This window comes from Bubalus bubalis, chromosome 17, assembly GCF_019923935.1.
Source record: "Bubalus bubalis isolate 160015118507 breed Murrah chromosome 17, NDDB_SH_1, whole genome shotgun sequence".
Lineage (NCBI taxonomy): Eukaryota > Metazoa > Chordata > Mammalia > Artiodactyla > Bovidae > Bubalus > Bubalus bubalis.
This window is the reverse complement of record NC_059173.1, coordinates 55982978-56210679: the sequence shown is the minus strand read 5'-3', so window position 1 is coordinate 56210679 and position 227702 is coordinate 55982978. Positions and strand designations below refer to the sequence as shown.

The 227702-nt window shown below is 39.7% G+C and overlaps 1 long non-coding RNA gene across 1 annotated transcript; it reads right to left on the bottom strand.

The window, feature by feature from the left end:
- Positions 1-24877: 24877 nt before the first annotated feature.
- Positions 24878-166630, bottom strand: LOC123329991. The gene is made up of 3 exons (XR_006545661.2): positions 166380-166630; positions 126024-126154; positions 24878-26144 (listed from the first exon to the last, which is right to left on the bottom strand). It is a non-coding gene; the product is annotated as an uncharacterized LOC123329991 (long non-coding RNA).
- Positions 166631-227702: the final 61072 nt, after the last annotated feature.

The following is a 227702-nucleotide window of genomic DNA, read 5'->3' as shown; positions in this document are numbered from 1 at the left end:
GCAGACAAAAAGTACTATGAATGAAACGAAGTGAAATAATTGGATGTCATCAAATTATAAACTGTTTTTCTCCTTTTAAGGTCCACAATGACTACCAGTGTACTAAAGCTTCTAGGGACTCTTGCAATAGTCTGAAATAGCTTATTTCTCAAATTTATTGGTTAAAAACCATTTTGCAGTAGAACCCCAGTTAATGAGCAGAACTTGTTTTCCAGAAAACGCACTTGAAAAGTGCTATTGAGAGACATCACTTTCTCCTATAATAAACTCCATTATCAATGCTAATTGAGGGACAGGAGCCATAACAGCCAAATAACTATTTTCACCACCAGATATGCTCTGCATTTGACTCACTTACACTTTAGTGTGATGCTCTAAATGTTTAGGAGTTATATACATGCCTCTATGGCAATAAACATCTAGTATTTGTAATAATTGTACAACTTAATTGACTATTCACCTACTAATAGCCATTTACAACTTGATTTATTTTTGTTAAAATTTAAAAGTCCTCATATACAATTTGACTGGAGAATCTAAAATTTAAACTGAAGTCTAACTCACTCTGGTTAAAGGAGTCTAAGAAACATTATTGCCAGGAATGGCTTTAGTTGTACAAAATCTTAAAAAGGGAATTCCCTGGAAGTCCAGTGGTTAGGACTCAGCACTTTAGCTAAGGGGGCCTGGGTTTGACCTCCAAACCAGGAACTAAGATCCCAGATGCTGCCACTGCCCCCCAAAAGAAAAAAGCAGAAAGAAACCAGAAAGATGATTCACACTTTGTGAAATATGCAAGTAATGGCAGAGCTCAGAACAGATCCCTGAAGGTCATGAGACTTTGTCACCCCCAAATATGCTTCAGGCATAGGGATTATCTTGAGCTGGTTATTTATAAGAAACAGCATACATAGGGAAAGCTCTGAAAACCAAGTAGTTATCCTTTTCTAAGAGAACTCTATACATTTATAAGAGAAAGCTTGATTTTTAAGGGTGTCTTCATCTCTGTACCAAGAAGCGGATGAGAAAGAATTCTCTGGAAACACTTATGACTGGAGAAGGCAGGGACTTAAATCTGTATAAGCATCATACCCTTGTTTATTGTGCTTTTCCTGGTAACCTCCCATAACTGCACACCCCCATACCACACCACAACATCATTCTTTTGTCTTTAACTGGAGATGATATTTAAGGTGGTGGCTGGGCAATTTCAGAGAGTTACCTGGTTTTCTTGGGTATCTCCCATGTATATAGGAGGTGTACATTTTTTTTTAATTTTATTTTTTAAACTTTACATAATTCTATTAGTTTTGCCAAATATCAAAATGAATCCGCCACAGGTATACATGTGTTCCCCATCCTGAACCCTCCCCCCTCCTCCCTCCCCATTCCATTCCTCTGGGTCGTCCCAGTGCACCAGCCCCAAGCATCCAGTATCATGCATCGAACCTGGACTGGCAACTCGTTTCATACATGATATTTTCAATGCCATTCTCCCAAATCTTCCCACCCTCTCCCTCTCTCTCAGAGTCCATAAGACTGTTCTATACATCAGTGTCTCTTTTGCTGTCTCGTACACAGGGTTATTGTTACCATCTTTCTAAATTCCATATATGCGTTAGTATACTGTACTGGTGTTTTTCTTTCTGGCTTACTTCACTCTGTATAATAGGCTCCAGTTTCATCCACCTCATTAGAACTGATTCAAATGTATTCTTTTTAATGGCTGAGTAATACTCCATTGTGTATATGTACCACAGCTTTCTTATCCATTCATCTGCTGATGGACATCTAGGTTGCTTCCATGTCCTGGCTATTATAAACAGTGCTGCGATGAACATTGGGGTACACGTGTCTCTTTCCCTTCTGGTTTCCTCAGTGTGTATGCCCAGCAGTGGGATTGCTGGATCATAAGGCAGTTCTATTTCCAGTTTTTTAAGGAGTCTCCACACTGTTCTCCATAGTGGCTGTACTAGTTTGCATTCCCACCAACAGTGGAAGAGGGTTCCCTTTTCTCCACACCCTCTCCAGCATTTATTGCTTGTAGACTTTTGGATCACAGCCATTCTGACTGGTGTGAAATGGTACCTCATAGTGGTTTTGATTTGCATTTCTCTGATAATGAGTGATGTTGAGCATCTTTTCATGTGTCTGTTAGCCATCTGTATGTCTTCTTTGGAGAAATGTCTATTTAGTTCTTTGGCCCATTTTTTGATTGGGTCATTTATTTTTCTGGAGTTGAGCTGTAGGAGTTGCTACATTTTATTAAACTGCTGCTTATGGGTCTCAGCCAAGAACCTGGAGGGTTGAGGGAAAATTATCTTTCCTCCCCTACATGCCTTAAGAAGCAACAAGGCTATCACTAAAATTCCTCACCTATAGATCTTCAATTAAAGAGACAATCATGATGATTATATTACGTAATGTCCCTAAGAAGAACTCATCAAAAACCTGCACTGGTTCAGTGTAAGAAAGTGTTGTCGATAAACACTGTGTTAATTAAATCATGGAAGTAACCCCTCTTATGCAGTTGAAACAGCAAAGTAAAATTTAGGTAGGTGTTATATAATACCTGGGCTTCCCAGGTGTCTCAGTGGTAAAGAATCTGCCTACCAATGCAGGAGACGCAAAGAGACGCAGGTTTGATCACCGGGTCTGGAAGATCCTCTGGAGAATGAAATGGAAACCCACTCCAGTATCCTTACCTGGAAAATCCCATGGACAGAGGAGCCTGGAGCGTTACTGTCCACAGGATCGCAAAGAGTCAGACATGACTTAGCATCTAAGCAGCAGCAGCAATATAATACCTATTTGAATTCTTGTCTGATACAGCACACAGAAAATAAGATGTATTCCAAGAAACCATGTCATAGCTTACTATTTGATTGCAGAAACTCAAAAAAACATTGAATGAGCATTTCTTTGAAAAATGGCTTTCAAAAAGGAAGGTTTGGTATTTTTTGTTCTTTTTGAAACATGAATAAGAAATGAGGTTCTAGTGCAGGCAAAGTAAAATCTTATGTTTGTAAAATCAACTTTTATGCTCAAACATAGTGAACACAGAAGTGTTGGGAATAATTATGCATAGTATTTAAAGGTACTTTCATCTCTACATGAATAAATAATGATGGTATGTAAATTGTGTTAGAAGTCTTGCTGCTACATTTGCTGGTCTTACCCCTCAGATACAAATCTTCCCTTTAAAATCCACATTGGTTTGCATTTATACCTAAGTGCTTCCCTGGTGGCTCAGTGGTCAAGAATCTGCCTACAATGTAGGAAACCTGGGTTCTATCCCTAGGTGGGGAAGATCCTCTGGAGAAAGAAATGGGAACCCACTCCAGTATTCTTGCCTGGAGAATCCCATAGACAAAAGAGCCTAGCGGGCTACAGTCCATGGGGTCGCAGAAAGTCGGACATAGCTGAGAGACTAACATACCTAAGTTTACTGTGCTAAATCTAAATCTGAATATTCAAAATCAGCTTTGATAGACCTAACACTAATGTTATCAAACCAGTCTTTCATGAGCATTTATTTATTGCTAACTCTGCGCTCAGAATCTACTACATGCCACAGATTATACAGAAGTTATGTAAGGTATAGTTCTTCCTTTCCAAAAGGAAAATACATGACCTAATTGCTACCATTGAGAATTTTACAATATGTTGTGGTTGATTTTTGTATGTTGGCATAACCACAATTGAAGTAATATCACAATGTCATTTCAATTGACTAGCTTTTATCCCCCCTGTGATAGTTTACTGAGAATTTTGATGTCAGGTGTATGCTAATTCTTATGCACTCAAAAGAGGAGAGAAAAGCAAACCTGTAATTGAAGGCTTAAAGTCTGATCTATTTAAGCAACTATCATTAGTCATACAAATTTATCTCCCAGATGTCCATTCACTGAGATTAGATGTTGTGATGTCAGCATGGTATCATATAGAGAATATTGAATTGTTAAGCTCTATAATGTGAGTTTTAAATCTGTTTAATCTAGTTTTAAATCCGTCTGGCCAAAGTAGACACTATTCATTTAGAAACTGAAAATCTAAGATAAAGTTGTCTAGGATCTCACAGAAATTAAGTGGTAACTCCAATATTTGAACCAATCTCTATTAGCAAAGCTTCACTTCTCTGATAGAAGAAGCACCTTCTGGAGCTTCCCTGACAGCTTAGTTGGTAAAGAATCCACCTGCAATGCAGGAGACCTGAGTTTGATTCCTGAGTCAGGAAGATTTTCTGGAGAAGAGATAGGCTACCCACTCCAGTATTCGTGGGCTTCCTTTGTGGCTTAGGTGGTAAAGAATCTGCCTGCAATGTGGGAGACCTGGGTTTGATCCCTGGGTTGGGAAGATCCCCTGGAGAAGGGAAAGGCTACCCACACCAGTATTCTGGCCTGGAGAAGTCCAGCGACTGCATGGTCCGTGGGGTCTCAAAGAGTTGGAAATGACTGAGCAACTTCCACTTTCACCTCTAACATACTGCAAGCTAGTTGAGTATTGGCCCAAGAATGATTAACAATTGCTATGTTACTCACTACCTACCCTATGTTAGCTATACCCTTGCAGCTTAATATGCATGATTAAAAAAAAAATATTTGTTTATGTATTTGGCTATGCTACATCTTAGCTGAAGCACTTGGAATCTTTAGTTGTGGCATGTAGGCTCTAGTTCTCTGACCAGGGGTTGAATCCCAGCCTCCTGCCATGGGAGCTCAGGGTCTTAGGTACTTTAATCCTAAAACTAAAGTCAACAAGATAGAGATTATTAGCTCCAGTTTACATATGGTAAAACTGGGTTTCAAAGAGATTAATGTGCCAAAGGTCATATAGCTGGAGAAATATATAAAGTTCCATTTCCTTAATTCCAACTATGTTTCAATAAAACACACACAGATTTACATACACTTGGCGATTGAATCCAAAACCACCATAGGCAAAAGAAAACTAGCCAATTAAAAATAAATAAATAAAATGATCTTGTGATATTACTTCAAATTAATTGTGAAAACAGCATTATTTTCCGGGAACCTATGGAGCTTCCAGCTTTGTCACAGAGCCATCTGATCTTGTTGTATAGTCTGAATTCAATAGTCTTCTATATGTGGAGGAAAAAAAATCACATCTACAACAGAGTTGCAACAAAATGTCTCAAAATAAGCAATAAAATATTCATTTTTATTGGGTATCTTTTTGAGTTAACAGAGAGAGAAGTAGATGATAAAGTGTTATTTTGATGTGCAAAGTTAAAAAAAAAAGGTCAAACACCATTTTTATAATACAGGACAGCGATCAGGTTCCTTAAGGTAATTGCCTGTAAAAAGCAGATACTAACTTCTCAGGCCAGTATTTTTAAAAGTCTCCCATTAACTGATCTACTGAGTTCCATCTCTCTTTATAGTTTTGTACAATTACAAAACTAAAGAACACACCAGTTTTGTTGCCTCCTACTCCTATCCCTTCAAGTGTGTGCTTCTATAGCTCTTTTTCTGGTTAATACTTGACACAGTAAGCCAAACCTTTTCTCACAGGCTGCCTCAAGAGCGCTCCCTGTCAAGGAGCTTTCCATATTAACTTCAATTCACATTAAATATTCCTTTGCACTTGAGCAAACTTGTGTGTGGATTTCACGTTTGCTCCCATAATGGCTGGTGGTCAGCTTCATAATGATTATTAGCCTCTCAAAAATCAGATAAATAAATGTCTTAGAGTTGGGACAGATTGAAGAGCACACAGGTGTTGTTTGTTTAATAATCCCTGCCTTGTGCTGCTAGTTTGGGGATTAGAGATGCATGTCTTCCACATGCCAGAGTGTAACTTTACACTAGGGAGCATGGGCAGAGGGAGGGAGAGAGAGACCTACCTGGGCTCAAATACCAGATTCACCATGTCATTTCTGTATGATCCTGGACAAGTCCATTTTTATCTACAGTTTCACTTACAAAACAAGCATATCATATATATGATATGACAAGCATATCATACTTTCCAAGCTGTATGAAAATTAACTCCAGATAATTTACATGATAAAGTTTTCATTTGCATCAACAAGTTGAGGTCAGGCTGTCCCAAGGAGAGGCCCGCTGTTGGGTTGTCAGGAGCCCCATCATAATAAATTCAGCAAACTTAATATGGTCCAGACTTTTGTTGTGGCTTAGTCGGTAAGAATTCGCCTGCAATGAGGGAGACCTGGGTTCAATCCTTGGGTTGGGAAGATCCTCAGGAGGAGGGCATAGCAACTCACTCCAGTGTTCTTGCCTGGAGAATCCCCATGGGCAGAGGAGCCTGCTGGGCTATAGTCAGTCCATGGGGTCACAAAGAGTCAGACACGACCAAGTGACTAGGCACAGACTTCCGTTACATAATTTGATGCTTAATAGCCTTCAGATCTTAGGATTTTATAATATCACGCACCCCGATTCTCAATAGCCCAATGAAATAACCATGCTATCTTATCAAGACACTTTTCCCTAGAGAGGGCCTGAACCGACAGCAGCAACAGGTCCTCCCTTTACTCTGCTTCTACCACCCAGAGACCTTCCCTCATTAACACTTTATTCCTTTCTGATGGTATGATGGAATCAAATATAGCCAGGTCTGGAAGTGATTCATTTTTCTCTCCTCTTCTTCCTTCTCCTCCCATCCCCACTCTCTCCTCCCTTCTCCTCTCTCCACCCACATCCTACCTCCTATTTGACTTGAATATAGAAATACATAATATATACATAATACCTGAAGAAGGACATAAAATCACCTGTAATCTTACCATTAAAAGCTAAGAAATGTTAAGCAAAGCACCAGTCTTTTCCTTTAACGTGATCATACTGTATATAGAGGATCTTTTAAAATTTTATTTTCGAATTATATTCTTCAGAGTATAAAAATAATGCATACCTTTTGCACCTAACATGTTTACATTCCATGTCATTTGACATCTTTCAAAACCCAAGTTTAATGAAGTAGTACAATGCTTTAATCATTCTTTAGTTGGACATAGAAACATCGCAATTTTGCAATGTTAATAATTAACATTATAGTGCACTTGTGCGTGCTACATCGCTTCAGTCGTGTCCGACTCTTTGGAACCCTAGAGACTGTAGCCTGTCAGGCTCCTCTGTCCTAGGGATTCTCCAGGTAAGAACACTGGAATGGGTTGTCATGCAGTCCTCCAGGGGATCTTCCCAACCCAGGGACTGAACCTACATATCTTATGTCTCCTGCATGGGCAGGCAGGTTCTTTACCACTAGTGCCCCCTGGGAAGCCCTAACATTTTAGTAATCAGCTTTAAACACACATATTTTGCATGCTTCTGGTTATGTTTAGCACAGAATCCTAGCTCTAACTCTAAAGTTAAAGCCTTTAACTTTAAAACACTGATTTTTTTTTCAGATATTTATCTGTCATGAGCACAGAGGCACCCATTTCTCTGCACAGATATTCAGATATACAAAAATACAAAATATTTTTGTTTGTTCAGACATACAAAACATTATAATTAGTTGAATCAGAAAGTTTTTTTACAGTTAATAATCTTCATATAATCATAAATCTGTACTCTTTCCAAAACTATATTTCTTAACACTTATATCACTACTTATTGAATTGGTGACAATTCCAGAATCATTTTAAATAAATACAGGTGACTTGCTTCATTATTTTATTGGAATAATTTTAGTATCTTAACGTTAAGTATAATTTGCCTGATATTTTTAAAAAGTCTTTGTTATACAAATGAAGTAAGTATATTCTTATTTAATAAGTAATTTTATTATAGATGAAAGTGAAGTGAAAGTCGCTGTTGTGTCTAACTCTTTGTGACCCAATGGACTTTACAGTCTATGGAATTCTCCAGGACAGAATCATGGAGTGGGTTGCCATGCCCTCCTCCATAGGATCTTCACAACCCAGGGTTCAAACCCAGGTCTCCCACATTGCTGGTGGATTCTTTATCATCTGAGCCACCAGGGAAAACTTTTACTATAGATAGAGGCATTTTAAAGTTATTAAATGTTTTTAGGGTACAACTGATATTATCTTGTGGTGGAGAAGGCAATGGCACCCTACTCCAGAACTCTTGCCTGGAAAATCCCATGGATGGAGGAGCCTGGAAGGCTGCAGTCCATGGGGTTGCTGAGGGTTGGACACGACTGAGCGACTTCACTTTGCCTTTTCACTTTCATGCATTGGAGAAGGAAATGGCAACCCACTCCAGTGTTCTTGCCTGGAGAATCCCAGGGACGGGGAACCCTGGTGGGCTGCCGTCTATGGGGTTGCACGGAGTCAGACACGACTGAAGTGACTTAGCAGCAGCAGCAGATATTACCTTGTAATTGAACTTTGGTTTATGTGAATGATAAGTTACATTTTCTCCTTTGACATATTTAAATGATATGTAAAATGTATCTTAAGATTAAACTATACTTGCAACTTTTATTTCTTTGCAATTCTGCTGAGTTCAATAGTTATTCAATTGATTTTAGAGATATGCATTCACACTCATAGATTATACTGGTGTTCTTACTCATTTTCTCTTTTAATCTATAGGATATATTTATGTACATGTATATTTAATTTTTCTGTACTATATTATTTGGAATATTAATTTTTAATATTGTTTTAGCCTCATTGATTTTTAAAAATTTTTCATTGAAGTATATTAATTTTTGCTGTATAGCAAAGTGATTCACTTATACATATATATATTCATTTTTATATGCTTTTCCATTAGAGGTTATTAGAAGATATTTAGTATAGCTCCCTGTGCTATACAGTAGGACTTTGTTGTTTATCCATTCTATTTTAAATAGTTTGTATCTACTAATCCCAAACTGCTGCTCCATCCCACCCACATCCCCTCTCTCCCTTGGCAACCACAAGTCTGTTTTCTGTGTCTTAGCCTCACTGATGTTTTATCTGTCATGAGTAAAAAAATAACTCTTCTCAAAGCAAGTTAACTTGAATTTTCAGTGTTTTGATAATATTGAAAAAAAAATTAAGGTTCAAACATGTGAATGAGAAAAACCCAGGTTCAAATTCCAAGTCTGTGATTTTTAGCACAGAGCTTCTTTGAAGCCCAATCTCCTCTTGTGTGGGGCTTCTCTGGTGGCTCAGATAGTCAAGAATCCGCCTGCATTGTGAGAGATCTGGGTCGGGAAGATTCCCCTGGAGGAGGGCATGGCAACCCACTCCAGTATTCTTGCCTAGAGAATCCCCATGGTCAGAGGAACCTGGAGGGCTAGTCCATTGGGTTGCAAAAAGTCAGACACGACTGAGCAACTAAGCACACACTCCTCTTTTGTGAAGAGGGAGATCACGCTAAGCTCAGATGTTAGCATTCAGGAAAGGTTCTGACATGCCTGTGATCCCACAGCCTAGTAGAGGAGGTGCCCAGCAAGCCTGGTGTCAATGTTCCTACCATCTGCTTTCCTCCTCATCACCACTATATTTTCTTTAGTTGTCTACTTCTATTCTTCATCATCTCCTTCACCTTTTTTATTCTTTATTTTAAGACAACTTTGAAATTTGCCTTCAGTGCACTGATGAAAATTTTCTGCATCAGTGTTTTAACAGGGCCATTCTGCTATTGCCTTTGTATTATCTTTCCATCCACCTCCCTTTTATTCCCAGCTTATTTTTGCACAGCATCCACTTGTCTCCTCAGCGTGTTCTTTATATATGGCAGATATTCATATTTCTTAGGAATGACAACTTCTTGAATCCTGTTTAGACAAGCTAAACAGTTGTGTAAAAGTTTCTTTTGCTTCCTCTCATAAATCACTTTTCCCAGAAATTTAATTTTCCTGAATTTTCAGGATAATATATTCCTCTTCTTTTATGCTACTGTTTTTTTTTTTCCACTAGAGGGACCATATGATGCTTTTCATCAATTTTTAACACTATTGAACACTTGGTACATAAAAGAACATGTGCAGCATAATAATAGAGTTAGCAACATAACACAATAATAAAGTAACAATATAACAAAACAGTAATATTGCCAGGACTTGTGAAGTGTCCTGGAAACCCTCTCCAGTTACCTCCCTTTGGGCCCCAGTTTTTAATACATCTCAGACCTTTTACCTAGCATCTTTTTCCTTCTTGAAGTATATCCTTCAGATGTTCTTTCAGTGAGAATTTGTTGTGGTTGAGTGCTTAGTACATTAAAATGTCTAATTTGGCTTTCTTTGAAAGGTGTCTTTTGTTGTATATGATCCCAGGTTGAAAGAAACTTCCAGCATCTTGAAAATTTTATTCCAATGCCTTCTGGCTCCTGTTGAGAAGTCAAATGTTAATCTAGTCGCCATTCCTTTGTTCATAATCCATCTCTTCTCTCTGTTTTTCTAAAAAATTGCTATATTACTTGTTGCTCTGCAGTTTTTCTGCTTTTGTACCTACAAGTGAGAATATATTCTATTTGGGATTTGTTGGTATTCCTCAAATGAATTCATTAGGACTCATGAAATTCTTATTATTCATTACCTATTTAAATATCCCTTCTGTTTAATGTAGTATTTTTTCAAAGCTTTGATTAGATACATTGTTCAACTCATTCATTCTCTCTTCCATGTCTCTTAATCTCTCTTTTGTACTTTTCCATCATTTTGTGGGTACCAATTATATGATTTCTTAATTAATATCTTCTGGCTTCATTAATTCTCTCTTAAGGTATTATTCTGTAAACTTAGCTTTCATTTCAAAGACTGTATTTTTTCATTTCTAAAAGTTCAATTTTGCTTTTTCTCAGCTATGCTTGCTGGTTTTGATAGATGCAGAGTTGTACTGTTATTTTTGCTTCTGTGTTGTCCCATGGTAGATGTGGGGAGAGAGGGAGGGAAAAATCTCCCTTTAGAAGACCAATGAGAAAGCAGAGGTAGAGGAAAATGCACAAAAAAATACACAGATAAATTCTTTAAGATTTTAGAGTGTCTTAGATTTCTCTCAGGATACTGTTGTTTTTCCTTTGGGTGCCTAGTTGCTCTCTTTTTCCGGGCTCTCATGCCAGTGACTTCACGCCAAGAACACGTGTTTATCCTGGTCCATTACTATTGTTTTCCAGGTTTCTGTGCTTATGTGCTTTCACACGGGCCTACAAGTGTCTCCTGTCTTCTCTGTTTGGGGTGATCCCTTCACTATAAATTCACAGTTCCTGCCCTCCAGGATCAACAGAAGCTGCTACTGAGCTGCTGACCGGCTCTGGGCCAGCACTTTGTGGTCACCGTTTAGAGTCTATGAAGTCAGAGTTTATAGGAACAGTTCTTTTGGTAAATGTATGTCTCACAGCTGCAAAGACTGTCAAACATGATTAATAACCTTCTCTTGCAGTCAGATCTGAAACTTACCTAGTAATTATGATTTGACTGAAACTCTTAAACTCTCAACTGTTCAGCCAGAGCACAACTATCACAAATGATTTGCAAACTGATAAAAATGCAAAAAGCCAGTATAACCAGTTTTCTCTCTGACTCCTGAATGTGTATCTGTAATATTGGTGTAGGTTGACTCTCTCTGTCTCTCATGCCCTCCCTCTCCACATTCTGCTCTGCTTTTCTGAAAGCAGAAAATTTTGTTATAAAATGCCTTCATTTTCAAGACTTTTTCAGAATTTCCTTGATCTTGTAGGGTTGCTGGAAACCACTGACCTCATAAGAAGATCTTAACATGGTCAGTGTGTTCTGCATTGCTCAGGCTGAAAGAGAAATGCCAGGATGGTTCTGCTCAGTTAGTTCCACCTCAGTCAGGAGGAGAGATTTCTTTTCATACCTTCATCACCACATAAGACATTTCTACACCTAGGGGGGTATACAAGAGCCTAGGATTGCTGCAAAGCAAGTGGGACACAGTCAGTTTTTCTAATGATTTTTATTTTTTTTAAATGGATATTAAGTTGTGAGATTATAACTATTTATTCATTTTTTTGGACCTAGTGACTTACAAAAGGATCTGTAAGTTACTTCTTTCGGTCCAGGGGTGACACAGAAAAATTACTGAAACACTAAGACCACCATGACTGAAAAAAATTGGGGAACCTCTGATCTAGCCCAATATTCTATCTAATACATGAGGCAGATTCTGCACATATTCACAGACTTACAGATGAGATATACCTATAGCAAAGACAGAAATAAACAGACTTACAGATGAGATATACCTATAACAAAGACAGAAATAAACAGACTTACAGATAAGATATATCTATAACAAAGACAGAAATAAACCATAACATATAAAAAAGAAAATGATGTAGTGACTAAACTACTCCCAAATCATGCTTTAGTTTAAAAACTACCAAGCACAGCATGTATCAAAGACTTCATGGCTTCTTAAATTTACCCTGCCGATATCTGCTCAATTCAGGACTAGGCCATTTTACTTTTCTGCTCACATCAAGAAAAATCTCCCATTTGTTTTGATCTCCTATTTTGTTCCAAAGTCCGTAACAAACAAGTTTTGGGAAGTCCACGGAGATGAGAAACACATATAAAAACTATTGTAGATTTCCTTTTATGTGCAAGTTAATAACAGCATACATTATTGTCATTCTTGTTGTGCATGCAGTCTCTAAGGGCTTATTCATTCATTCAACAAATTTTTCTTGAGTGCACACCAGATAATCATTATATTAAGCTATTGTCAAGTGTTCCATAATGACAGACATTTTATTTAGCATAGATGTTAATCATACTGAATCTTGTTCTTTAAAAAAAGCATATTTTAAGTGAATTAAAAAATAAAATTTTATTTTTCTTCATTTAACTCATGGGTCAAGCTGTCTTTAAAAATCAAATGACTGGTAGTTTACAGATCAAATTAGAATTATATTTTGTTGAATATTTAATAAATGAATATTTGGCTGTAGAAATACTCAAAATGAAAGTGAAGTTGCTCAGTCGTGTTCAACTCTTTGTGACCCCATGGACTATAGCCTACCAGGTTCTTCTGTCCAAGGGATTTTCCAGGCAAGAATACTGGAGTGGGTTGCAATTTCCTTCTCCAGGAGATCTTCCCAACCCAGGGATTGAACCCGGGTCTGCCTCATTGTAGGCAGAGGCTTTACCATCTGAGCCACCAGATCAGATCAGATCAGATCAGTCACTCAGTCGTGTCCGACTCTTTGCCACCCCATGAATCGCAGCACGCCAGGCCTCCCTGTCCATCACCAACTCCCGGAGTTCACTCAGACTCATGTCCATCGAGTCAGTGATGCCATCCAGCCATCTCATCCTCTGTCGTCCCCTTCTCCTCCTGCCCCCAATCCCTCCCAGCATCAGAGTCTTTTCCAATGAGTCAACTCTTCGCATGAGGTGGCCAAAGTACTGGAGTTTCAGCTTTAGCATCATTCCCTCCAAAGAAATCCCAGGGCTGATCTCCTTCAGAATGGACTGGTTGGATCTCCTTGCAGTCCAAGGGACTCTCAAGAGTCTTCTCCAACACCACAGTTCAAAAGCATCAATTCTTCAGTGCTCATCCTTCTTCACAGTCCAACTCTCACATCCATACATGACCACCGGAAAAACCATAGCCTTGACTAGACGAACCGTATAGAAGAAAATGTGTAAGTCCAATTTAGTAAACTTCCTCACCTTTTAACATCCAAATCCCATTTTCTGCCTCAGAAGTCACCCTTGCCTACACTGTGGGGTGTATCTTTCCATTATTCTAGGCATTTTAAGACACACAGCATGGGATCATATTATAATACATACATACATATATATATATATAGCTTCTCTGGTGGCTCAGCAGTAAAGAATCTGCCTGCAATGTAGGAGATGAGGGTTTGCTCCCTAGGTTGGGAAGATCCTCTCCAGGAGGGCATGGCAACCCACTCCAGTATTCTTGCCTGGAAAATTCCATAGACAGAGGAGCCTGGCAGCGTACTGTCCCTAAGTTCGCAAAGAGTCAGACACGAGAAGCGACTGAACACACACATGCACATATATACATATATATAATTCTACTCTCTATGGTCATTTGCTTATTTTTGCTCATTTATAACTTCTGAATGTATACATACATATATATAACTTATTTATTTTCCCAAGTTTTATTGAGTTATATTGACATAAACATGGTAGTAATTGAAGATACACAATATAATTATTTGATATATTATGACATGTATTGTTAAATGATCACTGTAATAAATTAACATTCATCACCTCACAGTTATAAATACATACATATATATATATATGTATGTATGTATGTATATACACACACACACATCTTTTTAATGAATTCAGTTTTCCATGGTTGGATTTACCATAATTTAGCCAATTTCCTAACTGTGATTTTTATTGATATTACAATGATGTATTATATAGTATCTTCATTTATATATCTTTGTGCACATATGTGAGTGATTTTGCTGAATATATTCCTAAAAGCAAAGTTCTTTGAGACAAAATATATGCATATTTGAAATCTTGATCAATACAACCAAATCACCTTACAAAGTGGCTATAACCACTTGTATTAATATTATCAATGGTACAGCAGAATGCTACTTTCCCTGTAAAGATTTATGGAGAAACGTTTACAATTTTATTTGTGGTCCAAACATTGTGACTGTTCAATCAATAATAGAAAACTATTTTTTAGATTTAATGTCCAATATTATTAACAGAATTACCCGATTACACATATTTATACATTTTTTTCTCAGTCAACAGCCAATTTTTCAGAGTGCTGTGTTAAAGGATCCAACTAGGATTATGCCTTTGTCAGGTACTTAAATTTCTAATAGTTTTTTCTTTATTTTAAAGTTATGATGTTAGATGCATAAAAGATTCATGAGATGTACTCGTAGGTTGTACCTTTATAACAATATATAAGGCTGTCACGTTAAATTTCTTTTGTCTGACTGGGAATATTTGCTCCCTGATAGTATCATAAAAAATTTATTTCAGTTAGTTGTGTGTATCCATTCTTTAGCCTTGAGACTATTGGTTTCATATTATTTTATGGGTGCCTTTTTGCAAAGCCCTAACAACTAGAATTTGAATTCTTGTTTTTAAAATTTATTTTATGTGACTTAATCTGGAAACTTCTATCTTTTGAAAGGAATTAGATGCAATTATTGATATATTTTGATTTATCTATTTTATGCTTTCTACTTTTATTTGCTCCTTTTTGTTATATTGTTGACTTGATAAATTAGTTTTCTTTGGTTTTGGAATTCCATATCACATTTTTATTCATCGAGTGTCTATATTTTTGTTATATATTAAAGTATAATTTACATATAAATGAGGTACAAAGACCTTGCATGTACAGTTTGACCAGTTTTGAAAATGCACTTTTTTGCAAATGACAATTTGTCCCTTTTAAAATATTACATTAGAAAAGGCAAATTCAGGACAAGGAAATGTATGAATGACATAAACCTTGACTGTTGAAGATACATTCCTGTCAAGATGGCCATCCCCTAAGAAATCTCCCTCTTGTATTATCCCAATCAATCTCAGTCTTTCAGAAACAGGCATGGTTCTCATTTCTTTAACCATTAGTTAGTTATGCTAATCCAGAATGTCATGTAAATGGAAGCATACAGACTGTGCTGTTTCATGTCTGCCTTATTTTCGTCAGCATATGCCAAAAATTTTTGTCCATGTTATTGTGAGCATCAGCAATTCATTTCTTTATTTTGCTAAGTAGTATTCCATTGTATGGGGCTCCCCTGATAGCTCAGTTGGTAAAGAATCTGCCTGCAATGCAGGCGATCTCGGTTCAATACCTGGGTCAGGAAGAACTGCTGGAGAAGGGATAGGCTACCCACTCCGGTATGGAATACCAGGAATTGTTTATTCATTGATTTATTGTTGGATGTTTTGTTCATTTCCAAATGTCTGTTATTATGAATTAAACTACAATAAACATTCGTGTATAAATTTTTCTTTATGGATGTAACAAAAGAACTATAAAGAGTCTGGGATTTTGCCCTTTTGAAACCTAAAAATTTTGCTTGGCATGAACTCTGGCATACATCAAAAGACTACTGAGTCAAAGATAAATGACCCTGTATCTTGGGACACAAGAAGCAGCTTGAGTATCTGTATATTTGCATCAGTTCCCCTTGCCTCCAAGTCTTATGAGAAGATATGGTGGGACTGAAGTGGGTATTATGCATGCAGTAGGTTTGTGACAGGACCAAATGCTGACAACACCAAATGCTGGTAAAGACATGGAGTAACAGGAGCTCTGACTCATTACTGGTGGGGCTGCTGAATGGTCCAACCACTTTGCAAGACAACTTGACTATTTCTTACAAAACTAAACATATGATCCAGAAACTGCACTCCTAGGTATTTATCCAAATGAACTGAAAATTTGTTGTTTTTATTTTTCAGTAGCTAAGTCATGTTCTACTCTACAACCCCATGGACTGCATCACAAGTCTTCTTTGTCCTTCCCTATGTCCCAGAGTTTGCTTAAACTCATGTCCATTGAGTCAGCGATACTCTCTAACCATCCCACCCTCTGTCGCCCTCTTCTCCTTTTGCCTTCAGTTTTTCCCAGCATCAGAGTCTTTTCCAATGAGTTGGCTCTTCGCATCAGGTGGCCAAAGCTTTATGTCCACACAAAAACCAACACATGAACCTTTATATCAGTTGTATTCAAAATTGCCAACATTTGGAAGCAACCAAGTGAAGAGGAATTAAAAAGCCTCCTGATGAAAGTGAAAGTGGAGAGTGAAAAAGTTGGCTTAAAGCTCAACATTCAGAAAACGAAGATCATGACATCCGGTCCCATCACTTCATGGAAAATAGATGGGGAAACAGTGGAAACAGTGTCAGACTTTATTTTTGGGGGCTCCAAAATCACTGCAGATGGTGACTGCAGCCATGAAATTAAAAGATGCTTACTCCTTGGAAGGAAAGTTATGACCAACCTAGATAGCATATTCAAAAGCAGAGACATTACTTTGCCAACAAAGGTCTGTCTAGTCAAGGCTATGGTTTTTCCTGTGGTCATGTATGGATGTGCGAATTGGACTGTGAAGAAGGCTGAGCACCGAAGAATTGATGCTTTTGAACTGTGGTGTTGGAGAAAACTCTTGAGAGTCCCTTGGACTGCAAGGAGATCCAACCAGTCCATTCTGAAGGAGATCAGCCCTGGGATTTCTTTGGAAGGAATGATGCTGAAGCTGAAACTCCAGTAATTTGGCCACTTCATGCGAAGGGTTGACTCTTTGGAAAAGACTCTGATGCTGGGAGGATTTGGGGGCAGGAGGAGAAGGGGACAACAGAGGATGAGATGGCTGGATGGCATCACTGACTCGATGGACGTGAGTCTGAGTGAACTCTGGGAGTTGGTGATGGACAGGGAGGCCTGGAATGCTGCGATTCATGGGGTCTCGAAGAGTCAGACACGACTGAGCAACTGAACTGAACTGAACTGAAGATGTCCTGCAATAGGTGAATGATTAAATAAGTCACAGGACATTCATACAATGGAATATTATTCAATGATGAAAAGAAATGTGCTACTGAGATTTGTAAGACATAGTGGAACATCAAATGTGTACTGCTAAAGAAATCACTCTGAAAAGGTTATATGCTGCATGAATCCAGATATATAACCTTTTGGAAAAGGCAAAAGGACACAGAAAACAAAAGGAAGAGAGGTTGCCAGAGGTTTAGTGGACAGGGGAGAGGAACGAACAAGTGGAGCACAGGACATTTTTAAGGCAGTGAAGTCATTCTCTATGATACTGGAATGATGGATATGTGACGTTAGACATTGGTCTAAACCCACAGAATTGTATAATATAGCAAACTCAGGGACTTCCCTGGCGGTCCAGTGGTTAAGACTTTGCTTTACAATGCTGAGTGTGCAGGTTCAGTCCCTGGTCAGCGAGCTAAGATCCCACATGCTCCAGGGCCAAAAAAAAAAAAAAAAAAAAAAACCACAATAAAACATAAGCAATACCGTAACAAATTCAATGAACACTTAAAAAACAAAGTCCCCATAAAAGAATCTTTTTTTTAAAAAAAGTGAACTCTAATGTAGACTAAGGGCTTTAATTAGTTAATAGTAACTCATCAATATTGGTTCATCAATTGTAACAAGTGTAACCACACTAATGTAAAGTGTCAGTAAAGGGGAAGCTATGTATGGTCGGCTAGTAATGGGAAATGGTAGGCAATATATGGAACTTTCTGTACTTGCTGTGTAATTCTTCTATACCCCTAAATCTCTTCAAAATATAAAGTGTACTTAAAATACACACACCTACTATGCCAAAGGAGGCAAGAATATAAAATGGAGAAGAGACAATCTCTTCAGCAAGTGTGCTAGGAAGGCTGGGTAGCCACATGTAAATCAATGATGTTGGAACACACCCTCAAAGCATACGCAAAATTAAACTCAAAATGGCTTAAAGACCTAAGTATAAGACATGACCCCATAAAACTCCTAGAAGAGAACATAGACAAAACATTTCTCTGGCGCAAATTGTACCAATATTTTCCTAGATCGGTCTCCCCAGACGAGGGAAATAAAAGCAAAAATAAACAAGTGGGACCTAATCAAGCTTAGAAGCTTTTGCAAAGCAAAGGAAACCATAAACAAAACAAAAAGACAGCCTATGAACTGGGAGAAAATATTTGTGCATGATGTGACTGACAAGAGCTTAATTTCCAAAATATATCAAGAGCTCAAATAACTCAATAACAAAAACCCAAACAACCCAAACAAAAAATGGGCACAAGACCCTAATAGACATTTCTCCAAGAAGACATACAGATAGCCAACAGGCATATGAAAAAGATACTCATCATCACTAGTTATGAGAGAAATGCAAATTAAAGCTACAATGAGGTACCAATTGATAGCCATCAGGATGGCCGGCATTAAAATGTCTATAAGTAACAGATGCTGAAGAGGATGTGGAGAAAAGGGAACCTGCCTACACCGTTGGTGGGAATGGAAATTGGTGCAGCCACTATGGAGAAGCCACAGCATGGAGGTTCTGCAAAAAATTAAAATTAAATGGAAAAGAATATGAAAAAGAATGTCTGTGTATATATATATATACACACACACATATATATGCATATGTGTGTGTGCATGTGTGTGTGTGTGTGTGTGAGAATCACTTTGCTGTATAGTAGAAACAAGCAACACTGTAAATCAATTATTCTTCAATAAAATATATTTTAAAAAAATAGAAGAGAACAAATAAACACATCCCTTGAAAAGATGATTTGGAACTAAGATTGTTAGTGTCTCTGGTCACACAGAACACAAGAACACCCAACCTATAGGGAATTATCCACAACCATATGACCCCCTGATTTTTATGCCATATTGATTTCTGGTCAATTTTCCTATGAGCATGACACCCTGTTTGTTACTCTGATTAATCTGACTAGAAGAAGGTTAGAACAAAATATATTTATTTGTCTTGTACAACATTTAATAAGGTTACTGTCAATAGAACTCCAAACCCCAGGATAAGGTCAGCCTGCGGTACTGACCTCCACCATGCTCTCCCTCCCATGGTTTGAGCCAACTGAACAAATGCCATAAACCATCAGAGCATACCTTGAAAATCCAGTGTTTTTTTACATTTCCATATTGATATTTCTACTTGGCACATATATGGCTTGATGTATTAGCAACCATATAGCTTCTGTCTTAGCCTGCAAGGAAGAGGTGTAAAGTAATTCTACCCATCCATCATAACCCTGGCCAGTGAGTTGAGGCAAACTTGAATCCCTTCCAGGTCCAAAGTGGTGCCATTGATTACTTCAGTTAAAATCAAGGACAAATATCACATAAGTTGGAATTGAATGACTCTCAGCATAGGGATAAATAACTAGACAGCTTTCCCTTGGAGAAACTCTCCCAAATAACCAAAGATAGGCTCATTTTGGAGAGGTCTCTACAGCCATCTGAGACATACGTGATCTACTTGTAATGTTTCCTTAATTACATGCATCCTGAGGTACAAATTTTCAAGTTTTTAAGAGGGAGGCAAGTTAATGTCTGGCTTCCACACACAAAATATCATCTCAGGGGCACATATATTACCTAGAAAGACAAGGTTGTTTTCAAGTTTGAGGGCCGTCCAAATGGGACCCATACAAGTCAAGAAGGTTGACAGTGCCACCAACGTGGTCTTCTGGTTGACTGGTGGGTCCTAGGGTTCCCACTTCAGCTTAAATAGTTGACTCACTTCCTAATTTTTTTTTTTTTTTTGAAAGGACTCAAGACAGACAGCTCAATCTGTGCCGTTTGTCCACACCACCTTCTGGGAAACATCTGTCCGCTCCACAGAAGTGACTAAGAAAGTTAGTGGGAAGAGATCTAGATGTGATGACAAGTGTTTTTCTTGGAAAGTAGAGGGCTTGGGATCATTCCCTGCTATTTCTAATATACTTTATAATACAGTTAAGGGAAATAGCAATCAAATTATGGCCAGAACTATCTGGTAACGGTTGGCAGACTCTGCAAGTAGTTTGGTAGAGCTGGAGCTGGGCATTTTCCTTCATAAAGAAAGTTCCAAGAGTAGTTCTAAAACAGAAGCATTATTAATATCCTGCCTTCCTCCATACCACGCTGCATCTATCTAATATTCCTTCTCCAGGTGCTGAGACTGTTACTCTCCCCCAGTCATTACAAAATTGGTATGTCCCATTCTGGTAGCTATAATTTCACTTTTTTTTCCCTCCCCAATCATCTCTTACTCTCACCCGTATTTTCCATAGAGAAGGTTGGGTGCTAGAAGAACAAGGGTATTTTAATAAACCTTATAGAAACCCATTATGTGCCCCATGTGGTCTGCATGGGCCACGGTAGGGGGCTCAGTGAGCAGTACTCTCAACCAAGTGGTCATTATCTTTAGGATCGAAAACACTGTCAGTTCAATAAGTGAATCCAGGTGTCTAAAGCAGAATCAAGTTGAATCTCTTAGATTCCCTTTTCATTGGTTTAACACCACAATGATATACTGTGTGTTTGTGTGTGTGTGTGTGTGTGTGTGTGTGTGTATGTCAAGTATATATATATGTGTGTGTGTGTGTGTGTGTGTGTGTATCACTTGATTTACTATAAGGAAGAAAAAGAAGTATCATATTTGGGGATGTTCAGAACAGAATCCCAAATATTCAAAATCAGTTTCCATGAACTCCCACCTCTTTTGTGGGACCTATACAATTTAAGAAGGTTGACAGTGCCTCCTGTGTGGTCTTCTAGTTGGCTGGGTAGGTCTTAGGGTTCCCACTTCATCTCAAAAGGTGACTGAGAGAGAACTACCTCTTTCTGGGGACCAACTACTGACACTAAGGTTTGTGAATAAGGAAGAGATGATAAAGGTAGAGTTAGAAATATGTTGGAGGCTATTTTTGAGGTGCCATTCCAATACTCGAATGTACTAGATGTCTCTGGATGGTGGGAAGTATGGAAAGTCCATTGACTATCTTGATCATTACCCTTATTGAGTGGTCCTTGTGATAAAAGATATGTTATCTCCCAACTGCAAATGATCCAGAAATAAAAAAACATGACATAGATTAGATTGAAAGGACAAAATAATGTGGCTAGAATTGACTGATCCAACTGGAAGAACAACACTAGCATCTGAAAAGTGTCAAGAGCAGTGAGGCACTACCAATAGCCCTAAAAGGGTTCAAAGATTTCATGTAATCAGCTGTGTGATGTAGTCTTCTCCACTACAAGACAAACAGATCAACTTATGGTAGGAGATACAGGTCTGGTAGTGGTGCCCTCTGAATCAAAACCCAAGAGTCCTTTGCTTTGTGCCAAGTCTCTGATGGCACACACGTTGTTCTGTCTGGTACAATGGTGAATTCAGCAGCAATGGTGGCATCTAAGTAGAGAAGTCCCAACTAGTACCCTAATTTCATGTAGTCTCATCAGGAAACAGGCCCTTACTATGGGCATCTACATGTGTGACTCCGTATCATCATTAACCATGATTTTATTCCTATAGTTTATGGCTCTGAAGAGATCTGTCTTTAATCGGCTGCCTGTGGTTTTCTAAATGGCAGATCAAACAGCTAACCACTAACAAAAGTCAAAGAGTCAATAAAATACAATAAGGTTTATTGAGCGGCATATTGGACAAAGATATGTGAAATGCCTTGAGTCCTCAGCTGAGCAAACTGTCTATTTTTGTCATGTATAGCTGGGATGAGGCTGGACTGTGGCTGTAATCCAGTAGACCATCATATTTCAGCTTGGGCAAGTCATAAGTGAACAAGGCCCAGGCATTTAAGTGAATCTCCTTGAATCAAGAAAATTCAGTGGCTTTGCTTCAGACAATATAGTAGGGGTAGGTAGACTGTTTCTCCCAATGAGATAGCTGCCACTTTTTCTTGTAGAAATGTTATTGCTTTTAATTCCTAATTTAATATTATATCAGTGAACATATTGTGTATCATTTTAATACTTTTAAATTTATTGATATATGCTTTATGATTCAGCATATAATCTGTTGTTTGTCTGCCAATAAGCTCATCCAAAGATACCTTCATCTTTTTATTATAGCTTTTCAGCATTTCCACTTGACTTTTGTAATCTATCTCTCTGATAAAATTCTCTATCTATAGTGGGGAGAATAATGGCTCCCCAAAGATGTCTGTGTCCTAATTCCTAATACCTGTGAATGGTATGTGATATGACAAAGGGGAATTAACATTTCATTTAGGATTAAGACTGCCAAACATCTGACTTTGAGATGATGAGATTATCCTGGTTTATCCAGGTAGTCTCACTGTAATCACAAAGTTCTAAGAAGTGAAAGAGGAAGGCAGGGGAATTAGTGTTGGAATTAAAGAGAGCCTTTGAAAATGCTGTCATGCTGGTTTGGATGATGTGGGAAGGGGCCATAAGCCAAGGGATGCAGGCAGCCTTTAGCAACTGGAAAAAGCAAGGAAACCTATTCTCCCCTAGATCAAAGGCAGCCCTGCTGATATCCAATTTTAACCTATAAACCCCATTTCAATGTTCCGACCTTCAGAACTTGAAGATAATGAATTTCTATTTTTTAAGCCATTAAATTTGTGGTAATTAGTTACAGCAAAAATAGGAAATAAACACACCATCAGTCCACCACAGGTTAGCCATCTCTCTCTACTACTATTTTTCATTTACATTTTAACATCCCTATCTGATAACTTCAATATTTGGGTCATCTCTGGTCCTGGTTCCAGTGACTATTCACTTCAGTTCAGTTCACTTTAGTCGCTCAGTCATGTCTGACTCTTTGCGACCCCATGAATTGCAGCACTCCAGGCCTCCCTGTCCATCACCAACTCCCAGAGTTCACTCAGACTCACGTTCATCGAGTCAGTGATGCCATCCAGCCATCTCATCCTCTGTCGTCCCCTTCTCCTCCTGCCCCCAAGCCCTCCCAGCATCAGAGTCTTTTCCAATGAGTCAACTCTTCACATGAGGTGGCCAAAGTACTGGAGTTTCAGCTTTAGCATCATTCCTTCCAAAGAAATCGCAGGGCTGATCTCTTTCAGAATGGACTGGTTGGATCTCCTTGCAGTCCAAGGGACTCTCAAGAGTCTTCTCCAACACCACAGTTCAAAAGCATCAATTCTTTGGCGCTCAGCTTTCTTCACAGTCCAACTCTCACATCCATACATGACCACAGGAAAAACCACAGCCTTGACTAGACGGACCTTTGTTGGCCAAGTAATGTCTCTGCTTTTGAATATGCTATCTAGGTTGGTCATAACTTTCCTTCCAAGGAGTAAGCATCTTTTAATTTCATGGCTGCAGTCACCATCTGCAGTGATTTTGGAGCCCAAAAAAATACTTTTTGATAATTGGTCATTAATTCTTGCTTTTTTGCATGTCTAAATTCTTTTTCTTCAGTAGAACACTGGACATCGTGAGTAAATAAACAGTAGAGACTGAGTAAACAATATTTATTCCTAGAAAAGGGGACCTCATCTCTTTCAGGCTGCTAAGGTGGGTTTGGGCTGATCCTAAGCTTTGTTGTTGTTTTCATTAGACTCTATTTGCAACAGGCTTCAAATTATTTGTGCTGTATCAGAGCCCTCTTTTTAGCAGAGATGGGGAAGGTTTATCTCAGTTCTCTCGTGCCCATTCTCTACCTTTGAAACCACATAAAACTACATCCCACTCTTTACCTTTGAAACTACATAAAACTACATAAGACAACCCATGTCTCTATCCAGCTGATAGAGACATGGGTCTCCATCAGCTTTCCAGAGCTCCTTAGACTCATAGAAGCCACTACCTTGAATTTAACATGGGACTTCCCTGGTGTCTTAGACAGTAAAGGATCTGCATGCAGTGCAAGAGACCTGGGTTTGAACCCTGGGATGGGAAGATCCCCTGGAGAAGGGAATGGCAACCCACTTCAGTATTCTTGCCTGGAAAATTCCATGGACAGAGGAGCCTGGAAGGCTATTATCCATGGGGTTGCAGAGTCAGACAAGATTGAGCAATTAACGCTAGAGTGACGATAGGGTTTCTTTCTGTGCCCATGTCTTGCATCTGACTTCAGCAGGCTCCACATATTTGGTCCTCAAGAAGAGGTAAGGGATGTCCCTTTGTTTTGCTGTAAGTTTATTTTTGTTTTAGGTTTAAATGATTCAACAACAAAAGAAATCACTAGTTATACACACTTAAACAATTTCAACTTTTATAGAGTATTATTTGAAAGTTTCAGTATACAGTCATTAAAGAAAAGGAATAGAAACAATGGAGTACAGTAACAGCACATACATCACCAAATTGGGCTGATCAACATCCAGACTTAAACTGCACGAGGAAGTCCCTCATTAATAGCAATCTGGAATCCCAACTGGGATAGGGTCACTGATGGTGAGTCTACCCAACAGGTGCGACTTCAAATTGTGGTTTGGGGGCTCCTGTTTATCATCCCAGGCCACAAACTGAAATCATCATCAATAGTTCGTATGCAAAAATGCAGCTCTGGTTTTCCTTTTAACCTTTCTACAATGCTGTTTGCTTCAATGAGTCATAGGATTTTGTTAGACCTGGGAGCAGGCGGGAGGGGGGGGGGGGTGGGGGGAGGGGGGGTGGCGGGTGGAGGGTTGGCCAGATCTCCAGGGGCTCAAAAATTCCAAGACTCACTCCCTTTCTTATCTAAAGTGCCTCCTGACTTGCTGTGCTTGCCGGCAAGCATGGAATTCAGGCAGTATCCAGGCAGGTCAGAGGCCTGCTCTCCTGTTTCTGAAGTCTGAACAAGACTTCCTCTATTTTAAGTTCCCTAACACCCTCCCAGCTCTCTGAGAAGACAAATCCTGTCTCCTACTATGTTTGATGACCAGGATACCTGTAAAGGACCTACCTCAGCCCTCTTGCTGTCTTTAATCCAGTGGTCCCCTTCTTTTTAGCACCAGGGACTGATCTTGTGGAAGACAATTTTTCCACAGACTGGTGCAGCTGGAGGGTGGTTTCAGGATGATTCAAGCATATTATATTTATCGTACACTTTATTTCTATTATTATTACATTGTGATATATAATGAAATAATTATACAACTCACCATAATGCAGAATCAGTGAGCTCCCTGAGCTTGTTTTCCTGCAACTAGATGATTACATCTGGGGGTGATGGGAAAGCAATGGAGAACAGCTGTAAATATAGAGGAAGCTTTGCTCATTAGCTCACCACTCACCTCTTCCTATGTGACCTGGTTGTTAACAGGCCAGGAACCTGTACTGGCTCATGGCCTGGATGTTGGGGACGCTTGCTTTAATCTTTTCACAAACATTGAGCGAAGGCCCATGGAAAAGAGCTGGCACAGACTCCCTTTGTGACTGGGTTCCAGTCATTGAGATTGCCACACAGCCCACATTGAGACTTTTAAATATTCAGTAAAAGTTTCTTTTCTTCTTACCTATGTTTATGGGAGCTCCTTCCTCCTCTCTCTCCCCTGCAAAAGATGGAGTTAATCATTGTTGTTGCTGTTGTTCAGTCACCAAGTTGTGAGTTAACCATATACCTCTTCTTTCCTAGGAGGAAGGTGGGTTTCTTTCACATCATTAGATTGCCTTGTGATCTTAGCTCTCAGATGGGGTCAAACAGCAAAGCTACGACTTTTGTTGGTTATCCAGCTTCTTCTCATCTTCGTGGTGGGAATGATGGTCCCATATAGCTTTCTACATCCTATATAAAAGCAGAAAAATTACACTTAAAATTTAACTCATGCATTTTAATCATCACATTTTCTATCAGTCACTATCAATGGTCCACCATAATACACACAAGATTTTGAGAATATTTAACTTCTTCCCTCCCTCTTCATCATTGCCAAGTCCCAAGGTTTGCTGAAAACTGGAAAACTCTGCATCTCTCCTTTGTTCTTCTGGGCATCACTACTTAACAATTTCCTGAAACTTTGTAACTATGCTGTCAGCTATTATTTAGGTTTAACTATAAATTTCACTGACTTCTTTATTCTGTTTTCTTATATACTTTACTGCCCTTTGGCCTAGATCCAACTTTACTTAAGCCCTACTTTCAAAACTATTTTTTTAAGATAGTAAAATTTCTTTACATAGTCCCCCTTTTTCAATATCATTTTGACTATGTAATTTAAGATTTATAATTATTTTCCCTAGAAGATCATAAATAGAATTAAAGACAAAAAAAGCATAAAATGTTAAATTATATCCAAAGAATGTGTTTATGCTAGAGTATGTTTCTAAGAAAGTACAAATAAATATTGAATTCTCATGCCATTTCTGACATCTCTACACCACTTAACAAAACATTTTGTCAATAAAGATCTATTGAAATCTTTCTGTATGCCAGAGATATTGCATGGTACTAGAGAGCCCAAGATGAACAAACAATTCCTGCCCTCAAATTGTTTGAAAGTAAATGAATGATTACAATATAAAGTGTTTTTGTTAGAGATAAATTCAGGATGCAGAACTTACAAGTAGAAGCTATGACAAAACCAAACTGGTTGAACTTTCTAGGTGGGTGGTTCCTTAGCTAAATCTTGGTATAAATAATACTTGGTTTAGAAAAAGAAAAGATGGCAATGTTTGTCCCAAGAAATGGGAGCTGTAAGTTCAAAGACCCAGGAGCTAAACAGAACTTAATGGGATCTAGAAACTTCAAGTACTGCATTTCATGTAGTATACGGTGCATATACAATGTGTGTTTTATATATATATATATAAATAAATATTATATAATACATATCCATATATGTTTAAAGAAGGCATGCCCTTGCCAAAAGTAATTCCAAGAAATTATTTTGAAATACTGATATTGCTAAAAATAATAACATGAAGACATACTGTGAGCCAAATTTAGCAACAGGCTGTGGATTTGCAGTCCCTGGTTTTGAGGTTTAGCAGTAAACATTATGAAACATTGTGTCAGAATCTTGTGGCTGAACCATGTGACCAGAGACAAAGAATTAGACTTTGAGAGAGTTACTTCCAGCTGTAAAACCCTAACAGTGAAGTTACAACAGTACTAAACACCTCAACCTGATTTGGAGGTTAAAGGCACACCCAAAACCAGTCAACAGGAAGATCAAGACTCAAGGCACACTCCCCTCATTTTCCATAACATTTTGGTGGCATTTATTGTACCAGGTATTGTATTATTTTTGTACCATAGTCTCTTCTACCAGAATATAAGCCCCAAGAGACCAGAAATGAATTTTTCCATCTTAATAGATCCCATAGCATTTTATCAATGTCTCACAACAAGTAGGTAATCACAAATAAAAGGTCGAAGAAAACTTTAAAATTTAAAAGGAGAAGCATTTAACTTTTGAAGACAAAATTGCATGCATTTTTAATCTTGAAAAGATGGAAAAGAGAGCTTTATGAAGCAATCTTTCATTATCAAAACCAAAACATAACCAAGAAAAGGAACAAACAAACAAGCAAACAAGAAACAAGAAAGGCCAAAAATGGTTTGGTTTTCCTCCCATGGCCCTAAGTCAAATGTCTTGAATCGGCAAGAAATGATTTTCCTTTTTTGTAAAGAATGTTGACAGTTTCTGTCCCTGGGTTACAATATACATGAATCACAGTACTTTCTCTCAATTACATTATCTTTCACCAATGAAACAGCTCTATTTTAGCAGGAGTACAAACATGTTGCCTAAGATATAACTATTCTTGAGTACTTACAGTTGAGCTTTCTTCATAATGCCATAATGCTTGCTCATACCATTATTATAGAACTAATTATGTAAAATCCTGGTTAGGTCTTTATACAGCTCTCTCTGCCTTGAGGCTAGGAACTCCTCTAGGGCAGAAATATTATCTCATTAATCTTCATAGCTAAGATTGTAACAAGTGCATGGCATATATTTCATGTAATGGTAGTAATAAAAAGTAGATGTGAAATTTTAATATCAGGTTAAATTATAGATTGCAATGCTCTGTGGATTCCAACCTACTGAAACAACAGTTGGCATTTTTTCCAAGGGAGAGGCAGTAGAAACCAGAACAATAAAGTCATTTCTCAACTTTGACATCAAATAGGATTTCTGACCAGCCTTTAAAGACTGGTCAGATTTAAAAAAAAATTAAATTCTTTTAATTCCTCATGACAAAGTTAAAGTTCACCCCCTTGAACTATTAGGCAAAGGAAAAGACTGCAGTCTTAGCCAACATCAAATTGCAATCAAAGGAAGCCAAGGGCATGAGTTGCTTTACTCAGTCCTCCCCAAATTTCTTATCCTCAAAGTCCAGAGAGAAATATGAGGTGTTTTTTTTTTAACTAGTTATTTTGGAGGTGATTTATTATGCCTTAAAAAATAACTGTAGTTGATCATGACTTGAAAAAATATATATACAGGCAAGATGAACCAGCTATGTATTTTATTTAAGAGCTTTTTAACTATGTTTGTTAGTGAAATAAAACTATACTTTAATGTTTTAATTTGTCCTAATCTTGAAGTATTTCCTGGATTTTTCTTATTTGAAAACTCTAGTTGTTTTCAATCTAGTAATTATATGGCATGACTCCCTTGTTAGTTTTTTTGTTTTTGTTTTTCGGCCACACCTCAGGGCATGTAGGACCAAGGATTGAACTTGTGCCCCCTGTAATGGAAGCATGAAGTCTTAACCACTGGACCACCAGGCAAGTCCCCTGAATTAGTTTTTATTGCTGTATAACAAGGTACTATAAAGTTAGAAGCTAAAAACAACCCCAATTTGTTATCTCATCTTTTCAATGGGTTAGATATTTGCAACAGCATCTGGGTCCATCTGGCTGAAAGCAAGATGTTGGCAGGGTTGAGTTCTTGTCTGGAGTTCTCTGGGGAAAATCCACTTCAAGTTCATTCAGTTTGTTGGCTAGTTCTAGAATCTAGAATCAAGAATCTAGTTCTTGCTGATGTTGACCAAAGGGCCATTCTCAGCTCCTAGAGGCAGCCTACCAATTCCTGCCATGTCATTCTCTCCCAAACTTGGCAGTTACTTCTTCAAGAGCAGTGGGAGAATACCTCTGCTATTTCAAATCTCTGACTCTCCTGGTCTCTGGCTGCTAGATCTAGACTTAAAGTGCTCCTGTGCTTAGAAAAGGCCCACAAAGACAAGTTCTTTCTCCACATCAACTCTGTCATCTAATGTAGCTTCATCACAGGAGTAAAATTCATCATATTTATAGTCCAGGGGATTATGTGGGTGTGTATACACAGGGCAGGGATCCTAGGGGGGGCATATAGAATTTTGCTTACCACAACTGTTAAGGCTAATTCATCTTTACATTTATTTGGATCACTTCCTTTCTGTTTGTATAATCTCAAAGGAAGTTAGGAAAGCAATTATCTAGAATATTCACTGTTATATTCCAGGCTCTTCTAGCCAAGCAATTGAGGGCAGGGGATCTGAGTGGTCTAATAGTGTTTGCTAAGCAAACTACTAGCAAGATGATACAGGCATTGAGGAATTATTATCTTCATTTTAGAAGTGGGAAATTTAGAGTTACTATGTGTTATACTGAATAGTATAACCATTAAAAAACGAAATTTCATGCAGCTTCTAAGCAAGAAATCAATCTGGAAAGATCTCAAAAGACCCACTGGGCTTTGGTGAAACTATGTAGAGATTTAGAGCTCTCTCTCTCTCAGTGTCAGGCTCCTATGAATGAACACTCAAGACAGACATAGCAACAGGAGAGCTACTTATTCAATTATTAAGTGAAATTTAATTTTCACATGCACTGAAACAGTTGTACTTATAGAACCAGTGTATTCTTTTTCTAGAGGTAGTTCTAAAGTGGAAAAACAAATCTGAATCAGAAGGTGGCTTTTGGAGTACAGAATCGAGAAAGAGGATCAAATCTACAAATCAGATGAATGGGGCTGACTTAACACTGGGGCCAAGGAACTTACAGGCTGCTAAGGGTTTTGTTGTTTTTTTTTTTTTTTTTGTGGATAGTGCTTCAGCAGGCACTAACAATGTTCTTCTAGCCCCCAGTCCCAGGCTTTCAGGTCTCCAGACACCATTTGGAGGCATCTCATCAGGAAACACTAAAGTCCTCCCATCTGGAAAGTTCTGTGATTTTAGGTAATGTCCAGACCTTTGAGTTTATCCTACAGTCGAATCACCAGGAGAAGATCATGTTTTTCTATCATTTCCATGTTCTTGGTGGTGAGTTGGCTGCTCAGTGTTCTCCAAGTTCTGAAAACTGATATAGATATTTTTTAATCACTTGTTTTTCTTCTACTGAAATTCCTGTAAGTAGTGCATTTTAAAATTGTGCCTTTCCTCTCTAATTTTTGTTGCTCACTTCATTATGAGCACACAGTAAGCTTAGCAAAATTAAAATAACTATTAAACTGCAATCATTTTTTTCTAGTAAAAAGAGTAAAATTAAAACTTTACAACAATACTTAATCTTTTCTAGAAGCTCCCCCCACCCCCAAAAAAGCCCTCTTTATTTCAAATACATTGTCTCACTTTAGAAAAAGATTATTAGATAAGAAAAGCTTATAGTATTGTATTTATGGTTGCATTCAACCAGATGGTCTCAGGTGTTTCTTCAGGAAGATGAAAAAAGACTATTGTTTGTAACATACTTTACTACTTCAATACTACTTTAGACTTGTAACTATAATTCTTCAAAAAGATAAGGTGTCATGGCAAACACACTCTCAAAGTCTTTATTTAAAGAAATTGACATTTGTATGAAACATAAACATATTCATTTTAAAAAAGAACAGTTTTGCATTTTTCCCCTTAGGAAACGTTTAAGTGATAGTTTTACATAAAAAGCAAAGATAATCTGGAGAAAATATGCTTAGTTGGTATGATTCGTAGAAATGAACACTTTACTGGAATTATCAAAAATTGTTTCAATGCACCATTCAACTTCACATGTGGGGCACCGTCTTGTTGTTCCAAAATTTTATCAATTAATATCATGACAGTTTAATGAGAAAATGCTATACCAGCATACACTAGCAACAGAGATGCAGTGATGTGTCTCCTACCTGTAGACCTACAGTTCCTTCATTCATCAGTTTTGAAGAATACATCCTATGACTTAATGGGGGGAAAAAGACTTAATGACATTTACAACATTGTTATATTAACAATTTCTGACATTTGTATATAAAATGATCTTAAGAATTCTTTTACTTGTCAATGAGCCTATGTAACAATGAAAAAAAATCACAGTGACTTTTATGGTAAGATTGGGAATTCCTTCACACTTGTATGTGAAGAGGAATTGGGATTTATTTTTCTTTCAACTAATCTGTTGTTTTTCACTAGGCTCCATGAAAATGGGTGGAAAGTTGCTGTGTGGGTACAGATACAAAATTCAGTGCCACCTCATAGATTTTATCCAGTGGCAACATATAAATAGTCAAGTTGAGTTATGGCTCACTTGTTATGCCACCCCCAGGCCTTTGACTGGGCTTCCCTTGTGGCTCAGCTGGTAAACAATCCGCCTGCAACGTGGGAGACCTGGGTTGGATCCCTGGGTTGGGAAGATCCCCTGGAGAAGGGAAAGGCTACCCACTCCAGTATGCTAGTCTGGAGAATTCCATGAACTGTATAGTTCCTGGGGTCACAAAGAGTCGGACATGACTGAGTGACTTTTTCACTTTCAGTCCTATGAGTGCATGTGGGAGTTGGCCATGCCTGCAAGAGATTATCCCCTAGATTGGATGGGGGAAATGAGAACGTTTTCCTCCTTTACTCCTATCTCTTATCTTCCCATTTTCTTTGAGTACAGAGAGATTACTTTCTCTTTTGTTACCTCTCTATCTGCATTTTTCAAATTGCTGATCATTACCCCATACTCACCAGGACAAGACATTAATTTGATAGGTAGTTGTTATTTCTTTTAATGAAAAGTATCAAAATATATTGGGAGAAGGCAATGGCACCCCACTCCAGTACTCTTGCCTGGAAAATCCCATGGACAGAGGAGCCTGGTAGGCTGAAGTCCATGGGGTCGCTAGAGTCAGACCCGACTGAGCAACTTCACTTTCACTTTTCACTTTCCTGCATTGGAGAAGGAAATGGCAACCCACTCCAGTGTTCTTGCCTGGAGAGTCCCAGGAATGGGGGAGCCTGGTGGGCTGCCGTCTATGGGGTCGCGCAGAGTCGGACACGACTGAAGTGATTTAGCAGCAGCAGCAGCATCAAAATATATTGCAAAGTAGAAAGGTGCACGTGTATTGTTTGGGCTACTTCGTGTGTGTGTGTGTGTGTGTGTGTTAGTCACTCAGTCTTTTTCCAACTTTTTCACACACTGTAACTGACACCTTTTTAAGGGCAGAATCTAGGGCGCACCCAGATAGTACTAGTGCTCTCAGACGTGTGGCCAAAATCGCTAACTCTTTCTCAACATGCCTAGCAATGTGAGAGGTTGGGGAAAGAGTGCTGCATACCACGTTGCTGCCCCACACAGCCACTTGGTGCCCCACCTAGCTGTGTTGGCTATGTATAGAAGCCTGCAGGATTCATAAAACCTTCAGCTACCATGCCCCCAGTACATGTGTGCTCTTGGATAGATGCTTGTCATAGTTTTGGAAGCTGGGATAATTATCTTGCAGAGTATTTGTGAAGATGCATAGAGAAATGAAGCTACAGTACTAAACCACTGAAGTATTGGGTTGGCCTAAACACTCATTTGGGTTTTTCCAGAAGATGGTACGGAAAATCCATAATGAACTTTTTGGTCAACCCAATAGAATAAATGACAGCAATTCTTGATAACTAAATTTTGTATTTGCTGCTTTCATTGCTATTTTATATGCTCTCAGTTGACCTTCTCCTCTACCTAAAGGGACCCTCAGTTTTCTTTTAATCACTTAGTGCATTAGGTGCAAATAGCTTAGGTATCCTTAACTTGCTTCCTCAGAAAGTCAGTATTCTTCCAGTATCTTTCCTTTTATACAGGCAATACTCCAGCCTCCAGCAGAGCTGACCTTAGAAGTTGTATTACAGTCCCACTGTCTGATTTGAACTGAACTAGAGTTCTTTGTCTCCAAATAGCTCTCTCCCCATTTGTATAATATTAAAACTATTCCACTGTTACAATTGGAATCTTGAATTTAGGTCTTAAGCGTATTTAGAATATTAACAATAATATTGAGTTGTGTAGGCTTTCCAACAGACTATTAAACAGATGAGGAAACAAAAACCCAAAAAAGTTAGGTAACTTTCCCAAGCTTGTACATATCAATTCCTATACCATTACTTTTATAGATCAGGAAATGGAAACGAGGAGAGGTGAAATTGCTCAGGTCTTGTATCAAAATGTAAATATACTCAGAACAAACTATGAATCAAGCAATAAAATCCACAGCCTGAAGTAAAATCTGTACCTGAAGTTGGAAGTAAAACCTAATGGTAGTGTATTTTGTAAATATTAAACTGATGCATTTTTATTTCTCCATTAAATCATGTTTACTGGCAACCTTAAATTTCCAAAGTGAGGCTCAAAGCTTATTTCTCAAGGGAAGAAAAGCAAGGATACGGGCCAAAGCAAAGAGTCCAGTAGTCGCCTTTGAGATTCAAACCTGAACTTCTCAGTCTCTCCAGCAATACCTTAGTCATGCAAGCCAGATGTCAGAAAAGAAAAGAATTTTCTAAGTTATTTTATTTCACTCTTTCATAACTAAAGAGGCTTGTTTGATGGACTTGATTATACACTACTGTAAGGGAGAACATATCCAGATCAAAAGAGAAAGTGGAGGAAGCTGGATCCTTAGGGTCCTGGTGAAAAGTGTAAAACTGAGGAATTGGAAGCAAAGCAGGAAAGTCAAGCACCAAGGCCCTGGTTTGCCCTCACTTAACTCCAAATATGTCTGGTACCAAGAAGGGGGAAATTGCATCATTTGACTCATCTCTTCCTGAATCTGTACCTTTTGCTGTGTAACACTGCAGTGCCTGCCCCTGCGGACAGTATGCTTCTTTTTTAAGAAATTAATTTTTATTGGAGTATAGTTGCTTTATAATGTTATGTTAGTTTCTACTGTATAACAAAATGAATCATACATATAAACATAACCGCCCCTACCTTTTTGGATTTCCTTCCCATTCAGGTCAGTACAGTGCACTAAGCAGAGTTCCTTGTTATACAATATGTTCTCATCAGTAATCTATTTTATATATTGTATAAATAGTGTATATGTGTCAATCCCAATCCGAACTCAACCACTGACTTGCTTTGGCCAGTAGACTGAGGCAAACACAGCAGCAAGCCAGTTCAGAGCCTAAACTTTTAGGAGACTTCCTGCCCCGGCTTGTTCTCTTGTGCCTCTCTGATTGCCATGAGCACATGCTCAGGCCAGGCTACTGAGGATGAGAAACACGTGGAACAAAGCTGAGTTGCCTTGCACCAGTCAAAACAGCTTAGAGCGGTGACCACCAGGTATCCGCCACCCAGGCAGTGAGGTCAGCCAAGATCAGTCGAGCTGCCTCACAGATCTCCCCCTGACTCTAGACACGTAAACAGTACATATCTAACTCATGTGCCTGTAAAAGTGAAAGTGTTAGTCTCTCAGTCATATCCATGGACTGTAGCCCACCAGGTTTCTCTGCCCATAGCATTTCCAGGCAAGAATACTGGAATGAGTTGCCATTCTCTTCTCCAGGGCATCTTCTTGATCCAGGGATCCAACCTGGGTCTCCTGCATCTCAGGCAGATTCTTTACTGTCTGAGGCACCAGGGGAGCCCATGTGCCTCTAAGCCTCTTTGATTATTTGTTACAGAGATTTATTTTAGTAAAAGATAACTGGTACATGGTTTTAAAACATGAAAATAGGTACAATAGAAGTGGTATGCTTTCTCAGGAGTGATAGGGAGAGGTCATTAACCTAGAGAAGTTATCCAATATGGTTTGAGGCAATGGGAGCAGCTGGACAAGTGATGTAGACAAGTCTGATTCAGATCTCGTGTTTCCTTATTGCTTGCATGTGACATGCAAAGGCTGGAGTGTGCCCAAATGACATGGTGAGGGGAAGCAGAAGTGACGAGAGGGCCAATGGACAAGAGGAATCTTCAGAGGCAACACAGGGAAATCAACATATTGTTTAGCAAGTCAGATTCATCCAGGTGCATCATGGCACCAGTCTAGGGAGGACTTCAGAGATCCATGGGGAGTTTTTCAAACTAGTTTGAACTTTCCAGGATCTTTACCTCAAAGCAGAATAAAGTGATTATCAGATTGTTAATGAAAAGAGCTGTTTACTATCTCATCTAAAATTTCAGTTGGCAAAAGCAGTCTTAACCCAATATGCTGTCTGAACTCTTTCCAGGTCCCCCCATGGGATAATGATGGTACTGCTGAGGGCATCTCTACACTCCCCATTTCAATTGTCCCTTCCTTTAAGATCCATCGGGACTTCCCTTGTGGCTCAGACAGTAAAGCATCTCCCTACAATGCCGGAGACCAGGGTTCAATCCCTGCATCAGGAAGATCTCCTGGAGAAGGAAATGGCAACCCACTCCAGTATTCTTGCCTGGAAAATCCCGACAAAGGAGCCTGGTAGGCTGCAGTCTATGGGGTCGCTAAGAGTCGGACATGACTGACCGACTTCACTTTCACTTTAAGATTCATCACTAAAGAAAGACTTGCATTCTATAATTTGAAATAAGAAGACAAAAAAACTTCTGAAACTGGGGTTACACAAAGGTATGATATAACATAGCCAGAAAAAGGAAATGGAGGTACAGCAAACAAACTTTTAACTTATTCAAAAATTTGGCTCTTACCCTTAGATTGTGTGTATGCTAAGATAGCTCAGTCACGTCCAGCTCTTCGCGACCCTATAGACTATAGCTCCTCTGTCCATGGGATTTTTCAGACAAGAATACTGGAGTGAGCTGCTATTTCCTTCTTCAGGCGATCTTCCTGAGCCCTGGGGAAGGGATCAAACTCATGTCTCTTGGGTCTCCTGCATTGGCAAGTAGGTTCTTTACCTGCACCACCTGGGAAGCCCACCCTAAGATGATCTTTTCTAAATTATGTTCTAGAAGGAGACTGCATCATGAATATAAAACAAGTAAAACAGTAAACCAAACTCCTTACAGCCAAACAATATGGAACTCCACCATGATAAGATAAGGTGTGCACTGTGTCTCTTGAAATTTACATCTTAAAGACTATCAGATGCTTTGCTATTTTTTTAAATTTATTTAATTTTAAACGGCTTATTTCAACATAGAATTGTCTTTTCATAAAATAAAAACACTCATTAAAAGTCCATATAGCCTGTCTTAGGAATTTTGCCTTGATGGATCTACACTGTCTTAAGAGTCTGGCCTATTTGCTATATACTTTACTAATAAATGTATACTATGTCCATCTCTATGGAAGAAGCAGAGTTGTTTGAAATAATGGATTCTCTTTCACTCAAGATAAGAAGGTCAGAGAATTAACTATAATTCTCTTTTGGTCCATGATTAATGAAAACAGGATTATAAAAGGTGCTAAAATTTCAGTTTAGTTCAGTCCAGTCTCTCAGCTGTGTCAGACTCTTGGCGACCCCACAGACTGCAGCTTGCCAGGCCTCCCTGTCCATCGCCAACTCCCAGAGTTTACTCAAACTCATGTCCACTGAGTCAGTGATGCCATTCAACCATCTCGTCCTCTGTCATCCCCTTCTCCTCCTGCTTTCAATCTTTCCCAGCATTAGGGTCTTTTCCAGTGAGTCAGTTCTTCGCATCAAGTGGCTGAAGTATTAGAGTTTCAGCTTCAGCATCAGTCCTTCCAGTGAATATCCAGGACTTATTTCCTTTAGGATGGACTTGCAGTCCAAGGAACTCTCAAGAATCTTCTTCAACACCACAGATCAAAAGCATCAATTGTTCGGTGCTCAGCTTTCTATATAGTCCAACTCTCACATCCATACATGACTACTGGAAAAACCAAAGCTTTGACTAGACAGAGCTTTGTTGGGAAAGTAATGTCTCTGCTTTTTAATATGCTGTCTAGGTTGGTCATAAGTTTCCTTCCAAAGAGCAACTGTCTTTTAATGTCATGGCTGCAGACACCGTCTGCAGTGATTCTGGAGCCCAAGTAAAGAAAGTCTATTACTGTTTCCACTGTTTCCCCATCTATTTCCCATGAAGTGATGGGACCAGATGCCATGCTCTTAGTTTTATGAATGTTGTGTTTTAAGTGATTTCTCAAGAGGCAGGTCAGGTGGTCTGGTATTCCCATCTCTTTCAGAGTTTTCCAGAGTTTGTTGTGATCCAAACATATTGGCATAGTCAATAAAGCAGAAGTAGATATTTTCCTGAAACTCTTTTGCTTTTTCCATGATCCAACAGATGTTGGCAATTTGATCTAAATGCTAAAGTTTAAATAATTGTTTAGAATTGTTTTAATGACACTTTTTTTTTATTCTTTAAGCCTTCTTAGCATTATTTCCACCTTTTAAATTTCTTCTGACTTTTAAAGGAGAAATCAAGCTAACAAGCAAAATAATTAAATTGATACTTTAGAATTCTGATACCAGAATGGTCCTTTCTTGTACTTAAACAATGAAATCTGCAAGCTCTGCTATCTGGAGTTGCCATATGCAAAGTTGGATGAGAAAACATTTCATGAGTGCTGTAAATCTTTTATAGTAAGGAAATGATTTTTGTGGGGGAAAAGTAGAAGGAAGAGAAGGAAGAGAAGACCCTGTATTTTTCTGGCCTGTAGTAGTATTAGTCCTCTGTTGTATCCCAACTGTAGAGACCTCATGGACTGCAACCCGCCAGGTTGTTCCATCCATTGGATTTTCCAGGCAAGAATACTAGAGTGAGTTCCCATGCCCTCCTCCAGGACACCTTCCTGATTCAGGGACCGAACTCCTGCATTGCAGGCAGGTTCTTTACCATCTTGAGCCACTAGGGAAGCGAAAATGTTGATTTATTCTGGATGGAGCTCCTACAGCAAATGTGTCTAACTCCCTTCCTTAATAATGGCCCTTTCTATGAAGGAGAGATGAGGAATAGATAGCTGTGGGAAGATTTGATAGTAGAAGAGCTTCCCTGAGAGCTCAGCTGGTAAAGAATCCGCCTGCAATGCAGGAGACCTGGGTTCAATTCCTGGTCGGGAAGATCCACTGGAGAAGGGATAGGCTACCCACTCCAGTGTTCATGGGTTTCCCTGGTGGCTTAGCTGGTAAAGAATCTGTCTGCAATGCGAGAGATCTGGATTTGATCCCTGGGTTGGGAAGATCCCCTGCGGAAGGGAAAGGCTACCCACTCCAGTATTCTGGCCTGGAGAATTCCATGGACTGTATAATTCACGGGGTTGCAAAGAGTCGGACACGACTGAGCAACTTTCATTTCACTCCACTTGATAGTAGAGGGTAACTACACCTTTGGGGAAAATTCTTTTCTTGGCTTTATTATGCAAACAAATCATTTACTATGATAAAGTTTACATTACTTTTTAATATTTTGAAATAGCCACAGCTCTGACCAATAATCATCTTAAGATGCAATCATAGTTTTATTTTTGGAATCACTTTTCTTTTTTAAAGTTTGGCTTCTGTGTTCTGGTTTTTAAAATAATGTTTTTTTAAAAGTGTCCTAGAGAATTTGCCTTCCTTAATGAAGTGAACAAAACTATTTGTTTTAATTAAAAACTTTTGCTGCTGCTAAGTCACTTCAGTCGTGTTTGACTCTGTGCGACCCCATAAATGGCAGCCCACCAGGCTCCACTGCCCCTGGGATTCTCCAGGCAAGAACACTGGAGTGGGGTGCCATTTCCCAAAAGCTTTTAGTAACGATCAAATGACTAAAGGCGATTACTCAAGGGAAAAAAAAATGGTTCTGCACGGAGTAAGGAAATACTGTTTAGCCACAAATCACTGCAACCTCCCAAAAAAAACTAGATCACTGAGTCAAGAAACTTTCTGAATATCTTCAGTGAGACCTTTCACATTTTGAGAACAGCAACTGAGGAGAATCCTGGTCTTTCTATTCTACTGGTAAAAAGTTGACTAAATGGCTCGCTGAGGAGGATTAATTTAAACATGTGGGTGAGTCTGCACTTAATAGGGCTGCAGAGCCCCTTTCTGAAGTGGGAAAAAAATTCACAGCATGTGGATTATCCCTATGAGAACAGAAATCACTCCATATACCATCCTCAAGCATATGGCCTAAATCTGGGCACAGGAAATTTGAAAAATCTCAGGCGAGCAGAGCTAGGGTGTCAGGGTATGACATGTCCATTATCCTTTGAGCTGAGCTTTTTTCACCCTTATTCTCTCAAGCTTTAGGAAAGTAGCTAGAAGATGAAATAAGTAGATTTTAAACAACAATTTGGAAGGGCCCCCAAAAGCCTGGTCTCAGTTACGGAGGGAAGAGAATCTAGGCAGGACCAGTCTAAGGCATACTTAACACCAATTAGGTAACAGAGCTCCCATGAAGAGATGCAGCACCATCAATTGTGGTGATCATCCAATCATAAACCTGATCCCAACCAATCATGAACACATAATATTATTAATAATAATAATGAAAATCAACATCAGTTGCCTCTTGGACCAGATGCCCTGTGCAATAACCAAGCTGTACAAAGATATCTGGTAACTCTGGAGTCAAAAGGGAAGTTACATTATATTGGCATTAATATGATGACTTAGTGCAGAAAAGCCACCTAACTATGAGCTGGATAAATAGAAAATTTTTGACACCAATGTATGCATAATGTGACAAAGATGAAAGACGAGAACAGTTTGTAAGATTCAGACTGATAATTCAACCTAGAAGAAAACCACAGGTAGAAAAACATTACACAAAATTGCTTTACATTATGGGGCTTCCCTGGTGGCTTAGATGGTAAAGAACTGCCTGCGATGCAGAAGACCCAGGTTCAATCCCTGGGCTGAGAAGAAAACCAAAAATAGAAGAAAATTTCACAAAGTTGCTTTATGCTATAGAAATATGTAACAAAACCATGAATTCAATAAAATAAGAATTCAAACACAAAATTATAATACAACAGAATAAAATGATAAGAGAAATTGCATACTGAAGGAAACGAAGACAAAAAGACATCATTATGGAACTAATATATAAATTAGAATCAGAAAGGGAATGGAGCAGATTGACAAAAATCATAGGGATGGCCTATAAAACCTGGAGAATCACTGACAGAGGAGAGAACAGGACCAAGGACTGCTTACCTGTAGCCCTCCAAACATAGAGGTGAGAAAGAGACAAAACTAAGAAAAGAGGCTGAGAAGAAGGGATGTGTGATTTAGCAAAAAATCTAAAGGTGTGTTGAGCTACTGAGGAGCAGGGAGGGATCAATTGTGTTAGTTCCTACCGAAAGGCCCCAAAAGAAGAAACCTGAGAATTGATCATTCAGTTCAGTGATGTGGAGGTCACCGGTGGTGGCGTTGGTTTTGGTTTCCTCAGCAGCAGATTTTAAACAAAAACTGGAGAGGACAGAGTTCATTTGAGAGGTGCAGGAATGCCAACAGTGGAGCAGGGACATGGCGTGAAGAAGAGAAGAGAAAGCAGCCGATCAGTGTGCGTTATGGAGCAATATGTGACAACCGGAGCTCCATTCCACAGGAAAACTCAGGGGAGGAGTATACAACACAGCTCAGAATTATTCCATCCAAGAGGCAGGAGGTTATGGTATTTTACATCCACCATGGGCTACCCTGGTGGCTCAGTGGTGAAGAACTTGCCTGCAGTGCTGGAGATGTGGGTTCGATCCCTGGGTTGGGAAGATTCCCTGGAGGAGGAAATGGCAATCCACTCCCGCACTCTTGCCTGGGAAATCCCACGGACAAATGAGCCTGGTGGGCTACAGTCCATGGTGTTCCATAGAGTCTGACTGAATTTGGTGTCTAAATGACCAAAACATCACCAAGAATTAGTTAATACTGTGGGGGACGAGGAGGGGGAGTATGGAGGATGTTAATTTCTTGATGTTTCTTACGTCCTTCTCACATACATGTGACTTTCTGAGTATCTGGAAAGACTCTCAAGCAGGGACGCTGATCCTGGGAGTTCTGGGGCTGACCTTCAGCACAGAGAAATGATAAAGATCTGAAGGGTGTAAGTGGGGCACTGCAGTGGCTGTGATAAGAGCACTCTTGGTAGCGTGGTGATGATCGTAAAAGCCTGACAGGAGTGGTTTGAGAGCCAGCGGCAAGAGGAGAAACTGATGACATGAGTATAGGCAACTCTTTCAAGAGTAATTCTGCTGAAAAGGGAGCAAAAAAAATGGTGGGGCTGAGAGAAGCTTTAACAAAATAATACCAATTTTAACACTTCAACAGATAGTATTGATATAGTAGAAAGCAAGAAACTGATGCTGTAGAAGAGAGTGGGGAGATTTACAGGAGTGATGACGAGTAAAACAGAGGATGGACTCTGGCCCACAAAGGCAGGCATTGGTTTTAGACAGGAGCAGACAGGAAGGTGGAGGAAGAGAATTCAGATGCTTGGAGGTGGGTCTCGGGATGGAGGAAGTCTGTAGCGCTTCTCATCTGATTGCTTTACTTTTCATTTTTTAATGAACAGAGGAAGGCCATCAGCTGAGAGTGAAAATGAGAAACGTATAGTTTGGGGTTTGGGAGAAAGGAAAAGGTACAGAATAGTTATTGAGAGCAATGGGAGTGTGAACTGAGTAGGAATGTATAGTATGTCTTCAGCCTGGCAAATAAGGGACCCATTTGTGATTCATGGTCATGAAATAACATGAATTAAAAACTATATATATATATATATATATATATATATATATATATATATATACACACACATTTTCCAGCATGATCAGTTATCAGAATGAAAAAGCAGGAATAGAAGAGCTAAAGGTACGAATGTGCTGGAATTGACTTATGCTTGAGCTAATGTTGAAAGCTTGAAATTGACCATGGTGAGATTATTTACAACAGAGACATTGGCAAATGTTCCATATCAGTGTTTTTTGTTTTATTTTCCTTTGCTTTTGTTTTTCCTTGGATACCTGGCTATTAAATATTTATCAGCACACTTTTCTTAGAGGTCATATATAAGACCCATTCTGTGCTTTCTTTTTGTTTACCCTTAAGATAACTTATCTTAAGAATTAATACCCAGAGGTAGAGACAGTTTGTACTTAGTAAACTCCTATTTAGTGATACACAACCAGAATCAAGAAAAATTTGTTAAAAATGTCAATGCCCTAAAATTCCAGATATTAGGTCTTACTCTTTCAATACTTTGTGGCAGAGACAGAACCACAGGGATATTCCTGCAAGTGTGTCTAGCAAGAAATGGTGTTCTATACTAGAAATCAAAAAGAAGGGGACATTCTAAGGAACCCTTTGTCTTAATTGTTGTTGCTGTTTAGTTGCTAAGTCGTGTCCAACTCTCTTGTAACCCCCTGGACTGTAGCCTGCCAGGCACCTCTGTCTATGGGATTTCCCAAGGCAAGAATACTGGAGTGGGTTGCATTTCCTTCTCCAGGAGATCTTCCCAAACCAGGGATCGAACCCACATCTCTTATGTCTCCTGCATTGGCAGACAGATTCTTTGCCACTGAGCCATTGTCTTATGTTACTTTTTCTTAATCTTCTCAGTCTCCTAGCCATTCTACAGTCCTTGGGGTGGCAGGGAATCTTTGTTGATGATAGTTAGATACCCCAGTTCAGTTCAGTTCAGCCGCTCAGTCATGTCCCACACTTTGCGACCCAATGGACTGCAGCACCCCAGGCCTCACTGTCCATCACCAACCCAGACTTTACCCAAACTCATGTCCATTGCATCAGTAATGCTTTCCAACCATCTCATCCTCTGTCATCCCCTTCTCCTGTCCTCAATCTGTCCCAGAATCAGGGTCTTTTCAAATGAGTCAGTTCTTCAGATCAGGTGATCAAAGTATTAGAGTTTCAGCTTCAGCATTAGTCCATCCAATGAATACTCAGGACTGATTTCCTTTAGGATGGACTGGTTGGATCTTCTTGCAGTTTAAGGGACTCTCAAGAGTCTTCACCAACACCACAGTTCAAAAGCATTGACTCTTCGGTGCTCAGCTTTCTTTATAGTCCATGTCTAACATCCATACATGACCAATGGAAAAACCATAGCCTAGACTAGACGGACCTTTGTTGGCAAAGTAATGTCTCTGCTTTTTAATATGCTGTCTAGGTTGGTCATAACTTTCCTTCCAAGGAGCAACTGTCTTTTAATTTCATGGCTGCAATCACCATCTGCTGTGATTTTGGACCCCCAAAAAATAAAGTCTGACACTATTTCCACTGTTTTCCCATCTATTTGCCATGAAGGGATAGGACCAGATGCCATGATCTTCGTTTTCTGAATGTTGAGTTTTAAGCCAACTTTTTCACTCTCCTCTTTCACTTTCATCAAGAGGCTTTTTACTTCCTCTTCACTTTCTGCCATAAGAGTGGTGTCATCTGCTTATCTGAGGTTATTGATATTACTCCGGCAATCTTGATTCCAGCTTGTGCTTCATCCAGCCCAGAGTTTCTCATGATGTACTCTATATATAAGTTAAATAAGTAGGGTGACAATATACAGCCTTGACGTACTGCTTTTCCTATTTGGAACCAGTCTGATGTTCCATGTCCTGTTCTAACTGTTGCTTCCTGACCTGCATACAGATTTCTCAAGAGGCAGGTCAGGTGGTCTGGTATTCCCATCTCTTTCAGAATTTTCCAGAGTTTATTGTGGTCCACAGTCAAAGGATTTGGCATGGTCAATAAAGCAGAAATAGTTGTTTTTCTGGACCTCTCTTGCTTTTTCAATGATCCAGCGGATGTTGGCAATTTGATCTCTGATTCCTCTGCCTTTTCTAAAACCAGCTTGAACATCTGGAAGTTCATGGTTCACGTATTGCTGAAGCCTGGCTTGGAGAATTTTGAGCATTACTTTGTTAGCATGTGAGATGAGTGCAATTGTGCGGTAGTTTGAGCATTCTTTGGCATTGCCTTTCTTTGGGATTGGAATGAAAACTGACCTTTTCCCATCCTGTGGCCACTGCTGAGTTTTCCAAATTTGCTGACGTATTGAGTGCAGCACTTTCACAGCATCATCTTTCAGGATTTGAAATAGCTCAACTGGCATTCCATCACCTCCACTAGCTTTGTTCATAGTGATGCATCCTAAGGCCCACTTGACTTCACATTCCAGGATGTGAAGTCCTGGCTCACCAGGCTCTAGGTGAGTGATCACACGATCATGAATATCTGGGTCATGAAGATCTTTTTTGTACAGTTCTTCTGTGTATTCTTGCCACCTCTTCTTAATATCTTCTGCTTCTCTCTGGTCCATACCATTTCTGTCCTTTATCAAGCCCATCTTTGCATGAAATGTTCCCTTGGTATCTCTAATTTTCTTGAAGAGATCTCTAGTCTTTCCCATTCTATTGTTTTCCTCTATTTCTTTGCACTGATCACTGAGGAAGGCTTTCTTATCTCTCCTTGCTATTCTTTGGCACTCTGCATTCAAATGGGTATATCTTTCCTTTTCTCCTTTGCTTTTCACTTCTCTTCTTTTCATAGCTATTTGTAAGGCCTCCTCAGACAGTTATTTTGCTTTTTTGTTTTTGCATTTTCCATTTCTTTTTCTTGGGGATGGTCTTGATCGCTGCCTTCAGTACAATGTCTCGAACCTCTGTCCATAGTTCATCAGGCACTCTGTTAATCAGATCTAGTCCCTGAATCTATTTGTCACTTCCACTGTATGATCGTAAGGGATTTGATTTAGGTCATACTGAATGGTCTAGTGGTTTTCCCTACTTTCTTCAATTTAAGTCTGAATTTGGCAATAAGGAGTTCATGATCTGAGCCACAGTCAGCTCCCAGTCTTGTTTTTGCTGACTGAATAGAACATCTCCATCTTTGGCTGTAAAGAATATAATCAATCCGATTTCGGAGTTGGCCATCTGGTGATGTCTTTGTCCAAGACAAAGAGTCTTCTCCTGTGTTGTTGGAAAGAGGGTGTTTGCTATGACCAGTATGTTCTCTTGGCAAAACTCTGTTAGCCTTTGCCCTGATTCATTCTGTACTCCAAGACCAAATTTCCCTTTTACTCCAGGTGTTTCTTGACATCCTACTTTTGTATTCCAGTCCCCTATAATGAAAAGGACATCTTTTTTGGATGTTAGTTCTAAAAGATCTTGGAGGTCTTCATAGTACCATTCAACTTCAGCTTCTTCAGCATTACTGGTCAGGGCATAGACTTGGATTACCATGATATTGAATGGTTTGCTTTGGAAACGAACAGAGATTATTCTGTCATTTTTGAGATTGCATCCAAGTACTGCATTTCGGACTCTTTTGTTGACTATGATGGCTACCTCATTTCTTCTAAGGGATTCCTGCCCACAATAGTAGATATAATGGTCATCTGAGTTAAATCCACCCATTCCAGTCCATTTTAGTTTGCTGATTCCTAGAATGTCGACGTTCACTCTTGCCATCTCCTGTTTGACCACTTCCAATTTGCTTGATTCATGGACCTAATATTCCAGGTTCCTATGAAATATTGCTCTTTACAGCATCAGACTTTACTTCCATCACCAGTCACATCCACAACTGGGTGTTGTTTTTGCTTAGACTCTGCCCCTTCATTCTTTCTGGAGTTATTTTTCCACTGAGCTCCAGTAGCATATTGGGCACCTACCGACCTGGGGAGTTCATCTTTCAGTCTCCTATCTTTTTCCTTTTCATACTGTTCATGGGGTTCTCAAGGCAAGAATACTGAAGTGGTTTGCATTCCCTTCTCCATTGGACCACATTTTGTCAGAACTCTACCCCATGACCCTCCCATCTTGGGTGGCCCTACACAGCACGGCTTAGTTTCATTGAGTTAGACAAGGCTGTGGCCCGTGTGATTAGATTGACTAGTTTTCTGTGATTGTGGTTTCAGTCTGTCTGCCCTCTGATGCCCTCTCTTAGCGCCTACCATCTTAGTGGGTTTGCTCTTGCTTTGGAGGTGGGGTATCTCTTCACAGCTGAGTCAGCAAAGCGCAATGCACTGTAATTCACAAATATTCCCACTGAAGAGAGTATGCAGTAAAATAAGGAAGCAGGTAGGTGTTATTACAGGGATAACCAATAATCCACTCTCCTCTGTAATGCAAGTGATTTGTGTAACTTTGTTATTGACAATTTAGTTGACCCCAAACCAAAAATGTATCCACTGGAGCTGAGACTCATTGCTTTAGTATCATTTTCATGTCAAGATCATCAGTGTGAATTCATTTTTTGTAAATTTATTTTAGTGAAGTATAGTTGATTTACTGGTCTGAGTTTTTAAATGTCTTGAAGGGGCGTTTGTGCATAGTGAAAACTATGTTCAATTACTTAGCTTTCTAATTAATTGAACTTTTATTAAAATTGTAATTAAAGAAGAAACTAGCTTCTTTTAGGCTTTTAATTTAACTACCAAATCTTATTCTACTAGTTATAAAACTAATAAGTAAAGAGCAATTATTTTCTTTTTCTTTGATGAATGTTCAATTAAATCAGATTGAATAGACTAAATTACTTTAAATAATTAATTCCATTGAAAATTTAATAAATTAGATTTTCTAGAATATTTTAGACTGTGTTTAGAAATTTAATATATTTATTTTTAAGTATTTTATATTCTTCCTAATAGCTCAATATCAAAACTGTCACAAAAAAATTTTCCTATACATTTAAGACAGTCTTGTGAATATAATAAGATAGGATTGAAAATAAGGTGCATCTCCAGTTTTGAATTTTTTACAAAATTAGTCAACTTATCAGATACAGTTTTAGCTTAAAAGCACAATTTCAAAATTGTACATTTTAATTTCTACTCAAATCCTTTCACTAACCAGATTCAGTTAAACATTATAAGTCATTTAGACATCAAATCTGAGCTTTAAAGCTAACACCATAACAAAAAAAATTATTCCAGACCTTGAACTCAAGATATGGATGATGTTGGGTTAATATATTTCCTTATCTCTTTATTTAATGTAAAACTTCCTGTGGTTGATAAACTTCATTATTATCAAATGAAGCATATTTACCATTTCAGAGGAGTGAGGGTGACAAATGATGATAATAATATGATTAGTCAAGGGTTAGAAAGTGGGAATAAAAGGCAAGGACATCACACAGGCTGACCATATGAACCTCAAATCAACATGTTTAGTTCCTTTTCAGAGTCACTACATAATCAGGGGCTTTAAATCCACACTCCCATCTAATTCTTTCACCAGATTTGCATGGTCTAAAATCTCTATACATAACCTCCATCTCATTACTGCTAGATAAAATTTCATTTTCAAATTTGGGGGATGCATGAGGCTTGAGATATGAAGTTGTATTGCTGTGTTTATCTCATCTTTCTCTGTCCAGACAGTTTCTTCTTGTTCCACAGAGCTCTCAGAATTTCCCATAACATAATCTAACATTTTGAATATGTTATTTTGATGAGCTCAATATCCACCAGAGAGATGGCTTCATAAACCCTAATTTGCAAAATTTTTAACAATTATGTTTTAATTGTGGTAAAATATATAATATTTTGGATGTGAGAGCTGGACTATAAAGAAAGCTGAGCACCGAAGAATTGATGCTTTTGAACTATGGTGTTGGAGAAGACTTTTGAGAATCCCTTGGACTGCAAGGAGATCTAACCAGTCCATCCTAAAGGAAATCAGTCCTGGGTGTTCTTTGGAAGGACTGATGTCGAAGCTGAAACTCCAATATTTTGGCCACTTGACACGAAGAGCTGATTCATTTGAAAAGACCCTGATGCTGGGAAAGATTGAAGGCGAGAGGAGAAAGGGATGACAGAGGATGAGATGGTTGGATGGCATCACCGACTCAATGGACATGAGTTTGAGTAAACTCCGGGAGTTAGTGATAATGAGGCCTGGCGTGCTGCAGTCCATGGGGTCGCAAAGAGTTGGACACGTCTGAGCAACTGAACTGAACTGATATAATATTTTAACCATTTTAAAATATACAGTTCTGTTGCATTGACTATGTTCACAATACTGTGCAACCAGTCACCACTATTTATTTCCAGAATATTTTCATTTTCCCAAAGAGAAACTCTCTACTCCTTAAACAAGTAATCATTGTTTTCTTCACCACCATCCCCAGCATACAGTAACTCTATTCTACTGTCTATTCCTATTCTAAGTATTTGTTTATGTGGAATCATATGATATTTATAATTTTCTGTCTGCTTTATTTCACTTAGTTTAATGTCTCCAATATTCACCCATATTGTAGCAGGTATCATAACTTCTATAATTTTTAAGGTTGAATAATTTTCCATTGTATGCATATAGCACATTTTGTTTAAGCTTTTATCTATTGATGGATGTGGGATTGTTTTTACCTTTGCCTATAGTGCTTCTATGAACATTAGTATAAAGTCCCTGCTTTCAACTGAGTCCTTGCTTTCAGCTCTTCATAGGGTATATCCAGAAGTGGAATTATTGGATCTTACAATAATTCTGGGATTTGACTTTTTGAGTAACTGCTATTCTGTTTTTCCACAATGGCTGTATCATTTTACATTTCCACCAGCAATGCATAACTTTTCACATTTTTGTCAACACTTGTTATTTTCTGTTTTGTGTTTGTTTGTTTTTATAATAGCCATTCTAATGCGTGTGAAGTGGTGTATCACTGTGGTTTTAATTTGCATTCCCATAATGACTAGTGATGAACATATTTTCATGTGCTTCAACAATTATATTTGACATAAAAGTGAGTATGATGACAGGGAAAGATAATAATGTATGGAATTCATATGTCGAAAGATTCAGGTTAGAATTTGAAGTCAAATAATTACCACTATAGGGCTTTCCTGGGGTGGCTCAGTGGTAGAGAATTCTGCCAATGCAGGAGATGCAGGAGACATAGGTTGGATCCCTGGGTTGGGAAGATCCCCTGCAAAAGGAAATGGCAACCCACTCCAGTATTTTTGCCTGGAAAATCCCATGGACAGAGTAGCTTGGTGGGCTACAGTCCATAGAGTCATAAAGAGTCAGACACAACTTAGTGACTGAACACAAGCACAGAGCAATTACCAGTATACAACTTGGAATAATGTATTTAAACTCTTTGAGCCCGAGTGTCTTCACTTAGAACATGAGGGAAATCATACTTATTTTTCAGATCTTAAGGCATGCACTCAAATAATGTCATTATGGTTAGGATTATATAAGAAAATAAATTTAATGTTTCACATCAGGATGCTAGATAGACTGAAAAATTCCATATGAAATTTTGATTTTTCTGATAGTGAAGAAAATCTGTTTCCCAAGTCATTTACCATCACATTAAGGTAGAAATAAAAAGAAGATAGTACTTAAAATAATAAGACTAATGATTATAAAGTTGAATTTTAATGTATAAAAGCTAAAGTGAAATAAAATATTTAATGTCATTTTTCTTAAATAAAACACATCCTACATTTTTTTCTCCCCTTCACTACTCCCAAGAACTTTTGCTTCGTTAAAGTTCTGAGTTAAACAACAAAAGAAATTCTAGGCTTCCTGCAATGGAGGCTTGAACAAACTCATAAATCTCTAGTTACTGGCATTTTTTAGTAGCAGACACAAGGGAGAGGTTTATTTGTTTAATAGAGGGGGAGATTAGGTCTGGTTGTGCTGTCTGGACATAGTGATAGATCTAACTCCCAGAATTATCTAAATGAGGACCATTATTTTGAATAAATTCTTCTCCCATGTCAGAGAAAATGGAGCCCAATCCCCTGTAATATAGACAAAGGAGAGGAAGGACATGGGACTGTCCACTCCTTTTTGGACAGAGATCTGTCACAGGTGAATGGAAGATTGATTAAAACATCCATTTTCTGACTTTCTGCCAAGTTATATCACTTATAGATAAAGAGAACTGGCCAGAAAAGTAATCCAGCTGCAGCCATTAACCACGCATTGCTGCCTCCCCTTTGGTGTTTAAGAACTCCCCTTTAGTGGAAGAGATTGATGGCTATGTAGATTCATGGTACAGCTCTTAAAGCAATCAAGTATCAGAAACATAAAAATTCTGTATTCATAACACACTGAGCATATAAGACAGTCACTGAACTAGTCCTTGAAGGAATTAAAAAATACTCTGCAGCCCTTCTGGTTGAGGACAGTCCCTAGGTCTCTCAAGAGAAAAATGAGTGAGCATTCATGGATTCCACTGAAATGCGGAGGTTAATGATAATGGTCATCTGTTCTTGTGTCTTCCTAATGCAAGAGCACACAAGGTAGAAACGATCTATTTTTGCAAAAATGACTCAAGCCTGGAGTTGAATCTTCGAACTACCACTTCATATCTGTGGGTGACCTGGGAAAATATACTAAATTTCAGTGACTTTCAATCCCCTCTTGGCTAAAATGGAGATAACACTACCAGCCTCACAGGACTGTTGGTACTCAGAAATGTGATAAAGTTAGGGAATGCACGCAGCACAGGGCCAGACTAGCAGGTATTCAAAATGAGTTTGTTTCCCATTTTTTCTAATCTTTGTATTCATTATTATTGTTTATAAACTTCCCATATGCATGCGTGCTCAGTCGCTCAGTAGTACTCCGCAACCTGTGGACTAGAGCCCACCTCTCTCCATGGGATTTCCCAGGCCAGAATACAGGAGTGGGTTACCATTTTCTCCTCCAGGGGATCTTCCTAACCCAGAGATCCAACCCACTTCTTCTGCAATGGCAGGTGGATTAGTTACCACTGAGCCACCTGGGAAGCCCAACTACCTATAAATGTAACTTATTTCTCTAACTTAAGCTCATTTCTCTAACTTAAGCTATTCAAGGATAGAAAAATCATGTCTCCTTTTGTTCTATACTAATATAGGACATTGCATGTAGTAAATCAATATAGCATGTCTTTTTTTCTAATTATAAAAATAATACATGTTCATTTTAAATAACTTAGACAGAGTGAAGTAAGCCAGAAAGAAAAACACCAATACAGTATACTAACGCTTATATATGGAATTTAGAAAGATGGTAAGGATAACCCTGTATGCAAGACAGCAAAAGAGACACATGTATAGAACAGTCTTTTGGACTCTGTGGGAGAGGGAGAGGGTGGGATGATTTGGGAGAATGGCATTGAAACATGTATAATATCATATAAGAAACAAATCACCAGTCCAGGTTCGATGCAGGATAAAAGATGCTTGGGGTTGGTGCACTGGGATGACCCAGAGGGATGGTATGGGGAGGGAGGTGGGAGGGGGGTTCAGGATGGGGAGCACGTGTACACCCATGGTGGATTCATGTTAATGTATGGCAAAACCAATAAAATATTGTACAGTAAAATAAATAACTTAGAAAGTACTGAGACTGTAAAGAAAAAAAATTAAATGTCTCATAATACAACAGCACAGAGAGAGCCATTCATAGCTAATTTTGGCATATTTCCTGCTTATCTTTTCCCTTATGTATGTTTTAAAAATTTAGGATCATTTCCTACAGGTCTGTCATCTGTTTTTCATTTAACTTTATACAATGAACATTTTTCATATCAGTATTTTTCAAAAATGTGAATTCTTAGAACTTCATAGTTGTCCACCAACTGAATGGTCACACTTTATTTTACTTTCCTTTTGCACATTTGTTTCCAAATTTCCACTATTATAAATAACAATTCATTAAAACATGTATGCAAATCCTTGTGTGAATTTTTTATTATTCCCTTAAAAAATTTTAGGAGTGGAATTAAAAGATCAAAAATAAAGCATATTTTTAAGACTCATCTTTCTCCTCTCCGGGCTTGCCTGATAGTTCAGTTGGTAAAGAATCCGCCTGCAATGCAGGGGACTCCAGTTTGAATCCTGGTTCAGGAAGATTCACTGGAGAAGGGATAGGCTACCCACTCCAGTATTCTGGCCTGGAGAATTCCATGGAATGTATAGTCGATGGTGTCACAAAGAGTCGGATACAACTGAGCGACTTTCACTCTTCTTTCTTTAATTAATAGTACTAAATGATTTTTCTAATTTATAAAGGACTCATTATATAAGATTCAGGTATTACAAATATTATTTCTTTCCCTAGGTTAGTGAAGCTTTCCAGCTATTATGTTTTCAAACAAGATTTCTGCCCCTTTCTCTCTCTCTTCTCTAGGACCTCTATAATGGAGATGTTAGTCTACTTGATGTTGTCCCATACGCTGGCGTGCTGTGATTCATGGGCGCTCAACTGAGCGACTGAACTGACTGACTGACTGACATAAGCTCCTTTATACTCTCTTCATTTTTTTCATTCTTTTTTCCTCTTGCTACTCTTATTGCATTCAGGGCAAAACACTGATTATAACAGTCCCAGGGGACCCAGAAGGCAGTCACCCCTAACCTCTGGAGTCAGGCTGTCAATAAGTCTCCCTAGGCTGCAACCACAAAGATGCCTGGAGAGGACAGAATTCATCTGCCTTCTGGGAGATACTGGTGCCGTGGTGCAGGGGAAAGGGAAAGGCCCGATGGTGGTTCCCACCAGTCTCCATTCTGACAGAGTGTTCCAGCAGGTTCCTAGATGTGTGTGTTAAATTAAATTGACTGCCCATCAGAAAGTGAAAGTGAAAGTCGCTCAGTCGTGCACAACTCTTTGAGACCCCATGGACTGTAGTCCATGGAATTCTCCAGGCCAGAATACTGGAGTGAGTAGCCTTTCCCTTCTCCAGGGGATCTTCCCAACCCAGGGATTGAACCCACGTCTCCCATATGGCAGGTGGATTCTTTACCAGCTGAGCCACAAGGGAAGACCAAGTATACTGGAGTGGGTAGCCTATCCCTTCTGCCAGGGATCTTCCTGACCCAGGAATCGAACTGGAGTCTTCTGCATTGCAGGCAGATTCTTTACCAACTGAGCTGATACGGGAAGCCCTATCAGGCCAATATCTTAATATAAGCAAGTAAGCCTTCTTCACTTTAAGACTGGGCAAAAAATTTCCTTATAGGTCTCAATGACCCATTCAGTCAGCAAACTGTATGCTGACTCCATTTTATGCCCTGAACTAAGGGATGGAATGCCAAGATGAACTGGACATGAATACATTTTCTCAAGGAATTCATGCTTTAACAGACCTAGAAAAATTACAATTATAGTATGGTATCAATAATAATAATGCTGACAAAAGCCTGAGAGGAACTCTAATGTCGAAAATAGTGAAAGAAGTGAAGTATGTTTTCCAAATGTAAAGAGAAATTTTTTTAATTATTGTTTAAAAAATATTTATTTACCTTTTACATTGTGGCTGAACAGGTGATACAGTGGGGAAAAAAATTCCCTACATGAGTCTTATCATACATATTAATACATGATTACAAGTAGTACTAAGGAGGATACCATGGAGACTGGAGAACCAGGAGAAAAACAGTTAAGCCAAGATATTAAGGATAAGTAGAGTAGGCAGGAAAAGAGTACAGCTGGGGCATTCCCAGCAGAAAGAACAGTTTAAATAAAAACACAATGTGGAAAAGACGTTGACATATTTATGTGGCTACCAAGGAGATGTCCAATGAGATAATATACACTAAAGCACTTTGGAAGCTATAAATCCCTAAATTATTCAAAATGTTAATCACAGTTGGCAAAACAATTCACATGGATAGTTATATATTTATATGGTGCTCTGCAACTTATATATTGATCTCATAAATAACATGTTACTTGATCCCCAGCATGACTGAAGAAGCCCTAAGATATGAATATGGTGTCCAGTTATTTTTTCCTCTGAAATTTCTACAAGAGAAAATTTTAGCTTCTCTTTCATGTATCATTTCTTGTTCATCCCAGAAAAGTGGAAGCAATAGTGACTTCTCTTTCTCATTAAACATGCACCATCACTCACCAAGTTCTACTGATTATAGCACAAAACCAATATTCGAATCTGTTCACGCTTCTCTATTTTCACCTATATTAATACAAATTTTGAGCTGATAATCTCATACCTGGGCTTCAGGAGCCCCTTCTCATACCCTTTCAATCCCCGCCAACATCCTTAGTCTATGTGGTCATGTAAGTTATAGTTGTGAAACAAATTATAGTACTTTCTCATTTAAAAATCTACAGATTAAGGAGCACAACTGAATTTGTAAATGCTCTTTATCCATAGGACATCAGAGAAGCAAGTAAGATGAGGGGAAAGGAGCTGAGGCTCTAGATTAGAGATGGATGAAGACCCATATATATATTGAATTAGCCAGAGCCTAAGTTATTTAGCAGGTTTGCCTTTGGATGTTCAAATCTGATCTATTTTCAAAAAAATCAAACTGAATATTTATTTTTCACATTTTCTCTCTTTAAACGACGAAACAACATCTTCTGTAAAATATCTGTGTAATGATAATCAAGAGATATTTTCCTCATAGTATCATCAAATTTGTACATGTAACCTTTGTTTATAAAACACGTTTTCTTTCCCTGTGCTCATCTCAGGAACACAGAAGATAATTTTCCAAACACTTTCCTAGGCTTTTTTAAACACCTCAATCCCATTCAGGGTCCATGTGACTAAATGTAACATCCATTAGCTTTTACAAAGATCTTCCAAGCATTTTAAACCAAACTTTATACCAATAGCTATCTGCCTTCATGTTGAAATTGTTTCCAGAATATGACATGGATTTGGCTATGGTTGGGGACAGACACCTGTCTACTCCATGTCGGTACATTTATTTGACTTCCTAGAAAGAAGCACAGGGACAAAAGGACCTAATTCCATATATTTTATTCTTCATTGTTCATGGAAACATGGGCCAATAGTCATTGATGCCAAAGAGATATCGAACACCATCACCGATTTTCTTTTGAAAAGGTTTAGTAAGGAGGGAAGAAAGACTGAAATAGAAAGAGTAGAACTTCTCACCAGGACTAGAGATTTTTTTTTTCTATCTTTACCAATTAGCATTAGGAAATGCTGCTCCTAGCATGAGATGAAGCAGAGATCTAAGTTTTCAAAGTCATTGTCACTGCTGAAATCCAAGAAACAGATGATGATAGTAGAAGCTTTCCTAACTTAAAGCTCTTTTGAAATCCTCATTTAATTTGCACACAGACCAGATAAACTTCTTCCATATTTGGGGCATGCAAAGTAAGACTCCTGCCAATAATGGAAATAGTCATGCCATAAAATCCACATTATCTAACAGCTTGGCCTTTAGGTAGTTATATTTCTTGTCAATGGACTGAAAGAAAGACTGTTATTCTTTGCTTTTAAAGCTTTGTCAAGTAATAATGGATCCAGCAACGTCTTTTGAAACTCTTGATAGCCCAAGATGGACTGTTAAAATAGTGTCTTACTGTCATATATTCCCTATCAATATCTTTCATATCATTGTACCTCTCCTTACAAATCTAACTATGATTTGCCATAAACTGAACTGTAACCTGGGAATCTAGCTGTGTTCTGTAGACTCATAAATCATCAACTATCTCAAATAACAGCATGTCTGAATTCAGGGGGCAGTTTTGTAGATATATGAGACAGAATGGAACATAGCTTATTCTTTTGCTGTTATATTGAGTTTGCTGTATGACAGTAGCAAGAACACAATTTTTTTTTCTTAAACAGCCAGGTCTTGGAAAGTACAAAGAGAGGGAAAATGTAATTTTCATGACTATACTGACACCTTAATATGCCACGAGGAAGAGAGTATAATTATGGAAATAGTTCTATTATTGGACTTGTAAAGATTATATTTTAAATAATCATTCATTTACTGCACTGTTACAAAATTTTTAAGTTGAGAGTGATGATTATAAGAAAGCAGCCACTAGAGATTTAAGAAAATTAGTATAATGTAGCAATCTTACTAATTTTTTGATTACTGAATTATGACTCCAAAAATGATTCTAGGACAATCCATTACTCAAGAAAGATCAGAACAGCCATGCACCTGCTGGAGATTTACCCACAGTTAGGGGAAGTTTGCTGCTACTTAATAAAGTTCGAATGGTGAAAGATAAAGATAACGTCTTGATTATAAAAAAAAAAAAAGAATGATGAACATTGGGGTACACATGTCTCTTTCAATTCTGGTTTCCTCAGTGTGTATGCCCAACAGTGGGATTGCTGGGTCATAAGGCAGTTCTATTTCCAGTTTTTTAAGGAATCTCCACACTGTTCTCCATAGTGGCTGTACTAGTTTGCATTCCCACCAACAGTGTAAAAGGGTTCCCTTTTCTCCACACCCTCTCCAGCATTTATTGCTTGTAGACTTTTGGATCGCAGCCATTCTGACTGGTGTGAAATAGTACCTCATAGTGGTTTTGATTTGCATTTCTCTGATAATGAGTGATGTTGAGCATCTTTTCATGTGTTTGTTAGCCATCTGTATGTCTTCTTTGGAGATAGCCAGGACATGGAAGCAACCTAGATGTCCATCAGCAGATGAATGGATAAGAAAGCTGTGGTACACATACACAATGGAGTATTACTCAGCCATTAAAAAGAATACATTTGAATCAGTTCTAATGAGGTGGATGAAACTGGAGCCTATTATACAGACTGAAGTAAGCCAGAAAGAAAAACACCAATACAGTTTACTAATGCATATATATGGAATTTAGAAAGATGGTAACAATAACCCTGTATAGAAGACAGCAAAAGAGACACTGATGTATAGAACAGTCTTATGGACTCGGTGGGAGAGGGAGAGGGTGGGATGATTTGGGAGAATGGCATTGAAACATGTATAATATCATGTATGAAACGAGTCGCCAGTCCAGGTTTGATGCACGATACTGGATGCTTGGGGCTGGTGCGCATGGGACGACCCAGAGGGATGGTATGGGAAGGGAGGTGGGAGGAAGGTTCAAGATGGGGAGCACATGTATACCTGTGGCGGATTCATTTTGATATATGCAAAACCAATACAATATTGTAAAGTTAAAAAATAAAATTAAATAATAAAATTTAAAAAAAAGAATGAGTATGTAAAGCTTCATAAGCAGTCTGAGGTTGAGGGACAGACACACTGAACATGGAGTATATTGTAAATGTTTGATATGAGTCATTTCATTCAATTTTACCAGTAACCCTATGAAATAAGGTCTGTTGCTGTCCCTCTCATATTCCCTTCTACTTACTGCTTCAGTGCACACTGCCCAGCTTCCGATCTCCAGCAACTGTATTTCTTCAACCAGTACCCAAGGGCTTTCTCTGACTTGGGAAACGCACAGTGCTAGCTTGAGAGACAGGCTAGTAGGCTGGCAGGGAATTAACTCCCACTGGAGCAGCCTTCTTCCAAACTGGCAAGAGTTGGTATCTTGCCTCTCACAACCACAACCCCCAACTTTGTAGGGTAAGTGCACTGATTCCCAAAATTTCCCCTTGTGAGCTTCAGCTCCAAGTCCCACAAGTTAACTGCCCCCAAACACACATTTTGTTGGCTACCTTCTCCTCCCTGTCTCACTTTTACTTATTCCTCCCTCTACATTTTTTTTTCCTTTCTCTACGTTTCAAATAAGTTTCAAAGTCAGCTCCTAGGAAAACTCAAGGTAAGACATTTCTATCTTACAGAAGGGGAAACCGAGGTTTATAAGAGTTACTTCTATACATTCACACAGTTACTCCCAGGATGTGGGCCCAGGAGATTGTCTTCAAGTTCCAGCACTTACTCATTAGATATAGAGCATGCATTTGGTAAAGTAAAAAGTTTTCAACTTCACCTTCAACAATGCACTCCTAAGCACTCACATTTTAATTATTAGAGTTTTATTAAACTCGGTCCACTCAAGCATCTCAGTTTTGAGTAAAGCTGAGAAACATCTTTAGGAAAACAAAATATAGTCAAAATAATCCAAGATCCAAATTTATTTCAAAAAAAAAGATCCAATTTTTATTTCAAGCGTGTTGGGGTGGGGGTAGGGCTAATTGGGTGAAGGCAGTCAGAAGGACAGACTTACAGCTATAAGAAATATCAGTACTAGGGATGCAATGTACAACATGATAAATATAATTAACACTGTTGCATGGTCAGAAAGATCCTCTGGAGAAGGAAATGGCAGCCTGGGAAATATCATGGACAGAGGAGCCTGGCAGGGGTCCATGGGGGTCACAAAAGAGTTCAACACCACTTGACTAAATAACAATAACAAAAGCCATAGTTCCCATATAGAAAGTTGTTTAGAAAGTAAATCTTAAGAGTGCTTATCACAAGAAAAATTTTCTTTTCTTTTTCTTTTCTTATGTACCTATGAGATAATTAAGGTTCACAAAATTTATTGTGATAATCATTTTTTGATGTAAGTCAATCATTATGCTGTATACTTTAAACTTACACAGTGATGTGTATCAACTAAATATCAATAAAACTCCCTCAAAACTAAAAGACCTTAAATTCTTACTGTTCAAACATAAAAAGACTGGACAAAACAAGCTACTTGAAATGTAGGTGATTTATTTTAAGAATTAAAACAGAAGTCTTAATGTCTATTCTATCATAGCCAACTTCTATTTTAGAAATAGAAATGCCCAGTATAGTTAAGTACCCAGCTCATAGCAAGCTGTCAACAAATTTGCTTAGGATTCTTGGTGCCTCCATTGTAAAGGGAGTGGTTCTCTCCTATGCATCAAAATCACCAGGAGCTTTTGAATTCTCTGTGAAATCTGAACTCCTCTCCATGAAATCTGAACTCTTCTCCATGAAATCTGGACTCAATATATTTAGAAAGGTGTATTTTTAAAAGCTCCAGATGAGTTTCTGGAATAAAGATACAGGGTTATCACCAGTACATGTGTCATAGCCAGGGTTGAAAGAAACTTTGTGCTCCAACCTGCCTGATTAGTTCTGGTTTCAAGGAGTAAAAGAGTTAAAGAAAACAGACACTGTTGAAAGCCAACCTGCTCATCTCAGGCTTTTCTTAAGAAATCAGCCCTTGAAAATACTCAGACATTTTAATATGCTTGTCAGGAATCTCTGGGCATTCTTGAATTTTCCCATAAAATTTAAATATCCCAGCTATAATTTTGAGATGTCATCTTTTCTCTGTATGTAAGCAAATTTTAAGTGTGACTTTATTAGTAGGATTTTATTCAACATTATGGATTTGGGTTAATAGATTTTATGCTGAGAATGGTTTATTTCCCAAAAGCTGCTCTATCATCAAAACAATTGTGTTTCTTAAATTCCAGACTAACTTGTAGTATGATTAAATTATGTGACATTTAAAGAAAAGCAAAAATATTGCAGAATTAAATAAAATTCAAGAATTTTTAAGCTATGATTTATAAAGCAAAAGAGCAAATTTGAGTACGGTATCATGACTAACTCAAGAATGATTTATTAAACGCTCATGTTTAGCTATAGCTCAGCTAGAGATATATGATCTGGTCTTTGAAATATGTGTTTTTCCTGGTCAGGAGGTAGCCTGAAGAGATGACCCTGTACTGGTTCAGCTTTAGAATTCAGAAACACTTAAAATCTAGGAACCTGATTGCTTCTGATTTCCATCTATTATTCTATTTCTACTGTCTCAAGTTGACTATTTATGAAACCAGTTCATAATACCAGGGATATAGCATGCTAAAAAAATCATAGTGATTCTGCTGCTGCTAAGTCACTTCAGTTGTGTCCGACTCTGTGCGACCCCATGGACTACAGCCCACCAGGCTCCCCCGTCCACGGGAGCCTCCAGGCAAGAGTACTGGAGTGGGGTGCCATTGCCTTCTCTGATAGTGATTCTAGGCTATCAAAATTTCAGTGTAGAGCCTCCGTGGTGGCTCAGTGGTAAAGAATCCACCTACCAATGCAGGAGACACAGGTCTGATCCCTGGACTGGGAAGATCCCACATGCCTCAGAGCAACTAAGCTCATAGGCGGCAGCTATTAAGCCTGTGCTCTAGAGGCCCCCTGCTGCAACTGCTGAAGCCCAAGCACCTAGGGTCCAGGCTCTTTAACAAGAGAAGCCACCACAGTGAAGCCCATACACCACAACTAGAGAGTAGCTCTGCTCACCTCAACTAAGAAAAGCCTGTGTAGCAACAAAGACCCAGCACAGCAAAAAATAAATAAATGGATTATTTTTTAAAATTTCAGTGTAGATTTAGATAGAGGCAAATTAAATTCATTTTTAAAGGGAAAATCCTGCTGTAATATTAATGAAAGAGTGCTAAGGTTCCAAGTTTAGAGATGCCAATCTGACAAAGTTTCTGTTACGAGCTTTGAGGAAGCTTACAGTCAGTGAGAAAGGCTTTAGTTGGATTCCCTAACCTTTGAAAAGGGCTACCCCAGGAATTCACACTGCACACCTGAATGGCTATAAAAACAAGAATTGACTAGACTGCTTAGATGCTCAGTGTGTCTGTCTCTTTGTGACCCTATGGATGGTAGCCTGCCAGGTTCCACTGTCCATGAGATTTCTCAGGCAAGAACACTAGAGTGGATTGCCATGTCCTTCTCTAAAGAATATTCTAAGTTAAATTCTATAGCAGAAAAAAAGGTAGGTTGTTATGGTTTATGTTGCTGCTGCTGCTGCTAAGTTGCTTCAGTCATGTCCGACTCTGTGTGACCCCATAGATGGCAGCCCACCAGGCTCCCCTGTCCCTGGGATTCTCCAGGCAAGAACACCGGAGTGGGTTGCCATTTCCTTCTCCAATGCATGAAAGTGAAACTGAAGTCACTCAGTTGTGTCCTACTCTTTGGGACCCCATGGACTGCAGCCTACCAGGCTCCTCTGTCCATGGGATTTTCCAGGCAAGAGTACTATCAGATCAGATCAGTCGCTCAGTCATGTCCGACTCTTTGCGACCCCATGAATCGCAGCACGCCAGGCCTCCCTGTCCATCACCAACTCCCGGGGTTCACTCAGACTCACGTCCATAGCATATTGGCACCTACTGACCTGGGGAGTTTCTCTTTCAGTATCCTATCATTTGCCTCTTCATACTGTTCATGGGGTTCTCAAGGCAAGAATACTGAAGTGGTTTGCCATTTCCTTCTCCAGTGGACCACATTCTGTCAGATGTCTCCACCATGACCCACCCATCTTGGGTTGCCCCATGGGCATGGCTTAGTTTCATTGAGTTAGACAAGGCTGTGGTCCTAGTGTGATTAGATTGACTAGTTTTCTGTGAGTATGGTTTCAGTGTGTTTGCCCTCTGATGCCCTCTTGCAACACCTGGTATAGCCAGGTATAATAATGAAAATAGAAACCACTCTAGCACAAAAACCAATTCGAACTGAAACCAGAAGTTAGACTGTACTGGTACACAGGAGGTAAAACTTATAATTTCATATTAACTGGCTAAAAAATCAAAATGATAGAAAAGATAGTCTGAAAGGCATTGCAAGGCAAAGAAGATTTTAGAGTATAGTTAACAAATTTCAGCATGTGAAATATAAAGGGAGATATTTGTGATTAAACATGGAAGGCTAAATGCAATACCTTCCTAAACCTACAGTAATGATAATATTAGGTAGTTAGAATAGGAAAAGCAGTCCAAAATGGTGGCTAAAAGACAAAGAAAGGGAAAAGCCTGCAAAAATGGAACAAAAGAAAATCCATGGACTGGAGTGAGAACTTCAGGTGAAACAAACATGCCCCCTTCTTTGCTAGCCCAGTTTGCACAGGGCAGGCTCAGTGGGGAGCGGACAAAAACGTATAAAAAGAGGAAGCCAAGATGGATTGAGGCCTCTCCTTTTTGGATCAGCCCGCCATCATGCCTCAGGGGTGTGTTATCCTTTGCTTGCCAAAATAAAACTGAGTTGTAACTAATCTGTAACACTGGTCCACCATTTCAGATCTTTGCTGCAGCGAGACAGAACTGAGGGAATTATACACTCCCATGACAATAATGCATTAGTTTCCATTGCTGTTGGAATAAATGACCATAAATTTAGCAGCTTAAGAAGCACAAATTTCTTCCTTTCTGAAGGCTTTAGGGGATAATCTATTTCCTTATCTTTTTCAGCTTCTAGAGGATCTAGACCAGGGGTCCCCAACTCCCAGGGCTACAGACCAGTACCAGTCCATGGCCTGTGAGGAACTGGGCCGCACAGCAGGAGGTGAGTGGCAAGTGGGCAAGCAGAGCTTCCCCTGTATTTACAGGCTCTCCCATCTCCCTCATTAGCATCTGAGTTCCACCTCCTGTCAGACCAGTGGCAGCAGTATATTCTTATAGGAGTAGGAACTCTACTGAGAACTGTGCATGGGAAGGATCTATGTTGCAGGCTCCTCATGAGAATTATCTCAAAACCATCCCTCCACTCACCTTGGTCCATGGAAAATTTGTCTTTCACAAAACCGGTACCTGGTGCCAAAAAGGATGGAGGTTGCTGATCTAGAGGTCACTCACCTTCCTTGACTCATGGCCCCCTCCTTGTACCTTGCAAGCCAGCATCATTGCATCTCTCTGATCATTCTTGCATAGTTGCCTCTGACTCTTTTCTGCTGCTTCCCTCTTCCACTTTAAGGGTCCTTTGATAACATTTGTCCCATCACATAATCCAGAATACCTCTCTACCTTAAATTCAGCTGGTTTGCAACCTTGATTCCTTTTGCTGTATAATATAGCACATTCACATACTCCAAGGATTAGATTATAGAATTCTTAATGGTAGACCATTATTCTATCTGCCCCAGACAATCAAAGGATGAAAGAAGGGAGAGGGTGTGAATCAATTAACAAATCCAAAGTGAAAGAGGACTTCCCTGTAGTCAAGTGGTAAAGAATCTGCCTGCAATGCAGGAGACCAGGGTTCAATCCCTGGGTTGGGAAGATCCTCTGGAGAAGGGAATGCAATCCACTCCAGTATTCTTGCCTGGAGAATTCCATGGACAGAGAAGCCTGGCAGGCTACAGTTCATGGTGTCGCAAAGAGTCAGCCACTACTGAGTAACTAACACACCAAGTGAAAGGGTGGAGAGATGAGAGTAGCACAAAGAAGTAACCTGAGAATTGTGGTTAGTGACTCAGCAGACCAGAGAATGTTACCATCTTCATCAACAAGTGGGAAAGTACAGAAGCAGGCTAATTCCCATCCTGTAACCATAACATGTAGGAGAGTAAGTGGGGGGTGGGGGGAATGTATATATGACATAAGACTTGCTAAAGCTCCAGCTCCTCTCCTCAACTTTTAGCTTCCTTGAAACTGTCTCTTCAGAATGCCTGCAGAAACTAAATTCATCTCTTGAGAGGATGAATCAGAAAGACTTAACAACTCAGGGACTCTGAGCACAACTGGACAATGAAACATCACACTGAGGCTCATGGATGAAATACAAGTCTAAGTGTTGAATACTGAAAACCCCAGACTCCTTTCCTTTCCCTACTAGTCCTGAGAATGAATACTGGTAGATTATAAATCCATTTCTGGGGAAATAAACTAATCCCCAAATAAAGAACCACAGCAATTGTTGGAAGCCAAACTATTAATAAAATTGACTGTTTTCTTCATTTCATCATCCTACAGTGAAGCCCAATAGTTACCACTAGTCAGAGTTTAGCACATACTCAGAGAACTTCCAATTAACTGTTTTTACTGCAATATGATTCATCCTTTACAATGTACAGTTCAGTAGTTTTTTGTATAGTCACAGCACTGTGCAACCATCATTATCTAATTTCAAGTATTTCCATCACCCCTAAAAGAAGCCCCTCACTCAGCAGTTATTCCCCATTCTTCCCTAATCCCAACCCCTGGCAAATGTGAGTCTATTTTCTGTCTCTATGCATTTGACTATTCTGATCATTTCATGTACAAGGCTCTGTGTCTGGCTTCTTTCATCTATCATAATGTTTTCTAAGTTTATTCCTTATGTAGTGTGTATCAGTACTTCATTCCTTTTTGGGGTTGGCCAATTTACTACTTTTATGGATACACCACATTTTGTTTATCTGTTTATCATTTGATGGACATTTGGGTTGTTTCCATTTTTTGGTTGAATAATACCACTATTCACAGTCATATACAGGTTTTTATGTAAAATAGTACAAATGGTTCACCATTTTTACATTCCCACCAGCCATAAATGAAAATTTCATTTCTCCGCAACCTGACATTTTTTATTCGGACTCCTAATACATAAGTGGTTTCTCACTGTACTTTTTTCCTTGTCATTTTTGTAATAGCTAAGGATGTAGAGCATTTTTTCAGGTGCTTACCTCCAAATCTTCATTCATTCCTTTCTTCATTTAAAAATATTTATTAAGAACTTACAGAATTATTTATTTTATTTTATTTTATTTTTAAACTTTACAAAATTGTATTAGTTTTGCCAAATATCAAAATGAATCCGCCACAGGTATACATGTGTTCCCCATCCCAAACCCTCCTCCCTCCTCCCTCCCCATTCCATCCCTCTGGGTCATCCCAGTGCACCAGCCCCAAGCATCCAGCATCGTGCATCGAACCTGGACTGGCAACTCGTTTCATACATGATATTTTACATGTTTCAATGCCATTCTCCCAAATCTTCCCACCCTCTCCCTCTCCCTCTCCCACCGAGTCCATAAGACTGTTCTATACATCAGTGTCTCTTTTGCTGTCTCGTACACAGGGTTATTGTTACCATCTTTCTGAATTCCACATATATGCGTTAGTATACTGTATTGGTGTTTTTCTTTCTGGCTTACTTCACTCTGTATAATAGGCTCCAGTTTCATCCACCTCATTAGAACTGATTCAAATGTATTCTTTTTAATGGCTGAGTAATACTCCATTGTGTATATGTACCACAGCTTTCTTATCCATTCATCTGCTGATGGGCATCTAGGTCGCTTCCATGTCCTGGCTATTATAAACAGTGCTGCGATGAACACTGGGGTACACGTGTCTCTTTCCCTTCTGGTTTCCTCAGTGTGTATGCCCAGCAGTGGGATTGCTGGATCATAAGGCAGTTCTATTTCCAGTTTTTTAAGGAATCGCCACACTGTTCTCCATAGTGGCCAGGAGGGAATGGCAAGACATACTTAAAATGATGAAAGAAAATAACCTACAGCCCAGATTATTGTACCCATCAAGGATCTCATTCAAGTATGAAGGATAAATCAAAAGCTTTTCAGACAAGCAAAAGCTGAGAGAATTCTGCACCACCAAACCAGCTCTCCAACAAATACTAAAGGATATTCTCTAGACAGGAAACACAAAAATGGTGTATAAATTCGAACCCAAAACAATAAAGTAAATGGCAATGGGATCATACTTATCAGTAATTACCTTAAATGTAAATGGGTTGAATGCCCCAACCAAAAGACAAAGACTGGCTGAATGGATACAAAAACAAGACCCATACATGTGTTGTCTACAAGAGACCCACCTCAAAACAGGGGACACATACAGACTGAAAGTGAAGGGCTGGAAAACGATCTTCCATGTAAATAGGGACCAAAAGAAAGCAGGAGTAGCAATACTCATATCAGATAAAATAGACTTTAAAACAAAGGCTGTGAAAAGAGACAAAGAAGGTCACTACATAATGATCAAAGGATCAATCCAAGAAGAAGATATAACAATTATAAATATATATGCACCCAACATGGGAGCACTGCAGTATGTAAGACAAATGCTAACAAGTATGAAAGGAGAAATTAACAATAACACAATAATAGTGGGAGACTTTAATACCCCACTCACACCTATGGATAGATCAACTAAACAGAAAATTAACAAGGAAACACAAACTTTAAACGATACAATAGACCAGTTAGACCTAATTGATATCTATAGGACATTTCATCCCAAAACAAGGAATTTCACCTTTTTCTCAAGCGCATATGGAACCTTCTCCAGGATAGATCACATCCTGGGCCATAAAGCTAGCCTTGATAAATTCAAAAAAATAGAAATCATTCCAAGCATCTTTTCTGACCACAATGCAGTAAGATTAGATCTCAATTACAGGAGAAAAACTATTAAAAATTCCAACATATGGAGGCTGAACAACACACTGCTGAATAACCAACAAATCACAGAAGAAATCAAAAAAGAAATAAAAATTTGCATAGAAACAAATGAAAATGAAAACACAACAATCCAAAACCTGTAGGACACTGTAAAAGCAGTCCTAAGAACTTACAGAATTATTATTTAGTCTGGCTGTTCTATTCTTAGAGGGTACAGTCTATGCCTAACTCATTTTTTAGTCGCATAATTCCGTAGCACCATGTAAACTATAAAAGAATTAGTGCATCTAAATCTGGAAGAGTTGACTCATTGGAAAAGACTCTGATGCTGGGAGGGATTAGGGGCAGGATGAGAAGGGGACAACAGAGGATGGGATGGTTGGATGGCATCACCGACTCGATGGACATGAGTTTGAGTGAACTCCGGGAGTTGGTGATGGACAGGGAGGCCTGGCGTGCTGCAATTCATGGGGTCGCAAAGAGTTGGACACGACTGAGCAACTGAACTGAACTGAACTGAAGTCTATTGAATTTTTGTAACTAAGTAAAGTGGATAGAACTATAATCATCCCAACGATTCACTCACCGATCAAATATTTGTCCATTTCTCAAACAATCACTGCTAAGTGTTAAGTGATATGGAAATGGTCCTTGGTGGAGGTCTCAATTTACTGGAATATGGAAACTGTAGATAATTTTTTAAAAAAGAATTTATGGAATGCCAGGAACTCTTTCTATGCAGAAGGTAAGAGCATGTGCTAAGTATCTGAGATGGGAATAAGCCTGGCATGCTTGAGAAATGATGGCTAATGTAGTTTGAATGCAGAAGGTAGGGGAGAGGGCCATATAGGGAGGTGGTTTGTAAACAGATCAGTTCTAATGTTTTAAGTCATTGTTAAGAGATTGGATTTTATGCTAAGTAGCAAAATGAGTCATACAAAGCTTTCACAGAAGGGAATAACTAAAATAAAGTTTGTTTTTTTTTTTTAAAAAAAAAGTCAAAAAGTTTGATTGTGAGGGAGAAAATAGAAATAGAATGGAACCTGAAGGGAAATGAAGGATTAAGTAAGGTATTTTTATGATGATGTTAAAAATGCAATAGTGAGGAATACATTGAAGGTCCAGAAGATACAGGTGGTGACTAATGGGACAAAGTCCTTGAGTTGGTGACACAGAAGGTTACCAAGATCTTGAGCATCTATGGAGGACTGAGTCTTCAAAAGGAGGCAAAACAAGTTCTCAGATGTATCAGAAGCAGGAAAGAAGATGGACAAGGTATTGTATTGAATATCTACCTGGTTGGTTCAGTTACCAGTAGTGATGGCAGGAATTGGGCTAAAGGAAAGACTGGGAGTTAGAAAATACTAATTTCAGCAAGTAGAGTTCCAGGAATGACAGAAATTAAAAGAATAGGGAGACACATCTGGAAGTGTGCTCGTTAAGAGAAAAGGCGTTTGGTAAGGGTGAAGAGAGTAAAGCTCTAGAAGTAGAAATAGAGCATAATATCTTGCCTCCAAACCCATGTTCACAAGGCATGGGAAAAACCATGCTTCCTTCTGAAAGGCCATCAAGGTAAACCTTCAGAGTATAGTCAGGTTATAGGTAAATACAGGATAACAGATGAAGATAGGTAAAAGTTGTATCCAAGAGCTTTTTTGGTTTAAAAAAATTTTTTTTAATAAACTTCATTTTCCCAGAGCTTTGGGTTCACAGCAAAACTGAGTGGAAAGTGTAGAGAGTTCAAAAACACTTCCAGTCCCTACAAGTGCACACTCTTGCTCACTATCAACAGCTCCCACCAGAGGTACATTCATTGCCATCTGTAAACCACCTTGACAGATCATGATTACCCAAAGTTCCCAGTGTATATTAGGGTTCACTCTCAGTGTCATGCATTCTATGAGTTTTGGATAAATGTATAATGATATATCCACCATTATAGTAGCTTATAGAATAATACCACTATCCCCAAAATCCTCTGTGCTCTACCTATTCATCCATAGTAAACCCTAACCCCCAACAACTACTGATCTTTTAATTATCTCCATAATTTGGGGGCTGACTTCAATGCTGTGGGGGAACTACAATAGTCCCCTAGGAGGAGAAGTGACTATTTTTGAGCAATCTAATACAGATGTTAGCCTAAAAATACATGGATACATGCATTTCCAAAATTATTTCAGCTTCTATGAGAGCAAAATATTTGAAGACTGTTCACCAAATAACACTGTCCCATCAGGACATACACTTAATAAATGCAAGTTCCCTCTGCCTTGGTGGCTGGTACATGTTTGACAAAGAGATCTTAAAAAATATCCCTGATCTGCAGCATTTGCTGATTTTATGATTGTCACTGCCATCATGGATGATGTATATCAGGAGAGTCACTGAATTTCAAGTTGGGAAGCAACATACACCATTGGTTCTTGGGACCAGCTGGCAGGTGGCTCCAGCTCACCACTGGCCTTGTGTCTATTTCCCAGTTCTACTTTACAGACTGAGGAGATGATCAAAGAACTTATAGAAGGAATAATTATGATTAACCATATATTTTGCCACATTGATTTACTTTCTTTTTTAAAAATAATTTTTTAATTGGCAGATAATTGCTTTACAATGTTCTGGGTTCTAACATACAACACTATGAATGAGTCATAATTATATATATAAACCATGTATTTTTGAACAAGGATTTTGGCAACAGTTTAAAAGATGGAATGTAGAGGATTTGTATGCGGGGAAATATGACAGTAATTTGGGTACTAGATAAAAGATGACAATCTGATCCAGGACTGGAAGAGTGGAAGCACCATAGATGTAAATATCTAAAGAATATTGTAAAGATAAATCCTTGAGACAGATTAGACTGGCTGGGCAGGGTAAGACAGAGAGAGTAGGGGTAAAACTCAACCTGAGGGAGGTCTTTCAGTTGAAGAGTAGATGGAGGCTCTTATTGGTCATATCATTTGCAAATATTTTCTGTCAATCCACAGGTTGTCTTTTTGTTTTGTCAGTAGTTTACTTTGTTGTGCAAAAGTTTTTAAGTTTAATTAGGTCCCATCTGTTTATTTTTGCTTTTATTTTCTTTGCTTTAGGAGACAGGTCCAAAGTAATATTGCTATGATGTATGTCAAAGACTGTTCTGCCTATCTTTTCTCTAGGAATTGTATGGTTTCTGGTCCTATATTTAGGTCTTAAATCCAATTTTAGCTTATTTTTGTCTATGGTATTAGAGAAAGTTGTCATTTCATTCTTTTACATGTAGCTGTAGTTTCCTGGCACAGCTTGTTGAAGATACTGTGTTTTCTCCATTCTATATTCTTATCTCTTTTGTCATAGACTAGTTAACCATTAATGTGTGGGTTTATTTCTGGATTCTATTCTGCTCCATTAAACTATGTGTCTGTATTTGTGCTAGTACCATACTGTTTTGATGACTGTAACTTTGCACTACAGTCTGAAGTTAGTAGGTATGATTTCTCCAGCTATGTTCTTCCTCATGATTGCTTTGATTATTCAGAGTCTTTTGTGTTTCCATACAAATTTTAAAATTCTCTGTTCTAGTTAAGTGAAAAAAGTCCATTGCTATTTTGATAGAGATTGCATTGAACCTACAGATTGTCTTGGAAAGTATGGTCATTTTAACAATATCCAACATATATAAACATATCATACAACTCAATATCCAAAAAAACCAACCTGATTAAAAAATGGACAGAAGAACTGCATAGACTTTTTTCTGAAAGGGAAATGCAGATGTGCTGAGGGGCACAGGAAAATTAGGGAAATACAAATGAAAATAACAATGAGATATCACCTCACACTTGTTATAATAACTATCATCAAAAGGAACACAAATAACAAATGTTGACAAGAATGTGAAGAAAAGGGAACCCTCACACACTGTTGGTGGGAATGTAAATTGGTGCAGCCACTGGGGAAAACAGAATGGAGGTTCCTCAAAAACTAAAAAGAGAAATACCATATGACTCAGCAATTTCACTCCTGGGTATATATTCAATAAAAACAAAAAACTGAAAAGATAACTAAACTGAAAAGATACATTCACCCCAATGTTCATAGCAGCATTATTTACAATTGCCAAGATATGGAAACAACCTCAGTGTCCATCAACAGATGAATGGATAGGGAATATGTGGTATATATGTCCAATGGAATACTACTCAGGAATGATATTTCACCATTTGCTGCAACAAGGATGGATTTGGAGGGCAGCATGCTAAATGAAATAAGTCAGGCAGAGAAAGACAAATACTGTATGATAACACGCTTTTGTGGAATTGATAAATACAAAAAAACTAATGAAAATAACAAAAGAGAGGCAGGCTCACAGATACAGAAAACAAATTAGTGGTTACCAGTGGAGAAAAAAAGGGGAAGGACAATATAGGGGTAAGGGATTAAGTAGTACCAACTATTACATGTAAAACAAGCTACATGTACAACATGGAAAATATAGCCAATATTTTATAATAACTATAATTGGAGTATAACCTTTAAAAATTGTGAATCACTATATTGTACAACTTATAATATTGTTCAACAACTGTACTTTGATTTTTAAAATGTGTAAAAATAATTGGTGGAGGCCATGAATACAACTGGTAATATCTAATGAGGAAAAACAAGATTGTAAGAGAAGAGGCTATACTTTGGAGCATGTTAATCTTGAGAGATCTACAGAACATTTAAGTGGACACTTTCAGGATTCTTTAGAAACAGGAATCTGTATTTTGGTACAACCCTGAGATATTGCCTTCATCTCTGAGGGCTATCACTGATAAAGATGATCCTTTTGCAGGTGAAGATGGAGAAGCTCTAAACAGTCAGCAAAAACAAGAGCTGGAGCTGACTGTGGCTCAGATCATGAGTTTCTTATTGCAAAATTCAGACTTAAATTGAAGAAAGTAGGGAAAACCAGTAAATCATTCAGGTATGACCTAAATCAAATTCCTTATGATTATATCACTGAGGTGATGAATAGATTCAAGAGATTAGATCTGGTAGACAGAGTGCCTGAAGAACTATGGACAGAGGTTCATAACATTGTACAGGAGGCAGTAACCAAAAACACCCCAAACAAAAGAAATGCAAGAAGGCAAAGTGGTTGTCTGAGGAGGCTTTACAAATAGCTGAGGAAAGAAGAGAAGCAAAAAGCAAGGTAAAGGGAAATATATAACCAACTGAATGTAGAGCTCCAGAGAACAGCAAACAGAGATAACAAAACATTTTTCAATGAACAATGCAAAGAAATAGAGGGAAATCAACAGAGTGGGAAAGACTAGACACTTCTTCAAGAAAACTGGAGATATCAGGGGAACATTTCATGCAAGGATGGGCACGATAAAGAATAGAAATGGTAAGGACTTAACAGAAGCAACAGAGATTAAGAAGAGGTGGCAAGAATATACAGAAGAACTGTACAAAAAAGTCTTAATGACCCAGAAAACCACAATAGTGTGGTCACTCACCTAGAGCCAGAAATGCTAGAATGTGAAGTCAAGTGGGCCTTAGGAAGCATTACTAAGAACAAAAGCTAGTGGAGGTAATATAATTCTAGCTGAGCTATTTAAAATCCTAAAAGATGATTCTACTTAAGTGTTGCACTCAACATGTCAGCAAATTTGGAAAACTCAGCAGTGTTCACAGGACTGGAAAAGGTCAGTTTTCATACCAATCCCAAAGAAAGGCAATGCCAAAGAATGTTCAAACTACCATACAATCATGCTTATTTCATGTGCTAGCATGGTAATGCTCAAAATCCTTCAAGCTAGGCTTCAGCAGTACATGAACCAAGAATTTCCAAATGTACAAGCTGGGTTTAGAAAAGGCAGAGGAGCCAGAGATCAAATTGCCAAAATTTATTGGATCATAGAAAAAGTAAGGGAATTCCAGAAAAACATCTACTTCTGCTTCGTTGACTACACTAAATCCTTTGACTGTGTTGTTCACAACAAACTGTGGACAATTCTTAAAGAGATGGGAATACCAGACTACCTTACCTGTCTTCTGAGAAACCTGTATGCAGGTCAAGAAGCAATAGTTAGATTGGATGTGAAACAACAGACTGGTTCAAATTTGGGAAAGGGGTATGACAAGTATATTATCACCCTGCTTATTTAACTTATATGCAGCAAACATCATGAGAAATGCCTAGCTGGATGAATCACAGGCTGGAATCAAGATTGCTGGGAGAAATATCAACAACCTCAGATATGCAGATGATACCACTCTAATGGCAGAAAGTTAAGAGGAACTAAAGAGCCTCTTGATGAGGGTGAAAGAGGAGAATGAAAATGCTGGCTTAAAACTCAGCATTCAAAAAGCTAAGATGACAGCATCTGATCCCTTCACTTCATAGCAAACAGAGGTAGAAAAAGTGGAAACAATTACAGATTTTATTTTCTTGGGCTCAAAAATCACTGAGGACAGTGACTGCATCCATGAAATTAAAAGACACTTGCTCCTTGGAAGGTAAGCTATGACAAATCTAGACAGCATATTAAAAAGCAGAGATGTCACTTAGCTGACAAAGGTCCAGATATTCAAAGCTATGGTTTTTCCAGTAGTCATATATTGATGTGAGAGTTAGACCATAAAGAAAGCTGAGCGCTGAATAATTGATGCTTTCAAACTGGTGCTGGAGAAGAATCTTCAAAGTCACTTGGACTGCAAGGAGATCAAACCAGTCAATCCTAAAGGAAATCAACCCTGAATATTCATTAGAAGTACTGACGCTGAACCTGAAACTCCAATACTTTGGCCACCTGATGCTAAGAGCTGACTCAATGGAAAAGACCCTGATGCTGGGAAAGGTTGAAGGCAGAAGGATAGGGGGCAACAGAGGATGAGAGGGTTGGATACCAACTCAATGGACATGAATTTGAGCAACTCTGAAAGATACTGAAAAACAGGGAGGCCTGGAACGCTGCAGTCCATGGGGTCGCAAGGAGTCAGATACTACTTGGTGACTGAACAATAACAATAGCTGGTTCATTTTACTGTATAGCTGAAACCAACACAAAGTTCTAAAGGAATTATATTTATGCTGCTGCTGCTGCTGCTAAGTCGCTTCAGTTGTGTCCGACTCTGTGCGACCCCATAGACGGCAGCCCACCAGGCTCCCCCGTCCCTGGGATTCTCCAGGCAAGAACACTGGAGTGGGATGCCATTTCCTTCTCCAATGCATGCAAGTGAAAAGTGAAAGTGAAGTCGCTCGGTCGTGTCTGACGCTTCGCGATCCCATGGAATGCAGCCCACCAGGCTCCTCCATCCATGGGACTTTCCAGGCAAGAGTACTGGAGTGGGTTGCCCAATTAAAAAGAAAAGGGCTTCCCTAAAGAAAAGGGCTTTCCTGGTGGCTCAGAGGGTAAAGCGTTTGCCTGCAACACAGGAGACCCGAGTTCAATCCCTGGGTTGGGAAGATCCCCTGGAGAAGGAATGCAACCCACTCCAGTATTCTTGCCTGGAAAATCCCATGGACAGAGAAGCCTGGTAGGCTACAGCCCATGGGGTCGCAAAGAGTCGGACACGACTGAGCGACTTCACTCCTTCCCTTAAAAAGGAAAAAAAAAATTTAAAGATTGAAAATTGTAGTAAAGTGAAATTATAAAGAATGATCAGATATAGGAGGAGAACCATGGAAGAAACATAGGAGTAATCAGTTTCATAGAAGAAGAGAGAGTTTCAAGAACTAGAAAGTGGCTAACAGTTCCAGGTGATGCAGAAAGGTCAAGGAGAATGGCTAAGAAGAGTGTTTGGGACTTAGGACCTCATCTGTGACCCTTGAGGGAAGAATTTTGTTTGAACCAAGTTAAAGTGGGATCAGAGGCAGAGATTACGTAGAAAATGGATAGATAAATGGAAATATTATTAACAGAAGAACACAAGCTATGTGTGGTAAGACGGCAACACATAGTCAAAGGTGACATTTGGTTGAATTGATACTAATCATGTCCTGCAACCTTAAGCATAAAACAAAGAAAAAATATGAATACCCCAAATTTAGAACATACACTATTACCAATTTCATGAATGTAATTTACTAGGAAGTCCTCCCCAAGATATTGTATATTATACAGGGCATGGGTTTAGGAGTTTAGGTCAAGTGAGAGTTACTATTAAAATGAGAATCAGACAGATATACTTGGGCATTTAATGTGCCAGAGAGGATCCAAATTTCATAGTCATTCAATTCTAAGACAGATGCCTTAAATTTTCTAGGCTTTCACACATTAATTTAATAGTACTCTGGGGAGAGGTGGATAGTAAAACTTTGGGGATTTTATTATTCTGCTGGTTTAAAAAAATTGAAAATGTTCTCATAAAAGATTGAAAGGGAAGGAAAACTCACTAGAACAAATTCTGCTTTTATCAATGTCAAGGTTCTTAAAGCCTCCCCCCCGCCACCCCCAATATCTGCTGCTGGAGAGGTGAGTACTTGAAAACAAGATAGGGTCTATCTGGTTACTTTCACTTTGCTTTCAATTGAAATGGAATTTTTCTGTTGTAATTCATTGAAGCTGCTGTATGAAGCAGGTTGACAAATGGTTTTGGAAGTTAGAAAAAGAATGTCTACTTAGGGAGGCTGGGATTTTCTTTTATTCTGAACTCTAAAATGTGACCTCCCTTCAAAATGTGAAGCTATAGAATTACTGTTGCCAGTTTTATTTTGGCATGAATTTTTACTAACTGTCTGATCTAAATATCAGGTCCTCTTTAATTTTATACATTTGTAATACAAATGTGTCTGTATTTTTTCACCATTGAGGGAGAAAAGGTTTTTTAATGGGAACTGTGAGAATTTGTTCAACTTTGCAGGCTTTATGTTTTAACTATATGTTCACATATTGGGAATATAAATGAATATGCTTCATTTCCATTTTATATTTCCCTTTCACTTAAAGGAATATTTTTCTATTGTTTCTGAGAATCGTTTGACATATTGCTTTGCTTTGACTCATTTGTTTCTGGGGTTTAAGTGACTAACACAAAATTTGAAATGCGGGTAAGTAATCAACTAGTCAGATACTTGTTAGGTCAAAGGCAGAAAGCTGGGCCATTATTTTTTTCTAAAAACGAAACCAGAGGGAACTGACTGCTTTTGAGAATTTCTTGCTTTGTCCCTCACTTATCTCTTAAGAGCCTCAGATGCAATTAAGCATAAGAGGAAAGAATCTCATAAATGAGAATCAACTTCGTTTAATCCCAAAGATACATAGCATAATATCAATCAGCAGCTACTCCATCAAATACATTCTAAGGCATTTTAAAATTAATGTCTTCTGGATCCTGCTGTCATGGAGCTTCTGATTTTGTAAAGAAGTGAAGGCAGATATGAATATAATTATAATTTAGGATAGAAAGTATTTACATGGGCAGAGGTTTGGAAGAAGCATTTTGTATGGAAAGAAGATTCATAACAAACTTAGCATTTGATTGAGCCCTAAAATTTATCTAGGGTTTTAACATGCAAAAGACTTAGTGGGAAAAAGTTATCTAGAATGTGAACATGTAAAGAGGGGAAAGAAATTGTTAGCAGAGAGAACATTGTAGACAAAGGCACAGAAGGGGATGTTAAAGGAATAATGAAGTCAGTTTGGAGCATAAGGTGACAGAACAACTATACATCAAAACTTCTTTAGGCAAATGGAAAATCATTAAGATTTCTTAGCAAAGGAATGGTGTGATCCAAGCCAGCTTTTGGAGAAAGGATAATTTTGCAGCGCTGTGTAGGACTGCCTGGCATGCATTTATATCACATTATCTTCCTTCAACCATCCTCACTCTAGAATCAAGGCAGAATATTTCTGCAGAACTGAAATGTATCATCATCAATTAATGCTGCAAATCTTTAAAGGGGAATAAAAATAACATTGATGGGCTCTATTTCACATGAAGCACTTAGCGTTAATTAAAGTCTTTAATGACATTTTACATTTTATCCACAAATTGTGGTTTCTTTTTTGTATTCTTTTCTATGAGTATTTATGTTTACTTTCAAGGCAAAATAGAAGACAATGTGATTTATGTTTCCACCTCTTTGGTTTATGGGGCCCTGTCAGTAGAATGATCTATGACATTATATCTTGATGGCATATGTTACAGTATGTTGATGAAATGATTTATTGTGCTTGATTAAAGATTTGAAGGAACACATCTTTCACATAAAGAATAAAATATTTAAAAAATTCTTCTCATGGAGAATTTGTGATTAGATGAATTAACTCAGTAAACATGCTTCTTATTCAGTTTAACTCAATATCAAAGGATGACATTATTCCACCCACACACTATTTTTTCCCACTGTGAAAAAAAAAAAAGTATCACTTTTAGTGGATTGTTTGAGATTCTATGTGTTTACTCGTCCCTGAATACCTTAACTTTGTATGACTTTCTATGACCTCATTTTTGTCTGTGGGAATAATTTTACTTATTCTTGATTGTCCTCTGATGTGTTCTTCATGCTTGTTGATAAAAATAGTGACAATCTCAGCATGTTATGGAATCATTCAGAATTTTAAAATTTATGATAGGTTATAAACTAAATTTCGATTTCCCCAAAGGGAGAAAAGCTCAAAACTTTAAGAATACAGGGCATCCTTTGATATCTCTCTTTGGGGAAGGAGATGCTCCTCCTGCAAATGGCAAGTTAACTCTGGAGAAGCACACTGTTAGTGACCATAAAATAGTGAAACACTTAATACTCTGAGTGTTGCAGGCTGGAGCATGTGTATAATATAGTCACATTAAGTGCATCTTGGCACCCACACTTCTATCCACACAGGGCCTGCAGTTTGCTTCAGCTTAACTCTCAGTTGGGAAGCCCCTTCCCAGCAAAGGGCTGGGCCATTGTCTTCCTGATCAGCCCAGCATACATCAAGCCCACTGCCTTCAGGTTGGTGAGAAGCGCCCTAGCCTGGAGCAGCCCTGGGAACTCAATTTATTACACAAACTACATCCAGATGCTTAGTTGACAATAACTTCATACATAAAGAGCTTTTTGGACAAATATACACAAATAACCTAAGAATTTTCCACAACTGGAAATAAGAACCTTGATATGAGGAATTAGTGTTTCAGACACATGCCACTACAGGACACGGCAGATGGAGGACCAACATAAGAAAAGTAGAAAGCTTGTCACCATGTATTCCATAATGAGGGCCCTGTCAGTGGCAATCAGTGTTTCCTGTTTGAGTAAAGATCCTCTCCTAGGGTTCTTTGGAGAGATATATGGGTCGAGTCATCTCTCCCTAACAATTGTAGTCCTTGTATAACATACATGCACAGTCTGTAGGAATTAAGAAACTTCATCTCCTTTTTCAGAATATTGCTTTACCGCTACTTACTTTGGCTTGATCAATTAAACATTACAATAGATTATGAGAATTTAACTATAAACTTCTACTATTTTTTTTGATAGAGGCAAGAAGAAAGCAATTCTAAAAAGTACAGGTAATCATCAAGTAATCTCATTAAAGTTCTTTATACTGATAAACTTCAAATACATACCTTTGTATAAATGTATACATTGTATCTACGAACCCACTTAATCTTTACATGTAATTTCAATTAAACTGCGGTCTTGACATCCATAGTCATGACCCTAGGTGTCATGTTATAATAACTGCGAATACATACAGTGCTTTATAAGTGCTAGCCACTTAAATAAGCACCTATAAGCACTCTTCACAATGATATAACACTATGATGCAGACATTGATATTAAGATCATTTTATAGACTCATAGGAAAATAAGTAACTTGCCAAAGGGAACTTGTATAAGTGTCAGGCCTGGACTTTCAAACGAGATAACCCAGCTTCAGGGTCCATGCTCTGAACAGCGATCTACACTGCATCTACTTAGAAGGTGGATTTGCCAGAGAGAGCTTATGAAAGTCAAAGCAGGCTAGCAGGCTCTTTTATCTGCCAGGCACTTTTTAGGCACAAAGGATAACAAGAAAAATCAACCCTGGCTTTTGACCACAAAGAATACTCACTCAGTTCTCCAAAATGCAAATTGCTTTTAGCATTCTGAAACTAAAGTTCAATGTGTATTTCAGTTACTTCTATAAGAGTGAATCATCAAGTCTGTGTCTCAGAATGAAGCTGCATGGGGTTTGTATTTCAACTCCCCTGCACTTTTATAGATAATTCAAGAGCTCAAGGGGCAAAATTTCTAATAGTTGGAAAGCCCCAAGGAAACTCTTAATCCTGAGGTGATTTCCATTCTTCAGTCTCAAATTTCACGTTTAGTGAAATCTATGTGAAGTGACAGAGAGTAAGGCATTTTAGTCTGGAAGCATCTTGCTGAGGGTGGAAGGGCCCAGGGCTTGACATCTGAAAGATGGTCCTTCGCCTCACTAACTTCTAGACCTTGGTTAACTCCTCTTGATAAGCCACAGTTTCCTCTTCTGTAAGATGAACACATAGGGGCAAAAAGTATCTTAAAAGACTGTATCACTAAGTAGGGTGTATAGATGTATGCTTGTGGCAATTTTGATTACATGATGGAATTCTTATTTTAAAAAAAAAGTGTTTCTGGAGGAAACTCCTGTAGTTGTATCTTTCCATAGGGAACATCTGAAGGTTTTTCAGGGACAGTTAAACTCAGTAAACAGGGATATTCAGTCTTGGTTTCATCAGTCCTGGTTGAATGACATTCTGGCTGCTACCACCAAGCCTTCAGAGAATCTCTTGCTGTAGCTATCAATCACAGATGTCCAGAGGGAAAAAAAGTGATGTATTTCTTTGGGAGGGTGTTGTGGTGGGTGGAATATGGATGGGAAGGTGATATATAGATATAATATTGCAAAAGTCCTTTTCAAAGTTAGCCAGAAGGCATCTCTAAGCCTTATAAGCACTTCCACATTCAGAGAAGCGAATTGCTTTAAGAAAGTACTACATCTTAAAAAAAAAAAAAAAGATTATTGGCAGCCAGTGGAAACTTTTTCTTTATATAGCAACAGATTCAGCTGTAAACCATGTAGATATTTCTAAGTGAAAGTGAAGTCGCTCGACCGTGTCCGACTCCTAGCGACCCCGTGGACTGCAGCCCACCAGGCTCCTCCATCCATGGGATTTGCCAGGCAAGAGTACTGGAGTGGGTTGCCACTGCCTTCTCCGAAATGAATACAAGGTGTATTAAATCAGTACTTATTAGACTACCATTTTGTCAGGCACTGGAGAGACAGCTGTTATTAATATATGTCAATTTTCTGGTATCAGAGCTTACAGTGTGCTGGGTATATAAACAAGAAAGGGAATAATGGATCAGGATGAGTGATAAGAAAGGCGAGAAAGAGAATTATAAGGGAAATAGGAAGGACAACTAAACCAGGGAAGGCTTCCCAGCGGAAGTAATATCTAAACTGCAAAGGGGAAGATGAATATAAAATTCTCTAAGTATAAATATTAGTGTCCTCTTTTGAGAGGTAGAGTAGTAAAGGCACCAAAAGGTTAAATGGTTAGGTTGTACTAAGAGTGATACCTTGGAATCAGAGCAGCTGTTTGTATGTGTGTGTCTGTCTGTGCGTGTGTGTGTGTATGTGTACATGTAGCAGAGAGAGGTAATGATTGGGGTCAGGATTATTTTTTATTTTAAAGAAAGTGTTAGTTGCTCAGTCATGTTTGTTTATGGACTGTAGCCGGCCAGTCTCCTCTGTCTATGGAATTATCCAGGCAAGAATACTGAAGTGGGTTTCTATTCTCTTCTCCAGGAGATCTTCCCAACCCAGGGATTGAACCCAGGTCTCCTGCATTGCAGGCAGATTCTTTACCATCTAAGCCACCGGGGAAGCTCTATTTTAAAGAAGGGATAGATTTAAATATATGGAAAGCTAATGGGAGAGAATCAACTCCTGTTTGGCTGGAAGGGAAGGGTACCATTTCTCCTGGGAGGGACTGGCCTGGGTGTTACCCTGTCAGAACGATGTGTTGAATGCATGTGTATACAAGTGAATTTTAACCTATACTATTGGGCTGGTATATTGGGCTAGTAAAGTAATGCTCAAAATTCTCCAAGCCAGGCTTCAGCAATATGTGAACCGTGAACTTCCTGATGTTCAAGCTGGTTTTAGAAAAGGCAGAGGAACCAAAGATCAAATTGCCAACATCCGCTGGATCATAGAAAAAGCAAGAGAGTTCCAGGAAAACATCTATTTCTGCTTTATTGACTATGCCAAAGCCTTTGACTGTGTGGATCACAATAAACTGTGGGAAATTCTTCAAGAGATGGGAATACCAGACCACCTGATCTGCCTCTTGAGAAATTTGTATGCAGGTCAGGAAGCAACAGTTAGAACTGGACATGGAACAACAGACTGGTTCCAAATAGGAAAAGGAGTTCGTCAAGGCTGTATACTGTCACCCTGCTTATTTATCTTATATGCAGAGTACATCATGAGAAACGCTGGACTGGAAGAAACACAAGCTGGAATCAAGATTGCCGGGAGAAATATCAATCACCTCAGATATGCAGATGACACCACCCTTATGGCAGAAAGTGAAGAGGAACTCAAAAGCCTCTTGATGAAAGTGAAAGTGGAGAGTGAAAAAGTTGGCTTAAAGCTCAACATTCAGAAAACAAAGATCATGGCATCCGGTCCCACCACTTCATGGGAAATAGATGGGGAAACAGTGGAAACAGTGTCAGACTTTATTTTTTTGGGCTCCAAAATCACTGCAGATGGTGACTGCAGCCATGAAATTAAAAGATGCTTACTCCTTGGAAGGAAAGTTATGACCAACCTAAATAGCATATTCAAAAGCAGAAACATTACTTTGCCAACAAAGGTTCGTCTAGTCAAGGCTATGGATTTTCCTGTGGTCATGTATGGATGTGAGAGTTGGACTGTGAAGAAGGCTGAGCGCCGAAGAATTGATGCTTTTGAACTGTAGTGTTGGAGAAGACTCTAGAGAGTCCCTTGGACTGCAAGGAGGTCCAACCAGTCCATTCTGAAGGAGATCAGCCCTGGGATTTCTTTGGAAGGAATGATGCTAAAGCTGAAACTCCAGTACTTTGGCCACCTGATGCGAAGAATTGACTCATTGGAAAAGACTCTGATGCTGGGAGGGATTGGGGGCAAGAGGAGAAGGGGACGACAGAGGATGAGATGGCTGGATGGCATCACTGACTCGATGGACATGAGTCTGAGTGAACTCTGGGAGTTGGTGATGGACAGGGAGGGCTAGCGTGCTGCGATTCATGGGGTCGCTAAGAGTCGGACACGACTGAGGGACTGATCTGATCTGATCTGATCTGATCTGATTGGGCTGGTTGAGTAGCTTTCAAAGTGTCTTAATCATAAATCCACAGTCCAGATGTTGTTGCTTTCAATATATTGTTCTCAAACTCTATAGCAGAGGGTTTTAAAATTAGCCTAAAATATGTGATGTCATTTAACCTAAAATAATTTTCATCCGCGTAATGAGTGGTGTTTAAGACATGTAAGTGGCTGGAGAGCCTGTTCAGGCGCCACCATACACGTCTGATTTCATTGTAAGATTTTAGCAAGCCCAATGACATTGTATCTTTGTAACACTGCTTCTGTTTTCTTGCACTTTTTGAAGGATTCTGTCACCTAATTTGACCTATCTTTTAGTTGATCCAGTCATACGATATTTTTTAATGCTTAACTAAAACTTTCATTGCAGAACTGCTTAACATAATATGCAAAATCCAATATAAAATTAAAATGCTGGGCTACCTGATAAAAAGTTGAAATAAAATGCCATTGTAGATACTAAAAATAGAAAGGTTCTTTTTTTTCTTTTCTTCTGAGGTCTTACTCTTGACTTGTTATAACTGGGTTTTTGGCCAATTTTTTAAATTGTGGTTCAGTTCAGTCGCTCAGTCATGTCCGATTCTTTGTGACCCCATGGACTACAGCACACCAGGCTTCCCTGTCCATCACCAACTCCCAGAGCTTGCTCGAATTCATGTCCATTGAGTCAGTGATGCCATGCAACCATCTCATCTTCTGTCAATGCCTTATCCTCCTGCCTTCAATCTTTCCCAGCATCAGGGTATTCTCCAACGAGTTAGTTCTTTGCATCAGGTGGCTAGAGTATTGGAGTTTCAGCTTCAGCATTAGTCCTTCCAATGAATATTCAGGGTTGATTTCCTGTAGGACTGACTGGTTGGATCTCCTTGCATTCCAAGGGACTCTCAAGAGTCTTCTTGGTTGGAGAAGATCTAAAGCTTCCCCACAGATCTAAAGCATCAGTGCTCAGCTTTCTTTATGGTCCACCTCTCACATCCATACATGACTACTGAAAAAAGCACAGCTTTGACTAGATGAACCTTTGTCGGCAAAGTGATGCCTTTGCTTTTTAATATGCTGTCTATGTTGGTCAAGAATTGGACATGACTGAGTGACTGATAATGGCATACAGTCCCATCACTTCATGGTAAATAGGTGGGGAAACAATGGAAATAGTGAGAGACTTTCTTTTCTTGGGCTCCAAAATCACTATAGATGGTGACTGCAGCTGACTCGATGGACATGAGTTTGAGTGAACTCCGGGAATTGGTGATGGACAGGGAGGCCTGGGCGTGCTGTGATTCATGGGGTCACAAAGAGTCAGACACAACTGAGCGACTGAACTGAACTGAACTGATGTTGGTCATAGCTTTTCTTCTAAGGAGCAACCATCTTAATTTCATGGCTGCAGTCACCATCTACAGTGATTTTGGAGCCCAAGAAAAGAAAGTCTCTCACTGTTTCCATTGTTTCCCCACCTATTTGCCATGAAGTGATGGGACCGGATGCCACTATCTTCGTTTTTTGAATGTTGAGTTTTAAGCCAGCTTTTTCACTCTCCTCTTTCACTTTCATCAAGAGGCTCTTTAGTTCCTCTTTGCTTTCTGCCACAAGGGTGGTGTCATCTGCATATCTGAAGCTACTGATATTTCTCCCTACAATCTTGATTCCAGCTTGTGCTTCATCCAGCCTGGCATTTTGCAAGATGTACTCTGCATAAAAGTTAAAGAAGCAGGATGGCACTATACAGCCTTGACATACTTCTTTCCCAATTTAGAACCAGTCTGTTGCTCCATGTCCAGTTCTAACTGTTGCTTCCTGACCTGCATACCAGTTTCTCAGGAGGAAGGTCAGGTGGTCTGGTATTCCCATCTCTTTCAGAATTTTCCACAGTTTGCTGTGATCCACACAAAGGCTTTAGCATAGTCAATGAAGCAGAAGTAGATGTTTTTCTGGAATTCTCATGCTTTTTCTATGATCCAACAGATGTTGGCAATTTGATCTCTGGATCCTTTACCTTTTCTAAATCCAGCTTGGTCATCTCGAAGTTCTTGGTTCACATACTGTTGAAGCCTAGTTTCAAGAATATTGAGCATTACTTTGCTAGCGTGTGAGATGAGTGCAATTGTGAGGTAGTTTGGACATTCTTTGCATTGCCTTTCTTTGGGATTGGAATGAAAACTGACCTTTTCCAGTCCTGCAGCCACTGCTGAGTTTTCCAAATTTGCTGACATATTGAGTGCAGCACTTGAGCAGAATCATCTTTTAGGATTGAAAATAGCTCAGCTGGAATTCTATCACCTTCACTAGCTTTGTTCGTAGTGATGCTTCCTAAGGCCCACTTGACTTCATATTCCAGGATGTCTGGTTCTAGGTGAGTTATTATAGCATTGTGGTTATTTGGGTCATTAAGATCTTTTTTGTATAGTTCTTCTGTGTATTCTTGCCACCTCTTCTAATATTGATATTAAGAATCAATATTCTTTTAGGTCCATACCATTTGTGTCCTTTAATGTGCCCATTTGTGCATGAAATGTTCCCTTGGTATCTCTAATTTTCTTGAGAACTCTAGTCTTTCCCATTCTATTGTTTTCCTCTATTTCTTTGCATTGATCACATAGGAAGTCTTTCTTATCTCTCTTTGCTATTCTTTGGAACTCTGTATTCAGATGGATATATCTTTCCTTTTCTCCTTTGCCTTTCTCTTTTCTTCTTTTCTCAGCTATTTGTAAGGCCTCCTCAGACAACTATTTTGCATTTATTTTTCTTGGGGATGGTTTTGATCACCACCTTCTGTACAATGTTACAAACCTCTGTTCATAGTTCTTCAGGCACTCTATCTGATCTAACCCCTAGAATCTATGTTTCACTTCCACTGTATAATTGTAAGAGATTTGATTTAGGTCATGCCTGAATGGTCTAGTGGTTTCCCCAACTTTCTTCAATATAAGTCTGAATTTTGCAATAAGGAGTTCATGATATGAGCTACAGTCAGCTCCTGGTCTTGTGGTAAAATATACAAAACCTGCATCTGCCATTAGGTTTGGTGTCATGCAGAAAATGAAGAGGAACTAAAGAGCTTCTTGATGAAAGTGAAAGAGGAGAGTGAAAAAGCTGGCCTAAAACTCAACATTCAAAACATGAACATCATGGCATCCAATACCATCACTTCGTGGCAAATATATGGGGATACAATGGAAACAGTGAGAGACTTTCTTTTCTTGGGCTCCAAAATCACTGTAGATGGTGACTGCAGCCATGAAATTAAAAGACACTTGCTCCTTGGAAGAAAAACTATGAGAAACCTAGGCAGCATATTAACAAGCAGAGATATCACTTTAGTGGCAAAGGTCCATATCGTCAAAGCTATGTTTTTTCTAGTAGTCATGTATGGATGTGAGAATTGGACCCTCAAGAAGGCTGAGGGCGAAGAATTGATGCTTTCAAACTGTAGTGCTGGAGAAGACTCTTGAGAGTCCCTTGGACTGCAAGGAGATCAAACCAGTCTGTTCTAGAAGAAATCAACCATGAATATCCATTGGAAGGGCTGAGCCTGAATTTGAAGCTTCAATACTTTGGCCACCTGACACTAAGAACCGACTTATTGGAAAAGACCCGGATGCTGGGAAAGATTGAAGGTAGGAGGATAAGGGGACAACGGAGGATGAGATGGTTGGATGGCATCACTGACTCAATAGACATGAGTTTGAGCAAGCTCTGGGAGAAAGCCTGGCATGCCACACTCCATGGGGGCACAAAGAGTCGGACATGAATGAGCAACTGAACAACAGTACCTCATATTAATAGGGTCATGTAGTATTTGTCTTTTTTAACTTGTTGATTTCACTTGGAATAATATCCTCAAGGTCCACCCATTTTATAGTATCTGTCAGAATCTCCTTCCTCTTTAAGGCTGAATAATATTTTACTGTATGTATATACCACATTCTGCTTATCCATTCATCTGTTGATGGACACTTGGGTTAATTCCAGGTTTTAGTCATTGTGACTAATTCTTTCATGAATGTGGGTGTACATAGTCACATTTCTTCAAAACCCTGCTTTCAATTATTTGGGGTATATACCCAGAAGTGGAATTGCTAGATTGTATGGCAATGCTCTATTTTTCATTTTTTGAGGAACTGCTGTAGCGTTTTCCATTGTGGTTATACCACTTAACATTCTCACTAACAGTACACAAGGCTTCCAATTTCTTCACATCTTTGCCAACACCTATTATTTTCTGTTTTGTTTTGGTTTTTCTTTTGAGTAGCTATCCCAACAGGGATGTGAAGTGGTATCTCATTTTGGTTTTGACTTGCATTTCTTTAGTGATTAGTGATACTGAGCATTTTATCATGTGCTTACTGGCCATTTAAATACCTTCTTTGAAGAAATATCTACTCAAGACCTTTGTTCATTTTTGAATCAGGTTGTTTCTTTCTGTTGTTGCTGAGTTTTAAGAGTTCTCTATACATTCTGGATATTAATCTATCAGATACATGACTTGCATATTTTTTCCCATTCTGTGGTTTTCCTTTTATTCTATTTATATTTTTTATAAACAATCTTTAAAATAGTTTCAGGAGCCCAATTGATCTATTTTTTCTTTTCTTGCCTGAGTCAAATCCAAGAAATTATTGCCAAATCCGATGTCATGATATTTTCTTCTAAGAGTCTTATATTTTATATTTAGAGCTTTGACCCATTTAGAATTAACTTTTTGATGTATATGATGTTCAGTAAGGGTCCAACTTCATTCTTGTACATGAGGATATTCAATTTTCCTAGCATCATTTGTTGAAAAGACTGTCCTCTCTCCATTGAATTGTCTTGGCATCCTTGTCAAAACTCATTTTCTAATAAATGTGAGTGTTTATTTCTGGAATTTCTATTCTATCACATTGGTCTATATGTCTATTTTTATGCCAGTACTACACTGTTCTGATTACTGTAGCTTCATATTAAGCTTTGAAATCAGGTAGCATGAGTGTTTCAGCTTTGTTGTCCCTTTTCAAATCTATTTGGTTATTTAGGGTCCCTTGAAAGTCCATGTGAATTTAAGGTTTTTCTGTTGCTCTCTCTCTTCTTCTGGGACTCTCATGATCCATATGTTGGTTGTCTTGATGGTGTCCCACAGGTCTGTGTTACCTACTTCAATCTTTTTTCTTTCTCTTCATCAGATTCAATAATCTCTATTTTCCTGTCTTCAAGTCCACTGATTCCTTCTTTTTGCCTGCTCAAACCTGCCTTTGTATCCTTCTAATAATTTTTTCATTTCAGTTATTGTATTTTTCAGATCCAGAAATTCTTTTCAACTTCTTTTAAATGTTGTATCCCTTTGTTGATATATCTATTTTGTTCATCCATCAATTTCTTGACATCTTTCTTAACATGTTCTCTGAGCATCTTTAAGACATTTGTTTTAAAGTCTTTGTCTAGTAGGTTTGCCATTAAGTCTTTTTCAAAGACAGTTTCTGTTAATGCAGTTCTCCCTTTGAATCATAATTTATTGTTCTTTGTATGCTTTGTGGTTTTATTTTCTTGAAAGCAAGACATTTAAATATAATAATGTGATGACTTCAGAAGTCAAATTCTCCCCCTTCCCCAGTGTTTGTTATACTTTATTATTTTTGTTTATTTATTTTTTTGCTGTTACAGGCTGCACCCATGTAGAGGACAAGCCTGAGGTATAAACTTAAGCCTTCTTAGGTATTTTCTCAGCCTTTCTCTATGCATACCCAGTCACTTACTAATTTTCCCCATTCATCCGGTTTTTTTGAATGTTCTAGTCTTTAACATATGGCTCTCAAAAAAGGGGAAAAAAAATAGGAAAATGGAAAACAGGAAAAAGGCACTGACCCTTTAAATCTCCTGGAATTGATTTCAACCAGAGGGGGAAGACTTGCAACAATGCGAGGAGGTGTAACCAACAATGACCCCCAGCTTCTTTGTACCTCTGGAGTCAGAAGCAGAAGTCAGTGATCAGATCCTCAGTATTTGGAGAACAAGGTCCTTTTTGCCCACCCTGGCACTGGCAGGCTCTATGGAACATGTACACAGATGCTCCAGGAACATGTACACAGATGCTCACCATGTGGCTGAGGGGTGAGGGATGGGTAGCTAAGAGTTGAAATTGTTGGAAGAGTTGAAATTGACTGAAATTAATCACAATTCACTGTCCATGGTTCCCCTGAAATTTACAAACGTTCAATGGACTCCAGAGATCCAAAATATTTAAATCAGACAGATAATGGTGGTGCAATTGTTATCTAGATAGGAAAACAGATTTCTGGTGGTTTCCACTCTGCCATCTTCCCAGAATCCTCCATAAAGAATTTTTAATTTGTTTTTAACTGCCTTTTTAGGAATATAAAAATCATTTAAATAACTAGCCTATATATGGTACAATGCTAGTTTTAAATAAAAATATAAAAGTATATAACTTATATGCAGAATCATTAAAATTGCCCAATTTGTATTTTGTAGCAAATTATTGTATATGTATTTCATTATTAACAGAGCAATGGAAATACTGCACAAAAGTAACACATAAGTTTTTATTTTACTTCTTGACATATACCCACTCTATTAGTACTATCTTCAACTTACTGATGAGTAAGACAGAACTAAAGAGCAAAGAAATATGAATTGCTCTATCTTGCCTTTCCTTTCTATGTCATCCTTTTCAGCATAAGAGGTTGGCTAATACAGTGGAGTAACATTAAGAGAGGAAATGACAGGGTTCCTTTGCTGTTTATGTTTCTTAGAATGCTACTTCTGTCTTTCAAGCAAGTTTTGGCTCTAAGAGAAAGTGTGGTTTCTTAGGGCTGTCAGAGTACTGCTTACCCAGCCATAGATAGAATATGCTTGCCTTGTACTCACTAAATCTCACTGAACTCCAAAGCATAGTGGTTCCACGAGAATTCTGTGCTCACTGGGCATCACAAACACTATTTGTGAATAGGGGCACAAGGCACAATGGTAGACACACACACACTGTGTCTCTTCTACTCAACATGGGCTTCATTATCCAATTAGCTTTTATTTTCTTTCCAACACCTTGTACCTTAGCCAGCCTCTCTCTTCTCTCCTTATTATAGGCTGGTTTATATAAGAAATCCCAGGAATCTCATAAGGAGAAGTCCTAGATCTAAATCTTCTCCTCAAATTTATGGTGGATTAGTATGGATTGAGTGACACTGATTGAGTTTGCCTCCAAATTTCTTGAACCATTCACCAGGTCAGAGATGGAAATACTGGTAAGGAAGATCTCAAAAGAGAGACTGTATATTTATTGCTAATAAAGTTTGGTGGATATTAAAGCAATTAATTGGAAAAATTGAAAGAGTTCAGTTATACTGTTGGCCTCAAATAATACCAGTTTTATAATTCAAAACCCACTCTGTTCAACCACCAGCAGGTGTCTCAGGTTTGAATAATAAATATCATGAAAAACAATAGATTTTCCATAGTACCAAGTACACTTAACCAGAAGAAAGGATATGGGATAGAAAAACTAGAGTCTGATTGGCCACAGCAAGCGGCGGCGGGGGCGGGCGGGGGGTGGGGGGTGGTCTCACTGTTCCAACTAGATACAGTTTGCAAATATCCCCAAACTCTCCTCATTCGGGAGAGCTGGGAATGTGGTCACAAGACCACAGACTGATTAAACATGGACCACTTCAGCCTGGAAAAGCCATCAGCTCTGGGATCTCTTGAGTTTTTATATTGAGCTCCAAAGCAATTGATTCCATTAGTATAATTACTGGACACACAATCTCAGCATTAACAACTTCAACCAATTCTGATTTTTGTTGGATATAGTACAGATAGTCTCAATATAATAAAGATAGAGTTATATATATATATATATATAAAGATTAACCTTGCCTTTTTCCCCAGCTCCTAGGAGGTAACCTCTGAGCCCCTGGAAACTTGGAATGTCCTGCCTGTTTAACTGGAGGTCTTAGGCCATCGCTGGTGATCTATGCCAACAATATGATTTATTGCAGGGGCCTTGGGCCACATGGTATCAGCCTGAACTATGAGGGGGCAGAGTCATGTCTATGTGGTCAATTTTATATGAGTATAATACCTTCTGAACGCCTTACCAAATATCAATTATACAATACAATGTTATCAGTGACAGTCACTACATTATACATTAGATCCTCAGACATTTATCTTGTAAGTTCATATCCTCTTATCAACCTCTGCCTATAACAGTGTGTATAATTGAAATTTTTTGAGAGTAGAACTTAAATGTTCTCACCAAAACAAACAAACATGAAACAAAAGTGGAAGGGCTTCCCCGGTGGCTCAGTGGTAAAGAATCCACCTGCCAATGCAGGAGTCATGGGTTACATCCCTGATCGGGGAAGATCCCACCTGCTGAGCAGCTACTCAGCACACAGTGCTCAGTGTTCACTGTGGCACCCATGTGCCATAATTACTGAGCCTGTGCTCAGGAGCCTGGGAGCTGCAACCACTGAACCCACGTGCCACAACTGCTGAAATCCACAAGAGAAGCCACTGCAACGAGAAGCCCACTCACCACAGGTACAGAGTAGCCCCGCTCGTCCCAAGCAGAGAAAAGCCAGCACAGCGACAAAGACCCAGCACAGCCATAAAAAACAAATAAAATTATATTAAAAATTTGAGGCATTGGATGTGTTAATTAACTAGATGGGAAGAATTCTTTCAATAATCACAACGTATGCTTTAAATTCCTTATAGTTGTGTCAACTGTATCTCAGTAAAGCTGAAAAAGCAGCAAACCAACCCAAGACTTGGGAAGCTCCCCTGCCTGGCAGCCTTCTGCATGTACTGTCACACAGCATTGCTGGGAGAAGCAGCCACTGTCCACAGACTCCACCAGGGGAGGAGACCTGGAAGCTCATGCTTGGAACTGTCCGTCCTGGAACCTGCTCTCTGTGCCCCTTGCTTTGGCTGATTCTACTAAAATAAACTGTAGCCTTGAGTATAACAGCCATTCTGAGTTCTGTGAGTCCTTCTAGCGGATCCTTGCGTGGAGTTTCCTTAAAGAAACTCCAGAATTCACAATATACTCCTGTGAATCTCTTAAGTTAATGTTTCCAGGAATTCCAGAGGTTAGAGGGAAGATCACAGATGGGCTGTGAGCCATTTCCTTCCTTTCACGTGTTAGCAGCAATCATCAGAGGACTGTAGCGCTGAGACAGTGCACACTGAGTAACTATGCCCAGGGCTGTGTTGGTCTGTGCTGGATAAGATATAGAGCTCTAGGCATAATTAATTTAAACGCTGGGCTGGAGGAAGCACAGGCTGGAATCAAGATTGCTGGGAGAAATATCAATAACCTCAGATATGCAGATGACACCACCCTTATGGCAGAAAGGGAAGAAGGACTAAAGAGCCTCTTGATGAAAGTGAAAGAGAGAATGAAAAGTTGGCTTAAAGCTCAACATTCAGAAAACTAAGATCATGGCATCTGGTCCCATCACTTTATGGCAAATAGATGGGGAAACAGTGGACACAGTAGCTGACTTTATTTTTCTGGGCTCCAAAATCACTGCAGATGGTGACTGCAACCATGAAATTAAAAGACGCTTACTCCTTGGAAGGAAAGTTATGACCAACCTAGACAGCATATTAAAAAGCAGAGACATTACTTTGCCAACAAAGGTTTGTCTAGTCAAGGCCATGGTTTTTCCAGTGGTCATGTATGGATGTGAGAGTTGGTCTATAAAGAAAGCTGAGTGCCAAAGAATTGATGCTTTTGAACTGTGGTGTTGGAGAAGACTCTTGAGAGTCCCTTGGACTGCAAAGAGATCCAACCAGTCCATCCTAAAGGACATCAGTTCTGGGTGTCCTTTGGAAGGAATGATGCTAAAGCTGAAACTCCATTACTTTGGCCCCCTGATGCGAAGAGCTGACTCATTTGAAAACACCCTGATGCTGGGAAAGATTGAGGGCAGGAGGAAAAGGGGACTATAGAGGATGAGATGGCTGGATGGCATCACCAACTCAATGGACATGGGTTTGGGTGAACTCCAGGAGTTGGTGATGGACAGGGAGGCCTCGTGTGCTGTGGTTCATGGGGTTGCAAAGAGTCGGACGTGACTGAGCAACTGAACTGAACTGAAGAAGAAAAGACATGAAAGATGAACACAAAGTGTCAAAAGATAAGGACATTGATATTCAGTTTCTCTTTAGCTTAGTTTTCCTATTTGCAAAGTAAAAGGGAAAGTGGTATTACATAGAGAATGAAGACAGGTTTACAGACTTAAAGAGGTTTTGTCATATTCCAACACAGGACCTTACTTTTTTCAAAATGTCTAGCTCTTTTGTTCTGCCATGAAGGCTGGCCATTTCATACACTTGCAACTAGGACTAAAAGCCTAGTTTTTATTATGCTCTCCTCTTAGGGGAGTGCATTACATACCGATTTAAAAAGAAAATATGTAATTGATGTGTGCTTTATTTCTATGTGCCTAGAACTGCCATATTCCAAACTAGTTTCTTCTTATATGTTTGCTAATTTTCATGTTAATAACAAGACTTCCATGGCATTTATGAACCTGTAAATTACAACTCTGTTTAGAAAGCCTTGCCTTCAATTAGCCTTAAAGACAATTAAAGACCCATCGCTCATTGCTTCCTTTTCTAAACAATACTTTCTGATGTTAATTGTCTACATTTTTGTTCTAATTTAATAACAGTAAAAGTTTATCTGTGATGCTGGTCTCATTTGGTCTACCCTTATGCAGCTAAGAGGTAGTATATTTACAGTCTGAAAATTCACATAATCTTATGGATAGGCTTCCCTCATAGCTCAGTTGGTAAAGAATCCGCCTGCAATGCAGGAGACTGCGGTTCAATTCCTGAGGCAGGTAGATCCTCTGGAGAAGGAATAGGCTACCCACTCCAGTATTCTTGGGCTTCTCTTGTGGCTCAGCTGGTAAAGAATCCACCTGCAATGTGAGAGACCTGGGTTCGATCCTTGGATTGGGAAGATCCCCTGGAGAAGGAAAAATCTACCCACTCCAGTATTCTGGCCTGGAGAATTCCATGGGGTCACAAAGAGTTGGACACGACTGAGTGACTTTCACTTTCACTTATGGATAATAAGGAAGAAAATATGAAGAAATCTATTTATGGAACCCTAGGAAGCGGTAGGCAAAATTCATGTAAATTTAACAACTTGGCAAAAAGCAATCCATTTTTTCTGTTTGTTTCTTTAATGGCAAAGGCTAGAGTATTCACAATTAGCATTTATTTTTTATGTCTAAAACCTATATTCAGTAATGGCTAAGACTCGTAAATTAATATTAATGAATCGCTTCTATGGCCTGTTAGCTCAATTAGCTCAGCTGCTTCAAGGTGCACTGATGGGGCCGAGGTTATGGAAGTGATAACAATAATCAGGTCCAGAGAGATGATGGCTACAAAGAGGTTTTACAAGTGGTAACCCATGTGGTCCTCGCAATACCCTGTGAGATCCTTAGGACAAGCATTATTTATACTGCTCCTTTATGAAAAAAGTAAACAGATTCAAAAAGGTTAAGTGACTTATTTAAGGTCACACAATTAATAAGTGGTGGTAAAAACACGACTCTCAAGTTTCTGACACTGATGTTCTTACCATCCATGAACACTGCTTCACCTCGGTTTTGTTCATTGTTTCCCTGTGAGTAAGAAAATGGCCATGACATTCAATAGCCTGTTAATTACACCTGCATTCAGAACACCCTGACTTCTGGACTGAGATCATGACAGGTCATCTCCTAACTTGCAAATAAATTACAGGCAGAATTATAATGAAAGGCAAGAATTAACAATAGCTTAAAAAACAAGGACAGGACTCAAATGCGTATGACAGACATGGATAGGTATTTTCAACAACTTTAAAATCTTGCAGCAATTGGAGGAAGAAGCTTTCTCAGCGGCCTGCATGCAATCAATTCTCTGAACTAGAATGACAGCTAGAAATGAAAAGGGGAGACAGAGGTTTTGATTCATTTTTTAACAGTTTATTTTTAAAAGCAACAGATATTGCATCAATTAGAAAGCTGAACAACCATCCTCTACTGTCTTTTGAGACAGCGGAGATTGCTCTCATCCAACACAGTGCCTCCTATGTAACCAGGCCAGAGGTAGGAAGCAATGCAGAACGATATCTGTATCCTAGGGAGATGACATTTCAGGTACATCCGTGCAAGTTCAGTCACTTCAGTCATGTCCAACTCTTTGTGACCCCGTGGACTGTAGTCTGCCTGGCTCGTCTGCCCATGGGATTCTCCAGGTAAGAATACTAGAGTGGGTTGCTGTTCCCTCCTCCAGGGCATCTTCCCCACCCAAGGATCGAACCAGGGGATTCCTTAAAGTCTGAGCCCCCCGGGAAGTCCTGACCTTTCAGGTAGAGTTATATAAATTGAAGCAGGGAGGGTTGGAGGAGTGGTGCTTGCAGGGAAAATACAATTTTTCATGGAGGGCTGCCTTTGGAAGTATGTTACCTCTCTTATAGTAAAGACACTGAGAAGTAAGAGCAGAATGTCCCATTTCAGTGTCAGATTAATGTTTCTGAGGTATCAGAAATTGAGCTGGGGTTGTGCTCTGTTGAGGGGATGGTTTTTACCAGCACACACGTTGGCCAACCAGGTTGGCCATGGACAATCTGTGCTAGCAATCTGTCTGCAAACCCTCGGCCTAGCTAGAGTTCACTTCACACTAGAATGAAAACACTGAAAAGAGTGAGATAAGAATAGGACAAGATAAAAACAAACACATAAACAGAACAACACTTTGAAAAAGTTTTAAAATGGAATAACAGGGTTAAAATTCTCACTGAAGTCATGAGAACAGAATTGAACCAAACAAATTGTATTAGCGAAGTAAGCAAAAAATTTCAAAAGAGAAGGAAGAGAACCAATTAAAATGATAAGTGTAATAATATACAAAGAAGAGAGAGAAAAGACCCCCATGTTGATAAAAAGATGTTCTATAAAAAGAAACAAAGCAAATATACGAGACACTATAATCAAAGAAGAAACTTTTCTATGCAGGAAAGACTAGAATCTCTGTGTCCCAGGAAAAATGAATAAAATGCTTTGTGTGTTTAGCATTCAGTCACTCAGCTGTGTCCGACTCTTTTGTGACCCCATGGGCTGTAACCCACCAGGCTCCTCTGTCCATGGGATTCTCCAGGCAAGAATACTGGAGTGGGTTGCCATTTCCTCCTCCAGGGGATCTTCCTCACCCAGGAATTGAACCCAGGTCTCCTGTGTTTCCTGCATTGGCAGGCAGGTTCTTTATCACTGGCCCCACCTGGGACTATAAAGTGTAGGATGCTTTCAAATTTTAAATCCCAGTAGAGAATAGAATGATATCTATTGAGATCTGAGAGGAAAAGATTGGGAACACAGAATTCCAAACCAAGCCATGATATCATCCATGAGGCACAGTAACAGGAAACATTTTTGTATGTGCCAAAACACCAAAAAATATAGCACGCATGCTTTTCTCATGAATGAAAGAAACAAAACCAAACCTCAGTGATGTACACGATTTTAATCATGGTCAAAGTCTCTAAAATGGTGAAGTACTTGCAAATGAGTTAGTACTGAGCAATGAAACCAGTTACAAATATGGAAAGAACATTTTAAACTGTCTTCAGAAAATTCCCAAATTTAAAGTGAAAACTCAAAAATATCCCTGTAGTTAAAACTTGATGTTGTTGAAAATTCATAATCAAGGTGTACAATCTTGGACATAAGTAACAAAAGAATAGAAAATAGAAATAGGAGATGGGTGTGTAATAAGGGAAATGAATGCATATTAAACTCCTGATTTTAAAACAATGACACAAAATGTATTGCTTTACTCAACTCTCATAGTTAAAAATAGGGCCAAAGGGGTTCTTTTCTGTTTGAAATATTTAAAATAATTATTTGTCTAATGAAAAGTAGGCTAGCTACCTTCTGAATCTTTAGAGAAAATGAAAGCAAGTTAAACTTGAAATGCCAAAGTTTTCCTAGACCGTTGAGTATGAAAAATAATTTTTCTTCTTAAAACTTTAAACTGTGTTTCATGGAACCCTCAGTGCTCCCAGGACTATAGGTAGTATTAAAGGGAGCTGAAGAGGATCTGCAGCTTGATCTCCTGCCATTGTCTGATTAAGCAGCTAAGGCTTATGTGGTTTATACATAGGGATTCTGAGTTAGATAGCCATCATTCTAGGGGTGAAAATGCTTGAGAAACATGCTCAACAGGACAGTTAGACTGAGTTTCCACTGGCCAGATGAACAGACGACGCATTCATTTATAGACAAGGTGGCTTCCTGCAGGTTAGACCTGTGTGGTGGCATAGGACCTCAGGCTCATCAGGGCCTTGTGTTTGGGGTTTAAAGCCCTCTGGTCACCATCTGAAAATTCTTAATCATTTTATCTTTGTATGCCATAGCTGAAGTCAATAGAACAATGAAGCACGTATTGGGGGCTGGGAGCCTCAGCTCATAGCTGGACCCGCTCACAGGCAGCCCTGATTCCCACGCCTCCTGCCTTCCCTGGTTCCTGCCCCACAGCACCCATCTCCCCATTTCTTTTATTCCTTTTTTCTGCCCAGGAATTGCTGCTGGCCTCTGCCTTCTCTGGGGGCCTGAACTGGGTGTGGGGAGGACCCTGATGGGACAGGTGTGCTGCGGCATCTCGGGGTGGACTTGAAAGTGGCTGGTCCCCACCATGGGCAGTAGTGTTTCCAGATGTTCTTTCAGCTGGCCACCAGGCAAAGGTGAGCTTTCCACCTCTCCATCCTGACTACCCAGGTACTGAGGTTATTTTTAGCTATCTCCAGTTCACCATGGGGTCCAGAGGGTTGCAAAGGGTCAGACACGACTGAGCACCTGAAGACCAGCAACAACAAGGTTCACCATGAGTTGGGGTGTCAGGTCACAGGAGGGGAGGATCGAGCTCCCTGTTTTCAGCGGGACGTGGTGCTGTGCAGTGGTGGATACGGGCAGAGGAACCCTGTCGCTGGTGAGCTGCGCACCCGCCAAATCACAAGGCATTTGTGAGTGTCTACCCAGTGAGTATCCCCAGGGACTTCCCTGGCAGTCCAGTTTTTAAGACTCGGGGCTTCTAATTCAGGGTCTGCAGGTTCAACTGGGGGTGGGAGAACTAAGATCTCATGTGCCACAAAGCATGGTCAACGAAAAAGAAAACAACAACAAAAAGCAATGAGTATTCCCATGCCAAGAGTTCAACATTAAACAGCAAATAAAAATGGGGCTTCTCAGGTGGCACTAGTGGTAAAGAACCGGCCTGCCAATGCAGGAGACATGAGAGACACGGGTTCAATCCTTGGATTGGGACGATCCCCTGGAGAAGGAAGTGGCAACCCACTCCTGTATTCTTGCCTGGAGAATTCCATGGACAGAGGAGCCTGGCAGGTTACAGTCCATGGGGTTGCAAAGAGTCAGACACGACTGAAGCAACTTAACATGCACACGTGCATATATACATAGCAAATAAAATATATAGCCATGACCTGTTGAGACAAACCCAGAAAGAGAGGAAAAAGCTCTGTATTTAGTACCTTTAATGACATTACTTTCCTGTCTTTTGAGCAATGACCACACATTTTCATTTCACACTGGATGCTTGAAAATCATGTAGCTGGTCCTGTATAGAGGTTTTCCTTTCAGGCTTACTGTGTTGATCATTTCATAATGTATACAGTGTCAATTCATTATGCTATACATCTGACAGAGGATGAGATGGCTGGATGGCATCACTGACTCGATGGATGTGAGTCTCAGTGAACTCCGAGAGTTGGTGTTGGACAGGGAAGCCTGGCGTGCTGCGATTCATGGGGTTGCAAAAAGTCGGACACGACTGAGCGACTGATCTGATCTGATCTGATACATCTGAAATTCATATAATGTTGCAAGTTAATTATACTTTTAAAAAATAATAACTCATTGCAAGGTGAAGACTTAAAAAAAAGCAAGAAAAGATGACCCAGCACTACTGCTCACTGCTACTAAGAATTCTATTGTAGTGCTAATAAACATCACTCTCAGTTATATATTCTCAGAGCTGAACTGTGGTTCAAATCATAGAAGAGTAAAGTGGAAGAAAAAAAAGTTAAAATATTAACTTCAAAGATCACACAATATGTAAGTGAAAGACTCGATGTTTGAATTTTGGCCTAATTGATGGCAAAGCTCATGCTTCCCCAACAGTTTTCCACATGCTTAATCGCTTAGTCATGTGCAACTCTTTGCATCCCCATGGACTGTAACCCACCAGGCTCCTCTGTCCATGGAATTCTCCAGGCAAGAATACTGGAGTGGGTGGCCATTCCCTTCTCCAGGGGATCTTCCTGACCCAAGAATCGAACCTGGGTCTCCCGCATTGCAGGCAGATTCTTTATGGTGTCACCAAAGCCAAGGTATAAGAAGTCTCTGAAATAAGAAAGAGACTCACAGACTTACAGAATAAACTTATGGCTGCCAGGTGAAAGGGACAGTTAGGGAATCTGGGATGGACATGTACACACTGCTATATTTAAAATGGATAAGCAACAAGGAACTACAAGTTCCCTAGGTATAGCATAGGGAACTCTGCTAATACTATGTGGCAGCCTGGATGGGAGGGGAATTTCAGGGAGAATGGATACATGTATTTGTATGGCTGAGTTCCTTAGCTGTTCACCTGTAACTACCACATCATTAATTGGCTGTACTCCAATACAAAATAAAAAGTTTTTTTAAAAAACTGGGCAAAAAAATGCTAGGATAACAACAAAAAAGTTGCTGAAATGAGAAATTGTCACATTCAATGTTTCAAGGAATCAGTGAAATAAGAATTGAAAGAGTAAGGAATTCCTTACTCTTATTTGAAGAGTAAGGAATTCCTTACTCTTATTTGAAGAGTAAGGAATTCCTTACTCTTATTTGAAGAGTAAGGAATTCCAGCAACATGGTGAACTCAGCTAATGTAGTCAAGCCCCTCATACATTAGAAATAAGTAGAGAAGATGGAAAATCAAAAATATTTTAATACAAAACTGAGCTCAAAAGAAAAAAAGGGAAAAGAAATCCAAAATACCAAAAAGAAGATTGACTTCAATTCTTTATGGGATGTAGAAATTAATTTTGCACTGGGAGTTTGAGTGTTCAGACCCATATTGGCTCTGGGGTTGAAACCTTGGTTTTTAAATCCATGCAGTCCAGGAGACAGAGTTTTAGGCAGGAAGGGCTGCAGAGTGCTGCCCTAAAAGCTGTATGAGCTTTCCTGGAGGCACAGGGGTACAAAATCTGCCTGCCAGTGCAGGAGACACTGATTTGATTCCTGGGTCGGGAAGATCCCCTGGAGAAGGAAATGGCAACCCATTCCAGTATTCTTGCCTGGGAAATCCCATGGACAAAGAAGCCTGGAGGGCTACAGTCCATGGAGTTGCAAAGAGTCAGAAATGATCTAGCGACTAAACAACAAACAGAAAGGCTGTATGGGATGGAAAAGCAATTAAGGAAATTTGTTCCTTAGAGCAATGAAGGAAAGATAAATCGTCAATCCTGAGAACATCTGGACATATACTTCCTGCATGGGTAAGAATTAAAAAAAAAGAAAATGTGATCCAGAAATATTAGGATCTCCCAGTCAGACACTTACAACCCCAACAGTTAAAACAACTTTTAAAGAAAAGCTGACAATGAAAACCTTCACATTTTATATTGAAGCACATCATTAGAATGGAGAGTCTATAGGTCAGTCATCAACTGAATTATCACTCTAAGAAACAGGACAAATAAAATAATTGGAAACAGATTATCAAGAAAACTTATTAAAAATGCTTAAAGAGGTTAAAAGAAAGGGAAAAAAATTAAGGAAAAAAGGGAAGGGCAGATAAGTATGAAACATTTAAATAGAACCAAATAACATTTCTAAAAAGGAAATAAATATAGTCATTAAATTTTTATAACAATGTTAATAGCTTTACTAGGTATAATTTACATATTAGGAAATTCATCCATTGTAAGGACACACTGCAATAATTTTTACAACTATTACTGCAATTTTGTTTCAGATCATGCTCATTACCTCAAATAGTCTTCAAATTTTAAAACTGACAGGAAGTTAAATGAAACTCCAGAAAAAAACACAATGTATATAAGTGGTGGTAGGCAAATGAGTGTTGCCCGTGGTCAAGGGTTGGGAGGATTGAATGAGGTAAGTATAGAAGAACTTTCTAGAATGATGAAATGTTTTATATCTTGGTCGCAGTGGAAGTTATGACATATATAAGATGGCATATATAAGCTCATGGAAATGTACACTTAACTAAGAAGCTGTCTTAGTTTTTTCAGGATGCTGTAACAAAATACCACAGATCAGGTGGCTGATAAACACCAGAAACTTGTTTCTCACAATTCTGAAGACTGGAAATCCAAGATGGGGGTGCCAGCATGGCTAGGTGAGGGTAATTTTGGGGACTGCAGAATTCTTGCTGTGTGTGTACCTGGCTGAAGGGGCCGGAGAGCTCTCTGAGGTCTCTTTTATAAAGACTGATTCCATCAGAAGGCTTCCATCTAATGTCCTAATTAACCACCTTTCAAAGGTCCCACCTTTATCTACCCTTAGATTAGGGACTAGATTTCAATATTATGAATTCAGTCTACATAGCAAGTGTTTTCCAGAATAAAAGAAAAAGAAATATTCTCAGCTTAAAGAAACACTTGTGTGTATGCTCAGTCGCTAAGTTGTGTCCAGCTCTTTGTGACTCCTTGGACTGTAGCCTGCCAGACTCCTCTGTCCATAGGATTTTCAAGGCAAGAATACTGGAGTGGGTTGCCATTTCCTTCTCCAGGGGATCTTCCTAACCCAGGGATTGAACCTGCATCTCCTGTATTGGCAGGCAGATTCTTTACCACTGAACCAGGTGATAAAGAAATGAAATAAGCACTAAAATGGATAAAGAGAAACAAATCCACAATTGTGGCATGATGAAAGGGCAGAACACCAAATATAAAGACTTAAAAGCAAGATTAAAAGAAGAAAGATTACCTTGAAAGGAGTTACAACTTGATTGATAGTGAACTTGTCTTCAGCAACAATAGGAACCAGAAGAAATAAAATAATATCTTCAAAATAATAAATAATATCTGTCAACCTAGATTTCTACATTTGGCTAAACCATCAATCAGGAGTAAGGAGCAGAAAGGCATTTTCAGATGAAAACAGAAAGGCTCTGATGCTGGGAAAGATTGAAGGCAGGAGGAGAAGGGGACAACAGAGGATGAGGGGATTGGATGGCATCACCGACTCAATGGACAGGAGTTTATTCTCCATAAACTAAAGAATGCCCTTTGGAAATTGAAGCCTTTGCATAGTTAAAAGGAACTCCCTTTGAAAATTGAAGCCTTTGCATAGCTAAAAGGAACTGATGACTTTTCCCAGGGCTGATTCCATAGAGGTGATGGTTGGAAATGTATAGTAATGGTTCCAAAGTGAGCAGGAGAAAGAAAGTCAGGAGAATTCAGAAAACTAAGGCTTGTGCCTTTTCTGTGTCTTTAGTAGTACACTGGAAAAGATGTTGAGGGAGAGAAGTGTGTCACTGTGGACAAGGCAGTGAAGATTAGGATACTTGTGATCTAATTAACACAAGAGAAAGAATTATTGAAGAAATGTTGATTGTCCAGCTGAGAATAGAACCCATATAGTTACTACCCTGAATCCATAACAAATCATTTGGGGTGAAATATATTGCTCCTTTGGTTTGATGGAGAGTAAAATTTTAGAAAGACGTTCATAGCTGCTTGGGGATAGCATTTTTTAACTCCATCTTTTAAGAGATCGTTTAAAATGATCATCCATCATGGCAAGCAAGATTTTCAACAGGTATATGTGTCAGAATGAAGGAGATAAGGAAAAGGGCAAAAGGGAGTTGTCAGACATATTCATTTTCTTGCCATTCCGTAAAGGGTGTTTCTTCTCAAAACATTTGAATATATTCTGGGTAGAAGAATTTTAAAGAAATATCTTTTAATATATAGAAATGTGAGATTTTGTTGTGTAAGAGGACAGTTGTTTTAGGGACAGCAGTGAGCACAAATTTTAAAACAAAATGTTTGCTATCTAACATGAAAAGTTTTTAACGTAAAACCAGGATTTTAACATATAAATGCTGAATGTGCATTTTTCAAAGTCTACACTTGTGGCCTTCTCTATCTCTTGGCAGGACCATACTCATACTCTTTCTTACAGCAACTGACATTTCTTTTTTTTTTTTTAATTAATTTTATTGGAGTATTTGTTGTTATTGTTCAGTTGCTCAGTTGCATCCAACTCTTTGCACCCCCATGGACTGCAGCACACCAGACTTCCCTGTCCTTCATCACCTCCTGGAGTTTGCTCAAACTCCTGTCCATTGAGTCAGTGATGCCATCCAATCACTTCATCTTCTGTTGTCCCCGTCTCCTCCTGCCTTCAATCTTTCCCAGCATCAGAGCCTCTTCTAATTAGTCGACTCTTTACATCAGGTGGCCAAAGTATTGGAGCTTCAGCTTCAGCATCAGTGCTTCCAATGAATATTCAGGACTGATTTCCTTTATGACTGATTTGATCTCCTTGCAGTCCAAGGGACTTTCAAGAGTCTTCTCCAAAAGCATAGTTCGAAAGCATCAATTCAGTGCTCAGCTTCTTTGTGGTCCAACTCTCACAACCATACATGACTACTGGAAAAACCATAGCTTTGACTAGATGGATCTTGGTCAGCAAAGTAATGTCTCTGCTTTTTAATATGCTGTCTAGGTTGGTCATAGCTTTTCTTCCTAGGAGCAAGCATCTTTTAATTTCATGGCTGCAGTCACCATCTGCAGTGATTTTGGAGCCCAAGAAAATGAAGTCTGTCACTTACAATTATACAGTGGAAGTGATAAATTCAATTAGGTCTGATAGAGTGCCTGAAGAACTATGGATGGAGGTTCGTATCATTGTACAGGAAAAGGGGATCAAAACTATCCCCAATAAAAAGAAACGCAAAAAAGCAAAATGGTTGTCTGAAGAGGCCTTACAAATAGTTGAGAAAAGAAGAGATGCAAAAGGCCAAGGAGAAAAGAAAAGATATACCCACCTGAATGTAGAGTTCCAAAGAATAGCAAGGAGAGATAAGAAAGCCTTCCTAAGTGATCAATGCAAAGTAATAGAGGAAAACACTTGAATTGGGAAAACTCGAGCTCTCTTCAAGAAATTAGAGACAGCAAGGGAACATTTCATGCAAAGATGGGCACAATAAAGGACAGAAATGGTATGGACCTAACAGAAGCAGAAGATATTTAAAAGAAGGAGCAAGAGAACACAGAAGATCTATATAAAAAAGATCTTAATGGCCCAGATAACCACAATGGTGTGACCACTCACCTAGAGTCAGACATCCTGGAGTCCAAAGTCAAGTGGGCTTTAGTAAGGATCACTACAAACAAAGCTGGTGGAGGTGATGGAATTCCAGCTTAGCTATTTCAAATCCTAAAAGACGATGCTGTGAAAGTGCTGCACTCAATATGCCAGCAAATTTGGAAAACTCAGCAGTGGCCACAGGACTGGAAAAGGTCAGTTATTGGAATATAGTTGCTTTATAATATTGTGTTAGTTTCTTTTGTATAGCAAAGTGAGTCAGCTATATATGTATATATATATACACACACACACATATATGCACACACACATGTATACACACACACTCTTTTTGTATTTCCTTACCATTTAGGTCACCTTAGAGTAATGAGTGGAATTCCTTGTGTTATATTCTAGGTTTTCATTAGTTACCTATTTTATACATAGTATCAATAGTATACATACATTAATCTCAATCTCTCCATTGCAACTGACAGTTTTTGACACCAAGACATACAAACTAGTTAAAGGATCTCACCAGCTTCCAGGGTGCTTAATCTGAACTGCTCTTCCTAATATGGGAAGCTTTGGGTGTCTGACTCTTGCAGGGCCCCTGAGCTGACTTGGCCCCTTAGTGAGAAAGGGGTGGCCCGCACCCTCACTGTATAGTTAAGATTCTGCAGGATAAGCTGGTTTCAGCAAATGTAAGAATGTGCTCTTCTGCTTTTTGACTCTCTCTCAAACAGAGGTTGTGGGTCCACAGCAAAATCCAACTGTCATTTCATTTTGTTTTATTTGGGATACAAAAGTAAAAATTTCTTCTTCACTTCTTTTCAGAGGAAGCACGTGGGTTTCCTAAACAAGAGAGTGGTCAACCAAGGAATTAGATCTGTTTATTTTACCTCAATGTAAGCAGTCTATCTTTAGAAAACTGTTCACTGGGTTCAGTCTGTGTTGTTTAAAAATACTAACTATATAACACAGGAAACTCTACTCAATACTCTCTAATGACCTACAAGGGTTAAGAATCTAAAAAAGATAGGATATATGTATATGTATACCTGGTTTCACTGCAGATGGTGATTGCAGCCATGAAATTAAAAGACGCTTATTCCTTGGAAGAAAAGTTATGACCAACCTAGATAGCATATTCAAAAGCAGAGACATTACTTTGCCAACAAAGGTCCGTCTAGTCAAGGCTATGGTTTTTCCAGTGGTCATGTATGGATGTGAGAGTTGGACTGTGAAGAAAGCTGAGTGCCGAAAAATTAATGCTTTTGAACTGTGGTGTTGGAGAAGACTCCGGAGAATCCCTTGGACTGCAAGGAGATAAACCAGTCCATTCTAAAGGAGATCAGCCCTGGGTGTTCTTTGAAAGGAATGATGCTAGATGAAACTCCAGTACTTTGGCCACCTCATGCGAAGAGTTGACTCATTGGAAAAGACTCTGATGCTGGGAGGGATTGGGGGCAGGAGGAGAAGGGGACGACAAAGGATGAGATGGCTGGATGGCATCACCAACTCGATGGATGTGAGCCTGAGTGAACTCCGGGAGTTGGTGATGGACAGGGAGGCCTGGCGTGCTGCGATTCATGGGGTTGCAAAGAGTCAGACACGACTGAGTGACTGAACTGAACTGAACTGAATGACCCCTTAAAAAGTAAAAGTATCATAGTCATGCACATGAGTAATGTCCCACTCCAGGGCTATTTCCCCAGGGTTCTCCACAGAGGGTAAAAGGAAACCACATGGAGGAGTGAAACAGCAGCTAACACGGACCTTTAGTGACTTCTGAAAGTGACCAAGTATTTGCTTATCTGAGCAATATATAACATATTAAGAGGTGTGATTTCTTTTCAGAAGTTTGGAGAGGGAAGTGGTTGCAAAGTTAAGACATATACAAGACAAAAAACTTGGTGGGATTTAAGAATCAATTGATCTGAACTCTTAGATTTTATTAGTTTGTAAAGAAACCACAGATCTTATACTACTCATGATTTATTTGGAAATACCTGTCATTCATTTGAAGGCTTGTTCTGTGTTGCCTGGCCATATTGGTTACACACATAGGTGCTGAGAAATAAGAAATGGAACTGGGTAGAGAGCTACAGTCAAAAACAGGGGTATCATTTAGGAACAAGGCAGGGATATCTATTCCACAAACGAGATCCAGAAACGTGGTATAAATTAAAATAAAAACTCAAATTGAAATGTAAATCCCAGCAAAGACTAAGTCAAAAAGATAAGTCAGGACAATACAATGGTTGCTATATAGTAAGGTCATTTTGAAGGAGGAGTAACAAGTTAAGTGAGTTGCTCAAGTAGCAAGAGTCAGAATTCAAAATCTCAAGTCTATCTGACACCAATGGGCTTTCTGGTCTCCTTCCCTTCCTCCACGTGCTGGACATCACAAAGCCAGACATGGATGGAGGTACCCAGTCAATGGTCTGAGGAGGGAGAGACCTCTGGGAGCCAAGTGCTGGATGAGAGCTTATTTTGTCCTCCAGACAGCATTAGGCTATCTGGAACATTCTGGGAGAGAAAACCACAATGATACATCTACACCACCATGCCAATGTAAATTTAGCTTCTTTAATCAACTCAGCACCTACATAGCTGGAATTCAGCTCTTTATTCTCACAGAAAGTCAAATATTGCAACTCAGAATCATCCATAAGTGTTTGCATTCACCCCTGGACCTCCCTTGCATTACTCATAGTATTCAATTAAATTCTGTTGAGCTGTTAATAGGTTTTATTCTTGTGTCTCTGAATGTACTAAGTCAATTTTGATTTAATAGTTGTTTTCATTCCACAGCCACTGTAAATTTCCAGCAAGTACATTTTATTGTCAGAGAAGGCCCTCTGCCACTAATTTAAGACTTTCTGCTCTTTTGCTTCGATTTTTAGTAACTTTAATTCAAAAAACAGATTAGGCAATCTGTTTTTGCAGAAAATGCCATACTACTCCACAAACATTTGTTCTCTTTATGATTACTATAGCTGAGATTTGTCTGTATCTGAGAATTAGAAAGGAATTTAGAAACCATCCATCCCTGTCTGCACTTTACAAGAAAAGAAATGGAGTATTGAAACAGGTAAAGAATGTAGCCAAGGTCACACTATAGTGGCCAGAACAAACATCTAGGGCTTGTGCCTACAGACTAGTGCCCCAACCTGCCATGCCCCTTATGCTGCCAAAGATCAAACTGATTACATCAGAGAAGCTGCCAAAACTGGATTAAGGCACTTAGATTTTTCAGCCACACTCAGAACACACTCAAAAACATTTTTTAAAAAACATTAGGGGAAAGACATGACAAATATGACAATTCATTACCACATAGTGCAGAATAAACTCAATTCTAGTCTGATCAATCAGATCCATTAGCAAAAACTGTTCATGACATGAAAATGTGAGAAATTCTGAAAGGCCTTCTCTGACCCAGGCTCTCTGTTTTAGAGGCAGTGAACATGGCTGATCCCTTCTACAGGATGAGAAATGAATATATGGAATATGTGAGGCAGTATACTACTCAGTGGACATTCAAAGCTATTTTCTATTTATGACAGTGCTGTGAAATATCTGCTATTTCTACTTCACAGATAAGGAAGATGAGTCTTTGGCTCTGTGACAGGTGGAGCCACCAAGAAGTTGAGAGAAGAGAAGCTCCCTGTAGAGTTGGGAGCACTGGAGGGAGGCTAGGAGAGCTTTGTCTGAGATTACCAGTTGGCTGCTCTTGGGTAAGTCACTCTTCTCTCATGTCTTCCTTTCACATGCTGTAAAACGAGGGTGTTGGCTGAAATGAATTTTATGTTTCATTCCAAAGGTAACACACCAGAATCTAAGTCTCTTGATGCCTAATTTCTGTAACAACGCTGAGTATAATCAATATAAAAGGAGAGGTGCTATATTCAAAATAGGGCTTCCCTGGTGGCTCAGCAGTAAAGAATCCACCTGCCAATGCAGGAAATGTGGGTTCAATCCCTGGGTTTGAAAGATCTCCTGGAGAAAGAAATGGCAACTCACTCTAGTATTCTTGCCTGAAGAATCCCATAGACAGAGGAGCCTGGAGGGCTACAGTCCATGGGCTCGCAAAAGCTGGACATGACCTAGCAACTAAGAAACAAAACAACAAGCAATATTTAAAATATATAACCAACAAAGACTTACTGTAAAGAAAAATTTTAATTAAAAAAATGAGACGCCTCTTTTTCAATAAATCTAAAGGCTTTGAATGAGGAACAAACAATGAAGAAAAGAAGGAAACCAACACTTTGCTAAATTTGAAGGCTCTGCAGGATGCCAACTCTTGCCCTGGAGAATTAAGACAATGTTATCTGGATTTTTTTTTTTTTTAGATATTTTTGTCTAAATGTTTTTAGATATTATTAGCAGTCACAACTAGAATGAGAGCAGTGACAGGCACAATATAACAATATATGTTAGATCATTACTGTGCTACTCTTGAAATTTTTTCCCCAATCCTTGCTAAAAGTACTATCTTCCTTAAATTAGTTATGCTAATTCAAGTTTCTTAAAATGGAATCACTGCACGTCTATCTTAACTACCAAATAAGCAGTGAACATAGCCATGTTCACTGCTTATTTGGTAAGTAGGTGCAACTGCATCTGGATATGGTTCTCAGAGCTTTCACTGGGGGTCCATGGGGGTAAGAAGGCAACCAGCCATTAATGTGAAGAGGTACTCTGCACCTGTCATTTTTAATTGGACCCATTTCCAAGGCTTCCACTTGCCTCCTCCTTCTCACTGCCAAGCTCCTGTCAAGGGGTGTTGGCTGGATTTGGTGTGGGAAATAAAGGGAGACGGTCCAAGCCCAAAATAATTCATTTCTTTTCTCATTTTTTCCCATTGTCAGTATCAACAAGCCATGAAGAGGCACAGATTCTTATTTATATCCCTTTACGGTCAACATGCTTTCATTTATTTATGTTCTATTTTAAAAAAACAGAACACAGAGAGAATGTGAGCATGTGTGTGTGTATATTCTGCATTTCTTATCAAAATCTTGTTTCCTAATAGCAGAATTTAAAAATCTGAATAGGAAAATCAAAGGAGTTTAAATTCAGTGTGTATTCTAATGTCCTATACAAAGAAGACTTCTAATAAATACTTACTGTTTGAGGAAATATATAGTCATAGTGTACAATATTATGCCCTGAAAAGTTGACCTCATTAACTTTTAAGGAAGTTGATAAAAATGGGAGGAAAAACGGACATCTTTTCATTTGAAAAATATCTCTTTTATTTTTTTAATTTCTTTTGTCCTGGTCTCATTTGTTGATATAAACAGACAAAGAGTAACTCGGTTAGGGGTCAGGAGGTCAAGGTCAAGTGTGAGAAACAGGAAGGCAACAGAAGTTGACTTGCTCACATGGGGAATGAGGATGACAGTTCATAAAGGAAGGACACTCCAGAGACATCTATCCCAGGAGCACAGAGCAATAAAGTAGGTTGCCAGTGAGCGACAGCAGGGTGCCCGGGGGCACAGCTGCCAGATCTCTAAACTTGGCTTCATTTCAACAACATTTGGGTAATTCCATGTTAGAAAAGTTTGGTCAGTGTTTGTTTCTCATTTTTAAATATTAGAGAAATTTGGTCTGAATATAATTTCACTCAATTGACATACCAGTCTCCCCTCTTTGATTATTATTTGAAATTCCTGTTCCAAGAAATTGAACTCAGCTAAATTTGTCATGGAAGTGAATGGTCTTTGAAAAAATTAATTAAAAAAAAATTTTCTATTTTTATTTCTTTGGTTGCACTGAGTCTTGGTTGCACCATGTGGGATCTAGTTCTTTGACCAGGAATCAAACCCAGGCCCCCTGCATTGGGCGCATAGAGTTCTTAGCCACTGGACCACCAAGGAAGTCCCAAAAAACTTCATTTCTAACATCCATGAGTTAGATAAGCAGCTTTCTTTTTCTTTCCATTCATGACACTTTATTTTTTATATAATTTTTAAAGGTTACAGTGCATATACAGTTATTACAAAACATTAGTTCTATTCCCTGTGTGTACAATGTATCCTTATGGTCTGTCTTATACCCAGTAGCTTGTACCTCTTAATCCTTTACCCCTATGTTGTTCCTCCTTCCTTCTTCCCACTGGTAACCACTAGTTTGTTCTCTACATCTGTGAGACTGCTCCTTTTTTTGTTATATTCCCTAGCTTGCTCTATTTCTTACATTCCATGTATAAGTGATACCATACAATATTTGTATGATTTATTTCACAACTTCCACTCCATCCAAGTTGCTGCAAATAGCAAAATTTTGTTCTTTTTTATGGTTGAGTAATATTACATTGTATGTACAACCACACTTTTTTTAATCCATTCATCTGCTAATGGATACTTAGGTTGCTTCCACATCCTGGCAATTTTAAATAAAGCTGCTATAACATAAGCAGCTTGAAAACAAATTTTCAAAGAGGATTTATGAACAACAGACTGGTTCCAAATCGGGAAAGGAGTACATCAAAGCTGTGTATTGTCATCCTGCTTATTTAACTTATATGTGGAGTACATCATAAGAAATGCAAGCACAAGCTGGAATCAAGATTCCTGGGAGAAGTATCAATAACCTCATATATGCAGATGACACCACCCTTATGGCAGAAAGTGAAGGAGAACTAAAGAGCCTCTTGATGAAAGTGAAAGAAGAGAGTGAAAAAGTTGGCTTAAAACTCAACATTCAGAAAACTAAGACCATGGCATCCGCCCCTATCACTTCATGGCAAATAGATGGGGAAACAATGGAAACAGTGACAGACTTTATTTTGGGGGGCTCCAAAATCACTGCAGATGGTGACTGCAGCCATGAAATTAAAAGATGCTTGCTCCTTGGGAGAAAAGCTATGACCAACCTAGACAGCATATTAAAAAGCAGAGACATTACTTTACCAACAAAGGTCTGTCTAGTTAAAGCTATGGTTTTTCCAGTAGTCATGTATGGATGTGAAAGTGGACTATAAGGAAAGCTAAGTGCTGAAGAATTGATGCTTTTGAACTGTGGTGTTGGAGAAGACTCTTGAGAGTCCCTTGGACTGCAAGGAGATCCAACCAGTCCATCCTAAAGGAAATCAGTCCTGAATATTCATTGGAAGGACTGATGCTGAAGCTGAAACTCCGATACTTTGGCCACCTGATGCAAAGAGTTGACTAACTAGAAAAGGGCTCTGATGCTGAGAAAGATTGAAGGCAGGAGGAGAAGGGGACAACAGAGGATGAGATGGTTGGATGGGATCACCAATGCTATGGACATGCATTTCAGTAGGCTCTGAGAGTTGGTGATGGACAGGGAAGCCTGGCGTGCTATAGTCTGTGGGGTTGCAAAGAGTCCAACATGACTGAGCAGCTGAACTGAACTGAACTGAATCCAGACCGTCTTTATTATTCTGATCAGCCTGAGGTAGAAATTCAGATCTCATCTCTGCAATGTAAAACACAGCCTTGAAAGTTTTCAGACTGAGGATTCTCAACACCTTTCCAGCCATATGAGATTAACAAAAGGACTGATCAGTAAAGAATTCATCAGCAATGTGGGAGCCACAGGAGACATGAGTTCTATCCTTGGGTTTGGAAGATCACCTGGGGGAAGGCATGGAGACCCAAGAATTCTTGCTTGGAGAATCCCCATAGACAGAGGAGCCTGGTGGGCTACAGGCTACCGAGTTGGACATGAAGAAGTGGCTTAGCATGTACACTGGCAAAGAACCAATCTTACTGATGGTAAACAAGTAAGTCTTTCAGAGACAAAGAGGAGAATAGTGTAGTATAAAAGGGTATAGTATCTGTCGGCCCTTTTTCTGCACAACCTACCGGCATGGCAACCCTTGAGACTGATTTTGAAGTTTAATGTAATAGTCATTTACTCCTGTCTTCTCTGGAATCCTCTACTGCATAGGAGAGATTACAAAGACAGCAAAGGGAGAGAGGAAAAAATTAACAGCCAATATCATTTTTCTAGATTCTGTATATATATGTTAGATTATGGTACTGAAGAATTTATTTACAGGGCAACAATGGAGAAACAGACATAGAGAATAGACTTATGGACATGGGGAGAGGGGAGGAGAGGGTGAGATGTATGGAAAGAGTAACAAGGAAACTTACATTACCATATGTAAAATAGATGGCCAAAGGGAATTTGCTGTATGGCTCAGGAAACTCAAACAGGGGCTCTGTATCAACCTAGAGGGTAGGATAGGGAGGAAGATGGGAGGGAGTTTCAAAAGGGAAGGGATATATGCATATCTATAGCTGATTCATGTTGAGGTTTGACCAAAAAAACCAGCAAAATTCTGTAAAGCAATTATCCTTTAATAAAAACTAAATTAATTAAAAAAAAATAACAGCCAAGAATATACTACATGCCCGGAGCTGTAATAACCTGAAGAAAATCCAAATGTTTGTAGTCTCTTAGTAGTTCTGGCACGGATTTTATATGGAAGTTTGAGTGTCAAATTATGTGATAGATATCCATACATGCAAATAGTTTATGTTTGGGTTTACAGTCACTGGGGCTACTGAAGTTCTCTATAGATATATGCTGCCTTTCATTAACACATTTGTGCTCCCATGGAATTCTCCAGGCAAGAATTCTGAAGTGGGTTGCCATTCCCTTCTCCAGGGGATCTTCCCGACACAGGGATAGAACCCCAGTCTCCTGCATTGCAGGCAGATTCTTTACCGTCTGAGCCACAAGGGAAACTCTCTTGTATTTCCAAGTTCCATTCAATTAAAAGTATGTTGCTCACATCTCAAGGAAAAACACAGATGTTTCAGCACTTTTCTGCTTCCATTTTTCACTCTATTCCAAGAACATCTTTTTAAGAAGAATCCCCTACATTTTGATGAGGTAGACAAACTTCCTACGTTATTCTACTGCACATTTCTGTGCTAAGGCTTTGGGGATGTATAGTTCACACCAGTCTTTTTTATTTCTTTTTACTGATAACATCCTCTTTTCTAAGAACTGAAAGGAGACTGAGGATTTCAGTGATTCACTATATCCGGCAGGGAACATTCTGTGGATGGGTTCCAATGAGGCTCTGAGTCAGTTTGACTGCTCAGTGTCCCGGGACAGAGCATAGATTTTGGAGTTTGTTGTCCTTGTTAGTTTGTTTTAGGGAGGGGGGAAATTTACCTTGCTTTTTTGTTTTAACCTCTATTTGAAATACAGAGGATAGCAAAACTTACAGTCCTCATTGTTCAGTCTCTCAGTCGTGTCCAACTCTGCGGCCCTGTGGACTGCTGCATGCCAGGCTTCCCTGTCCTTCACCATTTCCCCGGGGCGTGCTCAAACCCATGTCCATTGAGTCGACGATGCCATCCATCCATCTCGTCCTCTGTTGTCCCCTTCTCCTCCTGCCTTCTGTCTTTCCCAGCAGCAGGGTCTTCTCCAATGAATCTTGTTACAGGTTATTAATAAAAACTCCCTCTGATTTTAACTCCAATCCAATGCTACTCATCCCTTTGAGATCATACACCATGTAAATAATAATAATCATAACCAGGAACTCTGCTAAACACTTTATATTTAAGTCTTATGTCATCTTTACAAATAACCTGATAAGGCAGGTATGTTTTCCCATCTGATGCACTTTCTTTGGTTCACTGCTGTGTCCCCAGTACCTTGTACGGTACCTGCCTGGTGTTGTTTTATGACTGAACGAATGGTGAAACTAAGGTATGGAGAGTATAGTTTTCCCAAAGATTGTACACCTAGTACATTCCAGATAGGAATTCAAGCCCAGCTTTGTCTGAGTCTAGAGCCTGAGGCAGAACAGCCTCAAGTGAATGGGATCAAGTAACAAGATGCTTCGATATACCTCTGCTAGCCATTCTGGAATATCCAGAATACTCCAAGGCGGTATTTTCTTTCTTTTTTTTAAATTAAACTTTCTCATGCTGCAGTTGAGGCACTATTTCTTTTGTTTCATTTGTAGTAGAAATGTAGAAAGTCCGTCCTCCAGTAGTCTCTTCTCATGGTAGATCTGGGCACCAGAATAACTGTACTTAAGTTTTACAAATTCTGTCATTGCTCTACAAGAATTTGCGTCCTAAAGTAATTTTATAGTGAATGATCCCTGCACCTTAGAATCACATAAAGAGTTTTTTCATAAACTTGATGCCTAAGTCATATCCCAGACCAGTTACGTCAGAAGCTCTGAGGATGGGTCCCTGACGATTGTAATACAGGGCCAAGTTGGAGAGCAAGCAAGCTTACTTGCTCCGTGTTAGAACAAGCAAGCCACGGCTGTCTCTTCTCAGATGAGTGCTGTCTTTTCTTCAATCACCTCTCCCCTCAAGGAATTCTTTGTTTCCTTAACATTTTCCCCTGACTGGTAATTTTTCACTTCAATTATTTTACTACCTTTTTGTAGTTCTCTGCTAAATTCTTTTTTTTTTTTTTTTTTTATGGCTCGTTTCTTTCTTTTCTTTTTTTTTTTTAATTTTATTTTATTTTTTAAACTTTACATAATTGTATTAGTTTTGCAAAACATCAAAATGAATCCGCCACAGGTACACACGTGCTCCCCACCCTGAACCCCCCTCCCTCCCCCCCCCATTCCATCCCCCCGGGTCGTCCCAGTGCACCAGCCCCAAGCATCCAGCATCGTGCATCGAACCTGGACTGGCAACTCGTTTCATACATGATATTTTACATGTTTCAATGCCATTCTCCCAAATCTTCCCACCCTCTCCCTCTCTCACCGAGTCCATAAGACTGTTCTATACATCAGTGTCTCTTTTGCTGTCTCATACACAGGGTTATTGTTACCATCTTTCTAAATTCCATATATATGTGTTAGTATACTGTATTGGTGTTTTTCTTTCTGGCTTACGTCCCTCTGTATAATAGGCTCCAGTTTCATCCACCTCATTAGAACTGATTCAAATGTATTCTTTTTAATGGCTGAGTAATACTCCATTGTGTATATGTACCACAGCTTTCTTATCCATTCATCTGCTGATGGACATCTTGGTTGCTTCCATGTCCTGGCTATTATAAACAGTGCTAAATTCTTAATATGTACAAATGAATTAAGAGCAGAACTATGAGGGTCAGACATGTTCCACATGTTTCCAATAGCACTTTACACATATTTCATATATGTGTGTGTGTGTGTATATGTATATCTGAAGGAGAACATGGCAACCCACTCTCGTATTCTTGCCTGGAGAATCCCATGGACAGAGGAGCCTGGCAAGCTATGGTCCATAGGACCGCGCAGACACGACTGAAGCGACTCAGCACACACACTTGCGTGTGTGTGTGTGTGTGTGTGTGTGTGTGTGTGTGTGCATATACACATGAATATGCATAAATGAAATTATATTTTTAACTAAATTATCCACCTCACAGAAAAAGGACTGAATAAGACAGATTTCCATGTAACAGTCATTTAAGGTAGACTTTCCTACTCTGAGTTCATGGAAAATAGTCCTTCCATCAGAGGGGCAGAGCTCACTAGCCACTTAGATTTCAAACCTATATATTCAGAGTTCCCTGGTGGTCTAGTGGTTAGGATCCCAGGCTTTTACTGACAGGACCTGGGTTCCTGGATTAAATCCCTGGTTGGGGAAATCCCACAAGATGTACCACATCGCCAAAAAGAAAAAAAAAAGTTACTCAAACCTATAGTTCAGTATTAGAAAAAGTGGACAGTGACTTCTGGTTCTAAAGAGCTATTTATTCTCTCTTTACTAATTCAATGCCATACTAGAGTATATTTAAAATGGTTAATCTTATTTTACTTCTAGCCTTATCTTGGATTTTTCAGACTTGCTTCCTTTTCACTATGGTTATAATTAAAAATGTTCCCCAAAAAAGCCATTTTAAGGGAACATAGCCAGAAATGCATCACAAGTTTATAATATAGAATAACAGCTTAGGAGCATGTGATTGTCAACCCTCTCTGCTGCATGAAAAATTTCATCTTTTCCTGAACCCAATTTAGCATGCTAAAGAGATGACTAGTTTTCCACTGTTTAGTCATGGCAGTCTAGTTTTCGTAAACACACACACACATACCCCTCACATTAAAAACAAGGAAAAACACTGGAGAAAACAGTTTCTTATCATTACTTTGTCAACAAGGTCCATCTAGTCAAAGCTATGGTTTTTCCAGTGGTCATGTATGGATATGAAAGTTGGACTATAAAGAAAGCTGAGCGCCGAAGAATTGATGCTTTTGAACTGTGGTGTTGGAGAATACTCTTGAGAGTCCCTTGGACTGCAAGGAGAGTCAACCAGTACATCCTAAAGGAGATCAGTCCTGGGTGTTCATTGGTAGGTCTGATGTAGAAGCTGAACCCCCAATACTTTGTCCACCTGATATGAAGAGCTGACTCATTTGAAAAGACCCTGATGCTGGGAAAGACTGAAGGTGGGAGGAGAAGGGACGACAGAGGATGAGATGGTTGGATGGCATCACCGACTCAATGGACATGGGTATGGGTGGACTCCAGGAGTTGGTGATGGACAGGGAGGCCTGGCGTGCTGCTGTTCATGGGGTCACAAAGAGTCAGACACGACTGAGCGACTGAACTGAACTGAACTGAATATTGAAGAGCTTACAATATAGTAAAGTATTATCAGCTCAAACATGTGACAAAACAAGAATCCACAGAACACATTAAGCAGGGCACTCAAAGCCTGTTTTGGCCCAGAAGCCCTTTATCCATCCAGGATAAAATAAACTATACAACTGAGCTATCATCTTGATGAACTTGTAGAGCGAGACAGGAACTTAGCTAAGGAACTGCTAAATTTAGAGGATCTAATAGGAGGTTGCCCACCTCAAAGTCCATTCCCCAAGGACTATACATATTCTTAGAGCAAGGTGGAACCTTCAAGTGGCTATACCTTCAAGGTGGATCCCCTAGTGGCTATATCTAGCTTCTCCCACAAACCCTGGGACATCTACAGTGCTGGAGATGTGGGTTCGATCCCTAGGTTGGAAAGATCCCCTGGAGAAGGAAATTACAACCCACTCCAGTATTCTTGCCTGGAAAGTTCCATGTACAGGGGAGCCTAGCAGGCCACAGTCCATGGGGTTGCAAAGAGTCAAATGTGACTGAGTGACTAATACACTCTTTTTCATGTTAAGAAAACTGTCTTAAGGAAAAGGCAAGAGAGAAGAAAGATACTATGAGGTATAAATTATAAGGTATAAAATAAATAAGATACAAGGATGTAATATACAGCTCAAAGAATATAGCCAATATTTTATAATAACTTTAAATAGAGCATAAGCTATAAAAATACTGAATCACTATGTTGTACATTTGAAACTAATATAACATTGCAAATCAAATATACTTCAATTTAAAAAGAGAAAACTACCCTGAAATATTATAATCATGGCCGGTGTATCTCCAACCTACTTTTTTTAAATCATCAATGTGTTCCAAGAAATTGCGAGCTATAAATTTAAGCAGTATTGAACTAACAGTACTCCTAAAAATTGAAAGGAACAAATGCAAATCATTTCTAGAGGAAAGCGTATATATCCTAAGCTTCAGGAAATCCTCATAAATATAATAATTTTTTTTCAATGAGCAGCATACAATTAAAGATAACTAAGCAACTTAGCATGCATGCACAAGCATACAAGGAAATAAATTAGCATGAGTAATAAATAACAAGAATAACAAGCAATAAATAACAGAAATAATAGAAGAAAAGAAAGATTGCAAGTATTTCCATCAGATAACTTATAAAAAATGATGTTCACTATTCAAAAGAGAAACTTGAAGCTACATGCATGAAATGTGTGCTCAGTCACTTCAGTTGTGTCCGACTCTATGTGACCCTATAGACTGTCGCCTGCCAGGCTCCTCTGTCCATGGGGATTTTCCAGGCAAGAATACTGGAGTGGGTAGCCATTCCCTTCTCCATGGGATCTTCCCAACCCAGGGATAGAACTCGGGTCTCCTGCACTGCAATCAGTTTCTTTACCATCTGAGAAAGAAGCTGATTGGTATTCAAAGGTCATCCTAACCAACTTGGTTACAAAATTCCTCCTCTGCTGAGTTCATGCTTTGGTGAACACTCACACTGGATGTAAATATTCTCATGTGTCTCAGCCATTCTGACAGGTCTATCCATACACCTTTCCCCCAGATCTCTTTGTTAACCAACTTTTCAATCATTTTCCTTCCAACTATTTTCCTTTCTGACTATCCAGACAAACTCTTGGCCACAGCCCATGAATTAGTATACATGCACACTGCTGACCGCTTCACCTTTCAAACAAGATGACTAACCAGATGTATTGTTTGACGTTCTACTCACTTGGGAGGATTTCCCTTCACTGTCCTTCATAGATGTCTTAAGAAAGGGTATAATACTGCAGCTATCAGCTTCTGAGTGGTGCCTGGTCCAAGTTTTCTCTTCCTTAGTCAACCGATTATAGGCGGCGTCCCATGAGGCTATCGATGAGACTGGATAAGGGAAGGTAATATGGCAGAAGTCGGTATCGTAAGCATTTGGACCACTTCCTTAGGTAACTTGCTTGTGCCTTCAGGGCCTGCTTGAGCATAATCTCATAGATACTACTTCCACTTGAAGGAGGAATGTTGGTGTGCATGCCCAGCCTTATGGCTTAATGGATCCCACATCATTCAGTTCATCACAGCCAGTTCAGGTTACATAGTAACTCAGTGGCCAATGGTATGACATTCAACTGCCAAGTCCAGTATGAAACCAAAAGGTTTTTTTTTTTTTCTCAAAAGAAGAGCATGTACCTAAAGAGGATGACAAGGCTTTGCTCCAAAATTATACTATGGCCCACCTATAGGATTCTGCCAAAGGCTCCAAACAGCATCTCTATCTGTCAATAACATTTTGGGTACCATTAAATCTGTTGGATCAAGTAGCCCAGGAGATAAAGCAACTTGATCAACAGCTTCTTATTCTTCTCTTCATTTGGTCAATGAGTAGATGCCACACCCAAATGAGGAATATATTGCATCCAAAATCCAAAGAGACACCTAAGCATTATACCTCTCTCACTTTTTGTGTGTGTGTGTGTGTGTGTGTGTATACAGGAGCCCCATAGAAATATGAGATTTATTTTTTATTTTTTTTTCAAAAGCTGAAAGGATATTAAAGAATTTTTTAAAAAGAATTTTACATTTAAGATTTAAAACAACACTTCAAAGTTTTCATTATGAGGACATTTAGAATGAAATTTGCTTTCCTTACTTTAGAATTCAATGTTTTTACATTTCATTTTTTTTTTAACTGTTTTATTTTTCTCTCACTTTGATTGTAAGAGCAGCCTGATGCAACAACTTGTACTTCATCTTATCTTCACTACGAAGGGATACCTTGATATGGCCCCAAATACTGGGCACATATCTTCCAGATTTACACATATGTAAATTGGAAAAATCAAGTACTCGTTTTGAAGTATAATTCTGGGTCACACAGTGTGTTAACTCTTTTGGGAGCTGCTGGGACTTGAGTTTACTTATAGGTCTAGATGCAAAGACAGTGGTGGGAGATGGGTCTGGAGGTGGATCAACAGTATCTTACAGGGCAACTGCTTCAGGAGAGGTTCCTCAGGCAAAGCACAGTTAGCCTTCTCAGATGGGGATAAAACAGCTGCTTCCAGTAGCAAAGCAGATCCATCAGAATTTAAGTGTTCAGTGCTCCTCAATTTAATCAGAATCTGCCCATATGGTCTCATTCCAGTTTTCATAATCCCATTTCTCCATTTCTTCATAATCAATACTCTCAGTTTAACAGCAAACATCTTTTAAGCTTGGGAATTCAATGTATCTTGTAGTTCAGCTTACTCACAGGATGAGACTGTGGGTTTCCTTCAGGGCAGAATTTGAAACTTTTAGGTCATTTATTAGGCTTAGGCTTAGTCGCTAAGTTGTGCCTGACTCTTGCAACCCCATGGACTGTAGCCTGCCAGGCTCCTCTGTCCATGGGATTTTTCTAGGCAAGAATACTGGAGTGGGTTGCCATTTCCTTCTCCAGGGGATCTTCCTGACCCAGGGACCAAATCCGGGTCTCCTGCACTGCAGGCAGATTCTTTACCAACTGAGCTACCTGGGAATTTATGAAGCACTTCAATTGGGAATTTATGAGTCCTTGAACTCATCTTGTTCCTGTCCCCATTTTGTTGAGTACATTTAGGAACAAACAGGTAATTCCACAGTGATATTTTATGTTTCTTTACTGCCACATCATGCATAAACTATCTCTGTACTAGTGACAATTTAGTCATTAGTGCCTTGAAATATAATCATATTAGAGAACAACCCCAGAAACTCCAGGGCCAGCTCTAGAACTGCTGTGCATAGCAAAATCTGTATCAGTCATGGTTCTCCAGGTAAACAGAACCAATAGAAATATGTCTATAGGAAAATACTTAGTGTAAGAAATAGGCTTATGTGACCGTGGAGTCTAGAAAATCTGTATGGCAGGCTGGAAACCTGGGAACTCGAGCTGATGCTACAGTCTTGAGTCTGAAATCCATAGGATATGCTAGAGACTGGAAACACAGGGAAGATTTTTATGTAACAGGCTTGAGGTAGAATTCCTTCCTCTCTGGGAAACTTCAATTTTTTTCTTTAAAGGCTTTCAATGGATTGAATGAGACCTATCCACATTATTGAGAGTAATTCCCTTTACTTAAAGCCAACTGACTGTAAAGGTTAATTACATTTGCAAAATATTTTCACAGAAGTATCTAGACTAGTGTTAACAAATAGCTGGGCATCATAGCCTAGCCAAACTGACTCATAAAGTTAATTATTAACAATACCATATACAAATATGAATTTGTGATATATTAAAATTCTCAGCAAAAAATTAAATGCATGGAGAATGCTATGGGCAATAATATAGGATAGTCTATAGATGCACCCTTTGATAGGTACAGTTTATAATATAGAAACCAAGAAGCAAAACCATAGAAGAAATGATTTATACATTTAATTACATAAAAATTGAAGACTTATGTTCATTAAGAATACCAATTAAGAATATATATATATATATGAGAAGGCGATGGCACCCCACTCCAGTACTCTTGCCTGGAAAGTCCCATGGACAGAGGAGCCTGGTGGGCTGCAGTCCATGGAGTCGCGAAGAGTTGGACACGACTGAGCAACTTCACTTTCACTTTTCACTTTCATGCATCGGAGAAGGAAATGGCAACCCACTCCAGTGTTCTTGCCTGGAGAATCCCAGGGACGGGGGAGCCTGGTGGGCTGCCATCTATGGGATTGCACAGAGTCGGACACGACTGAAGCGACTTAACAACAACAACAACAATATATATATATATATATATATATATATATATATATGTACGCATATACACACATACATACATACATGCCTATATCCAGGATACATTAAGAAAAAGTAAACTATCCAATAGAAACTTGGGCATAAGAGACCTAAACCTAGAATCCTCAAAAGAGAATATCCAAATGCTCAGCAAAGATTCCAAAAGCTGCTCAATCTCATTTACACTGAGGATAATGCAAATTAAAATCACCATTAAAAATTCCATTACAGACCCACTAGGTTGGCAAATATTTAAACATATGAAAATAATAACATGAGAGGAGAAAGAGGCATCACAGCAGAAAGATTAAGAATCGAATCTCTTGTGACTTCCCTGGTGGTCCAGTGGCTAAGACCCCTTGCTCCTAATGCAGGGGCCCAGGTTCTATCCCTGGCCAGGGAACTAGATACCACACGCCAACTAAGAAGTCCACATGCCACAAGGAAGATCCCGTGAACCGCAACTAAGACCCAGCACAGACTAAACAAATAAATACATACATATTTTTTAAAAAGAATCCAATCTCTTGGCTGAACTCTGCCACTTTCACATATGTAAATCGGGGCAAGTCACTTCACCTCTCTATGCCTCAGTGTCATTATCTGAAAAGGGGAAGAGCAATACTACTTAATCCTCATTGTATTATACAGTTTAAATCAATGTGTTTAGAATACTGCCTGGCACATAGTAAATATTATCAAGTGTTTATTATTTAATACAATAAAAGGTGACAAAACAGAAAACCTAATACTCTGTTGATGGGAGTGAAGATCGAAAGAGCCACTTTGTAAAACATTTGGCATGATCTATTATCATTAAAGATGCATAGACCCTGTAATACATCAATTCCACTTCTAGATATATAACCTAGAGTACATACAGTAAAATACATTTATAAAAATGTTTATAACAACACATTGTTTATTATTATAGAAATAGAAACAGTCGCCTACAAAAGACTAGGTAAATAAATTGTAGAAGACACATACGATAAAATACTATAAAGAATGAAAAGGAATAACCTACAGCAATAAACTTCAGTTACACCCAAGCATACTGATAAATCTCATAAGCATTATGATGAGTGAAAGAAGCAGACACAATACAAATTAGATTCTATTTTCAATAAAATTGAAAAACCAGGAAACACTAAGGAATATTAGTAAAATCCAGACAATAGTAACAAGATAATTATCTTGTAAGCAAGGATAATGGATATTTATAGGGCGTGGAGTGAGTTTTTCTGGGTAGGATTATAACGGAGTATAATGGGCTTACCCATTCTGAAGATGGCTATTTAACTTCTCTAAGATTAACTAATGTTGCTATAAACTTTTCTGTACATGTGTCTTAGTTTATGAACTCTAGGTTACACATCTAGGACCAGAGTTATTGGTTCACAGAGATATCAATGTTGTTCTGTCTCTAAACTTGTGTGAAAGTTACAAGAGAACTCATTGAATTGTACATGCATGATTTGTGCATTTCTTCAGCATTTATATTGTATTTCAAAATAAAAAATAATAGATGGTATGTGACTAAATGGAGAAGCAAGCATCAGTTCAGTTCACTGCAGATGGTGACTGCAGCCATGAAATTAAAAGACGTTTACTCCTTGGAAGAAAAGTTATGACCAACCTAGATAGCATATTCAAAAGCAGAGACATTACTTTGACAACAAAGGTCTGTCTAGTTAAGGCTATGGTTTTTCCAGCGGTCATGTATGGATGTGAGGGCTGGACTGTGAAGAAAGCTGAGTGCTGAAGAATTGATGCGTTTGAACTGTGGTGTTGGAGAAGACTCTTGAGAGTCCCTTGGACTGCAAGGAGATCCAACCAGTCCATTCTGAAGGACATCAGCCCTGGGTGTTCTTTGGAAGGAATGATGCTAAAACTGAAACTCCAGTACTTTGGCTACCTCATGCGAAGAGTTGACTCATTGGAAAAGACTCTGATGCTGGGAGGGATTGGGGCCAGGAGGAGAAGGGGACGACAGAGGATGAGATGGCTGGATGGCATCACTGACTTGATGGACGTGAGTTTGAGTGAACTCCGGGAGATGGTGATGGACAGGGAGGCCTGGCGTGCTGCGATTATGGGTTCGAAAAGAGCTGGACATGACTGAGCGACTGAACTGAACTGAGTAAATGGAGAAGCAAGTATAAAACCTATTAATAAATCAGGAATATGCAATGGTGACTAGAGGAAGATGATAAGTAGGGTAAGGTAGGTCAGTTTGCTTTTTTCCTTTTTTATTCACCTTTATTGAGAAACAATGACACACATGTAGAATAAATTTAAGATGTACAGGATGATCATTTGATGTTTATGTACTGTGCAATGATTTCCACAATAATGCATCAATTAACACATCTGTCACCTCACAGAATTACCATTTTTGTTTTGTTTTTCTGGTAAGAACATTTAAGATTTACTTTCTCACCAACTCTCAAGCATACAATACAGTATTATTAACTATAATTAGCAGGCTATAGTTACATCCCCAGAATTTACTAGTTTTATAACTAGAAGTTTGTACCCTTTGGCCAACATCTCCCTGTTTCCTCCACCCTCTAGTCTCTGGTAATCAACAATCTACTCTCAGTTTCTATGAGTTTGGCTTTTTCAGATTTCACATATAACTGAGGTCATATAGTATTTGTCTTTCTTTGTCTGATTTATTTCGCTTAGCATAATGCCCTCAAGGTTCATTCACATTCTTACAAATGGCAGGACTACCTTTCTTTTTGTGACAATAATGTTTCATTATATATATGTGTGTGTGTATTAATATAGGTATGTGTGTTGGGGTGAGGGGCATCCCAGATGGTGCTGATAATAAAGAATCTGCCTGCCAATACAGAAGTACAAGAGATGTGGTTCAGTCCCTGGGTAGGGAAGATCCCTTGTAGGAGGGCATAGCAACCCACTCCAGTATTCCTGCCTGGAGAATCCCATAGACAGAGGAGCCTGGCGGGCTACAGTCCATGGGATCACACAGAGTCAGACATGACTGAAGTGACTGAGCATGCACGCCCATGTATGTGTGTCTATCTACATACATATAAACATGATAGAACACATTCATTGAATGAAAGATAAAAATTGTACAATCATCTCAATAATATGCAAAAAAATTGACAAAATTCAACATCCTTTTATGACAAAAACTCTCAAAAAATGGGTATAGAAAGAATGTATCTAAGCATAATAAAGGCCATATATGACAAGTTCACAGCTGACATGGTGAAATCTTGAAAGTGTTTCTTCTAAGATCAGGAAGAAGAAAAGAGTGCCCACTCTCACCACTTCTATTCAACAAGTACCAGAAGTCTTAGCAGAGCAATTAAAAGAAACAAAAGGCACCCAAATCAGAGAGGAAGAAGTAAAATTCCCTTTGCTTGCAGATGATATAATCTTACATATAGAACAACATAATGACTTCACAATAAAACTTTCAGAACTAATAAATTCAGTACAATTTCTGGATATAAAACCAACATACAAAAATCAATTTCATGTCTATACACTAACAACAAATTATCTGAAAAAGAATTTAAGAAACCAATTTCACTTATAGTTGCATCAAAAGGAATAAAATGCCTAGAAACAAATTACCTGAGGAGGTGAAAGACCTATACTCTGAAAACTGTAAGTCACTGATGAAAGAAAATGAAGAAGATACAGATTAATGGAAGGATACTCTGTGCTCATGGATTGCAAGAGTTAATATTGTTAAAATGTCCATACTACCCAAAACAATCTAAGAATTCAATGCAACCCTTATCAAAGTTTCAATGGCATTTTTCTTAGAAATAGGACAAACCTAAAATTTGTGTGGAATCACAAAAAAGACCTGAATAGCCACAGCAATCTTGAGAAACAACAAAACTAGAAGTATCACATGTCCTAATTTCAAGCTATATGACAAAGCTATAGTAATCAAAATAGTATGGTACTGACATAAAAACCGATTCATAGATCAGTTGCTGCTGCTGCTAAGTCACTTCAGTCGTGTCCAACTCTGTGTGACCCGGTGGACTGCAGCCTGCCAGGCTCCTCCATCCATGGGATTCTCCAGGCAAGAGTACCAGAGTGGGTTGCCATTGCCTTCTTCACCATAGATCAGTGAGAGCCCAGAAATAAACCTGTGCATATACAGTCAACTAACAGTTGACCAAGAATACTCACTGGGGGAAAGGATAGTCTCTCCAATAAATAGTGCTTAGAAAACTGGATATCCACTTGCCTATTTCCTTTTTAGGAAGGTAGATATTTAAGAATTTCTAACTGTTTATAGGAAATACCTAGTTAAGAGAAGAATTCAAAAGTACAGAAGAGGACCAACCAACTGATCACAGTTTCTGAAAATAGGGTGTGTTACTCTATGTAATACTATAATGGTAGACATGTCATTATACATTTGTCCAAACCCACAGAATGTATAAAACCAAGAGTGAACTCTAAGGTAAACTATGGGCTTCAGGTGATTAAGATGTGTCATTGTCGGTTCATTAACTGTAATGGATGTATTACTCTAGGAATATTACTAATATACTAGGGTATACTAGAATAGGAGAGTAGAGTATATTCTAGAATTATTACTCTAGTAGGGGATGCTGATAATCTGGAGGCTATTCATGTATCAAAGTAGGGGATATATAAGAAATCTCTAAACCTTCCTCTCAATTTTGCTGTGAATCCAAACCTGCTGTAAAAGAAAGCCTTAGAAGAAATTTGAAAAATTATTCCAAGTAGAGAGTCTTGGTGGAGAAGGCAGTGGCACCCCGCTCCAGTACTCTTGCCTGGAAAACCCCATGGGCGGAGGAGCCTGGTAGGCTGCAGTCCATGAGGTCACTAAGAGTCGGACACGACTGAGCGACTTCACTTTCACTTTTCACTTCCATGCATTGGAAAAGGAGATGGCAACCCACTCCAGTGTTCTTGCCTGGAGAATCCCAGGGACAGAGGAGCCTGGTGGGCTGCCGTCTCTGGGGTCACACAGAGTCGGAAAAGACTAAAGTGACGCAGCAGCAGCAGCAGAGAGTCTTTGAAGACCACTCTCCATGGACCTCTCGTGTACCTCCTCTAGGGACAGAGGCACTGACTGCCTTTTGCTCTGGAGTAGCTTTCTGAAATGTTTGTATGGGAAACAACCCTGAAAGGTAGAGACAGAGTCACCCTCTAGCAAAGGACAAGTGTGTTTACTGCCTAATGGAATAAAGAGAATATCTCCCTCCAGAGCAAATGTCAGGCAGGCTGATTGCCCATTAGAAAAGATTCTAATTCCCTAAAGTCAGTGTTCTTCTCTTGAATGCAGCCCACTGTGTTTTTCAAGAGTCTCCTGGCACCACTCTGTGGGAGTTGGGTCTCAAGAACGGTCACAAATGCTCCCGTGGTTACTGCTCTTGCCATGACTAATTAACTGTCCTTTGTGTCTGATTCAAGAGTTTCAGGTCTTCTGCCAGAAGCTACGAAAGGGCAACACATTGACTTGTAAGCTTGGAAGGAAAGTAAACTCTCAGCCTCAGGTTTTGATGGGAGGACACAGAATCCACAGCATGGGCACCTGGGTCATCTAACACTATTTTGGCATGTCACCATAAAAAGGGGTGTCGGCTTGGAGTCACTTGTAAGGCGCTGACACTTTTTATATGGGTTATATAACTTAATCCTCACAAATCCCTTTAAAATACCCATTTTCTAGCCAAGCACCATGAAAACAATTTGGCCAAGATTAGGCATCAATACGTACCTAAGACTAGGTTCTGATTTGGGACTCTTGGCTGATGACAGTCCTTAGATTTTCTGCCAGTGTGTTCCAAATCATGCCAGTGCTTAAGCAGTGTTTATAGAGTGAAATAAGACCAGTGTCCATGAAGAGAACTAAGAAAAAAAGAAAACAAAGTAATTTTTTATTGCACTAAATATATCCAATTTAAATGGCCAACTTTGCTCTGAAAACTAGTTTTTCCCTTTGTTTTTTTTATGGAGGAGGGGTTATATTCTTTTGCAAAACAAATAAAAGTGACAGTAAATTGTATTTTCATTTGGAGATATATTTAATATCCTTCCTTGACAACATAAATGGCTAGTGACCCTATATTGGTTCTTCTATTTTTTCTTTCCTTCCTCATCTTAAATTCTTAGAACCACAAGCTATGGTTTATCTTCTAGGCAAGTGCCACTGTGGAGCACTTAACTGCTTCCTAAGTGGGCTCATCATCTAGTCCCATTTCTGGTGTGATTAAGTTGTGCCAGGGTGCTGGTCTGTAAATGTGCTTGTGTTTGTGGAGTGCAGGCATATTTGTATTGAACTGCCCTTGAAGTCTGAACAAAGAACTTTCATTATAATCTCTCCTTGTTGAGATTATATTGAGTATTTGCAATCTCAACACCCAACTCAAGGCCTGAGTAAATATTTGTCAAGTGAATGAATAGCTACATAAATACATGAATGAATGCATCAGTGTACTGTGAGTTTCTTGAGGGTTTTGGAAATCCAATAGTACATGTTACTGGACAGCCTTTCATAGCCTCAGGCTTGTTTGATCCAAGACATCATTTCACTCTTCAAAGAGAAACTAAGAAATAAGTGGCCTTCATTACCTGACATGGAGCTTGATCACACTGGATATTTTCAAACATGTGATAATCTGCTCAGAGCAGCAAAGAACACTTCCATCATCTAAAAGATTTCCAAACAGAGAGAGATACCTGCCTTGTGAACCAATGATCTAGTACCTGAATTATGCTTACCCCATTCAAAGAAGCCGTGGCTGCATGTTAACCTTTAAGAAAGGACAGAGACTTCTGAGGGTGTTTCATGGTTGTTGCTGTTGATAATTTACATTTTCTTCTTGTATGGCTTGTAACCTCTTTATGCTATTTTCCACTAAGTCACTTAACAATAGGGCTTCTCAGGGGGCACAGTGGTAAAGAATCCGCCTGCCAAAGCAGGAGATGCCAGAGACGCAGGTTTGATCCTGGGTCGGGAAGATCCCCTGAAGAAGGAGATGGCAACCCACTCCAGTATTTTTGGTTGAAAAACTCCACAGACAGAGGAACCTGGCAGCTACAGTCCATGGAGTTGCAAACAATCAGACACAACTTAGCAACTGAGCCCACATTTAAAAATAACACTGAATTCTCTCTCAAAATTTTCAAGTGAATTGAAAAGATGATGTTCAGTGAGTTGAGAATCAATTGTAAAATTTACTGAATCTGAGAACTGACCTGTTTATTGTGTCTAAGACCTAAATGATCAGTATTTCCTTGTGTTTAAATTAGATGTAGTCATTAATTCCTTTTTACAGTGTCCTTTTTTTTTTTTAAGTGTTTCAGATTTGGTGATTAACAGATTATTTTTTGTGTCAACAGGGAGTCCTTTGTTCCCTGCCCTTCTTCCTACAGACTGATTTGGTTAATGTTTCCAATATCATAATTCTTCACCATGGAAATACTGTAATGTGACACATATTGGAGCAAATAAAACAGGAATGGGCTGATTAGAAAGGAAGAAGTCTTCTGGCTGATTCCCAGTTTCTCATCTTCTACTCCATCTTCCAGGGAGTTCTCTCTGGAACAGATGTTTCACTCCTATACTGTAAAGATGCTTAAGCAGCCCTTCTACTTTATATACTTTCATTATTTCCTCACTTTGTCATAGATAATTCCTCTTTCTCACATTTCAAGACCTTGCTCAATTATTTTTCTCATGTAATTTTTATGTAATTTAAATTCTAAGGTGGCACTAGAGGTAAAGAACACACCTGCCAATACAGGAGATGCAAGAGATGAGGGTTCCATCCCTGGGTGAGGAAGATCCCCTGGAGGAGGAAATGGCAACCCACTCTAGTATTCTTGCCTAGAGAATCCCATGGACAGAGGAGCCTGGTGGGCTACAGTCCGTGGGGTCACAAAGAGTTGGACACGACTGAGCACATGAGCACAAGCAGCTATAAGGTAAATATGAAAACGGACAGATGAGAAGATAGATGACCTGAATTTTAGTCTTGGCTCCACCACTTATAACTCTCAATTTCTTTATCTGTGAAAGGGATGTAAAAACAACTGCTTTGCCTATCTTACAGGGATGCAGTAACTGAGATGACCCCCTACGAAAAAACAAAACAAAACACAACCTTGGTAAACAAAATCCAATACAAAATGCTCTGGATCGACCTTAATAGAGAACAAAAATAATTAATCTATATTGTTCTACTTCACGTTGGTCCTTTTTTTGGCGTGAAGTTTCAGTTTGGGAAGATGCAAGAGTTCCAAAGTTCTAGAGATGGATAATGGCGATGGTTGTATAACCGTGTGCATGTACTTAAAGCTACCAAATGTATGCTGAAAAGTCATAAGCATTGATTACAAGGTTGAAATGGTATGTTTGATGTACATTTTGCCACACTAAGTTATGAACATTTATAAATATACCTTTGCTATTTTCTCATTGTAGATGCAAAACCCTTGCACCAGGTTAGTTAAGTTTAATTTCTCAACTGGCTATTTCAAGTATTGTGCTGATATCTAAAAGCAGGAGGAGAAAGGAAAGAAAAATAAAGAGATGAATCAGACCCTACTCTTGAAGATCTTACAGTTTACTCAAACTTACACACTTTTATATCATCCATGTGAACTGTGAGAGAGCAACATATTTAAACTCTGGCATGGAAGGGAACGTGAAGAGATTTTTATTTCTTTACCTTTTTTTTAATACAAGTTTTAAAGGTTACACTCCATTTACAATTATTACAAATATGTTGGCTATATTCTACATGTTGTACAAAACATGCTTAGCCTATCTTACACCCAACAGTTTTTACCTCCCACTCTCCTACCCATATATTGGTCCTTGATGAGCAGTAATGAACTCTCCTTCAACCATATAATCATTAAGTGCACTGACAGACCTAGTATTTCAGAGACTGTATGACCTTGATGCTTTAAAACAGGAAATATTCAAAGTCTTAAGCGGGGGTGTGGGGGAGCAGTGCGGAAATGTGTTAAAATTAATTTGGCCTTAGCAGAAAGATATGCCAAACAACTGAATAGAGATTTTTCACCTCTAATTTCCAAGGCAGTAGAAACGACAGTAGCCCAGCGCCCAGCTAGCTCTTGTCCCAAAGGTCCTACTGAGCTCGTTCACCTCGGGAGTAGGCCCACTGTGACTTCTGCTATAGGTTCCTTGTATGAACAAAAGACCAATTCTCTTTACTAGGAAATAAATGGTCCAAATTAAAAGCTCCTGTAGATTTGAAACTGCAGAAGCAATCTAATTTTAAAAAGACTCCAAAGACACATTTCTCTTCAGTGAGTGGACATAAGACATGAGTAATTATACATTCATAAACTAGCCCTAATTACAAAGATAGTTCCATAGATTCGAGCTCTGTAGTCAGGCTCAGTCCAGATCTACTGTTAGAACCAAGAGAATGAGAGCCAGTCTGCAAAAGCAAGCACTGGCTACCGTGGTCCTTCTCCTGGCTCCCTCTTCCCTTGTCCTCACTGACCCCTTTCTCCTCCTACCCTCTTTATTTTTCTTGATATGTTTTTCCCTCTCCCTTACACACTCGTCCTTTATCTGTTCTCTTTCTCTTCCTCGTTCTGCATCGCCCACATTAATCATCTAGACACCTGCAGTTCCAATTATGCAGACAAGCATGCTGTTTGTTTTATTCTAAATAGTCAGTGCTTTCTTTTTAGTGTGGCCTAAATTCATCAGGCAGTTTAGCCTCACCATTTCACTTTCACTTTTTAGATTCTCATTATGGGTTGAATTATGTCCCATTAAAAAAAAATATTCTGGAGGTTAAAGTCTTAACCTAATATTAGCCTTAACCTAATATTCAATCAGTTAAATTGCTCAGTCGTGTCAGACTCTGCGACCCCATGAATCGCAAGACGCCAGGCCTCCCTGTCCATCAGCAACTCCCGGAGTCCACCCAAACCCATGTCCATTGAGTCGGTGATGCCATCCAACCATCTCATCCTATGTTGTCCCCTTCTCCTTCTGCCCTCAATCTTTCCCAGCATCAGGGTCTTTCTTTTTTATTTATTTATTTATTTTAATTGGAGGCTAATTACTTTACAATATGAGTCAGTTCTTCGCATCAGGCGCTAAAGTATTGGAGTTTCAGCTTCAACATCGGTCCTTCCAATAAACACCCAGGACTGATCTCCTTTAGGATGGACTGGTTGGATCTCCTTGCAGTCCAAGGGACTCTCAAGAGTCTTCTCCAACATCACAGTTCAAAAGCATCAATTCTCTGGCACTCCGCTTTTTTCACAGTCCAACTCTCACATCCATACATGACCACTAGAAAAAACATAGCCTTGATTAAATGGACCTTTGATGGCAAAGTAATGTCTCTGCTTTTGAATATGCTGTCTAGGTTGGTCATAACTTTCCTTCCAAGGAGTAAGCGTCTTTTAATTTCATGGCTGCAATCACCAACTGCAGTGATTTTGGAGCCCAGAAAAATAAAGTCTGTCACTGTTTCCATTGTTTCCCCATCTATTTGCCATGAAGTGATGGGACCAGATGCCATGATCTTAGTTTTCTGAATGTTGAGCTTTAAGCCAACATTTTCACTCTCCTCATTCACCTTCATCAAGAGGCTTTTAAGTTATTCTTCACTTTCTGCTGTAAGGGTGGTGTCATCTGCATATCTGAGGTTATTGATATTTCTCCCGGCAATCTTGATTCCAGCTTGTGCTTTCTCTAGCCCAGTGTTTCTCATTATGTACTCTGAATATAAGTTAAATAAGCAGGGTGACAATATACAGCCTTGACGTACTCCTTTTCCTATTTAGAACCAGTCTGTCATTCCATGTCCAGTTCTAACTGTTGCTTCCTGACCTGCATATAGGTTTCTCAAGAAGCAGGTCAGGTGGTCTGGTATTCCATCTCTTTCAGGAATTTCCACAGTTTATTGTGAACCATACAGTCAAAGGCTTTGGCATAGTCAATAAAGCAGAAATAGATGTTTTTCTGGAACTCTCTTGCTTTTCCCATGATCCAGAGGATGTTGGCAATTTGATCTTTGGTTCCTCTGCCTTTTCTAAAACCAGCTTGAATATCTGGAAGTTCACGGTTCACGTATTGCTGAAACCTGGCTTGGAGAATTTTGAGCATTACTTTATTAATGCATGTTAAGTGTGTTAGTCACCCAGTCGTGCCCGACTCTTTGCGACCTCATGGACTGCAGCCCACCAGGCTCTTCTGTCCATGAGATTTCCCAGGCAAGAATACTGGAGTGAGTTGCCATTTCCTTCTCCAATGCAATTTCCTTCACACTAGTGTGTGAGATGAGTGCAATTGTGTGGTAGTTTGAGCATTCTTTGGCATTACCTTTCTTTGGGATTGGAATGAAAACGGACCTTTTCCAGCCCTGTGGCCACTGCTGAGTTTTCCAAATTTGCTGGCATATTGAGTGCAGCACTTTCACAGCATCATCTTTCAGAATTTAAAATAGCTCAACTGGAATTCCATCGCTTCCTCTAGTTTTGTTTGTAGTGGTACTTCCTAAGGCCCACCTGACTTCACATGCCAGGATGTCTGGCTCTAGGTGAGTGGGAGTGATCACACCTTTGTGATTATCTGAGTCATGAAGATTTTTTTGTACAGTTCTTCTGTGTATTCTTGCCACCTCTTCTTAATATCTTCTGCTTCTGTTAGGTCCATACCATTTCTGTCCTTAATCGAGCCCATCTCTGCATTAAATGTTTGCTTGATATCTCTAATTTTCTTGAAGAGATCTCTAGTCTTTCCCATTCTATTGTTTTCCTCTATTTCTTTGCATTGATCACTGAGGAAGGCTTTCTTATCTGTCCTTGCTATTCTTTGGAACTCTGCATTCAAATGGGAATATCTTTCCTTTTCTCCATTGCTTTTCGCTTCTCTTCTTTTCACAGCTATTTGTAATGCCTCCTCATACAGCCATTTTGCCTTTTTGCATTTCTTTTTCTTGGGGATGATCTTGTTCCCTGTCTCCTGTACAATGTCACGAACCTCTGTCTATAGTTCACAGGCACTCTGTCTATCAGATCTAGTCTCTTAAATCTTATTTCTCACTTCCACTGTATAGTCATAAGGGATTTGATTTAGGTCATACCTGAATGGCCTAGTGGTTTTCCCCACTTTCTTCAATTTAAGTCTGAATTTGGCAATAAGGAGTTCATGATCTGAGTCACAGTCCGCTCCCGGTCTTGTTTTTGCTGACTGTATAGAGCTTCTCCATCTTTGGCTGCAAAGGATTTAATCAATCTGATTCCAGTGTTGCCCATCTGGTGATGTCCATGTGTAGAGTTTTCTCCTGTGTTGTTGGAAGAGGATGTTTGCTATGACCAGTGTGTTCTCTTGGCAGAACTCTGTTAGCCTTTGCCCTGCTTCATTCTGTACTCCAAGGCCAAATTTGCCTGTTACTCCAGGTGTTTCTTGACTTCCTACTTTTGCATTCCAGTCCTCTATAATGAAAAGGACATCTTTTTTGGGTGTTAGTTCTAACAGGTCTTGTAGTTCTTCATAGAACCGTTCAACTTCAGCTTCTTCAGCATTACTGGTTGGGGCATAGATTTGGATTACTGTGATATTGAATGGTTTGCCTTGGAAATGAACAGAGATCATTCTGTCCTTTTTGAGATTGCATCCAACATTTCGGACTCTTTTGTTGATTATGAGGACTACTCCATTTTTTCTAAGGAATTCTTCCCCACAGTTATATTAGTCTTAACCTAATATTGAGGAGGTTAGAATCTTAACCTCCAGTACCTCAGAATGTGACTAAATTTCAGACTAGGTTCATTGCAAAAGTAATTAGTTTTAAAAAGAACACCACGTGAAGAGGCATGAGCACACACTGGTGGAGGGCTATGTGGAGACACAAGGAGAAGCTGGAATTACATTGCCACAAACTAAGGAAAGAAAATATTGCCAGCAAATCACCAGAAGCTAGGGAAAAAAGGCACGGACCAATTTCTCTCTGACCTCAAAGGAACCACTCTATCAAAACCTCAGTTTTCTAGCTTCTAGCCTCCAGAGCTATGAGACAATAAATTCCTGTTGCTTGTGGCAACTTGTTACCACAGACCTAGCAAATACAGACCTGACCCAGAACTTAATTTAATTTATTTGTATTCATACCATCACATTTCCTCCTTTAGGATGTGAATGTTTATAGCTCAAACCATTAGTGATTGGAACTTCCTCAGCCCATTCTGACTAAGCCACATTCCAGCAGCTTTATTCTTCCAACTTTGGGGAAGTTAGCAACTCAAACAGACATACCTTAAAACCTAATTTTTCTTTAGAACAAGAGTAACGAATTTACACTTACACACTCAAAAGCCAAGGGTAATGAAAAGCAATTAATATTGCCATTTTAATTCTAACTAGTCCAGAACTTTTTCGTTCTGATTCTAGAGTATTTCAGATTGAATGATGAACTTGTATTTCACAAAGGGAGCCTCCAAAGGGGTGGATTTTGAAACTCAACTGGCAAAGAGAAATTAGCATTGGTTTGTGAGTCAGACATTAATGCTTTTTTAATTTTAGCTTAGCCTTATACCTGGTGTAGGACTTTAGTCATATAATTTAATCCTCTGAAAGTCAGTCTTCTTTAGCACTGTACCTGGCACATAGACAGTGTTCCTTAAAGCTGGCCTATTATTTAATTAGAAAGCTTCCTTTCTCCTGGATGCTCCAGCACCTTCATCTAGCAAGGCTTTGCTATATCCCCTGCCCATCCTGGTAGCTATTTAGAGGAGAAGTTTTAACTTCTGACTGCTCTGAAAAAAAAAATCTCTGTTTTCTTAATAACAAAAACCACAACCATGGCACTTTAGAAAACCTTCTTGGTTTATTTCATCTTGGTGATTCTAAGACTTTCACATAATTCACAGCCAAAGAGTAAATAATAGCACTCAGGACTTTTAAACTAGACTGTGAGGAGTATGTTATCACCTCAAATAATTTAAACTTCAGTTCCAGGTCTAAAATTAAGCTCTGGGAAGTCACCGTAAGGTTGTATTTTAGAGTCTGAAGTAGATAAATCCCACTCAACACAAGTGGTAAAAATATGATTTACATTGCTTGGGAAAAGATCAAATTCTCAAAGTTCTGGTGTTTAGAGAGACCAATAAATTTACAGCTAGAAATCTTATCTCATAAAAGATTAACCAGTGGGAAGTGAAAGAAGAGCTGAGGGGAAAAGTTGCTTCTCAGTGTTATTCTATGAAAACCCTTAGAAAGTAGGGAAGTTGGGCTTGCTGAGTATTCCAGGTAAGGTTCAGTTCAGTTCAGTTCAATCGCGCAGTCGTGTCCAACTCTGCGACCCCATGGACTGCAGCACCCCAGGCCTCCATGTCCATCACCAACTCCCAGAGTTTACCCAAACTCATATCCATTGAGTCGGTGATGCCATCCAACCATCTCATCCTCTGTCATCCCCTTCTCCTTTTGCCTCCTCCAGGTAAGGTACTGGCTGCTTACTGTATACCATCTCATTAGCTCAATCTAAAGTGAAGTAGCTCAGTCATGTCTGACTCTTTGTGACCCTGTGGACTGTAGCCTACAAGATTCCTCCGTCCATGGGATTTTCCAGGCAAGAATATTGGAGTGGGTTGCCATTTCCTACTCCAGGAGATCTTCCTGATGCAGGGATTGAACCCAGGTCTCCCGCATTGTAGGCAGACACTTTACCGTCTAAGCCACCAGGAAAGTCCTAGCTCAATCTAATGAGTGCCCTATATATCATTTATCCCCATTTCTTCATGGATGAAGAAATGAAGTAATTCTAGGTCAGTCGTTAAAATCAGAAATCAAATCTGAGTTGGCTAACCCAATAGCTCATGAACCCTCTAACCAGAGTTAGAGGTTTGGTTCTGACTCTATGTCTGCCAAGCTGGTGATTCTGAATAATCTGCTAAATCTATCTGGATCTTAGTATCCCTCTGTGTAAAGCTGATGCTTTAAGAGCAGACAATTTCACAGACTCCTTCTGGCTAGAGAATTTCTATTTGGGAAAAAAAAATCTGTGCAAGTCAGAATAGTAAGGGCCATTACGATAGCCTATTATAATCCCATCATGATCAGTTGGATTTGTTTGGGTATTCAGTAGAACCTATCATACTCTCTCACCTTTAAACAGAAGTTTTAGCTATATAATTCAAAATATTATAAGAGCATGCTAAGTCACTTCAGTTGTGTCCAACTCTGTGACCCTATGAACTATAGCCTGTCAGGCTCCTCTGCCTATGGGATTCTTCAGGTAAGAATACTGGAGTGCTTTGCCGTGCCCTCCTCCAGAGGATCTTCCCAACCCAGGGATCCAACCCATGTCTCTTAAGTCTCCTGCATTGGCAGGTAGGTTCTTTACCACTAGCACTACCTGGGAAACACACATTTGACGAAGGTGGTCTTAACCACTTAGTCTACTCATCCTCAACTCAAAATACTGTATGCATCACTTGAATTAATTTTCATTGATTAAAAACTATAAATGAACAAACCATATAACATACTGTATAAAGAACGTAGAAGTGCAGTAGCAAAGACCACCAATTTTTATTTTGCAACCATTTAATATCTTAAATGTCTCATTTAAGATATTATTTCTTCAGCCAATCCAGGAACAGTTTGTACAAACTAGTCTCTAGAAATTTATATGCTTTTATTCTAGAAAGATCTGAAACATGCATAAGATGAGCAAGTGATTTGTCCAAAAGTCTTCTACAAACTACATAAAATATTGCTCTAACACAACGTAGGGAAAAAGAAAGTTTGTGCTGTTTTGAGTTAAGTAAAGCAAGTTATTGCCACAACACTTATTTGATGTAACTATTAAAGGAAAACTTGCTCAATGAAACATTTATATAATATGCCTAGGAAAACAATTTGGATGTACAGAGCACCCTTTTGCTAGATAACTATAGTGTTTACCTCTTTGGCTACTGCTCATTTAACCAAAAGGCAAAAATATGTTGCTAAGGCTACAAACAAGAAATTTGCTGTCCAGGGTTGATTGATACAAGAATTACCAAAGTACTGTTAGGGTGAATCTTGATGAAATGGGCCCCACCAAGATGTTCTGCCATAATCATGGGCCAAGAAATCCTGGCATCTAGCATCTAAACACTCTGCAGATCCTGCCATCCTGCTCAGTAAAAGAGCTGCAAAAATCTGCTCAAGACAAACAAACATGCATGGGGCCCCTGCAGAGGATCCAAAGCAAATGTGGAAATTGAGATTCATTAATGAGAGCCAACTGTCACAGAAACTGGGTGGGTTTCGCATGAACCAGTTGGACATATTGTGTAACTGGATACCTATCATGCTCTGCAATATGCAAAACTGAACAGAGTGGCATGAATTCATTTGCATCAATTTCTAATTGTTCTCTCCCTTACCCTGGGCCCTTATGGTACTGCTTGACCCATGTCTATAATCTCTTAGATGCTTTGTTTCGGGTAAGAGGCAGCAGCTCACAAAGCCACTTCATATTAAGTGCTTAATATTTGGGTTCTGCACTGGGAAAAGTTGTTTCAACCTGAAGCTGTGTCCGTTTTGAACTGACTACCAGCCCAGCCATGTTCATTATGACTCAATCTCTCATTTGGAGGTCATCAATAATACAAATAATAATGGTAATGGTTAAAATACATATGTAGTCAATATGCTAAAATGAATAAATCAGTTTTGTTAACAACTGAACCAGAATATATGAGAATTCTTTTCTGACCTCCACTGGAAAGTTTTTGATTTATTCTGGTTAGATCTGAACTTCTTTGTAGTGTAATTTTATAATCACACTCAGAAAAAGGTGCCATAAAACACTACACACTGAGCTTGTTTCCTTAATTGACTGTAAGAATCTCTTCCTTTTTTAAATAATGTAACTGGATGCCAAATAATGATAAATTGGTCTTAGAAAGGTATTATACCTACAACTGCATAATGGAAATAACTCATTTTAATTATCTTAATTATTATTGTGATAATTTCTTAAACATGTCATTTCTTCAGAGTCTTAACTATCATAAATGAAGAGGGTATAAAATCATCCATGTGAAAAGAACTGTGCTCTAAAACATAGCTATATGTTTTAGAGCCTACATAGATACTTTGTGTAGGTATTCTGAATTAAACTAAGGTTGTGAAATTAAGACTAGCTTCCCTCCACCACTCTCTGCCAAGTAATGAGGTTAATTTCCATATCATGTGCACTGCCTTTCTTGGGAGATGGTGTGATGAAAACAATTTGAGGAATTTATAACCTAAGCTATCTGATAAAATACCACCTCAAAGCCCAGGGAAAGTTTTACTTGATGAATTAGCCAAAGATGAAGTTTTCAATTAAAAATATGAACCCTTCAGAAAGTAATCAAAACAAGATTTTTTTTTTTCCCCCCTTGAGTAGTTCAGACTGACAAGTGAAAGAGCATTTGAGTTGTTCTAGTCTGAGTTCAGATTCTGGTGTTTATTTATTTGGTCAACACTGACCAAAGTTGCTTTGTTTTTTTTTTTTAATTTAAATTTATTTATTTTAATAGGAGGCTAATTACTTTACAATATTGTATTGGTTTTGCCATACATCAACATGAATCTGCCACGGGTGTACACGTGTTCCCCATCAATTTGTAGAAGAGAACTGTACAAACCATAGTTACAAAATAGACCATCAGCCTAGATGTGACTAGCGCTCTCAGTCTCTGTATTTCTGTCTGCCTCTTTACCTTTAGTTTTGTAAAGTAACAATATTTTTTATTGGCACTAGTAGAAATTACAGGATATAAATCCCTTTTATGAAAAAAAAAAGAAAGAAGAAACTTTTTTCTCTTTGCTGTTTATTTTCCTCCTTCCTAGAATCTAGATAACAACTGGAAAAAAAACATGTGGGAATTCCCTGGTGGTTCACTGGTTAGGACTCACCACTTTCACTGCCCAGGTTCAATCCTTCAGTTCAGTTCAGCTCAGTCGCTCAGTCTGACTCTTTGTCTGACTCTGCGATCCCATGGACTGCAGCACACCAGGCTTCCCTGTCCATCACCAACTCCCAGAGCTTCTTAAACTCATACCAAGTGAGTCGGTGATGCCATCCAACTATCTCATCCTCTGTTGTCCCCTTCTCTTTCTGCCCTCAATCTTTCCCAGCACCAGGGTCTTTTCATATGAGTCAGTCCTTTGCATTAGGTGACCAAAGTATGGGAGTTTCAGCATCAACATCAGTCGTTCCAATGAATATTCAGGACTGATTTCCTTTAGGATGGACTGGTTGGATCTCCTTGCTGTCCAAGGGACCCTCAAGAGTCTTCTCCAACACCACAGTTCAAAAGCATCAATTCTTCGGCACTCAGCTTTCTTTATGGTCCAACTCTCACATCCATACATGACCACTGGAAAAACCATAGCCTTGACTAGATGGGCTTTTGTTGGCAGAGTAATGTCTCTGCTTTTTAATATGCTGTCTCTGTTGGACATAGCTTTTCTTTCAAGGAGCAAGCGTCTTTTAATTTCATGGCTGCAGTCACCAACTGCAGTGATTTTAGAGCCCCCCCCCCCAAAAAAAAAGTCTCTCACTGTTTCCCCATCTATTCACCATGAAGTGATGGGACTGGATGCTTAGTCAGGAAAATAAGATCTAGTATCCCACAAGCTACAAAGTGCAGCCCAAACAAAAAAATGGGTCATAGTTTACTCTTCATAGAAGATATTTAAGAATTAGGGAGAGATTTTAAGGAATAAACTTACTATATTTTTGTTTTGTAAAAAAAAAAAAACCAGTCAAGGTTTAATTTTCCAAATTTCAATCATGTACTTGCCACCTTTAAAATATTGGGCATTTCCATGTATCACTTCTATGCATATAATAATACCAATTATTACCTACTTCCTAAATTTTACCCCTAAAATTCTTTCTCTTTTCTAATTGTGTTAACTATTATCTTAGAAACTGTGTGAAATAACAATGGCAATTATACATCATATAATTTCATTTACATAAAATTATTTAAATGACAAAATTGTAGAAATGGAAAACAGATAGGTGGTGATCAGAGGCTAGGTGAAGAGTCGGGGGAAAGGAAGGTAGGTGTGGCTATTTAAAAGGTGACCTGATCCTAACAGCAATGGAAATGGTACATATCTGAGCTGTATCATTGTCAGTATCCTGACTGAGACTGTGTACTATAGGTTTGCCATTGGGAAAAGGTACATGAAATCTCCATATTCTTCTTAAAATTGCATGTAAATGTACCATTATCTCAAAATAAAAAGTTTTTTTTAAATATTTAATCTTAGTTTTCTTGGTCATGCCATGCACGGATTGTGGGATTTTAGTTCCTGGACCAGGGATGGAACCTGAGCCTTTGGCAGTGAGACCACACAGTCCTAACCACTGGACTGCCAGGGAATTCCTTCTATTTCATTTTTTATGTGAAAATATATTTACATTCAGAAGCACATGTGTCAAAGATGGAAACAGGTCACTAGTTCACATGAAAAACCAGTATCACTTGTTAGAAATTACAGAACAGAATCACAAAAAGAAAAATATGATTCTTGAAAGTATCACATTTGGAGATAAAGTTGCTACGGTCTGGATCTGTATGATAGATGCAATGGAAAGTTGAGTCTATTCCAAGAGAAAATTCACCTAGATAATGCACAGGTGTGTACAGATACACACACACACACACACACACACACACACACACACACTCATACCCCACTGAACTGGAACTACTGCCTACGTCCGGAGACTGGATAGCTGCAACCACATTTAACTGCTCCCACCCCCCAGCCCTCTGCCGCCACCTACTTATCCACTTTATTTACTCAATGAATCAGTACATCAGTTTCCTACCTACCAGAGAACAGATCTCTCTGCTGGGCATGAAAGCCTTTAAAGGCTTTCGGAAAACTGTCTGATGGTCTCCCTGGTGTCTTAGACACCTGACTCCCTTCCTACCTCTCAACAAATACGAAATATGCACTGTGTATTTGCCATATGCAAATCGCTGGACTCTGTGTTGGGAATTCAGTGGAAACATGAAACAGTCCCTCCTTTCAAGAAGTTTGTGGCTGGTGAGAAAATTTTTTAAAACGTAAACAGAAAAGACAGACTAATACAAGGTACAAAAGACCTTACATTGCAGTATGTCAGTGCCTTGATAAGAACACGCGCAGGTCAAGTGATAGTACATTGACGTGTGAGGGGAGGGGGGAGGGAGAGAGCGTCTTAGACTTGATGATGTACAAATTGTATGTGGATCCCAGGCTTCAGGCTTATACTTGCTGCTACACAGAAGAAAAAAAAGTCAAAAACGGAAACTCAAATATGACAAGAGCCAGGCAAAAGAGAACAAGCTAAGATGACTTTATGACAACATAGAGCTTAAAAGAAGATCTGTATGTAGAATCATTTTTATCACGAAATCCCACCTCTCTGTATCATTACAAATAATTACAGTTTACTAGTCATTATTAGCTAAGTTACACCTCATAACCATCTCCTTCTTTTCCTCAGATACAAACACAGACAAGCATGTTTCCACCCCACAGTCTTTGCACTTTTTCTTTTCTCTTCGTGCTCTGTTCAGATATTTAGATGGATCCTTGCAGAGGCTTTCACATCACCCAATTTAAACCAGCATTCCATGGCCCTCTTCATCCCTTGGCCTTTGCTTGTTTTTATACATAGAACCCGAATGCTATCCAGGTATTTGGCTTCTGTATTTATTTGTTTGTTTACTGCCTGTCTCCCTAGATAACGTGAGAGCTCCCTCTCACAGGAGAGATATGTTTTTGTTGCTGTTGTTGATTTAGAGCTTGTGTCCCAGGACCTGGTCATTGTTTATCACATCACGTCCAAGGTTCTCAATAAATATTACTGACTGAAAAAATACATATCATTTAATTCTTAAAACAACTCAAAGAAGTTGAGAAAACTGAGGATTAGAGAGGATAAACAATTGGTCATATGGTTCACAGATAGTATCAATAAATGGAAGAGTTAGAATTTGAATCTGAGAGAGCCTGGGGATTTAAACAGCTACACATATGTATTGCCTTTGAGCTGAGTCTGAGTAATTCGAAGAGAAATGTTCAGGTTTAAGAAAGCAAGAACATACAATGAATTCTAAAAAGTCCATGTGCACATGGACTATGACAAGAATGGGCTCACTTTCATTGAGAGAAAATAAATAGGAAAAATAAAGGATGGTTGTGAGGTGAGAGGGTAAACATGAGTCTCTAAAGGCATCAACATTAGTGGAAAACAATAAGCAACAACAAACACTAAAGCTATCAATCCTCTAACTTGTAAACCCCAGAATTCTATGAGCATCTTCCGGAAAATGTGGGGAATGATGGAGAAGAAGTCATTGAGTCAGCTCGCACATACCTTTCTGGAATGGCCACCTGCTCCCCTTGGGGTCACCATCATCCAATCAGAATGCAGACCTGCTTTGTCAAACCGAAGACAGCCTGCTCCTGGCGCTGACCTGGTCAGCATCACCCTTAACTGTCTCTGCCATGATCACGTTATGTGTTTCCTCTTCACCATGATAAAATGAACCCCTTTCTCCTGATCTTTGAGCATATTTGAAGTTACTGGAAGAAAATTCTCCAAGGACGTTTTCCAATCAAGCTTTAAATTCTACAAATTATCTGACTTTCATCCTTTAGTGGCAGAACTATTTTCACATTTTGGCCAGTCACCATGAGCATCTTTTTCTCATACTTGGGAAAAAGAGCATTTGCAATCTACCTCAAAGACAGAGAGTAAAATCTCTTTCCTATCAAACACACAGAGACATTCCTACAGGCTTGAGGCCCCCGTCCCCTCACGCATGGGGGCAAGGAGGCAGCTTGCCTTTCCTCAAATTCCTAATGACAGCCAGCGAGACTTAGGCCCTGGGGAGAAATGAAGGCCATTAGGTGCCTCCAAGCGCAGACCAGATACTTAATCATGTTAAATGAAGGCCGTTAAAACCAGGCAGTCAGAGAGGAATAGAGATTTTGCTCCTCTTCTCCACTAGCATGCTGCCAAGAACATTGTTATCCAAATAAATCACCGAGGTAACATTCTATTTAAAACTCGCATTGTCTTGGCTTCCATCCCCTTTTTCAAAGCCTCATCGAATCCTGTTTTAATTTATATTTTTCAAGAGGACATCACCTCACCATACAATACAAATGAGATATTACTGGTGACCGCGTCTCAAGCTGTATTGGAAGCAGGGTCCTAAAATGCGGGTGGGCGTATTGTAGAAGGATACACCATTTTTCCTGGAGATGGGTCTCACCCCCTTCAATTTCTCACTCTCTCCAGTTAAGAAAAAGTTTCACCCTAGACTCTTAAAGGTAGTGGTCCTAGACCTGAGTCCCAGACCTAAGGGAGCACGTGAGAGATGAACTGCTCCCACAGTGTGAAGTGATGGTGGGGTTGTCTGATGGGCTGGACTACCAAGCAGCCTGGCCTCAGTAGATTTCATTTAATTTCATTTGAACTAACATTTATTGAGTCTGACTACATCAGACACACTGCTAGGCACGTCCTCATATGTTCTCATTCTTCAGTCCCAAAGTAGCACTGTGAAGGAGACACCGTTTAGCCCACTATTATGGAATAAAGCCAAGGTTCAGAAGTGTTAAATCACATTCTCAAAGAGAAGAACTAAACTTTAAGCTCACAACTTCTGACGTCATATATGAAAATTTCACCACAGAGTGGATTCCAATATCTTGGCACATGTGAAAGAAGACACAAACATTTTTCTTGGAATTTTTGAGTTTCATAACGACTCCAAAGGATTCTTTTGAATGTAAAACTTGACACATATCCCAACATATATCTACATCCCAAACTGACCTTTCTTATCTATTATAAGTAGTTATTTCAGCTTTAACACATTTTTCTAGTCTTTCAGTGTAGACCCCTTGAAGCAGTCTTTGATTTAGTCTCTGTTCTATCTTTATCAATCTACTATCAAACCTTGTTTCTTTCTTCAAAATGTTTTTCAGTTCACCCTGTTTCTCTTCATCTTACATTCCTCACCCTAGTCTAGTCTGTCCTGAATCACTGCCACCAGCCTCAACCTACCCTCCTTTCCATTGTTTTTCATGCTTTCCAATAACCACAGCATCTAAGGTCACTCCATACTGTGCAGAATCCTGAGAAAAACACTTTCTGCAGGGTCCCTGTCTATATAAACCAGTTGATTTAAAAATGTATTCTAGAATTCATGGCCCCATGTGAGGTATGATGGTTTATCAGTAGTGACTTAGAGTAGGTATAGAGCATGGACTCATATATTTTTTTAGTTTTATGATCGGTGAAGATTCTTCACCGTGTCCAGGAAACTTCTTTTCCTGTTCAAGTCCAAGAAACATCTTTTCAGGTTCTTTATTTTCCTGGTTAATTATATATCTCCCACCACAATAAAAAGGTAGTAATGCTGTTCAGTTCAGTTCAGTCACTCAGTCGTATCCAACTCTTTTCGACCCCATGAATCGCAGCACACTAGGCCTCCCTGTCCATCACCAACTCCTGGAGTTCACTCAGACTCATGCCCATCGAGTCAGTGATGCCATCCAGCCATCTCATCCTCTGTCGTCCCCTTCTCCTCTTGCCCCCAATCCCTCCCAGCATCAGAGTCTTTTCCAATGAGTCAACTCTTCGCATGAGGTGGCCAAAGTATTGGAGTTTCAGCTTCAACATCAGTCCTTCCAATGAACACCCAGGACTGATCTCCTTTAGGATGGACTGGTTGGATCTCCTTGCAGTCCAAGGGACTCTCAAGAGTCTTCTCCAACACCATAGTTCAAAAGCATCAATTCTTCGGCACTCAGCTTTCTTCACAGTCCAGCTCTCACATCCATACATGACCACAGGAAAAACCATAGCCTTGAATAGACGGACCTTTGTTGGCAAAGTAATATCTCTGCTTTTGAATATGCTATCTAGGTTGGTCATAACTTTCCTTCCAAGGAGTAAGCGTCTTTTAATTTCATGGCTGTAATCACCATCTTCAGTGATTTTGGAGCCCCCCAAAATAAAAAAGTCTGACACTGTTTCCCCATCTATTTGCCATGAAGTGATGGGACCAGATGCTATGATCTTAGTTTTCTGAATGTTGAGCTTTAAGCCAACTTTTTCACTCTCATCTTTCATTTTCATCAAGAGGCTTTTTAGTTCCTCTTCACTTTCTGCCATAAGGGTGGTGATATCTGCACATCTGAGGTTATTGATATTTCTCCCAGCATGACCCAGATAATCACCATGGTGTGATCACTCACCTAGAGCCAGACATCCTGGAATGTGAAGTCAAGTGGGCCTAAGAAAGCATCACTACGCACAAAGCTAGTGGAGGTGATAGAATTCCAGTTGAGCTATTTCAAATCCTGGAAGATGATGCTGTAAAAGTGCTGCACTCAATATGCCAACAAATCTGGAAAACTCAGCAGTGGCCACAGGACTGGAAAAGGTCAGTTTTCATTCCAATCCCAAAGAAAGGCGATGCCAAAGAATGCTCAAACTACCGTACAATTGCACTCATCTCACATGCTAGTAAAGTAATGCTGTTACTATCCAAAATACCACTGTTCTTCAGAATTTGTTTATGTTGACCAATACAAACTTTATTTCCCCTGACTTTCCCTAATACCCTTTATTTAATGCTGGTTACACTATTACTCAAGATGCCTGTAAACACCAGCTATCAGTGACTTTCATAGGTCATTACTGTGCATCGCTGACAATGTTTATGAATGTAAGTCTTATCCAGAGCATACAAGAAAATAGAAATGCTAATTATTTCCTGGTGATGTTGATTTACCATTTAGCATTTTATAGCATTAACATAAAATAACACCTCTTCCTACCATGTATTCTCTTGATTTGGGGAGATTATGATCAATATATTGCTAGAATATGATTACTTTCAATTGTTTTCAGTTTTGTGGAGGTACACTTAATATGCAAAAACTGCATATATTTAATGCATACCCTTTGGTGAGTTTGGACATATGCATATACCCATGATACCATTACCACAAACAAGGAAATAAATATATCCATTACCACCAAAAGATTTCTGCATTCTCTTGCTGTGTGTGTGTGTGTGTGTGTGTATTAAGAACACTTGGCATGAGAGCTGCTCTCTTCATTTTTTAAGTACACAATACATATTGTTAACTATAAGTACTATGTTGCATAGCACATCTCTAGATTTATTCATTTTGTCTAACTGTAACTTCATGCCTCCTGAACCACAATCCCCATTTTCCACTTCCCTCACCCTATGGCAACCACCATTCTATGTTTTACTGCTATGGGTTTGATTATTTTATACTTAGACTTCATAGAAGTACCAGACTTGTGGCATCTTGGTCTGGATTCAGTGAAACCTGCATGAGAGCACTGCTAACTCCAGCTGCTTCTGGTTATCTGATAGGAAATGAGAAAATTTTGTACAAGTCACTTCCAAGTATGGAGATTCTCTGAAACTCAGGCAGGGTGCCGCTTGCCTGAGTCTAAGAGTGGTAATACCTTCCTGCTGCTGCTAAGTCACTTCAGTCATGTCTGACTCTGTGTGACCCCATAGACGGCAGCCCACCAGGCTCCCCTGTCCCTGGGATTCTCCAGGCAAGAACACTGGAGTGGGCTGCCATTTCCTTCTCCAATGCATGAAAGTGAAAAGTGAAAGGGAAGTTGCTACCCAACATCGTTTCCAGACCTTTATAAAACACTGCTTGTCTGAGAACTCATAATGTCTTGTTATTGCCAACCATACCCATTATACCCTCTTATCTATTTTTCCTGACCCAGCATAATCTGACTTCTACAATCTCTGCAGCCCAATTTCTCTCTGTTCTCCAATTCTCATCCATCCCAGTTAAATAAGCTTTGACCATATCTTCCATGTTTATTTCAACTCAGGTGTCTTGGCTCACATTTTCCCCCCTATTTTTCCCAGTTCAATCACATAAATCCTGTTCATTTAAAAAAATTCAGCTCAAGTCCTAAGTCTTCTCTGTGTACATAAATTCACACTGTTTTCTCCATTTTTGTCAGTATGCTGTGTATGCTGCTGCTGCTGCTGCTAATTCGCTTCAGTCGTGTCCAACTCTGTGCGACCCCATAGACGGCAGCCCACCAGGCTCCCCCGTCCCTGGGATTCTCCAGGCAAGAGAACTGGAGTGGGTTGCCATTTCCTTCTCCAATGCTGTGTATAAAAGTCACTAATAGTCACTTTAGGATAAAACTGGTTGCTTTTTCTTTTCTTTGTGCATGTGAGCCTATTTAGTTACCTCTCTTCAATTAAACTATAAATTTCTTTATAGCTGGGAAGTATGAAATACACTATCTGGGATCCCTACAATGCTTTGAATAATAGACATTGGTTGAGAAATTCAATAAAGCAAAGTATTATCAATCCAAAGCCAAACTTGGTCACTTTGTTAGAATAAGGCATTTCTTCTTTGGAAATCTTGGTAAAAACAAGTGATTAAGAAAACGCAAAGGACAGGGTGAAATTTAGAGAATGATAAAGAGAACAGGAAAAGGTGGCTTTTGTGTCCACCTTGTCAAAATATATTTCATCTAAGAAGTCAGATGGGTCTTTATTTTTCTCTGGGGAGGGCAGATGATATGTGCAGTGAAAACACTTAACCATGCTTTCCTGAAGACATGGAATGCCACAGAGAGCACTTTAAACTGAAGAAAATAAGATCAGGTCCTTATTAATTGTGTTAAAAAAAAAAAAGAACAGTAGATCTGCAGGTTGTTTAAGGGAGAGCTGAAAGCAAACAGAAATCTCCACAATTTCTCTATTCATCTTTACTCTCCTAATTGCACTTTAAGGCAAAGGCCAAAAGATAAAATAGGATCTTTTTTTTTAAAAATTGCTATTAGATTTCTTCTGTATTTGTAACCTCTTGCTATGGAATATTTCAAACACATACAAAAAAACAAAAAGGGTAATAAAACAAGTTACTCAGAACCCTCACTCATGTTGCAGGTCACTCACGGACATTCTTACATCATCTCTACCTCCTACCTGTCCACCCAGACCATTTCTAAGCCAATTTCTAACATCATATAATTTAAAATTAATATTCAAGTATATATCTCTATTGTGTATTTGAGAGCTTCCCTAGTCGCTCAGTTGGTAAAGAATCTGCCTGCACTGCAGGAGATCTGGGTTCGATCCTTGGGTCGGGAAGATCCCCTGGAGAAGGGAATGGCAACCTACTCCAGTACTCTTGCTGGAGAATTCCATGGACAGAGGAGCCTGGCAAGCTACAGTCCATGGGATCGCAAAGAGTCAGTCACGACTGTGCAACTAACTTTCTTTCCTTTCTTTCTTATATATCTCTAAATGACAAACACTTCCTTCACAAAAACTCATTTTTCATCAAACATACACATACACACAAAAAAATATTTCCTGAATACCATCAAATAGCCAATGTTCACATTTTCCAAATTATATTGTGATCTTTTAACATATTGTGTATTTGAATTAAAATCAAAACAAAGCCCATACAGCTTCCCAGGTGGCGCTAGTGGTAAAGAACCTGCCTGCCAATGCAGGAGATATAAGAGGAGGGTTCCATCCCTGGGATGGGAAGATGCCCTGGAGGAGGGCATGGCAACCCACTCCAGTATTCTTGCCTGAGAATCCCCATAGACAGAGGAGCCTGCTGCTGCTGCTGCTGCTAAGTCCCTTCAGTCGTGTCCGACTTTGTGTGACCCCATAGATGGCAGCCCACCAAGCTCCCCTGTCCCTGGGATTCTCCAGGCAAGAACACTGGAGTGGGTTGCCATTTCCTTCTCCAATGCATGAAAGTGAAAAGTGAAAGTGAAGTCGCTCAGTCCTGTCCGAATCCCAGTGACCCCATGGACTGCAGCCCACCAGGCTCCTCTGTCCATGGGATTTTCCAGGCAAGAGTACTGGAGTGGGGTGCCATTGCCTTCTCCAACAGAGGAGCCTAGTGGGTTACAATCCACAGGGTCACAAAGAGTCGGACAGGGCTAAAGCGACTTAGCACGCACAGCACTGATTGTTTCCTGATGAAGTTCTCTGCCTAATTCAGATGAAGTATTAGAGTCTTAAAAAAAAAAAAGAAGCCCATATAGTGGACTGGTTAATATGTCACGTGTGTTAATAGTTTCTGATTCCATTTAATATTGTTTCTTCTTTTTCCTTGTAATTTTTCCTTGCAATAACTAAACATATACCCTATGTTTCCCACAGTGTTTTACTGATTTCATTTCCCATTTAACATGTTTTCCTGGTTCTAGCTCTTCTGTTCTTCTAATTGGACAGATTTAGGCACTTGAACGGAGAAGGCAATGGCACCCCACTCTAGTACTCTTGCCTGGAAAATCCCATGGACGGAGGAGCCTGGTGGGCTACAGTCCATGGGGTCGCGAAGAGTCGGACATGACTGAGCGACTTCACTTTCACTTTTCACTTTCATGTATTGGAGAAGGAAATGGCAACCCATTCCAGTGTTCTTGCCTGGAGAATCCCAGGGACGGGAGAGCCTGGTGGGCTGCCGTCTATGGGGTCGCACAGAGTCGGACATGACTGAAGCAACTTAGCAGCAGGCACTTGAATGTTTCAGAGGCTGTTTTGCTTTTTTGTTTCTTATTTGGCAAAACTGCTTCATAGGTGGTGGTGTTATTTCCAGAAGTAGATACTTACTGATTTAATTTTAATACTTACATGGCATCCGGACCATCACTTCATGGGAAATAGATGGGGAAACAGTGGAAACAGTGGCAGACTTTATTTTGGGGGGCTCCAAAATCACTGCAGATGGTGACTGTAGCCATGAAATTAAAAGACGCTTGCTCCTTGGAAGAAAAGTTATGACCAACCTAGATAGCATATTAAAAAGCAGAGATGTTACTTTGCCAACAAAGGTCCATCTAGTCAAGGCTATGGTTTTTCCAGTAGTCATTTATGGATGTGAGAGTTGGACTATAAAGAAAGCTGAGCACCAAAGAATTGATGCTTTTGAACTGTGGTGTTGGAGAAGACTCTTGAGAGTCCCTTGGATTGCAAGGAGATCCGACCAGTCCATCCTAGAGGAAATCAGCCCTGAATATTCATTGGAAGGACTGATGTTGAAGCTGAAACTCCAAAACTTTGGCCACCTGATGAGAAGAGTGACTCATTTGAAAAGACCCTGATGCTGGGAAAGATTGAGGGCAAGAGGAGGAGGGGACGACAGAAGATGAGATGGCTGGATGGCATCACCGACTCAATGGACATGAGTTTGAGTAAACTCTGGGAGTTGGCGATGGACAGGGAGGCCTGGAGTGTTGCAGTCCATGGGGTTGCAAAGAGTTGGACACGACTGAGCGACTGAACTGAACTGAACTGATCTAAGTTTAATTCTTTTTTGTCATCTTAGCAGCCATTGAGGAATATTGCCTGAATCAGCTAAACCCTTAAGGGTTGGAAAATGATGATTTGCCAATTAAATTGTTCTGTACTTGTTAGTTGGAGTATCTTTAGAAATAGAAATTTCTCTTCATCAGCTATATCAAGGAATAGTTTTATTAGCAAAGGTTAGATACATTCTGGATACCTTCCATTTATTCCTCCATTTTCTTAATTAAAAAAATATTCCCCCCTATTTAATGATAGGACTTCCCTGGTAGCTCAGCTGGTAAAGAATCTACCTGCAAAGCAGGAAACCTGGGTTTGATCCCTTGGTTGGGAAGATACCCTGGAGGAGGGCATGGCAACCCACTCCAGTATTCTTGCCTGGAAAATCTCTACGGACAGAGGAGCCTGGCTGGCTACTGACCATGAGGTTGCAAAGAGTCAGACACGACTTAGTGACTAAGCAGCAGCTTCAAAGATAATCAGGTGGCGTGGCTGGTAAACAACTCGCCTCCTAATGCATGAGATGTAAGAGACATGGGTTCGATCCCTGGTTTGGAAAGATCCCCTGGAGAAAGGCATGTCTACCCTTTCCAGTATCCAGTATTGTTGCCTGTAGAATCCCATGGGCAGAGAAGCCTGGCAGGCTACAGTCCATAGTGTCTCAAAGAGTTGAAAATGATTGAATCAACATAGTATGCACCCAATGATAATCCAAGGGATTTTTAAAATATCACTATAAACTGTATTTAATGTATTTCAATCTCTTCTATTTATTACCCTTATTATCTCAATTTTGGTAAGTAGGAGCCTTCAAGTTGGCTTTTGTATCTTTTTTTGACAGAACTGTAGTGGTGTTTAGTAACATCCATTTTTCACAGCATAAGATATTCTAGACACATCTTGTATATTCCCACCCTAAACCCAGAAGCAGCCATTTCTCCAGGGAGGACATACACACATATATATGTATATATAATATACAGGTATAATATAAAATCTGTGTAACATATAATCACACATGTAAATATTATGTATTATATATTATAGTGTATAAGATATTGATAGTATATGTATAGTTATAATATATTGTTAATATATAATATTATAAATTTATAATATCATGTATTATATGTTATAATATAGATATGCATCTTTTCAAAGACAGACAATATCATGAAATCATACTGATGTGACTCATTCAAATTCCAGAAGACAGTTTTGGCTTATCCTCATCAGTTTTACATGCATATCTTTTTTCTTTCATGTCAAGCACCCTGCTGAGTCTGATTTTATCACATTTACCAGCAGACATCATAGACACACAGTTTGAGATGGACTGAGAGTGATGGCAAATGGCAGCAATGCCAGGGCTGACGCCAAAACTGTGAATACTGAAAACACAGTTGTACAGTCAAATTGCTGTGGCTCAGAGTAGTTTGGAATAGTTCTTATCTCTGTAGCTATTGTACCACCTGGGACTACATCTATTTTGTCTTATACTGCATTCCATTTTTTAAGACTTACTTCCTAAATTTTAATTAGAATTATTTTAAACATTATATGTTTACCAAGTCCAACTTATAAAACAAAGCATATCCAGAAAGTATTACTGCTATCCCTGACCCCCTTCCAACTAGTTTCTCCCTCTATTTAGAGGAAACTTTTTTTTTAATTAATGATTTTATGCTGGCCTATTTTTTTTAATTTAAATTTATTTATTTTAACTGGAGGCTAATTACTTTACAATGTTGTTTGGTTTTGCCATACCTCAACATGAATCTGCCATGGGGGTACACATGCTCCTCATCCTGAACCTCCCTCCCACCTCCCTCCCTGTACCATCCCTCTGGGTCATCCCAGTGCACCAGCCCCAAGCATCCTGTATCCTGCATCGAACCTGGACTGGCGATTCATTTCTTATATGATATTATACATGTTTCAATGCCATTCTCCCAAATCATCCCACCCTCTCCCTCTCCCACAGAGTCCAAAAGACTGTTCTATACATCTGTGTCTCTTTTGCTGTCTCACATACAGTGTTATTGTTACCATCTTTCTAAATTCCATATATATGTGTTAGTATACTGCATTGGTGTTTTTCTTTCTGGCTTACTTCACTCTGTATAATAGGCTCCAGTTTCATCCACCTCATTAGAACTGATTCAAATGTATTCTTTTTAATGGCTGAGTAATACTCCATTGTGTATATGTACCACTGCTTTCTTATCCATTCATCTGCTGATGGACATCTAGGTTGCTTCCATGTCCTGGCTATTATAAACAGTGCTGCGATGAACACTGGGGTACACGTGTCTCTTTCAATTCTGGTTTCCTAGAGGAAACTTTTTATTTTAATATTAAGGTTTACAGTTCTAGTTAACGGCAGCATACCTATATCCATCTTGCTATTTCTGCCTATACAAAAGACTACTGCAGAGTATGACATAGGATTGTGCTGTCCAGTACAGTAACCCTCACATATAACCTATTAAATTTAAATAAAATTAAAAATTCAGTTTTTCAATCTACTTTCATCACATCTGATCAAACTACTGCTACTGCAGAATGCCCCACTTGCCAAAAAAGCTTAATGCTGAAGTCTTCTGGTATGGTATCATTCCTTGAAGAAATAAAGCAATTAATCCCAGCCACCTGATGGCAAGTCAATTAGATTCAACTCCTTCCTTCCCAGAAATACAAAATTCATTCTGGCCAAGACTGACAGGAGCTGTAGGTATGGTTTTGCCTTTCTTCCTCTTAGTTTCTCAGTCATTTGAAGACTCAGAGTGTTTGAGCTACTGACATGGTATCCAACTAAATAATTCCTTGGACCAGAACACTGTTTTCCATTTAAAGATGGGCAGCTGTGGACAACAACTATGGGTTCTCCTATGGCTTGCCATGTACCGCACTGTCCAGAAGCTACTTGCTGACACACAAATGGAATGACTTTTTGAAGACATGGTTGAGGCACCAGCTTAGAGATAAATCCCTATGAGAACAGAGTCCAGTCCTTCCAGATGAGTTTCAGCTTCAATTAATGGCCATTTGATGGCACTATGCATGCTGGAGTTGGGATAGTTTGGCACAGGATCAAGTGGGTAGAAATAGGAATGACTGAGCTCATCATCATTCATGATGATATGCTTGAGCATTTTGAGCGATGCTTCACATTGCTACAGTTCTTGGTTCTGTGTGTCTAGCATTCCAACTGTTACCTGGCCACCTTGTATCCCTCATGCCAGAGAATCAACTGTCAAAAGTGTTTCCAAAGTGGCAGGATTAAGTGACTGTAATCATCATGAGTATACTGGCTTACTACTGAATAAAAGTGTGGGCAGGGGGGAACTGAGAGGAACGTGCTTGGCACTCAGGTAATGTACTAGGTATCACTTTGTACATGCAAGCCCAGCTTTCATTGGAAATTGGTAAGTACAATAACCACAGGCTGCTAAGAGCATGATAACCAGAGGCTCTGGTGTGAGAGCCTGAGTTATCTTATCAGGTGAGCCACCTACACCATCAGAAGGGCTAGATGAGGATAATGAGAGTGTAGCATATGTGACATTGGCACCCCGCTCCAGTACTCTTGCCTGGAAAATCCCATGGATGGAGGAGCCTGGTGGGCTGCAGTCCATGGGGTCGCTAAGAGTCGGACAGGACTGAGCAACTCCCCTTTCACTTTTCACTTTCATGCATTGGAGAAGGAAATGGCAACCCATTCCAGTGTTCTTGCCTGGAGAATCCCAGGGACGGGGGAGCCTGGTGGGCTTCCGTCTATGGGGTCACACAGAGTTGGACATGACTGAAGTGACTTAGCAGCAGCAGCAGCATATGTGGCAGAGGAATAGAGATGATCCATGTCAACAACGTCCTTGGAAACAACTGCAGCAGTGGCGTTAGACGAGGTCACTGAGAGGGCGGAACTTCTAGTTGAGCCGTGAGCTGAACTCAGGCACTTGGAGGCTCCTTCCTGCCTTCCCTGTTCTTGGAATGTGTGTTCCTCCCATTGTTCCCACACACAAGCTGCTTCAAGGATACAGCCTCGAGAGATCAATTATTGTTGACACCATGTGAACTAACTACATGACTGTATGTAAACTCTTAAAACTTTGGCAGGCAGGTGCAGAGATCTACCCATCTTCCAGCTACCCAAGACAAGCCTTCTACGTAAGTTCCTTTGCTTACCAAAACTGCCACCTATCAACCCAGAGCCATCTGCCTCTTTTTTTGGGCTCTCCTTGCCCTCCATAAACAGGAGCCAGTTCCAAATTTCCTCTGGGAAACTCCCAAGGTTGTGAACCAACAAGTAAACACTGCATGTCATCCTAATTTTCCTCACATAAAGTTTCCCAGAAATTGGCGTGAACCAAAATCACAGGGAAGTTGTTGGTGAACTTATTGGGAAACGTGAGTAGATCTGAGTAGTGTAAGAGATGGACTCATCAGATGCTGTTGGTATGCCACAGAAATCCCTTTTTCTAGGCACTGTAACCGTCTCCCAACTGCTTGAGTGTTGGCTTTTAATGGCTCACACCTCTGGCTCTCTGCAGAGGATTCCCTTAGGCTGATGGGCACCAACTAACCCAGAAATGCCTGGGAATTTACGCACCCACCCCCATTAGGATTGGTATATAGCCAATGTCTCGGAGAAGGTAATGGCGCCCCACTCCAGTACTCTTGCCTAGAAAATCCCATGGACAGAGAAGCCTGGTAGGCTGCAGTCCATGGGGTCGCGAAGAGTTGGACACAGCTGAGCGACTTCACTTTCACTTTTCGCTTTCATGCATTGGAGAAGGAAATGGCAACCCACTCCAGTGTTCTTGCCTGGAGAATCCCAGGGACGGGGGAGCCTGGTGGGCTGCCGTCTATGGGGTCGCACAGAGTCGGACACGACTGAAGCGACTTAGCAGTAGCATAGCCAATGTCTATGGTGTAATAGTGTGCTTCCCCTGGCGGCCCAGCAGTAAAGAATACTCCTGCAAAGCAGGAGCCACAGAAGATGCGGGTTCAATCCCTGGGTTGGGAAGATCCTCTGAAGAAGGGCATGGCAACCCACTCCAGTATTCTTTTTTTTTCCCCGGTATTCTTGAGTAGAGAGCCCCATGGACAGAGGAGCCTAGCAATCTACAGTGCATAGGGTCACAAACACTCAAAAGTGACTGAAACAGATTAGCACTCACACGTGTTATAATAACTTAACTCCCTGACCCTATCTTGGAGAAGAAGAGTTCTATGGCGTAATTCATGCTCCAAAGTATTCCATAGACTCAGGCTAAAGCATGACTTCCCATGAAACAGTATATTTGGCTCGTCTTCCCTACTCTTCTGTTTTTCTTTGCCTTTTTCCTGGATAAATCTTGTCACTTGTAAAAATAAAAATAAGTCCTCATCGGTTCAGTTCAGTTCAGCTGCTCAGTTGCATCTGACTCTTTGCGATCCAATGGATTAAAGCACACTAGGCTTCCCTGTCCATCACCAACTCCCAGTGATGCCATCCAACCATCTCATCCTCTGTTGTCCCCTTCTCCTCCTGCCTTCAATCTTTCCCAGCATTGGGGTCTTTTCCAACAAGTCAGTTCTTCACATCAGGTAGCCAAAGTATTAGAATTTCAGCTTCAACATCAGTCCTTGCAATGAATATTCAGGACTGATTTCCTTTAGGATGGACTGGTTGGATCTCCCTGCAGTCCAAGGGACTCTCAAGAGTCTTCTCCAACACCACAGTTCAAAAGCATTGATTCTTCAGTGCTTCAGCTTTCTTTACAATCCAACTCTCACACCCATACATGACTACTGGAAAAATCATAGCTTTGACTAGATGGACCTTTGTCAGCAGAGTAATGTCTCTGCTTTTTAATATGCCATCTAGGTTGGTCAGAGCTTTTCTTCCAAGGAGCAAGTGTCTTTTAATTTCATGGCTACAGTCACCATCTGCAGTGATTTTGGAGCCCCCAAAAATAAAGTCTGTCACCGTTTCCATTGTTTCCCCATCTATTTGTCATGAAGTGATGTTATTGAAAGTGAAAAGAGGAGAGCAAAAAAGTTGGCTTAAAACTCAACATTCAAAAAACTAAGATCATGGCACTCAGTCCCATCACTTCATGGCAAATAGAAGTCCTCATCTCAGAAATTCAACTTAAAACTGTATTTGCAGTGGTCTTGGTGTTACAACTCTGAGTCATTTGTGTTTCTATGTGTCCACATATGTGTGTGGTTGTGTAGGTAGAGGGTGAAGCCACTGAATAATTTTGTGATATTCAAATTCAACCATTCCCAGTGTCATTGGAAATGAGATTCTTTCTTTTAAAATGAATTAATTTATTTTAATTGGAGGGTAATTACTTTACAATCTCGTGATGGTTTTCACCATACATCAGCATGAATCAGCCACAGGTGCACATGTGTCCTCCCCACCCTGAGCCCCTTTCCCACCTCCCTCTCGACCCTATCCCTCTGGGTTGTCCCAGAGCGCCAGCTTTGGGTGCCCTGCTTCATGCATTAAACTTGCACTGGTCGTCTATTTTACATATGGTAATATACATGTTTCAAAGCTATTCTCTCAAATCATCCCACCCTCGCCTTCACCCACTGAATCCAAACGTCTGTTCTTTACATCTGTGTCTCCTTTGCTGATCTGCATGTAGGATTGACAGTACTGTCTTTCTAGATTCCATATATATGTGTTAATATACAGCATTTGCCTTTCTCTTTCTGACTTACTTCTTAGTTCACTCTGTATAATAGGCTCCAGGTTCATCCACCTCATTAGAACTGACTCAAATGTGTTCCCTTTTATAGCTGAGTAATATTCCATTGTGTATACGCACCACAACTTCCTTATCCATTCAACTGCCAAAGGGGATCTGGTTACTTCCACTTCCTAGCCATTGTAAATAGTGTTGCAATGAACATTGGGGTACATGTGTCTCTTTCAGTTCTCGTTTTCTTGGGGTATATGCCCAGCAGTGGGATTGCTGGGTTGTATGGCAGTTCTATTCCAAGTTTTAAAATGAGATTCTTGAGAAAGAAGAAAGTAAATACAGATGTAAGGTAGTAGAGATTTAAAAATAAAACTTTGTATTTAAATTTTGATTGGAAACTCATCTTCATGAGATATTTTTTCCTTAAAACATTTTTTTAAAAAAGTATGTGGTAGTTCTATCTATTGAAAAGACCTAGAAATTTTGACTGGAGAAGGAAATGGCACCCCACTCCAGTACTCTTGCCTGGAAAACCCCATGGACGGAGGAGCCTGGTAGGCTGCAGTCCACGGGGTCGCTAAGAGTCGGACACAACTGAGCGACTTCACTTTCACTTTTCAGTTTCATGCATTGGAGAAGGAAATGGCAACCCACTCCAGGGTTCTTGCCTGGAGAATCCCAGGGACAGAGGGGCCTAGTGGGCTGCTGTCTATGGGGTCGCACAGAGTCGAACACGACTGAAGCGACTTAGCAGCAGCAGCAGCAGAAATTGTGACAGTAGCAAAGTGCTCATACTGTCTTGAAAATACTGTTTTCCAACTGAAGGTAACCAGGGTTCCTTAAGGTGGTGGCTGATTCTAAGTCCACAGCAGGAAATACACAAGCTGAGCCTGAAATATCCTGTCGCAACAGACAGCAAGGTGATTAATAAACACCACTAAAAGCCAACTTAAAGAGGCCTTCACTAGCCAACAATGAGGTAATTTTGTAAGTATAACAAATGCAATTAAATTAAAATACACCAAATATGCTTAAATCCAAGCATCAATAATAATACTAAAAGAATAATAAAGAAAGCTAATTGTTTACTAGTAGATGATGCTAGAGAATCCAATTCAAAGAAGCAGAAATTCTCTTGAATAGATCACATATTTTGCAAAGCTAGAAATGGCCTATCACAAATTACTGCCTCATCTACTTGTCCAATTTCTTAGCGAGTTTTCAGGATCAGTCTTTTTTTTTAGTGTCTAACATAATTCAACTAGGTAAAAGAAAACAAGATCAAATTGCAAGCATATTGTTCATTTTTAATTACATCTAATAAAATGCATTCTGTTGATTAATCATATTTCTAATATTGAAGGCTATGAAATACAATTTTTTAATAATAGAGTATCACAGCAAACTTGGAGATCACAAGCAGTACCCCATGTCATAGATCAAGTATTTGAGGACTTTCTCCCTATTTCTAAGACATCATCCACACAACTACGGTAGGAAGATGTCTCAGTAGAGTTGAATGTTGATTCTAAAGGGCATTGCATGTACAAAGTCTGTTCCTCTCTTTTTCCAACATGGCAGAAGGTCTCTTTTTATTATCACTGCTACATACCGAGTTCTTATCCTAGCCTTGGGGTATGCTGGAAAAACACTTTATTTTCCTTCTGTTGTATGAACTGACAGTCTTTTCTTCAGCGATTATTTGCATGGCTCATATTCCTTACAATGAGGAAGTTACCGTGATGAGATGCAACTGTATATATTCTTGCCCAAACCTGCTTGAGGCTGTGTGGAAGAAGAAAAGGACTCTGCTAAATAAGAGAGAAGTAACAGGCAGGGGGGCTTGCTTAGGAAAGAAACCCTGCAGAGAGCTGTGGAATATTCTGGAGACTGTAGTATCTAGGAGAGGCTGTGGGTAAGGGACTGATCCTTGGTTAAAAGTTCACAGGTGATTCACATGAGCTTATAAACATATCTGTTGGATGAATGAATACAGGAACATTCCAGGCAGGACAGAACAGGGATGGGAAGGTGAAACATAAAAAATTTTCTCACCCAGAAAAGGCAGAAACCTTTATGGAATTTAGCTGATAAAAGGCTCTTAAGCTCATAAGTGAAATTAAGCAAGCTACTGATGACAAACCCTTCACAATCTCAAATACATTAGGCAAATCTTAGATTATTCACAATAAAAAAGAAATCAAGCCATTAGCTTTGCTTCCAAGAACACAGTATTTTGTTCGAGAAGGCTATTGTTGGCCAGACCCCAACAGTATTAGAGTGAGAGGTACAATTCTTAATCTCAAAATAAATGTGGAAGCATATTTACCAAAGAAAATAGTTAATTAAGTCAGATCCAACTTCAGTGAGCTCCATAGGAATGTTTACATTTTGGGATTGCTCCGGCGCTTTCTGTCACTCAGTGTCCTCATATATAAAACAATACAGCATTATATAGACCTCCTAAGATTGCTGTCAGCATCAAAACAAATAATACATGCAGAGAAGAATTCTCTGTTGTCCCGAAACACCTTCCTTCTACTAAAACGATAGAGTTAAAGAGCTGCAACAGAGACTTAAGACCCTAAAGCCTAAAATATCTGACCCTTTATTAAAAAAAAAAAAAAAGTTTGATGACCCCAATCTAAGTCAATAATATTAAGTGCTCACACTTTAGAGCTTCCCAGGTGGCTCAGTCAGTGGGAGATACAAGTTCAATCCCTGTGTGAGGAAGATCCCCTGGAGAAGGAAATGGCAACCCACTCCAGTTTTAAACAGAGGAGCCTGGAGGGCTACAGTCCTTTGAGCCACAAAGAGTAGGACATGACTGAGCACCCATGCACACACGGTCACACTTTAAGAACTTACTGAGTACTGAAAATTCTGAATTGCCTCCTATTTAATCTGAGCAATAATATACGGCTAATCACTGAATAAATTTTATTGAATTAATCTAGAGCTTGCATTCTTTTACAATTTGTGTTTGAGAGAAGTAATCCCAAGGATGCCATAACTCTGAGGTCGTCCAGGTTCTCGTACAGAAGAAGTTAGAGATCAGATAACTCTTTCCTTTGATTGCCTATTTCTTCATGGCAATTCCTTACAGAACTATGATTTGAAAGGTTGACCTCAGTCCCAAAAGGAACAGTTTTGCATCTTAAATAGAACCCAGGTTCCAGTACTTGTCCATTATGTTCTGAATTATTCTTTGCAGGATCTATGCTAAAAGGGCACTTTAATTGTCTCTCTACAAGTGACAATAAAGACTACGTCAGAAATGTATGGATTGCATTTCTATTTGTAATAAAGTGGTCTTGAACTCAAGACTAGAGACAATTTCATTTTTCCTGGTAAATCCTATACTTTTTAGTGTGATGAGGGCTGTATAATTCTTCACACTTCTCTGTTTATTTCAGACCTACAGAAACACAGAAGGATAAATGAATGACTGGCAACAGTGAGCTAGCTGGAACTGAGGCTTCCCCTTCTCTTTGTTGCTGTTCAGTCGCTCAGTTGTGTCTGACTCTTTGCAACCCCATGGACTGCAGCACACCAGGCTTCCCTGTCCTTCACTGTCTCCCAGAGTTTGCTCCATTGAGTCAGTGATGCCATCCAACCACCTCATTTTCTATCGCCCCCTTTTCCTTATGCCCTCAGTCTTTCCTAGCATCAGGGTCTTTCCCAATCAGTCAGCTCTTCGAATCAGATGGCAAAAATATTAGAGCTTCGGCTTCAGCATCAGTTCTTCCAATGAATATTCAGGGTTGATTTCCTGCAGGAATGACTGGTTTGATCTCCTTGCAGTCCAAGGGACTATCAAGAATCTTCTCTAGCACCACAGTTTAAGAGCATCAATTCTTCAGTGCTCAGCCTTCTTTATGGTCCAACTCACATCCACATATGACTACTGGAAAAACCACAGCTTTGACTACACAGGCCTTTGTCAGCAAAGTGATGTCTCTGCTTTTTAATACACTGTCGAGGTTTGTCATAGCTTTTCTGCCAAGAAGCAAGCGTCTTTTAAAATGCCAGTAGCCTGTCAACCACTGGTTACTGGGAAACTGATTTTTCTGCACCTACAAAGCTCCTCTTACGTTCATCTCATAACAAGAGTGAACAGTAATGAGGCAAGTCCCTTGCCTGGAGCAAAGCTCCATGAGACGTCCAGGCAGACCCAGCCCAAGGCTACCATTGCACAGGATTCAGAGACCACAGGAGATCTGCTGGCCCTTCTGCCTGTATTGCAATTAGCACCTAGTGACACTGCCTGCTCCCTTGAGTCCTTTTACCAGGAGACTCATCACTAAATTCCCTGGCAAGATGCCCAAGGGCTTATGGGCTTATGATGTAAACATTTCAATACACATTATCGTTCTTAGTTTGCTTTTTTAAAATTATGATTTTAATGGTCCTATTATGTCTATATGATAAGCTAGCTCAAATCCTTTTGGGAAGTGAACAGAGTATAAATAATAAATAAGTGAAATAAATAAATTTGTTTCCTTTGCCCAGCATGTGCTGTATGCTGCGGAAGACATGAAAAACATAATCACAGCTCTCTAGATTTCAATATCAACTGGGGGATGAGAAATACACTTGTTAAACAACTAGAAAATATCTTAAGACTACTTACTATTGTTACTGCCAGTTTTCTGATACAGACTGACTATTCTAGAAGTTCAGAAAAAAGTGGGGTCAATACAAACAGAATTAGTCAGAGAAAGCATCATATACAGGATGAGACATGGTCCATGTAATGTCACGTCTCTAGCTCGGAGCTCCCCATCAGTGTGCCAAGTAGCTATTGATCCTCTCTGCCTCCAGGCTGGCTGAAAAGGCATCAAGCAGCAAGAGTGGCATCTGGCTTGGAGCACCCTCTCTGAGCTTGGAACTGACCTCGATTTTACCCTCGTGGGTCACAACAACATCATCGTTCTTCTCATGTGAAAAGTAGACTCATGAACGGGTCTAGGAAAAATGCAACTATTTTATGGTATTAATTTCAGCTTCTTATATCTGATTACATTCAGTAAAATTTTTCCTTAAACAAAATTCAGCTAATCTGAACCTTTCTGGCTGAACTGACTGGCTTTGCAAACAGTTTCCAAAAATTTATAGTCTCACAAAATCAGTCACTGTGAGTATTCGCCAAAAGCAATTTTGGCTGAATAAATAGTTCATTAGTTTGTTCCCTGTGGGTATTCAATAGTTACTTGTTATTTGACTGTTGCTTCTGTAAAAGTAATCTCTTTGCTTCCCACTACTATGCAGGCAAGCTTACTTTCCATGATGGTTAACATACATATGTGTGTGTGTGTACATATATAAAAAATATTCACAATATACACACAATACAATATTCTCAGAATGACACTTTATGTCACTAAAAGAGAGGGAAATACACTTTGACTTATTATCAGGCTGCCACCTTCACACTGGCCAGTTCAGCCAAAAGTTTAAGGTCTTTCAGTGAAGGGATTCTTAATCATTTCCCTTGCCCAAACAACACTTTTGTATCAGAACTAAGTCAGAGAGAACCAAAATAAACAGAAAAATTTCAAATGTTCTTGGTTAACCATGTTAAGAACACACAAACATGAGAAAATAATTTACAATTCAGAAAAAGAAACAGTTGAACTTCCCTGGTGGTACCGTGGATAAGAATATGCCTGCTGATGCAGGGGACATGGGTTCGATCCCTGGTCTGGGAAGATTCCACATGCCTCGGAGCAACTGAGACTGTGCACCATTAACTATGGAGCCCATGCTCTGGAACCCGGGAATCAAAATTACTGAAGCCCAGGTGCCTCGAGCCTGTGCTCCACAACAAGAGACGCCACTGCAGTGACTTCGTGCAGTGGGTGCACAAACAAAGAGCAACACCCGCTCACGGAACCTAGAGAAAGTCCAAGCACAGCAAGAAAGACCCAGACCAATCCCCACCAAAATAATAAATTAATTACTTTTTACAAAGGAGCATTTATTTTAAAACTGTTTAAAAAAAAAAAAGGAAAGAAAAAGAAACAATAGATAAATAAGGAAAAGAAAATGAAAATACATTGCAACAATGTTCTGAGTACCAAAGCCTTCAGTGGTAAGGAAGAGACCCTAGACATAGGCTTTCTAAACTATTATCAAGCCCTTCAGGCATGTGCCAAAGACCCTTGAAAGGAGAACCCAGTAATAGCTTTCAGCTGAAGGTGCCTGTTAGGGCAGCCTGAATGAACCTCATATGAATACCCTACACAATGGTAGTGGAGAAGGAAATGGCAACCCACTCCAGTACTCTTGCCTGGAAACTTCTATGGCTGGAGGAGCCTGGTAGGCTACAGTCCATGGGGTTGCAAAGAGTTGGACACGACTGAGTGACTTCACTTTCTTTCTTTCTATAGTTTCTTTTGGAGAAGGAAATGGCAACCCACTCCAGGGTTCTTGCCTAGAGAATCCCATGGATGGAGGAGCCTGGTGGGCTGTGGTTTATGGCGTTGCAAAGAGTTGGACACAAGCAACCTAGATGACATATTCAAAAGCAGAGAATTACTTTGCCAACAAAGGTCGATCTAGTCAAGGCTATGGTTTTTCCAGTGGTCATGTATGGATGTGAGAGTTGGACTGTGAAGAAAGCTGAGTGCCAAAGAATTGATGCTTTTGAACTGTGGTGCTGGAGAAGACTCTTGAGAGTCCCTTGGACTGCAAGGAGATCCAACCAGTCCATTCTGAAGGAGATCAGCCCTGGGATTTCTTTGGAGGGAATGATGCTGAAGCTGAAGCTCCAGTACTTTGGCCACCTCATGCAAAGAGTTGACTCATTGGAAAAGACCCTGATGCTGGGAGGGATTGGGGGCAGGAGGAGAAGGGGACGACAGAGGATGAGATGGCTGGATGGCATCACTGACTCAATGGACAAGAGTTTGGGTGGACTCCGGAAGTTGGTGATGGACAGGGGGGCCTGGCATGCTGCAATTCATGGGGTTGCAAAGAGTCGGACATGACTGAGCAACTGAACTGAAGCAACTAACACACACACACACACACACACACACAAAGATAGAAGTGCTTTTGTTTCTTTCCTTATTTCAATATGAATTTTCCATATGTTAAAAACAAAAAAAATCCCACACACAAAAAAGAGAGAAAACAGTAACAGAGTCCTGGAAAAGATTTTCTCAGGGAGGGAAGAAAAGGAATAAGATTGTAAAGTGGGGATGTGGGGAGAGGCTGACAAGGCATGGTTCATTAACCAAACCTGCAATGTTTTATATCTTTCAAGACACAGTATCTGAAGAAAATAAAGCATTCATATGTATGGGCTTCCCGGCAGTAGAGAACCTGCCTGCCAATACAGGAGACAAAAGAGACAGGGGTTCAGTGCCTGGGTCAGGAAGATCTTCTGGAGTAGGAAACAGCAACCCACTCCAGTATTCTTGCCTGGGAAATCCCAAGGACAGAAGAGCCTAGTGGGCTACAGTCCATGAGGCCACAAAGAGTTGGCAGAAAACACTCATTTTGCTTCCCCGGTGGCTCAATCAGTAAAGAATCTGCCTGCAATGCAGGAGACCTGGGTTCGATCCCTGGGTCAGGAGATTCCTCTGGAGAAGGAAATGGCAGCCCACTCCAGTATTCTTGCCTGGAGAATCCCATGGACAGAGGAGCCTGCAGGGTACATCCCTGGGGTCGCTAGGAGTCAGAAACAAGTGAGCGACTAAACCACCACACACAAGTATTCAGATGCTATGGGTGTTTATGGCTACAATGAAGCCTAAATGAGAGGTTGGCAAACTTTTTCTGGAAGGACCAAATAGTACATATTTAGGCTTTGTGGAAAACACTTTCTGTATCGCAACTATTCAACTTTGCTTTTATAGGGGGAAAGCAGCCACAGACACTACATTAACAATGGCTGTGTTGCAATAAAACTTGATTTATGGACACTGATATTTGAATTTCACAGAATTTTTACATGTCACAAAATTGTATCCTTCTTTTGATTTTTTTCAACTGTTTTAAAATATACAACTTTTTTTATCTGTAGGTTGCACAAAAACAAGCCACTAGGGGCTTGATAGCTGTGGTTTACTGACCCCTGGCTGGATCACTGGTTTGTAATTTGTGGCTCATAAATCATGTTAGTGAGAGAGGGGAATTTCGAGCACAGAATTATTACAAGGAATCCTCAAATGAACCGGCATCTCTAAAGAAATGACCTGTCTCATGCACACGCTATCCATTTTTCAAACGTTTATAGATACAGTTGAAATTAGTAAAATAAAAGTTGCAGTGACTTCAAGTGGGTTAACAAGGTGGTACAAGAGAGTCAAAAAGACTTTAACCCACCTGTTCCTAACAGTTGCTTTGCTTTATGTTTGTTCACTGAGAACAAAGTAGCTCCAGTTTCTAAAACAAAATTAGGCACAAATGAAAGAATAAAGATGAATGGAAGGAGAAAGGAAGGAATGAAGAAATGGAATGAGGAAGGAAATGATGGAGGGGGGAAAAGACCAAGCAAGACAAAACAAGAAAAGAACAAAGCAAGACATGAAGAGCATAATTTTATTGGGAAAAGATACCGGACAAGTTCAAGAGAGATAGAGAGTGATGGCCATTTTTTAAAAATAAAGATCTCATATTTCGAGTGATGATTCCTACTCTTTTCGAGACAGATAAAATCATAACCCTAAAGAAACTAGAGAGAGTCACAAACACTATTAATTTCATAAATATACTTTTTAACCACAGATCATTCCTTCACTTACATGTAAAATCTCCAAAGCGGTCAGGAATGCCAGTCTTTATGTCAAATACAAACTTTTAAGTTTGGGAAGAAAAAAAGTAATGTATTAAAAGGACTTGAGGTGCTACAAAGATTATAATTATGTTATTAATATGATAATAAATCCATAGCAGTCACAGGAGTAAGAACTACCATTGACAGAAATCCACTTTTGTATCTTACTGAAAAGATGCAGTTAATTTGGCAAGTTCAGAGACAAAAGAGCAGATCTGGATACTTGAGAAAATAAAAACATGTTATTTACAGAGAAACCTAGTTACAGATGTGTTTGATTATGGCCACTGCAATTTATTATGTAACTAAATTGCTAGCCAAAAAATCTAAAATCCAGCTGTGAACAAATATGGTAAAATTTAAATATGTATCCAAAAACAACAGCATATGAATTCATGTGTGAGTGCTAAGTCACTTCAGTCATGACCAAATCTTTGTGACGCTATGAACTGTATCCCACCAGGCTCCTTTGTCCATGGGATTCCCCAGGCAAGAATACTGGAGTGGGCTGCCATTCCCTTCTCCAGGGGATCTTCTCAACCCAGGGATCAAACCTGTGTCTCTTACGTCTTGTGTATTAGCAGGCAGGTTCTTTACCACTAGCACCACCTGGGAAATCCCTATGAATTTATAACATCATATAGGTTAATACATACTACTACATAATCAGATCCTAACAATTTAATTCTAATCTTTGAGATATTTCTAAATATAATTTATACTAATTATATGGTTTCTAAATATTGAAAGAATATCCATGTATATGTGTATATATGTCTTTATTGTTATCTATTGCACAAATATTATAAAAATGAAAAGCAATATTTTTAAGAGTAAAAATTCTAAGAGAACAAAAATATTAGAATGTAAACTAGAGAAAAGATAAACAGAGAGGTGAAGAAGGCAAACGAAAAAAGAGTAGGACCAGTAGGAGAAGAAAGGAAAAAAGAAGACTCTGGATGCTTGGAGCCATGGGAGAAGTAATGCTATTTTACACTTTCAAATAAATATTTCTGCAGAAAAGGTGTGACAAGTGTAATTATCTATGAAGAATTAAACAGAGTTTGAACATGAACTTTTTTTTGTTTTTTAGGGTTTTAAGACAGTTAGCTCCACAAACTTAGTTCTGAACTTTCTATTAAGATTCCTTTGAATATAAGGCTCTGGTACACACAGCGTAGAAGAAAAATTCATGATTGAAGAAATTTACCTTAAGACATGATGGAGGGACTCCCCCGGTGGTGCCGTGGATAAGAAATCTGCCTTCCAATGCAAGGGACACATGTTTGATCCCTGGTCGGGGAAGATTCCACATGCCACAGAGCAACTAAGCCCGTGCACCGTAACTGCTGAGCCTCACGCTCTTAGGGCCTCTACTACTGAAGCCCGCGTGACTAGAGCCTGTGCTCCAAAACAAGAGGAGCCACAGCAAGGAGGAGCCTTCACACCGCGAGGAAGAGTAGCCCCCTTGCTCGCTGCAACTAGAGAACGCCCTTGTACAGTAGGAAAGACACAGTACACCCCAAAGATATAATTAATTTTTTTTAGAAAGACATGATGGAGAGGTGGCAAGGATGTTGTGATATTATTTAAAAACGATGTTCCCAGGCCTCTGGTGTGGGAACCCTAACAAGTAAACAATGTGGATTTTACTTCCCTCTTTAGAACACCCTGTTTAAAACATACAAATAAACCATTAAACATATTCTGAAGAACCAATCAGCTTAGTATACTGAGCCATCAACTGTTTAGATCCATCTGTTTTCAATTTATGCAGTGACTCTGAAGGGGTAAAAATAAAACAGGACTGTGCAAATTCAGCAGTTCTAGAGAAAGGCTTATCCCTGCCTGCTCATTTCTCAGGGTATGACCAGGGCCTGTTTTTGTCCAGTATTACTTCCTCCTAATCTTCATGGAAATGACTAATATCTATTGAGCATTTATTATATGCCTGGTATTGTTCTAAGACTTAACATAAATTAGCTCATTGGATTATCACAATAATTATGATTAATCCCATGTTAGATGTGGAAATTGCAGCCAGCAAGGTTAAGCATCATGGCCCTGGTCTCCCAACACGGTGGGCAGAGTGTAGCTGACGGCATGACTGCAGAGACCTCTGAGCCATCATGCCATGCTCCCTCCCACCTACGTGTACAAGATTATTCGTTGACACTCTTGCAAACTATAGCACACCATCATTTCTGGTCTCATAATGTCCATTTCAACTTCATCCTTCAACTTTCAGATTCTTTGATAGGGTCCTTCCACCTTGACTCTAACAGGATGTCATTCAATTTCTCTCATTTTCTTCAACCATAATAAATTCACTTCTAAGAGAACATATTAAAAATCAGCATGTTACTGACAAGGAGTTATAGACCTTGAAGGAGCTGTATCTTCCAGTTTGTGATTACATCTAATCTGAACTGGCAGCAAAACTGATAGAGCACAACCAATCTCCTTTTTTTCTCAGTGGCCTATCCAATAAAGACGAAAATGTAAATCATTTGATATGTGTGAATATACACATAAATAGAATTCTTCAACTTGACATTTCCACTCCAGTCTCCTCCGTTTTGCCATAATGACAGCTGCTAAGCTTTTCCCATCATGTGTGATATTTATTTTCATCACGACTATTTCTCTCTGAACTCATCTTTCATGGATGAGGACCTAATTACCCTTAGATCCTGTTATTCTCCTGTCTTGTCTATGCCAGCTCCTCTAATGACCCCATGGAGACAGGAAGAAGATAATGAAGATCACTGGGGAGAAGGGCAAATAAATAGGAAGAGCAGAAAAAACTACCGTGGCACACAGGAAGCTGAAAGTCAGATGTTTTAAGGGAATTCATTTCTGGTTATCAGGCCCTGCTTTCTAGAGCACTCATAATTTTATTTCACTGTGTGCTTCTTTTCAGTCCTCACCTACATTGTTTGGCCTGGTGAAAGGGATATGGCCTAGTGAAACAGAAAGAATTTTTCTTTTTTTATTTATTTTATTGGGGTATAGTTGGTTTACAATGTTGTATTAGTTTCTACTGCACAATGAGGTAAATCAGTTATATGTATACATATATCCCCTTCCTCTTGGGCCTCCCTCCCACCCACCATTCCACTCATTTTTTAAAAAAGAGGTCCTTTCACAACTTAGATGTGTGATCAGAAGCAACTTATTTAACTTCTCTTAGCTTAGCTTCTACATCTATAGAATGGAGATGACCGTATATACACAAAAGGTTTTTGCAAAGAGTTACTTGTATTACACAACACAGTACAGAGAATGGAACTCAGTGTGCATAAATGCAAACACATATATGCTTTGTAGGCATAGATGATGGCTTCCATGTCTATGCCTATTCACCTAATATTTAATATGGTTTATAATTATCATAATATACATATATATAAACATGGACATGTTTTCTAGAGAAAAGTAACATTTACTAGTAGTGAGTTCATATCCAGAGATAGAAAGAAATTATTTGAAGGATTAGTTCACTTTTTGTTTAATAAAGAGAGATTAAAAAATAAAGCAAGACTGAAAATGCCATAATTCAAACTTAGAAGTTCTAATATTAGTTCAGAAAATTTCATTAAGTTATAATAATTAACAAATATAAATTAATACACATGGATGTCAAACCTAAGTCTAGGCAAGTTGAAGAGGTACTCTAAACTCTAATAAAGTTTTCACAATCTGAATTGATTTTCAGTAAAACTAATTTATAGCAAATCTAATAAATAGCAAAGCACATCTTCTATTTGGTTTCTCACTATTTATTCAGCAGTACTTTGCCCTTGGTGGGAGATATTTCAAGAAAGATCACCAGCAAATGCTAACATGAAGTAAAAACTCTCCTTTGCTTCAGTTATAAGCCTTTTCATGCCAATACTTACTCTATTTCCTTATTAAAGTTCCTAGAGGCGTGTGAATATTGAATAGGTATACCACACAACAATGAGAGCTCTCCTGTTTATTTTGACCAAAGCTATCACTCTTTTTCCTTTCAGAAAAGAAATGCGTTCTTCGCTAAAGCTTCAGGAACTAACCATGAGATGGTGTACAAGTTGTAAACAACCAACCAGTTATGTTCCTCCTCCACAAACCCAGATTAGAGTTTTCTCTGTGACCCTCCCAACTTTTTTTCACACTTTTAAACAGATATTAGACAATTATTTACTCTGTACTGAGTGCTGAACTAGAGTCAGAAGAGGGAGAGAGAGAAAAAGGTGACTATACATGGCCGCTGCCCAAAGGATTTCTAACTTGTGAGGTTCATCATCAAGGACGCTAGGCTAACCCAATGGGTCCGTCCTCTTCCTGTAAAAGAATGAAGTTGTGTCTTGGAGCCTCAGTGCTCGCACTGACCACGTGTGACCAACTCATAAATTGACAGCCGGTGACAGTGTGGGTGTGTTAGATATAACCAGGAAAGAAAAGCAATGCTCTTCTTCACTAATCAATGTCTTCAGTTTCTTTACGAAATGGAGATTACCATACTTTCGACATATAACTATTGTTTCAGATGACTTTTGATTACAGTTTGAATAGCCACCTTTAGGTTGCTCGAGTCTCATATTGGACCACCTTCCCCGAAGGATATCCTATTTCTGTTTGGAACTCAGATTTCAGCAGTTTTGAGTAGAGGAACATTGACTTCCAGGCGGCAGTCTGCCTTCTCAGCTCTATTATTCCCTTGCAGGTTTTGCCTGCAGTTTTCGTTACCTTCCTCATGTCTGAAGTTTATGATAATTTTGCTTTTCTTTTTAATTCTCTAGAATTCACTTCTTCACACATTTTTAAATAATGAAAGGGGGGAAGCTGTCCTTTCATTTCCAAATCTTGAACTTCTCCAAGCTTCAAACTTGTGTTTTAAAATTAAAATGACTTATTTTTCTACCTCATAAGGCAGAGTGAGTGCTCTTTATTCACAGCTTTATAGAAGTTACCAATATTTTGATTTTCTTACTTCTGTCTTTCAAATCTTTTAAATGTCCTTGCCACTTCATACAGAGACAAGAATAAAGTAAAAATGAAAACATAAGCATCCTCTTTGCTGATCTTGAATATCCAGAGGGAGTTTCCATTCTGTGGCACAAAAATCTTAATTGAGAGCAAATTTCTATTTCTGAGAAAATATCAATTCCAATAACAGAACATGGATATATTTAATATTTAACATTGTAAATATTTTGGAGGGGAGATTATATCATGAACATTTCTCTAATACATTTTACTCTGTAGGTTGATTTATTGTAAATTGGAATGAATGAAACTATAACAAAAATATGGAGCTTCAAGGCAGGAAAGTCTGGCTACCTACTAATGTCACGAAACCTGATTGTAACCTCTTATGGAACCTAACACAAAAAGAAATTATTCTACAAATTTAAGGGTGTCTAATATCTTCATTGCATTTCTATAATTTCTTCTTTGAAAATGGCTGCTTTATCATTCTCTTCCTTTCATTTATAAATGTTCTTTTTATATTCACTGCCTGCTTTTCCTCATCAGCGCCTAACCCCCCAGGTCTTGGTTCTCCATAAGATCCAATCAAGATCTTGGAGATAAATTGAGCTCTAAAATGATTTGTGTCTTACAGAAAACAAACTCCTGGTTACCAAAAGGGAAGAAGGGGAGAGGATAAATTAGGAGTTTGGGATTAATTGATACACACTGCCGCTGCTGCTAAGTCACTTCAGTCATGTCTGACCCTGTGCGACCCATAGATGGCAGCCCACCAGTCTCCCCCATCCCTGGGATTCTCAAGGCAAGAACACTGGAGTGGGTTGCCATTTCCTTCTCCAATGCATGAAAGTGAAAAAGTGGAAGTGAAGTCGTTCAGTCATGTCCGACTCTTAGCGACCCAATGGACTGCAGCCTACCAGGCTCCTGCATCCATGGGATTTTCCAGGCAAGAGTGCTGGAGTGGGGTGCCATTGCCTTCTCCAACTGATACACACTACTATATATAAAACAGGTACACAACAAGGCCCTACTGTATAGCCCAGGGAAACTATACACAATCAAAATCTCATAATAAACCATAACAGAAAAGAACCTGAAAATGTATATATATATATATATATACATGCTGTGCTTAGTTGCTTAGTCATGTCTGACTCTGTGATCCCATGGACTGTAGCCCACCAGGCTTCTCTGTCCATGGGAATTCTCCAGGCAAGTATACTGGAGTGGGCTGCCATGCCCTCCTCCACAGGATCTTCCCAACCTAGGGATCAAACCCAGGTCTCCTGTACTGCAGGAGGATTCCTTACCATCTAAGCCACTAGGGAAGCCCAAGAATACTAGAGTGGGTAGCCTATCCCTTCTCCAGGGGACCTTCCCAACCCACGAAAGGAACTGGGGTCTCCTGCATTGCAAGCAGATTCTTTACCAGCTGAGCTACCAGGGAAGCCCTATATTGTGTTAGTTTCAAGTATATAAAATATATATATATTAGTCACTTTGCTATACATTTGAAACTAATACAATATTTTAAATCAACTATATTTCAATTAAAAAAATTAAGGAAAAGGTGAAATGGCTTGCCTCTTGTCTAAGATAATCTGTGGGCAACATATAGACACGCTTGACATCAGCATTTAATATCATATGTTAACCAGGCTATGAAACATATTATTGACCTATTTGTAAGAAAATACAACAACACACAGCTTTCATTATTCTGATAGTTCCACTGTCACCAAACCTCCCAACACAGAAGATTGTAGGCCAGAGGTGGCATACCTCATAAGCCAGACCTCAACACCCATGTGCTCCTACATGGGAACACAGCCGCCACTCTTCTGATTTCCTGCTCATTCTGCTGAATCCATACCTCTCCCAAACTGCACGGCGGGGCGGGGGGGTGAGGGGGGGGGGTGGGGGGGGCGGGGCACTAATGAAGGTGCAGGCTGCAGAGACGGGGGTCTTCTCTAAAGGTCAGCATGGACTCCAGGTCTTCCTTTCAGCTTTGAAAAAACTTTCTTATATTTAATACATCTTTTAAAGATACCTTAAATGCTTTAAGGCAGGATGTAAATTAATACAGTAATTAATTCATCTTCTCACAGGCTTAATATAAGCATCAGGATGATCTTCGTAATGCAATTTTGAGATTTTCAAGCAGGAATGGTGCATCCTTGACTAGAGTTCCTTACTAGGTACATAGTTTGAATTCATGGTAGACTTGTTTAAAAAATTCCAGTAAAAAGAGACAAGTTCCAGGGAACCCACAAAATACAAATCAGTATCTTCCTTCCTTACACTTTCTTTTCTTTATTTCTTTGCTCTTTATTTCTACTGACTTATTCCAAAAACAATTAAGGAAGCTCTAACCTAGAATGAATGAAGACTGAGATGCTATCTCTGGAAGTCCCCATCTGCTAATTTTCCCAGGTTCATAGAACTCTGATTTTAGGATTAATTATACCTTGAAGACAAGGCCCCAGGAGCTCATGCTTCCTAATCCTCCTGCCTTGCTAGACATCTTGGGAAGGCTTCTACACAACAGTGACACACCAGAGCTAAGTCTAGTTCTCTTTCCAAGACTCAGGGTCTTGGATAGAGACCTTATGCTATGCTAAGTACAATGACAAGAACTGTAACACACGATACCTTCCACTCAAGTGGGTAAATCAAAACAAAAAATAACAACAAATGAATCCCAATGTAAGATGATTTATAGTTGCATGACAAAATTTCTCAGACAGGAGGGAAATCAAGATGGCACAAATTTGGGCGATCAATCCATGTGAAGGAAGCTGGGAATTCTGAAATGTGTATAATAGTGAATATAAAGACATGGGAGCACGGGCATGGCTGGAGAAACAGTTTAACATTTGGGATTGTGAGAGAAAGTTGGACAGAACTGGTCAGATCAGATTTGAGTTTATTTTATAGGCAAAAGGTAGTTACTGGGAGTTTGTCATAATGGGATTACACATATTAGATATTGGGATTACACATGTATTGGGTTTTACAGAAGGGATTGGAGATAGATGAAACATTGATTGTGGTCCCAGATAGAAGTTATGGGACTTCTCTGGTGGACTAGTGGTTAAGACTCTGTGTTTCCATTGCAGGGGGCACAGGTTCAATCCCTGGTCAGGGAACTAAGATCTCTGCAGGCCATGAGGGGCAGCAAAAAAAAAAAAAAATTTTAATAAATAAATAAACCCAGATAGAAGCAGTAAGCAACTGATCTTGGGTGAAAAACAATGATGTTGGAGATAAAGAGACAGATGGAAGGAAAATTGCAAAATATGAGTTGGCATAACTTTTCTCTCTGTTTTGTTTTGTTTTGTTTGCCACTTACTTCTTCTTTCTGATCTTTAACCCTGAAATTTTCAGGCCAACTGTCTTCCCCTATCAGTTTTATGTCCTCCTTGCACAGGAAGAGATAAATTAGTTTCACATTCTTTTTCTTCTAAATTTGCCAGTTAAAATCAATTGAATCAGAACTGGAGTTCAGATTTCTTGTAAAATATAGAACAGAAATATCATTTGAAATTTGATTATAAAATAATACTGCAGATTGGAATTTTATTTAACTAAGTTTGAACTATACAATTGATTGTTTTCTCCAAATTATTTAAATTTTAGAAGTGATAAAAGTTAGCTCAAATTTTTTAAAAAATAGTGCATCTTTTATTTTTAAAAGGTTCAAATGTCAAATTTCTGCTAAAACATTCTATAATGAGACTAATATTTCTGCATAAATCACAGAGTTAGTAGTCATGCCTAGTAATGGTAATTAAACTGTTGTACGAATTTTCAACATCAATCAACTTACTGATGTGACATCAATGACATCAAAAAGATGTGACATTTTTATTCTCAGAATCTCCCAGAGGCAAAGTTATATTACACTCAAAACCATCAAGGGGCCAGAACACAGTGCACTATATCACTGATATGCTACAAAGGCAGATGGAACACATAACCCTCCTTCAAGTTTATCTCAAAATTATATGGCTTTCTTTGAGGCTCTAAACCTGGAGACCTCCCCTCACTCAACAAATTAATGCCCAGCCTAAATAACCAAAGAATGATTCTAAAGCACCTTACATAAGTAAGGTATTAGGTCAAGTAAAGAGAATAAAGGACATATGCATGAGATGGGGCTTCTCTGGTGGCTCAGTCAATAAATAATACATCTACAATGCAGGCGACTGCCAGCAATGCAAGAGACCCAGGTTTGTTCCCTGGGTTGGGAAGATCACTGGAGAAGGAAATAGCAACCTACTCCAGTATGCTGGCCCAGCAAATTCCATCAACAGGGGAGCCTGGCAGGCTGCAGTCCATGAGGTCACAAGAGTCAGACACGACTTAGTGACTAAACCACCACCACCACCATACCTTAGAGAACCTGTTTCCTTCAGAGCATCAGAAAATCTTTATGAACAAAAAACATTATTTAAGTTCAGCAATTTCTTTTGTCTTCTGTCACTCGGAGAAAGAGAGAGCAGAGTAGGGAAACTTGAAGAAATACACAAGAGATTTTCCTTACTAAGTCTTAAAAAGAAGTAGTTGGTTTCGTGAAAACTGGGGTAAAGGTAAATATGCAACAGAAGAAAGGGATGGCTGTTATCAACAAAAATAGTTAGAAATAGAGAAACTAACAGGAAAACTTCAGATGGGAGCATACCACTAAATATTAAAATAGCATGATAAATATGATGATCCTGCCTGCTTGGAGAGAATGCCTCTTCATCCTTTTCCACTTCTGATGTTTTCTTCCATGTGGAGAAAACCTCCATTAAATAACATCATTGGCCTTTGTCTTCCTCATCACTTACTATTCCAAAGGAAGATGGAATGCTTTTTCTGATTATTGGGTTGGCAGCTAGAAATGGTAATGTGTAACTCTTTCCCTTTGTGCTTTTTTCCTACTTCTGAGCTGCCCACAAGGATCACATTTCTGATCTGTTTCTCCATGCTATAACTGTTACAGCATGTTTTTCATGGGGGAAAAAAATTGTCCATACTGACTTATTCTGATGGGGAAGAATGAAGAAGCATCGTCTCCAAACAGGCAGGATTTGTATAATTCTCAACCTTTCCCCAAAGCTACCACTATGCCTGGAATGCAAGTGCTTAATAAAGTTTAAATGAATGAATAGATGGATGTTCCATGGTGCATCTGTTCTTTAAATATTGCTCTAAATGGAAAATAGTAAAATTTAATGATTGTAATAGCCAGAGTGGGCTTCCCTGCCAGCTTGGCAGTAAAGAATCTACCTGCAATGAAGGAGATGCAGGTTTGATCCCTAATCTGAGAAGATTTTCGCTGGAGAAGGAAATGGCAACCCACTCCAGTGTTCTTATCTGAGAAATTGCATGGACAGAGGAGCCTGGCAGGCTATAGTTCATGAAGTCACTAAAGTCAGACACGATTTAGCAACTAAACAACAACAATAGACAGAGTAGTAATTATTTGATCTCAGTACTATACAGGAAATAACGATTGATGCAATCTATCCCTTACAACTGAACTATACACTTAGTTGAGCAAAACATACACTCAATGTCTTATTCATCTAGGGGCTGACTAGCCAGATTAAAAACATAGAACCCCAAAAGACACAGAAAGCCATCGCTTGGGGGGAAACAGGTGACATCTTAGGAGATTTTGAGCAAGTTCTAATATCTTGTCAAACCAAGCAGATAGAAAGATAACTAACATAAATCACCATGCATGTGGGGCTTCTACTCGGTTACCACTACCCGCTTCCTGTGGGGCACACTACAGGGTTCCTGGGATACCAGTGTGAACAGGGCAGGAAGTGACCCTGCCTCCTGGCCTCCCTGATTCCGGCCACGGTGTATTCAGGGCTTGGTGGAATCCTTGCTTTTCACAAGCACGCATGAAATGTATTTTATTCTGTGTATGGAAGGCTGCCATCTGAAAAGCCATTGATGTCATATACCATATTCGTAGAATTAAAGGGGGGGAGAAAAACACACACGGTCATCTCAATGGATGCAGAAAAGACTTGGTAAATCTAATGCTGCTGCTGCTGCTAAGTCGCTTCAGTCATGTCCAACTCTGTGCAACACCATGGACGGCAGCCCACCAGGCCCCCCTGTCCCTGGGATTCTCCAGGCAAGAACACTGGAGTGGGTTGCCATTTCCTCCTCCAATGCATGAAAGTGAAAAGTGAAAGTGAAGTCGCTCAGTCGTGTCTGACTCCTAGTAACCCCATGGACTGCAGCCCACCAGGCTCCTCTGTCCATGGGATTTTCCAGGCAAGAGTACTGGAGTGGGGTGCCATTGCCTTCTCTGGTAAATCTAATACCCATTCATAATAAAAACTCTCAATAATCTAGAAATCGAAGGGGAGCTTCCTCAAGCTGAAAAAGGACCTCTGTGAAAAAATCAGAGCTAACATCATACCTACAGGTGAAAAACTAAATGTTTTCCCCTATGACCAGGATTAAGACAAACTTTATTACTAACAGTCCCAAACTGGAAACAACCCTAATGTCCATCAAGACACGAAGGGCTAATAAACGGTAGTGTACTCACACAATGTAAAACTGCACAACAATGAACAAAAGCAAGCACACTGCTACGTGCAACACCATGGAAGAATCTCAAAAACTACCTTCCATGTTAGCAATGGTGGAATGAGCCTATTAAGACCTCTCTCACCCAAAGAATACAGCTCAACATCTTAGAATACAAACAGCAACTATGCAGGACTCTTAAGACACAAAGAACAACAGACAGCTTGGAGACGGGAGTAAAAGTCTGAAGAAGGAAAACCACAGTAATAAGTGTTCTGATCATTTTCCTTTTACTTTCTCTCTTACAATGAATGGTTCAAAAATCCTAAAACTGTACAATAGACACAGACAACAAAGGCTCCTGAAAAACTCTGCTTTTGCTTGTCAGAAGATTGGGGAACGGGACACCTGTGGAGCCAGTGTGTAGGGAAAAGAAGACAGTGCCTATTTTTCTTTTTTCTTTTCTTATTCAAATCTGTTTTCTTTTCCGGTATTTCCCAGAGGCCAACCCCAGTCATGGAGTTGCAATGTAGCAGCAGCAACAACAGAAGAACCTAAAACTCCATGAGAAAACCTAAGTAGTTGCCCAGAAGGACCAAGAAAAAGGACCCGTGTGAATTGGAGAATGTGGGGGGAAATTCTGGAATTGAAAGAATTCTGATGAATGAGTCAAAGGCAATCCAGGTCTCACTAGTCAATCTGTGCATGCGTAGAACAGATCCGAAAGAGCAGAGCAAAAGACCCAAAAACTGAACTGCAATATAAGGCACCCTCGGAGTCCTAGACTAACGCCTGGCAGATGCCTGTGCAGACCAGGCCGAGAACAGTGTAACAGGAACTTTGAGAGCTACACTACTCTATGAAACACTTCCTGGGTTCCAGACTAAGCTCTGAGTAGCTCGGCATGGTACAGACTCAAACAATATAACAGAAGGTTTGAAAACTGAACACGCATTGAGACCATTGTCCACAAACGAAGAGAAAGAACTTGAGATCAGACCCTAAATGGTCTGGTTGCCTCCTAATGGAAGAGATCAACAGTCTCCAGACGATGTTAGCCAACCAAAATCCCAACAACATAATATTCAAAATGCCCAACGTACAATCTAAAATCACCTGTCATTCAAAGAACCATGAAACCATGACCAGCTCTCAAGGGAAAAGAAACTTAACAGATGCCAACAGCAAGATAATTAATACAACGCGTTAGAATGACCAGACAAGCACTAAAACAGCTATGACAACAAGCTCATTGTGCGAATGGTAAATACTATTGAAATGAATGGGGAAATAGAGGCTTTCTTCAGAGAAATACAAATGAAAATAGCAAATGGAAATCTGAGAGAATAAAAACCACAATATCTCAAATAAAATTTTACTGGATGGGCTTAATAGTCAAAAGAATAACCGAAAGCAAAAAAAAAAAAAAAAAGATTGATCATAAAAGAAACTAGGAGGATTAATGGCCAGCAGATCTGCTCTAAAGAAAGGCTAAAGAATGGTCTTCAAGTTGAAGGAAAATGATTCCACAGAGAAACATGGAACTTTGGGAATGAAAGAAGAGCAACAAGGCATGGAAAATATCTGAGTAAATATACGTTTTTATCCTCCTAATATTTTAAATATGTATAAGTGTTAAAAATAAGATTTATAACACTGGTTGGGTTTTTTAATGCTCAAATGTTTCAATGTATATAAATACAACATAAGTAGGAAGGGATAAAGAACCTAAATGATTTTTCAAAATTCTACATTTTACTATAAGTGGTAAAATGTTATTCTTACTAGACTGTGAAATGTTAGATGTGATTAAGATAAACCATAAAGCAACTCAATAAATAGGATATTTAGCCAGAAATCTAAAAAGTTAAAGAAGATAGAATACAGAAAATATTCAAATAAGCCAAAAGAATGCAAGAGAGGGAGAACAAATAAACATAAAACAATGTAGGAACACAGAACACAAATAATAAATGTTAACCCTAAATTTGAATTTAGCAATAATTACACAAGACGTAAAAGGTAGAAACATACCATTTAAAAGACAGATATTGTCAGATTAGATAAAAAATATAAGATCCAATTATACTTTGAATACAAAAAATATAATTGTAATTATATTTAGAGGCTAAAATACAGAAAAAATAGATATCATACAAACTAATCCATGTATTAATATCAGACCACATTCACTTCAGAGCAAAGACATTTACCAAGAATAAAGGAATAAAGAGAGATACTATAATGATAAAATTGTCAACTCATCTTGAGAACATACAATTTTATACATGTATGCACAAAACAATAGAGTTCCCAAATACATGAAGTAAAAACTGACCAACATGGTAAAGGAAAAAAGAAAAATCCACAATTATAGCTGGAATTGCTTTTTAGCCTCTTGGCTAAGATCAAGCGTAGTACAATTAGAGAATTTCAGCTATGTCACTTCAGTTGTACCCAACTCTTTGAGACCCCATGGACTGTAGCCCACTGGGCTCCTGTGTCCATGGGATTCTCCAGGGCAAGAATACTGGAGTAGGCTGCCATGCCCTCCTCCAGGGGATCTTCCTGATGCAGGGATCAAACCCCAGTCCCTCAGGTCTTCTGCATGGGCAAGCAGGTTTTTTACCACTAGTGCCACCTGGGAAGCCCAACTGGAGACATTAATGCTGTATATAACTGTTAGAACAAGCAGACCCAAAGTCAGCAAGGGTATAAAGCACTTGAACAACTCTCTCAATCAACTTGACCTATTTGATATTTATAGAATTCCATCCAATGACAGCATAATTCACCTTGGTTTCTATTGCAATTGGATACTCAACAACATTAACTACACGCTGGCACTACAGAAAAAGCAAACAACAAAAAATAAAACCTTAACAAATTTGGAAAAATTGAAATGATACAAAATATGTTTTCTGAATGAAAACAATTAAACTAAATATCAAAAATGGTGCTGCTGCTAAGTCACTTCAGTCGTGTCCGACTCTGTGCGACCCCATAGATAGCAGCCCACCAGGCTCCCCCGTCCCTGGGATTCTCCAGGAAAGAACACTGGAGTGGGTTGCTATTTCCTTCTCCAATGCATGAAAGTGAAAAGTGAAAGTGAAATCTCTCAGCCGTGTCCAACTCTTCGCAACCCCATGGACTGCAGCCCACCAGGCTTCTCTGTCCATGGGATTTTCCAGGCAAGAGTACTGGAGTGGGTGGCCATTGCCTTGTTTATAAAATGTCCCACATATCTTGAACTTTTAAAACAAATTTTAAATAACCAGTGTATAAAAGAAGAAGCCTCAAAAGAGTTAGAAAGCTTTTGAAGTGAATAAAAGTTAAAATAAAACACATCACAATTTGTGGGATACAGCTAAAATAATGCTCTGAAAAAATACAGTATTAAATACTCACATGAGAGATATCAGATCTCAAAAAACAATCTCACTTTACACCCGAACTAGCAAAATAAGAAAAAAATAAACACATCAAGCAGAATCCAATACTTTAGTCACCTAATGCTGGGAAAGATTGAGGGCAGGAGGAGAAGGAGGTGACAGAGATTGAGATGGTTGGATGGCATCACTGACTCAATAGACATGAGTTTGAGCAAACCCCGGAAGACAGTGAAGGACAGAGAAGCCTGGTGTGCTGAACTCCATAGAGTCGGACATGACTTAGCTACTGAGCAGCACTTATACTAACTCTCTCTGTTGAAACATGAGTCTTCCTGTATTATTATAAAGTATATTAATAGCTTTTACCTCATAGACTTATTGGTACTATCCTGTGGTCATTATTGACACATATACAGAAAACAGTGTAAGTGCATTGTAAGGATAACAGTTTACTTTGAAACAGGAAAACCGACTGTGCCAGGGTGAGTTTTCAAGATAATCAAGCATCCACAAACGTGAGAGTCCCAGTATCTTAATAAGTCTTCAAGTATTCAGAACAAAACTGTAAACCTAATAAAATATTTTAGCTGTTTTATACTTGTCATAATCCAAATTAAAAAAAAAAATATCTGAGTCTAAAATCCAGGCGCAAGAAGGTGGAAAAGAAATACAGATTTCACTATGAAATGCTGCTTTCGTGGTTTTTTTCTACATTGATGATTGTCCAAAGCACAATCTCTCAGGATGACCTGCTTTAACGTTATGGCCATCAGAGGCATAAGAATCTATCAGACTTTTAAAACCTGCCTTCATTAAAATATACCCTATTTAAAACAAATCCCACTCTCCCTAAGGAATTACAACCCTGAGTTTTAATCTTCACAGTTGAGAATCCTATCTAACTATTCAGCAAAAACATTCCATAACCAGACTGTTTTAAAGAAATGATTAAAAATTGCAACTTCATTATTAAATTTCAACTCAGTCTTCTATATTTCTTTTTGTTATATGTTCTTTCTACTTTCTTTTTTACTGAAATATGGTTGGCATACAATATTGTGATAGCTTCACGTGCGTTAGTGCTTTGACATTTGCATACATTATGCAATGATCACCATGAAAAATCTAATAATCATCTGTTCCCATACCGAGTTATTAAAATATTATTGACAGCATTCCTTATGCTATATATTAAATCCTTGGGGGGCTTCCCAGGTGGCTCAGTAGTAAAGAATTCTGCCACAAAGGAGACCTAAGTTCGATCCCTGGGTCGGGAGGATTCCCTGGAAAAGGAAATGGCAAACCACTCCAGTATTCTTGCCTGGGAAATCCTGTGGATAGGAGAACCTGGCAGGCTACAGTCCATGGGGTCACAAAAGAGTTGGACATGACTGAGTGACCCCATGGACTGAAGCCTTCCAGGCTCCTCCATCCATGGGATTTTCCAGGCAAGAGTACAGGAGTGGGGTGCCATTGACTTCTCCTGAGAGACTAAACAGCAAGTGAAATTTACCCCTGGTATAGTATATTACATCCTTGTGACATTTATTACATAACTAGAGATCGGTACCCTCTTAATTCCCTTCATCGATTTCACCTGCTCACCATCCTTCTGGCTATCACGCCTTTGTTCTCTGTAATCATGAGTCTGTCTTTGTTTTGTTTGTTTTGTTTTGTTAGATTCCACATATAAGTGAGATCATGCTTACCTGCCTTGTCTGACTTCCTTCACTCAGCATAGTGCCCTCTAGATTCACCTTCTAGATTCATGTTTCACTTTGTCTGACTTATTTCACTTAGCATAATGCCCTCTAGATTCATTTTCTAGATTCGCATTTCATTTTATTTATTATTCATCCATGCGGTGAATCTGATTTTAACAACTGTAATAGACCAGGCACTGTTTCTGATATTAGTAACATAGTAAAGAAGATAACAGTTTAGTGAAGCAGATTGATACAGAAATACTGGAATGAAGTATGGTGAGTGCTCTGCCATGTATAGGCATGAGGGCACTTGGAAGCAGATGAAGATAAGTTTTATCCCAGAGTGGAGGAAGAATTCTTAGTAGAGATATTTAAGTTGAGCTTTTAAGGATTTGGTCAGGTAAAGAAGCTCATGCAGGGCATTCTGGGATGACACAGAAGTATAAGCAAAAGGCACTGAACTTTAAGAAAATCTTTGGAGGAAGTACCTCGACATAGTTCAGCAAAGCTAGAACACTGTATGTATTAGGAAACAGTAAGAGACGGGGCAGCACAGACAAGCAAAGGCCAGATCAACGTAGGAAAAAGACTTGGATTTTATCCTGAAGGTTATGGGAGGCAATGGAATGATCTAACCAGATTTACATTATGGGAAGACCACTTAAGTGGTAATAGACAAAAGACTAATAAATTGAATTTTGCACTGCTTCGACTGAGAAATGATTTAATTCTAAAGCAAGACAAAGGCAGGGAAGAGGGAGATGAGGATCACTACTAGAATTACATAAGGTATGTAGCTAATAGGACTTAAGGGTGGGCTGCATGTGATTGCAGGTAGGGTGAGGAAAAAAGGTGGAGAAAAGATTCAAGGATGATCCTAGGTTTCTGACCTGAGTATCTGGTTGACGTCCATCCTATTAACAGAGTAAATACACTCTGAAGTGGATTTGATGAAAAGCCTAAGTTCAGTTTTGTCCAGATTTAGTCGTGTTGCCTGTGCAGCATCAAAGGGAGATGTCTAAGAGGCATTTGGGTATTTGGGTACATGGAAGCCTAAGAAAGAGATCTGCAATCAGCTAATTCACATTAGTTGTAGTATTCTGAGTTGCTGCAATATTGGATTTCTAATAAAAAAATAACACATTTTGTCTCCATCCCTCTTTCTGCCACAGAGCTCCTAAAACCCTTAGAATTTTCTAAGTATTGAGTGATAAATGCGTCTCTTGTTATGTTAATGAGGTGACTTTAGGAATGCTGCTAAGGCTGGGGGATGGTTGTTAGAAGGGACTGGAATTTGGATCAATCACCAATGACCAATGATTAAAACAATTATATCTATGTAAGTGTGTGTGCTCAATTGGATCCAACTTTATGAGACCTCATGGACTGTGTAGCCCACCAGGCTCCTCTGTCCATGAAATTCTCCAGGTAAGAACACCGAGGTAGGTAACCATTCCCTTCTCCAGAGCATCTTCCCGACCCAGGGATCAAACCCAGGTCTCCCAACATTGCAGGTAGGTTCTTTACGGTCTGAAAGTGAAGTGAAAGTGAAAGTGAAGTTGCTCAATCGTGTCCGACTCTTTGCGACCCCATGGACTGTACCTACCAGGCTCCTACCTCCATGGGATTCTCCGGGTGAGAGTACTGGAGTGGGTTGCCATTTCCTTCTCCAGGGATCGAACCCTGGTCTCCCACATTCCAGGCAGACGCTTTAACCTCTGAGCCACCAGGGAGTGACTCCACAAAAAGCCAAGAGGATAGGGTTTGGAGAGCTTCCAGGTTGGTAAGCCCATGGAGACTAAGGGAGAATAACACCCTCAAAAAGAGCTGAGAAGTCCCATGCCCTTTCCCCATGCCTTGCCAAATACATCTGTTCCATCTGGCTGTTCCTGAGACAACCAGTCATCTACTAAGTAAAATGTTTCTCTGAGTTCTGTGAGCCACTCTACCAATTAATAAAAGGAAGGTTCTCTGACTTACAGCCATTTTGTCAGAAGTACGAAAACAACCTGGACTTACCTCTGGCATCTGAAGTCCAAAGAAGAAGTTGTAGAGATGGGAGATGGTCATACTGCAAGGAGTAAGTCAAACAGAGAGAGACAAGTATCATGCGATATTGCTTATAGGCGGAATCTAAAAAAATGGTACAAATGAATTTATTTACAAAAGGAAATAGGATCACAGATGTAGAAAACAAACCTATCGTTACCAAGGAGGAATTGGGGGAAGGGATAAATGAGGAGGCTCAGAGGTTAAAGCGTCTGCCTGGAATGCAGGAGACCCGGGTTCGATCTCTGGGTTGGGAAGATCTCCTTGAGAAGGAAATGGCAACCCACTCCAGTACTCTTGCCTGGAGAATCCCATGGAGGGAGGAGCCTGGTAGGCTACAGTCCACAGGGTTGCAAAGAGTTGGACACGACTGAGCGACTTCACTTTCACATATAAAATAGATAACTACAAAAGACCTACTGTACAGCACAGGGAACTCTACTCAATACGCTGTAATGGTCTATTTGGGAAAAGAATCTAAAAAGGAGTGGATATGTGGATATGTATAACTGAATCACTTTGCTGTACCCCTGAAACTAACACAACATTGTGAATCAACTGTACTCCAATAAAATTTTAAAAATAAACAAATACATTGTTTAAAGTTTAAAAAAAAGGAAAAGCAAGTATAATGCATACAAGATTAATAAAAATTCCACTACTACTTTTTAAGCCTAAAAAATCCATTGTATGCTAATAAGGAAAATTAAAAATACAGCAATAAAACAAAAGGGATTATTAGAACTCCTAATTTGTAATTGGTTGGTAAGAAGTAGAAGTGATGACATGCATTTGCAACTGATGTTGGAAGTGGGAGTCAGGGACTGAGCTCTTCACTTGTGGCATCTGATGCTAACTCCCAGTAGATAATGTCAGGGTTGCTTGATGGTGTATGGGGAAGACACCGGGACTAGGTCCAGAACCCAAATGGTTGGTGAGATTCCCCAGGGAAAAAAGTACAGAATGAGAGAAGAATGTGGCCAACGAAAACAGAACAACAGATAAAGAATGGATAGAGAAGAGCTGATGAAGTTTATTAACAATAATGCCTAGAGAGGTGGGAGAAACAGAACTCTGGAAATGAAAGAGGACAGATTTTAAGGAGAAAGTCATCAACAGTATCCAGTACTGCAAAGTCCAAAAGGTAAAGACTGAGAAGGTGTCCGTTTTAGTTTAGCAACTAAGCAATCATTCCCAAGAGCAGATTTAATGGGATATTGAAAAAGGGAGACTTACAGAAACAAATAAAGAAATGAAAGTAGGACCATGAAACAGAGATTGAGTTAAAGTTACTCTTCCAAAAACTGGATTGAGAAAGTAAAGACATAGATATAGTTAGAGGATGATGAAGAGTTAGAAATATTTTTCAGATATTTATAGCAGCTTTATTAATAATTGCCCAAAACAGGAAGCGACCAAGATGTTCCTCCAAAGATGAGTGAATAAACAAGCTGTGGAAAACCTACACAATGTAGTTTTTTAAACTATACTTGATTCACAAAATTATATTGCTTTCAGGTTTACAAAATGGTGATTCAATGTTTTTTATAAAATATACCCCATTTAAAGTTGCAAAACATTGAGCATATTCTCTTCTGCTGTACAATATATCCTTGTAGCCTATTTATTTTATACATAGTAGTTTGTACCTCTTAATTCCCACCCCTATTTTGCTCCTTTCCCCTTCCCTCTATCAGTTCATTTCAGTTCAGTCGCTCAATCATGTCCAACTCTTTGCAACCCCGTGAACTGCAGCACGCCAGGCTTCCCTGTCCATCACCAACCCCTGGAGCTTTCTCAAACTCATGTCCATCGGGTCGGTGATGCCATCCAACCATCTCATCCTCTGTCGTCCCCTTCTCCTCCTGCCTTCAATCTTTCTCAGCATCATGGTCTTTTCAAATGAGTCAGTTCTACTCATCAGATGGCCAAAGTATTGGAACTTCAGCTTTAGCATCAGTCCTTCCAATGAATATTCAGGACTGATTTCCTTTAGGATTCACTGGTTTGGTCTTCTTGCTGTCCAAGGGACTCTCAAGAGTGTTCTCTAACACGACAGCTCCCTCTATACACAAACCTCTAGTTTGTTCTCTATATCTGTGAGTCTGTTTTTGTTTGCTCATATGCATCCATTTCTTAGATCCCACACATAAGTGATAACATATGTGTTTCTGCCTGGCTCATTTCACCAGGCATAGTACCTTCCAGGTCCATCCATGTTGTTGCAAATGGCATTACTTCATTCTTTTTATGGCTGAGTAGTATTCCATTGTATATATGCATACCTCCTCATCTCTATCCTTTCATCTATTGATGAACACTTAGGTTGCATCCATATATTGGCTATTATAAATAGCGCTGCTATGAACATGGATTGCATATATCTTTTCTACTTAAGTGTTTTCATTTTCCCCTGACATATACCCAGGAGTGGAATTGCTGGATACTATGGTAGTTTTATTTTTAAATATTTGAGGAACCTCCATATTGCCTTCCATAGTGGCTGTACCAGTTTACAAACCCGTGAACAGTGTACTTGGAATGCCCTTCCTCCACATCTCTTGTCTTTCTGATGATAAGCATTCTGACAGAGGATTTCCCTAGTGGCTCAGAGGGTAAAGAATCTTCCTGCAATGCAGGAGACCCAGGTTTGAGCTCTTGGTTAGGAAGATCCCCTGGAGAAGGGAATGGCAACCCACTCTAGTATTCTTGCCTGGAGAATTCCATGGACAGAAGAGCCTGGAGAGCTACAGTCCACGAGGTCACAAAGAGTTGGACATGACTGAGCGACTAATACACACAGATACACATACATTCTGACAGATGTGAACTAGTATTTCATTGTGTGTGTGCTTTTTAAATTTATTTATTTTTTAATTGAAGGATAATTGCTTTACAGAATTTTGTTGTTTTCAGCAAAACATCAACATGAATCAGCCATAGGTATACACATGTAGTTTTGATTTCAAGTATCTGCCTGATGATTAGCAATGTTGAGCACCTTTTCCTATGCCTACAGATCATCTGCAATGTCTTCTGGAAAATCAGGAATTTTTAAATTATTTTTTAATGGAATATATTTATGAGTACAAAGAGGAAACCATTTGCTAGGGAACATTTTCCTGACAATTTCTGTCCACGTAACAGACTGCAATTCATGAACATTTATTCACTTTAACACCGAAAAGACACACAGAGCCTGTGATATGACACAACACGCAGATGCTGTGATGTGAACCCAGCATCTCACAGGCACCCACAGTGTCCACTCACTGGACAAATGTCACCAGCACCTCCCCTCCCCAGGGAGGGGGGGGGTGGTCTTATACAGGAAAACCTGAAGATAAACCCTAACACTCCTGGGGGGAAATGGGAATCTAAAGGAACAACTGTCATCCAGAATCCTTTCGGGAACTTCATTAGATAAGCCATTTTGCAGCCACAAGGTGTATCTATCAGGGAGGGGTGTCTGTCTTGATTTAGAATGGCTTCTCACAGGTACCCCCAAAGCCCCTTCCTGACCCATGGTACTACAAGCACGCTGTTGGAGCAGCAGGTCGTCCAGATGACCCAACACAGCCCTGAGGGCTTCTTCCCATCACAGTTCACTTTCTGTCTCTGACTTTCCATCTATCCAATGTCCAAATCCCAGTTTTTCCCAGGATTCTTGTACCATCAGCTGCCTCTTCATCCTGCACTTAAATAGTCTTGTGATTCATTTCTGTGCAAAGCAGTTTCAAAATTGTTTTCCCGGAGACACTTCACAAATTTCTCTCTGAAGATTTTACATTCACCAAAGTGATCAAGCAGGAAGTGGGCCTTACCTGGGGGCCATGGCTGGAAGTTCCTGGATCTGAAGTTCATGGCCATTGACATGACAGAAGTGCTGGAAGCCCAAGAACTTATTTCTAAATAGGAGAGACTGAGTGTGTTGGCTAAAGACCATCAGGGATGTATTGACAGACTGCTGAGAGAAAAGATAAATGGTGGAATGCAATCTCTGAGAAAGTTAGAGGCAGGAGGTACAAGTGAGGACCAGAATAGTGGTACACTGTATAGGAATATTTGCCCACTGAAACGTTAGAATGGAGGAGGGAGAGGAGAGAAGACCAAAACAGTGATGATGAGTTCCCTGACTACCTCTAATTTTTCTGAGTAGGAGATGAAATTAGAATAGTTGAGGATAGAGGGTAGTCAAAGGTCTTAGTCTGAATGAGAGTTCACAAAAATAATAGGGTGAATGGAAATAGAAACACATGGAAAGATTGACTGACAACTTTGAAAATCAAGCTGTGATCAGAGACCGGGAATTTGTAGTTGTCTTAATTCACATTATTTCTTGTTGTTTGACTTTACTCTGGTGGTGCTCAGAAACCTAGAAGAAATTGCAAGTAAGGTGAGGTATAAAAGCTTGGGGTGCAAAGCTTTTCTTGACAGGACAAGAGGACAATAATAATTAAAGTATTAGTGAACTATCAGTATCAATATATCTTTTTCCATAAATTCCCCATAAGTAACTGCCGGGGTCCAGCCCCGGCTGATCCAGGGTATTTGAAGGGGAGACGGCTTCGGCGAGGATCAGGATACAATAGCTTCAATTAGATATTAATTAGAGATGTAAAGAGTAATAGAATGAGGATAGCTCAGTAGGAAAATTCAGTGGAGAAAAGAGGCTGAGTAGCTTGGTCTACGCGGGAGACCAATAAAATTTCAAGACAAGAAGCTTGCACCACTTACGTAGGCCGCAGGCGTCCTTCCGTTCTCCCGAAGGAGAGGAGACACTGAGGCCTCCCCGGTCGGATCTTAGAAGCTCAGGCATAATTAGTAAGCATGGCGGGTTCCGCACTCCAGATGGAGACTCAGCCAGAGTGAGAGAGAGAGCGACATGGGGAGACCAGTCTTTCGAGGAACTGATCCCAATTCTTTATTTTCCAGAGTCTGTTTTTATACACTGAGGTGTTATACAAAAGTCATGTGGGGACAGCAGTCCTGACTTTTATTAAAGTCAGGTGCTTCATACAAATGTATACAGAGGCCTTAGGGGTGTTACATCATCTTCTGGCCAGGGGGCCTGCTGACAATTTATGACCCTCTCCTTGTGACAGTGGTCAGTCAACCAGGACACTTATTTCTCCAAGGGTGATTATTCTTAAAACAGACGCCACCCAAATAAAGTTACATTCCTATAGGGTGAGGGTGTAGTGGGTTTTAGTTAAGGAAAGAATTTACTTAGCCTAAGGTCTAATGCGATTTATATCAAAGGTTAATACTTATTTCTTCTATATATTCATTAATGTGTGTAAGGACAGGGGATGTAGAGTCTTAGCAACAAACATTGGCTCAACAAATGAAAAACCCTTCACCAATACAATTTCTAATCAGCCCATTATACTTATACTAATGGTTTTCTAACTTTTCTAAGGAACCTGTTTTTAGAAGATTTAAAGCATCTCGTGCCTCTCACAGTTGGGAGGCTGTGAGCAATCACATGTGGCCAGACAAGCCTGTCAGGCAGGCTAGAGAACCTTCAGAGGAATTTGTAGGTTAAAACACTCTTATCACACCCAGGAATTATTATTAACTGGAGCTCTAAGTTAACTCCTTCTCCGAAAGAGGTGGTGGGGGACAGCCCCCCGTAAAGTCAGAGGTGTAAGTGAGAGCACAAAGTAGTAAAGTAGGCAGGCTCTGGTTATGGGGGTAGATGCTCGAGGATTTCCAGGGGGACTCCTGAGGCTCAATCCCGCCTTTGCGTATGTCGAGCCCCTTCCTCATGACCTTTGCCATGGGCGGAGTGCCTCACGCTGGCCCCCAATAAGTAACATTTTCCTTGAATAGTAACACTGACATGTTCCCTACCCGCTTTTTCAGCATACCTGAAATGCCAGATAAGCTTTCTAACCAAGAACTACATTAGGAAATGTAATTGACACAAATGAAAGATTTAACATTAACTCTGAGCAGGCACACCCCGTGAACAGACCCCCTTCCCCGTTCCATATAAAAATATATAGACAGTTCATTCAGAGGGTTCAGGTGGTTTATGAGTCTTGATGATAGCCATCCGTGGTCTTCAAAAAGGTTCCAAAAAGAGAAAGGATGCGTTTGATGCCTTTGCAGAAACGTTAAGTCTAGGATGATAGGGAGCTGGATTCTCAAGGCCACCCCTCATGACAGAAGAGCAGCATGTTGATGGATTGGATATCCCAAGCCCTTTTAAGGATGCCAGTCCTGGGCTTAATGACCCCAGGCTCACTATAAGCAATAGGACTAATTGGCTCCAAAACCTCTACCCTCATTTCTCTATGTATCCTCAATCAAAAGTGACAGATGATAACATCTGTTGACCTGAAACAAATAGATCGCCAGATATGTTTCTAGCAAAGATGGGTTTACTCAAGATCAGCAGAAAATTGCTGTTCGGTATCTATGACCAAGAAGACCCACATGAACGTTACTGAAGAGCTAGGGAAAGTGAACTCTTATACAGAGGGAAAGGAAGTTGTGAGGGTTGCAGTAATCAGAGAGTCCATGGCTTTTCACTGGCTGAGTCCTTGCCAGAAAAGAAGAGAAGTCTTTCTTCTGCCTGTTGGGCTCTGCTATGGTTCCACAGCATGACGGCTCCCTCTTCCAGGCTCCTGGACTGTATTTAATTGAGGTTTCTATGTATGAATGTTTAACACATCCTGCTCTAAAAAGGATCTAAGCAGAGGAATAGAAATTAAATTATTTCTTTCAAGACCTCTCACTCTCTGAACTACTTATGACCCCAGTATTTAGTCTGTCCACTGGGGAGACAGAGCAGCTTCATTGGGTCTATTCTGCCACTTCTTTTCTATCTCACAAGTAGCAGTAGGCTTCCTTAGGGATCTCACTGTTTGGATAATTTATGACTGCCACGAAGTTCCACTTTCCATTCAGTTAGAATGTTGAGCCCATCTTCCAGGCATTTAGACACATCCAAGACAGTGTGATCTAAAGAATCTCTGTTGATGTATGTCTGTAGCCAACTGTGTGTGGGTGAAGGCTTTTTGCTATGAGATTTAGAATTCAGAAGACTTTGATACTCAAAGTACAGTTTCTTCTTTAATAAAAATAATAGGGGATGAATCACATTAATCTTAAGAGTCCTACGTTCATTCCATTCATTTTACTTGTTCTTACCCACTTTTTCTTTCTAAATAATCAGAACAGAAAAAAGATCTACTGAGCTTGAATGAATTTTTACTCTCTCCCAAATGCTGGATGATTTATTTTTGGCTTTGCCAACTTCTCTGTGCCAACAGACTTGAATCCTAGGCTATAAAAAAAATTGCTAATCTAAATAAAATGCCACAGGAGGCACCACTGATTCAAGACCTTATGCCTCAGAAAATTTGCTTATAATTCAGCATCACCTCAGTGATACAGGTTGTTTAGAGAGGATGGACAACCAGAAAGAAGTAGTGAGAAATCAGACTGTGAGAATTTTGTTAAGAAATGCAATTGTTTGCTTTTGAGGGTATAGAATAATTTAGAACACATACCAAGCATTTGCGTTCTGAATAAGCAACCCACGTTATTTTTACAGACATTAAAGTGTTTGAAAATCACTGATAGAAATCCTGAGACAAGATTATATCTGTCCCTATCTACACATTTAAGGCAAAGACCTTTGAAAGCCCTTTGTCTCATCTTCTGGGAGACTTCAAGGTATAACAGCTTAGGTATATTAGGGAGCAAGTAATAGTTCTTCCATCTTTTATCACATATTCGATAAAGAAAAGAGGACAGAATGATGGCCCCAGAGAAAGAGCAGGGACTTTCATATGCAAGTATAAAGGAGCTGAGTCAAGTTATTTGTCTTTCGTGGTTTTCTTGAGAGCTTTGCTGATCCATATTCGTCTGGTACGGTGTTGAATAGGAACAGTGAGAACATATAACCTGGATTTGCTCTGCATCTTAGAAAGAGAAAACTGTAATGTCCTTTATAGGAAGAGGTCATTTCTTCCTGTTGCTAGGTTAATGAAGGTTTTTTTTGTTTGTTTGTTTTTAATGTGGACTATTTTTTTAAGTCTGTGTTGAATTTGTTACAATGTTACTTCTGTTTTCTGTTTTGGTTTTTTGCCCCAAGGCATGTGGGATCTTAGCTTCCCTACCAGGGATTGAACCTGTACCCCCTGCATTAGAAGGTGAACTCCTAAACCCTGAACAGCCAGGGAAGTCCCTGAGGGTTTTTAAAATGCGTGCATGTTGAATTATATCAAATGTTTATTTGACATTTGCTGAGATGATCATATGGGTTTTCTTCCTTAGTCTCTGTGGTGACTTTGCAATGTGTCAACACGGCCAGGTTGAACTGTGTTTCCCAGAGGTATATTCTCTAGGTTTCTAGTTAGAGTGAGACACAAAGAAAATATTTTTGCATGACCTTAGGAAGGTGGAAGTGAAACAGCAGTCATTTTGTTTCTTTGCTTGGGAGGTTAGGATGGATGCTTTGTCCTCATGTACTTTGCCTGTCTATAGGCTCACTTCATTGGCATGACGTAACAGCCAGGCCCTCCACTCTGCATTTTCACCTGACTCCTCCTTCGGCTTCTCTGACTCCTGAGCCAGATGTGTGTTTAACTCCATGACCAAAAAATGCCAGCTGCTGCTCCTGCAGGACACCAACATGGGTTCCAGGTCACCCTCTCAAGTTCCAGCTCCTGTTGTGGGGTTCCAGGTTCTCCTGGCTCCTCCCTGCTTTATAAACACCTCTCCTTACTGATATTTATCTGTGGCCTGCCCTGAAGATTTCAAATTCCAGCACCAGACAAAAGCAAAAATCTTATAGCTATGATTTAACTAGCTCCCACAACTATGTAAAAGTCAAACTTATATATAACATGTTTCTTTGCTGTAACTCTGATACAGAATTTGGTGCCAAGAGCGGTACAAAAGGAACAGAATCTTAAGGATGAGCTATATGGATTGGCTCACTTTTCCTAGGCTTTCTGGAATTGGTTCCCTAATCTGGTCATATGTAAAAATATTGATGACCCTATTTCCAATGCTGAAGAGGACACTGATAGTCTATGGCATACTACAGCAAAACATTTACTCAAATGATCATCTGTTGACACCTGTCAGTAAGAGCCTGTTAGAAGGCAAGACTCTGGATGACCAGTTATTTGCTGTCATACACTTTAGCGAAAATAAGGAGTATATTTAACGAATGAAAATGAGGACCTCAGGGCTTTAAATTCCTAGTTTACCTTCAGTTCAGTTCAGTCGCTCAGTCGTGTCCGACTCTTTGTGACCCCATGAATCGCAGCACTCCAGGCCTCCCTGTCCATAATCAACTCCCAGAGTTCACTCAGACTCAAGTTCATTGAGTCAGCGATGACATCCAACCATCTCATCCTCTGTCGTCCCCTTCTCCTCCTGCCCTCAATCCCTCCCAGCATCAGAGTCTTTTCCAGTGAGTCAGCTCTTCACATGAGGTGGCCAAAGTACTGGAGTTTCAGCTTCAGCATCATTCCCTCTAAAGAAATCCCAGGGCCGGTCTCCATCAGAATGAACTGGTTGGATCTCCTTGCAGTCCAAGGGACTCTTTAGGGACCTAAAAACATTTATGTTTGCCCTAAAAGAAGTCCCTGTATCCTAAAGTCTAACCCCTGTAAAAATCTTAGTTTAGGGCCAAGTTTTCTAAAAAGTGAAGCCCAATGTGTAATTGGTACCTGGATAACATAATACAAGCTGAATTATTGATGTCACATGGCCTCTTTTGTTAAAATTAGGGTATTAACTGGAGGGAACGGGACACTGAAAATTGGGATGGGAACTTATGGGCAGATTGCGATCAAGTTGCATACCTTGAACCATGAAACCCTAAAATTTGAGGATCCTTCTTCGCCATTAGACTTTCCATTCCTGCCTGAAAATCTCTTCTTGACTGAGGAGACTACTACCCACCTCTGAGATAGCTGTCTTACACAGCACTGCGGATCCTCCTCATAACCTACTCCCGCTACTTTTCTTGGCTTCTAGATTCACACACCAGGAGGTCCCAAAGAAGAAGATTCAAAGTATGGGTCATGTAGAGATGAAACACATACCAAAAAAACTGCATGATTTTTCCAATCTTCTAATTGATAGAAGCCTGAGGAATATGCTTGATAATATATCTTAAGAGTGTGGATCGGGGTGTACAGAATATCAAGATGGATGAGCTGAATTGACTGATGTAAGCTCACTAAGCAAAGATTCTATATGCCCTTAGTTGGACTGTGCAGAAGACAGATGCATCTGAGGCAATAACAGGAGATTATCATAAACATTATCAAGCAATCACAGCTGCTGTTACAAATGTGGTTTCATTGCTGGAGCAAATCAACACATTCCCTGGTACCTGCTATACAACTATTGATCTAGTAAATGTTATATGTTTTTGGGTGTACCTGTTAGTAAAGACCATCCGAAGTAGTTTGTTTTCAGCTGGCATGGCCAGCAATATATTTTCACTATTCTATCTCAGGGCTAAATGATCTCTTAGCACTGTCATAATTTAGTCTGCAGGAACCCTTGATTGCTTTTTCATTCCAACAGAATCATGCTGGTCCATTACACTGATGAAACTGTGCTGATTGCACCCGCTTAGCAGGAGGTAGTGACCACTCTACACACATTAGTAAAATATTTGCATGCCAGAGAGTAAGAAACAAAACCCCAAAGAACTCAGGAGTCAGCCACAGGAGTAAAATCCCTTTCAGGATGAAAAACAAGTAGTGGCATCTTTCCCTTTCTAACACTAAAAATGTCTAGTGGACCTTTGTGGATTTTGGAGGCCATATATAATTCCTTTGGACCTATCTACCGAGGGACCTGAAAGCTGACACTTTTGTCAGCTAAATAAAACAAGGCTAAATAAATAAAATAAAATAAAAGACTCTAAATAAAAGAAGGCTCTATTACAAGTCCCCACTTCCATAAAAGCTATTCCACCACATGAGTTATAGAACCCATCAGATCGGATGATGCTTCAAGTATTATTGAGCTTCCCTAGTGGCTCAAACAGTAAAGAATCTGCCTGCAATGCAGGAGACCTGGGTTCAGTCCTTGGGTAGGGAAGATCCCCTGGACAAGGGAATGACAACCCACTAGAGTATTCTTGCTTGGAGAATTCCATGGAGAGAGGAGCCTGGAGGGCTACAGTCCATGGGGTCGCAGAGACTTGGACATGACTGAGTGACTAACACACAAGTATTACTAGCTGATAAAGATGTTATATGGAGTCTTTGGCAGACTCTTAGAAGTAAATAAAGAGAGCCCTAGTGATTAAAGCAAAGCCAAACCATTTTTTTTTTTTTTTTTTGCATATACTATTCTCTTTTTGAGAGATAAATCTGGAGCTTTTAACTGGGGCTTCAACAGAGACTGATCACATGACCATGGGCCACCAACTTACCATGTGATCTGAACTGCCAATCATGAACTGGATGTTGTCTAACCCCGCGGTCCCCAACCTTTTGAGCACCAAGGACCAGTTTCATGCAAGAAAATTTTGCCATAGACGGGATCATGGTGGAGGGATGGTTTCAGGATGATTCAAGCATATATATATTGTGCACTTTATTTCTATTATTATTACACCAGCTCTACTCAGATCATCAGCCATTAGATCCCAAAGATTGGGGACCCCTGGTCTAACCCACCAAAACAGAAAGTCGAGCATGCACTCCATCATAAAATGGAAGTGGTATAGATGAAATTGGGCCTCCCTGGTGGCTCAGACAGTAAAGAATCAGCCTGCCATGAAAGAGACCTGGGTTCAATCCCTGGGTTGGGAAGATCCCCTGAAGGAGGGCATGGCAACCCACTCCAGTATTCCTGCCTGGAGAATCCCCATGGACAGAGGAGCCTGGCAGGCTACAGTCCATGGGGTCACAAACAGTCAGCCACAACTGAGCAACTAAGCACAGAGCACATAGATGAAATTGAGCTAAAGCAGGCCCAGAGGCATAAGTTGCATAGTCCCTATTAATATTATTTGCATTCTTTATCTCAACCCACACCCATGGTTCATATGAAGTTTCCTATGGAAAAAAAAAAAAACTAGACTTGGTTTATAGATGGATGGTCCTGCACAATATACAGGCAGTCACCTGAAAGAGGACAGCTGTGGCTGCCCTACAGCCCCATTTCTATCAGCTCTGCAGGATGTGGTGACCAGAAAACCCAGCAGGCAGAGCTGTGAGTACTGAACCAGGTCACTCATTTTGCCTGAAAGCAAGCAAACCATGGGCTATCTGGTTAATGGTTTGGCTGGAAGAAATACAATTGGAAAATTGGCATCAATGAGGTCTGGGTAAGAGGGATGTGGATAGATGTATATGAATGAGCATAGAATGTGAAGCTATTTGTGTCTCATATAATGCTCACCAAAGAAGGACCCCAACAAAGGGAGATTTCAACAGCCAGGTGGACTGGAAGACCACTTTCCCTGGACATCACTAAGTTTCCTTCCCCAGCCGCTCTGCTATTATCCAATGGGCACATGCACAGAGTAGCCATGGCAGTGGGGATGGAGGTTATGGGTGGGCTTAGCAACATGGATTCCATTCCATCCAAAAATTGCCCACACTGCAAATGTACCACTTAAGAGAATATAATTTTGCAAATTAGCTTCTGGAAACTTGCTTTTTGGCAAAATGATGTTTAGAAAATTACCTGCAGCCAATAGTATGTGATTCACAAAATCCACAAAAGACTATCAAATGTTTCATTCATCATCATCTCAAGGTCAAAAAACTATTAATTTACTTGATGTAAGAGTTCATCACTTCAAAACCAAGGTTTGCTAAGACAACCCTTTCCAAAGCTTAATCTACATTTCTTTGCCTATTATTTTGCCACAGGGGGAAAACATGTAATATTCAGTTGTTAAAACAACTGGGAAAGACAAGTTTTAAACTGTGATAACATGTGTATTTAGAATTTTGTCAGGGCACATTTCTGATTTGGAGGTCAAGAAAAGTTTGGGTTCACAGTTTATAATCCCTTTTTATGGTAAATCATAGACATATATGTAGAAACACATTCATACCTCAAATCATCTATTTATTCAGTATGGGATTTTATTTTTTATTTCCTATCATCAAGTATCTCCTGTTGACAAGGATTAATTGCTAAGAAGCTCATTACCCTCAAGGGAATGACTTCTGGCCAAGAAAAAACAAAGCAGAGAGATAAGAGAGCTTGTGCTTCAAATTTTCTGGCTATTACGTGAATGGATCCTCAGTTCCCTAATCAAGATGAAACAATCCAGTGGACGGGAGTTTAAACAAACTCTGGGAGACAGTGAAGGACAGGAAAGCCTGCCATGCTGCAGTCCATGGGGTTGCAAAGAGTCGGACATGACTTAGCAACTAAACAGCAAGAGGAGAGAAACAGACCTAATCACAAACACAATGAAGGAAATGGAAAATTGCACTGTAAACATTTCTGCCATGTAACCAACCAACAAATGTCAGAGGTGCAAAATCTTGATGGAAGCCCCTTATTGTTCATTTTATGGACGATATCTCTCTTCTTGTCATAGTAATTTGTTTACCCTATGGATTTGATGGTAACTTTTCTTCCTAACTTATCTTCCCTGGTGGCTCAGACTGTAAAGCATCTGCCTACAATGCGGGAGACCCAGGTTTGATCCCTGGGTCTCCAGGGATCGAACTTATCTTATCTCCCTAACTTATCTTCCCTGGGTTGGGAAGATCCTCTGGAGAAGGAAATGGCAACCCACTCTGGTACTCTTGCCTGGAAAATCCCATGGACGGACTGGGCTACAGTCCATGGGGTCACAAAGAGTTGGACACGACTGAGCAACTTTACCTTTCTTCCTAAGGGACAGTTCCTCATTATTTCCTTTAAAAAGTTGACTTCTTTAAGCTTTTCTAAATTATATAATCACCCGCTTTTTAATCTTTGTGGGGAAAATCCAAAGCTCAAATAAGACTTACTTGGGTTTCAAAGTATGTTGGAACAAAGGCTAGTTTTTTTTTTCTGAGTACTTTTATGAGAGTCATTTGTGAAAATTCATACATGACTTATAAGCAATTTTTTTAATTGAGGTAGAGTTATTTTACAATGTTGTGTTAGTTTCTGTTGTCCAACAAAGTGAATTAGCTCTATGTATACATATATCCCCTCCCTCTTGGGCCCGCCTCCCACCCACACCCATCCCATCCATCTAGGTCATCAGAGAGCAGCGAGCTGAGCTCCCTGTGCCATAAAGGAGCTTCCCACAAGCTATCTATTTTACACATAGTCAGTCAGTTCAGTCGCTCAGTCATGTCCGACACTTTGTGACCCCCATGGACTGCAGCACGCCAGGCTTCCCTGTTCATCACCAACTCCCTCAGCTTGCTCAAACTCATATGCATGGAGTCAGTGATACCATCTAACCATCTCATCCTCTGTCCCCTTCTCCTCAGTGGATGAGAACTGATAAGCAATTATAGTAGTGATAAGCAAAACACATAGCAGTGATAAGCAAAACCCAGTAGAAATAAGCAATTTTTAGAATCTTCCTTATAATTAAAAGAGGCAGTTTGTAAAGAAACATGAGAGGTGACTATGTCAATCCAGCTTGTTTTCATTTGCTTAAGTAAATAATGAGTAACTTTTCACTCCTTGACCAACCAGCCACAGGGCTTCATATTTGTGAGTCTATATTCAATAGTGATGAATGTATTCTATTGCTGCTGATGCTGTAAGTTGCTTCAGTTGTGTCCGACTCTGTGTGACCCCAGAGACGGCAGCCCACCAGGCTCCCCCGTCCCTGGGATTCTCCAGGCAAGAACACTGGAGTGGGTTGCCATTTCCTTCTCCAATGCATGAAAGTGAAAAGTGAAAGTGAAGTCGCAGAGTCGTGTCCGACTCTAGTGACCCCATGGACTGCAGCCTACCAGGCTCCTCTGTCCATGGGCTTCTCCAGGCAAGAGTACTGGAGTGGGGTGCCATTGCCTTCTCCGATGTATTCTACTACATAACCCCAATTTTTTGTCTGGTTTTCCTTCATAGGAAGTACCAAGAATTTCTAAAATAACTGGAAAGAATTAGGTAGCAATGAGGTATTTTTTCAAAATAATCGTAAATTCTTCCCATCTCTGCACTCATCACATCACAGTGTGATGACTTAACAAAAAGATGCTGCAGATTCTTCTAGATAGCAAACTCTATTTCTCCATTCTTTAAACTAAGGGTGGCTGCGTGACTAGCTTTGACCAATGGGACATCAGTGAAGGTTGACACAAAGAGAGACTTAAAAAGCGCTGGCACCTCCAGGCTTCTCTGCCCTGGTGCTCTTAACAGCCCTCTGCCACTGTGTGACAAGCTCAGGTGAACTTCTAAAGAAATCACAAGCCTGTGGAATAAGGTCATCCTTGTAGTTGAAGCTGAGCTCCCAAACAAAGAATCCTCCCAAGAAGATCACACAGCCTTCCCTGATCACAAAGACTGCCCCCAAAGCCCAAACAGATTGCCAACACACAGAATTATGAACTAAGTCATGTTTTTAAGCCACTAGTTTCAGAGGCGGTTTACTACATAGCAAAAGTTAACTGACACAAGCAATTGGTCTCCCCAGTTAGTTAGAATGTAGTGCTTACAAGGAGAGGGTCAGAGTCTAGAATTTTTAAAGAGACAAATTCCTCAATAACCATGATCTGTGACCTTAAAAAAGTGGAAGGGCCATAGTGGGAGGCAACACTGAGCTCTAAATCTTTGTAATAAAGTATGACCTTTGAAATCACATGGATCTGGGTCAAATCCTGGTTCTACTATACTAATTTGAGCTTTAAACTTCATTTCACTAAGATCAGATTCTTCATGTATAAAATACAGATACGTGGGTGATAAAACCTATCTCATAGGAATGGTACTTGGAATAAGTGAGAGAGTATCATCTGTTGGTATGGTGCCTGATAAAAAGAGCAATTATTTAAATTGTAGTTGCTGCTGCTGCTAAGTCACTTCAGTCGTGTCCAACTCTGTGCGACCCCATATACGGCAGCCCACCAGGCTCCCCCGTCCCTGGGATTCTCCAGGCAAGAACACTGGAGTGGGTTGCCATTTCCTTCTCCAAATTGTAGTTACACCATCACAAATATAACAAAACTGAGCAGCCACAGAGAAAGACTACAAATATTATAAGGTTCCTTTGCAAGTGACACAACAGCGAGGTGTATGCTGAGTTCCCTGGAAACTGCTCACATCCTTGGCTCTTCAAGAGAATATCAGACTTTATTTGATGGCCATGTTCAAGTGATCTCTCCACTAGGCTGTGAAGTCTTTAACCCTGTGCCAAATCGAATCCCTTCCCCTGCTCTCTCCACAGATGCTCAGTGACTTTATACTATGCGACTTCCCCACTTAGGCACCTAGCAAATGTATCTTCATCTAAGCAGATCACCCACTCTATGGGACTGATTTCCTGTTCTATTCCTGTCTACTAACGCATTCACCCTGACCCCTCATTCATCAAATCCTAGTTCTATTGCAGAAATGAAGAAAATAAATCTATCATAATACTGATAATAAAACATAAATTTGATATTATAGAATAGGGTTGGCCACAAAGTTTGTTCAGGTTTTCATACAGCCCTTTTGGCCAGCCCAATACCATTCCAAATGCTGTTCCAGGGGACATATCTTTACAACTTTTAAGTGGTTTTTAGAAATCCATGTCTTTGGGCTGGAAAGCTGGAGGCCTCAGGTAGGCTTGGGAAGGCAGGGCTCAGGCCCTCCATCTTTAAATATCTCATATTTTGTTTTAGAATCCCTTTGCCATGGCCCCCTGTCATTCTGAATTCTGAGATTTCAGTCAGCAAGGAAATCCATGTGAAAAAGAGTTGTACTGTGAAAATATCCACAACAATCCTGCCAGATAAAATGTTTTTTTGGTGTGACCTCCACTTGACTATAATAAATACAATTTGCTAAGGAAGTTGCCAATGAATTTAGAGATTGCTTATAGTGTTAAAAGCCCCCATGCCAAAAAGCTTTCATGTAGCTGTCCCTGATTTCTTAAAGCATATTGACATATATATATATGTATATAAATAAAAACAAAGAGAATATACATATATATTATGAATGGCAGTAAATTCTTAACTAGAGTTTTTGACATCCCTCTCCCTGTCTAAAAGTGTTTCTACTATATTTAACACAATATATATTCCAGCAAGCAACAAGGCTGAGGAAGAGGGAATTCTGGAGAAAAGCTGTATGGAAGAGAACCAAAGCAAAAAATGATATCCAACCTCTTCCCACCATCTCAAGGGTATTTCACGCTGGATTCCAAATGAATATCTAATTGGAAACAGCCGTGAGCAAAGCAGAAACTGGACTCGGATGCTTTTTAATTCCGCTGGCATGGTACCTGAGTTCCCAAGCCTGCCCTTTTGTTCTCACCCAGTGGGGAAAGCCAAGGCCAGACCCACACCCAGCCGGGCTGCTCAGCCCCGCAGCACAGAGTGAGGCCAGGAGAGCCCCGAGGCTCACGTACCTGCCAGCTGGCCACACAAATGCACTATCTAGAGCTCCAGCCAAAAATCACGGTTCCAACACACAGCCCCAGGAGAGGTCCTGTGAGGATAAAAACTGACCTGGAAAAGTAAGCATATTGCTAAAGCCTATCAAGGCATTCACTAGGTTCATGAGGACTTCTGTTCATATTAATTTGCAGGACAGAAGTGAGAACCCTGTGGGAATGAGATGGATTTCAAGTCTAGGGTAAAAAGCTGCAAAGCAGGAAGTGAATTCCAGGGAAACAATAAAAGCTCTATTGTCCAGAGTTCTGAACAGCTGAGGGGATTAGTCACTGGGTTCCAGACCTGGGACAGGGTAAGGGCCTGTATCTTAGGCCCTTCGAGTGGCCATAATGAAATGCCTTAGGTTGGGTGGCTTAAACATAGAAATTTGATTTCTCACAGTTCCAGAAGCTGGAAAGTCCCTTGACCTGAGTGCCAGGCAATTTAGCTTCAGGTCCTGGTCAGAGAACTTTCTGGCTTGCAGACAGTCATCTTTTTGCAATGTCTTCACATGGCAGAGAGAGGGAGAGCTCTCTGATCTCTTTTTATAAAGCCGCTAATGCTATCATGCCAACAAAGGTCCGTCTAGTCAAAACTATGGTTTTTCCAGTAGTCATGTATGGATGTAAGAGTTGGACTATAAAGAAAGCTGAGCACTGAAGAATTGATGCTTTTGAACTGTGGTATTGGACAAGACTCTTGAGAGTCCCGTAGACTGCAAGGAAATCCAACCAGTCCATCCTAAAGGAAATCAGTCCTGAATATTCATTGGAAGGACTGATGCTGAAGCTGAAACTCCAATACTTTGGCCACCTGATGCGAAGAACTGACTTATTGGAAAAGACCCTGATGCTGGCAAAGATTGAAGGCAGAAGGAGAAGGGGACGACAGAGGATGAAATGGCTGGATGGCATCACCAACTCGATGGACATGAATTTGGGTAAACTCAGGGAGTTGGTGATGGACAGGGAGGCCTGGTGTGCTGCAGTCCATGGGGTCTCAAAGAGTCGGACAAGACTGAACTGAACTAATCCTATCATGAGGACCCACCCTTATGATCTCATTTAAATTTAATTATCTTCCCAAGACCCCACCTTTGAATACCAACACAATGAGGACTAGAACTTTAACATATGGATTCTGGGGGGACATAAGTCAGTCCAAAGAAGCCTAGAACATCTTATGCCAGAAAATAAGGAAAAGCTTAAAAGAAGGATGTGTTAAAAGAATACAAAAGATAACATGACTGGGTTCTCACTGGCCAATCAGGGATGAGTAAAGAATAAAAATGAATAATGATAATAACAAATTATAACTTACTGAGTATAATAATATTCCATAAGCCCACATATAAATATATAAAGGAATAAACTGAAAGTTTGACAATGAGATGGGCTTCCCTGGTGGTTCAGGTGGTAAAAAAAATCTGCCTGCAGAGACCCAGGTTCGATCTCTGGATTAGGAAGATCCCCTGGAGAAGTGAATAGATACCCACTCCAGTATTCCTGCCTGGAGAATTCCATGGACAAAAGAGCTTGAAGGGCTGCAGCCCATGGGGTCGCAAAGAGTTGGACACAGCTGAGTGACAAATGCACAAATACTCTCAAAGTACTTTCCTACGAAATATTTATGTTGGGTGAAGGCATCACCTTTATCAAGTGATCAAAGCACCTGAAGCCATCACCTTTATCAAGTGATCAAAGCAAATATCACCAGAGGTGGGACAAATGAAAACCAGGCACCACCTGAAATGATGCCAGGAAAGTGAGCACAACATGACTCTAATCTCATCATAAAGAAACAACAAACAAACCCAGATTGAGAGACATTCTAAAAAATGAACCAACCGGTAATCTTCAAAAGTGCCAAGTTATAAGATCAAGATAAGACTGAGGAATGCCTGACACTGAAGGAGACTAAAGAGACATGACAATTAAATGAAACAGGTGATTCTGACCCAGATCTTTTTGCTACAATTGGCAAAATTTGCATAGGGCCTCTAAATTACAGTTGTAATGTACTGATGTTAATTTCCTGATCTGCATCATTGCAGTGTGACTATGTAAGAGGAAGTCCTTGTTTTTAGGACCTATCAAAGTACTTGAGCTTGATGGGGCATTAGGCAGGCAACATACTCTCATATGGTTTCAACAGAGTCTATGGACATTGTCAAATGTGTCTGAGGATTGGGATCCAGGGGGAAAATGGTCTCGAGCTGAGAACCATTAGACTAACCCAACTGGAATACCTGGGCTCCATTTAAATGTCTTCAGACTTCTGCTGTAAAACTACCAGGACACTATCGACTTTGCAGGAAGTTATATAATAAGAAATATAAAGACAGATAGAGCAGAAAATTCTCTTAATTACCCAACATGTTAACTGCTTCTCCCTAATATATATAATATCAGTTTTGGGGGAATGTCTTGTCCAACTTCTTCATTCTACATAAGAAAAAGAATCAGTCTCTTTTCCTACTTTTTGATAGCATCTATGAGACCAAAATAGGCTCAGAGCAGAGCACTGGGCTCAGTAAGATTTCCTCCAGGACATTACAAAGGCCTCCTTCTGGTGTATTGGCATAGGACAGCCTACTAGTTTTAGCTTTCAGTTCAGTTCAGTTCAGTTCAGTCGCTCAGTCATATCCAACTCTTTGTGACCCCATGGGCTGCAGCTTCCCTGTTCATCACCAGCTCCCGGAGTTTACTCACTCAAGTCCATTGAGTCGGTGATGCCATCCAACCATCTCATTCTCTGTCGTCCCCTTCTCCTCCTGCCTTCAATCATTCCCAGCATCAGGGTCTTTTCCAATGAGTCAGTACTCTGCATCAGGTGGCCAAAGTATTGGAGTTTCAGCTTCAGCATCAGTCCTTCCAATGCATATTCAGGACTGATTTCTGTCTGAGCCACCAGAGATATTTACTCAATAATATATCTATTTGCTCAACATTACATTGTTAGGTACAGTGAAGATGTCTGAGTCAGAGTTTTCATATTTTAGTGAGTAAACCATACCCGAAAGGCTAAGCTAGATCACAAAAACCCCAGTGCTGACAGCAAGTATCCAAGAATGTAAAGCAAAATAAATAAATAAAAATCTGGACATAATTTGGTTAAGAGAAAGAGATTATAAAAGAGTAAAGTCCTGGGACAAAAGCTTCAGTGTCATAAGAATAGACTCTCTGTTATGGACTGGATGTCTTTGTCACCCCAAAATTCATCCACTGAAGTCTTAACCTCCAATGTGATTGTATTTGGAGATAGAACCTTTGGGAAGGGCTTCCCTAATGGCTCATTGGTAAAGAATCTTCCTGCAATGCAAGAGACACAGGTTTGACCCCTGAACCGGGAAGAACCCCTGGAAACGGGAATGGCTACCCACTCCAGTATTCTTGCCTGGAGAATTCCATGGAAAGAAGAGCCTGGCAGGCCCCAGTCCATGGGGTCTCAAAGAGTTAGACTGAGTGACTAACACTTTCACTTCACCTTTGGGAGATACTTAGGTTTAAATGAGGTCATCAATGAGGCACCATGATGGGATTCAGTTCAGTTCAGTCGCTCAGTCGTCCAACTATTTGCGACCCCGTAGACTGCAGCATGCCAGGCCTCCCTGTCCATCACCAACTTCTGGAGTTTACTCAAATTCATGTCCATTGAGTCGGTGATGCCATATAGCCATCTCATCCTCTGTTGTCCCCTTCTCCTCATGCCTTCAATCTTTCCCAGCATCAGGCTCTTTTCAAATGAGTCTGTCTGCTCTTCGCATCAGGTGGCCAGAGTATTGGAGTTTCAGCTTCAGCATCCCAACATGATGAGATTAGTGCCCTCCTAAGAAAGCCTTTTACTGTGTGGATCACAATAAACTGTGGAAAATTCTGAAAGAGATGGGAATACCAGACCACCTGACCTGCCTCTTGAGAAACCTATATGCAGGTCAGGAAGCAACAGTTAGAACTGGACATGGAACAACAGACTGGTTCCAAATAGGAAAAGGAGTACGTCAAGGCTGTATATTGTCACCCTGCTTATTTAACTTATATGCAGAGTACATCATGAGAAACACTTGGGCAGGAAGAAGCACAAGCTGGAATCAAGATTGCCGGGATAATTATCAATAACCTCAGATATGCAGATGACACCACCCTTACGGCAGAAAGTGAAGAATAACTAAAAAGCCTCTTGATGAAAGAGGAGAGTGAAAGAGTTGGGTTAAAGCTCAACATTCAGAAAACGAAGATCATGGCATCTGGTCCCATCACTTCATGGGAAATAGATGGGGCAACAGTGGAAACAGTGTCAGACTTTATTTTTCTGGGCTCCAAAATCACTGCAGATGGTGACTGCAGCCATGAAATTAAAAGATGCTTCCTCCTTGGAAGGACAGTTATGACCAACCTAGATAGCATATTCAAAAGCAGAGACATTACTTTGCCAACAAAGGTCTGTCTAGTCAAGGCTATGGTTTTTCCAGTGGTCATGTATGGATGTGAGACTTGGACTGTGAAGAAAGCTGAGTGCAGAAGAATTGATGCTTTTGAACTGTGGTGTTGTAGAAGACTCTTGAGAGTCCCTTGGACTGCAAGGAGGTCCAACCAGTCCATCCTAAAGGAGATCAGTCCTGGGTGTTCATTGGAAGGACTGATGCTAAAACTGAGACTCCAATACTTTGGCCACCTCATGCAAAGAGTTGACTCCTTGGAAAAGGCTCTGATGCTGGGAGGGATTGGGGGCAGGAGGAGAAGGGGACACCAGAGGATGAGATGGCTGGATGGCATCACCGACTCGATGGACCTGGGTTTGAGTGAACTCCGTGAGTTGGTAATGGACAGGGAGGCCTGGTGTACTGCAATTCATGGGGTCGCAAAGAGTCAAACACGACTGATCGACTGAACTGAACAAAACTGAACTGAAGACGAGGAAGCTCTATCTCTCTTAGGTCTATCTCTGTCTATCTCAGTGTCTGTCTCTCTTTCTCTCCCAGGAAAGAACATTTGATCACACAGCCAGGATGCAGGAAAGACCATATGAGCACACAACAAGAATGAAGCTGTCTGCATGCCAGGAGATGGGTCTTCACCAGGAACCAAATGTGCTGGTACTTTGACCTTGGACATCCTGGTCTCCACAGCTGTGAGAAATAAATGTTTAAGCTACCCAGTCTATGGTATTCTGTTACAGCTGCCGGAGCTGGCAAAGACACTCTCCTTCCACAGTCTCTAAACTTTGTATACCTTCTGTCCTTATCACTGTGAGTCTGCAGCACTGTGTACGTCTCCTGCGCTCTTACAGAATGAGAAAGGCCATATGGCTACCTTTATTCTTATAACAACATTACTGGCTTTTATGTCAAGTGACCTTTTCTTGGCTCACAATGTGGAATGCACATGGTACAAGCAGCTTACAACCCCCTGTTAACAAAGCTAATGAAGTGAACATTGGTCTCTTAATTTTATTTGCCTTTTCATTTTCTCAACATCAAGGAAAAGAAAATTAGATCAAAATTAATGTTTAGGCTCAAGAGACACTGGACTTCATGCCTACTCTCTTTATTACTCCAAATGTAATTAAGCATGTTGACTTCAGTAAATGTACCTTCTGCTATGCATGCATCGATTTCAACAGTAATGAGTTTGCATTTATTATAATTTATTTTAGCCAGATAATTAATACCACTCTTGTTTATTTCTTTGATCATGAAAAAGAATGAGTGTTTGCTTATTTGTTTGCACCTGCTGATGAGCCAATGGTCTTTTATATGCTGTTAAATTGCAGTTAAAAAATAAGGTGCAGGCTAAATGGGAGCTTCAAACCTTTCATCATTGATCTACAGCTCAGGTCCTAGAGCACAGAAACCATTCCTTACAAAGACCCTGGTACAGCCATTTTTTTTCTAACCAAGGTAATGGGATTCTTCAAACACTAAGTCACTAGGCAGGCATCTTGAGAATCATCAATTATATTTTCAAATGCCTAAGATTCTCCTTAAATTAAGATTTTCAGTTTCTTCTTTTATTATTATATATATATTTTTTTGCTATTTGGGAATTTCCATTTTACCAAACTTATCATTTATTACAAGCTCTCATATCCTCCTTCCCTTGTATATTTGCACAATGTTGTCACTTTGGGTATCTATGATCCTTTCACTTTTCCCTGCTTTACAGATAAACACTTGCCTCCCTAACTGGATTACTTCCCTGCTAGAGCTTCACAAGATAAGATGCAAAAGAAAGAAAATCCAAGGGGCAAATATGACCTTTCTATGATTTACCAAGAATGTTTTCCCTTTCTTTCTTGGTGCATTAGTCAACATTCTCCAGAGAAAATTTATAAATACATATAAATATATAAATACACTTATGAAGCTGTATTATTAACTGAGATCACACACCTTGTCTCAGGACTTACTGAAGCTCAGGTTCTTGATGTCTTGTCACAGAATGAATTCAGTAAGAGACAAAGTGATAGGTAAGAAATGGATTTATATAGAGAGAAAAACATTCCACAGAGTATGGGTCATCTCTGACAGTGGCAACAGGGTGTGGGGTGTCAGTTTGTATAAGGGTGGATAATTTCATATTGCCTAATGAGTGGTAGGAACAGTCCAGCTATTTTGGTTGGAGAAGGGGATTCCTGGGGATTTATGATTAGCCTCAGAACTGTCATGGGTGTGAGTATGTCACTTAGCTTGTTGATGTGTTACCATGAACTATACTGATGCTCCGGAGAAGGCAGTGGCACCCCACTCCAGTACTCTTGCCTGGAGAATCCCATGGACGGAGGAGCCTGGTGGGCTGCAGTCCATGGGGTCGCACGGAGTCGGACACGACTGAGGTGCTTTAGCAGCAGCAGCAACATACTGATGCTCAAGGTCTGGTAGGAGTCAATTCATCTACCATCTTGTACCTCTTTGGTTCTGTTAGGGGAAGCACACGGACTTAAACCTAGGGGCCAATCTACCTAGTAACCATTTGCATGAGTGTTTTATGACAGGAGGTCCTGGTAAGGAACATGGAACTAATAAGCCACCACCAACCGGAAGAGTTCGGGGAACGGTCAAAAGGAGACACCACATGTCCTACCACCTCCCAGAATCCTTCTTGTGCCAATTGGCAGAGCTGTTCTCCTGGGTTCCCTTACCCTACTGCTCTCCACCCGGGTGCCCTTTCCCAATGAAATCTCTTGCTTTGTCAGCACTTGTGTCTCCTTGGACAATTCATTTCCAAGTGTTAGACAAGAGCCCAGTTTCGGGCCCTGGAAGGGGTCCCTATTCCCACAACAGTTCTAATCAGTTTATGTCGTGGCTATGTTATTCTTTTAAAGGTTGTGCCCTGCCTGCTACCTTCCTGTTTCACAACATATTTATATATGTGATAGATCCACGATATTACTCAGCGATAAACCTATTTGCCAACATTGTGCTAGGTGCTACAATTTTCTCGGTGCTGACAATTTCTGAATGTCTACATTTCTGTGTCTTATGTCAACAATTGCTTGTTCTAAATCAACACCATCCAATAGAAATTTCTGCAATGAGAAAAATGTTCTATAATTACCCAGTCCCATATATGAAATGAAATATTTCTTGGCACATAGGTAAACAAGGAAGACACAGCCGTCACATATTCCAGCCTTTCAAATGTGAATTTCTAGGTCCAGGAAAACAATACTAGAGAGATCATCCACTTCTATTAGCATCCAGGAGCTAGGGTGGGGGGAGAGAGGCAGAATGCAGGAAAGCATAAGAGGCAGCCATCCGCTACATCCACCACTCCTTACAGTGAACAAGGAATTAAGAAGGTGAACAGTCAAAAAGGAGGATTTGCGATGGAGAAATAGACATAGAGAACAGACTTATGGACATGGGGAGAGGGGAGGAGAGGGTGAGATGTATGGAGAGAGTAACATGGAAACTTACATCACCATATGTAAAACAGATAGCCAACGGGAATTTGCTGTATGGCTCAGGAAACTCACACAGGGGCTCTGTATCAACCTAGAGGGGTGGGATGGGGAGGGAGATGGGAGGGAGGTTCAAAAAGGAGGAGATATATGCATACCTATAACTGATTCATGTTGAGGTTTGATAGAAAACAACAAAATTCTGTAAAGCTATTATCTTTCAATAAAAAAAATAAATTAATTTTTTTAAAAAAAGCAGGATTTAGCCCCAGGTACATGAGATGCACATGAAAGAAATGATTTCAGTAAGCCCAGACGCTTGCATCTTTCCATATACAGAAGAATGCTAAACTCCTTAATGTGAGATACCTGGTTTTCCTTAATTAACAATAGTCTTTTGATATTCAGATTTCCTGCCCCTTGCTGCAAACTTCTATACAGCCTGGCTACCCTCCCCACTTAGTAACAATTCTCCTGGGGACACCACAGAAGCTGTATCCTGGGCTTAAGGTCCTCATGATTCTCACCAAATAAAATAACTCTACTTTCGGCTTGTGACCATTTTTTTAGTTGACACATAGAACAGCCACTACTCACATGAGACTAATAAGCCCTTGAAATATGGCTAGTGCACCTGAGAAAGTGATTTTATTTTGCTTAATATAATTAATTTAAATATAAATAGCCACTTTTGGTTAGGGACTACCATAGTGATATGGAACGGCATGCTGATGACACCACCCTTATGGCAGAAAGCAAAGAGGAACTAAAGATCCATTTGATGAAAGTGAAGGAGAGTGAAAAAGGTGGCTTAAAACCCAACATTCAAAAAATGAAGATCATGGCATCCAGTCCCATCACTTCATGGTAAATGGATGGGGAAACAAGGGAAACAGTGAGAGAATTTATTTTGGGGGGTTCAACAATACTGCAGATGGTGATTGCAGCCATGAAATTAAAAGACGCTTACTCCTTGCAAGAAAAGCTATGACCAACCTAGACAGCATATTAAGAAGCAGAGACATCACTTTGCCAACAAAGGTTCATGTAGTCAGAACTATGGTTTTTCCAGTAGTCAGGTATGGATGTGAGAGTTGGACCATTAATAAGGCTGAGCGCCAAAGGATTAATGCTTTTGAACTGTGGTGTTGGAAAAGACTCTTGAGAGTCCTTTGGACTGCAAGGAGATCCAACTAGTCAATCCTAAAGGAAACCAATCCTGAATATTCATTGGAAGGACTAATGCTGAAGCTGAAGCTCCAAAACTTTGGCCACCTGATGAGAAGAGTTGACTTGCTGGAAAAGACCCTGATGCAGGGAAAGATTGAAAGTGGGAGGAGAAGGGGACGACAGAGGACAAAATGGTTGGATGGCATCACCGACCCAAAGGACATGAGTTTGAGCAAGCTCTGGGAGATGGTGAAGGACAGGGAAACCTGGAGTGCTTGTAGTCCATGGGGTCGCAGAGTCAGACTGAAGGAGGAAACAGACAGAACAGGCTCCATCTTGAGAGCAGGACTCCATCTTGGGCCTGACTGTGGACTTTGAGCTATGTGCCCAGTATCTATGGAAACAACATACCAACTGGAAAACCAGGCCCCCGGAAGGAAGAGCCCCAGCAATCGTACCTAGACTCTGCATTGTCTAAAAGAATACCCTAATTATCTGTGTAACTGAATAGAATCATACATTCTATTATGCTTATTGGGGTATGACCACAGGCCTATTGATAATTATCCAGTGTTAACTACCTAGGCCTAAGGCCCCACTCCAGTACTCTTGCCTGGAAAATCCCATGGGCGGAGGAGCCTGGTAGGCTGCAGTCCATGGGGTTGCTAGGAGTCGGAAACGACTGAGCGACTTCCCTTTCACTTTTCACTTTCATGCATTGGAGAAGGAAATGGCAACCCACTCCAGTGTTCTTGCCTGGAGAATCCCAGGGGACAGAGGAGCCTGGTGGGCTGCCGTCTCTGGGGTCGCACAGAGTCGGACACGACTGAAGCGACTTAGCAGCAGCAGCAAGGCATATGAATCACAGGTTAACTTTGATGGTATCTTTCTTTTCCTTTGTTCAGACTGCTGCTGCTGCTGCTGTTAAGTCACTTTAGTCGTGTCCATCTTTGTGCGACCCCATAGACGGCAGCCCACCAGGCTCCGCCGTCCCTGGGATTCTCCAGGCAAGAATACTGGAGTGGGTTGCCATTTCCTTCTCCAACTTTGTTCAGACTAGTTTCAGGGAATTTGGGGAGGTGGGTTTGGGCACGTACACTTAGGGTATATAAGGTTTTCACAAAAACTGGTCGGGGTCCTTGGCTAAGAAGAGACTCTCTCTTGGGCCCACTGGTGTAATAAACTGTACTCCACTATCTGCATTGTCCTTCTGAGTGAGTTTGTTTCCCGGAACACATGGCTACAACAAGACATGACTGAGCAGCTGAACAACAACAACCATAGTGACAATTATATTATCAATCATATCATTATTCTAGATGATACAATATGATTTTATAAGGGGGGGTTAGATTCTCAAATATCTGATATTCAGATGTGTAAACATTTCCTTCTGACCTAAATGCAAATGATGGATATCTTGATGATTTATATCTTGAACTTAGGTGTGTGCTTCTGAGTACTGACTTTAAAGGACCACCAAAATGTTAATTAAAGATACTTACTTTCTTTCCTGTTTCACTTATGTTGCTCTTAAATTGTTTGAATGGGCTAACTTGCTTTAAGTCAAAGAATTAGATATTTGGTTGTAAATGCAAAAATGCACTTTCCTAAGCTTCAATGGATGAGACTAACATTTGCATCTTAATTGTAGTATATTAAAAGGAATACCTATATAATGAGCCTCCTACAGGTGTGAAGGGGGTACTTAGAAAGAGAACCGATTGCTACCATTGTGCTAGGACACCCTTCATGGATGTTCACTATTCTTTCACAAGCTCAGGGATCTCCCTGCCATGTTACAGATATGCCATCTTCCACACCCACTGCATTCCATCAGAGATGAGGGATGAGCTGCAACGCGGTGCATAATCGTAGCATTATGATTTGCAAGTCAACAGGGAACACAAAGATCACAGGAAATGGGGTGATTACTGTGCCATAAAGTTACAAATCAGTAATCCATGGCAGCTAAGGTCAGCGAGTGCATTTGGAGAGTGAATTTCTAGTAAGTTTTTAAATATTCTGAACGCCACAGAAGCTATTTTTCATTCTAATGGCAATGCATAAATGCTAAATTAAGTCAACATTGCTTCCTATCAAACACACTAATCATTTCTTGATTAGATTTTTCTCCTCTGGAATAAAACATTTTCACACATAAGGTCTAAATCTCAAGTTTTTCTACAAAAATGCAGATAATTCTTGAAATGCTGATGAAAGCCTTAACAGATTTTCAATAGGAAAGAAACACACTGGCTGCAATGCACAAAGGTCAAAGAACAATTCTGCTGCCAACAGACCTTTAATTCAAATATGCTCATTTTAGTAACTCAAAGTAGACAATTGCAATTGTATTCTTTTCCCACTGCATGGAGAATATCAATGAATCTCGCCACTGGTATAAAGTATTGTCATTATCAGCTAGAAATTTAGCCTCTCACATCCTAGTTTCAGGAAATACCAACTTCGTCCCAGGAACAAAATTCTCTTTTATATCATTATGAATTTTTCCATAGAATTCATTGTACTATGTTTTCAAAAGTCTAAACAACTTTTCTTCCAAAAATTTTCCAAGTGATGCCAATAGTCCTCTGTCTATTTAAATTATTCTCTAAATACACTTTTATAATTTTTCACTCCCAGACATATCAAAATATAAAAGTTCTGCTATTTGTCCAAGCCAAAATCAACTGTCAGATGTAGAGACTGAAGTGCCTATTTCAGTTGCATTCTGATGAGTCACAAAAACAATAAGATACACACAGAGAATGAAATGTTTCTTTTCCTCATGAAAAAACTGACCTTTTGCCTGAAAATCAGAAGTATGACGACAACTAAAGTTTTTGTAGGAGCACAATATGTGCTAGGGCGTTATGATTTAAGTTATGGAGCCAACATGTGTGTCAGTTCAGTTCAGTTCAATAGCTCAGTCGTGTCCGACTCTTTTCGACCCCATGAATCGCAGCACGCCAGGCCTCCCTGTCCATCGCCAACTCCCGGAGTTCACTCAAACTCACGTCCATCAAGTCGGTGATGCCATCCAGCCATCTCATCCTCTGTCGTCCCCTTCTCCTCCTGCCCCCAATCCCTCCCAGCATCAGAGTCTTCCAATGAGTCAGCTCTTCACATGAGGTGGCCAAAGTACTGGAGTTTCAGCTTTAGCATCATTCCTTCCAAAGAAATCGCAGAGCTGATCTCCTTCAGAATGGACTGGTTGGATCTCCTTGCAGTCCAACGGACTCTCAAGAGTCTTCTCCAACACCACAGTTCAAAAGCATCAATTCTTCAGCGCGCAGCTTTCTTCACAGTCCAACTCTCACATCCACACATGACCACTGGAAAAACCATAGCCTTGACTAGACAGACCTTTGTTGGCAAAGTAATGTCTCTGCTTTTGAATATGCTATCTAGGTTGGTCATAACTTTCCTTCCAAGGAGTAAGCGTCTTTTAATTTCATGGCTGCAGTCACTATCTGCAGTGATTTTGGAGCCGAGAAAAATAAAGTCTGACACTCTTTCCACTGTTTCCCCATCTATTTCCCACGAAGTCATGGGACCAGATGCCATGATCTTCATTTTCTGAATGTTGAGCTTTAAGCCAACTTTTTCACTCTCCTCTTTCACTCTCATCAAGAGGCTTTTTAGTTCCTCTTCACTTTCTGCCGTAAGGGTGGTGTCATCTGCATATCTGAGGTTATTGATATGTCTCCCGGCAATCTTGATTCCAGCTTGTGCTTCCTCCAGTCCAGTGTTTCTCATGATGTACTCTGCATATAAGTTAAATTAGCAGGGTGACAATATACAGCCTTGACGTACTCCTTTTCCTATTTGGAACCAGTCTGCTGTTCCATGTCCAGTTCTATCTGTTTCTTCCTGACCTGCATAGAGGTTTCTTAAGAGGCAGGTCAGGTGGTCTGGTATTCCCATCTCTTTCAGAATTTTCCACAGTTTATTGTGATCCACACAGTCAAAGGCTTTGGCATAGTCAATAAAGCAGAAATAGATGTTTTTCTGGAACTCTCTTGCTTTTTCCATGAGCCAGCGGATGTTGGCAATTTGATCTCTGGTTCCTCTGCCTTTTCTAAAACCAGCTTGAACACCTGGAAGCTCACGGTTCACGTATTGCTGAAGCCTGGCTTGGAGAATTTTGAGCATTACTTTACTAGTGTGTGAGATGAGTGCAATTGTGCGGTAGTTTGAGCATTCTTTGGCATTGCCTTTCTTTGGGATTGGAATGAAAACTGACCTTTTCCAGTCCTGTGGCCACTGCTGAGTTTTCCAAATTGGCTGGCATGTTGAGTGCAGCACTTTCACAGCATCATCTTTCAGGATTTGGAATAGCTCAACTGGAATTCCATCACCTCCACTAGCTTTGTTCGTAGTGATGCTTCCTAAGGCCCACTTGACTTCACATTCTAGGATGTCTGGCTCTAGGTGAGTGATCATACCATCATGATTATCTTGGTCATGAAGATCTTTTTGTACAGTTCTTCTGTGTATTCTTGCCACCTCTTCTTAATATCTTCTCTTCTGTTAGGTCCATACCATTTCTGTCCTTTATCGAGCCCATCTTTGCATGAAATGTTCCCTTGGTATCTCTGATTTTCTTGAAGAGATCTCTAGTCTTTCCCATTCTGTTGTTTTCCTCTATTTCTTTGCATTGATCACTGAGGAAGGCTTTCTTATCTCTTCTTGCTATTCTTTGGAACTCTGCATTCAGATGCTTAGATCTTTCCTTTTCTTATGCAATATTGATAGGAACTGTCTTTTCTGTAGAGTTTACATCTTCATTATGGTGGTAGCTGTAGCCCATTCTTGAAAACCATCCTTTATTACTGTCCACTTTATACCTATTTCTAATTGGTTTCAGTATTAAGTTTGGGTCTGGGCCAAAGTTTCTCAATCTCTATGCTAGTCACTTTCTGGACTGGGTTGTTCTTCATTCTAAAGGGCTATCCTGGTACACCGCAGGGTATTTAGCACCATTCCTTCTTCTCCCTGATAGATATATTAATAACGAGCACTCTCCATCCTCAGGTAGACATCTAAAATGGTCCAGATTATTTTTACCAAGTGTCCCCCGGGGAGAAAGACCTCTCAGGTTGAGAATTCTGGTCTAGGCTTACTAGACAAACACCAGCCACTTATACCTTCCCAAGCAAACCTGGGTGGGACAGCTCTTAGCAGAGAACCTAGTTTGAGTCAGCTAAGATCTCTGATGTATACTTAAATGGATATACATTACAATAGGAAATTCAGAGAATAGGAACTTGAAGCATCATTTTAGGAAGAAGATCTATAATATTTAGGAAAAGTTTTATTATTCTTCAAGCTCTTTTGGCCCACACAGTATTTTACACATTTCTGAGTGTCTTCAGTTTCATTCCAACTGCAAAAGCCTCTCTAGTGGGTCCTGCCTTTCAAAAGGAGTTTGGGGCAATCATATTCTTTTTAATGACTTGAGCAAAATATCCTATCAATGTGGTCTGAAAAATCCTTTTATTATCCACATGAGAACAAAAATCTTCATTAATTGACTTTGACTTTCATTTGCTGTAAGTAATTTAGATGATCATGTTCATTCTTCACAAGTTTGAATCATTTTATGAGTCAAGTTTTTCAAAAGAAGTTTTTGTGGTCTGAATGCACATTTTACCTGATCTGGATGGGATGCTGAAGGAAGCATGCTCAGTCGCTTCAGTCGTGTCCAACTGTTTGGTGACCCTATGGACTGTAGCCCTGCCAGGCTCCTCTGTCCATGGGATTCTCCAGGTGAGACTACTGGAGTGTGTTGCCATTTCCTACTCCAGAGGATCTTCCCAGCCAAGGGGTGGAATTCAAGTCTCATTTCCTGTATTGCAAGTGGATTCTTTACCTGCTGAGCCACCTGGGAAGTCATTGAAGGAAACCAAAAATTAATTGATTGTCAATGTTTATGCATCTTGAAATTCTTGATTATGACATCTGGAGATTATCACAGAATACAAACATCACCAAGGCAGACTTCCCTGGAAGTCCAGTGGTTAACAGACTCTACACTTCCTCCACCACAAGGGGCAGAGGTTCTGTTTCGGGCTGAGGAACCAAGACCCCAAATGCCATATGGTGTAGTCAAGAAAATTTAAACAAATAAAATGCTATAGAGAGCTTGTTTAAAAAAATCAAATCACAAAGACTTTTGGAAAACTTGTCTCAAAAGTGCCTCAAAAGTATTGCAGTAACTACTGCAACCTCCAGAATAAAACAAGAAAAGCCATAAAACAGCTTCCTCCTGCCTTTCTGCCTTCTCTTCCTCCCTTCTCTAATGGCCACCGGGGCAGATGGGAGAGAGTCAGTGGTCAGTGTTTTCCCACAGCATCTTCCCTACCGACCAATAATTAATTGCATTCCATGCTGAGAAAGCTTTCAGATGACTGCCCCTCTCTACTAGAGGTTATGACATTTAGAAGTTCACCCATGTTGGGAGAAATGCAATAAACCTAAACAAAAGCTAGATACACATCAAAACACTGAAATTTAAGCATCAGTCTTGTTACTTTCTTTCAAGTACATAAATGGACAATCCAAATTGGCATTTTTCTGGCGGTGTTTGTGCTTTGTTAAAGATTCCTTTGAAATTCCTTTGCTCTAACTGGACTCCATTAACAGCCTCTATTTGACAGTCCATTGCCATAAAGCAATTGGTAGTTAGAAAAATAATTTCATTAAAAAAACAAACACCCTGTAATCCCCCATTGCAATTTGTAAAGCAACAGACAAATATTTAATCTTGATTATTTTAAATCAGCAATTGGCCTTCTCTTCTAAGCTGATTTCTTTCTCCTTTTTCCATTCAAATCATATTTGTCTAAATTTTAGTCTTTTATTAAAACTATTCAATATCTTACTTTGAATTACTTTATGGTACCTTGGAAAATGTTTTATTTCATCCTTTCTCAGTATAAAGTGTGATGGGACAATCCGCTTTCTTTTCTTTTTTTAAGTTAGTAGTTGACTTGGAGAAATGAACAGAATTTTTATAACATGATATGAGTCTTCTATCTAGATAATTCAGACAGCTTTTAAAACATGGGTATAGGTTCAGTGTTTGCACTGATAAGTCTCCTTTCTAACTCTACTTATTCTCCTTTCAACTCTGCATGTTCCTGCTGTCGACTCTTTTATAACACTCAAGTAAATAAAAGTAAGTAAAACTAAACTCCTATGATCAAATGTACAGAAAATTCTCCCTATAATAAAATGTGCTTGGGAATTAGTTCATATTCTATTAAAAAGAAAAATCCAAATTCTATAAATAAATTTTAGGTTCTCTTGCTTTTATTTAAACTTGACATTATTTCTTGCTAATTTTGAACTTGTGGCAAATGTTAAGTTTAATTTATTTATTTATGGCTATGCTGGATCTCTGTTGCTGTGAAGACTTTTCTCTAGCTGTAGTGAACAGGGGTCTACTCTTTGTTGCATCGTGCAGACTTCTCATTGCGGTGGCTTCTCTTACTGCAGCTGCCAGTCTCTGGGCATGGGCTCAATAGTTGTGGCACACCAGCTTAGTTGCTCTGTGGCATGTGGGATCTTTCCACACCAGGGATCGAATGCTCCTGCCTGGGCAGGCAGATTCTTAACCACTAAGCCACCAGGGAAGCCCATGGCAAATGTTAATATGTGGCAATTTCTAGAAGTTCACATTAATCAAAATTATACAGAGAGATGTGTTGTCAAAAGAAATTGAGTGCTGGACCTATGAAAAAAATTTCCAAAAGTTACACTGGCTACAGATCTAGAAAGCCTTAGAAGAGCAATTCCCAAGCTTTTTGGCACCAAGGACCAATTTTGTGGAAGACAATTTTTCCACGCACTGGGGGTTGGGAGGGTGGTTTGGGGATGACTCAAGAGCATTACATTTATTGTGCACTTTATTTCTATTATTTTTACATCAGCTCCATCTCAGATCATCAGGCATTAGACACTTGAAGTTGAGGACCCCTGCCTTAAAAACATGGGCAGCTGGATGGTAGAGGGCTACAGGCACAGCAGATTCTGATAACAGTGTTATAGACTCTAGCAGGAAAGCTAAAAGCCAGTCTTAAAAGCCTAGCAGGATTCAAGGACAAAGCATGGTCAGCAGTCAATCACAGTATACCTCAAGAATGAGAATGAGGATTAAAATAGAGCATCAGGATGTAAGTACACAAAAAAGATTCTGGAAGATCAAGTGTCAGAAGGGAAAGCAACAATCCAGACATGATACTTTGGGAAGATCACCAAAATTCAAGTCAACAGACCTGGATTCAAACAGGCACCTCTGTTTAAAAGCTATAAGACCTCTGGCTGGACCTCAGTTTCCTCACCAGCATGCTAAAGAAATCAGCATCACAGGACAAAGCAAGTAGGAGGTCAGAATCGAGGTCACTAGCTTTGTGACTCAGACCCTGTCATTCTACATGGTTCCTGTGATGCAGAGGCCAACTAGCATCATTCACAATGTCTCACAGGCATGAAGAAGACATTGAGAACACTGGCACAAAGGCAGGAGGGCCTGGCTGATGGAATATCAATCCCCCAAAAGGAATGAACTCTGCCACTGAATAGCTTAAACCATTTGAGACCCTTTTTTCCTACCCTCTTAGGCTTTTACAAAACCATGGACCCTTTAAGACTTCAATCATACTCCAGTGGAACAATGAACTTGTTAGAGGTTCTCATAGTATGAAGCCAGTGTCCACTGGCCCAGGACTTCTGCAGAGAGTAACTTCCCTGGAGTCATCTGTTAAGAATTACACCGGCTCTCTGTTCAGAGCACACAAACCACAGCACACCAAAAAAAAAAAAAAAAAAAAAAAAAAAACCACTTTATTTCTAAAAACCCAATCATCATAGAGTACAATCTAGTATCATATAAACTTAAATCACCGTAGGCCAAGCTCACAGTGTCCCACTAGAAAGATCTTTTCTCAAGTATTCCCACACTGACCTTGCAAACATATTTTATTATCAGCACTAAAGAGAAGGTACTGAAACATGTACATTACATCATGTGTCCAAGGCCACATCAATCATAAACAGCAGAGACAGTCTTCCCACCCTGTTATGATTAGTTTATTCCCACCCCAACCCCAAAAAAAGGGAGAGAGAAGAAGGAGTAGAGGAGGGATAGCAGGAAGGAGTTGGAATTTCTGTTGTACTTGTTCAATTCTCAAAGGTGCCACTACATTTTCCCAAGATGAGAGCTGCTATTAGCTGTGCCTTCTTCTAGAATAAACCCTTTCCTTGGATTCTGGGTCTATCATCTTACATTGGCTAATCAGGGCATGAGAGAAATCTGCTTTCCTTATATCTAAGTTGTCTTATAGTGTCCACAGCTCTCCAAATTATGTTTCTTGGCACAGCAAAACAATTTGGGAGTCTCCTGATTCCAACCAGTGATCATTATGGCAGTGGAGGTCCTTCCTTCAGCACCAAGCTGTTAAAATAATTGGTCCATGTCTTGAATCACCCTCCCTGGCTATAACAAGCTCTAGGCATACCAAAATTAAAGTGGAAGGACTTTTAGAGCATGCATGCTCTTGAGAAATAAGTCACTAATTTAATTTGATTGGGTTTAAGCTTCATGACCACTAGAATGTATATTTTTGCAGATGAAGACCTATAAAAAAATGTATGCATCTAAATGCATTTTATAGATCTTCACCTGGAAAAACATACATTTTAGTGGTCGTGAAGCTTAAACCCAATCAAATTAAATTAGTGACATTTCTCCTGGGAATGAGAAATTCCCATCCTCAAGAATGGGGCGGTATGACCCCTTATATATTATACCTTACTATATAGAGATTCAGAGAAGGCAATGGCACCCCACTCCAGTACTCTTGCCTGGAAAATCCCATGGGTGGAGGAGCCTGGTGGGCTGCAGTCCATGGGGTCGCTAGAGTCAGGTACGACTGAGCGACTTCACTTTCACTTTTCACTTTCATGCATTGGAGAAGGAAATGGCAACCCACTCCAGTGTTCTTGCCTGGAGAATCCCAGGGATGGGGGAGCCTGGGGGGCTGCCGTCTATGGGGTCGCACAGAGTCGGACACGACTAAACCAACTTAGCAGCAGCAGCAGCATACAGAGATTATCAGATACGCCCAATATTCTGTAATTTATTTGCAATAATCCCAGGATGTTCAAAAGTTGACACTCAATAACATGGATTGCATGTCACACAAATTCTCTCCCTTGCCCATCACATGAGAAGAGAAGCAACATTTTAGGTTCATTGCTAGGCACACATTTCCATTCAAGGGCCAATGCCGTTTGATCACCCTATGATGGGCACACTAGAACAGTCAGGACTCAAAGTCCTTATTCCTTCAGAGTACAGGACAACACATTACAGCCTAAGGTGGGTTAGGAACAGGGCATGAATTCTCTTCACACTTTCTTTGTACAGCAGTTCCACCTGCACCAATAGTAGCGTGTACCATGATTTTCAACTCTCTACAGAGTCTAGCAGCCCCAGGCAGCCCCTTAGAACCCACCCAGCTCTAAGAAACCAGACTCATGTGAATCAGTAAAGCACAACTTATTTCTTGGTTTACATCTTGACTTTTCCCAAGACCTTTTATTGGAAGACCAAGATTCTGTGCCTTGACCCAGTGGTTAAGCTGGGTTAACCAAAAGCTACCAATCTGTGTCAGGCGGTGCCCTCTGAGAAACCTGCATCATGACATGATTATAAGCACAAGAAATATATTTATGGAAAAACCTGTGGAGGATAAAGGTGGTGAGATCAGGAGGAGTCAGGGAGGATAATCAGATGTCAATGGCAGCAGGGGGTGTGGGGGTTGGTTCACACCTGATAAAGGAGAGAGAGAAGGAAGGATTAGGTGGGAAGACCTTCTGGCTGCTGCACAGCTGTAAGAGGGCCTCAACCGGGCTAATGGGGACTCTCCAAGCCAGAGCTGACTGATGGAGGACTCTGCTATTGCAGGAATCTCTTGTTCTAGAACCTCCACTTAGCTTAGAGCAGCCTCAGGGAAGTGTAACCTGGCATGAATGTGCAGACCCAAAGATGTGGCAGGCAGGACTATCCATCGAGGCCCCATGAAACAGATGCTTTACAAGGATGATCCACCTCAGGTCCTCAGTAGCGGTCACACCTTCCTGAAACGTCTGATTACATAGTCTAAATGTTTGAGAAGTGAGAAATAGGAAATGACTGCTAAAGGTGGATTTCCATATAACTATAACATCTTCGAGGCTGTATCTTTGCTCATGCAGTAGGGCTATTTTTGTAACATGAACCAAAGTTTCTCACCACTCCCCATTCAAGTGACTCCAATGTTTTGGCCGAGAGCCAAAACAGCTGAATATAAAGAAACAGAGGGAAAGTCTTGGATTCAGAACACTTGAATTTACAGCAAGGAAAAGGCTGTTTCAAAGAGGAGGTCTACGGGGGTAAAATAAAAGATGTTTTTGTATGTCTTTTAGTTTCGCAAAATTAAGTCTTAAAAAACTAAAGGTATAAAATATATTCTATAAATTAAAGACTAAAAATAAAAGGGATGAAACATGAATTTATTCTTACCTTCACTCTCAAAATAGTAGATAGGGGTTGCCTAATCGAAGATAGGAAAGAATTTAAGAAAGGAGGAGATAAAGAAACATTAAGTGCTGGTAAGTCCCTGATAAGGGTCAGATGTCCCCAACCTTCCCAGAATTCAAACTAGGTGGGTATTAGCCTAAAGTTGGACCTCCAAGAGCAGAGGAGTTCGGGGGTGGTGACCCTATGTTTTCTTTTCTGATGAAACCTGCAGCAGAGACAAGGCTCCAGGGGAGAATCTGCATGCCCACCACCACGTGAATGGTGAGTGGTCATGCACAGAGCACTTGAGAAGGAACACCATGTCTCTTATAGGAATGATACAGGAGAGTATCCTAAAGGTGCCTATGCTCTCAAGAGGCACAAGGTACCTGAGTGAGCTGATGGCTTGTAGCTTATCTCAAGGTCCCAACAATGGGACCCACAGAAAAGAACGATCTCCACCATTGCTACTTAAAGTGTGGTCCACAGATGGATCATGATCCTGTCAACAAGATTAATCAATGGTCTATCTATGAATGAAGTGGAAAATTTTACTCAAATCAAATTTGAGGATTATAATCCAGGAAAAGTATCTCAGAAAACTCCAAGAACTGTTCTGCCCAGTAGAAGCCAAAACGGTTATGTAAGTTTTTGAGACAGAAGGCTATACATTAAGTGATGTTTTATGGACAGTTGACACAATTCAAATCGAAGCACCACCGTGATCCCTTGTGAGATCAAGAAGGAATGTTATCTTTAAGGGGTTGTCTTATCAATGCTAGGAGAATGTTGGTCTTCGTGGTTGAGCAGGTATTTCTGCCCACCTGGATGGTTTGGTGGATACAGAATGTTGATGCACGATGCACAGCAGAGGGAAGGCCAAAAGGGAGAGAAAATTTTGTGTGTTTAAATTTTTCTTGTTTTGCCATAAAATATGAATTGTATTTCACAGTCCACAAACTGGTTATTAAGTGTCCGTGCTGAAATATCAATACATATGAAAACTGAGAGTAAGCCCTTAGAAATTTCCATAGCAATCTGATTTTACTACAACATCCAAATGTGTTATCAATGGACTTCTTTTTGAAGATGGTATAGACTAATTTGTAGTTTTAAATCATTTACTGAGATACACATTATGTAAACTGTATATTGGGATTCGTTAACAAAAAATTAGGGAGAAAAATTATCCTTCAGATGCTTTTGAACTGTGGTGCTGGAGAAGACTCTTGAGAGTCCCTTGGACTGCAAGGAGATCCAACCAGTCCATCCTAAAGGAGATCAACCCTGGGATTTCTTTGGAAGGAATGATGCTAAAGCTGAAACTCCAATACTTTGGCCACCTCAGGTGAAGAGTTGACTCATTGGAAAAGACTCTGATGCTGGGAGGGATTGGGGGCAGGAGGAGAAGGGGACGACAGAGGATGAGATGGCTGGATGGCATCACCGACTCGATGGACGTGAGTCTGAGTGAACTCAGGGAGTTGGTGATGGACAGGGAGGCCTGGCGTGCTACGATTCATGGGGTCACAAAGAGTCAGACACGACTGAGTGACTGAACTGAACTGATAAGCAGTTTGAGAAGCAACTCAGCTATCTGTAAGGAGACTAAAACAGGTGCAGGGACCACTCGGTGGGTACAAGAATGAACATCAGTGGCAGAAGTCCGCACAAGACATGGTACATGGGAAAGAATACACACGGGAGCAGTAGCCCAGTGCCCCACAAGCCGTAAGTACCCACAAGCACTCGATACCTGAAATGACACAGAGAATACTGAAGTGAGTGAGTTTACACCATTGACCAGATTCCATTTTCTGACATTGGGTATAGTGAGAGTTCAGATTAAATTCAGTGATAGAAAAATTTTGAAGATGAATTTTCATTTTTGAAAAAATACCACACTCTATTTTATGGCCAAAAGAAATATGACAGGTGCTGTGCTGTAAGAGCCTCTGAAAACATGTTCCAACCTAAACTTCCTTCATAGTCTGAATCAACAAAGACATTCCTATTTTTAAAATATGGAAAAATTGGTGTCGAATAAGAGCATCACTGTTGTGGTCTTGCTCATGTATACATAAAAGGAAGCACACATTTTGCCACTAAAGCTAAACCGGGGAGTCTGTGGGGAAATTTTAACAATAAACATCTGTTATTTCATTTTGTATTAAAAATACAATTTGGTGGTTTTGGATTCAGGGAACAGAGACCCACTCAACTAAGTTCAAAAAAATGAGGATTTATGGAAAGGAGACCACGGACAGGCATGAGCACATTGCTAACATGACATCAGTGACCTAGCTGATGCTAAGACCTGGACACTCCTGCAGTATCCTCTCCCACCCCTCCCTCTTCTCACGGTGTCAAAAGCAGGTATCTTTTTCCTGCTTTTATTTATGTATCCATTGCACCTCTATCAATATGCTTCTTTTGAGTATTCTCAGCATCTGCCCATTATAGCTACACGTCCCAATTTCCAACCTCAAACACTGCCAACTAAAACTTGGTTCAAATTCCTGAAATAGAGAAATAGACTGCATTTTTCCCCCTTAAAATAGACCACACACATAGCAGTACTCTGGCTGGTCTTAGACAGACTGCCCTTGGGTCAATTACTTTCCCTAAATCTAACCAGCTTTATCCCATTAGAATGGAGGTGAGAATCATTCGAGTAACACAGTTGTCCTTCCATCAGGCTTGATAAGAAGGAGAATTTTGCTCAAGGATACACAGTGGGCTTGCCAGGGATCCTGAGTCTTGGCATATCTATTACACCTGGCAGCAAGAGCTGCCCAGGGCTCCAGCTACTTTCTCTTTGGCAAGAATCTCTAGACGATGCTAGTGGGAAGACTTCACCAGACAGGGTCTGGATGGTAAACATGTGCTTTTTCACAGTCTGCAGAATGTCTGAACTTGCTTTCCAAGTGCTTTCACATTTTATGCTCTCTATCTCCATTTTAAAAGTGGGGGAGGGCTTCCCTGGTGGCTCAGTGGTAAAGAATTCATTTGCCAATGCAAGAGACACAGGTTCGATCCCTGATGCAGGAAGATCCACATGCCACAGAGCAACTCAGCCTGGGTGCCACAACCACTGAGCCTGTGCTCTAGAGCCCGTGAACCACAACTACCGAGCTCATGTGCCACAACTACTGAAGCCCACGCCCCCAGCAAGAGAGACCACTGCAGCGAGAGGCTCACGCACCGCAACTAGAGAGTAGCCCCCACTCTCTGCCCACGCAGCAACAAAGACTCAGCACAGTCAAAAATAAATAAATAAAATTAAAAAAAAAGACATGAGATTGATTCCCATTTTTTTTTAAATTTTTTTAAAAAGTATGGGATGGTTATCAGTTCAGTTCAGTCGCTCAGTCGTGTCCGACTCTTTGTGACCCCATGAACCGCAGCACGCCAGGCCTCCCTGTCCATCACCAACTCCTGAAGTTTGCTCCAACTCATGTCCATCGAGTCGGCGATGCCATCCATCCATCTCATCCTCTGTCGTCCCCTTCTCCTCCAGCCCTCAATCTTTCCCAGCATCAGGGTCTTTTTCAAATGAGTCAGCTAGGGATAGTTAGAGCAATGCATTATTTACCCTTTCTAATACTGACCACTGAATCAAAAAATGTTGTGACACTGATTTGATTCATTTGGTTGCTTTATACACACAATTCTGTTTTGAGCCCAAAGCACCTTACATAATGATGCTGCAAGGGCAATATAATAAAAATAGGGGAAAAAATTCAATGCCCACTGTATCCCTTCCTTCCAATGTACTTTACAGAGTGACAGGCACAGTCTGAGAGTGAGTTTCTTCACCCCAAGAATATTTCAACATTTAGAGCAACAAAGTACATACAAGGATGTTACAACATTTCCTCCTCCATCACCTCTAAACAACTAGCTTCATGTACTCGTGATTCCATGAGTTAGCCCATCAGACTCCATCGTTTCTACTCTGGCTTTCATCAATGCAAACTTACCACCTTCTCAGCAGGATTCAAGTAGACTCTGCTCATAAAATGACTTCCTTCTATTCTCTAATGGCTTGACAGTCAGGATTACTAGTTCCTTTCCCTTAGGATGAAAGGAGCTGTAAGATGATTGTATCCAGGACACAGTTCTCCTGGTCTACAAAAGCGGTGCATTTCCAGATACATCTTTGCACAGAGAGTAAATGGGGGAGAAGTTTGAAAATGAGATTTGACTATACACTACTGCCATTGATTGTGTCACAGATGTTTGTTCTTATTGTTTTTAGTATTACCTTAAACCATACAAAATAGGTCAGAAAGAGATGTCTATTTCCTTTAAAAGATCCTACAGCATATAAGGACATTCTTAGTGAGATCCGAGTCTGTCACACAGAGTCAAGGAAGTCAGAAAGAAAGACAAATATCATATATTAACACATATGTGGAATCTAGAAAAATGGTACATATGAACCTATTTCCAGGGCAGGAACAGAGACACAGACATTGATAATGGACATGTGGACACGGGTTGGGGGGTGGGCAGGGGGCAGGGTGTGGAGGAAGGGAAAGGTGGGACAGATTGGGATATTAAGATTGACATATATGCTCTCCCATATGTAAAAGAGATAGCTAGTGGGAACCTGCAGTATAACACAGAGAGCTCACCTCGGGGCTCTGTGATGACTCAGAGTTGGGGGGATAGGGGTGGGGCATGGAAGGGAGGTTCAAGAGGAAGGGGATATATGTATTTAGATGGCTGATTCACTTCCTTGTATAGCAGAAACTAACACAACACTATAAAGCAATTATATTCTAATCAAAAAATTTATATAAAAAAAGAAACAGTTTTAAGTAGTTTGAGAAATAAAATAGCCATCTGAGGCTTATAAATAGAGGTTAACAGTGACAGGCAGCATTAAAGCAAGACTGAGCTCCTTAGGGAGTAGGGACTTTTACCATTAGCATCCTAGGTGGCTAAGATAATAAAGAGCACGTGATTCCTGGAGGAACTGGACCAAAGGGAAGAGCAGAGAAAAAGGGTAAGGGTATGCCCCTTCCACATGCCACACTCACTGTCAGATGAATCCTATGGGCTGGAGTGAAGGCAGGAGGAGAGCTGAGGGCTGGCACAGCAGTGGGTATCTCTCCACCTGGAGGGAACCATCAGGGACATGAATAAAGGTCCCCTCCTAACACTGACATTTCCAAGCTCTTTGATCTAAAGAACCAAATAACTGATAACTTCTCTTTCCTGTTGTTAGCATCCTGAAGTGTGATCATTACCTCAATCATTGACTCTAGTTGAGAATTAGCACAAACGTTCAAAAAAGTAAACAACCTTTTTAAATGATGGCAAAGATTTTACACGAGGTTCAGAGGTTCATGGGATAATGAAAACTGTAATTGTCCTAGAGATGTTTTTTAATATTCTTAAAGCAAATGTTTCCATGTTAACATGAGGCTAAAACAGAGCTATAAACAATACCAAGAATTCAGACTAACAGTTCCTTTTTCTGTGTAAAGTGCAGAATTTTAACAACACCAGACAGAAAGAAGGTATCATGAGGAGGAAATGATTTGATTTAGAGCTTACATGTTCTCAGACAAATGGTAGTTTGGAAAAAAATAACAAATTATATATGAGGGAAGGAGAGGAACCAAAAGTTCAATGATTTGAGTCGGCTCCAATTATTATTAA